The following is a 288,358-nucleotide window of genomic DNA, read 5'->3' as shown; positions in this document are numbered from 1 at the left end:
ACTTTGGGTGGTTCTATAAAGGGTCTTCTCAAAAACCCCTGCTCCATTCTGAGGTCAGTGTGTCTAAAATCCCACCATTCCTCCTGTAGCTTCAGGGTTCCTCTTTCCAGGGCCCCAGATGGGAACAGCAGGGGAGCTGGGGACAATGTGAGCACTGGTGGTGTCCCAGCTGTAGAGGAGCTGATCCTGATGCTCAGTGTGGCCCAGGGCCACATCTGCCCCCAAACATGGCCAGCAGGCTGCTGTTCAGTCCAGCTTCCAGGACACTGCACCCAGGTCATGCAGCCCAGCCTGGGCCAGCATGAGCCAAGGACCAGGTGTGGAGGGTGTGGGTACATCTTCCAGGGAGAGGACCAGCACTAGGACTGCCCCAAAGACTGAGGACAGGCCACAGGGCCCCAGCAAATGACCAGACCTGTCTGCAGGAGCAGCCTAGCCAGGGGCCCCAGTCTCCTGAGGAACAGGGCTCTGCCTGTTCTTTCCACAGTTTTGCCTTCGCTGTGCTCCCTCTAAGGACATCCCTCCTTTCTTCGCACTTGGTTAGTCGTCCTCACAGGCAATTCAGCACCCCTCCAGGCTCTGTTCAGCCTCTCCCCAGGAGTGTCCTCTGGTAGCCACCAGAATCAGCTGGGCCCCATCCCTGAGACAGATGGACTTGGGACCGGAAGATATCATGAGTTTCCTGTCCCCACTTCCAGGTTCCCCAGGCCCTTCCCCTCACTCTGCAGGGTCAGCATTTAGGGTCAAGGAAGACTGCAAAGTTGACAGTATGGGTTTTGTATGTGTATGTGGTAAAGTTTACTGTTTTAACTATTTTTTAAGTATGCGATTCAGTGGCATTAAGTACGTTCATACTACTGTGTAGCCATCATTACTGTCTATTTCCAGAACTTTTTCATCATCCAAAATAGAGACTTTGTACCTATTAAACATTAACTCCTCCATCCCTCCTCTCTCCAGGCCTTGGTAACTTCTATTCTACTTTCTACGAACTTGCCTATTCTACGTATCTCATAAAAGTGGACTCATATATTATTTGTCCTTTTGTGCTTAGCTTGTTTCATGTGTCAGAATTTCATTCCTTCCTATGGCTGAATACTATTCTGTTGTATGGATATGTCACATTCATCTGCTGATGGACACTTGGGTAGCTTCTACTTTTTGGCTATTATGAATAATGCTGCTGTGAATATGTGTGCAAATATCTATTTAAGGCCCTATTTTTGATTCTTTTGGGTATATACCTAGGGGTGAAGTTGCTGGGTCATATGGTAATCTGTGTCTGACTTTTTGAGGAAACACAAAACTTTCCAAAGGGGCTGCACCATTTCACATTTCTACTAATGGTATGTGAGTCTTCCAATTCCTCCACAGCCTCGTCAACATTTGTTATTTTCTGGTTTTGTTTGTTTGTTTACAGTGTGAAGTGGTAGCTCATTGTGGTTTTGATTTGCCTTTCCCTAATGACTACTGATCTTCGTTTTCTGAATGTTGAGCTTTAAGCAAACTTTTTCGCTCTCCTCTTTCACTTTCATCAAGAGGCTCTTTAGTTCCTCTTCACTTTCTGCCATAAGGGTGGTGTCATCTGCATATCTGAGGTTATTGATATTTCTCCCGACAATCTTGGTTCCACCTTGTGCTTCCTCCAGCCTAGCGTTTCTCATGATGTACTCTGCATAGAAGTTAAATAAGCAGGGTGACAATATACAGCCTTGTTGTACTCCTTTTCCTATTTGGAACCAGTCTGTTGTTCCATGTCCAGTTCTAACTGTTGCTTCCTGACCTGCATATAGGTTTCTCAAGAGGCAGGTCAGGTGGTCTGGTATTCCCATCTCTTTCAGAATTTTCCACAGTTTATTGTGATCCACACAGTCAAAGGCTTTGGCATAGTCAATAAAGCAGAAATAGATGTTTTTCTGGAAGTCTCTTGCTTTTTCCATGATCCAGCGGATGTTGGCAATTTGATCTCTGGTTCCTCTGCCTTTTCTAAAACCAGCTTGAACATCTGGAAGTTCATGGTTCACGTATTGCTGAAGCCTGGTTTGGAGAATTTTGAGCATTACTTTACTAGTGTGTGAGATGAGTGCAATTGTGTGGTAGTTTGAGCATTCTTTGGCATTGCCTTTCTTTGAGATTGGAATGAAAACTGACCTTTTCCAGTCCTGTGGCCACTGCTGAGTTTTCCAAATTTGCTGGCATATTGAATGCAGCACTTTCACAGCATCATCTTCCAGGATTTGAAATATCTTTTTTGTACAAAAATGTGAAGATCTTTTTTGTACAGTTCTGTGTATTCTTGCCACCTCTTCTTAATATCTTCTGCTTCTGTTAGGTCCATAACATTTCTGTCTTTTATCGAGCCCATCTATTTCATGGGAAATAGATGGGGAAACAGTGGAAACAGTGTCAGACTTTATTTTTGGGGGCTCCAAAATCACTGGAGATGGTGATTGCAGCCATGAAATTAAAAGACACTTACTCCTTGGAAGGAAAGTTATGACCAACATAGACAGCATATTTTAAAGCAGAGACATTACTTTGTCAACAAAGGTTCATCTAGTCAAGGCTATGGTTTTTCCAGTGGTCATGTATGGATGTGAGAGTTGGACTGTGAAGAAAGCTGAGTGCCAAAGAACTGATGCTTTTGAACTGTGGTGTTGGAGAAGACTCTTGAGAGTCCCTTGGATTGCAAGGAGATCCAACCAGTCCATCCTAAAGGAGATCAGTTCTGGGTGTTCTTTGGAAGGAATGATGCTAAAGAAACTCCAATACTTTGGCCACCTCATGCGAAGAGTTGACTCATTGGAAAAGACTCTAATGCTGGGAGGGATTGGGGGCAGGAGGAAAAGGGGATGACAGAGGATGAGATGGCTGGATGGCATCACCGACTTGATGGACGTGAGTCTGAGTGAACTCTGGGAGTTGGTGATGGACAGGGAGGCCTGGCGTGCTGCAATTCATGGGGTCGCAAAGAGTCAGACACGACTGAGTGACTGAACTGAACTGAATGACTACTGATGTTGAGTATCTCCTTATGGGCTTGTTGACCATTTGTATATCATCTTTGGAGAAATGTCTACACAAGCTTTCAGCACATTTTTTCAAATTTAAGTTGTTTGGGAGGGTGTTTGTTGTTAAATTATAGGAGTTCTTTATAAATTCCAGTTGTTAATCCATTATCAGCTGTATGATTTGCAGGTATTTTCCTCCGATTCTGGGGGTTTCACTCACAGTTTTCACTCTGTGGATAGTATCCTTTGATGCAAAAACCATTCTGCATTTTGATCGAGTTCAATTTATCTGTTTTTTCTTTTGTTGCTTTGCTTTTGGTGTCATGCTTAAGAAATCATTGCGTGCTACTAGGTCATGAAGATTTTCACCTGTTTTCTTCCAAGAATTTTATGGTTCCAGAGGTACTCTGTGGTGAAGGGCCTGCCTTCTTGTGCATGGCATACAGTAGGCATTTATCTCTTGTTTGTGAGCTATATTCGCGCAGGGCTCTTGTGTCCCCTGTCACACCAAACTTGCTCTGCCACGAACTCTAAACCCTCAAGGACCACACTCTTGTCTCGCCCACTGCTGCAGAGGCCGAGGGCCTCTGCACTGCTGCAGGACGCATGTCCTCAGCCCCGAGTCCTGAGAAATGGCTGCTCACAGCTACAAAGAATAAGGCAAATACCGAAATGGCGCTAGGGTGGCTAGAGACCCCAAAGGGAAAGTTTCAGCTAGAAGCCACTTTGAAGACTGAATGAGATTTCAACAGGCAAAGATCATTTGTGGTGAAGCCAGAGCTGGATAGCTGGAGAGCTTGTGGGCAGACAGTACTGGCCCCAGGGTGGGAACTGATCGCAGGGGGCGCATTAAATGGGGGCAGAGCTGGCAGTAGGAAAGGAAGGCCTTTCGGGGCTGTAGGGAAGCCACATCTCATGGGCAATGGGTAGCCATAGTAGGTTTTTGAGTAAGGGAGGACTCTTGAAGGCTGAAGTTTTCTAAGTGCTCAAATTCCATTATGGTCTACAGCTGGTAAGACTGGTGGTAGGGAGACAAATTTCAAGTAAAAAACCATCATTTTTGCTGGATGCCTTGGAGTAAGTCGTTGTGCCTCTCTGGGCTCCAGTTGCTGGTGACTTGGGCGGCAGGGAGGGGGCAAGGAAGTCGGGGAAATAGAGAAACAGCTGTTCATCTGAGGCTGGGAAAGCAGAACTTAGGGTGGGGCCAAGCGACAGGACAGAGGATTTTCTGGGGCCACCAAATGAAGGCATTCCTGGACACAGCCTGAGCTGGGAACATGGGCTCCTGGATGCCAGCTGGCAGCTGCCCTGCCCTCTCATTGGGTTCGCCAGCATAGTGTGTGGGGAAACAGGACTGGGATCCCAGTAGGCTCTGAGACTGAGGTTCCCTAGGATATCCCTGTGTGCCCAGCACAGTGCTCCCCGAGCTCGTAGGCAACAGAACCAGAGTGACAACCTGCTATGGACTTCCTGCTCCAGCTCCTCCTCCTGGCCTTCCCCATCCCAGCAGGTAAGCTTTGCTGGCCTTTTTCTTCTCACAGGGCCTGGCCGCGGCGAGTCCAGCCTCTGTTGGCCTGGGCAGACTGAACTGTGTCTGGTCACAGGTTTAGCTGCTGAGGTTGAAGGAGGGCATGAGGAGGTGGTGACAGGGTACAGGGATCCTCTCTGGGGTGCCCAGAGGGGTTGCATTGCTGGGGGCAGGGCAGGATTTGAGAGTGCATCTGGAACACCTTCTAGGGGGCAGAGCAAGACCCCAAGCCCGCATTACGCTCTTTCTTGTCCTGCCTCTCCCTCAGACCTGACCTCGTGGGGCGTCTCCAGTCCCGAGACCGTGAAGGGTATGAAGGGGTCCTGCCTCGTCATCCCCTGCACCTTCAGCTTCCCTACCAGTGTGAATGTGCCCGATGGCATCACAACCATCTGGTACTATGACTACTCAGGCAGACGGCAGGTAGTGAGTCACTCTACAAACCCCCAGCTGGTGGAGGCCCGCTTCCAAGGCCGTGCCCAGCTGGTGGGGAATCCTGAGCTCAAGGTGTGCAACCTGCTGCTGAAGGACCTGCAGCCTGAGGACTCAGGCTCCTACAACTTCCGCTTCGAGATCAGCGAGGTCAACCGCTGGGTAGATGTCAAAGGCACAGCAGTCACTGTGACGGGTGAGAGCAGGGTCACCGACTGGAAGGGACTCCAGGCTGCTCCTGGCCCCACTGGCTCACAGCTCCAACCCTGGTCCTAAACCCAAACCCAAACTCAGCCCTAATCTTGGTTTCAGTTCCAGCCCATCCCTGTGCCCCCAAGCTTTCGCCCCCAGTGAACCCCTGGCTTTCTCCTTCCCCTTGAAGTCCCCTGCCCTGGGCTGAGGTCTCCAGGGAAGATGGTCTCAGGTACGGTGAAGGGGAGCCCCCAACCTCTGTTTTTGTCCTCAGAGGAGCTCATCATGCCCACCGTTGCCTCTCCGGCTGAGCTGCATGAGGGCATGGAGGTGGACTTCAACTGTTCCACTCCCTATGCATGCCTGCAGGAGCCGGCCACCCTGCGGTGGCAAGGCCAGGACCCTGCCCGCTCCATCACCTCCACATTCCAGAAGCTTGAGCCCACGGGCATCCACCACCAGGAGACCCTCCACATGGCCCTGTCCTGGCAGGACCATGGCCGGACCCTGAGCTGCCAGCTCTCGGTGGCCAACCATAGGACTCAGCACGAGATTCGCCTCCAAGTGCAGTGTGAGTGAACGTGGCGGGCTGGGTGGGTAGCACATCCTTGTTACTGAGCTCACACACATCTGTGGTTCCCCAGTGGAAACCATCCGTTTCTGGCCTGCAGGAATAGCCAGGCTGTGCTTGGACCTCCAGGGTGGAGCAGGCGGAAAGACTGCTAAGCCCCGAGAGTAGTATTGAAAGGCTCCCTCCACCTCCAGTCCCTGAAGCTAGGCTGGGCAGGGCAAGGAAGACTCAGCCGGAGAACTGGGGGTTGGGCAGTAGGGGCCCTGGGATTTAGACCAGCTCTGGAGGATGAGGAGGCAGCGAGGGTTCACCCTTTTCCTGCCACTCACACTCAACGACCAGGGTAACACTTGGATGTGGCAAAGAGACAGTGGGAGGAATTCCAAGTTTTCACTTGCTTATGCATCTTCCCATCACAGTAAAGACGGGCAGCCTGTTCTAGAACAACTGTTGTACATAGGCATCAGGCTGCTGGCTTCACCATTGACTAGATGAGCAAAACTTTGGGCAAGTTACTTGCCTCTCAGAGCCTCTGTTTTCTCACTACCTCTCTGTAGGGGAGATAATAATAAATATGTTTTATCTCACAGGATTGTTATGAAAATTAAAAGTGTGCTTGGCATCTATTAAGCATGCAAAAATATTAGCTTCTATTATTTTCATAGTTACATAGATTAAGAACTTGAAAATACTAGCTTTTTTTTTTTGCCACACCACATGGCTTGTTTTGGCGGGAGGAGAAGGGGACGGCAGAGGATGGGATGGTTGGATGGCATCACCGACTCAGTGGACATGAGTTTGAGTAAACGCTAGGAGTTGCTGATGGACAGAGAGGCCTGGCGTGCTGCAGTCCACGGAGTTGCAAAGAGTCAGACACGACTGAGCAACTGAACTGCATGGCTTGTGAGATTTCAGTTCCCTGACTAGGGACTGAACCCGGGTCACAACAGTGAAAGCCCAGAGTCCTAACTACTAGGCAATCAGGGAACTCCTGAAAATATTCACTTTTATTAGCATAGTTACATAGAGAGAGGCTTGAGGACAAGATTTAAAGAAATGCAGTTTCTTTATATCATTGACATCTCCCAACAAATGAGTTAACCATTCTCAGAGAGAATTTGACTCTGCCTTTAGCCCTTGTGTTAGGTGGTTTGTCCCTTGCCAGCAGCTGCCACAAGCCACTAAAGCAAGCAGTGTGCCCATGGCCCTTAGATAGAAGAGATGGCGATGGACACGTCATGAGGCAGAAAGCCACTGAAGGCAGTGCAGGCTGAATGCTGTGCCAAGCATCACGGCATCAGGCTGTCAGTAGACAAGGACAGGAGCAGGCTTCCTCACAATGTGAGGCCAGGGCCTGCCCTGGACAGGGGACTGATGGGAGTTCCGATTTATCTGGGTGGGCTTCCTTAGGGCAGAGTGTTGAAAGGGGAGTGGGAAAATGCCCCTGCCCTCCCTGGGCACCATACTCGACACCCCCGTCCTGCCTTGCAGTTGCCCCCAAGGGTGTGGAAATCCTCCTCAGCCCCTCGGGGCGGAACATCCTTCCAGGGGATCTGGTCACACTCATCTGCCAGGTGAACAGCAGTCACCCTCAGGTCAGTTCTGTGCGGTGGGTCAAGGATGGGACGCACCTCAAAACCCGGAGTCGTGTACTACAGTTGCCCCGGGCAGCCTGGGCTGATGCTGGCGTCTACACCTGTGAAGCTGCAAACGGTGTGGGCTCTTCGGTCTCACCTCCTGTCAGCCTCCACATCTTCAGTGAGTCCTGGGTGAGCCTGGGTCTTGACCAGAGGGTAGGGAGGCATCCAGGCCATGGGAGCTGAGGGAAACGAGGCCAAGGTGCCTCCTGGGATGCCTGTGTGGAGTTCCAGCTTGGCTTCTGACAGGTGACAAACCTCCCTGGCAGTGAACAGGGCAAAGAGATGCATGGCCAGCCCAGGAGGCTCCTCCTCAGAGGGGCGTGATGTACAGCGTGCAGAGGTTTAGGCCGATGGGCTGCAACCCTGAGGGGTGGGGCCTGAAAGTCCCCTGAGTAGCCCTCAGTGTGCTCTATGCTGCCCCCCAGTGGCTGTGGTCCAGGTGAGCCCAGCAGGCTCGATTCTGGAGAACCAGACTGTGACGCTGGCCTGCAACACACCGAAAGAAGCGCCCAGGGAGCTGCGCTACACATGGTACAAAAACCACGGCGTGATGAAGGACACCCACAGTCGCATCCTCCAGCTGCACTCAGTCACCAGGGCCGATACAGGCTTCTACTTCTGTGAGGTGCAGAATGCCCAGGGCAGAGAGCGCTCTGACCCAGTCAGCGTGGTGGTCCACCGTAAGTGGTGGGGAGGAGGGCACTGGAGCTGGGAGCCAGGCCAAAGATTAGAGACCCTGCAGGCGGGTTGGGGTCCCCGGCCGGGGTGCCCTTGAGCTCACATCTGGGCAAGGCTTTGAACTCCCCAGGCCTCAGTGTCCTATTTTAAACAACTTTTTATTTTGAAATAAGTTCAAACTTAAAAGTTGCAAGAAAAATACAAAGAATTATCATATACCTTTAACCTCGATTCCCATTTTTTAACATTTGATTTTCTTTCTAACTATATATTATATTTGTGTGTATATATGTACTCACACACACATGCACATATGTGTGTGCACGCTTGCACACATTTTTGCTACATATACACTCTTTCACACGTGTATATACATATGCCCTCTATATGTATACATGCACACATAATCTATCTATCCATTTATATTCTTCAGGCATAATGGCCCTTTACTCCTTAATTTCTCAGCATGTATTTCCTAGGGTCATTCTCATGCATAACCACAGTACAACAATTATATGTAGTCAAGAAACTTAACATTCATATAAGATCATTATCTAATTTACAATCCATGTTTAAATTTTACCAGTTGGCCCAATAATGTCCTTTATGGCAATTTCTTTTTTTTCTGGTTTAGGATTCAGTTCAGGATCTTGCATTGCATTAAGTTGTCAAGTCTCTTTATTCTCCTTTCTTCAGTCTTTCCTTGTCTTCCTTGACATTGAACCCTGACGAGCATAGGTGAGTTGTTTTGTGATATTCTCACCTTGCATTGGTCTGAATGGAGCAGACCAAGCCCGTGCACGTGGGCAGAGACACCACGGACATGATTCTGTGTCTGTCTCCCTGTGTTACCTCAAGAGGCACAAGGGGGCAGTTTGTCTCATTGCTGGGAGTGTGGACTTTGATCCTTTGCTGCAGTGCTGTCCCCTGCCAGCTTTCTTTACCAGTTTTCCCACCATTAAATTGGGGTCTCTGGATCCCCACTCTCAGGGTGACTGCAAGGATTGACTAGGATGAACTAGGATGACAGAGTGATTTGCCCAGTCTGGGGACAAATAGGAGCTGCTGGGGTCACTAACTTTTCCCAGGGCATCATGGGACAAAGCAGGTACAGGGGTCAGAGGCTGTAAGAGGAAATCCAGGAATGCACCTGTTGAGGGTAACAGGCCTGTGCCTCATCTCCATGCAGACCCGCCCCTCACCCCACACCTGACTGCCTTCCTGGAGACGCAGGAGGGACTGGTGGGCATCCTCCAGTGCTCAGTGGTCAGCGAGCCCCTGGCTTCTCTGGTGTTGTCACATGAGGGCCTCATCCTCGCCTCAACTTCTGGAGAGGGTGACCAGAGCCCACGCTTCAGTGTCTACTCTGCCCCAAACTCCCTGCGCCTGGAGATTCGAGACCTGGGGCCCACTGACAGTGGGGGGTACACGTGCTCAGCCACCAGTTCCCTTGGGAATTCATCCTCCAGCCTGGACTTCCATGCCAACGGTAAGAGGTCCCACTGGGGCTGGTAGAAGGAGCCTGAGGAGGAGGCCTGCTCTGGCCTCTTCCTCCTGAGAACCAAGGGGGCTCCACTGAGGGCCTGACCTAGCTGGCTAGAAAAAAAAATCACATCAAAGATCTGAGCTATACAGTCATCCCAGTCCCAGAGTTTCCCCCTAAGTCAAAGCAAACCGAGAAACGTGGCAGATTGAGTTATTCCTTTTGTATTCACTCTGACTCTGAACTTAGAAGGTTTTTCAATGCGCATTCATTTGTTTTTTATTTGCTGAACATCTGGGGCAGACTCTGTGGTAGGAGTCAGATGCAGAAGCCCAAATAGAGAGGCTGAGTCTTGGTGCACATGTTGCCCTTCCCTCCTTCTGAGGCAGACATAGCTAACTGATCAAGCCAGGTTTTGACAGAGGCCTAGGATCTGGCCCAGAATCCTGCTCAACCATGCTGCAGCCAACTACCAATAGATCTGAATTGGCATTCAAGGTCAGACCCTTCTGATCATCAAGAGATTTACAGAGCTGATGCCATGATGTTCAGACCTTCTGATAACTGAGTTGGGAGAAGCCCAGGAGGGCTTCCTGCAGTGGGTGGCATGGAGCCACAGACATGCAGGGGAGCTGAGCTTTCTTCTCTCCTCCTGCTAGTGGCCCGCCTCCTCATCAGCCCAGCAGCAGAAGTGGCGGAAGGGCAGGCGGTAACACTTAGCTGTAGGAGCAGCCTGAACCCAATGCCTGACACCCGCTTCTCCTGGTACCGGAACGGGGCCCTGCTCCTCGAGGGGCCCAGCAGCAGCCTCCTGCTCCCTGTGGTCTCCAGCACTGACGCCGGCTCATACCACTGTCGGGCCCAGGATGGCCATGGCACCAGCGGGCTCTCCTCACCTGCTGTCCTCACCGTCCTCTGTGAGTAGCCTTCCCTCCAGCCCCTGCCTGCTGTGGGAAGATCAGCCACCAGAGCCCATCAGCCCCCTCCTCCAGGACCTCCTGACTCTGTCCTGCCCAGAGTCCCAATGGAAGGCAGCCACGAACCTGGGCACCATGGCCCTGCCCGCCCTAGCTGAAATATGGAGACCGAGTCTAGGGCATCCCATTTCCCCATCCCAGTCCCATTAGAGCTCTGCCTCTAGCCTCAGACCCATCATGGACACCATGTCCAAGCTTTATCCTCTGCAGCTGGGCCCTGGGACACTACTCCTATATATGTAGACACACCCCATAGGCGGCACCCTCACGGGTGCAGACACAAAGGCAGAGCCTCCCCACACAGGGCCTGCATCTTGTCAAGGGTGGATGCTCCTGAGCGGCTGACCAACATTCAGGACACACTCAGCTTCCAGCACAGCTTCCCTAACATGTGCAGGATATATGTCCAGAGACTGTCAGGAAGAGCGGTCACCTCTTGGGGGTTTTCTAGTGTTCAGGGTGAGATCACCTGGGGGTCTTGGTCCCACTCTTCAGAAACTTCTAGGAGAAAGGCAATTTAGGCATTATCTGTTCTCATGGGAGCTGGCTTGGAGATCAGAGATAAGAGACAGGCAGGGTCTTAGGGGAGGTGGTAAGAGAGGAAGCAGACAGTAAAACAACCAGGGATTGCTCTGTAGGTGCCCTGCCCAGGAGCACATGGCAGGGATGCAAGGTGGCTGCTAGCCCATACAGTTCTGGCGATGGCAGCCTACTCCAGTACTCTTGCCTGGAAAATCCCAGGATGGAGGAGCCTGGTGGGCTGCAGTCCATGGGGTTGTGAAGAGTCGGATACGACTGAGCAACTTCACTTTCACTTTTCACTTTCCTGCATTGGAGAAGGAAATGGCAACCCAATGTTCTTGCCTGGAGAATCCCAGGGATGGCAGAGCCTGGTGGGCTGCCATCTGTGGGGTCACACAGAGTCGGACATGACTGAAATGACTTAGCAGCAAACTAGAAAAAGGCCCTCCTTCCTCTGGGAAGACTCAGGCCAGTGCTAAGGCATAATTCAGCACATGGGCATGGGCTGAGGTCCTGCCATCCCGATCCGGTTGTCCTTGTATAATGCACAGTCTGCACAGCTGTTTGCGGCAGCTCCAGGTTCATGCCTTTGCTCTGTGTGTTCTGGGAGCCTAGCTAGCTTTGACTGCACCTGTGGGAGCTTGGCAGAGGCTGTGGGATAGTGCCCATACTCCTCTCTCCAGATGCCCCACGCCGGCCCACGTTCACGGCCCAGCTGGACCCTGACACCGCCGGAGCCGGTCAGCGAGGCCTCCTGTTGTGCCGTGTGGACAGCGACCCCCCGGCCCAGCTGCGGCTGCTCCACAGGGGTCGCGTGGTGGCCTCTGCCCTGCCATCAGGGGGCAGCTGTAGTGCCTGCAATAGCTGTTCCCCACGCACGAAGGTTACCAGAGCCCCCAACTTGCTGCGGGTAGAGATCCAAGACCCGGTGCTGGAGGACGAGGGCGAGTACCTCTGCGAGGCCAGCAATGTCCTGGGCAACGCCTCCGCCTCAGCGAACTTCAATGCCCAGGGTGAGGCAGGGCAGGGAGCAGGTTGCTTGGGGTCAGGGGCTGGTACTTGGGACCCTATTCATTTGCAACCCCCAGCTCCGAGGAGGGTCAGTTGGGCGAAACCACCTCCTGTCAGCAGAGGGAGTTCGGTTTCCTCCCCTTGCCCCGTGGGCACCCAGAGGGGCTCCTTCCTACCTGCTCCAGACAGGGAGGCAGGACCACTCACCCTGGGGACTAGGGGGAAGCCGTCAGGGTTGAGGCCCGTCTCAGTAAGCCTGTGCTGCCTGCTCTCCAGCCACCGTCCTGGTCATCACACCGTCGCACACGCTGCAGGAGGGCACTGGAGCCAACCTGACTTGCAGGGTGAGCCGGGAAGCTGGCGGCCCTGCCAACTTCACCTGGTTCCGAGATGGGGCCCTGTGGGCCCAGGGCCCCCTAGAGACCCTGACGCTGCTGCCTGTGGCCAGAACAGATGCCGCCCTGTATGCCTGCCGCATCCTCACCAAGGCCAGCACCCAGCTCTCCACCCCTGTGGTCCTGCGAGTGCTCTGTGGGTGATAGGCAAGGGGATTTGGGCCCTTGGAGGGTGGAGGAGGTGGTCTGGGGCAAACAGGGCTGAGGTTGAGTTTGAGGAGGCAAGAGCACGGCTTGGGTGTGGGCACATGCAGGCCTCGACTGCGTATCTGGAGGAGGACAGCCTGGCAGCTGAAAGGTGGCGAGCTGGGTAGGGGCTGGCCTGAGCTCCCCACTGTCTCTACAGACCCTCCAGACCCTCCAAAGCTGTCTGCTCTCCTGGATGTGGACCAGGGCCATACGGCTGTGTTTGTCTGCACTGTGGACAGTCGCCCTCCCGCCCAGCTGGCTCTGTTCCACGGCGAGCACCTCTTGGCCACCAGCCCGGGGCCCCAGCTTCCATCCCGTGGCCGCCTCCAGGCCAAAACCACAGCCAACTTCCTGCAGCTAGAGGTCCAAGACTTGAGCCTTAAGGACTCTGGCAGCTACCGCTGTGAGGCCAACAATGCCCTGGGATCAACTAACACTTCCCTTTTCTTCCAGGTCCGAGGTGAGTGTCCTCTGTAGCTGTGGTGCATCCAAGTGTCCTGGGGACCACTCTGCATATTTATGTAGAGATGTGTAGTATATGGGCTTCCCAGGTGGTGCTAGTGGTAAAAAAAAAAAAAAAAAGTGCCAATGCAAGAGATGCAAGAGATACAGGTTTGATCCCTGAGCCAGGAAGATCCTCTGGAGGAGGAAATGGCAACCCACTCCAGTATTCTTGCCTGGAGAATCCCATAGACAGAGGAGCCTGGCGGGCTACAGACCATGGGGTTGCAGAGTTGGAAACAACTGAAGTGACTTAGCATGCACGTGGAATATGTAATCTGTGTGTTAAGTCACTCAGTCATGTTGGACTCTTTGTTACCCCAAGGACATTGGCAGGAGGGTTCTTTACTACTAGTGCCACTTGGGAAGCCCCATGTAATGTACAAATGATCACATTTGTACATATAATGTTGGTTGCTGTTTAGTTGCTAAGCTGTGTCCGACTATACATATATATATATATATGAATATATCCATATTCTTCATTTATCTATCTGTATATATTCTTCTGTAATAATCCTGCCTAAGTGAATAAGCCAGAAAAAAGCAAAGTTAATACCAGTAATGCTGAAAAAAAGAAACCCTTTTTTTTTTCCTCCCACAGTGACAAACATCAATTTTTGAACATTTTCCCTGGGACTTGTTTCTGTATCTCCTGTTTATCATACCTTTTTCACAGGCAGAGAAATTGAAGGTCAGAGATCTAGGGGCTTGCTCATGGTCACATGACCAGGAGGGAGCCTGTTAGCTCTGGATGAATTCAATGCTGGTCTCTGGCACAGTCTGAGCTCTCAATCACCACTCTAACTGTCCCTCCTTCTTACTCCCTCACCTGCTCTCTTCCTGCCTTAAACCTGGGAGGAACCAGAGACAGCCCTTTGCCTGGTCTTCCGTTCCTGGGCTCTCATGACTTGGAAGTTGGGTGCAGAGATGGGCTAGAGAGAGCTGCTAATTTCCCCTTCCAAGCTGTTGGATACCATGCTGAGGTCAGCTCATGATCAGGATAGTGGTTCTTGGTTGGACCTAAATCCCTACCATTTCTGTGCTTTATGGGGTCAAAACAACATCTGTCAAGAGCTAACACGTGCAGGTGCTGTGCATGGCACTAGGGTTGGACCCAGGTGAGGTTCACCCTGTGGTAGGTGAGATATGATTGACCAAGCAAAACCATAACTCAAGGTGATGGGCAATGAATGCCAGGTCAGAACCAGGGCAAGGGAGTCAGGCACAGGAGAGGAAGAGGCGTGAAGCTGCAGTGGGGCCCTCAGCAGTGGTCTGGTGGGTGAGCAGTGGCTCTGGCACATGGGGTTGGGGTCTTGGTGTCCTCATGTGTACACAAACGTAGTCCCAGACGTGGAAGGCCCTGATCTGCTCTTGGTTTCTCCCTGCAGGAGCCTGGGTCCGCGTGTCACCATCGCCTGAGCTCCGGGAGGGCCAGGCTGTGGTCCTGAGCTGCCAAGTACCCACAGGGGTCCTGGAGGGGACCTCATACCATTGGTACCGAGATGGCCAGCCCCTCCAGGAGTTCACCTCAGCCACAATCCATTTTACAGCCATAACTTTGAGCCAAGCTGGGGCCTACCATTGCCAAGCCCAGGCTCCTGGCTCAGCCACCACGAACCTGGCAGCTCCAGTCAGCCTCCACGTGTCTTGTAAGCATTTTGATCCCGTTTGTGTTTCCTGGGGAAGGAGGGAGCCAAGGGCATGACTGGGGAAGGGAATATTGAGCCCCTGGTCCTGGACTCTACTTCTGAGAGAGTCCTAGATGAGGGAACACCTGGTCGGGCCCTGACCATTGTCTGCCTTGTGTAGACGCCCCTCGCCAGGCCACACTCACTACCCTCATGAACACCGGCCCTGGGCGACTGGGCCTCCTCCTGTGCCGTGTGAACAGCGACCCTCCAGCCCAGCTACGACTGCTGCACGGGGACCGCCTCGTGGCCTCTACCCTGCAAGGAGTGGGGGAGCTTGCGGGCAGCTCTCCCCGGCTACAGGTGGCTGTGGCCCCCAACACGCTGCGCCTGGAGATTCACAATGCAGTGCTGGAGGATGAAGGCGTCTATACCTGCGAGGCCACCAATGCCCTGGGCCAGGCCTTGGCCTCAGCCACCTTCGATGCCCAAGGTCAGAATGGGGCTGTGAGTGTGTGAGTGGGTGGCTTTTTTAAGAGAAGAGGAGGCTGGAGAGGGTTCTGGAAGCCTGAGACACAGGCAGGAGGGCTGAACATAGGACAGTGCATTCCCACTCCTCTTAAGGGCAGCAATCTCCAAACTTGGTTTTCACTGAAGAACCTTTTTTAAAAACAGAATTTTACATGGATGCCCAGGGGATAAAACTAATCAGACAGGGGTCACTCAAGGAGAAACCACAGCAGGGCTTTTGAGGCCTATGTTCTCCCAGGTGCCCTCCAACAGGGTCAGGGAGGGCTCAGGGCACTCCAGGGAGAACTCTGCTGGGGAACACCTGACAGGTGATGAGCTGTTTCCCAAGCTCCATCTCTGAGCCCTACTCACAGGCGGGTCACCTGTGCCTCCCAGAGGCTGAGAGGCTTTGCACCCTACAGGTGGCTTCCTTTACACAGCCTTCGGTATTCTCTGGTGTCCCTGTGCCCTCTTCTCTCTCCAGCTGTGAGTGTGCAGGTGTGGCCCAAAGCCACCGTGCAGGAGGGACAGCTGGTGAACCTGACCTGCCTTGTATGGACCACTCACGTGACCCAGCTCACCTACACATGGTACCAAGATGGGCAGCAGCGCCCAGATGCTGCCCACTCCATCGCCCTCCCCAATGTCACGGTCGTGGACGCCACCTCCTACAGCTGTGGCGTGTTGATCCCTGGCCAGACACGCCATCTCTCTAGGCCTGTCACCCTGGATGTCCTCTGTGAGTCTGGTTGGGTGCAGGGTGGAGCTTGCAGGGATGCCAACAGCTTGCGGGGATCAGGGCATGGCCGAGTCCCACAGTCATCTACCCCAGGAACTCAGTACCCAGCTGGCTAGCACTGGACAAGGAGCATTAGAGTTGGGGGACACTGGGGCAGAGGAGCAGTGCTGCAGGTTGGGCAAGTGGAGGCCGTTGGGGGCAGGGAGCCAAAGCCTTCCTGTTTCGAATGCCACCTGCAAACTGGCCTCCTTACCGCTGTGGGCACTGAACTCCTCTGCCTTCCTGCATCGTAGATGCACCCCGCAGCCTGCGCCTGACCTATCTCCTGGAGAGCCGTGGCGGGCAGCTTGCCCTGGTGCTGTGCACCGTGGACAGCCGTCCACCTGCTCAGCTGGCCCTCAGCCACGCTGGCCGCCTCCTGGCCTCCTCGACCGCAGCCTCTGTCCCCAACACCCTGCAGCTGGAGCTGTGGGCGCCTGGGCCCAGTGACGAGGGTCTCTACAGCTGCTCAGCCCGCAGCCCTCTGGGTCAGGTCAACACATCCTTAGAGCTGCGGCTAGAGGGTGAGGCGGGCCTAGCCAGGGGTGGGATTGGCTATGGTGTCTTGCTGGACCCAGCTGACCCTCTCTTCTTGGTACAGGTGTGCAGGTGACTCTGGCTCCGTCAGCTGCTGTGCCCGAGGGAGCCCCTATCACAGTGAGCTGTGAAGACCCTGCTGCCCGCCCACCCACCGTCTATGCCTGGTACCACAATAGCCGTTGGCTGCAGGAGGGGCCAGAGGCCTCTCTCTCCTTCCCAGTGGTTACACGGGCTCATGCAGGAGCCTATACCTGTCAGGTCCGGGATGCCCAGGGTACACGCAGCTCCCGGCCCACAGCGCTGCATGTCCTCTGTAAGCAAGGGTCCTTGCCTGGGGGTGCCCAGGGTGAGTGGAGGGCGCTTCTGGGCCCTAGTCCGGGTGGGTACAAGACTGCACAGGACTGAACCTGGGAATGGACACTTGGGGGAGGACATAGGGGATGAGGGAAGATTCCTTAGGGTCCTCTGAACCCTGCCTGATTCCTGAAGCTGTCACTCCCTAGGAGTGACCATTTCCCCAAAGGCTTCAGCCTCACCAATGCCAGGCAGGTGGGCAATGGATAGCACAGGGTTTCCAAGCAAGACCCTCAACTCCGCCCTGCTCCACCATCCAGATGCCCCCCGGGACGCCGCTGTGTCCTCCTTCTGGGACTCAAGGACCAGCCCCATGGCTGTGATACAGTGCACCGTGGACAGTGAGCCACCTGCTGAGCTGGCCCTGGCCCGCAATGGCAAAGTTCTGGCCACCAGCAACGGCATCCCTGGCTTGGCAGTGGAGACAGGCCATGTCCAGGTGGCCCGCAATGCCCTGCGGCTGCGAGTGCAAGCTGTGCCCTCAGGGGATGAGGACACCTACGTCTGCACAGCTCGCAACTTGCTGGGCTCAGTCAGCACCACCTTGGGGCAGCTGCAGGCAGAAGGTGAGCCAGCCAGGAGGCAGGAGGGGCACCGTTGCTGTGGGGTCTGAGTCTGTGTGAGGGGTGGGGCTCCCACAAGAAGAAGCTGGCTGGCCTGACTTGATAGGGAGAAACAGTGCCCACTGGAGGGGGGTTGCTCAGCCTGAGGGGGATAAACAGCCTGGCTTTTGGAGAGCTCCCTACAAGAGAGGTGTGTGGAGGTATGGCAACAACTCAGGGGGAGCATGGGTGGAGAGGAGACATAACCTTGCCCTCAGAGAGCCCAGACTGTGGGTGGGAACACAGACCTGCCCTGGGGAAATGGAATGGGAGGATGGATCCAATCTTACCTTCAGGGAGCTCAGTTTGCAGGACAAGGTGCAGCTCCATCCTTGGGGAGTTCAATCTGGGGGCAAGACACAGCCTCATCCATCAAAAACCCTGAACTGATGAGAGAGGGAGGCACCGTTTTGCCCCAGAAGTCCCCAGGGCAAGGTGAGGCAGCCTTGATGGCAGTCTGATGGAGGAGACACAGTCCCACCTTTGGGATCCAGATCCTATATTATGCACAGAGGACAAGCCAGAGGCTGCAGCTCCCACAGGCCTCCAGACCCCAACCGCGTCTGGTTCTGCAGGTGTGCATGTGGTGGCCGAGCCAGGGCTAGATGTGCCCGAGGGCGCAGCGCTGAACTTGACTTGTCACCTCCCTGGTGGCCCTGGGCTCATGGGCAACTCCACCTTCACTTGGTTCTGGAATGGCCGGCAACTACACACGGAGCCTGTACCCACCCTCGCCTTCACCCACGTGACCCGCGACCAAGCTGGGATGTACCACTGCCAGGCTGAGCTCCCCACTGAGGCCACCGCCTCTGCTCCAGTTACCCTCCGCGTGCTCTGTGAGTGTCACGTCCTTGACATCCTCCCCCTGCCTCAGTCTCCCCGCATCTCACATGCCCGTTTCACGTCTTCCTCCTCTTCTGTCTGCAAAAACCAAGGGCTTCACAGCAATGGAGTCCTGGGTCAGAGAATCCCCACTGACTGGTGTGTGATCTTGTATCTCTCTGCCTTGGTTTCCTTATCTATAAAATGCCAGTCCCCTCTCCTTGTGAGGAGTGCAGAAGGTAGAGCATGCAGAATGTCTGGCACACAGTAAGCCCTCATCAACCTTAGCCAGGACAGTGGTTGCCCTATTTTACTCTTTACAAGGGCCCACACTGTATTAGTCAGCTATTGCTGTGTAACAAGCCACCCCAAAACCTCGTGCTTAAAACGACAGCCACTTTTTATTTGCTCACAAGTCTACAGGTCAGAAATTTGGGCTGGACTAGCAGTTCTGTGGCCTTACATCACGTGGCTGCAGTTATTCACCTTCTTGGCTGGCAAATGGAGTGGGCTGTCGGTTGGGCCTCATGCGTCCAGCAGGCGGGCCTGGGCTTCTACTTGGTTGTTTTCCAAGGAGAGCAGAAGCTGCAAGGCCCATTGAGGTCTAGCCCTGAAGTCACACAAAGGCACTTCTGCCTTCAAAGGGAGTCACAGATTTAAAGAGTGAGGAAACAGTCTCTGCCTCTTAATGGAAGGAGCAGCAGTCGCCTTGCATGGCATACAAGGAGGGGAGGAATTGGGTAGTTATTTCTGCAGTCTCCACACTTCCTGTCTTCCTACAGATCCCCCCAAGACACCCACGATGACGGTTTTTGTGGAGCCTGAGGGTGGCATCCAAGGCATTCTGGACTGCCGAGTAGACAGCGAGCCCCTGGCCAGCCTGACCCTCCACCTTGGCAGTCGGCTGGTGGCCTCTAGCCAGTCCAAGGCTGCTCCTGCCAAGCCACACATCCATGTCTCAGTCACCCCCAATGCCTTGAGGGTGGTCATAGAGGAGCTGAGGCCCAGTGACCAGGGGGAGTACGTGTGCTCCGCCTCTAATGCCCTGGGCTCTGCCTCTGCTGCCACCTACTTTGGAACCAGAGGTGAGAACCCCCGCTCTACCCTATCTCCTAGGCTGCACTGCACAAAGGCCCAGCTCCCAGGTCCAGAGGGTTCCTTCTGAGGTCTTTCCTGAATCCCTTCTGCTTGTCTAGTCTAGACTGATTGCTTGAAACTCCTTTGCATGGGGAAATTTCCAAGAGAAAGTAGAACTTAAAATAGGTTTCATCTTGGGGGAGTCAGCTTGGGAGGGAGAATCAGAGGCCTGGAGCCACAGCCACCCTCTAAGCCTCACCTCATGTTACAGCCCTGCACCGCCTGCAGCTGTTCCAGCAGCTCCTCTGGGTCCTGGGACTGCTGGCTGGCCTTCTCTGCCTACTGCTGGGCCTGGGGGCCTACTACACCTGGAGGTGGGTCTGGAGCTAGAAGGTGAACAGAGTAACCTCTTCCTTCCCCCATGTCCCTCCCACCAAATTCACAAGCTCCATACTGTCTAGCCTGTCCCCTCTCTTTCCCCCTGCTTCAAATTTGGGAAGACAGTCTAAAATTGTCTCTAAATCTATCTTTCTATAGTTTTCTTCTTTCCTTATCTCTGCTCTCTCACTGCTGAAGAAAGGACTGGGGAGGACAAAAGATCAAGTAGCCTACTCTCCACAAATCTCCCCCACAGCTCTGTGTAGCGAGCAGGGTGTAAGCTCACGGGGTCGGGGGATGGAACGGGGGGCAGGCAGGGGAGGAGAGAGGCTCTCTGAGTCCACTCTTGTCCTTGCAGAAGGAGGCATTTCCAGAAGCTGAGAGAGGGTGAAAATTCAGTGGAGATGGCTTCTCAGAAGGAAACCATGCAGGTATCCATTCACCATGTGGGCACGTGCAGATGAAGTCCTTGGCTAACCTGCACGGTGGACTGGCACTGAGAGATTATTCTCATTTATAGGACAGTGCTTGGGGCTGGGGGAGATTGGAGAGAGAGCACAGAGACCCAGCACCCCCTGAGAAGACAGTGGGGGCCATATTCTGAGTAGGGCAGAGCAGTCATGGGCTTGCTGCATGGCTACCTGAATAGCTGGAGCAGACATTCTGAATTGAGCAGCATTGCCGCTACTTCTAGGACACATCTTGCAACACAGGACCCCACCTGGGTTTTAGGGTCTGTCTTCCTCACTCCTGATTCTGCCCATCACCTGAGCAGGAGTGAAAGTCTGTTTCCCCTCCCCCATGGTGTGTCCCTTTCTGTAGATAATCTACTTGGTGGGCCAGGGCTCCCAGCCACATTTTCAGCCATGCACACTCTCTCCAATCCCCTGGGGACCCATACCCAGGCCTGGGGACTTGGAGGACTGCCCTCCAGAGCTAGAGGTCAGGTGATGACTGCTCCCAGAGTCTTCTAGTGACCAGTTTTCTCGGTGGGAAGCTCATTGATCCTGATGCAGCCACATGTTGGACCTCATGCTGGGCTCTGCCCCTGAGCTGACCTGTGGCGTTTCCTGCCTTTAGGAGGAGGAAGTCACCAGAATCTGTGATGACTCGGGCCCTGTGAACAATGCAGCGTTGGGTCCTGACTCCCTCTGAAAACATCTCTGTGGCACTGACTTTCTATGACCTGGCTCCAACCCCAAGAAAAATGGGTGGTGAGAGGTGGTGGTGAACCTCAATCTACCCAAAAAGGTGTTGACCCTGGGCAACTCTGAAGAGAAATGAATTGATCACATTGTCTATTTCTCTTTCTCTCTTCTCTGGATCTCATCTCTCTATTTATCTTCCAATGCACTACCTTTTCACATCTTCTTCCTCCAAGCGCACTGTGGACTTCTGGGATGGATTAGAATAGAAGAAGAACTTTCTATATCATTACAAGCTGGTCAAGGCACCCTATAGTGACTAGAATATAAGCTAGGCTGCTCTAAAAAGACCAAATACAGTAACTTCAACATGAAAGAATTTGATTTTTGTCTCTCATACTAGTCTGGATATGTTATGGTAGTTTAAGATGTTGGAACTCTGGATCCTTCTCTTTTGTTTTTCTCCATCCCTAAAATGTTGCTTTTGATTGTGAAGTTCACAATGATCCCATTGGGCTCATACTCCTTCCAGCAAGAAGAGGGAAGAGTGGAAGTGAAATGAAAGGCACACTCATTCCCATTGTGGATACAACCCAGAAGTTCTGGCTGGAATTTGGTCATATAGCTACTGCAAGCTGCAAGGGATTTTGGGAAATGTAGTTTTTATTATATTTCCAAAGGACTCCCAACTATGGATCACCCCTGAGACTTTGAGAACACTGACGAGAATGCTGCCAGCAGGCCATATTCTGTCTCAGTGCCCAGCTACTGAAGGCCGGGGTATGCCCCTGTCCTTTCTGGTCATGAGTCCTGGAGGAGGTAGTGCCTCTCACATATTAAGACTGAGAAAGTCAAGAAGGATTCATGGTCCCTAGGGAGAGGGAATGCCAGGCAGTCGAGTTGCCTGAACAGGCATATTTTGCCAGGTCTAGCCCTTGAAAGAAGAGGTGCCCCCATTTACACTCCCCACCCCCAGAGAGTGTGGGGAGCAGACATCATATCAGCATCCTTGTTTCTGCTCCAAGTGCATTCCTGTCCACGATCAAGCGAGCTCACATCCTCTTCCTGGAAGTGTGCACCAGGGGCTACTAAGACAAACAACGGTCACTAAGAAAGAATAACGTTCCCCTAGGGAAGTCAGTGCCCGAGGGGAACCAGCTCTCAGGTGGGCTAGTGACTCCTTTGGCATCCTGGTGGCAGATGGTAGGAGGAGCACAAAGCTCACCACTCTGGGATTTGAGTTGAGAAATGTGGAGAGAAGTGGGAAGTTGGCAAAGGACCTAACAGGTTTGGAAGAGATTGGAGGCCAGGTGAGCTTCATGCAGCGTAGATGGACCCTTCCGGTTCCAGGCCCCATTCTTATCAGTGCCCGATTGCCAGGCTCTTCCTGGGGCCTATCAAACATGTCCTCCCAATAAACATCCATCCTGTGACATAACTGGAATGAATCTTTTTCTTGAAAGCCAACTGCTGGACCGGATCACAGAGGATTAGAATGTGAGTGGAGTTCCTTCTGGAAGACTGTCTGCTGAAGGCAGCAGTGGGTGCAAAGTACACAACATTTACCACAAACTACCTTACGCTCAAGCGATTCGGGCTCCTTTCTGCTCCCTGAGGCTCGGGGCACTGCTCACCTCTGCTCCCATGACCAGCACTGTGCTTGGCATGCTGTAGGCAAGCACTTGGTAAGGGGTGTTTTGTCTACATTGCTATTAAGTGGAAACTGTGGGTTACAATCAGACGGGATGGGGAGAGAGCAAGCCAAATGCAGCCGAATATTCCCTGGTGGCTCAGGTAAAGAATCTGCGCGCAATGCAGGAGACTTGGGTTTGATCCCTGGGTTGGGAGGATCCCCTGGAGACAGGAATGGCAACCCACTCCAGTATTCTTGCCTGGAGAATTCCATGGACAGAGGAGCCTGTTGTGCTACAGTCCACGGGGTCGCATAGAGTGTGAGCATGCACGCACCTAGCAAGGAAGACAGGGTGAGGGGAGGACCATGAGTAGACACAGAAAGGATGGCAACTGGGAGATCTGGGGACATTTGACCTGGAGTCTTCATCTGCGTCTGTGCACCTCCAAGCGGGTGTAGGTCCACCAGGGATTGGAAGGTTCTCAGAGAGGTTAGTTGTGTCCCTCCCCAGTGGTCTGAGCCTACTCAAGACTTTTGAAATAACATTTATTTCAAGCGTAGCACACATAGAAAAGTGCACACATTTTAAGTGTACAGCTCAATGACTTTTCACAAAGTGAATATACCCATGCAACCAGCCCCCAGAGTCTCCTTTGTGTCCCTCCCCCAGTTGCAAGCCCCCAAAGCTAACTAGAAAAAGACACCCCCCTCTTCTCCCCTTCAGGGAGGATTTGGGGAAGAGGTTTCACAAGAGAATGTGGCTCCTGAGAGAGGGCAAATCAGGAAGCTACAAGTCAGGAGGAGGAGTTGATGCCTCTCTAGCCTGTCTACACTGGAGCACCCAGGATAACCAAAGTGATCTATGTTTGTACTAGGTCTGGTTCCCCAAGACAAGTTTTCATGTGCAAGTGACCTATTAAGGATATGTTCCCAGGGGAGACCAGGAAAGGGGTGGAGGAAGCAGGACAGGCAAAGGGAGGAAGTTAAGGACACATACAGCATTTTTTTTATAACGTCTCAAAACTAAGAACCACCCAAAGGTCCAGCAACAGTAGTGTCAATAAAGAAAACACGTGGTTATAGTCCACAATTGAATGCTACTCAGCAGTGAGTATAATTGAGCTGAAGTCATACACTCCAGGCTGGATACATCTCACAAACTGGGGAAAATGTTTCCAACTCATACTCCAGACAAAGGGTTCATCTTCCTTATATAGAGAGTTCCTTCAAGTTGTTAAGAGAAAGACCTCAATAGAAAAATGAGCTGGAGATATGAATAGGCAATTCAGGGAAAAAGACAGACAAACTGTTCTTAAATGTGTGAATAAATATTCAACCTGACTCATAAGACAAAATGGAAACGAAGACTCCATTTTCACTTGCAGACTAGCAAATATCATATCAATAAAGTCTTGATAACTGTTTTGGGAAGGCTGGAGGAAAATGAGCACCCCAGATGCAACTGTAAACTGGTACAAATCGGAGGGCAGCTTAACTCTATCTGCCCAAATAACAAGAGCACATATCTTTTGACCCAGAAGTCCTGCTTGTAGGAAATCATCTCACAAATGAATTTGTGTATGAAACTATCCACTACAGCATTGTTTGTAAGAACAAAGGGATTGGAAACCATTTCGATGCCCAAGAGGAGACTATGAATAAATGACATCATTTAACTATTAAAACTAATGTAGATTTCAGCCGTTAGAATGGCTAAAATTTTAAAGGTTGGCCAACACTGAAATGTTGGTGAGGATATAAAAAACTCTGACACATTGCTGATGGGACTGTAAAATGGTACAGGTACTTTGGAAAATAGCTTCTTTAAAAAATTAAACATGCCTTTTACTGTATGACCTTTCAATTGTACTTATAGGTATTTAAAGATGAGAAATGAAAACATGTTCATATAAAGATTTACACAGTAATTTGTGGCAGCTGTATTTAGAAGAATCCAAACTGGAAAAGAACCCAAATACCTAGCTGGAGAATAGAGAAACCGCGCTTCCCTCATACCACTGAACATGCTCAGTACTACAAAAGAGCAAATTACTGCTACATGAAACAACGTAAATGAACCTCAAAAGCAGAGATGGGAGGAAACCAGACACAAAAGAGTACATGCTTTGTGATTCTACTTGTTTAAAGTTCTAGAATAAGCAAATCTATAGATAGAAAATTTATCAGTGGTTGCTTGGGGTTAGGAGTGGGGGAGAGACAGTCAGTCAGTTCAGTCGCTCAGTCGTGACTCTGCGACCCCATAGACTGCAGCATGCCAGGCCTCCCTGTCCATCACCAACTCCCAGAGTTTACCCAAACTCATGTCCATTGAGTCAGTGATGCCATCCAACCATCTCATCCTCTGTTGTCCCCTTCTCCCACCTTCAGTCTTTCTCAGCATCAGGGTCTTTTCAAATGAGTCAGTTCTTTGCATCAGGTGAACAAAGTATTGGAATTTCAGGTTCAGCATCAGTCCTTCCAATGGATATTGAGAACTGATTTTCTTCAGAATGGACTGGTTGGATCTCCTTGCTGTCCAAAGGACTCTCAAGAGTCTTCTCCAACACTATTAGTTCAAGAGCATCAATTTTTTGGCGCTCAGCTTTCTTTATAGTCCAGCTCTCACATCCATATATGGCTACTGGAAAAACCACAGCCTTGACTCGATGGACCTCTGTTGACAACGTAATGTCTCTGCTTTTCAATATGCTGTCTAGGTTGGTTACCCACTCCAGTGTTCTTGCCTGGAGAATCCCAGGGATGGCGGAGCCTGGTGAGCTGCTGTCTATGGGGTCACACAGAGTCGGACACAAGTGGAGCAGCTTAGCAGTAGCAGCAGCAGCAGGTTGGTCATAACTTTTCTTTCAAGGAGTAAACGTCTTTTAATTTCATGGTTGCAGTCACCATCTGCAGTGATTTTGGAGCCCCCCCCTCCAAAATAAAGTCTGTCACTGTTTCCCTTGTTTTCCCATCTATTTGCCATGAAGTGATGGGACTGGATGCCATGATCTTAGTTTTCTGAATTTTGAACTTTAAGCCAACTTTTTCACTCACCTCTTTCACTTTCATCAAGAGGCTCTGTAGTTCTTTGCTTTCTGCCATAAGGGTGGTGTCATCTGTATATCTGAGGTTATTGACTGGGAAGAGGCACAGGGAAATTATTTGGGGGTGATGGAAATGTTCTATCTAGACTACGGAAGTGATGACACAGGTGTATAAAGCTATCAAAACTCATCTAACTGTACACTTAAAATAAGTGCATTTTTATTGTGTGTAATAATGTTAATTTTAACATCCAAAGTAATAATAATAGAATAGTAGTAATAATCATAAGAATAGTGTTGATGTGGACTTCCCTGGCGGTCCAGTTCCTAAGACTCCCCAGTTCCACTGTAGGGGGCAGGGGGGTTCCATCCCCCGTCAGGAACTAAGATCCCACCTGCTGCCAGTATAGCCTCTCCCCGCTCCCCCTGCAAAAAAAAAAAAAAAAGAAAGAAAAGAAATAGTGTTAATGAGATCTCTGATAAAAAAGGATCTTCAAGGCATATTAACTGGGGGGGAAAAGGTGCAAAAAATGTTTAAAAAGAGGGGGAAATGTTTGTATTGTCTTGGACACGCAGTAAAATAATCAAAAAACCTATACAAGAAGGTAATAATAGCTTTCTGTTGGAGCGATGTGATCTGAGCCGATGTGCTGTTCCCTGTACTTGCCACCATGCTTCTTGATGTTTGAATCAGGCCAGGATAGGTTAACCGGCCCCACTGCAACTCTTACTAACTGAATTTTGAATTCTCAAAAACAATACATTTGCTTAGAATTAACATTCCTCGCTGTCAGAACACATGCTACTCCCTATCCAAATTTATTACTCAGTAAACAAACTTTTTAAAACAAGAAACAAATGTTAGCGAGGCCCAAAGGATCCCCCACGTGTGGGGGTCTATGGCTGTGTGCCATTCCTCGCGCCCTGCCCACCTCCCCACCCCCATCTGCCGCCACCAGGGACACAGGGCGGCCCCACTCTCCGCCCGTCCGCCCTGCTGGCTTGTCTGTGCGGCCAGGGAACCCCAGGCCCGGGGCCTCCACGAGTCCAGCCTCCACCCGCGCGCCTCGGCGGGCAGGGTGGGGCGCCCTGTAGCACAGAGGTTAGCTTGGGGCCGTGGCCGCACCTGCCCGTTGCGGTTACCCCAGCCTCCCTTCTCTTAGAGGCCGCCAGTCTATCACCTGGGCAACTCTGGGCAGGACTGGGCAGGACTGGTGGCAAGGTGAGGACTAAGGTCCGCCCCGAGAGACTACGGAGGAGGACGCTTCTCGAGCAGACACGAGCAGCCACAGGTGGCCCCTAGCACTGTTCCTGCTTCCCTGCTCGGGTCCCCAAAAGCCCTTCTTGGGGGTCCCTGCCCCATCTCACTTCCAATCCCCATGAGTAGGGTCCCCTCTGAGACTTAAGCTGCGGGTCGGCTCGGGAGGGTCTCCCAAGGCGGGGGCCCCTCACAGATTCCCGCTCCCGCCCCTCCAAGCTCTAGGGAGATGGATCTGGCTCCCCGAGGGCACACGCCGCCCGCCTGGGGTCAGGACAGATGGGCGGCGATGGTGGCAGGGGCAGGCGGGGCTCCGCGCAGGGTCCCGCGAGGAGGGGGTGCGAGCCGGAGGGCCGGCTGTATAGGGCGTGGGTCGGCGGCGATCCAGCGGGGGTGGAGCCGGGAGCCGGGAGCCGCAGCGACGACGCTGGGCGCTCAGAGCTATGCGTCCAGGGTCTCGGAGAGCTCGAGGGTCGCCCACGTGGGGGCTGCTGCTGCTACTGGGACTACCGTGGCCTGTGTGGGGGACGAAGGAGTTTCAAGGTGAGTGGGAGTTCCCCCACAGGGTCAGGCGAGGCACTGTCGGGATGGAGGTTCAGAAATCCCCGGGAATCCCGCGGGCCAGGAGGACAGGCCCTGGGGAGGGTTTGGGAAAGTCTCCGCACGAATTGCCCAGGGACTTTCAACTGTAGTTGGGCAGACCTCTCGCCCAATCTTCCACACTCTTCCCAGATGCCCTGTGTCAATAGTTAGGCAGACTGGCAGGGCCCCTGCTCAGCACCCCAAGCCCCTCTGGATTCTCTGCTCTTGCCCATCTGCCAGTGTGAAGGTCCCTGGACCTCCATTTCCTAGGGTTCAGCGGGTCTCGGTCCTCCAGGAAGCCCCAGACCACTGGTGCCCTGGAGTCCCTGCTGCGGCCTCACACTAAGGGACTAGCTGTGGCCTCCACACTCCTGCATCATCCCATGTTCGCTGCTTCATCCCGGGCTCTGGGGCAGTGTGTATTGTTTATACTGTTGCCTTGTTTGGTTAGAGAGCAACTGCTTCAGACAGAAGGTGCCTGATAGCAGGGCCCTGAGGGAAGTCTCTAGCTCTGTCTCTTCTCAGAATGGCCCCTCCAAACTCTCTGCGAGATGGGGTTGACAAAAATCTCTCCTGTGCATCAGGGGCCTGACCAGGGGGGCAGGAAGGGCAGGGCAGCCTGGCGGCGGTGGGTTCCAGGGCACTGGGCAGGGTGTCACAGTGAGGGGCACAGGGCTAGGATCCTGCTGTGTTCTGGGATGTGTGTGGCCAGGGACAACAGCCCTCAGGCCTTTGGGGACGGTCCACAGGCATTCCAGCGCTCCTTCTTCAGCCTGAGGTCTGGGGATGATGAAGGAACCCCTGGGAGGAATGAAGAGGGGCTCTGTGCTCCCCAACACCACACTGACTCCTCCGTTTCCACTCCCATCTACCTAGTCACCACAGTTCCATCTCTGCCTCCTTGCCCCCATCAAGGTACCAATGGCCAGTGTGTGTGCGCAGGGCCAGGAGAGAACCCCCAACCCACACTCACACGTGCACAGCTTCCCCTCTCCACCTTGGGAAGCCCAGGGCCGGTTGGATCTAGTTAAATCCTCTCTGGCCTGAGACCCCCACTATGGCTCCCGTACATGCACCCAGACCCCTCCCTGCACCAGCCTTTCAGCCTCCATTCCCAGGCCCTGAACCTCCCAACCCCCACCCCCATCTCCTTAATGGCAACTGCTGATCCACTCAAGGAGGACTTGGCAGAGGGAGACTTCCTGGAGCTGCTGCTGTCCCAGGTCTTTGATGATGGGGTCTAGAGGAGGAGATGGAGAAGGAGAAAGGAGTTGAGGTGGCCTGGCAGGAGCTGAGCCACTTCCACAGGCAGCCATCTCAGCCTGGTCAGCACTGGGGGCAGGGCTGGGGGGTGGGTGTTGGGGAGTGGTCAGTTTTGGGAGCTAGGCTTCCCCAGGGACTGAGTGCCAGAGGGGCGGGAAGGATGCCTGCAAGTTCTGGGCAGCCTAAGGTCTGATTCCTTCAGGGCGGGTGTGGGTGTGGTGAGAGTTTCTGGGGCCCACTAGGGGGGACTGGGAGCATTCCAGGGGAGCATTCCAGGCGCCCTCTGAGTTAATGCTTGGCTCCTGGAGCCCCTTTAAGCATTCCCAGCCTGGGAGCACTCAGGCTCTGACTCCAAAACAACCCCCATCCCACCCCACCCCTCCACAAAGGGGACTTCTGGGCCAAGGTCCCTGGAAGCCCTGCCCCTAGCACAAAACCCCAGGGGAAGCTCTGGGCAACATCTGGTTGTTGTTTTTCTCAGATGGTGCCAGAGAAACAGGCGTCCTTTCTTCACAGATCTCTCACCCTAAAAGCATTTGCTGCCCCATCTAAAAATACCCAAAGCTGCCTCCCATTTCCTTTACCCTCTGTTTTTGGGGCCTTGGTCTCTTCCTGGTGATCTTTGATGACCTTTCCCCTCCCAAGGTCATTAGAGCTCCCAAGTACCCAGCTGAGTTGTTCTTCCCAGACTCCTCTCTCTTCTGCCTCCCTGGCAGCTCCTGGGTTCCAAGGATGCCCCATGGGTAGTCCCCCTTCTCCAGGCTAAACCTTTGAGTATTGAAGATGAAGTGTCCTGTTCCTGCCTGCTGACATCCTCTGACTCTATCCCTGTATTGTCTCCAACTTCCCTCTGTCCCTCAGGTCCCTCTTACCCTGTGCTCTGTCCTCACCCCAGGAAACACCCTTGGAAAGCCAGTCATTCTGCATTGGAGCCTAGATGGACGACCCCAGCGCATGGTCACCCTGGAGGAGCCGGTCAGTGCCAGACCATCCCTTTCCATGTAGAGGCCCAGAGTCTCTCGGCCCCTTTGCCCCTCCCCAGATTTCAGCATGGCAGTTTTGCTAGGGTCCCTAGATTCCCGAGTCCTTTAGGCCCCTCCCCAAAGGTTTGGCAGGTGGGGGTGGGAGACATCTAGATGGAGAGAAGTTTCACACATGGAAGTCATTTTCCCATTTCCTCTCCCCCACCTCCTCCCTAAGCCTTTCTTTCCAGTATTATTCAGGCCACCCCCACTCCATCAGGCAGAGGTGGAGCCAGAGTTTGTGGGGCCTAAAGTTTTTCAGGGACCTTTTTAAGAAAACACCAAAATATCTTCCTTTTGCAAAGTGACACTGGGTGCATTGCTGTCCTCGCCAGGACCCTGTCATTTAGGGACCTGAAACTTCAACCTCACTGACTCATGCAGGATCTACTTCTGCCCTTAGATGCAAGTCCACCCTGTTTTGTTTCTTGTGGATGCTCTACCTCAGTCTCCCCCCAACAGTCATCCATCACACACTTCCAGAATAACCTTGTTCCATCTGTATATGCCGCACAGCTGTGCTGCACAGAGCCCAACATCCTTTGTATGCCCATTTCACAGAAGGGCAGACTGAAGCCCAGAAAACTTGGAGAAACTGCTCAAGGTCACGCAGCTCTTTAATCCATAAGCCTGAGACCTGCTAAGGTCTGAAAAACTTCAAACCATTGGCCAATGTCTCCCACGCCTTGAGAGGCCTGTTCATCCTGAATTATCAGGAAAGAGAGGACAACCTACTGTCCAAACCTGCAAGGAAGAAGGCAGAAGAGCACTGCCGTGAAGGCCAGGGCGCCCCCAGGCCCAGCACCTCTCAATCTAGGGCCCTCCCTGGGTCCCCCAGACGCTCAGGGCCTCAATTCAAGTGGTCAGCATGGTGCTGGCCTGAGATCTGAGACTGTTCCTCACATGCTGGGGCCAGCCTGACTGTAGACCTCTTTCTGAGCCTGGCCTGGGTTGTGACCGAACAGGAGGGGAATGCCAGAGGAGCTTTGCTTTCCTCACTGTCTCTGTCCCTGGAAAGCCAGCCAAGATGAGGACAGCAGACAGCGTGGCAGGGAGTCGTGTCCTTGAGGCAGGGAACACCTACATTTCAGGTTGGAGATGGAGTGCATGGTGAGGGGTAGGGTCACCAGAGGCGGGGAAATGAGGACAGCTGGGGTGCAGAGAACAGAAAGAGGGATGGGAGTGGGGCAAGGGGATGCTTTCCAGCTGGACTGCCTCCTGTCCCTGTGCAGACCTTTCTCCATAAAGCAAGTGGCATTCCGGCCACATGAGCTCATGCTGGCGGCACGGGGGTGGGGGTGGAGGGCTTTAGGCTGGGGGAAGGGACTATCTGCTCCCCACCTGCAGAGGAAGGGCCCCCCCCCCCCAACAAGACTCTGAGCCTCTTGGCCTGAGGCCCAGGACGGTGCATTGTGGGATAAAAGGGAAGGGCCAGCATTCCAAAGACGTAGCCGCTCTTCAGGAGGCTCCCAGCTTGCTCCAACTCTGGGCCCCCAGCCAGGCTGAGTGGACAAAGTGGGGCAGATGGGGTACTCCTGCAGGGTGGAATCAGCAAAGCAGGTAGGGGGAAGGAGAAGTGGGCAGGCTGGCCCCAGGCTCACCCTCCTGACATCTAGCCAAGATGAAAGCCAGTGTTTTTCTCTTGGCCTGGGTTGTGAGTCAGGGTTTACTTTCCAGGCTCAGGGAGGCAGGTGTGAGGTGAGCCTGCTAGGGGTGTAGGAAAATTTGGTGGCGTGAGGGAGTTTGTCAGCTTTGGAGGCAGAGGTGTTAAGTCTGAATCCTACAGGGAGTGAAAGGAGAGGTTGTGAGGAGGCCCAAGCCGTGGCTACCCCACTTTCCAGCATTAACGTCTTCAGGACCGTACTGTCCTCCCTGTGTAGAGGGAGCCTTCTGGGCATGGAAGAGGAGGGAAGGCCAGAACAGCCCAGGGCCCTCAGGCAAGGAATGGCATCTTTCCGAGACCCTTTGTCTCTCCAAGGAGGATGCGGAGTGAACCTAGAAGGCTCTGTCAAACGGCTGCTCTTAGAACAGACATTCTGAGTTTGGGGACATCTTTGCATGTTCGCAGCCCACACCCATCCGCACCCACCATGGCAAGTGGAGGTCTTCTGCCCTGTGCCTCTGTGCTCTCCCCGTGAACTCCCTTGTCAGCTACCTCTATATTCCTCCTGCTCCCTGGCAGGCAGAGGGCCTGGATGCCCACCCTCTCAGCCCTATACTCCTTCTTGCCCAGGTCCCAAAGCTAGAAGTGAGGCTGGTGGCCTTGGAGGCTGAAGGTCAGGAGCTCCTGCTAGAGCTGGAGAAGAATCAGTGAGTACCAGGCTGGGGAAAGAGCTGGGAGCCAAGAACAGTCCCTCTCTCTGGGGAAGGATCACTGCTGGGGGCAGGGATGGATGGGAACCCCAGAGGGAGGCTGGATGGGGTGAGAGCCCCAGAGGAGGAGGTGCAGGTTACAGGGAGAGTCAATGTTAGTCTCGACTGGCTCCCTCAAGACTGAAATGGGTTATTGAGGCTGGATTCACTGTAGGGCATATCTCTCATCCCAGCACATCTTGTCAGCTTCCTGCCACAAATGAGTGAGCATCACCTGCTGGGTGCTCACAGGGTGTGCTGAATCAAAAGAGAACCCAAGATGGACTCCAAGAATGGGCAGGTGGTCCAGAAAGCGGGAATACCAGGAATACCACAAAGGTCAAGGCACATTCAAGGGGTAGCAATTTGTCTGGCTTGCCTGGGGAGTCTCCTTCTATAGGGAAGGGAGCAAAGAGAAACAAATTTGGGGAGTCCTAGTAGGGTCAGATTACAGAAGGCCATTTTGGTGCTGAGTGTCCAGGATAGTGCAAAGCCAAAGATTTTGAGCTGTGAATGAACAAGCAGCGCTGGACTGGGTGAGGTGAGTGTCTAAGATGGAGAGTGGGTTCTTGAAACCATCTAGATTGTATTACTGACATCTCTCATTTTCAATTGCTTCAGTGCCACAGGCACTGTTCTGAGCATCCTACATACACATTTTTTTATTCTCCCCCATGCACTGAGAACAAACTTAGGTTCCACCATGCCTAACTACAGTTTCTCTGCGGTTCAATATCCCCATGTGTTAAAAGAGGTGATCACATCACCTCCTCCCTAGGTTTGAGTGTGTGGGTGGAGTCGGGGAGCAAAGCTGGAGGAGGGGGAAAGACTGGAGAGTGGAGACGCAGGCATCACAAGTCTTTGGGGGCAGTTTTGGGGTAAAGAGGTCAAGGTGAAGAGGGATGAAGGATTTTCTTCAAAGAGAAATTGACTTAAGGTTGATCTCTCTTGGTGGGAAGGATGCTGGTGAGGTGAAGCCTGAAGATGAAATCATTACTTAGGAGAGGAGGATCCCTGCTCACATGGGCGGGATCTGCAGGTGTGATATCTGTATCCTCTGGAAGTAGGGGGTGAGCCTCAGTGAAAGACAGCTGGGGAGATATGTAGGATCTGGGGGCCTGAGGAGATTTGAAGGAACTTTGAGTGGGAGGAGGTGCCCCAGAGCAAGGGTCCCCAACCTCTAGGATCTAATGCCTGATGATCTGAGGTGGAGCTGATGTAATAATAGAAATAAAGTGCACCATAAATATAACGTGCTTGAATCATCCCCATACCATCCCAGCCCTACCAACCCCACCTCACCCCTGTCCATGGAAGAACTGTCCTCCATGAAACTGGTCCCTGGTGCCAAAAATGGTGGGAACTTCTGGGCTAAAGGTCTGTCCAGATATCCAACAAGGGTAGGCAGCAGCCAGGGCCAAGGAGTTCACATTTCCTTGTCTCCAAGGTCCGCCTTCTCGACAGTGTTTCCTGACTCCTCTCCTCCTGCCCGGTCTAATACCCCTGACCTGTGGATCCAGCTGCCTGCCACAGGTCCCACGAGAACCACAAACTTTCCCCTGTTCCTGCTCCTCCCTGGTGATCCCCACACTCCCATTTCCACATCTAAGCCATTACCAAGACTCCTTCCTGACCTTCACCTTGCTCCCTCTTGCCCAAGATTTTTCAGAGCTAAGCAATGCACAATCACTCCTGTCCTTTCTTTAAGAGACACCTTGAAAGTGAAAGTTTCTCAGCCATGTCTGACTCTTCAGGACTCCATGGCCTATACAGGCCATGGAATTCTTGAGACCAGAATACTGGAGTGGGTAGCCTTTCCCTTCTCCAGGGGATTTTCCCAACCCAGGGATCAAACCCAGGTCTCCCGAATGACAGGCAGATCCTTTACCAACTGAGCTATGAGGGAAGCCCATATAAGACACACCTTGGCTGCTTCTTAAGTGCTAGCCCTGTGCCTCACTCATCAGTTCAGTTCAGTTCAGTTGCTCAATTGTGTCTGACTCTTTGCGACCCCATGGACTGCAGCACGCCAGGCCTCCCTGTCTATCACCAACTCCTGGAGTTCACTCAAACTCATGTCCATTGGAGTCAGTGATGCCATCCAACCATCTCATCCTCTTCTCCCGCCTTCAATCTTTCCCAGCATCAGGGGCTTTTCAAATGAGTCAGTTCTTCACATTAGGTGGCCAAACTATTGGCGTTTCAGCTTCAGCATCAGTCCTTCCAATGAATATTCAGGACTGATTTCCTTTAGGATGGACTGGTTGGATCCCCTTGGGACTCTCAAGAGTCTTTTCCAACACCACAGTTCAAAAGCATCAAAAGACATTACATAACTTTGCCTCACTCAAAGAGCTACTCAATTAGCATTTAGGGAGGAAGCTCAGAGGGTGAGGCAGGGCTGGATTAGGTAATTTCTGCAACACCCCCTCCCAGCAGGCTGCTGGCCCCAGGATACACAGAAACCCACTACAGCTCAGATGGGCAGCCGGTAGTGCTGTTCCCCAACCGCAAGGTGAGATGCTTCCAAGGGCCCTGAGGACAGGGTGAGGAGAGCTGGGGAACACACCCCTGAGGGCCTCTCCACCATTCCCCCCTTCTCCTCCTGTTCTAAGGAGAAGCTGAAGCTAGTCCCCTACCATGCTTTCTTTCTTGCCGTTCCACTTCAGCCCTGGCTGAGATTTGGGGCTGGGTTCTTTGCTCTCCAGGATCACTGCCACTACCATGGGCATGTGAGGGGCTTCCCGGACTCCTGGGTGGTCCTCAGCATCTGCTCTGGGATGAGGTGAGGAGTTTAGGGGAGGAGGCTGGACCTGGGGCTAGGGAAAGATGTCCCCTGACTGCCCTCCCCTGCTCCCCTTTGCACCCTAGGGGCCTGATCACACTCAGCAGCAATGCCAGCTATTATGTGCATCCCTGGCCAGCTGGGGACTCCAAGGACTTCTTGACCCATAGGATCTTCCGGGTGGAGCAGCTGTTCAGCGGGAAAGGAACCTGTGGCCACAGGGACCCAGGGGACAAAAGGGACATGACCAGCCTTTCGTGTGCCACCCAGATCAGGGTCAGGGGCATGGGCAGGGGTGGGAATGTAGTATTCAAAGCCCTTTAAAATCAGAAGAGACAGGAACAGTGCAGCCCCAATTTAGGGCCTCCTGTCCTGATATTTTTATTTGGAAGCTGAAGGAACAAATTCTAGCAAAATATTTGAGTTAACTTTGTGCTCTCTGAGATCTGGGGTTGGTGGTCAGGGTTCAAGCCCAGCAGCCTGCCACTCACAATCACCATTGCCACCCCTACCCAGGAGAGGCGGGGGTCCCTCCGAAGCCCGAGGTACCTGGAGCTGTACATAGTGGGGGACCACACCCTGGTGAGAGGAGCCCCAGGGGGGTTGGAGAGCCTGGTTGGGGTCAGTTCAGCCTGTCGTCACACCACCGCCGCGTCTCTGCCTCTCTAGTTTTTGACTCAGCACCGGAACTTGAACCACGCCAAACAGCGTCTTCTGGAGGTCGCCAATTATGTGGATCAGGTTGGGTCGGCAGGGAGAGAGCCCTTCTGGGGGGGACTGCAAGGGGGTGGACTTGGAGATAGGGAGAAGGAACGGAGGGGAGAAAAGAGGAGTGCTCCCGTGGAGGAGCCCAGGCACCAAGGGGGTCCTCCGCTTCAGTCTGCTCCCCTGCGTCCGCAGATTCTCAGGACTTTGGACATTAAGGTGGTGCTGACCGGCCTGGAAGTGTGGACCGAGCAGGACCAGAGCCGCGTCACGCCAGACGCGAACGCCACGCTGTGGGCCTTCCTGCAGTGGCGCCGGGGGCTGTGGGCGCGGCAGCCACACGACTCTGCTCAGCTGCTCACGTGGGTGCCACCTACCCCCACGCGGTCCCGGCTTGGCGGCTCCGTCTCCCCGCCCGCCCGGTCATGCCGCCCTCCGCTCTCAGGGGCCAAGCTTTCCGGGGCGCCACAGTGGGCCTGGCACCCGTCGAGGGCATGTGCCTCGCGGAGAGCTCTGGAGGCGTGACGACAGTGAGCACCACCTGGTACTGAAGCGGGAGGAGAGGTGCTGGGGAGTGGTCCTCGCGGCCCGCAGTGACCGTAGCCATGCCCTCCCAGGACCACTCGGAGTTCTCCATTGGTGCTGCAGCCACCATGGCCCACGAGATAGGCCACAGCCTCGGCCTCAGCCACGACCCCCACGGCTGCTGCGCGGAGGCGGCGGTGGAGCAGGGCGGCTGCGTGATGGCGGCGGCTACCGGGTATCCGCGCCAGGCCGGGGTGCGGGGGTGCGGGGGCGGGGCTGCCGGGCGGGACCTGGGCCTTCCTCTGCTGCCTTTCTGAGGGAGAAATGGTTATCCTTGTTTCTTCCGTGAAATCGGGATGATGGTAACAGTTCCCGCCCTAAAGCAGGCAAAGTGGATTCCCATGATGTGATAAATTATTTTTGGAACAACCTTTCGAGGTGACTCCAACCCCGGGAAGAGCGGCGTTGGGTCGCGATTTGACCTTGGGTCCTGGGCAGCTCGCTGTTGGCGTCACACCCTCCTGCCTCGCGCTCGCTGTGTGACTTTGCGCGAGTTACGTACCCTTTCTGGGTTCTGCCTCTGAGAGCTGTCCGTCGCGCAAGCGGTGTCTGCGCATCTACCGGCTGCGTAGCCAAGCGCCAGTGTGCTGGGGGGGAGGGACTGGAGACACGCAGGGGTTGGCGGGGATGGTCTCCGCACGCCCGACGCCCTCCCCGGTCCGTAGGCACCCGTTCCCTCGCGTGTTTAGCGCCTGCAGCCGCCGCCAGCTGCGCGCCTTCTTCCGAAAGGGAGGGGGCGCTTGTCTCTCCAACGCGCCGGACTCCGGGCTCCTGGTGCCGCAGGCGCGCTGCGGTAACGGCTTTGTGGAAAAGGGCGAGGAGTGCGATTGCGGCGCCGGCCAGGTGGGGTCCGCAAGACCAGCCCCGGGGGACCAAACTGGTTCCCGCTCGCCCCCTCCCTGGAGGTCTGAGCGCTGCACCCTCACCTGGTCCCTCCTCGCCTTTCCGGCTCCAGGAGTGCCCCGACTCCTGCTGCCTTGCCCACAACTGCTCGCTGCGTGCGGGGGCCCAGTGCACCCACGGGGACTGCTGCGCACACTGCCTGGTGAGGGTATGGGAGGCTCCGGGGTGAGGGTTGGGGGCACTTGGGAGCCGGCCTGTTAGTCTTGGCTAATTGGCGCCCTTGGGTGCTGGCTCTGCTCTGTGCATGGGTTCTCCTGAACTTCCCCACTGGGCTCTCCCGTATCTCTGTTCGTTGTCTCTATGCCTCGCCACCTTCCCTTCACCCGGGTCACCTACGCAGCTGAAGCCGGCGGGCACGCCATGCCGCCCGGCTGCGGGCGACTGTGACCTCCCTGAATTCTGCACCGGGGCCTCCCCTTATTGCCCGCCGGACATTTACCTACTGGACGGCTCGCCCTGCGCCAGAGGCCGCGGCTACTGTCGGGACGGCGCGTGTCCCACGCTGGAGCAGCAGTGCCAGCAGCTCTGGGGGCCTGGTGAGACTAGGAGCGCGCGCTCCGCCCCCATCCGCAGTTCTGCGCTGCTTGGTGCTCCAGGGGAGGTGGGCGGGGGTGGGGGGGGCGGGGGGGAAACTGAGGCAGAAGGGGCGTGGCTCCAGTCTGGGCTGTCCCCAGTCCCGCCCCTGCTTCCTCAGGCTCGCGCCCAGCCCCGGAGGCTTGCTTCCAGGTCGTGAACTCCGCGGGAGACGCCCAGGGAAACTGCGGCCAGCAGGGAGATGGCAACTTTGTACCTTGTGCGCAGAGGTGGGGAGCGGAGGGAAGGGAAGCTGGGGAAGAGAAGTTGGGGAAGAGGGTATGGAGAAACACCACGCGGTTTGACTATCTCCGCTTCTCCCTAGGGATGCGCAGTGTGGGAAGCTGCAATGCCAGGGCGGGGAACAGAGCGCACTGGTGCCACACGCGGTTCCGGTGGACTCCACCGTACACCTGGGCAGCCTCGAGGTGACTTGCAGGGGAGCTTCCGTGCTGCCTGGTGCCCAGCTGGACCTGCCTGACTTAGGCCTGGTAGAGGCAGGCACCCAGTGTGGACCTAGAATGGTGAGCCCTGCCCACCCAACCCCTCGCTGCCACTTGAGTCCCATGGGTCAGGGCCTCACTCCCCTTCACTCCCCAGTGCCCACACTGCCCATAGGTGTGCCAGGAAAGGCGCTGCCAGAACACTACCTTCAGAGAGCTGGAGCTCTGCCTAATGGCCTGCCATGGCCACGGGGTGAGTGGCCTGAAAGGTGTGTGGGGGTTGACCCTGGGAGTCCCCAGTCTCATGGGACCCTCTTTTTCTCTTTTCCTCTGCAGGTTTGCAATAGTAACCGTGACTGCCATTGTGCTCCAGGCTGGGCTCCGCCTTCCTGTGACAAGCCAGGGTTGGGTGGTAGTGTGGACAGCGGTCCTATGCGGCCTCAAAGTGTGCCCACGGGGGTGGGGGTGGAGGGCAGGCGGGGAGGAGCCATGTGGTGCTCTCAAGACTCAGACGTAGCCTGTCCTCCACAGACCGGGACGCCTTCACGCTGGCGGTGATCCTTAGCTCTGTGCTGCCTCTGCTCCCTGGGGCTGGCCTGGCCTGGTGCTGCTGCCGGCGTCCGGGACTCTGTCTCCAGCGATGCTTCTGGGGCTCCAGGAGGGACCTCATGTGCAGTGGGTAGGCACTGAGGTCTAAGGTTCTGCTCCTCAGAGCTCTGCTGGACCTGGCGTAGCTGGGGTGGGGTCTGTTCTCCTCAGGTGCAGAGAGGCAGGCAGAAGCAATGGAAAGAAGCCTTCAGCAGAATGCCCCAGTGGTCTTCCAGTGAAGCCAAAGGCATAGGTCCATGCAGGGCCCCACAGCCCCCATTACTGTGGTTTAGTGCCCCTTTTCCACGTCTCCTGTTTCTCCCATCAAGAGGCTGCTTTATCCTTGGCTTTACCCTGTTTTTCCACCAGCTTATGGAGCAACTCTTGCTCTACTGTGCTCTTCAAGGCCCCTCCAGTTTCTCTCATGAACTTTCAGCCCTCTGACATTTCCTCTGCCAAAATCTCTGCTGTTACCCGCTTCAAGTTCCCAAATGCTGGGGCCAACACACCTTTCCTTTCCTTGTCACTGGGCAGCTGTGGTGCTGGCTGCCTTGTGCCAAGGGCCTGCCCCTAACACAGAGCTCCATGACCTGAGATGAGGGCCACGTGATACCAAGTACTGTCAGTCTAGGCAGCCTCCTCACTGAGTGCTGGGCAAGGCAGGTCCCCTTGGACCACCTCTGACTCAGCCTGGCCTTGGGGACATTCTGGGCAAAATGAGGGAGAGGGCATGGTTTGGACTGGAGATGGGAATATAGGGCATCCCAAATAGGAGGAGGGCACAGCTGAAAGGGCCTTGACACAATGAGAGTTGATTGTGCGTCTGCAAGCAGAGGATCAAGGTGGTCAGAGCGTGGTGTGTCGTCACTGGGAGCTTACAGGAGGCAGCAACTACATGTCATCACCTGGTCAAGTATTGAGATGGTTGTTTCAAAGAGATATCAAAGGAAGTGGTAAGGCCCTGGAAGATGAGGTGTGAGCAGCTGAGCATAACTCAGAGTCATCGAAGGCAGCAGGGCTACCCGATAGCAAGGAGCACAGACATGGGTACCACTGGGAGAGGAAGTCCATCCCTCTTTGGGACCCGTGTGACATCAACATCTGGAAGATGTTTGGGTGTGCCAGAGTTTGGGGACAATGTCAGGGTTGGAGAGAGAAAGTGTCTAAGGCCCTGGGAAGCATAAGTCTCTAGGGTTCCCCTCAGAAGGGAGTAGGAAGCGAACTGGGGAGAGTGACCTGGGTGCCAGCCTCTACCGCAGGGAAGCAGCCCCAGGGTGCCATGCTAACAGTCGCTGTCTCAGTCTCCTGGTCTCTTACCCACTGCCCAGATCCAAAGATGGCCCACGCAGAGGCCACCCTCTGGGCAGCATTCACCCAATGGAGTTGCGCCTGACAGCCCCTCCGGAGCCCCAGCCCTTGGGTGAGTGAGGCACAGTAGAAGATGGGGAGGGAAGGGAAGGGATGGGCTCTTGTCTTCTCTTTCCAGCCGGGGCCCTCCTCTCCACCTAGCACCCAGTCACCTTGAGCCCAGTGCCCCACCCTGCACCAGGGACTCTTGCCACCTTTGTTCACAGCACTCTTCCCCCACCTGTTGCTTCCCAGACCTTGAGAACTCTGCTAGAACCCAACAGCCACCTTGAGAAGCCTGTTCCTCATAGTCCTGCTTGTATCCCTAAGGTAGGTGGGGCCCTCCCCCTCCCATAGTTCATTTATCCTCCTCTAGCCCCTCATCTCACAGTCCCTGACTCTGTTTTTGAACTTGTACATCATGGAAATGAGACAGACCTTGTGGAGAAGCTGTTGTCTGAGGCCAGTTGCTGGAGGCCCCTGGGGTGGGAGGAAGAAGTTCTATGGTTTTCCCTGAGGGAAGAGAGAGGGTCCCAGCCCTTCCCGGGAACCTCCACCTCATTCTCAGCAGGTAGAGTCCAAAAGCCAAGATCCTGTCTCTGGTGAAGTGACTGCTGACATGAGAAGACTTAAGGACAAGCGGCTATTGACTGCCACTCCAAAGAACTCGGACCCCCAGGGGGAAGAGCCAGCAACTCAGCCGACTTTTTGCACCTTCAGGCAGCTTCGAAATTTCTTCCCTGAGTTACTGACATACCACCTACTCCAAGACCCTGGAACCTCATCAGAATTTGCACAATGCTGTCCCCAGTCCTCAGGGCTGTGGGATCCTCTTAAGAGTACACCTTCCAGCGTAAACAAGAATCCATCGGACCCAGGAGTGAAGGCCATGTAGTCACTGACCTCTTGTCACTAGGGGCCGCTGGGTCAGGCTGGGCACCCAGAGAGGCCTCTCTGTCCCAGGAGTCTGCTGTTGTTGTTCAATCCCCTAGTTGCCTCTGACTCTTTGCGACCCCATGAACTGCAGCACCCCTGGCCTCCCTGTCCCTCACCACCTCCTGGAGTTTGCCCAAGTTCATGTCCATTGCATTGGTGATGCCATCCAGTCATCTTATCCTCTGATGCCCTCTTCTCCTGCCCTTGATCTTTCCTAGCATCAGGGACTTTTCCAATGAGTCATCTGTTTACATCAGACGATCAAAATACTGGAGCTTCAGCTTCAGCATCAGTCCTTCCAGTGAATATTCAGGATTGATCTCCCTTAAGATTGACTGATTTGATCTCTTTGCAGTCCAAGGGTCTCTCAGGAGTCTTCTCCAACACCACAGTTCGAAGGCATCAATTCTTTGGCATTCTGGCTTCTTTATGGTCCAGCTCTCACAACCATACGTGACCATTGGGAAGATCATAGCACTGACTATACAGACCTTTGTCAGCAGAGTAATGTCTCTGCTTTTCAACACACCGTCTAGGTTTGTCATAGCTTTCCTGCCAAGAAGCAATCATCTTTCTGATTTCATGGCTGCAGTCACCGTCCAGTTAAGTACAATGCAGTTTAGTTCAGTCACCTGAACAGAACTGTATAAAAGGAGTCTGTTACTCATACTTTATTCAGACCTAGCTCTTAGGAGGCCAGTGACTGCTGGACCAGAACCCTGGACTCCAGGGGCCCTACATTTCAGATTGAAGCCACTTCCCTGGAACCTTACCCCTGCAAAACAAACAAAACCCTTGGGACATCCTTTTCTGTGTCCTGTTCTCTCTTATCCCTCATATGCATCCTCTGCCCCACCCCATTCCTAGTCCTCTGATGAGATTTTAGAGGAGGATGGGGCTGCTGCAGTCCCCTCATTTTGGATGTTAATCAACCGCTCCTTCATTCCATGGGAGGGAATAAAGAGAGCCATTTTGGAGAGGACTTCAAAGAAGTCAGAAGAAAGCCATGTTGCCCTTGGGCCTCTGTGAGTCTTCTCTGTCTGTAAATTCAACACCATGGGACTCCCTGAGGGTGACAAAAGGTGGTGTCTGGAACCTCGGATGGCAGCCAGGACCGAGAGATACTGGGCATACGATGGTGTTGCCTTGCTTGAATGATCCCTTGTCTCCACCTCTCCTGCCTCCCTTGGACACTCTCAGAAGCCGTTTACTGTCTCCCCTTGCTTCATACAAGAGTTGCTTAGTGACCTTCTTTATCAGCTAGATATTGCTATATAACAAAACCACCCCAAAACTTAGTAGCTTAAAACAATAATCAATTCTGTGAGTTGGCAAATTAGGTTGAACTCAGCTGCTGGTTTGATTGGTCTCAACTCACCTCACTTATACATTTGCAGTCAACTGTTGGCCACTGCTGTTGGGGTTGGCTGGCTTTTGGGGAGAGTGGGCTCTGTCTCTCATTTTCCAGGAGGCTAGCCCAGGTTTGTTCACAAATAGCTGGGGAGGGTTGTAAGAGAGCAGGAACAGGATTAGAGTGAAACAAGGGAGGCACTTATCTTGGGCACAAAAAAGTAATCAAGATAAGTAATATTTTAATGTAATATTTTGTAAAGATCAAAATTAATACAAAAGTCCATGATGAGCAAAATAACAGGATCAGTTACCAAAAGCTTTTAGGAAACTGAAACAAACAAAAAAATCTGTAGTTGCGATCTTGAGGCAAGTACCTTACTCACTGCCTCCTGCAGAAGAGCATGCGGAAGCTTGCCAGGCTTCTTGAGAGTCTATGACCCGCACATTTTACTTCCATAACATTATGTTGGTCCAAGCAAGTCAAGGATTCCAGGGGTTGGGAGGTAAACTCCACCTACACTCCAGGGAGGAGCAGCAAAATCACATTTCAGAAAATGTGAAGAACTGCAAAATTTTTGCAATCACTCGCTGGCAGCAGAATAGCAAGCCTCAAGGCTCAGGCCTTGCTTTCACTCTAGCACCGAAAGGCGCTGAATGAGACTGTTTGCTAAAGCCCCTTCCTACGCTCTCTATGGGATTCTGATTCATAGAGATGACAGAACAATAACACACAGAGGTTAGTGCCATTGAAAGTTTTTATCGCTTACAGTTCCCTCGAGAAGGGGGTTGCCCACCGAGCAGAGTCAGATAGGGAAGCACCCAGTTTGTAAGGAAAGACTGAGGAACTGCCAGATTGGAAGAAACTAAGGCAACATTGACCACTAAGTGCATCGTGGGATTCTGGATGGGATCTTGAAACAGACAAAGGACATAAGCGGAAAGACTAGGGAAATGCAAAGGGATTTACAGTTAAGTGTCTTGTACCAATGTTAATTTCCTTGTTTTAATAATTGTACTATGGTCAGGTAAGATGGTGATGTTAGGGGAAACCAGTTTTCCCTTCACCATCTGAAGGGAAAACCACCAAACTGGTTTTATCTCCTTCACCCAGAAGAATATAAAGGGAGCACTAACATTTTTGCAGTGTTGCAACTTTTCTGTAAGTCTAAATATCAGCGATTAATAAAAAGTTAAAAATGAAATTATGAAAGGAGAAGAATTATGTTGTTTCATAAATTTAATAATTTAGTACGGCAGAGACAAGGTCAAGTGGCTCCCAGATCTATCTGAAGGTGCAGCCTGGGCGGGGACTCAGTGAGGGCGTCAGGAATCATTCCCAATGCAAAGGCTCCTCCCACCAGAGGAACAGTCAGCAGAGACACCTAGGTTTCCATCACTGTGGCCCAGGGGTGCTGGGAAGGAGGCACCTGTCCGACAGGGGCTCTGCCTCCAGCCGTCCACTCCTGTTTGCTGCCCAGCATGGCCAGCTGCTTGGCACCTGCACTGCTACTGCTACTGCTTCTAGGTGAGTGGCTGCCTCCCCCCAGACCTCTGAACCTTGGCTTCTCTGTCCCTGATCCTCCTGATCCTCAAGAAAAAGGTGGGAGCACAAGAAGGTGATTGTAGGAAATGCCAAAATGCAGGAAGAGGCACCAGTGAGACACCTGTGCCCAAGGTTTGAGGACACACACAGCACCCTGCCTCCAGCTTCTGGGCCCCGCAGAGCCATGGCCTCCCAAATCTCGCCTTGGTAACTTTGCCCCAGGGACTTTCTTTTTCCTATTGCCTGCCCTCCTACCTCTGTTACCCTTCTCCCAGGCCCAGCCCTCCACCTTCAGTCTTGCAACTTCACACTGATTCCTTGCCCTGCATCCTCAGTGTCTCCATGCCATGCATCTGCTGCTCCAACCACCTGGACTATCCCTCCCCAACTTGGGGCATCATGGAGGGAGGGGGTCACTTTACCAGGTGGTGTATGGTAGGGAAAATGGAGGTGATGGAGATCTTAGAGCTGAGATGTGCTGTTTTGAGGGGTGCTCCTGGTGGAGGGAAACAGGTAAGCAAAGAACAGAAATGGCACCAAGACCACAGGAGACCCTAGGAGCTGATGTGTGTGGCTGAGGCCTGGGGATGTGAAGGCTTGGTTGGGAGAGAAGGGCAATGTTTGTCTGCTGCTCTGAAGTCCTGGAAGGATGGGAGGGAGCTTGGAGCGGGGGAGAGGAGAGAGAAAGGAAAGGCCAGTGCCAGAGAGGGCCCTGCTCCCAGATTTGAGGTAGGAAATACCCCACTACACACACACACACTCGGAAATAAATGGGTGCTGAGCCAAAGTCTGAGGGAAACTTCCCTCAGACTTTGGGGCCAGAAGCCTTCTCATCTGAGGAAGGCTCCTGGAAGCAGAGAGAACCGAGGGGCAGGGGTAGTCTGGTTGGTGCTCTAGGGGGAAGGGGCTGCCAAATTCCTCCAGAGACTCTAGCTTGGCTGGATTGATTTTTATTTTAAAACATTTAGTTTTGGTTGTGCTGGGTCTCTGTTGCCACGTGCAGGCTTTCTCTAGTTGGGGTGAGTAGGGGCTACTCTTCTCTTGCGGTGCACGGGCTCAGTAGTTGCGGCGGGTGCAGTCTTTTCGGACCAGGTATTGAACCCGTGTACCCTGCACTGGCAGGTGGATTCTTATCCGCTGGACCGCCAGGGAAGTCCCTGGCTGGATATAGATGCCCATGCATTTAGTGCCCATGGCACTTCCAGACAAAGCTCACCCTCTGCCCAACAGACCCCTGGTATGAGTGGGCTGGGCCAGGCACACTCTGTCCACAGTGGAGTGCCCTATGGCTAAGGACTGAGCCCCATGGCCTGCCATCTGGGACTTCTCCTGAATCCACACCACGCAGCCAGGACTAAATGGCTCCAGTATCTGAGCCCTTGCCAGGAACCCCTCTTTTACTTGGCTGGTGGAGAGAAGAGAGGCCGGGGGGAAGCCGAAGTCCCTCCAGGTGGGGCAGCACCGGTTAGATCGGTAAGAAGGGAGCAGAAGAGATGGAGGGGGAAGATGCAGAGGCAGGAGGATGCTCTAGAGACGGTCAAGAAGGAAGGGAACCAGAAAACTATAGGTCACTCGAAGGGTCTCCAAGGGAGAAGGGAAAGGAGAGGCATCTGACCAGTCAGGCGTCTCCGCATGTCAAAGAAAGGAAGAGGAGCAGCCACTGTGCTCAGTGCCACGTCTTACATCAATTCTATTTTTACGATTTATTTTTGGCTGCGCTGGGTCTTCCTTGCTGTGCCGGGAGCTTTCTCTAGTCGCCTGGCCAGGCTTCTCTTATTGCGGAGCATAGGCTCTAGTGCGCTCAGGGGCTCAGCAACTGCGGCTCCGGCGCTCGAGACATAGCTGCTCTGGGACACGTGGGATCCTCCTAACCTCTGGACCTCGGCGCCATTTCTGATACGTCTCCATTAGCCAGGTCCCCAGAAGCCTTGCTGTTTTCCGTGTGAGGTGGGGCCCAGGACAGTGGGAAGAATCTTAAGGACCCCTCTTTGGATGGGTGAGGGGTGGCGCCTGGGGGGGATGGGTCTCAGCTTTTGGGGGAGGCCAGCCAGGCCCAGCCTCGACGCTCCGCATCCACCGCAGACGTGCGGCAGGAATACCCGGAGGCCGTCGCTGCCCATCCTCGCCACGGTAGGCCCGTCAGTGCCAGTCGCTAACGCCTTTGGGTCACATTCTGCCCATCTCGAGTTTTGAGCATCCCGCATCTTCTGAGGCCCTGACCCAGAGGAGAAGGTGAAGTGTGCGTGCCGGGCACGCCAACAACCGCAGCCTACCGGCCTCTCCAACAGGATCGCGGAGCTCTGTAGCACCGAATCCATGCGTGGACGCGGCCGACGCGTGCACTGCCGACGAGCGGTGCCATCGGCTGCGCACCGCGTACGTGGCGCAGTGCTTGGGTCGTGCCGCGCCAGGGGGCTGCCCCCGCGCCCGCTGCCGCCGCGCCCTGCGCCACTTCTTCGCCCGCGGGCCGCCCGCGCTTACCCACGCACTGCTCTTCTGCCCTTGCGGCGGCCCCGCGTGCGCAGAGCGCCGGCGCCAGACCTTCGTGCCCTCCTGCGCTTTCTCAGGGCCTGGCCGGGCGCCACCTTCCTGCCTCGGGCCCTTAGACGCCTGCGAGCACAGCCGGATCTGCAGGTGCCGGAGGAGGTGGAGTAGACGGGGTGGGGGATGGGGAAGGGCGGGCAGGGGTCAGAGCCACTCGTGGCCCACTCACCGCCTTCCGTCCGCGCGGCGCAGGCCCCGCCTCCTGGCCTTCCAGGTCTCCTGCGCGACCACAGCCAGCAACCCTGACGGCTGCCTGCGAGACCAGGCCCCAAGCTGCCTGCGCGCCTACGCCGGCCTCGTGGGTATGCACCGCCCGGAGGGGATCTCCCGGGGATGCCTCCGCCTGGATGGGCCAATTACCCTGTTTTCGGGGTTTCACCAGGCACAGCCATCACGCCCAACTACGTGGACAACGCAAGCGCGCGCGTGGAGCCCTGGTGCGACTGCAGAGCCAGCGGAAATCGGCGTGAGGAGTGCGAAGTCTTCCGGGGGCTCTTTACGAGGAACCGCTGCTTGGGTGAGGGGCCCGGGCGGGGCTCGGGCGGGGCGGGGCCCGGGCGCTAAGCTGCCGGGCTGGCTGTAAGGAGACTGAGGCCCGTAGCGGAAGCCACGCAGGCCCACTTCCTTGCTTCTGCCACTTCTGAGGCGGTTCCATCCTCCAGGGACAGCCAACTCCACCCATTAACAGTCTTGCCTTTCTAGTGTGAATAGCTAGGTGGTTCGCTGACCAGTCTAGGAGTTAGGGAGTCTAAAGTTTGAAGCCTAACCCTGCCGCTGTAAAGCTGAGAGTTAGTTAACTCCTCTAAGCCTTTTTGTGCTCATCTGTAAAATGGGGGTGATAATTGTCATGGTCCCTTAAGGAGAGAAGACTGCAGTTTGTAAGGCACTCTTAACACAGCTGTGTTTAGCATTGTCCATCTTGAAAGCCTTGCAGACGTCCTCTCTTCCCATATATGCCTGGGGAGGACCCATGCAGGATGCGAAGGGTCTCAGTTTGTCCTTGAGGAGCTGGGCCCTGTGCTAGGCTTTCTCAGCCAAGCTCACCCTGCATCCCTCCATAGACAGTGCCATACAGACCTTTGACGGTGGGTGGCCCCCAATCCTACGTAAGCAATTGGACTCCCACCAGGACCCTGAGCAGAGTCTCCTGCAGGTAGGTGCAGACAGCTGGCAGCCCCTGCATTGCCTCCTTCCATGGCAAGTGGGCCTAGAATGAATGCCCCGGGAGGGTGGAGGTGGCAGAGAGCAGAACTGGGCTTCTTTCTCAGGTCCACACTCTGCTCCCATCTGCCAAGGTGTCTTCTGCAGACGCGCCCCTGGAGGGGAGCTCCCTGCTCTCCATGCTTCTTGTTCTGGCTCTCCAGTCCCTGTTCTGACTTGGACAGCAGACCTTGGACAACTCTCCCACCCTGCCTGAGATATTGGGCCTCATTAGTGGCCTACTGCCCCACTGAAAAGGGACTGGCTTATCTCCTAAGCTGGCCCACTGCTCTTGCTCTACTGCTCTTTGCAGATCTGGACACTTTTTATCATGCTGTAAGGAGTACATCTGAACAGACTTGTAGGCAAAACTCCCTCTGGTACTCCAGCATTTTATGGCATCCTCCTATGATAGACACCTGCACTGCATCACTAACGTTGGCAGATTGCTTCCTGTCCTTGATATGCTGCTTGTTGGACACCACCTTGAGTGAGAATCCAGTTCCCTGCATTGCACTGGCCATGTAGCCATCTTCCCTGTGGTTCAGCCCAGCACTAGGACTGACATCCTAGTAAACCCTGACATCCTCAATAAACCCATGTGCACTGAGATTGGCCCTGTTGTCATGTGATCTGTGTTCTGGGAGCCGGGAGCCCAAGGTCAGCTGCAGGGTGTGCCTCTGCTGGCCTCTGTGACCTTGGATGGCCTCGGAACCTCTCCAGGCATCATCTTCTCAGGACCTGTGGATGCTGAACTGAATCAACTGTCAGGTCCGGTGCCGGGGATCTTGGCTACTTGTTTATTCTTTCATTCTCTGCTAGTCATCAGATAAAGAAACTACATTTCCCTTGCAGTTATGGGGTGGTTGATGACACAGTTCTAGCCAGTGAATGAAATTCACAGATAAGGCTTCCAGGAGAGCTCTTTAAAAAGGAACAGACTTCCTGACTGGGGCCCTTCAGCCTCTGGCCTCAGCTTTTCCCTCTTCTTGCCAAGAACTTGCAGGCGATGCCTAGGAACATGGGCACCATCTTGGAAGAGGAACCACGTGACAGTGTGGCACACCAGCCTGTCTGCCTTTCTCTGGACTGTATGCACTCTGTGAAAAAAATGATGTGTCTAATTTGTTTAAACCACTTATCCCCAGGTGTCTGTTATTTGCAGCTAAATATAGGCTCTGATTGACACACTTCCACCTATGGGGTGCCTAGGAGCCCCAGGATCGCCCGCTGTGCTCACTTAGGGGAGCCTTCCACCTCGGTGCACACAGAACCCTACCCTGACAGACACTGGAAAGGAGTAATGGTGTTTGTTTGTTTTTTCCCTGAGTAATTGGTTTCTGTCCACGTGGAGAGTCAAATTCTTCCCTGGAGCAGAGGGAAGTTTATCACAAGGGTTTAATAAACAGTGTGTGGCCAATGTGGACCCAGTGGATGCTAAGGGCATTGTGTTAAACTGTAGTTCTGTGGAGGAGTTTTGGGAGGAGAGGGCAGAACTATGGGAGCAAGGTACTAAGCTTTCCTCAAAAACTTGGGGACTCCTGATTATTTTCTGTGTCTCTGGGCTGCTCCGTCTCAAACCTGGTTGGAATTTGGCAGGGGCCAGAAGATAGTTTGGAATGGAAGCTTTCGGTGCCTTGCTCAGCCCTCTCTGGGCTAGTGCAACCCATCCCCGAGCTGCCTGGGATGTTGGCTGCTAACACAGCTCACAGCTGCCCACTTCTCTAGAAGAAACAGCCTGAAAGGTTACCCTCTGTTTCCAGAGGTGGACAGTGGCCAGTGACTGACTGAGGCCGGAGTTCAGAGGCCTGGCCTGCGTGCCCTGGGGGACAGGTGTATGTGCCAGCCATGCTTCAGAGTTCCCTGGGACTTTAGGCTAAGGCTGGATCCCAGCTGAGACCACATCCTAGGTTAGCTCTTTCCCCTGCCCACTCCTGCTCCCTCATGTAGAGGTCCCCCTGAGGGCACTCCCTCTAATAAATCATGGTCTGAGAATCCTTGCCTTGGGCTCCATTTCTGGAGAACCTGAGCAAAAACACAGGGGTTAGGTACAGACCACACTGAAGCCCAGGCCTGGGGCTGTCCTGACCAGAAAAAGAGCCACTGGCTCTGAGACTGTGTAGTTAGCAACTCATACCAAACCCACAGACACTACATGGGGCAGCTGTACAGCCTCCCACCTTCAGCCAGTACTCCCTGGCTAGAACCAAACACAGCTCAAACTGCCTTGGGCTTCAGGCACAGCTGTCTCCAGGGGTTCAGATGATGTTGCTCCTGCTGATCTCTGCTCCACTCTGAAGCCAGACAGGCTCTCACCCAGGATGTTATCAGCAGCCTCGGCTATATGGTCTCTCCTTCAGCACTCTCAGAGGAGAAAAGCACTTCTCTGTCCCAGTATTTGTGGCCTAGAGAGTGACATCAGTCCACCAAGATCACCCACCAAGAAGGGGTAGGACATTTTTCAGTGGGAAAAAGGAGGGATGTTGGACGGAGCAAAGCTCAGAGTCTACCCTGTCACCACTTCATAAAGAAGGAATGTTCTCAGCTACCTATATCTGTGTGGGAATGGACATTTGGAGCGGGGGTGGCTAGGCAAGTGAAAGTATTGCCTTGCCCTGTTTACCACCATTGTATGGTAGCCCAAGTGCAGATTAAATACCCACTAAGTGATTTGCTTTATGTGAGAGTGTGTTAAACTCTACTGAAAGTGTTAGTCGATCAGTCACATTTAACTCTTTGTGACCCCCCAGGAACTGTAGCCCACCAGGCTCTTCTGTCCATGGAATTCTTCAGGCAAGAATGCTGGAGAGGGTAGCCATTCCCTTCTCCAGGAGATCTTCCCAACCTAGGGATTGAAGCTGGGTCTCCTGCATTGCAGGCAGATTCTTTATTGTCTGAGCCACAAGGGAAGTCCTAAACTCTACTACTTCCATTTTTTACTCAGATAATTAGAGTGAAATACGGGCATATGGGATCCCTTGGAGAAGGGATAGGCTATCTACTCCAGTATCCTTCGGTTTCTGTGGTGGCTCAGATGGTAGAGAACCACCTGCAATGTGGGAGACCTGGGTTCAATCCCTGGGTTGGGAAGATCCCCTGGAGGAGGGCATGGCAACCCACTCCGGTATTCTTGCATAGAGAATCCCATAGACAGAGGAGCCTGCTAGGCTACAGTCCATAGGGTTGCAAAGAGTGGGACATGACTGAAGCGACTTAGCACCCACGTATAGGCATATACCTTTCAAAAGATTCATATATTTTTCAAAAGATTGGGAAGATAAAAGTGAATGGAACTTAGTAGAAAATAGCAAAATTGTTCATGGCACCTGGCTATCTTCCTTCAGTACTTCTTTCCAACCAAGGCATGGGGTTTAATTAAATGGAGCCTCTTTAACATCAGACAGTGTGCAAGGTAAAGAGGCTTCCTCACTGGGTGCAAGGGGAGAATGAAAGTACATAGGGCTCTCATGTCAGCCTGGCTCTCTATTTTTTTTTTTTTTCTCCCCAGAGTGAATGTTCCTGCTGGGAGGCTGAGGCTGTCTGGGGCATGGAACTAGTCACCCTGGAGACAGAAGCCAAAAGGAAGGACTACGCCCTGTGACTTGCAGAGGCTATCATCTTGCCACTTCTGGGGCTGTTGACTTTCCTAGGGTTTTGTTGTAATGGGCTGAATGGTGGTTCCAAAGATATGTCCTCCTCCTAATCTCTGGGACCTGTGAACGTTACCTTATATGTAGGCAAAAAGAGTGAATATTACCTTCTGTGGCAAAAGATGTGATTGAGTTAAGGACAGTGAGAGGAGGCACTTATCCTGGATTATCAGAGGGGGCCATAAATGCAGTTATGTGCACCTTTGTTAAGGAAAGGCAGAGGGAGATTAGATATACACACAGAAGAGAGGGTGCTGTGAAGACACAGGCAGAGACAAGGCTGAGGTGGTCACAAGCCAAGGAACGTGGACAGCCACCTAGAGGAGGCCAGGAGTGGATTCTCCCCTAGAGCTGGGAACAGTGCAGCTCTGCTCACAGCATGGTTTTGGACTTTTGGCCTTCAGAATTGTGAGAATAAATTTCTGTCATTTAAAGCCACCGAGATTAGGTAATTTGTTACAGCAGCTTCAGGAAACTAGTGGAATTCTTAGGTGGTCAGAGTTTGGTTTCTGTCACTTCCATATAAAAAGGTCCTGGATCATAACACGGTGTTGTCTGGCCAAACACCTCAAAGCTGAGTCCAGCTGCGGCCCTGACAACCAAAGAAGGGTCCTGCCTTGCTCCACATCTGAGTATCGGCCTTTGTGTCCTGCCAGATAGCCTGCTTGCTGTCACACTTTCACATGCGTTCTGGGAATTGCAGTCCTGGGCCTGGCCTCATCCCTGTGACTGGGTCTCTGTTAGCTGTTGTCAACACTGAGCCTCTAGCTGACAGGTGGCTGGGGACGGGAGCAGACAGAAAGGCAGGTGCTCGAAGCACCCATGGATTTATGGGTGGAAACTTCACGGTTCATGAATGCTCACTCTGGCTTGTTGTCTTAAGTTGCAAGGTTAATACGAAGCTGTTCACTGCTCCCCTCCTCCTGCCACCCACCCCAGTTTAGTCAGGTGTGGCTAAATTCAGAACTGGCTTATCTTTACAGGAAGGATGGACACTGGTGGGTGAAATTTCCAGAAGGCCAGGAGGGAAGGGGCAGTCAGGGCTACAGGAGAGGTGCCCCCAGCTGGACAGCAACTTGCCAGTGAGCCTGGCATGTATGTGAAAGGAGACAGAATGTGGCCCTGCCTTGCTGGGTTGCAGGCCTGGGAAGGCCTGTATTGAAAGATGTCTAAGGAAGCTGTTCTGCCAGGGACACATCACCTCACAACCAAAGGAGCCTCCAGTCCAAGGCAGAAAGTGAAAGTGAAGTCGCTCAGTTTTGTCCTACTCTACCAGGTTCCTCCATCCATGGGATTTTCCATGCAAGAATACTGGAGTGGGTTGCCATTTCTTCTCCAGGAGATCTTCCCGACCCAGGGATTAAACCCGGGTCTCCCGCATTGTAGGCAGATACTTTACCATCTGAGGCACCAGGGAAGTCCATTGGCAGGTTGGTATAAACCCCTGCCAGCTGCTGCTGCTAAGTCGCTTCAGTCGTGTCTGACTCTGTGAGGCCACATAGACGGCAGCCCACCAGGCTCCCCCGTCCCTGGGATTCTCCAGGCAAGAATACTGGAGTGGGTTGCCATTTCCTTCTCCAATGCATGAAAGTTGAATTCCTAGCGACCCCATGGACTACAGCCTACAAGGCTCCTCCATCCATGGGATTTTCCAGGCAAGAGTACTGGAGTGGGGTGCCATGGCCTTCTCTGACCCCCGACAGAGTTTCTGCCATAAGCCATATGAGGTCACTGTGGAACCGCAGAGTAGGGCCCCTCATTTGCTTTGTGCAAGGCGTGTCATTCATTCACATAAGCACACTGTAGAGTTAGTAAAGTACAGCAGAAAACATGTTTGCTAGAACAAAGAATTAGAGCTCCAAGCATCCTTACTTTGTCCTGAAGAATCCCGGACGAGCCCTCAAGATAAAAGGTTGCTGCTGAACCACAAAAGACTCCGGGATTCTTGGCCTCCGGAGGAGAATTCAATCCGGGGCCAGTGAGAGGCTTGATTGCTCAGAGCTTTTGTGTAATAAAGTTTTATTCAAGTATAAAAGAGATAGAGAAAGCTTCTGACGCAGACATCAGAAAGGGGCAGAAAGAGTGCTCCACAAGGCAGAAAAAAGATGAGAAGATGCCCACATGCCCACACAAGAAGATAAAATACACACAAAACCTCAGAACCTGAGCCCTCAAGGGACTGGGAATAAATAGCGGAGGAGAGGCCTACAGGAAATGCAAATGGTCCCAGCAGCCAGGGTGGAGCCCCAGCTCCTGGTGCAGAAGACAACTTCATACAGTAATCAGGACTGTCTCAGCTCGTCCCTTCTCTGTGTTGGGAACATAGAATGGAAGAGAATTCGTGCCAGGCATGTCCCACAGCTAGTGACACAGGGCTGCAGGGAGTGTGTCCGTCCAGATGCAACCCAATTGGAAACTCCAGAAATGACACTGCTCTTGGTGACAGAATTTTCCAAAATGGTGACCAGCTCTTGGTAAAGTTTTGAAGAGAAGTCTGGTCTTCCCTTATTTATACAGTAGTTTCATTTCTAGAAAACTTTGTGTTTATAATAGTGTTCTACACTAAAATAATTAGAAACAGATTTTTTCCCATCTACACAAACATCCAACAAGACATTTGAAACTTGGGTGGGACGTGGGTCAGTTCCTTGTTGGGTAGGACAGTCCTGCATGTCACAGGATGATGGTCCGCCTTCAGGGCCACCTGCTAAATCATAGTAGCACTGCCCCTTGAAAGTGATGATCAGATTGCCCCACCTCTTTCCAAGATGCCCCCCAAGGGGGGCATCCCACTGAGAACTACTGCCCTGCAGGACCAGGCTGCCCTGACTCCTACCGCTGCTCTTGGTAGCATTTTGCTCCTCCAAGCCCCGTATCTTGCCACTGTGCAGGCCCAGCAGTCTCGTTGCCTCCTCTGGGCCTCTCTGCATCTGCTGTTCCCTCTACTCGAAAGCTCTTCTCCTGACATCCACATGCCGGCTCCTTCCTTCATTCAGCTCTACGCAGTTGACACCTGCCCCAGCGACTCATTCCCACACGCCCACACTTTCTACCCCAACCCTTCCCCAGCCTTTCTTCACAGGACTTATTACCTGGCATTGTCTTTGTGTCCACTAGACTGTAGACTCCAGCAGGACAGATTTTGTCTGCCTTGTTCACTGTTAAGTCCCTGGCCCCTACACAGTGCGTGGCTGACGCACAATGGCAGGATGGGCAGAGGAGGAGGATGGCTGACACACTGCAGAGTCTTAATTAGACTTTCAACAGTCACAATGTTGGTTGTTTTCATTTTTTTAGGGTCAGGCTATTGGTTTCCTTGGGGCTTCCTTGGTGGCTCTGCGGTCAAGAATCTGCTTGCCAATGCAGGAGACCCAGGTTCAATCCCTGGTCTGGGAAGATCTCCTGGAGTAGGAAATGGCAGCCCACTCCAGTATTCTTGCCTGGAAAATTCTACAGACATAGACCTCCAATGTCTTTAACAGGTGACCATGGTTTTGTGCCAAGTTTGGAACTTCTTCCAAAATTTCTTGGCTAAAGCCCAGTTCATGGCCCTGACCTAACTGTAAGAAGGCAGAGATGCCGTTGATGCTGTGGCAAACTACATTATCGCTAGATCACAGGTCGAGCCAGTCAGAAACAGCTGGTGGCTCCCGCAACCTGCCCCAGGACAGTATCAGGGTCCTCCCTAACTTGTCAGTGGCCTGTAGCTGTTTCCCACCCCGGCTCAGGCCCACACTCTGGTAGGCAGGCCTCCTCGTCTCTGGGCCTGGACCGGTGCCTCACCCACCTCCCCGGTATGAAGCAGAGCATTTCCTCGTGCTGCTTCTGGACTCTCAGTTACTTCATGCCCATTTTATCCTTCTAGACCTTTTTCCATTTGCACTAAGTATGAAGAACATTTTCAGTTCCTTCAGTTAAAAAAACAAAACGACAGAACATAAGATGACGGCACAGATTTCACACAAAATCTCAAATTCTCAGACATTCTGCACAAATAATTGTATATATACATATTTAAGGGCAAACCGCAATCCTGTTGAAAAAATCCAACTCCTAGTTTGATTTTTTTCTTCATTGGCGGATAGCTACTTTATAATATTGTGCTGGTTTCTGCCATACATCAACATGAATCAGTCGCAGGTACTTCTAGACCTTCTGAACTCAGCATCAGGGCACTGAAATGGACTGCTCTGAACCTCTTCTGAGGGCAGGAGATGCGTAAAGTGGGGCTGGAGGTACAGAAGGTGTACAGACAAGTTGGTGAATGGATACCTTCATCAAAATTCAAGATCAATGACAATGCTGTGGCTGTGGAGGACTAAATCTGCTTGAGATTTAAGCAGATTTTAATCTGCTCAAGATCCTCTTGAGCCTGAGGGGACAGGCCTTCCCTGGTGGCTCAGTTGGTAAAGAATCTGCCTGCAATGTAGGAGACCTGGGTTCGGAAGATCCTCTGGAGGAGGGCATGGCAACCCACTCCTGACGACTGAGTGACTAAGCACACACACGAGAGGACAGGAAGCTGAACAGCCAAGGGCAGCTGGCGAGGCTCCGGCATCCGCGTGACGGTGCCCAGGCAGAGCTGTCCTGCATACCAGTCTCTGTCTCCAGCACTGGTGTGTTAAGGGCAAAGAGGGCCATGATGGGGACACAGGGAAATCTGCCCACAAGCTGCTCAGGATTCCTCCCACGCCTCACGGCCCAGGTGTCTGAGGCGCCCACCTGCTGATTTACACCTCTGTCAGACTGCCAAATGCTTCCTCGGAGGCAGTCTGAAAACTGGTAAACTTGTAAAAACACTTTTCTCCCTTTTCTTAAGGTTCTGTTGACCAAATTATAAAAATCAGTGAAACAAAACACAAACACTCAGAACGAAACCCACATTTTTATCAGATCTACTTTTATTTCAGAAGGAAGTTTGTATTATAGTATTTACTTCTGTTTATATACAAGTTCTTCACATTTATTTTTAAAATGCACAGACCTCCCTTAGTTCTCTTGTTCCTGCTTAAATTAGCTGTTATTTTACAATACAAAAAATACCAAAAAATTGCAGTCCTAAATGTATGTATAACACCCACAATCCCCAGCAATGAAATAGTTTACAATACTTACTCCATATTTACATGAGTGCAATATATGCTAAATTATACATATTAACAAACTAAGCTTGACTCCAAACCAAAAACTCCCCAAACAAAACAAAACTGTAACTAACTATAAAACATCTCCAGAGCCAGAATTAGCTCAACAGAACAGGCTTCACTAGTGTTTAGAATGTTTTGTGCACAAATTCAGTTACTGAAAGTCAATTCCATTATTGCCTTTAAAAGAGAAGGCGCCAGTTTTCCTCTCCTCTCCAATAAAATCATCTCCCTGCAGGTGAAGGGTGTTTATGAATTTGGACAACTAAGGGGAAACATCTCTTGGTGGGCTTGGCTATCTACAAACCATCATGGTGATTTTTATGGTTTGAGCCATTTGGTAAACTGAGTAGACATTTCAGGCTGAGAGCCGGGGCACGGTCCAAGGCTAGACCCTCCGCCTTCCTGGGTCTGTCCTCAGGTGGCCAATTCTCACAGAAACCACTGCAAGGAAAGGTCTCCCGGGATGACAGGTTTGAGGAGCTGGATTCTGCTGTAATTCTCAAGAGCTGCGTTTCCATCTGTCACTGCCCTAGTGTTAGCTTAGGTTGTCAGTGAAGTACTTAGTGAATATTTGTTGAATCATTCCCACCCCATCTCTAAATACACTCTACTAAGTTGAAGGAGCAAGATTTGCACTGAAAGGTAAAGTGTCTTTTTCTAAAATACCGCTCTGGTCTTTCCATGTGCCCCAGATTTCCTGGTGCATCTCCAATCTTGTTACCTCAGGCCTTACCCACTGATATTCCAGTATTTTCCCTATGCTGACAGTCTCTGTCCAGGGCTGCTTTTCTTCCAGGTTAGCTCAGGCAGCGTACGGTTGCTTTCTCTCCACACCTCCCACATTTAGAGGTGATCCTCACAGGAAACAAAGACTTCTCCCCAAACAGTATGGGAAGGGGGCAGGAGGTGGGCAGGAGGCAAGGGTGAGGTTCTCCATGGGGAAACAGGAGGAGCTAATTATCAACAAAGCAGCTGCCCACTCCCACCCCCCAGTTTGCAGTATAGTTAACTATGGTCCTAGGAAATGGTCATCAAAAATTTACACAAAATCACAACAAAATGCAGCCTGAAAAACCCCCTTTTGGAAAATGTGACTAGATCTATGGTATAGTCTTTGTATCTTAAGTCTAAGAGAAACATTTCTCAGGATGAGACTGGTCTTTTCCCGGCTACCCACAGCACCAAGAGGCTGACAGGAACATCTACAATGTACTTGCAGAGCTGATGGCAGTGACAGAGACATTCCAGCTGCCAGTGAGCCTCTTCACACACTGCCCACATTTTCATACGTGCACGGACAGATGAGTCCTGCTTTAAAAGCTATCCAATTGGTCCCAGATGCATTTGAACACATGGGCACAACGGGGATGCCTTTCTTGGCTTTATCATCACTGTACGAGAGGACTTCTCTGAGCCTGGACATCCATTATATGGCACAAAACACATTAGGTCAAACCTGGACACCATTATGTTTAATAAAAATACATTAAGATATTTTTGTTTTATGTACACTCTGAATGTCCAAACATTCGGACACTATTGTATAGTTATGTACAAGTGCAATATCTATGTTTTCATAACTATTTTAATTTACATACAGGCTCTGAAGTTCCAGATGACTTCCTCTCAGTAACTGGCTCTAAGCTGAGTGCCTCTTTCTCCTGCCACCCTCTTCTTCTGGCCCGAGCCTGCAGAAAGCTGTTTGCTACTGGCTGCAAAGGAGAAGCAGCTGGATTCAGTTGTTTCTCTACTGTTGGAGCAGAATTAAACTTCACTTGCTCCTTCCTTCCTTTTAAAAAATAAACATTATCTTCTAGAAAAAAAGAAAACCAGGTGGCTATGGGACACGGTGCTTATTATTTCAAGGCATGGAACTACCATGGGGAGGCGGCTTCTTTGCCAAGCAAACACTAGTTCTTTGAACAAACAAGGACTTCCTTTGTGGGAGGGTCCTCTCCAATGGCCTCGTGGTAATTACAGGGTGAAGGGCCAGTCCATGACAGGCTCTCTGGGGTACCGTGATCTGGAGCAGAGATGTAGGGAGCTTCTAAGAGGAGGGATCTTCTCTAGAACCATCTGCTCTTTAACAATGATGTGAAAAAGCAGCATTTTGAGAGGCAAGTCTCAAAGTAGAGGTGTTTTGTGCATCAGACAGTGTTTTATGGTTCGACATCCTTGAAAACATCTTTCCAGGCAATTCTTCATGGGAGGGGTTAGTGTTGGGGAAGAAATAATACTCCCTCTCTCTAGGTACTCCATATAAAGGTGAAATGCCACAGTTTTGCTCTTTTGAGTATTAATTTCTCCAAATTCACAAATTGAGCATTGTTGTCTAAAGGTCTACCTTTCCTGAGCCTCTGCACACTGCCCCCTGGCCCCCGCCCCCAGGGTAATGCTAGAGAACTCCTGGGTTTTGAAGCAGAAGAGAAGTCCTGGGAGGCTGCTGCATAATGCCAGAATACAGAGCACCACGGACAGGACAACATGACATCCAGGCAGTGGCCTGGGGAGACGAGCAGGGACTGCCCTACCCCACTTCAATTTGGTCACGACTTCAATTTGGTCACTTCATTTGGCATGGTTTTCTCTCCTTGTCCATTTTTCTCATGCTTTTCATCCTTATCAGCACTCACTGCCCTCCCCACAGCCAGCCCTTGAATCTAGGAGGGAGCATGGGAGGCCTGGGTCCCTCCTGGGGGAAAGAGGACAAACAGCTCCAGGCCGCTCTCCAGGCTTTGGGCAGGTTCTGCCTGACAACAGGAGACTGACCCTCTCTAGGCACTCCACCTGCAGCCTGAGAATGAAGAATGACCCACACCTTAAACAGGCTACAGAAACAAACTGCTGTTCTTTGATCAAGGGGTCCCAAGTGCGGTCATGCTCTTTTCAGCTCGAGAGAGACATGTAACATGAGCAAGGCCCTCCCTCTGTGGTGCCTGGGCAGGAGTGGCCAGAGGGGCTGAAGCAAACATCAGGCCCAGTCTGGGGCAGGGAGGCACAGAGGAACATGCCTTAGTGTCCTTTTTGAAAAACAGGAGCATTCACAGTTAGGTCCTTTCTGCTTTCCTCTCAATCCCTGCTACATTAAATGTTTCTTGGGGTGAGAAAACTTTCCTGGCTGCAAATTAGATTTTAGAAAAGAGTAGATTGCCAATGATAGCTATTTAAGTTTTATAAGAATGTAGGAATGCAATTATGTAAAAACTTATGCTTACTAACTTTCCAATTGCTAGATCTATTTAAAGTCTAGGCACTTAGTGTGTGTGTGTGTGAGAGAGAGAGAGCGCGAGTGGCAGAGACAGAGAGAGGTAAAGAGGAAAGAGAAGGATAGGGAAGGAGAGAGAGAGAGAGAGAACCTCAAATGGATTAAGACTAAATTAATCACGTTGCTACAGAAAACTACATATTACATCAGTTTACATTCCAAGTAACACTGCTGACCTTGACATTTAAAATAGCCCCCTTCTATCTTATGATTCAAAAGAGATGGACCATTATTAATTCTCAACTAGAAAAAAAGTTACTCCCTGGAAGAGAGATATTTGCCTAAATCGTGCAAGAATAAATAGCACATCTTTTAAAAAAGATAGCAGGCTTCAGATGAAAAGTTAATTCATCTGACTAGTTTTTAAAAGACCACATTCAAGAATGACTGATGATAAATGTCTACTTGTAAACACTACATCTTTGTTTTTTGCACAGTTGAGACAGTCCCAAGGACAGTTTTCCACAAGTGAACCTGAGTGTCATTCCTAGCTCTCTCACTCGCTCTACACCGGCCTCCTCCAGCAACAACTGGATCACCCCGGACCTGTAACGAAATCAATTATTTCCTATACGAAAGGAAAAGGTTAGATGCTGGAGTACAGATGGGAGAAACTGTCAAAGAAAGCTTGTGAACATGCAGAGGTGGTGGATGATTCGAGGGTTTCCAGTCTTCTGCCCCGCACAGCGTCTTCTCCCTGCCTGCTCCCTCCTGGCAGACGGCTCTGGCACGCCACTCCTTGCTCACAGGGAGTCCTGGCCCCAGCATCAAATGCAGGTCCCAGGCTGCGCGGGGGGCTGCTGTTTTCGGTTTCTCACTGCTCCTGACTTCTCTTTGTAGACGACTGGCATCTGCTGAGAAATGTCCACCAGGGCACTGGCCACTGCGAGCCCTTGGGAGAACCCAAAGAAGGAACACATGTTAAGGAACAGCTTGCTTTTATTTAGAAAATAATTTAAAAAATTTCTTTTTATATTCCCATGGCACAATAAATAAATAAATATATACATGGGAAAAACCTTACTTTTAACCTGTATCTCCCTCCATATTTCCCCTTCCATCAGAGTAACTGCTTCCGTTAGTTTGTATATATTCTTTCAGGGTTTATTTGTACAAATACATATTTGCCTCCTCTCCCCCTTTTTACATAAAAGGAGTACCTTACTTTCCAGCAGATCAACCAAGCAAAGTGCTCGGCCTAGTGGTGGAGCATTTAAGTAAGACTGCAGACATGCTTTAAGCACTAAGTTTCACCTGTCTTTTTCTCCAAAAAAAAACTGCACTATTTATGATGAAATTCAGATTCCTTCCACATTGCCCAGCTAGCACTATTATTATTTTGGTATCTATACCACGATAAGAGTTAGGATAGACTCTGGGGTCAGACTTTGGAATAAGCAAGGTTCTTTAACCTCCCAGTGCCTCAGTTTCCTCATATGTAAATGGGGAACAGCACAGGGCTTGTGTGAGGAGTCAATAAGTGAACTAATGGCAAGTTTTAGAATGGTACCTGGCTTTTCACCTCCATTACCACCTTTGCTTTAGGGACTGGGGAGTCCCTTCTCCCTTCTGTATTGGTAATTGATTAACTCATGTTCACCAGGGAAGGCACAATCCCGGGGAAGTTGTATTGCTATGCTTGTGAAAAGACCAGACAGGCTCCTGGCCCTGTTGAGGCCTCCAGGAGCCATGCTAGAGGAGTTTCTTACTCCACTTGCTGAGCAGCTCTTAAGTGCCAGGTTTAGTACCTGGCATGCAGTGGGGACTCCACACCAGTGACCACTGTTATAGCAGAGACAGAGCCAGGTGCTTTGGGAGTCCAGAGAAGGGCACTGTTTAAAATGGGGGTAAATGCTAGCTAGCCACAGCCATCAGTAAAGAAAAGAGATCCAGATTGGAAGGGAGTAAAACTGTCATTATCTGCACATGATAAGATACTATATACAGAAAAACCTAAAGTCTCCATCAAAAAACTATTAGAACTAATAAATGAAGTCAGTAAAGTTGTAGGATACAAGATTAATACACAGAAATCTATTGCTTTTCTATACACTAATAAAGAACTACCAGAAAGAGAAAGCAAGAAAATAATCTCGTTTAAAATCACATCAAACAGAATAAAATTCCTAAGAATAAACTTAATCAAAGACTTTTAATCTGATAACTATAAAACATTTACAAAGGAATCTGAAAATAATACAAAGAAATGGAAAGACATCCCATGTTCTTGAACTAGAAGAATACTATTAAAATGTCCATACTATCTAAAGCAATCTACAGAGTTAAGGCAGCCCCTGTCAAAATAACCATGACATTTCCCACAGAACTAAAACAAATAATCCTAAAATTGACATGGAACCACAGAAGACCCTGAATTGCCAATGCAATCTCATAAAAAAGAAAAAAGAATGAAGCTTGAGATATCATGCTCCCTGACTTCAGACTACACCAAAAAGCTAGAGTAATCAAAACAGAATGGTTTCCCAGAAAAACAGACACATAGATCAGTGGAACAGAACAGAGAGCCATGAGAGAATAAAGAATAGAGAATAAATTCATGCACTTATGGTCAATTAATCTATGACAAAGGAGGCAAGAATAGACAATGGAGAAAAATCTGTTCTATAAGTAGCTGTGGGAAAACTAGACAGCTACACGTAAAAGAATGAGATTAGAACATCTCCTCACACCACATATATAAAGACCGAAGTGTAAAACCTGAAACCATAAAGACCCCAGATGAGAACATAGGTAGAACACTCTTTATATAAACTGTAGCACTATTTCTTTAGATCTGTCAATAAGGCAAAAGAAATAAAAGCAAACATAAATAAATGTGATCTAATGAAAAAAAAAACCTACTGAATGGGAGAAAATATTTGGAAATGATATGACCAATAAGGGGTTAATATCTAAAATATAGAAACAGCTCATAAATTCAACCAATTAATTCAACCCAATTAAAAAAACAGAAGACCTGAATAGACATTTTCCAAAGAAGATAACAAGTAGCACAGAGATGGCCGACAGGCACATGAAAAGTTGCTCAACATCACTAATCATAAGGAAAAGACAAATCAAAACCACGATGAGACATCATCTCCCATCTGTCAGAATGGCTACCATCAGAAAGACCACAAATAACAAATGTCAGTGAAGATTTGGAGAAAAAGGAACCCTTGTATACTGTTGATGGGTATGTAAATCGGTGAAGCCACTGTGGAAAACAGTATGGAATTTCCTCAAAAACCTAAAAGTAGAACTATCAAGTGATCCAGTAATTCCATTCCTGAGTATACATCCAAAGAAAACAAAAATACTAATTCGAAAAGATACATGCACCTGAATGTTCACAGCAATGGTCACAGCATTATTCATAACAGACAAGATACGGAAGCAACCTAGGTATCCATAAATAGATGAATGGATATGAAAATGTGGTGTGCGTACACACACCCACCTACACACACACAAACACAATGGAATACTACTCAATTATAAAAAAGAACGACATTCTGACATTTGCAATAATATGAAAAAACCTAGAGATTATTACACCTAGTGAGCCAGATAGAGAAAGAGAAATACCCCATGTTTTTACTTGTATGTGGAATCTAAAATAAGAGAACAGATAAATACATATATAATGAAACAGAGTCACAGACATAGAGAACAAAGTGCTGGTTACCAGTGGTGAGAGGGAAGGTAGGAGGGGCAAGACAGGGGTATAGGGTTAAGAGATACAAACTGCTGCTGCTGCTAAGTCGCTTCAGTCGTGTCCAACTCTGTGCGACCCCACAGATGGCAGCCCACCAGGCTCCGCCGTCCCTGGGATTCTCCAGGCAAGAACACTGGAGTGGGTTGCCATTTCCTTCTCCAATGCATGAAAGTGAAAAGTGAAAGTGAAGTCACTCAGTCGTGTCCGACTCTTAGCGACCCCATGGACTGCAGCCCACCAGGCTCCTCCATCCATGGGATTTTCCAGGCGAGAGTACTGGAGTGGGGTGCCATCGCCTTCTCCAACAAACTACTATGTATCAAATATAAGCAACAAGGATATTCTGTATAGCACAGGAACATATAACCATTCTTTATTTATTTAAAGAATGGTTTTAGCTACAGAAGAATGGCTTGGACGTGGGGGCAGGGGTGGGGGGCGGGGGCTGAGGCTGTGATTTTAGAGGTCAAGGGTAGAAGAAGCTGACTACAGGGGAGAGATGGCAGCTGAGACTAGATTGGAGATGTGGCAGAGTAAATGAAACAAACTGGAAGAGTGAGACTCTAGATGCAGGACTAGCAGAACTTGCCCATGAATTATACATAGAGAGGTGAGGACTGCCTAGGACAACTCTTTAGTTTCTGACTTGAGCAACTGGCTAAATTCCTCAGTAAAGTGAATTCCTTTATTGAGATGGAGATCAAATGACCAAACTGGTTGGAAAGACGTAAGCTCCATTCTGGACATTTTAGGTATGATAAGACCTTGAAAAAGCAAGAGAGTTCCAGAAAAACATCTATTTCTGCTTTATTGACTATGCCAAAGCCTTTGACTTTGTGGATCACAATAAACTGTGGAAAATTCTGAAAGAGATGGGAATACCAGACCACCTGACCTGCCTCTTGAGAAACCTATATGCAGGTCAGAAAGCAACAGTTAGAACTGGATATGGAACAACAGACTGGTTCCAAATAGGAAACAGAGTACGACAAGGCTGTATATTGTTACCCTGCTTATTTAACTTATATGTAGAGTACATCATGAGAAACGCTGGGCTGGAAGAAGCACAAGCTGGAATCAAGATTGCCGGGAGAAATATCAATAACCTCAGATATGCAGATGACACCACCCTTATGGCAGAAAGTGAAGAGGAATTAAAAAGCCTCTTGATGAAAGTGAAAAAAGAGAGTGAAAAAGTTGGCTTAAAGCTCAACATTCAGAAAACGAAGATCATGGCATCTGGTCCCATCACTTCATGGGAAATAGATGGAGAAACAGTGGAAACAGTGTCAGATTTTATTTTGGGGGGCTCCAAAATCACTGCAGATGGTGACTGCAGCCATGAAATTAAAAGACGCTTACTCCTTGGAAGGAAAGTTATGACCAACCTAGATAGCATATTGAAAAGCAGAGACATTACTTTGCCAACAAAGGTCCATCTAGTCAAGACTATGGTTTTTCCAGTGGTCATGTATGGATGTGAGAGTTGGGCTGTGAAGAAAGCTGAGCACCGAAGAATTGATGCTTTTGAACTGTGGTGTTGGAGAAGACTCCTGAGAGTCCCTTGGACTGCAAGGAGATCCAACCAGTCCATCCCAAAGAAGATCAGTCCTGGGTGTTAAAAGAAACTGATGCTAAAGAAACTCCAATACTTTGGCCACCTCATGCGAAGAGTTGACTCATTGGAAAAGACTCTGATGCTGGGAGGGAATGGGGGCAGGAGAAGAAGGGGATGAAAGAGGATGAGATAGCTGGATGGCATCACCGACTCAATGGACATGAGTTTGGGTAAACTCTGGGAATTGGTGATGGACAGGGAGGCCTGGCGTGCTGCAGTCCATGGGGTCGCAAAGAGTCGGACATGACTGAGCGACAACTGAACTGAAGCACAAGTGGACACGTCATGTAGGCAATCTAATAACTGAGTATGAAGCTTGGTGAAGAGAACAGAATTAGAGATATGAACCTGGGAAAGACAGAAGGTAGAGGTTACTTAATAATGGGGAATATAAACTCACACTGAAAGAGAAAAAAAGCCTTGGGTTTGGCACAAGGAACCTTAAGGTGTAGAGACTGGAAAGGAGACTAGCCATTATTTTGGAATAACTTTAAATGTAGTACAGTCTATTAAAAATACTGGATCACACTGAAAGGCTAATATAATCTTGTAAATCAACTATAGTTTAATAAAAATGAATAAATAGATAAAATGGGGAAACAGAGAAGGGGGTGGCAGAGATGGCCCCGTCCCACTGGTAGGTCTCAAGCAGTGAGCAGCTCTTCATCAGACTGGGACACATCAGGCCAAGTTTGGAGCAGGAGAGGCTGCAGTGCCGCACGTCTGTCACCCCTGCACCCCCAGCACCTTGCCCTTGGGGAGCACCAGTCAGTGTCTGCTTAGCTGGGCACTGATGGAAGACACTGCTCCAGAGCATCATGTCAATGGGCCCTTCTGCCCGTGACATGGAGAAGGCCAAATTAGGGGCTCAACTCACAGAAATCCCTAGATGAGGGCAAATCAAGCCATTCACTTATGAAATGATGACAATAAGCCCTGACCTGGCCATGTCTAATATCCTCCCTCATGAGAACACCACAGACCCAGACCTGAGGCCTGCAGGATCACTGAGACTGAAAGCTGTCTAAAACATTTCTATTATTTGAGGCATCCCTTCAAAGTACTCCATGATTAGATTAATCAAGATACCTCCCAAACTGTATTCTACATTTCCTTTGTGTTCAACAGTAAAAGAATGTTTATCTAAATTATGATTCATGTATTTGATGGGGTAGTGTAAAAGATGGGTAAGGTATTATACAGCAAGTTATAAAAATGTTTAAGATAGTTACATGAAAAAAGAAGAATAAAAATAAGAGTTATACAATCACTGCAACTAAATTGATGATAAGGGCTGGGAAGGAAACAACAGTGAAAATAGGTGCTACAGTAATGCTGCTGCTGCTGCTAAGTTGCTTCAGTCATGTCCAACTCTGTGCAACCCCATAGACAGCAGCCCACCAGGCTCCACTGTCCCTGGGATTCTCAAGGCAAGAACACTGGAGTGGGTTGCCATTTCCTTCTCCAGTGCATGAAAGTGAAAAGTCAAAGTGAAGTCGCTCAGTCATGTCCGACTCTTAGCGACCCCATGGACTGCAGCCCACCAGGCTCCTCCATCCATGGGATTTTCCAGGCAAGAGTACTGGAGTGGGGTGCCATTGCCTTGAAATACCAATTTGAGAACCACTAGCTTGAAGGAGCTAGCTGGAAGCCATGAGAGTAAGATGACTGAGGAAGAGCACAGAGGGAGAAAGCCTACAGTTAAGGGACAGCAAAGAAAAAGAAAGTAAAGGAACAAGACAGCCAGTGGGGAGGAAGCATTGGTGGCAAAGGAAGGTTTGGCTGGAAGCATTAATACCACTGGCAGGCTAAGGAGGCTGACGAAGTGAGGAGATCCAGATATTTTCTGGAAGGAATGGCGACCTTAGAAAGAGGGGTTAAGGAATACAGGGGCAATGGGATCATCTTTCCAAATCCTCACAGTGACACGAGGCAGGCACTACAGGTATACCTCATTTTATTATGCTCACAGATACTGTGTTGTTGTTTTTTAAAAAACTGAAGGTTTATGGCAACGTTGCATTGTCAGATAATAGTTAGCATTTTTAATGAATGATGAACCGTGTCTTTTTAGACATAATGCTATTGCGTCTCAACAGACTACAGTATAATATAGACATAACATATGTACACTGGGAAAACAAAAAATTCGTGTGACTCACTGTCTTGTGATACTTGCCTTATTGCAGTTTTCTGGAACCGAACCTGCAATATCTCCTAGGTCTGCCTGAATGCAATATCACTTTTATAACCAATTCCCTATGAAAAAGAAGGAGTCTTCACACATCTAACACATAAACCTCATTTGTCAATAACCGTCATCTACTCACCAGACTGCCCAGGAGGAGGGATTCCACCGAGGCCTCGAGGGAGCCTCACAAACACAGAGAGGACAGCAGCTTTGTTGCCAAAACACGGCTCCAGGGCAATGGGCTTGGGAACAGTCTGGTCAAAGAAAATAAAGAATTACCTAAAATGGTGTTCCCTAAGAAACACCTTCATAGCTTTTACATGTGATTTTTAAAGACACCCCTTCATTAGTTTCTACTGTTATGAAACATCAAACAAATCACAAACTTTGGAGCTTAAAACAGCACCTATTTATTATCTCAATTTTTTAGGCCAGAAGTCCAGGTGAGAGCTCTGTAGGGTTCTGGATATAGGTCCCATTTATGTCTTCTGTCAGTTCGGGAAAGTAAAAGTCACTCAGTCGAGTCTGACTGTGACCCCATGAACTATATAGTCCATGGAATTCTCCAGGTCAGAATATTGGAGTGGGTAGCCATTCCCTTCTCCAGTGGATTGTCCCAACCCAGGGATTGAACCCAGGTCTCCCACACTGCAGGCGGATTCTTTACCAGCTGAGCCACTGGGGAAACCCAAGAATACTGGAGTGGGTAGCCTATCCCTTCTCCAGCAGATCTTCAAGACCCAGGAATTGAACCGGGGTCTCCTGCATTGCAGGCGGATTCTTTACCAATTGAACTATCAGGGAAGCCCCACCTCAGTTCAGGAAGAATTCTCAACTCTATTTCACAAAGGTTCTGAGGGTCTCAGATCTTATCTTCAGAAGGTGGAACTCAAGTTATCAGCTGGGTTCTACTCCTACCAGGAGGCCCTGGGGAAGAACCAGCTTCAAGACTCATTCAAGTTGTCGACAGAATCTAGCTCCTCCAGGCTCTAGGTCTGAAGTCCCCATTTCCTTGCTAGCAGTTAGCCAAGGGCCACTCTTCTTTTGGAGGCCACTCATATTCCTCTTCACAAGGTCTCTCCAGCATGAAACCAGTGATGGTGCTCAAGTACTTCTCATGGTTCCTCTTCTGCCACCAGTCAGAGAAAGTGTTCCCTATATTTTAATGTCAACTACCCTCAGACTTTTTAAAAAAACAATTTAGCTGTGGCTCTCAGGCCCTACAGCATGCAGGCTTCAGTAATTGTGGCTCATGGGCTTAGTTGCTCCACAGCACGTGGAATCTTCCCGCATCAGGGGATCAAACTCATGTTTCCTGAATTGGGAGGAGGATTCTCATCCACTGTGCAATCAGGGAAGTCCACCCTCAGACTTTAATTACTTCTGCAAAATCTCTTCACAGTAGAATCTGAAGTAGTGTTTGATTGAATAAACTTGAGAGGAATCTTGGGGGCCATCTTCAGAATTATGCCATCAGTTTCTCCAAACTGGTTGAAGAAACTGTAGCACAGAGAAATGACTAGATGAGTAAAATGGCCGAAGGGGTGAAACCACTTATGACCCAGGTGGGAGATGATAGTGGCCTAGATCAAGGTGATAGCTAACAGTGGTGGAAGTGGTGGCACCGGAGTCAGGACATAGTTTTGAAGATAAAGTCAAAAAGACTTGCTGATAGATGGGCTGTCCAGTGAGGATGAGAGCAAGGACAAGTCAAGGATGATTTTGGCCTGAGCAACTAGAACATATTGAGTTGGGGAAGTTATGCCAGAGGAGCAGGTGTGGGGAACAGTCTCTTGTTTTGAACATGTTAAGTTTGTTCAGATGCTTAGTAAGACATCCAAGTGGGAATACTGAGCCAGCGACCTGATATATGAATCGGACACTCACAGGACAGTTTGAGTGGTGAGCTCAGGGTGTTTACATCCACAATGGATAAAAAGATTGCTATTGTCTGAATATTCGTGTACTCCCAAAATTCATGTTAAATTTTAACACCTAATGTTAATATCTGGAAGTGAGTCCTTTGGGAGATGATCAGGATGAATGGGATTAGTGCCCTTAGAAAAGAGACCCTGAGAGCTCCCTTACCCCTTCTACCACGTAAAACGATAGCTAGAGGGAATTCCCTGATGGTTCAGTGGTTAGGACTCTGTGTTTTCACTGCTGAGGGCCCAGGTTCAATCCCTGGCCGGGCAACTAACATTCTGTGCAAGTTGGGTGGTATGGCAAAAAAAAAAAAATTTACAGCTAGAAGGTGCCATCTATGATCCAGAAAGCAAGCCTTCATCAGACACTCATCTGCCAGTACCTTGATCTTGGATCTCCCAGGCTCCAGATCTGTGAGAAATTAATTTCTATTGTTTGTAAGCTACCCAGTCTCTGATATTTTGTTAACAGCCTGAACAGACTAAGGCAATAACCAAAGGTGCAGATGTAAAAGATGTGAGGAGAGGCCCAAAGACTGAGTCTGAGACAGCTGCCCACTATTAAAAGATGTTGGAAGATGAGGAGGGCTGACAAAGAATACACAGCACAAACGGCCAGAAGGTGAGTGTGTGGGTCTTGACAAGAAATTCTAGACAGTGTTTTACTGGATGTGCTGCAGGCTGCTGAGTGTGATATGAGGTGTCACTAAGGCTTGTCTATTCTCAATCCCACAAATTATCACTATTTTATCAGGACAACATTTTCTTAGATTTACACAGGTTTATCAGCTGATTTACTCACTACTGCTTCTTATTCCAGCCTCCTGGGGTAACCTGCCTCCTTTCTAGCACATCCTTTATATATTTCTTTCAAACAGGTTTGTTGGTGGCAAGTACTCAGTTTTCCCCGCAGACTGAAGACATCTATATTTTATCCTTGTTCTTGAAAGATAGGTACTGGGTACACTTTTTGAGGTTGGCAGTTCTTCTCTTTCAATACTTGTAGCGTCTGAGAAGTCAGCTGTCACTCTGTTATCCCTTTGTAGTAAACTTTTTCCCTCTAGTTATTTTTTAATGTGGTAAAATATACATTACTTTGCTAGCATGTGAGATGAGTGCAATTGTGCGGTAGTTTGAACATTCTTTGGCATTGCCTTTCTTGGGGTTGGAATGAAAATCGACCTTTTTCCAGTCCTGTGGCCACTGCTGAGTTTTACAAATTTGCTGGCATATTGAGTGCAGCATTTTCACAGCATCATCTTTTAGAATTTTAAAATAGCTCAACTGGAATTCCATCATCTCCACTAGCTTTGTTCATAGTGATGCTTCCTAAGGCCCACTTGACTTCACATTCCAGGATGTCTGGCTCTAGGTGAGTGATCACAGCATCATGATTATCTGGGTCGTGAAGATCTTTTTTGTATAGTTCTTCTGTGTATTTTTGCCACTTCTTAATATCTTCTGCTTCTGTTAAGTCCATACCATTTCTGTCCTTTATCATGCCCATCTTTGCATGAAGTGTTCCCTTGGTAGCTCTAATTTTCTTGAAGAGATCTCTAGTCTTTCCCATTCTATTGCTTTCCTCTATTTTGCACTGATCACTGAGGAAGGCTTTCTTATCTCTCCTTGCTATTCTTTGGAACTCTGCATTCAAATGGGTATATCTTTCTTTTTCTCCTTTGCCTTTAGCTTCTCTTTTCTCAGCTATTTTTAAGGCCACCTCAGACAACCATTTTGCCTTTTTGCATTTCTTTTTCTTGGGGATGGTCTTGATCACTGCTTCCTGTACGTCACAAACCTCCTTCCATAGTTCTTCAGGCACTCTGTCTATCAGATCTAATTCCTTGAATCTGTCACTTCCACTGTATAGTCATAAGGGATTTGATTTAGGTCATGCCTGGATAGTCTAGTGGTTTTCCCTACTTTCTTCACTTTAAGTCTGAATTTTGCAATAAGGACTTCATGATCTGAGCCACAGTCGGCTCCTGGTCTTGTGTGCTGACTGAATAGAGCTTCTCCATCTTTGGCTGCAAAGAATATAATCAATCTGCTTTCAGTGTTGACTATCAGATGATGTCCAGGTGTACTCTTCTCGTGTTGTTGGAAGAGGGTGTCTCACTTTGGCTCCGTCTTTTCATTCTTTCTAGGGTTATTTCTCCACTCTTTCCCAGTAGCATATTGGGCACCTATCAACCTGGGAGTTCATCTCTCAGTGTCATACCTTTTTGCCTTTTCATACTGTTCATGGGGTTCTCAAGGCAAGAATACTGAAGTGGTTTGCCATTCCCTTCTCCAGTGGACCACATTTTGTCAGAACTCTCCACCATGACCTGTCTTGGGGGTCTGTACATGGCATGGCTCATAGTTTCATTAAGTTAGACAAGGCTGTGGTCCATGTGATCAGTTAGATTAGTTTTCTGTGATTGTGGTTTTCATTCTGTCTGGCCTCCAAGGCATAAGATGAGTGAGATTGCACTTATCTCACATGCTAGCAAAGTAATGCTCAAAACTCTTCAAGCTAGGCTTCAGTGGTACATGAACTGTGAACTTCCAGATGTTCAAGCTGGGTTTAGAAAGGGCAGAGGAATCAGAGGTCAAATTGCCAATATCCTTTGGATCATCAAAAAAGCAACAGAGCTCCAGAAAAACATCTACTTCTGCTTTATTGAATACGCCAAAGCGTTTGACTATGTGGATCACAACAAACTGTGGAAAATTCCTAAAGAGATGGGAATACCAGACCACCTTACCTGCCTCCTGAGAAATCTGTATGCAGGTCAAGAAGCAACAGTTAGAACTGGACATGGAACAACAGACTGGTTCCAAATCAGGAAAGGTGTATGTCAAGGCTCTATACTGTTACCCTGCTTATTTAACTTGTATGCAGAGTTCAGTTCAGTTGCTCAGTTGTGTCCAACTCTTTGCAACCCCATGGACTGCAAACACCAGGTTTTATCACCAACTGCCAAAGCTTACTCTAACTCATATCCATTGAGTCGGTGATGTCATCCAACCATCCCATCCTCTGTCATCCTCTTCTCCTCCTGCCTTCAACCCTTCCCAGCATCAGGGTCTTTTCAAATGAGTCAGTTCTTTGCATCACATGGTCAAAGTACTGGAGCTTCAGCTACACCATCAGTCCTTCCAATGAATATTCAGAACTCATTTCCTTTAGGATTGACTGGCTGGATCTCCTTGCAGTCCAAGGGACTTTCAAGAGTCTTCTCTAACACCACAGTTCAAAAGCATCAATTCTTCAGCGCTCAGCTTTCTTTATAGTCCAACTCTCACATCCATACATGACTACTGGAAAAACAATAGCTTTGACTAGATGGGCCTTTGTTGGCAATGTAATATCTCTGCTTTTTAACATGCTGTCTAGGCTGGTCATAGCTTTTCTTCCAAGGAGTAAGCGTCTTTTAATTTCATGGCTGCAGTCACCATCTGCAGTGATTTTGGAGCCCAAAAAATCAAGCCTCTCACTGTTTCCATCGTTTCCCCATCTATTTGCCATGAAGTGATGGGACCAGATGCCATGATCTTAGTTTTCTGAATGCTGAGTTTTAAGCCAACTTTTTCACTCTCCTCTTTCACCTTCATCAAGAGGCTCTTTAGTTCTTCACTTTCTGCCATTAGGAGTGGTGTCATCTGCATATCTGAGGTTATTGATATTTCTCCCAGCAATCTTGATTCCAGCTTGTGCTTCATCCAGCCCGGCATTTTGCATGATGTACTCTGCATATAAGTTAAATAAGCAGGGTGACAATATAGAGCCTTGATGTACTCCTTTCCTGATTTAGAACCAGTCTGTTGTTCCATGTCCGTTCTAACTGTTGCTTCTTGACCTGCATACATATTTCTTCGGAGGCAGGTCAGGTGGTCTGGTGTTCCCATCTCTTTAAGTACTTTCCACAGTTTGTTGTGATCCACACAGTCAAAGGCTTTGCTGCTGCTGCTCTTGCTGCTGCTAAGTCGCTTCAGTCATGTCCAACTCTGTGCGACCCCATAGACGGCAGCCCATCAGGCTCCCCTGTCCCTGGGATTCTTCAGGCAATAATACTGTAGTGGGCTGCCATTTCCTTCTCCAATGAATTAAAGTGAAAAGTGAAAGTAAAATCGCTCAGTCGTGCCTGACTCTTAGCGACACCATGGACTGCAGCCCACCAGGCTCCTCCATCCATTGGATTTTCCAGGCTAGAGTACTGGAGTGGGTTGCCATTGCCTTCTCCAAAGGCTTTGGTGTAGTCAATAAAACAGAAATAGATGTTTTTCTAGATGTTTGGACTGCAAGGAGATCAAACCAGTCAATCGTAAAGGAAATCAGTCCTGAATATTCATTGGAAGGACTGATGCTGAAGCTGAAGCTCCAATAATTTGGCCACTTGATGTGAAGAATTGGCTCATTGGAAAAGACCCTGATGCTGGGAAAAATTGAAGGTAGGAGGAGAAGGGGTCGACAGAGGATGAAATGGTTGGATGGCACCACTGACTCGATGGACATGAGTTTGAGCAAGTTCCAGGAGTTAGTGATGAACAGGGAAGCCTGGTGCGCGGCAGTCCATGGGGTCGCAAAGACTCGGACACGACTGTGCAACTGAACTGAACTGAACTGAAAATACACACGATAAAAAGCATTATCTTACTCATTTTTTTTTTTTAAAGCACTTTGTTTGGCTGCATCAGGTCTTAGTTGTAGCAAGCAAGATCTCTGGTCTTTGTTGCAACACGCGGGATCTTTTAGTTGTGCCAACTGAACTCTTAGTTGCACCAAGCACATTCTTAGTTGCAGCATGAGGGACTACTACAGTTCCCTGACAAGGGATGGAACCTAGGCCCACTGTATTGGGAACATGGAGTCTTAGCCACTGGACCACCAGCAAAGTCCCTATCTTAAACCATTATTTAGGTATACATTTTAGTAGTGTTATATGGTGCAACCAGCACCACTGTCTATTTCCCAAACTCCATCTTGGAAAACTAAAATTTTATACCCATCAAATTGCAACTCCCCCTTCCTTCCTCTCCCCAGGCCTTGGCAACCATCATTCTATTTTCTAGGAATTTGACTACTCAAGGTACCTCACATAAGTGAAATGTCTTTTTGTGACTGGCTTCTTTCACTTAGCATAATGTCTTCAAGGTTCACCTATGTTCATATATGTAGCATGGGTCAGAGTTTCTTTCCTTTTTAAGGCTGAGTGAACCTCCACTGTATGTATATACCATATTCTGTTTCTCCATTCATATGTCAATGAACACCTGGGTTGGTTCCAACTTTTAGCTACTATGAATAAAGCAGCTATGCACACGGTATACAAATACACTGTCAAGACCCTGCTTTCAATTCTTCAGGGTATACACTGAGAAATGGGATTGCTAGATCATACATAATTCTATTTTTGCTTTTTTGAGGAAGAGAAGCACTGTTTCCCACAGTAGCTGCATCATTTTCATTCCCACTAACAGTACACGAGGGTTCCAACTTCTCCACATTGTACTGATCTTTTTCTGTCCTGGCTAATTTTAAGATGTTCTCTTTGTCTTTGGAGTTCCACAGTTTCACTATGATAAATCCAACTGTAGTTTTCTTTCTCTCCTACCTCTCCTCTGCTTTCTTTCCTTACTCTTGCTTACAATACATTTTGTTAGAGCCTGAATAATTATGTCTCCCATCAGTTCTGGAAAATTCTCAGCTCTTTGAAAACTGCCTCTCCTCCATTCATTTGTTCTGGGACTGTAATAATATATATGTTAGGTCTTCTCATTCTATTCTCCATATTCTTATTATCTGTCATATTTTTCCATCTTCTCGTCTCCTTGTTCTACATTCTGTGAAATTTCTTCAGAGGCATCTTTCAGATCAAAAGCTCTTTCCTCACTTGTCTCTGATGTGCTGTTTAACATGTAATCTGAGTCTTTAAAAAATTTCAACTACTGTATTTTCCATTTCTCTAACAGTTCTATTTGGTTCTTTTTCAGGTCTGCTTGGCCATTCTTGACTCATGGCTTCCTCATCTTTATGATTCCACCTTTCAGTTCTTTAAACATTTCATACAGAGCTTTATCATATTCATTAGATGTCAGTTCTGTTGTTTCTGCTGATTCTTACTCATGGCTTTTCTCTTTCGTCCTTGGTGACCTCTGATTCTGTGGTCTTAATCTGTGGGACTCCTACACAGCTGAATTGGGTCTGTTTTTCCTCAGTCAGGATCCACATCTACTTCAGCTGAGAGACATGGTATTTTACTAGTCTAGGACCACTTTAGACCGTGCATGGCTGTGGTTTGGGTTCATGGTTTATTCTTTTCTGGAGGAGGAAAAGGAAAACAATCCCTGGAAATCTCACATACTTCCTGTAAGGTCAGTAATGCTTCAGTAAGTATGTTAGGACATACATACACACACACACACACATACACATACATATACGTGTCTGTGTATATATCTCCATAGACATATAATTGTTTCCTAAGGGTATCTGAACTATTTCATCATTTTGTTAAAAGTGAAAGTCTTATTATTTTCTTCATCATGGTGGAGGTGTTAGAATTCTTTATTTTCCACAGAATTCAGTCAATTATGACTTTTCCCCCTTTAAAAAAATCCCCTAAATACTTATAAAGGACAATGGTTCAATTCAGTTATTTTCAAATTTTCAAGTATTATGCCACATAAAACTTAAAAGAGAATACCAGACAAGTTATTTAAATTTTAAAATTCCCTGAATATAAGACTGCTTAACAACATGAAACAAATATTGGAAAATGAAAGCAAGAGAATACCTGACAGTTTCAGTGTGCTGACTTATTGCTAAGAAGAAACAGTGAGGACGAAGTAAGAGGCAACAGGATGAGGCTCTTTCCCTCTCTGGCTCCTCAGACTGAGAAGCATGAGGTTTGATAAGTTAAGTTACAGGGACTTTTGAAATACAATCTCACCTTTATACTCCCCCCAATAAGATCAGGAGGCTCTTCATCTGTTTCCAAGGCGACATTTACAGAGGCAAAGGGACGACTGGCCATCTGCTGCATCTCTCGAAGAAGTTGCTGATGAGTAACACAGCAACCATTAATGCAAAGAGTACCGAGGGGATTTTATAGAGAATACTACATATGAAAAATAGCTCACCTTCCCTGATTCAAACAAATCAATTACGAAATGATATTTCTGAGATAGTGGGGAAAACTGGACATGGACCAAGTATTACCTTTTTAATTTTGTTGACTATGATGACAATTATTGTTGTTATAGTAAAGAAAAATTCCTTATCTGTTAGAGATATATATTAATGTACTGATGGGTATAATGCTCTGATGCCTGCTTGTTAAGAACATAAATTATCCTAATTCCTCATATTTTTATTACTAAAGCCAGGCTTTCTTTTTTCCTGCTGAAACTTGGACCAAATACTTACACAGCAACAAAAACTATCCTTTGTTACAAAGTATCTAGGAACTGAAAGAGGGCTTTATTCAGAGAGGTGGTATAAGCTAAACACATAAAACACACGAAGTTTTGCAGAGCAGAGGGACAAGCAAGGGCTCTGGATTCAGGCAGGCTTGGATATGAACACCTGCTCCAACTCTTTCCAGCTGTGTGATGTTAAAAAGTTATTTAAAGTTTCTGGGCCTCAGTTCCTTCCTCTCTGAAATGGGGTTTTAATCCCATAAAAGTATCAGTAGGATTAAATGACATGCTTTAACTAGCACAGTGCCTAGCTTATGGTGTATAGTCATTTATATATCATTAGGGATATCAGAGATTTGGGCATGTCACTGAAGCTCTGAGGTCATGTTGTGGAAGCCAATGAGGCCTTACTTAACTGCTTCCTTGAAACTATTTTAGAGACAGAATCTTGGGCTGGATAGAGCTATGTTTTAGAATGGCATTTCTGTTTTAGAAACAGAATGTTCTGTTTTAGAAGAGCATTTTTAACATTAAACATTTTGTTAAATATCAATAATCATATGTCTACATCTCACAAAGCTATTAGTCCATTTACTCAACAAATACATATAACAATAATCCTCCTCTAGATTCTGTGCTAAGTGTGGAGTCATAGTGAGACAGAGTGCCTACCCTGCTTCCAGTTCCCAGTCTAGTTCCTTTATGACAAGTGCAGGAGATAATGTGAGTAAAGGCCTGTTAAAACAGAGCCTGGCCTGGTATGTAGCAATGACTTAAGCAGTATTAGATGCTATTATTTTTGTTATTATAAATAATATCAAATAATTCTTCTACAGTTCTGAGAGGGATAAATCATGAATGATATTTTAGAAAAGGTGAAATATATTCTGGATGGACAGGTTCACAGTAACAGAGAAATTTTAAATTACAAGGTAAAAGCTCAGTTTACTTGTTGATCATCTGTGTAATTAGCATATTTTTTTTTTTTGAAACCCGTTTTCTACTAAGTGTTCACCTCATTTTCTTTCATGTATGTTGTGATTATTTTCCAGTTGTTTGTCTTCTACATTATTCAATTATTTTTACAAACTTTATTTTTATACATGTTTCTATGATGTTTCAATAATCTTATCTGAAAACAATAATTTTGTCCTCTTTCCAAAAGGAACAAAACTTATTTTTCTTTCTCTTAGTGCAGAGTCTAGAACATCCAGAACAAAACTAAGTGACTACTGGGACTACATAATGTTTACAAGAAACATGGCCTTTGAAGACAGAAGTCTTAAGTTTAAAACATAGTTTGGTGTCTTTAAGCAACTATGTGATGATGGGTAAGTTATTTCGCCTCTCTAAGCCTCGGTTCCTTCATTTGTGAAATAGGAGTAGTATCAGTAACTATTTTATAGGTTGCTGTAAGGATTAAATTACTTAATATAAAACCTCTTAGAACAGTGCCTACAACTTAGAAATGCTCAAATGTCAGGGTTGTGTTTTTTTTTTTTTTTTCTTTTTTCTGTCAGTTCTTAATATGACTAACTTACCTGGATTTTTTCAGGTACAACCTTGAGTATTTCTTCATCATGAGTGATGCTGGTTATCTGGTTATTTCTCAAAGTGTTGAGGAGGTATTATTTTTGAGTTTACTAAGAGTTTTGTTTTTAAACTAGGATGAGTGCTGATATTAATAAATGATTAAATGATTACTTGGCCACTACTGAAAATTTAGGTGTTTTTTTTTTAACACCCACAGATATATCCTAGTAGGTTCTCTGGTATGAAATGATCCCTTTACTACACGGTAAACTAGACAGCTGCACATTATAGTCATTATGCACCTGGTCTTTACTTTTTGGTGCTACCTTTCTCAAATTTTGGTTTCAAGGTTTTCATGCATAAAATGAATCAGGATTCTTTTCAGTTTCCCATCTTTTCCTTTACCCTAGAAACATTTATTTTTTTGGAAATAGTTAAATCTCATAAATATCCAAGGAGGAATAGACTATTATTATCTCCATAAGCTCATCTCAAATTAAAACTGCCTGTGTCTAATAGCCTTTGTGGAGAGAATAATCTGACTCTCTCAAAATAATTTTTGGATTCCTTCCCTGGTACTAGTTTATGTGGTTTCTTACTTCTTTATTACACATTTGGATAACTTATTTTTTTCAGAATATTGCATAATTCATTGAGATTTTAAAATGTCTTAGTAATAGAGCTATTAAAAAAAGCTCTGAAAATGTTATCCACTGAATTTTTAAAATGGTCAAAAAGAGGATGCAACATTACCTCTATGAAAAAAAAATCATGTTTACATGGGTCAGAAAAGGTGTCATGGCTCCACCGTTCATGTCATGAACAGTGCTGAGTGCTTGGGTATTTTGAGTCTAGACATTTCTGTTCTCTAAATCTTTCTATAGATCAATTTTTATATAGAAAAAAGCATGAGTAGATATAGAAGATCAAAGAGCACAAAATGAAGATATCAGTGCACTTCTATTTAGCAACAATGCAATTGACATGATGACTAAAAGGCAGAGTAATAACACATGTGAAAGTTTCAATAAACAGCTTTTGTGTTGTAATTTTTAATCAAGTTTATTTGACTTGCCAATTATAAATATTTGTTTGACTTATTAATATTACTTCTGAAATGGAGCTGTGGAAATAAACCAACACTAAAAAATAAAACTCAAGCAAATATTTAATCAAACACACATTTATCTTTCCTTGAATAATGAGAAATTTTTGAGATGCTTAAATGGCTGATTTTATTCTCATTCTCATGAAAGGTTCCTGTAAAAGCTGTGCTTTACTAAGCCTTCAGATCTCCAGCCTGAGTTAAGGAATCAGGGTCTGGGAGAAAGGGTAAAACTGAGTCAATACAATCCTAAAACCTTCTTTTTAGAAAGTTAAAACCATGTGGCGCAGAATTAACATAGTTTACATAGTACTAATTGAAGTCTACTGACCATGTATTACTCTCTATCACTACACAGCTAAAACTGACATGCTTAAAGGAAATATGAAGGAAAAATCTCCTTTAGGGATTCATTAAGCTCTATTCACTGAGGCTTACCTCTCTACGTCTGGAAGCCCAACAACTTTGTTTGATCTTCCAAACCACAGCAGCCACCAGGAGCAAAGAGAGGAAACAACTGTAAAAAAGCAAAGTACTGAGTTATTATCCCAGCCCCCAGAATCAGCATGCTGTCATCCACACCTCAGGTCAGTCATGGACACAATCCCCCAAATACCCACTCCAAGCTCCTCTCTGCTGAGTCATCACAACCAGTCCTGGTTCAAAGGAAACAAAGTATGAGAATGAGCTTTCCGACCCAACCAGTAGACAATACTATCTCCACAAGGCACTCCCAGAGGAGAGGCCTTTATCAGAAGGACATATCATGGCTTATCTCAAATAATAAAAATAATTCTATCATAATTATAACCAGTAACAAGCATGCTATTTAATCAAATCAGCAAAAATTTACTGATAAAGCCTAAAATCATGAGAAAAGTTAATTATCAAAGTAACAATCAGCTTTTCATAAGGAAGATGTAAACAGAGAATAAACTTATATGTAATAATATGTATTCAAAGTAAACACATATTTTATAAATAAAACAACTAAATTCAAGCCAACAGCTTTTTTTACTTTACAATACTGTATTGGTTTTGCCATACATCAACATGAATCCGCCATGGGTGTACATTAAGTTCCCACTCCTGAACCCCCCTCCCACCTCCCTCCCCATACCATCCCACTGGGTTATCCCAGTGCACCAGCAACAAGCATCCTGTATCCTGCATCAAACCTAGACTGGCGATTCGTTTTTTATATGATATTATACATGTTTCAATGCCATTCTCCCAAATCATCCTGCCCTCTCCCTCTCCCACAGAGTCAAAAAGTCTGTTCTGTACATCTGTGTCTCTTTTGCTGTCTTGCATACAGGGTTATCATTACCATCTTTCTAAATTCCATATATATGTGTTAGTATACTGTATTGGTGTTTTTCTTTCTGGCTTACTTCACTCTGTATAATCGGCTCCAGTTTCATCCACCTCATTAGAACCGATTCAAATGTATTCTTTTTGATGGCTGAGTGATACTCCATTGTGTATATGTACCACAGCTTTCTTATCCATTCATCTGCTGATGGACATCTAGGTTGCTTCCATGTCCTGGCTATTATAAACAGGGCTGCAATGAACACTGGGGTACACATGTCTCTTTCAATTCTAGTTTCCTTGGTGTGTATGTCCAGCAGTGGGATTTCTGGGTCATAAGGCAGTTTTATTTCCAGTTTTTTAAGGAGTCTCCACACTGTTCTCCATAGTGGCTGCACTAGTTTGCATTCCCACCACAGTGTAAGAGGATTCCCTTTTCTCCACACCCTCTCTAGCATTTATTGCTTGTAGACTTTTGGATTGCAGCCATTCTGACTGGTGTGAAATGGTACCTCATTGTGGTCTTGATTTGCATTTCTCTGATAATGAGTGATGTTGAGCATCTTTTCATGTGTTTGTTAGCCATCTGTATGTCTTCTTTGGAGAAATGTCTATTTAGTTCTTTGGCCCATTTGTTGATTGGGTAGTTTATTTTTCTGGAATTGAGCTGCATGAGTTGCTTGTATATTTTTGAAATTAGTTGTTTGTCAGTTGCTTCATTTGCTATTATTTTCTACCATTCCGAAGGCTGTCTTTTCACCTTGCTTATACTTTTCTTTGCTGTGGAGAAGCTTTTAAGTTTAATTAGGTCCCATTTGTTTATTTTTGCTTTTATTTCCAATATTCTGGGAGGTGGGTCATAGAGGATCCTGCTGTGATTTATGTCAGAGAGTGTTTTGCCTATGTTCTCCCGCCAACAGCTTTCTTAAAGATTAGGATAGACTAAGTCCCAGTGGTCTTATAACCACAAATGATTTTAATGTTCTCTCATCAAAAGCTACTGTGCCAGGAAAGAGAAAGACTGACTTCTGATTAAAAGGACTAATGAGCCTAACAAATAAACCTCTTAGGTAGCTGTTTAAATAATTAAAAAATTGGCATCTTCATTCATTAATTTGTACAGTGTTCTGTTCCAGAGTGTTACAAAGAGATACAAGGCTCTCTGCCCCTGCAGTCGGGTACTCTTTGTTGAGATATGTGTTTGCAGGATGGGGTTGGCTTTGCAGAGGCAGCTTCAGAGCACATTGCTGAAGACAGGCCACCCCAGTTGGCTAGTGACAGGCCCCTTAAGGTGCTAGAGGACTGAACTTCTGCCCTTTCAGAAATAGAAATTAAGCCTTCCTCAGCCCACTGCTTTTCCGAGAGGCACATAGTGCAGACCCCTTCAATGAGTATCCTGGCAAAAGAGAAACACCTCCACCCCCCACCCAGATCACCACTCAATGGAGAGTCTTCAGCGCCTATCTTGTTGGGCCCCGCGGCTGTGCTGACACTGATGATCCTTCCATCTCTCTGATGGTTTCTGTTTTTCTTTTTATACAGTACTTTATTGAGGCAGATCCTGTTGTAGGCTCATGGAATACATCAGTGAACGGAACAAAGGACCACTTTCCCCACGGAGGCAAACAGTAAATAAAGTGAGCAAATTATAGAGCATGTTGGAAAGGAGTAAATACTACACAAATAAAAAGAAGGTAAGGGTAAGGAGGTTCAGGAGTGATGGTGGTACTCTAAAGCAGAATGGTCGGAATGGGTGGACCTTAACTCTTGAGAAGGTGACATGTGAGCTAAGACGTGGAGGATGTGTGGGAGATGGCTTGTGAAGGTCTGCAGAAATGCGCCTGGGCAACTGGAATCAGCTAGTGCAAAGGATGTGCCTGGGATTTCTTGAGGAACCTCAGGAGGCTGGAGTGGGAGGGGGCAGTTATGCCAGGGATACAGACATGGAGGTAAGAGAAAGGCAGATCATGAGGACCCTAAAGCCATCATAATGGTGGCTTTTACTGAGTGAGATGAGCCCCTGAAGATTTTTGAACAGAGAAGTATCATGATTTAATTTATACTGAGGAAACCATTAAGGTAGCAGCTCAGAAATAGAACAGGAGTCTAGGTAAGACATGAGGGTGGCTCAAATCAGGATGATGGTAGCAGGGGTATGAAAAGTACTTTGGAATCTGTACATGAAGGTCAAGACAGTAGGATTTCCTGCTGGGCTGGATGTAGGGTACAAAAAAGAGAAGTCAGGGTGTGGGGACTGAGGAACTTATCATCAGCTTATTCAGGGAAGATTCTGGGGGGAGCAGGTGTGAGATAGCAGCAAGTAAAGTTTTAGACATGCTGAGTTCTGAGACATCTACCTGAAAGCTATGGGGATATGTCATGAGTTGATATGTAAACCTGAGGGCTGGGTGTCAGGTTTGGGCTGGAGACAGCTTGAGAGTCATCAGCATACACGTGTTATTTGGGGTAATGAATCTGCATGAGGACATCAAGGGAATAAATACAAATAGAGAAGACTGTCTTGAGGGCACCCCAACACTGAGAAGTTAGGGAGGACAGGAAGAAGAAGTAAAGGAGTCTGAGAATATTAACCTTCTTAGTCTTTCATGGTGTATATGCATAATCCTGCCCCACCCCATAATCCTGCTTTTTGTTACTTTTACTCAAATAGATAAACACAAGAAGACAGCAAATCTATATGGAAGAACATGAAACAAGAGAGCTGCTCCAGATGCTGCTGAGGCAGCTGAACCCAGGGTGGCCTCAGAGGCCTCTCCTGGACTACCCTCAACACAGAATTGTGAAACAGAGCAGCTCAGAAGGTCTGTGCCCTTTATTCCCGAGAGCTTCTGTCATCAATGTGGGCCTGTTAAAAATACCAACAACCCAGTTCCTTCCACCTGATCCAGCTTTTCTGAGACACAAACGGCATTATCAACAGACAATGAACATCCTTCAAACGGGTAACACAACAATGAAGAATTTACTGCTGCTACTGCTAAGTCGCTTCAGTCGTGTCCGACTCTGTGCAACCCTGTAGATGGCAGCCTACCAGGCTCCTCCGTGCTTGGGATTCTCCAGGCAAGAATGCTGGAGTGGGTTGCCATTTCCTTTTCCAATGCATGAAAGTGAAAAGTGAAAGTGAAGTTGCTCAGTAGTGTCTGACTCTTCACGACCCCATGGACTGCAGCCTACCAAGCTCCTTTGTCCATGGGAGTTTCCAGGCAAGAGTACTGGAGTGGGTTGCCATTGCCTTCTCCGGACATGTCGTGGTGGAGAGTTCTGACAAAATGTGGTTCACTGGAGAGAGAATGGCAAACCACTTCAGCTTTCTTGCCATGAGAACCCCATGAACAGCATGAAAAGGCAAAAAGATATTACACTGAAATACTCCTTGCCCTGGTCAGTAGGTATCCAATATGCTACTGAGGAAGAGCGGAGAAATAGCTCCAAAAAGAATGATAAGGCTGAGCCAAAGTGGAAACAACACCCAGTTGTGGATGTGTCTGGAGGTGAAAGTAAAGTCAAATGCTGTAAAGAACAATACTGCATAGGAACCTGGAATGTGAGGTCCATGAATTAAGGTAAATTGGATATGGTCAAACAGGAGATGGCAAGAGTGAAAACATTGACATTTTAGGAATCAGTGAACTAAAATGATGGGAATGGGCACATTTAATTCAGATGACCATTATCTACTGCTGTGGGCAAGAATCCCTTAGAAGAAATGGAGTGGCCCTCACAGTCAACAAAAGAGTATGAAATACAGTACTTGCGTGCAACCTCAAAAACAACAGAATGATCTTGGTTTGTTTCCAAGGCAAACCATTCAACATTACAGTAATCCAAGCCTATGCCCCAACCACTAATGCCAAAGAAACTGAAGTTAAATGGTTCTACGAAGACCTACAAGACCTTTCTAGAGGTAAAACCAAAAAAAATGTCCTTTTCATCATAGGGGATAGGAATGCAAAAGTAGAAAGTCAAGAGATACCTGGAGTAACAGGAGTAGAAAATGAAGCAAAGCAAAGGCTAACAGAGTTCTGCCAAGAGAACGCACTGATCATAGCAAACATCCTCTTCCAACAACACAAGAGATAACTCTACATAAGGACATCACCAATGTTCAATACCAAAATCAGATTGATTATATTCTTTGCAGCTGAAGATGGAGAAGCGCTATACAGTCAGCAAAAACTGTACCCAGAGGGGACTTCCCTGTGGTCCAATGGCTAGGACTCTGGGCTCCCAATGCAGGAGTCCCAGGTTTGATCCCTGGTCGAGGAACTAGATTCCACATACCACAACTGGGAACCAGCACAGCCAGGAAAAACAACAAAAACCAGGACCTGGAGCTGACTGTGGCTCAGATCATGAGTTCTTTATTGCAAAATTCAGGCTTAAATTGAAGAAAGTAGGGAAAACCACTAGGTCATTCAGGTATGACCTAAATCAATTCCCTTACAATTACACAGTAGAAGTGACAAATAGATTCAAGGGATTAGATCTGATAGAGTGCCTGAAGAACTATGGATGGAGATTCGTAACATTGTACAGGAGGCAGTGATCAAAACCATCCCCAAGAAAAAGAGATGCAGTAAGGGAAGTGGTTGTGTGAGGAAGCCTTACAAATAGCTGATAAAAGAAGAGAAGAAAAAGGCAAAGGAGAAAAAGAAAGATATATCCATCTGAATGCAAAGAAAGTGCAAAGAAAGAGGAAAACAATAGAATGGGAAAAACTAGAGATCTCTTCAAGAAAATTAGAGATAGCAAGGGAACATATCATGCAAAGACAGGCACAATAAAGGACAGAAATGGTAAGGACCTAACAGAAGCATAAGATATTAAGAAGAGGTGGCAAGAATACACAAAAGAACTGTACAAAAAAGGTCCTAATGACTCAGATAACCACAATGGTGTGGTTAACCTAGAGCCAAACATGCTGCAGTGTGAAGTCCAGTGGGCCTTAGGAAGCACTATTATGAATAAAGCTGATAGAGGTGATGGAATTCCAGCTGAGTTACTTCAAATCCTAAAAGATGATGCTGTCAAAGTGTTGCACTCAATATGCCAACAAATCTGGAAACCTCAGCAGTGGCCACAGGACTGGAAAAGGTTACTTTTCATTCCAATCCCAAAGAAAGGCAATGCCAAAGAATGTCCAAACTACCATATATTTGCTCTCATTTCATATGCTATCAAGGTAATGCTCAAAATTCTTCAAGCTAGGCTTCAATAGTATGTGAACCGAGAACTTCCAGATGTACAAGCTGAATTTAGAAAAGACAGAGGAACCAGAGGTCAAGTTTCCAACATCTGTTGGATCATAGAAAAACCAAAAGAATTCCAGAAAAACATCTACTTTTGCTTCATCGATTATGCTAAAGCCTTTGACTGCGTGTATCACAACAAACTGGAAAATTCTTAAAGAGATGAATACCAGATCACCTTACCTGCCTCCTGAGAAACCTTTATGTGGGTCAAGTAGCAATAGTTAGAACTGGACAGGAACAACAGACTGGTTCAATATTGGGAAAAGAGTACATCAAGGCTATATATGTCACCCTGCTTATATAACATATATGCAGAGTACATCATGCAAAATGCCAGGCTGGATGAAGCACAAGATGGAATCGAGAATCCTGGGAAAAATACCAATAACCTCAGATATGCAGATGACATAATGGCAGAAAATGAAGAGGAACTAAAGAGCCTCTTGATGAAGATGAAAGAAGAGAGTGAAAATTCTGTCTTAAAACTCAACATTCTAAAAACTAAGATCATGGCATCTGGTCCCATCATTTCATGGCAAACAGATGGGAGAAAAAGGAAACAGTGACAGACTCTTGGACTCCAAAATCATGGTGTCTGCAGCCATGAAATTAGGAGATGCTTGCTCCTTGGAAGAAAAGCTATGACAAACCTAGACAGCATATTAAAAAGCAGAGACATCACTTTGCCGACAAAGGTCTGTCTAGTCAAAGCTATGATTTTTCTATCAGTCATGTACAGATGTGAGAGGTAGACCATAAAGAAGGCTGAGCACTGAAAAACTGATGCTTTCGAACTGTGGTGCTGGAGAAGACTCTTGAGAGTCTCTTGAACTGCAAGATCAAACCACTCAACTTAAAGGAAATCAACTCTGAATATTCATTGGAAGGACTGATGCTGAAGCTCCAATCCTTTGGTCACCTAATGCAAAGAGGTGACTGACTGGAAAAGACCCTGATGCTAGGAAAGAAAGGGCATGAGGATAAGGGGGCAACAGAGGATGAGATGGCTGGATGGCATCATTGACTCAACAGACATGAATCTGAGAGAATTCTGGGAGATAGTGAAGCACAGGGAAGCCTGGAGTGCTTCAGTCCATGGGTTTGCAGAGTTGGACATGTCTGAATGACTGAACAAGAAGTTTTAAAAAAATCACGGGAACTTTCAAATGCACAAAAGTAGAGAGACCAAACCAGTTAATCTCTATATGTTCATTACTCAGTCTTGGCAATTATTAACATTCTTCTGGCCTTCAAAGATCATTCTAAAGAAGTCTATTGTTCTTTCAATGCAAGGACACTGGCCCTTGACTAGGGGTCTGACACTTCTTTTCAGCTCTGTACTTAAAATAAACCCCTTTGACTTATTTTGTCCTAAACCTGTCCCTGTTTATCAGAGGCTTATACTTCCCTGAGACTATTCTCAGAAATTTGTCTTGATTCAAGGTTGTTTTTTTATACCTTTTGTACATGTCTTTGAAAACTCAGAATCTGTCTGAGAGCTCTGTGTTTGGAGATGTTTTTCACAAGCTTAATAGTGTATATAGAATGATACTTTTGAGAGTGCATTAAAATTTCCTTTTTCTGCCCTTACAAGTCTAGCCTTTCTAAAACAACATACTTATTTCTTGGCCTGGCTTTGACCTCCCAACCATGACCTCCCAACCAATCTAATTATGAGACATTGCTGCTTCTTTCCAAGTTCCTATGATTTGCACTTTACCATTCTGATCTCAATTAGATCAGACAGGATCTAATCTAGTGACAGGATCTAATCTAGTGGCAGGACTTTGCATCACTTCTATCTTCTGGAAAAGGCTTCCCTGGTGGCTCAGACGGTAAAGCGTCTGCCCGCAGTGCGGGAGACCTGGGTTTGATCCCTGGGTTGGGAAGATCCCCTGGAGAAGGAAATGGCAACCCACTCCAGTACTCTTGCCTGGAAAATTCCATGGACTGAGAGGCTCTTCAGAGCCTGGTAGGCTACAGTCCATGGGGTCGCAAAGAGTCAGACACGACTGAGCAACTTCACTTTACTTTTACTTTTATCTTCTGGAAAATAAAGTGATCAACAAGACATGGATCTGTCAAAATGCCTGCTGTCAATCTGGCAACAGCCTTAGTGGAAGTTCAGATAATTGCAAGTTTTACAAAAACATACCTTGCCTATATCAGGAATTCCCATTACAGTCCCTTCTAATGCTATCATCTAAGGCACCTTTAACCCCAGTCACACAGATTTCACAGAACGTTACTGTTTCTCCCTCTTTACTAATAAACAGTCATTATGCTGACCACACTCCTACATCACTCCCAGATACAAAGCTCTTCCACCTACATCACCTCATTTGACTTTCAGAGCAAGCAAGCAAATGAGTCTTATTAATTCCCTCTTTATAACACAAGGCTCCTACTGGAGTCTGGGGAAGCATCTAATTATGACAAAAAGAGAACTTAATGGATTTATCAGGATCTAGAATTTACCTTTCACTGTGCCAAAGTCTGGGAATTCTTTTCTAACTTACCTCACATTAATATTTTCTCACCGGAATCACTGAGCTATCCCCTTCTACTCCAACCCCCAAATCTAATCCTCTTTTCTGTATTCTATGAGTCATTCTTCAGAGTGCTTAGGATTACCTGGATAACTTCCCTTCTCCCCTTATGTTTCACGTATATGAACCTAGTTAACTTGCTCTGGGAAAATATCTGCTTCTTCATTCATGTTCATGAAAAGGACTCTATTCTCAGTTAACTGCTCATCATTCCTAGTTCCTAAACAAAACCCAGAGAAATCAAAGTTCTGCATTCTTTTCCAAAGGTTCCCACATTATAAAAAAAGGGGAGAAGTGATGAGAACACCATCTGTCCTTGTTTACTACACAAGATTCTGAGGCCCCTAAAGATGCTCCTCTGAACAATCCTAGTGATGTCATTCAGTCTTCCAGCAATCAGCTGTGGTGACTAATCCTCACTGGGTTGGTACCTGGCAGCAGAGTCACTAAATTTTGTACACATGGTCCAAGAACATAACCCACCTGGTAACTGGAGTTACTTAGCATATGGCCTCTACATTCCCATCAGCCAGAACCATGAGCTTTTTTCCCATGAGCTTTTTCAAGGTTGGTATCTATGGTTCCTCATGGCTCTGCACTTTTCCTGAAGGTCTACTTTACTTTCCATATATATCTGAGCATGACTCTGTATTAGATGCTGAAGGTGTGCATGTATACAAGGGTAAACAAAAGAAAGACACTGTACCTACTCTTTTAAAGCTTAGAATCTAACTGTGGACACAGACAGTACAAAGTAAAACAGTGATAGCACCCTGATGAAAAGCAATACAGTTCCATGGGAGAGTGGAACAAAGGGAGAGAATTTAGTTTGGTGGTTCACTGATGGAATCTTGGAGGAAGTGACACTCTGTCAAAATTGGAAGATGAGTGGTACAGTAAGAAATATACATAAGGTCTTTGTCCCAAGTTTCTGGCACAGAGCTCCTAAAACCCTTGAAATCTCCTATGTGACAGGACCATCCCCTCCCCTATTTTTTATACAAGTGTTCATAATGGCCTTATCTGTAATAGTCAAAAACAAGAAACAATATAAGTGTCTATCAGGAGGTGAATAAACAAAGTGTGGTTTATCTTTACAGAGACTATTACTCAGCTTTAAAAAGGAAGAACTTATCTTTAATTTTGATTTAAAACATTTTTAAAATGTATTTTTACCAGATTTATACACAAAATAATTTAAATAATACAGAAGAGTATAAAAAAATTAGAGGGTCTCTGAGTCTGAATTAACTATTTTTTATAACCCATTTATGAAGATGTTATTCAGGAGTATCTTTTTTTCTCTCATGGGAGGGAAGGACCTAAATAGCTTCAGGACTGGGGCTGCCACCAGAAAAACTAATCATGTGATTACAGGGTTATACCATTCAGCCCCTATCACACCTCCCCCTCCAGGAGGGGAGAGTGGCTGGAGGTTGAGTTCAATCACCAGTGACCAGAAATTTCACCAATCATGCCTACGCAATGAAACCTTGAAAAAATGTGGCATGTCGAGGTTTAGGGGGATGATGAACACACTTACGTGCTGGGAAGGTATGGTGTCCAGAAACAGCATGAAGTTCTGTGCTTTCATACCTTGCCCAATTAATCTCTTCCACTGGGTTGTTCCTGAGTTGTATTCTAATAAACCTGTTATTTTAAGTGTAGTCTTTTCCTGAGTTCTGTGAGGCAACAGCAAATTGTTGAATCTGAGGGGGATCATGGGAACCCCCAAGTTTGTACTTGGCCAGGCAGAAGTGTGGGTAGCCTGGGGACTCATTTGTGGTTGATATCGGAAGTGGGGGTAGTCTTGTTGGATTGAGCCATTAACATGGGGTATGTACTAATTCCAGTGGGTGTCAGAGTGAATTGTAGGACAATCAGTTGATGTCAGAGAATTGGTTTTTGTTTAGAAAAAACAAGCAATGTGTAAAAGTACATAGGTGAAGGGTAGGGAGAAGAAAATTCCAGAAAGAAGGAAAAATATGTACAAATGCCATGAACTGGGGAGGAGTTTGGTGCTTTCTAAGAAATAGAAGGAGGCTCATGGAATGGGAATACAGAGAAGAACAGCTAAGGTGAAGGTAGAGAGGTGAACAGAGGTTCATGCAGGACCTTGGTTTTTATTTTAGATACAACCCAGAGTCACTAGATATGAGATAAGTGGTTAGATACAAATTTATTTATGGTTTTAAGACCTCCTCTGGATTTTTTGTGGGTTGTAAGGGAGCCAAAATCAACCAAAATAGTCCTGGTGAGACTGTGATGGTTGGGATTGGGTGGGGGAACAGAGGTAGGGCAGCTCAATGTTTTTGATAGCTATAACTGCTGGGATCTGGTAAGGGAATGCCTGCTGGGTGTGAAAGGGAAAGAAGTGACTTGGAACTGGCAGCATTATTTGTCCATTAGTGATGTGGGGAAGACGGGTGAGGAAGGATCAGAAAATTATGCTGCAGATGGAGCTGGCAGACTTTCACCAGAAAACAGAGACAGAAGATGGCCAGGGTCAAGCTCTGGAAGAAAAGCAACAGTGAGAGGCTGAATAGAAAAGATAATTCAGGAAGGGAGGCAAGAAAGAGCAGTTTCAGGGCAGTATGTGGTCATAAAAGGCAAGAAGAAGGGTCTCACTGATAGGGTGGTCAGTTGATTGATGAAAAGCCAAAATGATAAGAAGTGAAGAGCAACATTTGGATTTAGCAATAGGGCTGTGCTAGTTGCCCTTAATAACAAGAAAATTAGATGAGCTGTGGAGATGGAAGCCAGATAAGAGAGGGCTTAAAAGTAAAAGAGGGGCTCCAGGAAGGATTTTTAGAGCAGTAAAAACACTATATGATATGATGATGGATATGTCAGTATACATTTGTCCAAACCCCACAGAATGTACAAGACTATTAACTTCAGATGATTATGATGTATCAGTGTAGGCTCATCTTTAGTAAAAAAAAAAAAAAAAAAAAAGTACAATTCCAGTGAGTGATGTTGAAAATGGGAGAGGCTATTCATGTGTGGAGGCAGGGGCTATACAGGAAATCTCTGTACCTTTTTCTCAATTTTGTTCTGAACCTAAAATTTATTTTAAAAAATAAAGTCTCTAAAAATTAAAAGAAAAAAGGAAGGAAGGAAGGAGGAAAGCGGGGAGAGCGAGAAAGAGAAAGAAAAAGACAGTGAGTGTGTGAGAGAGGGAAAGAAAAGGGGGAGAAGGAGAGAGAGAAAGAAGGAAGGAAGAAAGAGAGAAAGAGAAAAAAAAAGTCTAGAGTATATAGATACAAGGAGGGAGAGAGTTTTGGGGAACTTCCAGAGTGCTGAGGGGACTACATTCAGAGTGGCCACACCAGATGGCTTCTTCTCTCCTCCCTGTTTGTGCTGAGCAACTGAAGACAGCAAATAAGGCAGTGAGCTCTGGTCGTTGGGCTGGAGAGGCCAGGCAGGATGGATCCTCTCTCATTCAGAAGACAAACTAACAATACATCTAATCCACCAGCACACTCTCCATCTATACTCCACACTCATTGGAGGCTGTGACAGACAGAAATGGCATCCATACACAAGTAAACATGGAATCTTCAACACGATAAAAAATCAGACATTGAGGAAAACCAACACTGTGAAAGAGAGGTACCAAACAACAACAGATGATATCTGAGACAGTTATTAATAGCACAAAATAAGACTTCAAAATAATAAAATTTATTAATCTCAGAAAGGAATATGAAAGTAAATGGCATTCATAAAATTGAAACAGGCTACAAGGAGTAATATATTAGAAATAAAATGCAAATGTTAAAAAAAAAATCTCACCAGACGACTCAATGAAAGAAATGGACCCAATACTGAATTAAATTAATGAGCTGAGGAGCTCACCTAGAATGTAGTACAAAAGGAAAATGAAAAAGAAAATGAGAGTTTAGTTAAGAAATGCAGGACAGATCCAAGAAATGCAGGACAGATCCAGAGTCTCACTCACTCATCCAACTAAGGCTGAGAGTCATAGATAACTTTCAAGTTCTCAGAACTCAGGTTAAAACCTGTAGGAAAGATCTCTAATTGGCCCTGCTCATCTGTGCATGTCAAATCACATGTTCATTTATAGATGGGCTACCCTTGAGTGCTAGACTGTTAAAGGTGACTAAGCGGTATAATAAAAACATGAGTAGAGTGAAGTCCAAGAAGGAGTGGACTCGGGGTGAATATGCCAGAAGATTTCATAGAGGAGTAGACAGGTTGGGCTCTTAATATGCCCTTGTGTCTAGTAACTTTGCTGAACTCATCTATTAATTCTAATAGTTAATCTGCAGATCCTTTAATTTCTATGAATATAATAATCTAAGTAATGACTCTTTCTAATTCTTATATATTGATTTTTCTTGTCTTATTGTATTGGCTAAAATCTCTATCAGCAATGTTAAATAAACTAAGTGACAGTTTTTGTCTTTCTCTTGTTTCCAAACTCAAAGGGAAAGCTTCTAATATTTTACCATTAAGAATGTGGACTGCTGTTGGCTTTATATTATTCCTTTATTAGATTTAAAGAATTATTTATTTATTGTTGCACTGGGCCTTTGCTGCTGCACACAGGCCTTCTCTAGTTCCAGTGAGCGGTGGTTCCTCTCTGGGTGCAGTGTGTGGGCTTCTCACTGTGCTGGCCTCTCTTGTTGCAGAGCACTGGCTCTAGGCACGTGGGATTCAGTGTTTGCAGCACGCGGGCTTAGCGGTTGAAGTTCACAGGCTCTAGAGTGCAGGCTCAGTAGTTGTGGTGCACGGGCTTAGCTGCTCCACAGCATGTCTTTATCAGATTTTAAGCTTCTTTATATTCCTAGTCTCCTAAGAGGTTTTAAAATGGATGATATTAAATTTTATCAAATGCTTTTTCCCCGTGGATTAAGATGATTGTATTAGTCTTCTTTATGCAATCAATATGAATTACACTGACAGATTTTCTGATGCTAAACCAGCCTTTTTTTTTTGCATTTCTCTTCCATGGGGATGGTCTTGATCCCTGTCGCCTGTACAATGTCACGAACCTCATTCCATAGTTCATCAGGCACTCTATCTATCAGATCTAGGCCCTTAAATCTATTTCTCACTTCTACTGTATAATCATAAGGGATTTGATTTAGGTCATACCTGAATGGTCTAGTGGTTTTCCCTACTTTCTTCAATTTGAGTCTGAATTTGGTAATAAGGAGTTCATGATCTGAGCCACAGTCAGCTCCTGGTCTTGTTTTTGTTGACTGTATACAACTTCTCCATCTTTGGCTGCAAAGAATATAATCAATCTGATTTCGGTGTTGACCATCTGGTGATGTCCATGTGTAGAGTCTTCTCTTGTGTTGTTGGAAGAGGGTGTTTGCTATGACCAGTGCATTTTCTTGGCAAAACTCTTTTAGTTTTGCCCTGCTTCATTCTGCATTCCAAGGCCAAATTTGCCTGTTACTCCAGGTATTTCTTGACTTCCTACTTTGGCATTCCAGTCCCCTATAATGCAAAGGACAACTTTTTTGGGTGTTAGTTCTAAAAGGTCTTGTAGGTCTTCATAAAACCTTTCAACTTCAGCTTCTTCAGCATTACTGGTTGGGATATAGACTTGGATAACTGTGATATTGAATAGTTTGCCCTGGAGATGAACAGAGATTATTCTGTCGTTTTTGAGATTGTATCCAAGTACTGCATTTCAGACTCTTTTGTTGACCATGATGGCTACTCCATTTCTTCTGAGGGATTCCTGCCCACAGTAGTAGATATAATAATGGTCATCTGAGTTAAATTCACCCATTCCAGTCCCTTTTAGTTCGCTGATTCCTAGAATGTCGACATTCACCCTTGCCATCTCTTGTTTGACCACTTCCAATTTGCCTTGATTCATGGACCTGACATTCCAGGTTCCTATGCAATATTGCTCTTTACAGCACCGGATCTTGCTTCTATCACCAGTCACATGCACAACTGGGTATTGTTTTTGTTTTGGCTCCATCCCTTCATTCTTTCTGGAGTTGCTTCTCCACTGATCTCCAGTAGCATACTGGGCACCTAATGACCTGGGGAGTTCCTCTTTTGGTATCCTATCATTTTGCCTTTTCATACTGTTCAAAAAGCAAAGGAGAAAAGGAAAGATAAAAGCATCTGAATGCAGAGTTCCAAAGCATAGCAAGAAGAGATAAGAAAGCCTTCTTCAGCGATCAATGCAAAGAAATAGAGGAAAACAACAGAATGGGAAAGACTAGAGATCTCTTCAAGAAAATTAGAGATACCAAGGGAACATTTCATGCAAAGATGGGCTCGATAAAGGACAGAAATGGTATGGACCTAACAGAAGCAGAAGATATTAAGAAGAGGTGGCAAGAATACACGGAAGAACTATACAAAAAAGATCTTCACGACCCAGATAATCATGATGATGTGATCACTAATCTAGAGCCAGACATCTTGAAATGTGAAGTCAAGTGGGCCTTAGAAAGCATCACTATGAACAAAGCTAGTGGAGGTGATGGAATTCCAGTTGAGCTGTTTCAAATCCTGAAAGATGATGCTGTGAAAGTGCTGTACTCAATATGCCAGCAAATTTGGAAAACTCAGCAGTGCCCACAGGACTGGAAAAGGTCAGTTTTCATTCCAATTCCAAAGAAAGGAAACACCAAAGAATGCTCAAACTACCACACAATTGCACTCATTTCACATGCTAGTAAAGTAATGCTCAAAATTCTCCAAGCCAGGCTTCAGCAATACGTGAACTGTGAACTTCCTGATGTTCAAGCTGGTTTTAGAAAAGGCAGAGGAACCACAGATCAAATTGCCAACATCATCCGCTGGATCATGGAAAAAGCAAGAGAGTTCCAGAAAAACATCGATTTCTGCTTTATTGACTATGCCAAAGCCTTTGACTGGGTGGATCACAATAAACTGTGGAAAATTCTGAAAGAGATGGGAATACCAGACCACCTGATCTGCCTCTTGAGAAATCTGTATGCAGGTCAAGAAGCAACAGTTAGAACTGGACATGGAACAACAGACTGGTTCCAAATAGGAAAAGGAGTACATCAAGGCTGTATATTGTCACCCTGCTTATTTAACTTCTATGCAGAGTACATCATGAGAAATGCCGGAGTGGAAGAAACACAAGCTGGAATCAAGATTGCCAGGAGAAATATCAATCACCTCAGATATGCAGATGACACCACCCTTATGGCACAAAGTGAAGAGGAGCTAAAAAACCTCTTGATGAAAGTGAAAGAGGAGAGTGAAAAAGTTGGCTTAAAGATCAAAATTCAGAAAACGAAGATCATGGCATCTGGTCCCATCACTTCATGGGAAACAGACGGGGAACCAGTGGAAACAGAGTCAGACTTTATGTTTGGGGGCTCCCAAATCACTGCAGATGGTGACTGCAGCCATGAAATTAAAAGACGCTTACTCCTTGGAAGAAAAGTTATGACCAACCTAGATAGCATATTCAAAAGCAGAGACATTACTTTGCCGACTAAGGTCTGTCTAGTGAAGGCTATGGTTTTTCCTGTGGTCATGTATGGCTGTGAGAGTTGGACTGTGAAGAAGGCTGAGCGCCAAAGAACTGATGCTTTTGAACTGTGGTGTTGGAGAAGACTCTTCAGAGTCCCTTGGACTGCAAGGAGATCCAACCAGTCCATTCTGAAGGAGATCAACCCTGGGATTTCTTTGGAAGGAAAGATGCTGAAGCTGAAACTCCAGTACTTTGGCCACCGCATGCGAAGAGTTGACTCATTGGAAAAGACTCTGATGCTGGGAGGGATTGGGGGCAGGAGAAGGGGACGACCCAGGATGAGATGGCTGGATGGCATCATGGACTCGATGGATGTGAATCTGAGTGAACTCCGGGAGATGGTGATGAACAGGGAGGCCTGGCGTGCTGCGATTCATGGCGTCACAAAGAGTCGGACACGACTGAGTGACTGAACTGAACTGAAACTAGCCTTGCAATTTCTGGAATAAACCCAACTAGGTTATGATATAAAAGTCTTTTTACATTATTGGCGGATTTTTGCTTCCTTATTTATGAGTGAGACTGGCTTGTAAATTCCACTCTCATATTATTCTTGTCAGGTTGTGCTAAGTTCATAAAATGAATTGGGGAATATTTATTCTTTTCTATTTTCTAGAAGGTTTAGTTAATATTGATTATTATTTCTTCCTTAAAATGTTGTAAGTTACCAACAAAGCCACCTGGGCCTAGAGTTATCTCTGTGAGAAATTTTTAAATTATGTATCGTTTTAAAATAGATATAGGACTATTCAGTTTTCTATTCCTTCTGTGTCAGTGTTGGTAAACTGTATATAGTTTCATTTTGTTTTTTAGTTGTTTCATTCCATCTGTTCTATTTTCAAGTTTATTTGCATAAAGCTGTTCATAAAATATTTTTCTTTTTTTTCTGATTTCTTTATTTCTTTATTTATTTTTTATTTTACAATTCTGTATTGGTTTTGCCATACATTGACATGAATCCACCACGGGTGTACATGCGTTCCCAAACATGAACCCCCCTCCCACCCCCCTCCCCACAACATCTCTCTGGGTCACCCCCGTGTACCAGCCCCAAGCGTGCCGTATCCTGCATCGGACACAGACTGGCAATTCGATTCTTACATGATATTATACACGTTTCAATGCCATTCTCCCAAATCATCTCACCCTCTCCCTCTCCCTCTGAGTCCAAAAGTCCGCTATACACATCTGTGTCTTTTTTGCTGTCCTGCATACAGGGTCATCATTGCCATCTTTCTAAATTCCATATATATGTGTTAGTATACTGTATTGGTGTTTTTCTTTCTGGCTTACTTCACTCTGTATAATCAGCTCCAGTTTCATCCATCTCATCAGTTGTGCAGGATTTGCAGTAACGTCCCTCCCCCTTTTAATTTCTGATTATTTGTATCTTCTTTCTTTTTCTCTTGGTTACTCTTGCTAGTGATTTATCAATATTATTCTTTTCAAAGACCCAATCTGTGGTTCTTTCAATCCTCTCTACTGTACTTCTTCCCCTATATCATTAATTTTTGCTCTACTTATATTCCTTTCTTTTCTTTAGGTTTAATTAGTAGTTCTTTTTCTCATTTATTGAGAGGCTTGTTCTTTCTTTTCCAACACATGCTTTTATAACGTGGTGATCTCAACCTTAGCTGCAAGTTGAAATCACTTGAGCGTTTAAATGCCTGAGTTCCACCCCTACAGATTCTGGCTCTGGGATGTAGCCTGGGCATCAAAAGCTCCTCAAATGATTCTACTATACAGCTAAGGTTGAGAACCACAGATTTAAAGCTATATCCTCTAAATACACTTTTTGTTTTCTTTAAAAATTTTTATTTTTTATTTTAACTGAAGTATAGTTGAGTTATAATGTTATGTTTATTACTGCTGTTCAGCAAAATGATTATACATATACATTCCTTTTTAAAATATTCTTTCCCATTATTGTTTAGCATAGGATATTGAATGAATACAGTTCTCTGTGTTATACAGTAGGACTTTGTTGTTTATCCATTGTATATATAGAAGCTTATATGTGCAAACCCAAACTTATCACTGCAACCCTCCCCCAACTCCTTCTCCCTTGGTAGCCTGTTCTCCATGTACCATCTGTTTCTATTTCATAGATAAATACAACTTTAACTTTGTCCCACAACATAATTTTCTGCTTTGTTTTAATTTAAATAAAAAATTTTTAATGGGCAAATGCAATATATTGTTTTAGCTAGGTAAATGGTCAGCTTTGGGAAAGAGGAAAGGGGCTGTCACTAAGGTAAATATAAGGTAACTTCTAGGATACTTGTAATACCTCGGGGTAAAAAAAAACTCTTGTCACAGGTAGTAGTTACATGAGAGTGTTCAATTTGTGATAATCATTAAGCTTACAATTTCTAAGTGAATAATATAAAAATATTATACTTCAACATATATTTATTAAAGAGAGAAGACAGATCCCATACAAACAGTGGGAATGATAATGACACTAACTTTCTCAATATTAATACTAGAAGCTAGAAGAACCAGCATAATGCCTTCAAAATTCTTTTTTTTTTTTTGGCCACAGTGTGTGGCACATGGCACTTATCTGACTAGGTATGGAACACATGCCCACTGAATTAGAAGCACCGAGTCTTAACACTGGACCACCATAGAAGTCCATACTTTCTAAATTCTAATGGAAGGTGTTTCTAACCTAGAATTCTGTGTTCAAACTTTGAATAAAATGAGGATAGAACTAAGACATTTTTGGACAGGAAAGGTCATAGAAAAGTCACCTCTACATGCACCTTTCCTCAGAAACTTCCTGGAGAATGTGTATAAGGTGGGAATAAATAGGGAGACAAAGACATGGGATGAAGGAGACAAGAGACTTCAACATAAGAAGGCTAAAGAAATTCCCAAGATGACAGTTGCACAGCAGGCCTCAAAAACTAGTGTACTTGGGAGCAGCAGGTTTGGGTTCTAGGGCAGAGGCAAGAGAATTTGTGATAACTCTCTTTATGTTTATGATTACCTAGGCCAAGAGAAACTAAAACCAGGAAAGTATCTTCTTGTGTTTGACCACATCAAGAGAGTGTTCAGTTCTGTCAGAGTATAGGGATAAATCAAGGGTAGCTACATAGAAAACCAAACAATTAAAAATCCTAAATATGGCAAATATTACATTTAACACAAGCAAAAAGTGATTCCCCCATCCAAAAAATGGGGAAATATAATTAGAGTTCAACTCAGTAGAAAATGGGAGGTTTTTATGGTTATAACAACATAAACGGTGACTCCCGATTTAGCCAAACATTGTGATATAACTATATTACATAAGTGGGATGAAGGGGAATCTATATGTGTTTATAGTGTGTGGGGAGCTGCTGGGAGAGGTAACATAAGATAATAAATCCTTATCTTTGATGTTCTTATCAGTAGGACATCAAAAGATAACAGAATTGAAAAATCAAGAAAGAGTTTAAGCATGGAGAAGTAAAAAACAGCTAAAATAATTTAAAGTTGTGGGACATGATGCTATTGCTTCCTCTTACAAACACTGTAGCACTTTTTCAATTATGTGTAATAGTATTTTCTTAAAAATAATGTTAAACTGAAAAAGAAACTATAAAAACAAAAGGATCTCAAAGCCTAACAAATCACTTTTAGGTTTAAAACTCCAGAAAATCACCCGAAACATCTCTTGAACAAGCAGCAGCATATATGTAGCTCACATCAGGAATCATTATTTTCTGTTATTTCAACTCCAAATCTTCCCCATATGCAAAGTCAAATTATCTACATTTTAGTATAGGGTACATGAAAAGCTACCTCCAAAAGCCAGAACATACAAACCAAATGTCATTTTATCAAATTAGATTGAATGTACTGTATTGTAACTGACATGTAACTTTTCAGGAACATATATAAGGTTTGGTCTGTTCTGCAAACAGAAGATTATTCATTTACCTTTCATGGGTTGATAATTAAATTAAGTATCCGAATCAAAAGAACAGATAGTTTGTATAAGCGAAATTACCTGAAGAAGGTCACGAAGAACTGTACTAGGTCCATAAAATTGCTGTGCTGGGAGAATGCAATCTGTGACAGAAAACCAGGTAGAGTGATTAGGTTATAAGACAGAACCATCAACTCAGCCTTCTTGCTGAAGCAGGAAGACATTAACATTTCAAGAGATTAACGGAATTTTTTCACTTGAGGAAAAGCACCCATCCCTTTAGTTTTTCTTGCTTAATTGCCAAAGCAAAAGTGATATTCTGAGGCTGAAGACAAATCCCTATAGCCCCTCTGCTTGACACCAGATCTAAGACATCTCAGAGGCCTACATCTAATGAGGTGGATGAACCTAGAGCCTATTATACAGAGTGAAGTAAGTCAGAAAGAGAAAGATAAGCATCGTATACTAACACATATATATGGAATCTAGGAAGATGGTACTGAAGAACTTATTTGCAGGGCAACAATGGAGAAACAAACACAGAGAGAACAGACCTATGGACATGGGGAGAGGGTGAGATGTATGGAGAGAGTAACACGGAAACTTACATTACCATATGTAAAACAGATAGCCAACGGGGATTTGCTGTACATCTCAGAGAATTCAAACAAGGGTTCTGTATCAACCTAGAGGGGTGGGATGGGCAGGGAGATCGGAGGGAGGTTCAAAAGGGAGGGGACATATGTATACCTATATGGCTGATTCATGTTGATGTCTGATAGAAAACAACAAAATTCTGTAAAGCAATTATCCTTCAATTAAAAAAATAAACTTTATATATAAACACCTAATGACAAGCAAGTGAGTTTATTTGCTACCTCCTTGTGCCCTTATCAAGACAAAATGCTCTCCCCTTTTGCTTCAAATTCCAATTCTTGGATCTACCATGAGGTGGGCAGCCTCCTTTAGTGTGCTTCAACCCTTTTGACACTTAATGTACCCAGTGTGTATTCACTTCAAGATAATGTCCCTTTAAAATAATACTTATCCCAAGTTTTACTACATTGAATATCATCTGACAGTCAATATAACACCAACTGGAACCTAAATAATTTTATACCAAGAATATTATACGGACTTCCCTGGTGGTCTAGTGACTAAGATGCCATACTCCCAATGCAGCGGGCCTGGGTTCAATCCCTGGTCAGGGAACTGGATCCCACACACCAAAACTAAGACCCAGCACAGCCTAAATAAATTATTAAGAAAAAAAAGATAAAAGAACATTATAAAATCCCTAACATAGCTCATCAAATCTAAGACACCACTAAAATAGGTATTGTTTTGTGTACTTTTAAGAAAACCACTGATTTATACTATGACACAATGCTTTTAAAATCACTGTAAGGTGTATCAGACATATCAGAATATAAAAAAATGTGCAGCTTAGAATTTACTACTAAGTATGATAATTGTGTCCTTACTACCCTATGATACACATGGTACTAGCCAGCAGTGTTCTCCGCTTATTTTTAAGGGACCACAGGATATCTCCAAGGAGAGAGGATGGTGCTATAAATGAAACAATTATTGAAGATGATAATTATTCAAATAAAGACAAGAATGACAAGAATCATAGAAGTATATGATTGGCATCTTCTTTTCTTAATCCCGGCTACACACCCCGACCCCTTGTCAACTCCCACTCTACAGAATGCAAGAAAAGTGCTACAGCCTGGGCCCCAGCACAGTAACAATACTTTGCAGTCTTTTTATAGTCAGACTCATAGAGGCTCAAGAGAGAAGAAGCGTCCAGTGTTTTTCTTTCTGATGCTCTTATTTTCTTTTTGACATTCCATAAATAAATAAAGGTCCAATACTACCTATTCAGGCCACAGAATAATATGGGGCTTAGAATCGGAAGTTTTTGAGTTTGCCCTCTAGCCACCGCTTATGTTGAGAAATACAAACATACACAGACATCATAGATAAGGAGAAACCATATTCTTTGCTTTTCTTTCATTTATTATAGTAATCAATCCTTTAGGTTTCTTGAGAGAAGGAAAACTGCAAAATATGGCTATAGTCATCACATAAAAGGTTTTATATTTTTAAATTAAGTTGAATATTTTATTATTAAACTGTTTCTTATTTGCCTGCAAGGCTGTTGCTCCACTATATAAAAATAGCACCAGCAAACACAGTATATCGCAAAATTAGGAGAGTAATATTCTTCATTAGACGCTATACAACTAACAAACTTCCCCACTGCCAGTTATTTCTAGTAGGAAGATCATTTTGACCCAAATACAGGGATGGCTGTAAGCAAGTGACAATATTATACAAGGCTTAAGATAACCATGTTATCCTTCAATTACATAATTTTTATAACTAGTTTTATCACTGATAATATTATAACTGGAGCCTAGCCTAAAAATCATCAGGTGCTGTAAAAAAGATGCACAATGTTTATCTGAAGTCATTAGGACGTTAAGGGGTATTTTCTTCAGGAAACATTGTTATAAGTAGTTTCTTTTGCTAAAAGTTGCTTTTTAAATATCTATCCAAGTTGTTTCAAACTAGTTTATTTAGGGGTTCCATTTTCACTCAATAGATTTTAAGTACTTCTCATTTGCTTCTTCACTCATTAGGTCATCTAGTTCTTAAGGGTTACTGAATGTCATCTTGACCAGCCAGCCATCTTCATAACAAGATTTATTGATAAGTCCTGGATTTTCTGCTAGAGCTTTATTAATTTCAGTTACTTCTCCTGATAAAGGAGAACAGAGTTCACTAGCAGTTTTCACACTTTCCAAAGCATCTAACTCCTCTTGTTTGTTCAATTTTGCCCTAACTTCAAGCAGAATACAGTAAACAACATCTCCCAAAGCTTCCTGTGCAAAATTGCTGATTCCCACTGTTTCAACACCATTTTCTGTGGTTACCCTTTCATGTTTTTCTGTGAATTTCCGCACTGACAGCAGAGCGGGGCTGGTGCATAGTGCTGGTAAGGCATCCGCCAGCAGCCCCCAGGGCCTCGGCCAACAGCGTGTGTTGCATGCTGAGATAGCACACAGGCTGCCCACCACAGCCCGCAGGCTCCTCACCGCTCGCAGCGCCATGTTCGCAGACATAAAAAGTTTTTAATAAGAATGGAGAAAATCAATTATATGAACAAGGTTATTCAATCTTGAGGAATGAAGAATCCAGGTTACAAGACATAAAGACACAAATTCTAGGCCATCCAATTCTGTTAGATTTTAATCTTTTAAAACAGCCAGTGTGGTTGGTCTCCAAGACTCACATCACTCTAAAAATGGCCTTCTTTTGTTGAATGTTCATTACCTAAGTCTCCAAAGTTACAAAATTTCATAAGAAAGCAAAACTTACAACAACGTTTATGACCACTTAGAAACATCTAGCCCTGCTTTAACACTCAGTCTTGTTTAATCTCTTGATCAATGGGTGACGGACTTACTGTCCAAATTGAGAACTTCTGAGAGTGCAAGACAGTGTTACTAAAAATTACACTGTGACAACAGGCATGAATGGGGCTGTCCCCTATTCAAAGACTCAAACAAGGCAAACCATCTGCAAAATCAGTCATAAAAAATGAGATTTTAGTGAAAGTGCTATTGGAGAACTGATTACACAAAACCATTGACAAAATGAAGACTTGGCAGAATTACCAAGTGAAGAGGGATGAAAGATACAGACTTCAGAAACCTTCAAAGACTTCAAAAAGTCCTTCAAAAACCTCTGAATATGACTGAGAACATCTTGGGAAAACTGTTGAGACCTTTGGCTATTCTTTTTAAAATCAAGCTGTAAAGTCAAATCTGAACTGAAGGACTCCATTCCTGCTGTCTTATCTCTGAGAACCATATACACAACTTCTATATTTTATAAGCCACACTTCCATATTCTTATCTTGCTCAATTTTTCTTCACAGCCCTTAAATGTATACTTATTTATAGGCTTTTCTTCCACTAGAAAATAAGACCCATAAGGGACTTTGCCACTGTCTATTATATCTCTAGTGCCTAAGACAGTGATTGGCATGAAGAAGTTAAATAAATATTTGCTAAATAAATGAATATGATAATTGGAAAAATAATGACCCCATCTCTCTTCAAACTCCACAGCTGCAACCATAATTTAAAATTTTTTAACTGTAAAATTACATTTTGCATACTCTTGAGTTTCATTTTTCAAAATAATATCCCAATTAGACCTTTCTTTCATGATTTATTATAAAAAACATTCAAATGTGTTTGTGGGTTTTTCCGATACTAAGGATAATGAAGACCTCCTATAATAAAATCTATTTAATACAAAGAAGAAAATTCAATTACAATTGATAAATAAAAGTCACAATTACTTTCTTCTCCCTTTCCAAACAGTAAGTATCACTCTTCAGATGCCAGGAATTTATGTCCCCTTACATTTTCACACTGGCTATAGACTCAACTTTCAGCAATATGTTTGATTAAGGTGTGCTCGCCCAGGGTGCTTTCTGAGTGTGCTATATGAAATGAAACACAGAAGCCCTTCCAGCCCCAGATCTGGGGTAGGATATTGTAAACTTGCACTTCCCAAGCACTAAGTTTATGCTTCAGTCAAACAAATGTTTTCCGGTTGCAGTACCACTATCGTCCTCCAACGTCTGTAACCAGGGTGCCTTCCCCAACCACCTGCAATGGTGGTGGTCGTTGTTCAAACCTACAGTGATTGAGTCCTGTCCTTCCAAGTCCTTTGGGGCCTAGCACAAACACTTCCTTTCTCATTCAGCTATCCCATCTTCCACTGGAAATTGGCTCTCTTTTCTACATTCTCAGCACTTGATCCACTTCCCTTGGGGTATAGAATAATCATATTCTACTTACACTATGGTACCTAGAGATATCTTGAAAAAGAGGATTCCTGTATTCTTCTATGAATATATCAATTATTGGGTTTTAAATTGTTGTAGGAGAAAGAATGAAAAGGTAATTTCCTACCTCCCACACAAAAGCAGATACACTTTTATAGTCCAAGAACTAGACCATCCATGGTCCTCAAACTCTGCAGAGCTTCCAACAAAGTCAGAATCCTGGTCCCTTTTACCACTCCAATAGCTTTAAGCTCCCCAGGTTATTCTGATACTGGTGTCCAGGGGCCACACTTTAGGGAACTCTGAAATAAGGAATTATTGAAAAAAAAAAAAATCGGATTTCCCTGGTAGTCCACTGGTTAGGACTCTGTACTCCAACACAGGGGCATCCATTTGATCCCTGGTCAGAGAATTAGGATATTAGGATGCTGGGTGCCGCAACTAAGAGTTATTAGCACGGCATAACTAAAACCCAGCACAGCCAAATAAATAAATATTTTAAAGAAATACAGCAAAAACCAAAAGGAATTAATCTGGATCTTCTCCAGGGGTGGGTGTGGGGGTGAAGGAATAGGAGTGGAGGAAGAGAGGCCTGGCCCAAACTTTAAGACTAGAAAACGGAGGGAAATGAAGGGAGTGGAGAAGATGTTTTAGAGTTCTGAGAGTAGAGAGAAATAAAGGGTGACTGCATGGTAGACTTTGGGAGGCTCTGAAGTACCAGGGATTATTTTCCACCCAAGCCGGCCACACATGGGAGTGAGGACAGCTGCCTTCAAACAAACCTCATGGCTATGGGGCAGGGCACCAGGAGTAGCAGTCAGTGAATGAAGAACTCTGGACCCAGTGAAGCCCTGAGATTTCTGCATATCCCTGAAGGAAGGGGATGGGACTCTGTGAATACAGGCTGAGAATGAATTTTATCAACTATGGTGGGTACAGGCTAAGCCCAAGTTTACTGTAAAAATAAGAAAATATGACACATTATATTCAACTGCCACAAAACAATTTTTTTAACATTGGTATTTTGCATTTACTACATATAATACAAAATACCAATGCTAGAAAATTTTTGTTTTGTGGCTGTTGAATATAATACACAGAAGAGCTGTACAAAAGAGATCTTAATGATCCAGATAACCATGATGGTGTGGTCACTCACCCAGAGCCAGCCTCTCTGGAGTGTGAAGTCAAGTGTCAAGTGGGTCTTAGGAAGTACTGCTGCCAATAAAGCTACTGGAGGTGATGGAATTCCAGTAGCGCTATTTAAAATCTTAAAAGATGATGCTATTAAAGTGCCACACACAATATGTCAGCAAATTTGGAAAACCCAGCAGTGGCCACAGGACTGGAAAAGGTGAATCTTCATTCCAATTCCCAAGAAGGGTTGTACTAAAGAAGGTTCAGACTACTGGACAGTTGCACTCATTTCGAATGCTAGTAAGACTATGACCAAAATCGTTCAAGCTAGGCTTCAGCATTATACAAACCAAGAACTTCTAGATGTTCAGGCAGGGTTTAGAAAAGGCAGAGGAACCAGAGATCAAACTGCCAGCATTCACTGGATCACAGAGAAAGCAAGGGAATTCCAGAAAACACCTACCTCTGTTTCATTGACTACATTAAAGCCTTTGACTGTGGATCATAACTGTGGAAAACTCTTAAAGAGACAGGAATACCAGACCATCTTACCTGTCTCCTGAGAAACCTGTAAGTAGCTCAAGAAGCAACACTTAGAACCTTATATGGAATACCTGACTGGTTCAAAATTGAGAAAGGAGTGCAACAAGGCTGTTTATTGTCCATTCAATGCCAGGCTGGATGAGTTACAAGCTGGAATCAAGACTGCAAGGAGAAATATCAACAACCTCAGATATGCAGATGATACCACTTTAATGGCAGAAAGTGAAGAGGAACTAAAGAACCTCTTGATGAGGGTAAAAGAAGAGAGTGAAAAAGCTGGCTTAAAACTCAATATTAAAAAAAACTAAGATCATGGTATTCTGTCCCATCACTTCATGGCAAAACAGATTGGGGAAAGGTGAAAGCAGTAACAGATTTCATCTTCTTAGGCTCTAAAATCACTCCAGATGGTGACTGCAGCCATGAAATTAGAAGATGCTTGCTTCTTGGCAGGAAAACTATGACAAACCTAGACAGTGTATTAAAAAGCAAAGATATCACTGCTGGCAAAGATCCGTACAGTCATGGCTATGGTCTTTCCAGTAGTCATGTATGGATGTGAGAGCTGGACCATAAGGAAGGCAGAGTGCCAAAGAATTGATGTTTTTGAACTGTGGTGCTGGAAAAGACTCTTGTCTAAGATCCCTTGGACAGCAAGGAGATCAAACCAATCAATCTTAAAGGAAATCAACCTTGAATACTCATTGGAAGGACTGATGTTGAACCTGAAGCTCCAATACTTTGGCCACCTGATGGAAAGAGCTGACTCATTGGAAAAGACCCTGGTGCTGGGAAAGATTGAAGGCAAAAGGAGAAGAGGGTGACAGAGCATGAGATGGTTGGATGGCATCACCGACTCAATGGACATGAACTTGGACACACTCTGGGAGATGCTGAGGGATGGGAAGCCTGGGGTGCTGCGGTCCATGGGGCCGCAAAGCATCAGACACAACTTGGCGACTGAACAGCAACATGTAATCTACAAAGCAGGTATAAATGAACGAATAGGGAAAGATCACTGTTTAGTATAGAAGGTTTGAAAAGAGAGAGGGAAGAACCTCTAATTTGCCTTTATCTTCTCCACCAAGAACGATCTTCACTGTTACTATCATTTAAGTCAGGAGAGGATAGGAATGGATAGCTGGCTGCTCTGTGAGGTAAGTTTTCTAGCTCCAAGGCAGCACCCGTCAGGCTGAAAGAAAACCCAGGGTCTATATGCACATGGCAGAATCTCTGTGGGCTGCTTCCTTGATCCCCTGAGGCCAGCAGCTCTACCAGGGCCCAGCCCCACCTGGTCAGGGAGCCCTTCCAGACTGTGGCCCATCTGTTCCTCAGCTCTCCGTGAAAGGCCAGGCTCTGCAGATACTGAAGACCTGACGTTAGGACCAGAGAGGGTTTAAGTGGTCATGGTGGCCCTCTGGCTCCTGGTTGGACCACATCAGTCTTGCCATGTAACTCTGAACACTGCAAAGCCAGGAGAGGTCTGACTGCTCCCATAAGAACTTAGGCCTGTTTACAAACAGCTTTCCAGTCAGGCCTCACCTTTGCCAAGGATGGAAGATTCCATGACCACCAGCTGAGCTAGTGCTGCCACCACCGTGAGTTTCAGTGACACAAAACATCTTTTTTTTTTTTTTAAACCTAAGTTCTATATGGAACTCTACGTTGAGACCATAGGCCCTGGACTGGATCCAGTGACTATCACCTGGCTTCACATACCACCAACCTAATGCTGGTTTGTGCAGGCACAGAAACTGTATACCCAAGCTTTGGTCAGAGCCTCAAGACTGGGTAATGCCACCGACTTGCTCATTCCTGACATGCAAGCTAACACTCACCATCTGTCCTCTGCCAACCTCTGGGCTCCCTTCCTCAAATTTCCTTCCAGCCATTCATTTTTACCACTCTCCAGAATCTATTTATTGTGTTCATCAGTAATTTAAAAACCACTACGGGGTTAAAAACCACTCTGATGGTCCAGATGTTAAGATTCTGTGCTCCCAAGCAGGGGGCCTGGGTTCCATCCCTGGTTAGGAAACTAGATCACACATGCTTCAACTAAAAAACCAAAAGAACCTCAAGAACATTAATAACTATATATACATGATTGATTCCTGCCCATTCCCTCTTCTTCTTAAGACTCCTCTCCAGAGGCCCTCTCCTCTAATTAGATTTCTTTTCAGTTCTTCTGGTGGCAGGGAGGAGTGGTTTACCTTTTTATCACTAATAAGTTTTTGCTTTTTTAAAAATTGTTACTTCTTGATTTAGTTACTTTAGGCATCACTGACTAACTTCCTACTATATTAGCCATCACTCCCTACTCCCCAACCCCCTAGTAGAGTTATATCACTGGTTTTGCTGCTTCTGTTGTAATTTGTTATTATCCTGAGGGTGACAGTGATGGAAAGATGCCAAAACAGACAGGAAATGGATGCAATACCCTTGGATACAGGGAGAGGATGTGTCTTTTACTCACAAAAGGCTGTAGGAGCAGAAGGCAATAGTGTCATGGCCCACTGGAAAGTGGCCTCCCAAGCCTCACAGGCTCACTTGGAAGGCACCTCTGCTTGGGGATTGGGTAGGGAGGGGAGGTCAGTAGCTCTTGGGTGAAGCTTCCTTTGCCATTTTCACCAAGGTGAAGTATGCTGGGATGGGGAAGAGGAGGTTTTCCTCCTGCCCTCTGATTGTTCTAAAACTGCCCAATAGTGGCTAATAACTGGTAAAACTCTAGTACAGTGATGTGTGTTTCCTGAAAAGGAGAAGTTCTGAGATATGTTCCAGCTGAAGCATAATCCTGCAGCTACTTTTGGGAGGCTAAATAATGTACTTGGACCTTTAATTTTTATTCAATCACCTGTATTATCTCTAAAAATTATTTTATTGTAGAAAATTTTTAAGTTTTAATGAGTAGAGAGAATATAATGAACCTCAAGTGCTTATCACTCAGCATTAATATTTACAGCTCATGGACAATCTTATTTTATCCATACTCTACCTACTTCCCCAAGATTATTTTGAGGCACATCCCACATATCCTGTCATTTCATTCTTAAGCACTTCAATACAGACAGTATTTCTTAACTTACTCTTGTTGTAAAATTAGCAATGTTTGTGTCCTCATCTTCCTCTTTTCTTCTACTTCTCAACTCTTTTGAGAGTCTGACAAAATTCCAAACTAGAACAATTCTAACACCACACTGTGTAGACTGGGATGATAAATTCTTGGTCTCTAATCCCTGCTGGCTCTTTAGCACTGGTCAACAATTATGCAGACAATATCAGAAAATAGCCTCCATTACCTATATAAATGCTACAAAAGTTGCCAAAAACCCCAAAGTTCTGATCCTGAGCATAAAGCTTTCATCTCCAACGATGTGTTCATCTAGCACACATTTATGGAGTGTGAGGACACAGAAATATAAAAAAGCCCTTGCCCTCATAGAAATCTCTGTAGAGTGAAAAAACAGACACATCTATGACTGTGGAGGCACAGATGAGGAAAGGAAGCTGCTATGGGATATGCCCCAGCCTCGTGACAGCTTCTGCCTGCCCTTCTCTCCAGCTCCTCGCTCACAAAACTTGTCACTTCGGCTCTGCTCAAGTCCTAGTAGTTCTGGAAAGTGACTGGACATATCCCTCCCCCACCCTGAACATGGAACTCATGTTTCTTAGGACTTCATGCAGACTCGGGCACCACAGAGCACTCCCTCCTTCTCCCAGGGTGTCCAGGAGCATGGGGGCACACCCTGCCTCCCAGCATCTGGCTCCTGCTCTCCATGGCTGCCTCTCTGGGTCAGAAGGTGAGCTGAGTGAGTGGATGTTAAAGGCAGTCTAGTGGGTCCTGGCTATGGAGATCACAAAAGAGAGGTCTGCTAGAAAAAGATCTACCCATCTCAGCCATAGGTGGTGTTCACAGATGGTGTGAATGGGGGCTGTCCAGGGGAAAAGGGCCCAGAGGAAACCCAAGAAAACAATGGCACTGAAGACCTGAGAAGAAACAGTCAAAGCTGAAAAGCAGAAGAGAGGAGACTTTTCAGAAGAAGGAATAACAATGATCATGATGAAAACCATGAGGCAGGACAAGAAGTTTAAAAGCCAACTGAAATTAAAAAAGATTTACACTTTTTTATTTTTTGGCTGCGCTGTGCAGCATATGGGATCTTAGTTGTCTGACGAGGATTGAATGCATGCCCTTTGCACTAGGAATGTGGAGTCTCAATCCCTAGACCGCCAGGGAAGTCCAGATTTACACTTTAAGTAGTTTAGCTCTAAATGTATTTCACGGCTTTATAATTCTTAAAATCCTTAAGATACAGATATCTAACACCAGGGGCTATGTGTATATATTATTATTATACAATAAATATGACTTTTAGACATGTATCTGACTATTCGTAAGAGCTAAAGAGTGAAAACAGCCCAAGTATCCATCAACAGATGAACAGATAAACAAAAAATGTGGTTTATCCATACAACAGAATACTATTCAGTCTTAAAAAGGAATGAAGTACTAAAACAGTAAATATGGTTGCACTTTGAAAACACTATGCTAAGTCAAAGAGCCCAGCCACAAAGGACCACCTATTACATGATTCAATTTCTATGAAATGCCCAAAACAGGCAAATCTGCAGAGAAAGAAAGTTGACTGGTGGTTGCCAGGGACTAGAGGGAGGAAGAAATGGGAGGGACTGCATCTGGGTTTGGGGTTTCTTTTATGGGTGATGAAAAGATTCTAAAATATTATGTGAATATACTAAAACCCACTAAATTGTGCACTTTAAATGGGTGAATGGTATGGTATGTGACTTATATCTCAATAAAGCTGCTACTAAAAGAAAAAGTATATCTGAGTCAACAAAAGTTTCATACATCCTTTGCTTAGTGTAGCAATCCTATTAGCACCCGTAAACATAACTCTAACATCTATATGAATGCCCAGTTCTCAATATAAATTCTGTGCTGCCTTCCCTTGTGAACACTAGCCTCTTATAAAAATAAACTAGCAAATGAAACAGCCAGCATGGAGAGGACTTTAATATTAGTTCCACTTTCAATAACAACCTCTGTTGCAGAGCCAGTAACAAGCCAGAATCTCAGCGCCACCACCCACCTTCCCACCTCACACACAATGTCTGTCTGTGCATTCTCTATCCTGAATACCTACCCTTCCAAACTATAGCCGTGGCTGAAGAGGTGAATTCTGCTGACTCTGGGAACACCTAGAATCACTTTCAGAAAGCAAGGGCTAAGGAAGGGACACTAACTTTTAAGAGCAACCAACCAGAAACCAGGCACAACTGACCCAACATACCCCCACCCACTGACACACAGGCCTTTTCAGTCTGGGTGGTTTTTAAAAAATTTTAAACTGAATCTACAAGGATTTTTATAGTTAGTTTCAAACTCCTTCGGTTAGCAGTTGTAGGTTTTGATCTGTTCCTAATTATGGAAAAGAATTCTGGGATCAGTTCAGAGTGAAAGAATTCGAGTTTACCATGACCATTTTTAAAGCACTAATATTTACACAAGTTGCTGAGAAATAAATTGCCTCACTTTGCTTTAAATAATGAGAATCAAAGACAAAAAAAAGAAAAAAGGCTTTTGTCTGCATTGAAAGTCATACTGAAATTTAACTGAATGGCTTACACTGTACCATTTATACATTCCCCTGTTCTCTTCCTTAAATAAGTCTCTACATTAACTAAATCTGTACAGTCTCCAAGTGTGTATTTAAAAGCTAACTACACCTAAAAAGGCTAAAACTCTGAGGAAAATAAAGCAATAAAGAAAGGTACAGACCTCTCTGTTAAGAACATGCTCACATCTGCCCAGGAAGATACAAGCTCAGTCCTCCACTCAGCACACACCAGATACAGTCCCCAGTGTGGAGAGAACCAGCACTGATCAGGTTCTTGTATGAAGACACCAAAGGTCCAGCCACATTGTTTGTGAAAACTGCAGCTTTTTGTACCAAAGAGCAAAAAGATATATTTTCAAAAGAACTTACCTGTTTCTCAAGGAAAGCCTGGCAAACTAAATGGTGAACATGCCATCATCTATTTTCCGAAGTGCTCCTGAATGCTGCTTTCATAAGTGGATCTTATTCAAGTGAGTGACCCAGTTCAGGTGAAGAGGACCAAAAAATCAGGCAGAAAACCAATATTTCCTTGAGTCTTAAACTTGAAATGAGTACTTAAAAAAGTGAGTGTGGGGAAGAGATCCCTCTAGAAGGGAATGACCATTTCAGTGACTTTCAGAGGGTGGAGCAACTGGGCATTGGGAGGAAAAAAAACAACTAGAACTCGGCATTGGCAACAGCACAGCTATCTCCAGCACAAAAGCCTGTTTATACGCACAGAGCCCTCTTTCCAAATGGGAAAAAATATCAGCAACATAAGTCAAGATTGTCACTAAGAATCTTAAAAAATATTAATCATTTTTCAACTATAAGAAACAAAGCTTGAAGTTCAGTCAGATTTGGAATATAAAAAGATATGTCAGTATAAAAACAAATTCAACTTAAAACAAGTCAATAAATTATATTTAAAAATATTTTACAATAGTATGTGCTCTATAACTTGGCAGTGTTAGTGGATGTTATCAAAATGAAATTGTACTAAGTCGACAGCCTAGAGTTCATATTCCCTAGGATCAGAGAAACAACCTAACCCTGCTAGCCCCACGCCAAATATAGCCAATGGCAGAGAGAATTTTAATATGGCTCCTAAGATGCCTACTACGCTGATGTGCAGGAGAAGGCAATGGTGACCCACTCCAGTACTCTTGCCTGGAAAACCCCATGGACGGAGAAGAAGCTCGAAGTGTCAGACACGACTGAACGACTTCACTTTCATGCATTGGAGAAGGAAATGGCAACCCACTCCAGTGTTCTTGCCTGAATCCCAGGGACGGAGGAGCCTGGTGGGCTGCCGTCTATGGGGTTAGAGAGTCAGACATGACTGAAGTGACTTAGCAGCAGCAGCAGCACACTGATGTGCACACCCTGTACAATCCTCTCCTCTGGAGTGTGAGTGGGTCTGATCTCATCTGATAAGCCCTTTGAAAAGAAGGTCCAGGAGAAGTCAAAGAAAGTTGAAGCTTCAGTAGGTCTGTATCTATTTTTGGTCTTAAATTTTTATGTTCAAATGTTATATAACTGGAATCATGTAGCATGTAAAATTTTATGATATTTTTCCTACTCAGCACAATTTCCTCAGATTCATACAAGCTGTTGTATCAACAATTTGTTTCTTTTTATTCCTGAATATTATTCCATGATATGTATGTAGTACAGTTCATTTAATCATTCACCTGTTGAAGAATACCTGGGTTGCTTTCAGTTTGGGGCTATTATGAATAAAGCTGCTAAATATTGCTCTACAAGTGTCTGTATGAACATCAGTTTTTATTTCTCTGGGATAAATGCCCAAGAATATAATTGCTGGGTTAAGTACAGTAAATGCAAATTTAGCTTTATAAGAAAAACACCAAACTATCGATATTTTCCAGAGTGGCTGTACCATCTTACCAGCAATGTATGCATGATCTAATTTCTCTGAATTCTAACATTTGGTGTTATTACTGTTTTAAATTTTAGCCATTTGATAGGTATGTAGTAATATCTCATTCTAATTGTGGGGTGTGTGTGGTTTGTTTTTTTCTGTCACACCATGTGGTTTGTGGGATCTTTGTTCTTCAACTAGGGACTGAAGCTGGGGCCTCAGCAGTGGAAGTGTGGAGTCCTAACTACTGGACCACCAGAGAACTCCTCTTCTTGGCTTTAACTTGTATTTCTTGAACAGCTTTTAATGCTGAACATCTTTCATGTCATTATCTACCATATTTATATCTTCTTTGATAAAATGTCTCCATGTCTTTTGTCTATTTTCTGACTGGACTGCTTTTTAATGTTGCATTTTTAGAATTCATCTTATCTTCTAGATACAAGTCCTCTGTCAATAATATCTTTTGCAAATACTTTCTCACAGTATATAGCTTGTTTTTCATCCTTCTACCAAGGTCTTTCACAAAGCAAAGCTTCTGATTATGATGTGAGCAATTTTTTTGTCATAGGTCATGTTTTTGTTCTCAAATATGAAAATCTTTTGCCTAGCTTTAGGATATGAAGGTGTTCTCCTTTTTTTCCCCCTAAAAGTTTTATAGTTCTACATTTTACACTTAAATCTGTTATCCACACCGAATTAATTTTTGTATAAAATGTAAGGTTTAGGTCAAAGTTCATTTACTTGTCTATGATTGTCCAACTCTTCCAGTAGCTTTTTGTTTGAAAGGCTATCCTTCTTCCACTGAACTGACTGCACCTGTCAAAAATCAGTTGGATGTATTTATGCGGTTCTATTTCTGGGTTCTTTATTCTGTTCTACTGATCTACGTGTCTATCCCTCCAATAATAACCACAATGTCTTGATTACTGTAGCTAAATAGTAAGCCTTATTAATTTTCATATAGTAATTCTTCCCAGTTTATTCCTCTTTTCAAAACTGTTATAGCTATTTTAGAATCTTTGCTTTTCACATAAATATTAGAATAAGCTTGTCAATGTCTAAAGAAAAAAACTTGCTTTTTTTTTGAACTTTAAAAAATTGAGGTAAATATTAAGATAAAATTTATTAATATTACTTCAACCAGTTTTAAGCATATGTTTCAGTAAGCACAGATGCTGCAAAGATTGGAAGAGAGGACACTATGAACAACTTTGTGTCAGAAATTTGAAAATATATGAAATAAATTAATATCTAGAAAAAATTAGCTTAATGGATGCAGATAAGAGTATCCGAAATATCCTGTAACTACCGGAATCAGCAGTTAAAAAAGAAGACAAACTGCACAAATAAAACACCAGAATCAAATGGTTTCACAAGAGAGAGCACATACAGTTCTAAAGTTATATGATTTTTTCCACAAATAAGAGAGCTAACTTCTCAACTTATAATTAAAGGCTAGTTTAATACCTATAACAAAGACAGGAAAGGAAAATTATGGACTTTCTTACTGAGACAGATACAAAGTTCAAATCAAAATATTAGCAAACTGAGTCCAGCAATGCATAAAGTAAAAAAATAATACATCATTGCAAGTCAGGTTTATTCCAGGAATGCAAATAAACTTCCAGGGTCATGGTTTACACAACAGGACAAATGGTAGTGCCATTCACTAGAATGAAGCACAGGGTTTGGGACTAAGATTATAAGAATGACTCTCTGAGTACAGGGAACTTATGAGTGGCCAGGCAGAAATGTCTAGGCAGCAACCAAGAACACTTGTCTGGTTTTCAAGTATAAGCAGGGCTGAAGACAGAGTACTGAGAATTACCAGGACAGAAGTGGTACAGTAAGTCTTACGTGTGGGATAAAGACAGAGGAGAACCATGACCTGAATCCCAGACAGCCCTAACTTTTTAAAAGATTCCTTAAAAACACAGACCAGAGAATGAGGGAAAGAAAGGACCAGGAAGGCAGGAAGGATAGTGACTCAAATCATGAAATGAGAAGGAAAAGGGGACTAAAGAATTCAGTCACTGGAATCCACTGTGACAGGCAACTTCAGGATGTGGTGAAGGAAGAAGTTGGACTGATGGGTGAATGGAAACCAGAAACAGGGAGTGTGGTCAATGTTTACAAGAAGGCTAGCTGGAAAGGGAAGCAGACAGTGTGACAGAATGAAAGAAAAAGTAGATTTGAGGATAAATATATAGATCTCCTAGACAGGAAGAGAAAACAGAGTGGTAAGTAAAATTACAATGCTGAGCCTGTCCCCACCCTCCAGAAAGGAAAAGAGTGACTGACTGTTCTTTAGTTACAGTCTCAAGGTGTGAACACACACCCACCCGAACTAGATTTCAAGCCCATCCCGACTGATCAGTGCAGACGTGCTTCACTAGACAGTGCCACTGAAAGTTGGCAAGTATCCACAGCCCCAGTCCAGCGACCACACTTCCACAGCTAAAGGTAAACCAACTGTTCAAAGTTCACCCTTCCCAAATTCCACCTTTCCCCAAAAGGAAAGGGGTTAAAACAGAAAGCACTAAGGCAAGGCCCCAAAGACACAATGGCAGATGGTTATAAAGAGCACAAATGGGGCCAGGAGTGCACTAGGCCCCTGGGATCAGAGAAAAGGAGCAGGCTGGTAGCAGCAGTGGCTGCAGCAGCCAACAACAACCCTCAGACCTACTCTTTCAGGTCACAATATAAGAATCTGACATGGAGATGCTACAGGAACAAGCCAGGACTAAAGCCTGCCTCGTCTGACTATAGACCTAAACTCTTGAGGTGACCTGAGACACTGCCCCACACTGTCCCCACTACCCTCCATCCTACCCTCCTCTAAACTCCAAGAGCAACTGGGGTTCTTTTCATATGGCACTTTCTACACTTCAGCTTTCACTGGTTCTATTTGTTTGCTTCACTTATAGCCACCTTACTTACTCCAGAATTGAAGCTCTTTGTGTAGCTCTACAGGCTTTTAAGTGGCAAGACCTCAGTGAAGAAACGAATACAATTGTAATTACCAAATCTGTTATACACCAACTTGCTTTCAAAAGTGCTTATAAATTTCCTTCATAAGTGATTTAAGCTAGCCCCACTACAATCTTCTTTATGGTCTGTGCTCAGCACTCCTTTATCACAGATATCACAAAGGCAAAGCAGTGCACATCTCATTTACAGAAAGTTACACATTAGTGACAAACCATTCAATATCACAGCAATCCAAGTTTATTCCCCAACTAGTAATGCTGAAGAAGCTGAAGTTGAATGGTTCTATAAAGACCTACAAGACCTTTTAGAACTAACACCCAAAAAAGATGTCCTTTTCATTATAGGGGACTGGAATGCAAAAGTAGGAAGTCAAGAAACACCTGGAGTAACAGGCAAATTTGGCCTTGGAATGTGGAATGAAGCAGGGCAAAGACTAATAGAGTTCTTCCAAGAAAATGCACTGGTCATAGCAAACACCCTCTTCCAACAACACAAGAGAAGACTCTACACATGGACATCACCAAATGGTCAACACTGAAATCAGACTGATTATATTCTTCGCAGCCAAAGATGGAGAAGCTCTATACAGTCAGCAAAAACAAGACCAGGACCTGACTGTGGCTCAGATCATGAACTCCTTATTACCAAATTCAGACTTAAATTGAAGAAAGCAGGGAAAACCGCTAGACCATTCAGGTATGAGCTAAATCAAATCCCTTATGATTATACAGTGGAAGTGAGAAATAGATTCAAGGAATTAGATCTGATAGATAGAGTGCCTGATGAACTATGGAATGAGGTTCGTAACATTGTACAGGAGACAGGGATCAAGACCATCCCCATGGAAAAGAAACGCAAAAAAGCAAAATGGCTGTCTGAGGAGGCCTTACAAATAGCTGTGAAAAGAAGAGAGGCAAAAAACAAAGGAGAAGAGGAAAGATATAAGCATCTGAATACAGAGGTCCAAAGAATAGCAAGGAGAGATAAGAAAGCCATCTTCAGTGATCAATGCAAAGAAATCGAGGAAAACAACAGAATGGGAAAGACTAAAGATCTCTTCAAGAAAATTAGAGATACCAAGGGAACATTTCATGAAGATATTAAGAAGCAGAAGCAGAAGATATTAAGAAGAGGTGGCAAGAATACACAGAAGAACTGTACAAAAAAGATCTTCACTACCCAGATAATCACGATGGTGTGATCACTCATCTAGAGCCAGACATCCTGGAATGTGAAGTCAAGTGGGCCTTAGAAAGCATCACTATGAACAAAGCTAGTGGAGGTGATGGAATTCCAGTTGAGCTGTTTCAAATCCTGAAAAATGATGCTGTGAAAGTGCTATACTCAATATGCCAGCAAATGTGGAAAACTCAGCAGTGGCCACAGGACTGGAAAAGGTCAGTTTTCATTCCAATCCCAAAGAAAGGCAATGCCAAAGAATGCTCAAACTACCGCACAATTGCACTCATCTCACATGCTAGTAAAGTAATGCTCAAAATTCTCCAAGCCAGGCTTCAGCAATATGTGAACCATGAACTCCCTGATGTTCAAGCTGGTTTTAGAAAAGGCAGAGAAACCACAGATCAAATTGCCAACATCATCCGCTGGATCATGGAAAAAGCAAGAGAGTTCCAGAAAAACATCGATTTCTGCTTTACTGACTATGCCAAAGCCTTTGACTGGGTGGATCACAATCAACTGTGGAAAATTCTGAAAGAGATGGGAATACCAGACCACCTGATCTGCCTCTTAAGAAACCTATATGCAGGTCAGGAAGCAACAGTTAGAACTGGACCTGGAACAACAGACTGGTTCCAAATAGGAAAAGGAGTACGTCAAGGCTGTATATTGTCACCCTGCTTATTTAACTTCTATGCAGAGTACATCATGAGAAACGTTGGAGTGGAAGAAGCACAAGCTGGAATCAAGATTGCTGGGAGAAATATCAATAACCTCAGATATGCAGATGACACCACCCTTATGGCACAAAGTGAAGAGGAACTCAAAAGCCTCTTGATGAAAGTGAAAGAGGAGAGTGAAAAAGTTGGCTTAAAGCTCAACATTCAGAAAACTAAGGTCATGGCATCCGGTCCTATCACTTCATGGGAAATAGACGGGGAAACAGCGGAAACAGTCAGACTTTATTTTTGGGGGCTCCAAAATCACTGCAGATGGTGACTGCAGCCATGAAATTAAAAGACGCTTACTCCTTGGAAGAAAAGTTATGACCAACCTAGATAGCATATTGAAAAGCAGAGACATTACTTTGCCAACTAAGGTCTGTCTAGTCAAGGCTATGGTTTTTCCTGTGGTCATGTATGGATGTGAGAGTTGGACTGTGAAGAAGGCTGAGCGCCGAAGAACTGATGCTTTTGAACTGTGGTGTTGGAGAAGACTCTTCAGAGTCCCTTGGACTGCAAGGAGATCCAACCAGTCCATTCTGAAGGAGATCAGCCCTGGGATTTCTTTGGAAGCAATGATGCTGAAGCTGCAACTCCAGTACTTTGGCCACCTCATGCAAAGAGTTGACTCACTGGAAAAGACTTTGATGCTGGGAGGAATTGGGGGCAGGAGGAGAAGGGGGACGACAGAGGATGAGATGGCTGGATGGCATCACTGACTCGATGGATGTGAGTCTGAGTGAACTTCAGGAGTTGGTGATGGACAGGGAGGCCTGGCGTGCTGCGATTCATGGGGTCGCAAAGAGTTGGACACGACTGAGCGACTGAACTGAACACATTAGTGAATTTAAGTCTCCACTACAGAGATTTCACCATCTTTGTAAGATGTAAAAGCACTTCTTACCTGAATTTTGATGGGCCAGGTGAAATTACTGACATAAACAAAGAAAGTGATATTTGGGTGGTTGCGAAAATCAAACTTCTCATTAGAGAAACTATCTTTGTACTCCTTAATGTTGGTTTTTGAAACAACAGGCATCTCTTCTCCAGCTTGGGTTCCAGCTGTTAGGAAGAATAGAATGAAATAAAGAGATTTTTTTTTTTTGAGCAGAATTTGCCCTCACTAATAATAATGATGATAGTTAGAATTTATTAAACACTGTGTTCCAGAAATAGCACTTAACAACTCAATCTCATTTAATTCTAACAATTATTATCCTCCTCATTTACACATCAGAAAACTCAGGTTCAGGAGAATTAAGAAACTGATTCAGATCACACAGCTAGGGAGAGTTTGGATTTAAAGCTGGGTAGGCTGATACACAAGCCAGTGCCCTCAACCCAAATGGTTTTACCAGAAACCCCTACAACTTCTCCCACAGAAACAGGCAGCGGTAACTTTGAAGCAATGGCATTCACTCTGCCCACTTCACCTGCTTTGAATTTACCCCTTTAAATCTGTTTGGCAGTGCTCCAGATCCCCCATACAAGGGACACAGATTCCATACAAGCGATGGCTAGCAGTGACCTTAAGTCTCAACACTAGCAGGGAGGAAGGAGTTTTAGGGGTCACTCAGTCCCTTCTGCTACCAACTACAACTGACTCTAAATCCTCCTGACCTGATATAAACTCATCCTACTCCCAAGCAGTCCTTCAACATTCAATATTGTCCCTCAGCCAGGAATTCTAGCGTCTATAAAGACTCATAAAACAGGCTTTTCCCATGGCTGGAGTCCGACTGTCATAGGAAATCAATCACATGCTCAGGGATGCTACCTTTCTCCAAACAAAGACTGTGACATGATAAACACAAAGTGATGTGCAAAGTAATGTTTTTGTTTCAGTCTAACTGGTCATATTTTGACCAAAAGACAGTACTGTGACAGTAATAATGATGATGAAACATAATTACCATTTGATGAGAATTTACCAGGTTTCTAGTACTACACTGAGTAGTTCATTTATTATCTCATTGAATCCTCAGGATATTGTACATGGCTGGGTATTTGCATTATCCCATTTCATACCTGAGGAAACTGGCTCAAAAAGCAGAGTTGGAGTAATAGGCAGAATTCATATCCAGGTCCACTGAGCTACTTCTTAACTACTATATCAGGGCCACCTTTTCTTTCTTTAGTAGATTTTCTGCCCAGCAGATCTTCTTTAGTAAATCATAGTAAGGTAAACAAGACAGCAAAAGCTTTGCTCATAAAGCTTTATTTAATTCCCAAAGCACATTTTTCTTTGAACCCACGAAAATCTCATTCTACTAAAAATGCTGCATTTTTCACCTGTGAAGCACGGATGATAATGGTAGCACCAGAGCAGTGGCTATAGCAATGATATTAATGGTGTTAGCCAGGTGAGGTAGTGAGCATGTACTGGTCTTGATACCATGGCAGGCACCGACAGGTACAGCTGAATTTAATCTACACAACTGCATGAGATAAGTATTATTACTTTCTTTTTAAGATGAAAAATCTTATGGGTCTAGAGATAGGTTTTAGATACTTGCTCGAGGTCTTCCAGCTAATAAGTAGCAAAGGGTTAGGGTTTCAAATCCATCTGTCTGTCTCCATAGCCCCTTTTCTCAACTCTTTCTCAATCAATTATCTCCACTTGGGAGGGCTTCTCTAGGTGTGTCTTTACCTGAGAAGCTGGCAGCCCAGGTGATGTTGAGGTTGAAGTTTTTGGAGGCATTGATGAACATGTCCAAATCCCTGTTTTGCTGGTGAGATGTACAAATAATTAGAAAATAAATTACTGTAATAAGTTTCTTGGTTTTAAAGGGGTAGTTAAATTTTACTACTCTCAACTTTGTTAGTTACAAATAAAATTTTTAATGTCTTAAGAGAAACTCAACATTTAAAAGACAGCAAAATTTTTAACCTTAAGATAAGCAATAAACAAGTTTCATTTCCCTCCCATAAAAGTAGGAGATTTAATGCTTTATCAAATGCCAAACTCTATGAAAAAGTATCTTTTAAAAAAAGACCCTCACCAGAGCACAATGACCTACATCCTGTGACGTATATAAGGGGAATCAGTCTCTTAAGGATCCTTTGGGCAGCCTTTCCCAAATGTCTGGAGAGTAAGACACTTGATCAACTGTCATTTATAAATCAAATCTATGCACTTCTGAACCCATAGATTAAATACAATGTAAAGTTCTCCAAAATGGAAATGGTTTTTAAGAAACAGCATATAAAGCTGAAATAAACTAAATTTTAACCTTTCTTTTTTAAAATTTTAAAACTTTTGATTGTCTTCTCCCATGATTAAGAATATTTTTCTCTCACTAAAAATATTATTTCAAGAGAAATGACAGAATATGCTTTATTATCTTTGAAAACTTTGTATACCACTTAGAGATACAGCAATTTGAAGAGCTAGTTTACTTTGACTCTTGGTTTTAATGAGTGAAAAGGTATCTCTGAGGAATGTTCTGGGCCACCTGGAAACAGCACTGTCAGCTGTGCTAGGTAAATCATTATACTAACTTTTAGTTTTCCCTAGAACTTGGCTAATAAATCTCTTTCTTGGGGTCAAAAAATTGTTGTTCCAAATGAGTCAAATGCTGTATTTTGTATTTTTGAATGCAATCTTGCTGAAATTCTTCACACTGAAAAATTTTAAAACAGGTTAGAAAATAAAGGTTTTAAAGAACATTCTTTTGATAGTTTTTCAGCATAAAAATTATAACAATGGAAGCATTTCCAAACAGCTATTTTCAAAACATGATTTCCAAACCAGAAGTTCCTCTCATAAAGCAGTTACCTTCTCATTTATTGATAAAGCCTCACCATCCTCTTGAAGGGACAGCTCAAGTGTATATCTATTTATTTGGCCACGTTGCGGCAGGTAGGATCTTAGTTCCCTGACCAGGTAATTACTAGCAATTACTTCTTTCCACGGAAAGGATTAGTAAACTTGAAATCCTGGTGCTTTTGTAAAAAACAAGACATATACACTGTATAACTCTGGAATATAAAAACAAATCTTACTTTCATTTAATTGTAAACATCCCATACTGGACTTCATTCTTCTACTGATTTATTTATTTCTTAAATTTAACCACGCTTACTGATAACATTTGTTATCAAAGGAATATACTTTGGCTCATTATCATATTGTTTTCCATGTATTGTTATATTTATCATATTTTTGTAATGGTAAATGGCTTTGTGTATATTGATAAGAAGAAGCCTCCAAGGAAGCACCTAAATAATTTATCAAGTTTAGTAAAATTTCATTATGTACCAGAGTAGGTATTAAATGACTTTACATCTCACTGAAGAAATCGTATAGGTGTGTGTTCATGTTCTAGACACTTCACTTTTAAATGTCACACTGTGTTGGCTCCCTTTTACTTGTAGGTAACACCTTATGGCATGCTGGGGTTCACCATTAACAACAATAGACATAAAAATATTTTTTAAACAGTTATTTAGTAGTAATTTCAATTATTTCTGGCTGACTTCTTATGGGGCAACTAAGCCTTCACTGTTTTAACCTCCTAATGAGGATAAGAACTCATTCTAGGAGCTTAAGTGTTACCTCTGCCTGCATCACTGGTATTAATTTCTATTTTAAAGCAGTAAAATTGGGTTCTGCCACTGCCCCACGAACAAGGAAGTTCCCCTTGCCGTCTCCTCTCCTTTCCTGTATGGGGCTGTGATGGGCTGATGGATAAACCAAGTATGTGTGGAGTCAATTTCAGTCTGTTTATCAGACCATCGTAAATCTTAACAACACCATTCTTACCTTTTAACTAGAAAGGAAATAAGATGCCGAGTCTAACACTTCTTTCCTGTACCTCTAAACATTATCCTGTGGACTCCACTCTGGAGACCACTGCTAAGGCAGTGCTTCTATCCATAATGACCAAGGAAAAGATCCACACAAATTCAAAACAAACTAAGAAGACTTTTATATCTTACTTCATCAGGTGTCGCCACAAAATTGATGGCTGTGTAATAGCGGTCATCTTCCTGGGATAGGCTAAAGGTGAACTGATAGTCAATAAGAAGAGTATCTATGGAACGAAAGAAACGTGTATTTAAAAAGTGAAACAACACACAGTATGTCTCTGAAGATACAGATCGATTTTCTCATAAATATTTAATAGCCAGGAAAGTACTTTTAGCAAAGTTGTGAGCAACAATGTTTTGTTTGAGTTAGCCCACCAAAACCTCCTTGTATCATGACCCTGGTTGAGATTTTAGGCTCCCACCAAACTTACCTATAAATATTAATTGATCATCTATTCATGCTTAAAGACACAAAGCTATAAATTAATGGTGTAAAAGAAATCAAAACTCCACGTAAAAATGGTTGACTCCAGGTCCAGGGCAAGGAATACCTGTCTCAGTTAACTTATTCTAGAAAGCAAGGAAGCATTCAAAGACTAATGTAGCAAAAGAACAGAGCTTGAAAATAAGCCTACTGGCTAAACATGGTATAATTTAATTCTAAAAAGTACTGCACAACTCAACAACTTGATTTGAAAATGGGCAAAAGCCTTGAATAGATATTTCTCCAAAGATATACAAATTGCTAATAAACACATGAAAGGGTGCTTAACATCACTGATCATTAGAGAAATACAAATCAAAACCACAATGAGACATTATATCATCTATAGTAGAACAGCTAGTACCAAAAAAAGTGTTGGTGAGGATGTGGAGAAATTGGAACTGCCGTGTACTACTAGTGGGAATGATGCATCTATTGGGAAAAACAGTATGATAGTTCCTCAAAAAATTAAAAATAGAATTACTGAATGATCCAGCAATTCCACTTCTGAGTATGTATCAAAAAAACAGAAAGGAGGATGCTAAAGGGCTATTCGTACAACCATGTTCATAGCAGTCAAAGAAATTATAGCCCAATAGTGGAAGCAATCCAAATGTCCATCAACAGATACATGGATAAACAAAATGTGGTATATACAATGGAATATCACTCTCAGTCTCAAAGAGAAAGGAAATTCTGACACATGCAACAACATGAATGAACCTTGAAGACATTATGGTAAATGAGATAAAATAAATAAACAAGAAGACAAATACTGTGTAATTCCACTTATATGAGGTACCCAGGTACCAAATTCACAGAAAGTAAAATGGTGACTGCTAGTGAGTAGGGGAAGAGGGGAATGGGGAGTTGTTTACAAGTTTATTTTTCACTACTCAAAAGACGGCCAAATGATTTTCCAAAGTGGAAAACCATTTTATATTCTCACAGAAACTTTATAAGGGTTTCGATTTCTCCACATCACTGCTATTGGCTTTTATTTTTCAAGACAAATATATTAAATGTACTAGATTACAAAAAATTAATTGATGTGGTTTCAGGTTCCACACTATAACCTCTAAGTACTGATCAGCTGCCTGGTTTTGGTACAGTATCAAAGGATAACATCCATGAGTTCAGTTCAGTTCAGTTCAGTCACTCAGTCATGTCTGACTCTGTGACCCCAAGAACTATAGCACACCAGGCCTCCCTGTCCATCACCAACTCCTGGAATTTACTCAAACTTATGTCCATTGAGTCAGTGATGCCATCCAACAATCTCATCCTCTGTTGTCCCCTTCTTCTCCTGCCTTCAATCTTTCCCAGGATCAAGATCTTTTCCAATGAGTTGGCTGTTTACATCAGGTGGCCAAAGTACTGGAGCTTCAACTTTAGCATCAGTCCTTCCAATGAGTATTCAGGGTTGATTTCCTTTAAGGTTGACTGGTTTGATCTCCTTGCTGTCCCAGGGGCTCTCAAGAGTCTTCTCCAGCACCACAGTTCGAAAACATTAATTCTTTGGCACTCTGCCTTCTTTATCATGCAGTTCTCACATCTGTACATGACTACTTGGAAGACCATAGCCTTGACTATACAGACCTTTGCCAGCAAAGAGATGTCTTTGTTTTTTAATACACTGTCTAGTTTTGTTGCAGCTTTCCTGCCAAGAAGAAAGCATCTTCTAATTTCATGGCTGCAGTCACCACCTACAGTGATTTTTTACCCCAGGAAGAGGAAATTTGTCATTGTTTCCATTTTTTCCCCATCTTTTTGCCATGAAGTGATGGGACCTCATGCCATGATATTAGTTTTTTTTAACATGAGTTTTAAGCTGGGCTTTTCACTCTCCTCTTGCACCCTCATCAAGAGGTTCTTTAGTTCCTCTTCACTTTCTGCCATTAAAGTGGTATCATCTGCATATCAAAGGTTGTTGACATTTCTCCTGGCAATCTTGATTCCACCTTGTGATTTATCCAACCCTGCATCTCCTATGATGTGCTCTGCCTATAAGTCACATAAGCAGATGACAATAAACAGCCTTGTCATACTCCTTTCTCAATTTCGAACCAGTCAGTTGTTCCATATGTGGTTCTAATGGTTGTTTCTTGAGCCACATACAGATTTCTCAGGAGACAGGTAAGATGGTCTGGTATTCCCATCTTTTAAGAGTTTTCCAGTTTGTAATGATTCACACTGTCAAAGGCTTTAGTGTCGTCAATGAAACAGAGACAGGTGTTTTTCAGGAATTCCCTTGCTTTCTCTATGATCCAGTGAATGCTGGCAATTTGATCACTGGTTCCTTTGTTTTCAAAACCCAGCTTGAATATCAGGAAGTTCTCAGTTCATGTAATGCTGAATCCTAGCTTGAAGGATTCTGAGCATAATCTTACTAGCATTCGAAATGAGTGCAATTGTCTAGTAGTTTGAACAATCTTTAGTACTGCCCTTCTTGAGAAATGGAATGAAGATTCACCTCTTCCAGTTGTGTGGCCACTGCTGGGTTTTCCAAATTTGCTGACAAATTTGGGACACCTTTATAGCATCATCTTTTTAAGATTTTAAATAGCTCTACTGGAATTCCACCACCTCCAGTAGCTTTATTGGCATCAGTGCTTCCTAAGGCCCAGCTGACTTCACACTCCAGAAAGTCTAGCTCTGGGTGAGTGACCACACCATCCGGGTCATTAAGATCTTTTTTGTACAGTTCTTCTGTGTATTCTTGCCATCTCTTCTTAATCTCTTCTGCTTCTATTAGATTTTTACCGTTTCTGTCCTTTACTGTGCCCGTCTTTGGATGAAATGTCCCTTTGATATTTCCATTTTTCTTGGAGAGATCTCTAGTCTTCCCTTTCTGCTGTTTCCCTCTATTCCTTTCCTTTCCATTGTTCACTGAAGAAGGCCTTCTTGTTTCTCCTTGCTATTCTCTGGAACTCTGCATTAAGTTTGGTGTACCTTTCCCTTTCTCCCTTTCCTTCCTCAGCTATTTGTAAAGCATCCTCAGACAACCACTTTGCCTTCCTGCATTTGTTTTTTTGGAGGGATGTTTTATTTGCTGCCTCCTGTACAATATTCTGAACCTCTGTCCATACCTCTTCAGGCACTCTGTTTACTAGATTTAATCCCTTGACTCTATTCCTCACCTTCACTGTATATTCATAGGGGATCTGATTTAACTTGTACCAGACTAGCCTTGTGGTTTTCCCCACTTTCTGTAGTTTAAGCCTGAATTTTGCTGTAAGGAGCTGATCTGAGCCAGAATCAGCTCCAAGTCTTGTTTTTGCTGACTGTATACAGCCTCTCCATCTTTGGCTACAAATAATTTAATCAACCTGTACTGACCATTTGGTGATGTCCATGTGTAAAGTCATCTTGTGTGTTGTTGAAAACAGGTGTTTGATATGATCAGTGTGTTCTCTTGGCAGAATTCTGTTAGCTTTTGCCCTGCTTCACTTTGTACTCCAAAGGCAAACTTGCGTGTTACTCCAGGTATCTCCCGACTTCCTATTTTTGCACTCCAATCTCCTATGATGAATAGGACATCTGGTCAAGACTCCGCAATCCAATGCAGGTGGCATGGTTCGAGCCCTGTTCCTGCATGCCGAATGGTGCATCAGAAACAACAACAACAAAAAACCACTCTGTCCTTTTCTTTTCATTTTATTATTTTTTACTTTACAATATTGTATTGGTTTTGCCATACATCAACATGAATCCGCCACGGGTGTACACGTGTTCCCAATCCTGAACTCCCCTCCCACCTCCCTCCCCATACCATCCCTCTGGGTCATCCCAGTGCACTAGCCCCAAGCATCCTGTATCCTTTTCAACTATATCTGGTGGGGCCAGGTTGTGTTTATGTGTGTGTGTGTGTCTGTCTGTGTCTGTACTTTAACGAAAAAGATCCTTTTCAGCTATATCTGGTGCGGCCAAAACGGCCAAGGTGTGCGTGTGTGTGCGTGTGTGTGTGTGTGTGCGTGTGTGCGCGTGTGTGCGTGTGTGCGTGCGTGTGTGCGTGCGTGCGTGCGTGCGTGCGCGCGCGTGCGCGCACTTTAACCGAAAAGACAAGGCACAACAGACTGAATGCAGAAGCAGATATAAGAATCCAGTTTACTTCTATTAAGCTGCGGTATTGGCTTTTGATTTCAATAATACTAGGAGTATATCTCACTGTGGTTTTAACACACATATCCCAAATGTCAAATAATGTTACCCATTTTCTCATGTGCTTATTGGCAATTCATTTATCTTCTTTGGTGAAATGTCTTTCAAATCTTTGCCTGTTTTTAACTGACACTGTCCTCTTATTCAGTTGTAGGAGTTCTTTATATATTCTGAATATAAATTCTTAATCAAAGATATGCTTTGTAAACATTTTTCTTAGTCTGTAGGTTGTTTTTAGTTGTTTAGTTTTTAAATGGTATTTCTTAAAAAACAGGTTTTAAATTTTTATAAGTCCCCAATAAAACTTTTTTTTCTTTTATGAATTGTGATTATGGAATCATACTGAAAAACTCTTTCCCATATGCAAGGTCATGAAGTTTTTCTCTTGTTTTTTCTAGAGAAAACACATTTATTAAGTTCTAGGTGGATGTGAATTTTGAAGGGATGCTATTTAAACCCAGATGGTATGGGTATACAATCACAGTAGAATATGAAAACATTAGCTCATTTTTCTCTGGTTCATAATCTGTCCTAGTATGTAGATTCTCATATAGGAAGAAAATGCATTTATCCACAAGGATCTGGTTTACTGTGCATTGTTAGTCATTAGACATTTTATTTTACATATTAATTCCTAAAGAGGTGGTTAACACAAATCAGTTTCAGAGAGAATGATAACTTCAACTGTATTTTTAGAATTCTGTTTTTGATCAATCCTAAAATATGAAATATGGTGACCCCCAAGCAGATAACGGCAAATGAAACAAGGTTTCAAGAGAATACAAATAAGGAAAACCAGAGATGTTTATCTCTGTACTCTTCCCTGATAACTGCTACAGACATATTAATACAAACCAAAACCAGACTTAAAGCAGCTGAAAATAGTGTTCACATATAAATTAAATTTAGTAGAATATGACACATCAAATTAAGAGCCACTTCCATGGGTGATTACTATATTCCTATAGCACTTACCATTCTCAAACCATATTAAAGAAAATAACGAAGTTTTATTGAATTACTTTCCTTCTAGACAAATAAGAACTGCAAAAACACTTACAATAACACGTTCCTTTGAGAGGGTTTCCTTGGTATCGATTTTCTACCTCACATCTAGGGGAAAAAATGAAGATTATTTTCTATTGTTATCTACATTCAATAGTGAATCTACATTCACTTTAAAATCAAGCAGGTCCTTTTATATAAACTATACTTTTTGAGTCAGTACAAATACATTCTTCACTGTTGCTCAAATCAGATAGACTAACAAGAGTCTGCATTCATTTTCAATGTTGACTGCCCAGAAGTTCACACCACCAACAACCAATAAACATTTGCTAAAGCATATAAGATAAATTCAAATAAAATAAAGTTTAGATCCTATTTTTTATCATGAAAACACATTTTCACTTTTGTATGGACAAATTTTCTTCTAAAAGTGCAGTTAAAGCATTTTTCAAATCTATTTACCTGTGGTTAGTTGCTAATAAAGTTGTAAGCTTTTATCCATCTTGGAATGTGTATGTGTGGATAAGACTGTGACAAAGGCAAACTGTTTAGATGAGACTATGCCAAAAGATGTAAATACTGGCTGAGTGAAAGAAAGGCTATCTTACATATGTTTTCCTCCTAGGGCCATCTAGCTGTCAGATTTTATAAGTGCAATAAAATCAGACCTGTTATCAAAAAATACAGAAAAATAATTTTTTTCATATATTCATTTCTCACATTTCCTGTTCTCCACAGATAAATTAAACCTGTTCTTTAAACACAAGTGAAAGAAGGCTAAACACCAAGGATCACTTAAAAAAAAACAAACAAAACTAAAAACTCTTGGATATGGTTCCCCAGTCTGGAGAAAAAGAGTTCTAGTCAAAAAGAATTATTAATTTCCCCATAAATATCATCCATGAACATCAGTAAAACCCAAGCTCCCACTTAACAAAATGATTCAGGAAGGCACAATAGCTAGGAACCATGAAGAAAGGAGGGGAAAGCTTGAGTTAAGCACTTTTCCCAAATAAATAATTCAGGGATGTTTTATGTCTTTTTATCTAGTATTACCAGCACTTGTTTATATCTAAAATTTCCTAAAGAGAAAGTCTTTCACTGAGCCTACACCTCATTTCTTCATTGTATACCATTAACAGAAGGCAGGGGTGATTAAATTTGCTCTATTACATTTTTGTGTTTAAAGGAACCTAGATTTAAAAACTAAATTTAATTTCTGATTAGACTTTTCTTTATGTATTGGCTTCAGGGCAGCACAAAAACAGGAAACATACGTATCACTATAAAATATATACAGAGCAATTTCCTCCTGAATGCCACTATCAAAGTCTCAATCACTGGTGACATTACTAGCATTTTTTAAGAAAAACAAAATTTACCAGTGACTATCTGCTTATATCAGGTCAATGTTTTGATACTATTAAACATTTCTCTCACGTCTCTGCTTGAGAGAATGAGTGAAACTAGAACTTGTTTCATGAGGTTTTCTGGTGAGGCAGAGAGAAACTGAGGAACAATCTCTCGTTTCAACTCACCAGGACACTAAAAATAATTATCACTAAAAACGACTCACTATTGATAGATGGGGGAAATGGGGCTTAACACAGTTAAGTGATTTGCTTCTACAGCACCCTAGTCAGTAGGAGGCACAGCCAGGGCTGAATCTCCAAATCTGCCTGATGCTATTTGCATCTTCGTGGATGGGGAGCCCAAACTCTTCCCTGGATAATGTTTGATATACATCACTAAGGAAAATGCTAGAACAGGGACGGATGTGTTAAAAGCAAGAGGAACTCTCTACAATTAAACAACCAAAATGCTAAATAAAATCTTGTCCTGGAATACCAGTTCTTTCAACTCTGTCTTTTAAGAAAATCTCCTGACATGACAAAAATAGAGCCTTTAATCCAAGTCAGCAACCCAGGAATTGTCAGAGTCACTCAAACATAAAAATGTGATTTAAAGAGCCATTAAGGAATTACTGCTAAACTGACAACCTCCTCAGTATGGAGGGTGACTAAATTAGACCTATCTGAAGCAGAAAGGGGAAAATTTCAAATCAGTCAACTTGAGGATTCCTCAGAGGCCATCGAAACAAGGCCCAGGGAAGAGGGTGGCTCTTGGGGTTCAGGCAGTTTCACAGCCCCTTCACACTCCCTGGTGAGGTGTGGATGGTGCCAGGAGTCCCAGAAGTGTGGTACTTACAGCTGACATTCATCCCCCTTGACGCCCTTGGTGGTGCAGAAGCACTTGCCCGTGTTGGTATTGCATAGCGACGCATGCCCATTGCACCTGCATGCTGGGGAGAAGGAAAAGGAAGGGGTGGTCACAACTGGCTTAAAAGATAACCACTATCAGACTTTCCTCAAAACAAGTAATTCTGTCTGAATTGGATTCAACTGGAAAGATAGGTAAAATAAAGGCATTCATTTAATAGGTAAAATTCTTTTTTTTCAAGCCAGTGATTTATCTCAAATAATGTCAGAGCCAACATTAAAGGAGTCAAAGTCACCAGTCAGGATGAAAGAGAACATCAGTGTCCACTGCCATTTGAGGCCGTGCCTCTCTGGGATGTAACAGACTCTGCTACGATTCTATCACGATTCTTTCATCTACTCAATAAACATTTCTGAAGCATCTTCAGTGTGGGCACACAGACACAATCTCTGTCCCCATAGAGATCTCTGAGCAATGACTGCTCCCCACAGGGAAGGTTGGTCTGGCTAGGCTCTGCCAATGGCCACATTTCAAATCATACCAGGACTCAGAGCTGAGAGAGGATTCCAATGGCAGGTCATGTTTCAGAGACCTTCCAGGATTCAGCACCCTTGCCTGCCTTCTTCTTAGCCTTCAGAGCAAACGACTCTTGTCATCTCCCTCATCTGGCTACCTCTCATCTCCACCTTTCATCCAACATCTGCATGTGACCTATGACCAACTTTTTACTCCAGCTGAAATAAATGATCTTTTCCCTCAATAGCTTTTCACTCAACAACCTGTTTTTCTGTGAATAAATTAAAAGTATTAGGCTAGAGATACATATACTTTTAAAATAAACCCCATGGAGAAAAATATCACCCAAAGAAACCTATGGGTGAAGAAAATTTATGTTGCAGTGGTGAAGTGCAGTGGTGAAGAAAATTTATGTTGCAGTGAGAAACACAAGGGTTCAACTCTGGGTTCTGCTGAGGATGGAGAGAGGGGCAATGTATTAACAAAAGCAAAGGCCTATCTATGGTCAATGTGCCCAGGTTTGAATTCAGGCCACTCCATTTAGCTCCTTTTCTAAGTCAGCTTCCTCATTCATGTGATGGGGATAATAATAATGCCTATCCTGTAGGATTTTGGGGAGGATTAAATGATATAATACATGAATGAAATACAGTGAGCATTCAAAAAATCATCACTGTTATCTAAAGATTAAGGACTATACAGTTCTAAGAAGAAAACATTAAAGACTTGGTGCCACTTACAGTATTTTTAAATTATACTTTCTGTTATAGATTGTGACTCTGAAAAATAAAGCTAGCTCTATGTCCTGGAAACGGCTTCCGAGATGGCTCAGTGGTAAAGAATCCACCTGCTAATGCAGGAGACACAGGTTCAATCCCTGGGTCAGAAAGATCCCCTGGAGAAGGAAATGGCAACCCACTCCAGTATTCTTGCCTGGGAAATTCCATGGACAAAAGAGCCTAGCTTAGCAGGCTACATGATCCATAGGGTTGCAAATAGCTGGACATGACTTAGCAACTAAACAACAACAACAGTAAGTTCTGGACAACTGTAATCTAGCCCTACAAATGCCACAGAGGAGAATGTAACTTTTTAAGATAACAGTTGAACATAACAGGGATGACAGTACCCTCATCATAGTGGTACAACCAGACCCAGTAGCTAAAGTCACATTTCCTGAATGTGGTTCTCAGAATGGCCAAATCTCACAGTGAGAGCTTGGTCAGGCTACTCTAGCCTGGGGAGAATAAAAGCACTGTTGTCTCAGGGGGCTGCCAGCACAATGCCTTGCATCAATATATATATATCAATCATCTAAAATGTCAGGTACTCTTGATTACTAACTAATGGATGAAATCTATTCACAAAGAATAAAAAAGTATTTTTACTGAATACCTTTTAATCTGAGCTTTACATAAGAACGGTAAGAAAGGACATCTGAAGAGTAATAATGATTGTTCACATCTACCTGTCATGTCCTGCTGACTGCTTTCATTTCAACCACCACCCTACTATCCCCATTTTACAGATAAGGAAAATGAATCCCAGAGAGGTTCCACTAGGACACTAGCTCTCTTCTAACTGCTCTGGAATCAGATTTTCAAGGGCCATGCTAAGGAGTTTGGAGGTGGGACTTGGGGAGCAGTTAGCGATTTTCCTTTCTTACTTATTTTTTTCCCTCAGATCTGATGGATCTTTCCACTGAAAACTAGAACAAACCGAAAAGTAGTTTATTGGTATCACTTGTTATTTTAAAAAACACAATTTGTGTGCTAACAATAAGTGTCCTTTTGCTTACAGGAATCTATCTGACATGTATGGGGAGACACGGGGCTACTTAAATCTTTAAAAACACTGAAGTATTGAGGAGTCTAGCTCCTGGTTAAAAATCTACATGTGACTTTTGAGGCTCAACCATAGGCAACGATAAAGGTTTTCTCTGGTGGGCCTTACAGGGAAAGCTGCCTTCCCCACACCAGCCTGGCTGGAGCTCTCTAGTGGAGTTGAGTCAAGGGCTCAGGCCCCCTGGCCAGCCCTTCTCTATCACATATTTGCATTCCTAGCTCAGGTGCCTTCACTCCTAGGTCTTTGTATCTGAGGCCTCAGGCAAAGGTCTTCTTCAGGCACCTCTGCTGAGCCTCCACATGGAGGAGGAGGGGCACCTCAAAGAGGCTTTACCCACTCTCCATCCCAGGTACTTCTTCACTCCTACTAGCCTTTCCCCCCACCATCTCTCCACTCCAGGGTCCTCAAAAGGCTTTTGCTGGACCTTTAGTTCAGGGCCCCCTCAATGGCATGTTGACCCCCAAGGCTATGCTAATTTACCTGATGCTCAAACAGCACACCATTCCAAGAAAGAAAGTAGGACAAGGGAAGTCAGTGCTCTCTCAGTGTAAGCCTTTTGCTTCCATCATCACAGTAACTGATTAAAGGTTTTAACTCCTTCATTTTTGACTAGATGCTTTAATATCTACTCTGACACTAGGCAGCTCTGCTCTCTCTCTTCAGCTCAGCTGACCTCCTGACAAGTGTAACTTAAGAAAGGCATTATCTGAAACCAAGTGGCTTTCTTCCTTCAAGATAATCAAGACAAACAGACACATCATGTGCCACCTGGTTTGCAATCAGTGACCCTGAAAAATTTGACTTACGCTGACATTTTCCCCCGTTGGTTGGATCACCATAGAAGCCGGATATGCAGGTCTCACAGTGCTTGCCCGTGGTCAGGTTCTCACACTTCTCACAGATACTCTGATTAATGCATTTGCTGTGGCCATTGCACTGGCAAGCTAAAAGAAAGAATTTTAAGGGGCTTGTCCTATGGTAGAGCTGGGTGGAACACATTCTGCAAGATTTGTTTGTAACCATCTATGTTCCTTATTGCCTCTAGAAACAATAATCAAAACTACCAAAAATTAGTTTGAGAAACAAGATCAAAATATCAGAAAAGAGCTAGTTCAGGAAAATCAAAAATATACTACAGCAAGGTAAAAGTTCATAGCCATTAAAAAAAGTTTTTGTTGTTATTCACTTAAAAATAATACATGCTCATGATAGTAAATTAGAAAAATACAGGAATTAGAAAAAAATCATATACAATTCCACCACCCAGAGATCACTGTCCATTTTTGGAATCTTTCCTTCCAGTATTTTTTTCTATACAGTTTTACACAGCTGTGTTTATATTAATATTCAATTTTGACTTTTTAAAATGTAGATCACAATTATTTTACATTATTTCATCTAACATAAAGAAAACTTTAAATGGTAGAATAATTTTTATGAAGTCAAATAGCTACTTAACCATTTCCTTACATTCTGATAGTTTGCTTTCAACTTTTCATTTTAGAAAAATAACCATCTTTATAAGTAAACATTTTTATAAGTGGAATTATTGATTCTTGATGCATACAGGACTTCACAACTAGAAAGAAATATGATGCATGGACCTCTCAGGGCTGCTCAGGACAACTGTGCACAGCAGAGTTAGGTGGGGCCACTTATGTAGTGCACAATCTATAAGCAGACCTGTCTTTTCTTCTCTTCAGCTCTACTGAGATATAACTGACATGGAACATTGTATAAATCTCAAGTGCACACTTAAAGTATACAATGTGTTGATTTGATAAAAACACTGAACAAATGCTTCTCTCTCTCTTCCCCTTCAAATTTCACTGAAAGTATAGAAGAAATGTAAAAGCAAGGGTTTGGGATAAGAGGAAAAAGTGCTGTAAGAAGTAGAGAGGGATACTTCTGAAGCATTGAATTTCTAGAAGTATTCAGAATACCCCAAGTGGGGAGGCCATTGGCACAACCATGAACATGCCAAACACATCCAGACACCTGGTCTGATGCTCCTTCCTCCCTTCACTGAGGCAGGAACAGAGACCATTCATCCACAGCCAGACAAGAGTTGGAGAGTCCTGGTACTAGCTAGCCAGCCTTTCCCTTGGGACATCACACCACACCTTCACAACAGCTCAGTATACCCAGTACTCACAAGCCTAGACATTCAGTTAAAAATACAAATCAACCTTGAGGAGTCACTAGTCTGAGAAAATTACCAAGCTAAAGGCATCACCAAGATCAACACGTGGAACAACTAATTCTGAAGGAAGGATTAGTGCAAGAAATTTAAGAGAATGAAAAATATTAACTTTAGTAAATTCAGGGAGGCCTGAGGGATTATAAAATAAGAAAGTAAGCTCTGAAAAAACTTCACAATATTTAGAAACCTTGCAAAAAGAAAAGGATAAAATAAAACCAGACACAAAACAAAAACCATTCAAAAGGCTAAATAGGAAAACACATATAGCTAAAAGCAGCCTATAAGAAAATAATATGAACAGGTGTATGCCAAAAATCTGACCATTTAGATGAAACAGAAAAATTCCTATAAAATACAGGCTACCCAAACTGCCTGAAGCAGAAACAGAAATCTGCCTGTATTATACTTTACTTACCTACTAAGTAAAGAGATTGGATGAATAATCAAAAACCTTCACTGGTAAATTCTATCAACACTTCAAGAAGAATTAATACCGACCTTTTTTGCAAATTCTTTCCGTAAATGCAAGAGGAGGGAATACTTCCTAACTCCCTCTAAGAAGTCAGTACTACCCTGGTACCAAAATCAGATAGGCATCACAAGAAAGAAAACTATAGAACAGATCTATATCCTATATGAAAACAGACACAAAATACCCAACTAGAAAACTGAATCCATGTCAACGTACTGCAAAAACCACTACAATATTGTAAAGCAACTAGCCTCCAATTAAAATAAATTAATTTAAAAAACCCTGAATCCAGCAACACAGTAAAAAGAATTATACATCATGAGCAAATGGGCTTTATTCCAGAGATGAAAGGCTGGTTTAATATCCTTAAATCGATTAGTATAATGAATAGTATTAATAAACTTAACAAAACCACATATTATCAAGACACAGAAAAAGTATGTGACAAAATTCAGCACCCAATCAAAGCCCTCAAAAAGCCAGGAAGAGAAGGGAAATTTCTCAACTTGAGAAAGGACATGTATGAAAAAACTAAGGCCAATATCATATATAATGGAAAAAGACTGAATTCATTCTCCCTAAGATCAGGAACAAGACAATGATGTTCATTCTCACCACTTTTATTCAATATTGTACTGGAGTTTCTTGTCAGGCCAAATAGTCCTCCAAAAAAAATTTTTTTTAAGAAGGTGTCCAGATAGGAAAGGAAAAAGTAAAACTGTCTTTTTTAGCAGACAATGAAATCCCTGCATAAAGAAAACCCTAATCAACTAAAGAAATAGTAGAAATAACAGCTTAGCATGGTTGCAAGACACAAGATCAACAAACAGAAATCAACTCTATTTCTAAATATATACTAACAATGAACAATCAAAAAACAAAATTAAGATAATTCAGTTCACAATACCTTGAAGCAGTGTAAAATACTTTGCATAGTAAATTTAACAAAATAAGCATAACATATAAACACTGAAAACTATGAAAAATAAAAAACTAAATAGGAAGATTCCAGGTTTATAAACTAGAAGGCTTAATACTGTTATAGGTATGTGTGTGCTAAGTCAAAAAACGAAGATCATGGGATCTCGACCCATCATTTCATGGCAAATAGATGGAGAAACAATGGAAACAGTGACAGACTTTATTTTCTTGGGCTCCAAAATCACTGTGGATAGTGACTGCAGCCATGAAATTAAAAGACGCTGCCTCCTTGGAAGAAAAGCAATGATAAACCTAGACAGTATATTAAAAAGCAGAGACATTACTTTTCCAACAAAGGTCCATGTAGTCAAAGCTACGGTTTTTCCAGTAGTCATGTACAGATGCGAGAGTTGAACCATAAATAAGGCTGAGCGCCGAAGAACTGATGCTTCTGAATTGTGGGTTGGAGAAAACTTTATAGAGTCCCTTGCCTTGGACAGAAGGAGATCAAACCAGTCAATCCTAAAGGAAATCAACTCTGAATATTCATTAGAAAGACTCATGCTGAAGCTGAAGCTCCAATACTTTGGCCACCTGATGTGAAGAGCTGACTCATTAGAAAAGACCTGGAGGCTGGGAGAGATTGAAGGCACAAGGAGAAGGGGATGGCAGAGGATGAGATGGTAAGACAGCGCCACTGACTCAATGGACATAAGTTTGAGCAAACTCTGGGAGATGGTGAAGGACAGGGAAACCTGGTGTGCTGCAGTTCCTGGGGTCACAAAGAGTCGGATACGACGGAGCAACAGAACAACAAAGCGTGTTAAGTCGCTTCAGTAGCGCCCAACTCTGTGCAACCCTATGGACTGTAGCCCACCAGGCTGTTCTGTTCATGGGATTCTCCAGGCAAGAATACTGGGGTGGGTTGTCGTGCCGTCCTCCAGGGGATCTTCCCGACCCAGGGGTCAAATCTCTCTCTTAGGTCTCTTGCATTGGCAGGTGGGTTCTTTACCACTGGCACCAGCTGGGAAGCCCCATTAGGATGGCAATATACCCCCAAATGGTCTATAGATTAAATGCAATCTCTTATGAAATATCAGCTGGTTTTTTGTTGATGTTACTGAAACTCACAAATTCATCCTAAAATTCATATGGAAATTCAAGGAACCCAAAATAGCCATGACCATTTAGAAAAATAAGAACAAAGTTGGAGGACTTAGGCTTCCCAATTTCAAAACTTACTACACTTACTACAAAGCTATAGAAATCAAGAGTGTGATACTAGAATAAGGACAGACATATGGTCAATGGAACAGAAATGAGAGTTCAGAAATAATTTCTTACATTCAACTGATTTTCAAAAAATGTGCTCCCAAAATTCAATAGTACACAAATGTACTCCCAAAATTCAATAGTAAAAATTGTCTTTTCAGCAAATGTTCCAAGAACAACTAGCTAACCACATGCAAAAATATAAGTTAAAAAAAAAAAAAAGATAAGTTTGGATGCCAACTTCACATCAGATACAAAAATTAACTCAAAATGAATCATGGACCTAAATACAAAGAGATAAATCTATGTAACTTTAAAAAGAAAATATAGGAGTAAACTTTTGTGATTTGGGGTTAGTTAGGCACTGATTCTTTTATACAATACCAAACGCACACATAGGGTAAAAGAATACTTTTGTATTTCAAAAGATACCATCAAGAAAGTAAAAGGAAACCCCATGGAATGAGAGAAAATATCTGCAAACTATATATCCAATAAGGGGCTTGTATCTGGATTCACAAGGAACTCTTGTAGGTCAACAATAAAATGATAATGCAGTTTTTAAAACTGGGCAAAGAATTTGAATAGTTCTCCAAAGAAGACATACAAACGGTGAACAGGATGCTCAACTTCATTAGTCATTAAAGAGAAACAGAACTCACTCAGCCGCGTCTGACTCTTTGCGACCCCATGGACTGTAGCCTACCAGGCTCCTCCATCCATGGGATTCTCCAGGCAAGAGTAGTGGAATGGGTTGCCATTTCTTTCTCCAGGGTATCTTCTGGGCCCAGGGATTGAACCCAGGTCACCTGCATTGCAGGCAGACGCCTTACCATCTGAGCCATCAGGGAATCATTAGTCATTAGGGAAATGCATATCAAAATCACAGTGCTTGCCAAGTGGTCCAGTGGTTAAGAATCCCCCTGCCAATGCAGTGGACACAGGTTCAAACCCTAGCGTGGGAAGATCCTACATGCAGCAGGGCAGCTAAGACTATGCATGGCTACTGAAGCCCGCATGCCTAGAGCCTCTGCTCTGCAACAAGTGAAGCCCCCACAATGAGAACCTCGTGCACCCCAAAGAAGATAGCCCCTGCTGACAACTGGAAGCCCATATGCAGCAACAAAGACATAGTATAGCCAAAACAAAACAAAACAACACTGTGACATGCCATTTCTCATATTCTCATACACTAGAACAGCTACAATCCAACAAATGTGATGAGGATGTGGGGAAATCTGAACCTTTCTAACATTGCTAGTGAGAATGAAAAACGGTGCAGCTACTTTGTAAAACTCTGAACCCATTATTCCCCAATTTTGTCCCTGGTCCTAGGCAATCACTAATCTATTTATTGTCTCTAAATATCTGCCCTTTTTTGGGCATTCCATATAAGTAATATGTGCTTCCCTGGTGGCTCAGATGGTAAAGAATCTGCCTGCAATACAGGAGGTGAAAAAGACTCAGGTTCGATTCCTGGGTCAGGAAGATTCCCCCAGAGGATGAAATTGCAACCCACTCCAATATTCTTGTCTGGAAAATTCCATGGACAGAGGAGCCTGGTGGGTTACAGCCCATGGGGTCCCAAAGAAGTGGACATGACTGAGCAACTAACACTTTCACCTAGTAACTTTCCTTACAGAAGTCTTCACAAACAGTCCAGCAGTCAGGGGCACTGTCTGGCAGGATTTCAGAGAAATTCTTATCCACTAATCTCTTGGGAGTCTTTGCACCTGCCAGAAAGTGAAAGGGAAAGTGAAGTCGCTCAGTCGTGTCTGACTCTTTGCGACCCCATAGACTGTAGCCCACCAGGCTCCTCCGTCCATGGGATTTTCCAGCTAAGAGTACTGGAGTGGGTTGCCATTTCCTTTTCCAGGAGATCTTCCTGACCCAGGGAATGAACCCAGGTCTCCCGCATTGTAGGCAGACACTTTACCATCTGAGCTACCAGGGAAGCCCACAGCTTCTCCCAATTGTTCTGGCAGACCATCAGTTATTTTGTGCATTTACTGAAGTTTGAATCAAAGGCCACTTTCTCTGGGTTGGTTTCCAGGGCAGCTACTCCAGCAGATCAAGGCTCAAGTTGTACATCAACTCAAGGTTGATTCCTTCTTGCATCAACCAGTGGGAGTGATAGAAATGAGGAAGGAAGGGAAGAGAGGGAAGGACTGGGGAGAAGGGAGAGAAGGGAAAAAGGAGGGAAGGAAGGAGAGAGGGAGGTAGATACGCAGGCTGAATTTTTCCTTTTTTCTTCTTGTCAAAGGAAAGAGGTTTTCCTTCTCCCTATTCTTAGAGCATTTCAGTATGAAAATTTGCATTTAAAAAACCTCTGATTCCTTTGAAACATATGCGTTAGTCGCTCAGTTGTGCCCAACTCTGTGACCCCATGGACTGTAGCCCACCAGGCTCCTGTGTCCAAGAGATTTTCCAGGCAAAGATACTGCAGTGGGTTGCTTTAAAACTTAAATAAGCCATAAGTCAGCATTACAAAGCAGACATGGTTTTTGTTAAGGGCTTAAGAGCCACCTCTTTGAAATGTAAACATCAGGCAAGCCAGCCACCCTACCCTCTCTCTGTGGGAATGGGTCCAAACTATAACCATCTGCTTGGATTAAAGATACAAGTTTGTTTTCCTTTTTGTTTTTTCCTTTGGGTAAAGGCAATTAACTAACATAGGTGGCCACCCCAATTACCAGGTAATTTCACAATAAACTGGGAAAGAATGTAGAGCAAACAGTGGTGTCAAATCCTCTCACACAAAGACAAGTTACTTTCATTTTGAGGACAAGTATAGAATGGACTGTATACGCTGGGATATTTAAAAGGATGGGATTTCTCTCTGTTGTTATCTCATTAGTGGACTGCTGAAATGTGCACTACGATCTGGTTTAATGCTTACTCAGTAATAAAACTTTCTTTCCTACATCTGTGGAGAGGAATTTCTGGGTTGGCAGGAGATTTTATTTTTAATTTTTCCCCTAACAATCATCACATTGTATTTTTAAGTAAAAAAGAAAACTGCAGAACAATATATCATATGCATAGTATATTTCACAGTATTTTTTATTTAAAAAACTATAGATCTAAAGGTACCTGTATTACTGTTAAAAGTTTTTCCTTCTATGAAGAACTAGAGATGAGGAAATGCTGGGCTGGATGAAGGACAAGATGGAAATCAAGACTGCCAGAAGAAATATCAATAACCTGATACACAGATGACACGACGCTTATGACAGAAAGCAAAGAGGTACTAAAGAGCCTCTTGATGAAAGTGAAAGAGGAGAGTGAAAAAATTGGCTTAAAACTCAACATTCAAAAAACTAAGATCATGGCATCTGGTCCCACCAATTCATGGCAAATAGATGAGGAAACAATGGACAGTGACAGATATTATTTTCTTGGGCTCCAAAATTACTGTGGATAGTGACTGCAGCCATGAAATGAAAAAGACGCTTGCTCCTTGGAAGAAAAGCTATGACCAACCTAGACAGCATATTAAAAAGCAGAGACATTACTTTACTGACAAAGGTCCGTATAGTCAAAGCTATGGTCTTTCCAGCAGTTATGCATGGATGTGAGAGTTGGACCATAAAGAAGGTTGAGCACCAAAGAATTGATGCTCTTGAACTGTGGTGTTGGAAAAGACTCTTGAGTTCCTTGGACAGCAAGGAGATCAAACCAGTCAATTCTAAAAGAAATCAGTCCTGAATATTCATTGGAAGGACTGATGCTGAAGCTGAAGCTCCAATACTTTGGCGACCTGATGCAAAGAGCCGACTCACTAGAAAAGACCTTGATGCTGGAAAAGATTGAATGCAGGAGGAGAAGGGGATGACAGAGGATGAGATGGTTGGATGGAATCACCAACTCGATGGACATGAGTTTGAGCAAGCTCTGGGAGTTGGTGATGGACAGAGAAGCCTGGAGTGCTGCAGTCCCTGGGGTTGCAAAGAGTCGGACACAACTAAGCAACTGAACTGAACTGAGAGATGAGGAATTATAGTTTTTATTTTATCTACATCTGTAATAGCTAATTTTTATAATGAACACATTTCATTACTTTTATAATGAAAGTTAGCAAAACAACTGAAAATTCTTGGTATTTTCATTAATTGACATTAAAAATATTTTTCACAGGAAACAAATAGTTTCTTAAATGATCTTTCTTTTTTTTTCCCCTTAAAGAAATCCATATAAATAATGTAGCTTTCAAGGCTTTATTCTTTGTAAGTAGGTAGTGAGATTTGGGACACAGAACACATCTTACCTGGACAATGAATGAAAGACCAGTTATATCTGCTGTCCTCCAGACACATGCTGGAATTGAGAAGAGGCTGTGGGAAGGAATTTCCTGTAGGGCCCTGAGAAGGCATCTTCACTGGTCCTTTATAGGAGCCCTCTATGCATTTCCCTTTGCCCGTATTGCTAGGATCAGTGCACCAGCCACAGCCTGGTTGCTCCAAGCAGTGACTACAGGTACAGTAGCCTGAACAATTTTCAGCTGTAAAAAACATAAGTTACAATTTACTATCACATGTAGACTTAAATTCATAATGTGTATATTTAAATTATCTTTTTCTTTAACAGATGATTCAACTGTTAGTCAAAACTCCTATTCTATTGTGACTGTTCAAATGGTATAATAAAAATTTAAAGAGCCCAATATTTTGTCCAACCTATAATAGAGACGCCTCTCTTCTCTTGCAATCTTAGGATATCGGAGGCAGACTTTAGAGACCATCTCCTGGAAAGCACTTACTTTATGAATTAGGAGATAAAGATGTGGAGACATTCCATAGATTGGGCAATATGATACTGAGATTCAGCAAGTTATGTCTGTACTCTGTGATCTAGTCTACAATTGTTTAGCTGTGTCACTGTATTTGATTCTATATGCAGGTTCATATCAGGCAGTCTCTGGATAGACCTGAGCAGACGGTCATCCCTAGGAAGTTCAGAGGCTGACAGCACTGCCCTACACGCAGTGTTGTCATCCACACTGCTGAGAGCTCACTTTTCACTCACGGGGGCAGCTGCTCATGGTGTACCACTCCATACACTGGCCGAAAGGGAAGGAGGCCACGTAGGCATTGGAGTCCACGCACTGCTTCATGTTGCTGCACCACATGCACTCCGAGCTGCCGCTGGTACACTCCCCACAGGCTGTCCGCAGGGCACAAGGGGCCCGACACTGCTTGGCACTGTGGTTAGCTGGGAAGTGAACCGAGAGAGACATTTAAAGCTCCCGCCATGTCAGCTAAGGCCCAAGGCTTTGCAGTGTGGGTTGTGCCCACTAATGTGTCATGAAGTCAATTCAGTGGGTTACATTAAATGTAGAAGAAAACACAAAGTCCTAGGTCATCATGTACTGGTTAGTCATGTATATTTATATGCTTGGGGGGAAAAACTGTTTTTATTTTCAAAGACAAGGACAGATATGAGGGAACAAGCTAATTTTTCCATAAGAGAAGGGGTTCTAATATAGGAGACCCAAGATGAACTTCACAAGTTTTACAATCCACCTGAATATCAACATTATATCTCTGTATATTCTAGGGAAAGAACCACAACATTCATTAACTTTACCAAAGCACCCAGGATCCAAAATGGCTGAAAAATTTCCCTACAGGAAGGTTAAATAATAAATATTAATGTGACTCCACAGTGATCTGAATTCTCTTCCACATCCCTGCATTCCTCACACAAATTATAATACCTTCCTAAAATGAGACATGATGTCAATGGAGGCCAGCCTCCCAAAAGCATCCACAAAATTCCAACTACTGCCTATCAGACCCCCTGCAGGAGGACAATGGTCAAGGGCTTATCTGTGTGCTGCACATGCCACCCCGTGCCTGTCTTTGTGAAACTGAGATGTGCCTAGAGCAAAGCTTCAAGCCTGTGAAGCAACTCCAAGTGGAGGCTCCTTCAGCACTCTCCTGCAGCGTCATTGCACTGAAGGTTTGCTTTTCCTTTCCTGTTGTTCAGCTGCTAAGTCCTATCCGACTCTTTGTTACCCTATGGACTGCAGCACACCAGGCTTTCCTGTCCTTCACTATTTCCTGTAGTTTGCTCAAATTCATGTCCACTGAGTCGATGATGCTATCTAACCGTCTCATTCTCTGCCACCCTCTTCTCCTACCCTCAATCTTTCCCAGCATGAGGGTCTTTGCATCAAGTGGCCAAAGTACTGGAGCTTCAGCATCAGTCCTTCCAATGAAAATTCAGGATTTATTTCCTTTAGGATTGACTGCTTTGATCTCTTTGCTGTTCAAGGGACTCTCAAGAGTCTTCTCTAGCACTGCAATTAGAGAGCATTAGTTCTTTGGCACTCAGCCTTCTTTATGGTCCAACTCTCACATCTGTACATGACTACTGGAAAAACCACAGCTTTGACTATATGGATCATTGTCGGCAAAGTGATGTCTCTGCTCTTTTTAATACACTGTCTAGGTTTGTCATTGCCTTCTTTCTGAGGAGCAAGTGTCCTAATTTCATGGCTGCAGTCACTGTTTGAAGTGATTCTGGAACCCAAGAAAATAAAATCTGTCTCTGCTTCCACTTTTTCCCCTTCTATTTGCCATGAAGTGATGGGACTAGATGCCATGATCTTAGTTTTTTTAATGTTGAATTTTAGGCCAGCTTTTTCATTCTCATCAAGAGGCTCTTTAGCTCCTCTTCACTTTCTGCCATTAGAGTGGTATCATCTGCATATCTGAGTTTGTCAATATTTCTCCTGGCAATCTTGATTCCAGCTTGTGATTCATCCAGCCTGGCATTTCACATGATATACTCTGCATATAAGTTATATAAGTAGGATACAATACACAGTCTTGTTGTACTCCTTTCCCAATTTTGAACCAATTAGTTGTTTCATGTCTGGTTCTGTTGCCTCTTCACCCACAGGACTACACCAATTATTTTTCTCCCCATTGACACTATCTTTCAGTATCCCTGCAGTGATCTGCTTGCTTTTCTGATTTTTTCTTTAGATTTTTTTGTTCTATCTTCCACAGCATTTCTCTGCCAACACCTAGAAATTTGCCTTTTAGATCAATTCTCACTACTTTTTGTGGTTAACAAACCAATCAATCTCACTGTTAAATAACAATATTCTAATTAGAATGTTGTTGTTTAGTTACTAAATTGTGTATGACTCTTTTGTGATCCCATGTACAGAGTTCTTCTGTCCATGGGATTTCCCAGGCAAGAATACTGGAGTGGGTTGCCATTTCTTCTCCAGGGTATCTTCCTGACCCAGGAATCGAACCTGCATCTCCTGCACTGCAGGCAGATTCTTTATTACTGAGTCACCAGGAAAATGCTAGTTATTTTTGGTTTTGTTCATAGCTCATACTACTTCCTTCTGCTTTAAAAATTCTGCATTATCCTCTGCTTCATATGCTTGAAATCAACACTCCACCTGTATGTTCATGAAAATTTCACAACACTTTATTATGCCTCCTACAGTTTCTCTTTCAATGAATACCCAGTGAGGCATAATGCAACATATACTTACCAGGCCTTTCACAGACACTACCATTGAGTGGATTGATGCAGGTTGCAGCCTTTAAGCCTCGAGTACTGGGTTCTGACAAGATCCCACAGAAGCCAGCGTCACTGGGCTCAGATGGCATCCACTGTAGTGAACTATTTGTGAACGGGGACATATCTTCCCAGCACCAATAGGACACATTGATCTTCCGAAGGCCAACCCATGGGGTTAAGGTGAGCTTGGACTGTAGGCAAAACAGACTATGAATATAATCAACGTCTTGACCAAAACTAGCTTCTAGATAAAAACTACTAAGTTACATGTATCCAAAGGACACAGGAAAACCTCCTTATCCCAAATCAGTCATGGTGGATTAGTACAGACGTTTATTTTTATGTTACTTATCATTCCTGGCACTTTAAAATGGCCATTTTACAAAGGATAGAAAAGATATCAAAGAAAGATGTCAGAGAAGACATCAAAATTTTCACAGAGATTAACAGCAAAGTAATAATCATGTTCCTAAATTTCTATACTCTATGACAAATGCTATGAACAGATAGCCACCCTCAAGCTGGTTGAAATGTCTATTTATACATGAAATACCATATCAGTATGTATTGGTTATATGCCTATTGTTATCTAAGCTTGTTTTGGGAGCTCTGGCCAGGTTAGATGATTGAAGATTCCCACGTTCAGCTGGGGAGGCAGAGCATATTGGCCGTCAATAAATTTTATAGGGAATAATAACTCAATGAATTCCTGGGAATTCATTCCTAGGAAAGTCTGTCTCTTGCTCTACTGAAATGTCCTTCTTGTTGCAGTTTTTAAAAAAAATTTGTACAAAGTTTAGCCCAGAAATAAAAGATATTTTAACTTTTGCTAGTTACAAAACAAAATGTACAGTATTTCCATTCTGGGGAGGAAAAATAAACATGAATATTGTGTGCTCAGTCACTCAGTCGTGTCCAACCCTTTGCGACCCCATGAACTGTAGCCCCTTAGGCTCCTTTGTTCATGGGATTTTCCAGGCAAGAATAATGGAGTGGGTTGCCATTTCCTTCTCCAGGGAAAATGCTTATTAAGAGACTTTAAAAATAGCAATAACAACAACGCCCAAAAGTTGTTACTTTTAGTTGTAGTGAGTGATATTTATTTACTTATAGGGATAAAACTGATCTCTCCTAAGGCCCAGCTACACCAATTCCTTCCCATTCAGTCTGCACCAGTTATGCAAACTTACCTGCAGCTCACCCCTCAATCGCCATATCTTTGATCAATGAACAGAGAGTCCAGCTCATTCCTTCTGTCTTCAGGAGTTACCTCTTTCTGTTTGTCAGCCTGCCTCTGTCCTAAACGTTACAGCGCCTTTCTTATTTTTCCAAACAAACCAGGGCTCTAAGTCTAGATTTATAGCTGTGGAAGCACCTTACTTTAGTTGTCTCTCAACTGTCAATCTGATCACAAGACTATGAATTCGTGAAAGAGCACTGTCTTGTGAGTATCAGTTAATTGAGGGTGGGACCACTGTTCTAGGACTCTGGACTAAAAAACACAAAATGTCATTGTTGTATATCAACTACAAGCTGCCCAAGAGCAGTGGATGGACAGGAAGAGAACTTGAGGCCTTTCTGTGCTCAGAAACTCTTAATAAGATGCCCTCTTCTTTTGAGCTAATTAGATCTAAGAAAGACCCATAGATGTCCATTTTTTAGGATAATTAACATTAAATCATATTATACACTGTAATAATCCCTGAAACCTGGCTTAATTCAACTCAGCTAATTAATAATGGCACCCGCCTCCCCCATCCCAGCAGAACCTAGGGATAAAACAGATATGAAATAAACTACAGATACCACAGGATATGTGCATATGTCAACATGTTACTATTCAATATATACATAACTATTAATATGTAATTTAATCAAATATGACTAATAAAAATGTGTTGGAAATTTCAAGATAAGAAAGAATATATAATATTAAAGGAAGAGAATTTGACAGTGCCATTCTATAGTCTATTACACTGCACTTACTAGCATTCCTCCTCCTGCCAAGCACGTCACAGGTAAGCTGCAGTTATGCTCTTTGTAGAAAGGTGGATACTAGAAACTTAAGTTCCAAGGATTTTAACTCACCATGCTCTGTGATGACTGCATGATTCGCAGCTGCTTAAGGACAAATTCTACCTTCTTCTGAGTTGTAAGAGAAGCCAAAAAGGCATTGTGGTTCCTGCAGGACAATTTTGCATTGTCATAAGTCTCCTTGGCGGTAGTAATTTTCAAACATGAGTTTCCAACCAAATGCCAGCCAATGCCACAGATATTTTCTTTATTAAAGAAGGGAGAGAAAACAAAGAGGTTTAGAAATCACACGAACTACTTATATTACCACTCTGAACCACTGGAAATCTAAATAGTATTTTTGAGTTCAATTCTAGAGACTTCATTTGGATGTGGTGAGTGTATCAGACATATTACCAAGGATTAAATACAGAATAAAAAGAATTTTAAAAATGTTTATCAGTCTTATTTCCTGGACCTCAAATGCATATGCTGAGGTCAATCTTCCCATGTCTTAGAGAAAAACATTTGTTTGACAAGTGTTAAATTTATAAACCATCTTTTGAAGAAAAATTAGAAAGAAGACTAAAATCCTAAATAAAAAGTAGAAAAATGAATATGCATTACTGAAAAGATGGGGTAGAAAACTGCAAGAAAAGAAGTGAGTTGGTGAGTGAACAAGTCTACAAAAGACACACTGTTTTCACATCAAGTGGGAGGTAAACTCAAGTTACACAAAACATCCCAAAAGTGAGAGGGAAAGAGTCTTTTGGGGAAGTAAGCCAAACCAGGTAAGTTTGTATCTGTTCTTGTGACCTCCCTGATTCCACAAAAAGAGCTGTTCAGAAGTTATACATGTTTCCTGGAAGACAGTGCATGAGCAAAGCAATTTCATTAGAACAACAGTACCCTGGAGTACCCTGTTCATCAGCAGCCAATGAGATGAAGGGAAAGTCACGGGAAAGGGATCATTTAAGAACAGATAAAGACTAGCTCCTCAAAGTGAGGCATCAGTGTCATTGCTTGTTGAAATGCAGATTCTAGGGCCCCACCACAAATCTGTGCTAGGTTCTGGCTTTTAGCAAGACCCCCAGGTACTCTGCTGTGCACTCAAGTTTGTGATGTAATAAGGTAAAGAACAAGAAGTCCACTCCAGCAAGCAGAATCAGGTACTTCCAAAGGACATTCAAGAGGGGCCCAGTAGAGCCCAGCTACCCTGTACTTCTATTGTACAGAGTCACAGCAGACCACCTCCTGGACTTCCTGGCTAAGCAAATATATCATAGAGTTTCAGCCATGGCTGGTTGGCTTCAGGCTCACAACATCCTGAACCTCAGAAGTGCTATAAATTGGGCTATCTGGGGCTGGGGTCATTTCAGAAAGTGCTGCTGAAAAGGGCATCTCTCCTTCCCTTCTTGTCAGAAGGTGCTGACAACCTGATCCCAATGGTCAATATGAAACACACTTCATAAAGTACCCAGCAGACTAGCCACTGAGACTGCTGCCTTCTACTCCCAGGTTACCACCGCAGTGGGGTGGGGACAACAGAGCAGGCTCAACGACACGGAGTCAAGCTGTGACTCAATTCTCCACAGCAGCAGATGATGCTTCACTTGCTTTCAAAGGATGGTAGAAGCAAATACTTAAGAACTATATTTCTGCTTTAAAAAATAACAACCACAATAATGGAGTGAGGGATGAATGGATAAAATGAGTTCTACCCTTTTGCTGGGTTCAATCTAGGCTGCACAGTATTGACAGTGTGTGCGTGTGAAGTCTTTGGACCCATCCACATCAAGATGCCTCTGCAATGCCTACCGGGCAGGGCGATGCACTCCTGATTCCGGGGCTCCCACTGGCAGTTCTGGTCCAGGGCACAGCTCCTGCAGCTGGTCTTCTTGTTACAATAATACATCGGGTTATCCTTGGGGCACTGATCATACTTGAAAATGGAGATCTAAAATACAATGGACAAAAGCTTTTATATCCACAGAGAGAACTCATGGTGAGGGCAACGAGGATGCTAAAAACAACAAAGTCTAACTGAGGAAGCAAACTACAAACAAACAGATAAACAAATAAGATGTAGGTGAAGCAGCACTGCAGTGGAAACATTCCAGTGAAATGTTCAAGGACATGCAAGGATCTGGCAAGGAAATAGTGGGTTCTCTTAAACACCATGTTTCAACTTATGCATCAGTAAAATGTGAAAGTTGAACTTGCTGCTTTTTAAATCATCTCCTAAACAGTATAAAAATTTTATATTTTATGATATGCTTTACCGACTGACAAAGAATGTCTTATAAACCGTCAAAAATTATAAAAGTTGAGCCATTCTTTTTTTTGCCTTATAATCTAATAAAAATCATAAATATAAGCATAAATTATGCTGAGTCAAAATATAACGTAAGACAAGGAGATTTTGCAAAGTCTATTATTTCCACAATTTATTTTGGCAGCTACACACCTGACTCACTTTTACTCTCAAGTCCTAAACTGCTCCCCAACCTAGCATCAGTAGAGGGAGCACAGCATTACAAACTTCACACCAAGAATCTAGCCCTTAGCCACAGCCATGCCTAGGGACTGGGGCATACTCAGAATAACAGTCTTGCCTTCTTCTAAAACACAAACATCAATCCTGGCTAGGAGAACCCTTGAAATTTGGACATATAGAGCATCTCTTACTAAAAGAAACTTGACTCAATAGTAAAATCCAAATCAACACCAAAGATTTTAAAAATAATTCTGGGCTAGTATTTATACCATACACACTAAAATCTATATCTAAACCCACTTGGGATTTTTCTATCCTCTGAAATCCCTGAGAAACTGACCTGGCCTTCTGTGCAGCTGTGGTTCATAGGGACACAATGGTCATTGCACCACTGGCAGCCATTGGTGTTGGCTGTGCAGCTGTAACAATCCGTGAGCTGGTCACATCTGTCATGGTCAAAAACTGTGAAGAGAAGGAAAACTCATCAACTGTGACAGCTTCTTTTCAGAAAAGTCACAGTCCCTTACAGCTGATGTTGAGCACAGTATGACACTGACGCAAAACGACAACAAAAAAGTAACAAGGGTTGAAAGCAAAATGAGGAGTGAAACTGGCAGGAAAATATATTGGTGTGTTCAGGTTTAAATAGTATTTAGAAATAAGTAAACAATATGAGCAAAAGCCATTTTGTACTCCACCCTCCCAACAAAAGTACACAGAAGGTGAAAAACAAAGACAGAATAATTCAACAATAAGGGAAATAGGTCTGGTTCTTTGAAGACTTTTCTTCCCAAGAAAGAAATCAACTAGCAATTCAATGAACACCAAGAGCTGCCCAGGAGCCAAACAAAGAAGTATAGGAGACCAAGCCATTTCTCCTAGCTATAAAGGCAAGGCTGCTCTGGGTGCAGGAAGCAGGCAGCACACAGAACCCCAAAAAAGGCAATACACTTATATGTAAGAAATTCTGGGTTACTACAGACCTGTTGATTTCCCAGTGACCCTAGATGGGTCAAGGTCGGCAATGAAAGAGAAGCTACACAACTTCTGGCTCATCTATTCAACCATTCAAGGGCATGGCACATGGTAGAATCCATGAACAAGAAAAGGCAGGGTGCACCCTCACAAAGATCCTAGCCACTTGCTCCTGAGGCTGCTCTTCCTGCCCTTGCTATCACTCCACAGCCTGGGCCCACAAAGAAAGCAGAGTAAACCAGGAAGGTGACACTGGAGATGAGTTCATAATGGATCATCTAAGGGAATTAAATACTATTTCCTATAAACCTGCACATTTAATTTGAACTTTTTAACATATGGTTAAAAAATAACTACTTCACTGCTTTTATCCCTTTTAGGAGATGGTGACTAGCCCTAAAATGTTTTGGTCATCTTGGTTCTCTAGCACTTACGAGACCACCAATGAACCTGAAAAGTTGACTGGATGTTCTTACTGAGGATTTATGTTCAGTTTAATTTGGAACATTCCAGGAGAGTTGAAAGCTGCCTCTGTCCATCATAACTCACATAGTAACTACTATACCATGGTAACCCTAATAGTTAAGGAATTCAATCAACATACTTTAAATAAACTGAAGTGAAAAAATAATTTGCAGAGACATTTTTCTTACTTTTAAAAGACTTTCTCACATATGACTTCACTGTATTGCACTGTGCTGTATGTCAGGAAAAAAAGGGTAATAAGAAGCTGAGTAGGTAAGGTGAAGAAAACTTGGACAATACAAGGGGTGGTTCTAGAAGCAAGGATCACTGTTCATCTTCAGCAACTGCCTGCCTTGCCATCACTGCTGTGCTCAACTAGAGAGGTTAGAAAAGAATAATACTTTGCAAAGACAGTAACTCTACCTCTATCTATTAGAACAATCTACTTCAACATAGCATTTCTGGATTAGCCCTCTTAATCTTATCCTTAATGTCAGAACTGCATAATTCAATGTGGTAGCCACTAACCACATGTAGTTTTTATTTTTTATTTCTTTTTGGCTGCCAGCATGCAGAATCTTCGTTCCCTGTTCAGAGATGTAACCTGTGTCCCCTGCTGCAGAACAGCAGAGTCTTAAACACTGGATCGCCAGGCAAGTCCCCACATGTAGTTTTTAATTTAGTTAAAATTTAAAAATTCATTTCTTCAGCCATACCAGTCTCATTCCAAGTGTTTGATAATCACAGATAGCTAGTAGCTAACATATGGGGACAGTGCAGAAATAAACATCTAGGTTCTGAAGTTCATAGAAAAGGGGATTCCCTGGTGGCTCAGATGGTAAAGAGTTTGTCTGCAACGTAGAAGACTCAGGTTCAATCCCTGGGTTGGGAAGATCCCCTGGAGAAGGAAATGACAACCCACTCCAGTATTCTTGCCCGGAAAATCCCATGGACGGAGGAGCCTGGCAGGCTACAGTCCATGGAGTTGCAAAGAGTTAGACATGACTGAGTGACTTCACTTTCCTTTTCCACTAGAGTAGGTATACAAAGTCTATGCAATGTTAAAAATGTTTTTTCTTCATCATTAGCAAACAGCAGACACGGCATGTTTCCATCCACTACACAAATGTTTACAAACCAATTTTCAAACATCCATAAAGCATTTGCCTATGTTATTACTGGAATAATTTTGGATAATAAAATGAACACTGAAAGTTCACATAGGATAAGTGCCTTCACAATTGAGATAAAAAGATTTCAAATTAACTACATTTTAAGAAGAGGAAAAAAAACATACTTCTTTTAGAAAAACATTCTGACTTTATCTTTTCTTGTGCTTCAGGTGCCAGCTCCCAGGAGACACACTGAGATGACCCCGTGTCCCACACACACCGGACACCAGGTCCTGCTGCGAGACAAGCAGCTTCACTCTGGTGTGCTTCACACTGTTCCGATGTGAATACTAGGATGTCACTGAGGAGGAGACTATTAAAACCACCAAATACATACATGGTTCTAAAAGAAAAAAAAAGAGAGAAAAAGAGTTTACTGGAAACCTACATAAACAAATGCATGATATACTTTTTATAATCTTTAGACAAACCTCACAAAAGTCCTGTAAAAAGTAATCTTTCAAGATCTCAAAAATCACTCTCATACCTTACCTCCCAAATTCCAACCTTTCACAATGGCCTGTGACTAGTCAGAACAGTTACAATAACCTATCTATTCTTCTGGCTGCTAGCATAGATAAAGTCTCTCTAATCAAAACTGTGTAATGAAAACAGACCAATAAGAAAGAGATGAGTGCATATAGAAATTTAATGCACAGTACAAGCTGTATATCAGTAGAACAGATGATTTCTCTTCCAACTCTGACATGCCATAATCTGCCAGGAGTTTAGTACTAACCCACAATGAGGTATCAAGCAATTCATTCTCACTGTGTCTCAATTTTCCCCAAATCAACAGAGGACTAATTAAAGCATAAAGATTCTGTGGCTGCATTTTTACTGTATCTGAAAATTGACATATTTCAGTAACCAAAAATGAACACCAGGTTTAATTTTTAACTTCATATCGGCTTACTTAGTATCACATTATGTAGTCTGGATTCAACTAGTCAATTTATTGCTTGAACCAAATAAGCACCATCTGCCTCCCAGTACAGCAGGTATTCTTAGCAATCCTGAATACTTCTGGTCACATCGGCCATGTGAGGGTAGACAGAGTCCTTCAAAGAAGCTTGGAGCAATGAACTGGAAAGAACAGCTGCATCTGCAGCAGTCTCAATACCCCCAGCCCACGCTTCTTCCTGCTTTCCCCAAAACCACAAGGACAACAACTAAGTGAAGCACAGCTGGCCCAATGCTGGTGCTCAATTAAGGGAACCATCATTCAAAACATGTGAATATCTTGTGAATCAAAGTTTCTCCTTAGGTAAATACTTCACAAAATTAAACTAACCATTACAGCAGAAATTAACACAACACTGTAAATAAACTATACTACAGTAAGAAAAATGTTGAAAAAATATCAAAATAGCCATGGTTTTTTTTCCTACGTGACTCCCTTGTCATGCCGTGCCCCCTCCAACCCTATGCATACACACAGAAACATATAGGCTCAAAAACTCCACTGGGATTATACAAAAATAAACACATTATAACTCAGGTAAGCCATTTCCAATTTTGATTCATGGTTAAACTACATCGTACAGTAAACTGTCAACTCTCTGAGTTCATATAAAACCTCCAAATATTTTGATAGAAAATCCACTTATTTGCTAATTATCATTATGGTACTAATAGCTGCCATTTAGCAAATGCCTATTATCTGCCAAGTCCTATGCTAGGAAAACATAATAAAGATGAAAAGAGCTGAGGCCAGGCAACCACAGGTAAGATGATAACAAAATGTACCCACTGCTTTTCCGATGAAAAGCATCAACAGGCATTTACTAGAAAACTTTAAGGCTTTTCCTTACCGAGGCAATACATATTACAATTTAAGATAACATCTCAAATAATAATTTAAAAAATCCTTCCACTTTAATCTATACTTATCAAATGTTTCTACTATAAGTTTCATTGCTAAGTTTCAACTAAATGTTTACTTTGTCCCTTTTTCCAATGTCTAAGTTTTCTTCTTCCTTCACATCTCCAAGATAGGTTGCTTTCTTTCTTCTTATTTTATTTTTAAAATTTTTTATTATTTTAACAGCAAAACATTTTGTATTGGGGTATAGCAAATTAACAATGTGGTGATAGTGTCAGGTGATAGGTTGCTTTCTTATCTTCCCTCATCCAAGGTCAATTACCTCATCTAACTTGAATTATGACAAAAGAAAATTTGAAAACAAAGGGAATCCTAACATAATATACATAGGCATTATAGCATTTAAATAGTTCCAGGACTGATAAGGCCAAGAATTTTAAAAGAAGAAGTAAACAACAGTAATCACAACAGAAACAAAAATTAGAAAATTAACAACATGATTAGACTATTTTAACAAATAAAAATACGGTACAAGTCACATAGCCACTTTGGAGCTCCTTTCTAAGACAGATGCTTTTCCAGGGGCAGATTTATGAAGAGCTCTGTGAGTTTGGGCCAGACACTTCCAAATGATGCAATGGAATACAGTGCAGACTTCAGATAATACAAAGACCTGAATTGTATGAACAGTCACAGACTTGAGCTATATGAAGCACCAGAATCTCCCACCTCTGTTCCCATAACTAAGTTTTTTTTGAAGTGCCCTCTTTTTAAAAATCTTTCTTCACCACTCAGACAAAAGACAAGAAATGCAACAACCTAAGCACCACAAATGATAGCAAATGGCAGAGGGTATAAGACAGTAACTGCACACAACTTTTGTTGTCCTATGCACTCAGACAACACCAAAGACAGCTTACTTCTAATACCACATCAACAAACTTGGCATTAGAAGTAATTCAAATCCACATCAAATATTTTAAATATAAATCAGGAAATCCATACCTAACATAATTCTGTGAAACACAAATGAGACAAAGTAATCCTGCAAATAATATGTAAGTTCAATATCACTTCACATTTTACTTCATTTTCATTTTAAACATAAGAGAAAAGGAGCAAGCACTTCTTCAATTACCTGTTGTATAAGACTGCTGAGTGGCCAAATCTGTTGACATCATGGTGGAGATCAGGTCTGGGAAGCACTGACCATCGGTCACAATCTAGGAGCAAGAAAAACACACTTCAGAAGGGACCACTATTCATAATCAATGGAGACTGGCATTTTCTTTGGGAAAGAAGACTGTAATAAACACAAACACAGCTCACAGTTTTTCTTAGTCACACCATTATTTCTGAGTTAAAACTCAGCAACAACAGATCAGCAAGGCATGGAAAAAAGGTAGGACTCTATAGCAATTCTAATTAATGAATGCAATGAAAACTCAGCACAACCAAAATTTAATAAATAAATCTAATTAGTGAATGCACCCAACTTCCATGACATCCTTATCACTCACTCTGTTGCCCATCAGTATTACCCACTACAATGTATTCTAACTTAATCAAATTTTACATGTTTCAAAGCTTACGTAAGTAAAGCATGTACATTCCATAATGATTTTCCACTCTATGCTGCTTTGCCCAAACTCAGTAACTAGAATAGGAAAATACAAGTAGAAAACTAAAACTACAATAATAATAACCAACTTTATCTAATTTTTAAAAGGTCCTTTCCTAGATCCCCCAGATCTACTTATTTTCCTTTGTTCTGATCCAAGCTAACAAACTCTCTTCTGGACCTTAATACCAACTAGTGTTGCTGAACCATACCAACCTCTGACTCACTGTCTCCTATTCCCAAACACGCAGACTTTCACACTCACACTCTATCTAGACATTTATTCAGCCTTGACAACAAAAGCTTTCACTTCCCCCACCCAGCCTAAACTCTGTGGTGTTCCTCACATGCAGAACAGAGGCCATCAACTCCCACAGCCTCCTGCTTCCTTCCCTAAAACCAGGGTGGCAGGAGCCCTTCCTCTTATCCCGCTTGACTTTTACCACAGCATTTAAATATGCCCAAGGAGGCATTCAACTTACCCCTTTTCTTGCCTTCACAGACAAGGGTTTTTTTGTTTTTAAGTGAAAACACTGCTGTGTTTATCTCAACATGCATTACTTCTCAGCTTTCTATAATCTGGATCTTTCCTCCGTGTCTAGAAGGTAATGAATGACCTCTTGGTTGCGAAATCTGAAAGACTCTTCAGTCCTTATTTTACCTCATCCCTCTGTCTGTCTCTTTGCGACCCCACAGATTGTAGCCCACCAGGCTCCTCTGTCCATGGGATTCTCCAGGCAAGAATACAGGAGTGGGTTGCCATTTCCATCTCCAAAGGATCTTCCCGACCCAGGGATTGAACCCAGGTCTTCTGCATTGCAGGTGGATGCTTTACCCTCTGAGCTACTAGGGAAGTCATCCCTCCGTAGCCACTGGTAACTGCTTCCTCACAGGTCCCCAGTCTTGCCTCACTTTTGTCCTACTTTTCCAACATGCTTTCGCGGTCTCCATTCTCTTTCAGGCTTCTTTATGGATCTTTCCCTTGGTTCTTTGCTTGTTCCTGATGACACATGCTCCCTATAGAAAGTTCATCCCCTCTTACATTTTCCCCACTGATTTCTATACCTCTCTGTCCCACAGTCATCTCCACTTGAACATGCTCTCAAATTCAATTTACTCACTTCCTCCCAGATTCTGTCCTTCTAGTTCCAGTTTTAAGGGGAAAAACAAAACAAAACAACCATCTACTATGGCCCAAACCAGATATCAGATAAGGATGCTGTCACTGCTTTCAAAACACAGATTCCTAGTAATTCTCAAACCCATTTGTCTCTTTATCCTCTCTGTTACTTCCACAGCCTTGGCTCAAACCCTAAGAACTTTTATCAATAGCCTTGTTACACATCCTACCCCTCCCCAACTACTCATCACAATGCCACACAGAGATCTCCCTTAGACACAAATACAGTTCTATTACCTCTTCTTTAAGATTCTTCAAAAAGCATAAACCCTTCAGCACAACATAGCAAGCCCCTCAAGTTCTGACCACACAGCTGCTTGCTTCTAGTTCTGCTGGAAGCCACTCTTCCCTGATTTGCTGTTAGGATACAGCCAGAACTAACCATTCAGAGGCCCCAAGTTATGTAGCACAGTCTTTTAACACCTCTGTGTCTCTACACATGGCGTTCCTTTGACTGAAAAATGCTACCTAACCTGGTCCAGCTGACTTCCCAGTGTTCTTAGGACCCAGCTTGCAAGGCCCTTCTCAAGAAGGCTTTCCCTACCATATGTAAAATAGACAGCTAGGGGAAAGCTGCTGTATAGCACAGAGAGCTCAGCTCAGTGCTCTGGGATGATCTAGAGGGATGGGAGGAGGGAGCCAGGGAGGCTCAAGAAGCAGGGGATATATGTATACATATAGCTGATTCACACTGTTGTACAGCAGAAACTAACACAACATTGTAGAACAATTATACCCCAATTAAAAAAAAAAAAGACTTTCCCTGACTGCAACTCTTATACCTAAGAGTTATGGGATGTTCACAGGCGTTCTCGTACGTTCTTCTCAGGCAAATAACACCCTAAATAGCAGTGATATTGTCTGCTCAATTCTCTGCTTTCCCCACCATGAGGCCAAGGACTGTAACCTATTCCCTTTATAATCCCCAATGTACAATCTCAGTGGCTTGCGCTTAAATATCTGTTAAAAAAAAAACATCTGATGATATTTACACAAAAGAATTTCTAATATTTGTTTTGCATGAACCAATATTGCCCTCTTCTGGTCAATACAATTACCACACCAAATATTTAAAATATGCCTGTCCAAGTATTACATTAAGCATGTATGAAAACAGTTTCAAGGGAATGAATAAAGCTAGACTTAAACCAACTCAACACAATGCTGGTGGTCACAATGACATAATACACTATATAAGGCTTTTATTTATAACACAGGAGAGCCCAATCACCCCAACCCATCAAAGGAGGAACTTTAAAACAATCAGATATAGAAATAATGCTTTTTAATATATTACGATCAGTCAATTTAACATTAAAAATTCCATTTGGACCTCTTTCAAACAGCTTGACCACTATTAACTACAGATATTTTCTGTTTCTTTTAAAATGTAGGTTATGGATAAAAAAGATTCTTGAAGCTAAAATGGCTTTGGGAAACTTACCAATGTCATAAGCCATGAAATCTGAAGAGAAGCATTTGGCCCCATGGCTCATGGATGTGTCATTGTGTGTGTTTCCTCCAAACACCAGCATGGTTCCACTCACTATCACAGCTGTGTGCAAGTAACGGAAAAATCGGCTGTCCTTAAGAATGGTCCTTTTGAGTTTATTTAAAAATAATAAATACAAGGTTAGTTCTTTAGAATGTTTATCATCTATTTGTTAATACAAACATAACCATTTTCTTAACTTCAGATCCAAATGTGCAAATACTTTTACATTCTTCTCTGTATATAAGTAACTTTTTCAACAATAAACATGTAAAATCAAAAGATGTAGAATTTTGATAAACTATGTTGAGTCCTAAAAATATTCATACCCTAACACTCTATAATTCTAGTTTCTGAGTAAAAATCAAGTGAAATATAGATGGAAGCTTACATACAATCTTTACGAATAAGACCAAACTTTCAACTGTGTAGGCTCAGTATACCCACATGATGGAGCATTACATAGTCACTAAAAATAACCATTTTAATGATAGATGATATACAATGTAACCATAGTGGGGTCTCAAATATGTAAGGAAATACAAAAAGCAGAGAAACTATTGCTTTATAATTATTTCATAACTCGAATTTGCCATATATTTATTAAGATTAGCATACTTTGTATAGACCAAAAGAGAGTAGAATGAGGCGAGCTCTAATCTTTTAGGTACTGAGGCCATCTCTGTTTGATGATTTCATGGAATGATACCAATAACTGACCCCAATGATAATATCTTGGTCATCAAAAAAAGGTTAAAAAGCAAACAAGTACAACAGTGCACAGAAACTCAGATATGTAGAACAGTTTATTCCTTAGGACTCTGAAGAACTAAAATTTTACAGTGGCACTGAGTGTATGGAAACGGAAAAACAGTAAAAACAAAAAACAAAACACAAGGTTCTAATCAACTTACTACAAAATTACAGATGCTACTACTTTATCACCTTCTGCTTAGTTCACAGCTTATAGATACTACTACTTATCACCTTCTGCTTGATTCACAATTTCTCTGATTACAATGATGAAGAGAGGTATCAGAAAGGCTTGAAAACAAAACTGGAACACAATTTTCCCAACAATTGACAGAATTCACATTCTAAAGTGAAAGCTCAAGAAAAAGTACCCACCACATCTGGGTGTCCACATCGTATCTGTAGAGATCATCTGCAAGCCGGTACTTATTGGCACTGAAAGCCTTGTAGCCTCCGTGAATATACAGGGCCTTGGTCCTATCATCATAGACACTGCTATGGCCGTAGCCACCTTGGACAAGGGCACCCTGGGTGTGTAATATACTCCACGTGTTCTTATCTGGAAAGAGCAAACAGTTCAAGGCAAATGTTGCAGGATCCTCCTCTCAAATACTTAAAATTATTAATTAGCTTAAGACAGAAGAGATTTCGGGAAACTTGATACACATAACTTTCTTTAATCATTTTTAAAGGAAGGCCACCTAAAACTTAATACAAACCCAGCTGGCCAAACATCTTTGGTTCCCTGCCAAATTGACAGTAACAAATACATACTACTTTAAATTTGACATTCAAAAAATATTCACTGAAAAAAATATACCTACCCAAGTCATATTCCTGCACACTGCTTATATATCCATACAGAGGGCAGTGACCAAAGATAACCAGCATGACCACTCGGCCAGTTTTCAACGTGACAATGTGTGCCGAGTGCCCAACCACTGCATACTGCTCCTTTGCTTTGGGGGACAACAACACCCATGATTCATTATGAATATGAAACACTCTCAACTCATTGGTCACATTCCCTGTTGAATCAATTTTTCCTCCATACATGTAAATTTTATCCTGGGGAAAAAATGTAAACAAAATTCTAAAAAATATCAAAAGGATCAATTCTAAACACAGAAAAGTGAACAGTTCAAAACCTCAATATTATTCTTAGCTTAAAAGTGTTAGTCAAAAGCACCTTTCAGTGAAAGAACAAAATAAATCATAATTTTTATCCCTAATACTTGGCCACTTTTCTTGGATTTCCTCATACAAGATTTTTTACAATATAAAATGATTTGGAAAAATAAAGTTGAAATAAACTACAAAACAGGGAAATGAAAATGACTATTCAATTACATTGTAATTCTTGGCTAAACTTGCTAATGAATGTAAAAGCTAATCTACACTAAGTTAATTATTAATCATTTAGTACCATACTCATAATATCCCAGTTTGATTTATGAATCCATTTAAATCTCTCAGGTTAGATTCAACTTTAACTTAACCAATTATATACCCCTCAAATATTAAAGCTTTCCCCTAATTAAAACCAACAATGAAGTCAAAATCAGAGAAAGCAGAATGGGGGTTACCAGGGGTAGGAGGGAGGAGGGAATGGGGAATTATTGTTAAATGAGCGTAGAATTGCAATTTCATAAGATCAAAAGAATTACAAAGATGGATGGTGATGATGACTCCAACATTATGAGTGAAGTTACTGAATTGTACACTTAAAAATGGCTAAGATGGTAAATTTTGTTATGCATAATTTACCACAATAAAAAAGATTAGGAAAAAAATCCAACATTAAAAAGCTATCAATCATATAATATGATAAGAGTAACGATGGAAGAGTTGAGTTTCTAGCTTAGTACCGAGTGGAGACATTTTACCTGGTATAATGCTAAAGAATGGCCATATCTAACAACCACACTGTTCACAGAACGGTTCAGTGCAAGCCACTCCCTAGAAGCAAGGTCATACCTACAAAACAAACAGATCATATTTTCACCCAAACAAGGAAACAGAACATCTTGGTCTTTATTTGTAATCTAATCCATTTTGGAGATGCTCTTTAAATCTATGATGGATGTGGGGAGCTACCTGAGCAAACAAACCTAGTATCTGGACCTATTAGGCATTTGAGAACTCAGGAAGGGGCAGCGGGGCTACATTGTCTGGGAACGAAAAGAAAACCAACTGAATTTTCTAGTGTTTCCTGAAAACTTCTATACACTAGATCATTTGCAGGTTGCATTATAGTTGAGGGACTTTCATTACTATAACTTTTCTTTCATTTAACCATATAAAAATAAGTGAAAGTCACTCAGTGGTGTCCAGCTCTTTGAGACTCCATGGACTTTACAGTCCATGGAATTCTCCAGGCCAGAATACTGGAGTGGGTAGCCTTCCCTTCTCCCAAGGATATTCCCAACCCAGGGATCAAACCCAGGTCTCCTGCATTGCAAGTGGCTTCTTTACCAGCTGAGCCACAAGGGAAGCCCAAGAATACTGGAGTGGGTAGCCTATCCCTTCTTCAGCGGATCTTTTGACCCAGGAATCAAACCGGGGTCTCCTGCATTGCAGGCAGATTCTTTACCAACTGAGCTATCAGGGAAGCCCCATATAAAAGTAAAGACACACACTGAAAAAGGGATGACAACTAGGTTTAAAAAAATTTCTAGCCTTTCCTTTTCTTTGCCTAATTTACATTAAAAAATATTTTTTATTGGTGGATAATCGCTTTACAATGTTGTGTTGGTTTCTGCATATAACAACACAAATCAGCCATAAGTATATGTATGTCCCCTCCCTCTTGAACCTCCCTGCCACTCACCAACCCATCCTGCCCTTCTAGGTTGTCACATAGCACTGGGTTGAGCTCCCTGTGCTACACAGCAACTTCCCACTAGCTATCTTTCTAAAATATGGTAATGTATATGTTTCAATGCTACTCTTTGAATTCATTCCCCCCCATTTACTTTAAAAAGTAATATTTTCAAGAAAACTAGAATATCATTATACCATCTCAATTACAGTATGAATACATTTAAAGACCTTTAAAATACAAAATGACCACATATTCTGTCACCTAGAAATGAATATTGTTAAGTAAACTTTCTTCCAGATATTTTTTATGGATACATACAAATAGAAGAATAGATTGATAATATACATTTATACAAAGGGGATCATAATATAGGTGATAATTTTAATAAAGTGTTAACTTTAAATCTATATAATTTAATAGAAAAAAGAAACCAAAGGGAAACCAATGCTATTTTTATATTTTAAATGTTTATGTTCTATAAGTTTTCCCAAATACAATTTTTTAAACTATGAAAAACATTATTATATGTAAATAAGGTATGTTTTATCACAACATAATAGCAAAGAGGGAAATAAGTATCCATCAATAGTAAATGGATTAATCAATTATAGTACATCTATATAATAGAGTAAAAAATAAATATGCTCAAGCAACATATTATTAATATAAATCTTGAAACAATTTAAGCTAAAAAAGCAAACCGACTCTTTGCGACCACATGGACTGTAGCCCACCAGGCTCTTCTATCCATAGAATTTTCCAAGCAAGAATACCAGAGTGGCTTGCCATTTCCTATTCCAGGGGATCTTCCTGACCCTGGGATCAAATCTAAGTCTCTTGTGTCTCCTGCATTGGCAGGCAGATTCTTTACCACTGCACTACCTGGGAAGCCCATATTCAAAATCTAAAGACATGTATGTGAACAAATGACACCACACTCTCAGGATACTGACTGTCTCTGGGATTTTTGTGGGGCATGCAGGGGTCTTAACTATATTAGCAATGTTTTATTTTCTAACCTGAATGGTAGATGTATTAGCATTCATTATTTTTCCCTAAACCCTTCCCTTTATCTTAAAATATTTTATACATGATCTGAAGCAAACATAAAATGGTGACATTCATTAAATATGAATAACACTTAAATCAGTACCAGCTATTGTTTTATGTATTTTAATATTCCACATTTTAAAAAATACATGAAAAATTATTTAGAGAGTAAATTCAATTTAATTTAAAAATTATACATAATTTATTTTTGGACAGATTCCACTAACTTCCTGCTTTGAAAGTTGAAAACATTAGCACCTATGTTTCCTCCCATTTCTTCTCCTAATTTTTGTTATATTTACACTGTCCAGGTTCAAATCATGCACATTCCATTCTATAATTTCAGAGTTATATAGGACTGGATCTACATTTTAGCTGAATCAATCTTCTCACATTTCTCTTACCACAATTTCTCCTTCTTGAGTCTTTATTAATTGGCTAGATTTCACTGTCAAATGGCTTTTCCAAGGGGAGCCCCTATGTGCACCTTCCCTTAAATTCTTTCATGTTGAAGAATATCTGCTTGCTAGCTTGAGAGGTGAATGTGTATAATACTCACGGGCCATCCTTTCTTTCCCACACACCTTGCTGATGCGGCTCCCCTGGATGCTGCTGGCACTGAATGTTGCCAATGGAGGTCTGAGGCCAGTCTGATTTTTTTCCACTCTTGTGTGGTTTGTTTTTCTGCTTAGAAGTCTAAGAAGTCTCAATCATTCTCATTCTCTCTCCCTCTCCTTTCTTTCCTCCTTCCCTCCCTTTCTCAATCAATCAATGCATTTCTATTCCCCCCCACCTCAGTTTCTTTTTTAAAGACAGTACCATACTTTACTTATGGTCTAAATAATTTAAACACATCTGGGTAAATGTTTTTTTTTTTACCAAAATGGACTGCATACTACTGCAATTTTTATGGCAATCTACAAAGCGTTTCCTGAGAAGAACTAGCATGACTTCTGAAAAACACATATATATCTTATGTTCAAGTTTGAAAGAGAGGAGCACAAAAACAGAAGCAAACGGTGAGAGCCCAGAAACAAGTCTCCACATGACCCAATCCATGTTTCTTTCAAGTGACATGGAAGGTAGCTCAATCTGTATCTCAATGCATGTTACTTTTCCTCAGTCAACATGTCAGCCTGATAGCTGGTCAGAGACACTAAGGTGCTGGCAGGTCCCTATAATCTGGTTAAGATGAACTGCCAAAAGACACGTAACAAGTTGTCACTCTTTCACAATACAGAAAAGCAAACATAAGACAAGAACAATGCTGATGCAACAAAATGTGAGAAACGCCATGCACTGAATAAATGCTCCTCTTTATGGGAGCTGAGCCCAAGATAAAGGAATATTCAATAACTGGTTCTAAGACCTGGACATGCAGTTAAGCAAAGACAAACCTCAGGAATTCAGAAATAGTTGTCTTCCATAAAGGTACAGCCATTTCTCTCACAAAACTCCTCCCTGATGGCTGGTAACACAATGCTCATCCTGCCACAGGGCACATACTCTGCCCCTCCCAGTGGCCTGGTATTCCAATCTCAGTTTCTAGCCATCCAAAGACCACAGGATACACTCTGCAGAGATTGAACATGATCTCAGCCAGAAGGAGGCAAAGAACTACCTAAGGTTTCCCACCCAATAACTTGATCAAATTAGGTCTTATCACTGAACAATTATAAAATTTTTCCTGAAACGTCTTGTGCTGTTTCAATCCACCTGTTCTGTTAGGTTCTTTTCTTCAGTCACAGCAACTATCTATATTATATTGGATCTTCTGTCTCCCATGGATCTTTGCTTTCCTCTAATTAACTTTATCTGTATTCACAGGAATCATGTCTATTCCAGCAGTTTAATTTTCATTCTAGGTTTTGCTGTAATTTACTTGTATCTCTTTACATGTGTAACCTCTCATTTCATCTCATTTTGTTATTATTATCTTCTGTCTTCCAGCTTGTTTTCTGAATTCAGATTCTCATTATTTTGATTCATAGCACAAAGCAGCTGGAAGGAATCTTCTGCTTTCAAGTCTACTTTTCCTCTATGATCAGTTCTTGTCAGTTTTATATGCTGTGTTCTTTCCTTTTTACTTTTATCACCATAGATATTTGCATTTGCAACAATGTCATTTCTTTCATCTTGCTGCTGTTAGATTGCTCTCCAGATATTACATTCCCAAAGTATGTGAGGTTTTTCCTTTTTCCACTGTATCTAAGACAAGTTAATCTTTCCATCCTAGTTTTAGTGTGAGAGTCGGCATTTTATGTTCTATTCCCTTCTCTGAAAGTCTAAAGAAATGTTGGGGCTCAGATGTGGGTGGTGTGTTCAGTCTATTAGAATAATATTTCCAAAGTCTACTTGCCTCTGAGATTTTGTTTGTGTTCTTCCTCAGAGATCAAATTTTGGGATATCCAAATTACACAGAAGCTCTGACTTCTGGGTAGGGTCAGCCAGTTAATCAGTTTCCCCACTCTTTACCTGATCCTTCTCATCAACTACTTCTTCTACTATTCAGTTAAAAGGGTTTAAAAAAAAAAAGAAAGAAAACCCACAGTGATACCTAATCAGTTTGCTTCTTTCTAGATTTGGGGCTATTAGTGTTAACTCTCAGAATTTCACTGTTATGGTTTCTGCGGGGTAAAGAGGAGTAGGTCTTACTGTTCCTATGTGCCTGTTTTAAGTTTATTGGATCAGGTGATACTCCTTACCTAATTGCTCAATTTCTAATTTTTTTTTTTAACTTAAAAAACAGCAACAACAACAACAAACACTTTTTGCTCAAGGAAAGGAAATTCAATGATGAAGTTTCAATTGGAAATCTTAAACCAGAAGACCAAGGTCATTTGTTTTGCAAGAGGACCCTTGGGTGACATAAAATAGGAACTGTTTTTTAACGTAACAAAGTTTTGGGTTAACAGGGTCGTAGAGAAAACAGAGTGAGGGTAATTCCTGAAATATACTTATCTAAGAGTATCGATGATCAAATTTATGATCTAAAGTTCCAGAAATATTTCTTCTAAAAGGTGTCACTATATTTACTTTTCATGAGTCAGTAAAAATTTATCTGAAACTATATTAGTATTTACACAAAATACATAAAGCTGTAAAATCACTGTAGTTTTGATCAACTACAAGTAGAAAACATGTTAAAAATCTACAGAATAAGTGTGGAGATACATTCGTTAGATTACTCCTTTCTGCCCATGGACAATGCTTTAAAGTCTCCCTCCTCCACTGCTGTCATGTCTAAATCAAGAGTCTCCCAAAGAGCTGGAAAATCATGGAAGATCTTCATCACAGGTTTGAGTTTTGAAAAAATAAACAGATGTGAGTCTGAGGAGTCATTCTGGGCGACAGGGAATGCTCACAGACTGCGTGGTAACGGGCGATCCAAATACCAAGTGCTCCAGGGGCTGCATGTTCATCACGTATGTCACTGTGGAGCAGGTGGACGCAGCTATGAATGCAAAGCCAGGAAGCGGATGGAAGAGATGTGTAACCAAAGGGGGAACTCAAGAGAGGATGTTCAAAGTCCTGGCGCCCATTTAACTATGAAAAAGATTTTTGCCGGTGGCATTAATGAAGACATTGAAGAACACTAAGAGGTTATCTTGAACAGTAGGGGAAAACGTAGGTCATGCCTGGCAGAGGCAGTGGCAAAAGAGAGGCTTTTGTCTTTGTAACCTATGATGACCATGACTCCATAGACAAGACTGCTGTTCAGAAACACCACACAGTGAATGGCCATAACTGTGAAGTAAGGAAAACCCTACTTAAGCAAGAGATGGCTAGTGCTTCATCAAACAAAAGAGGTTGAAGTGGCTCTGGAAACTTTGGTAACGTGAATGACAACTTTGGTTGTGGAGGAAACTTCAGTGGTCAAGATGGCTTTGTGGCACCTGATGGTGGTGGTAGATATGATGGATGTGGGGATAGTTATAATGGATTTGGTAATGACGGAAGCAATTTTGGAGGTGGTGGAGGCTGTAATGATTTTGGCAATTACAATAATCAATCTTCAAGTTTTGGACCCATGAAAGGAGGAAACTGGAGGTAGAAGTTCTGGCCCCTATGGTGGTGGAGGCCAGTACTTAGCCAAACCATGAAACTAAGATGATAAGGTGATTCCAACAGCAGCAGCAGCTAAGGCAGTGGCACAAGGTTGCGGAAGGTTTTAATTACTGCCAGGAAACAGAGCTTAGCAGAAGGGAGCCAGAGACGCGACAGGGAAGCTACAGGTTATAACAGATTTGTGAACTCGGTCAAGTGCAGTGGTGGCAGGGCCCAGCTGCTACAAAGAAGACGTTTTAGACAACACCCATGTGTATGGATGAAAAACTCGAGGTCTGTATTTGCAACTAACTGTATAACAGGTTATTTCAATTTCTGTTCCATGGAAAGCATAAAGCACTCCAACAAAGGGTTTTAATGTAGTGGGTTTATTTTTCTTTTGCACCCATGTTGTTGATTGCTAAATGTAATAGTGTGACCATAATGCTGAATAAATGTGTCTTTTTTATTAAAAATGTGCTGTGCAAAGTCAGTCTTCTCTTAGGCAATTTTGGTAAACAACCCCAATGGTATGAAGCTAGAATTATTTCAGGGTGATGCTAGGTTCCATTTGAAATTTATGCACAACCTGCTTGGGTAGAGAAGCCATTGTGTTCAGAAATCTTGGTGTAGCTGAACTGACAGTTACTGTGTTGTGACCTGGAATTCACTGTTAAAAAGTTACCCAAGCAAAGTCATGGAGGTTTTTGGTTATTAACATAACTGTTGGTATATCCTATGCAATACATCTAAGTTGAATTATGGTAACAGATAAAGCTATAGATGGGGATGAAACTTGTATTGCTTACAGATTATAATCACCCATTATAATCTGTAAGCAATAAACTATTTAATATCCTCAAAATAATAAATTAAAATTAAAAAATAAATGTAGCTCATGAGGTTTACCAGTCAAATAAAAGTAACAGGTGACAAAAATATATCTAAGAACAAATATTTGTGAAAGAAACAGATAATTCATTTAATCTCTCATTCACTTGATAATTATTTGAGCACATTCTATGCACTAAGCCAAACTGAGTGAATAAACAAGGTCTCTAATCTTGGAAAACACAAGGTAGAAAAGGTAGAAAAGGCAGATAATGAGCGAGTACAACAATGGGTATATTAGTAGAATTAAAGTATAGTTAAAAATTATGAACAGTGCTCTAAAGGAAATGAGAAATATGAAAGGAAACAAGGAGCACCTGTCTGAACTGGCTTATTAGGGAGGATCTCATTATGGCACAGTTAACTGACAGGGTATGTAAAGGGTAAAAGAAACTAGCCCTGAGGTACAATGGCAGGAACAGTCTAGATAGAGGGAACAGCAACCGTAAGTAAGGAGTTTTAGGTAAGGAAGGAGAGTTGGCGGTGGCAGGAGGGGAACAAATTGGGTATCAGAAGGTAAGCAGTGGTCACATCAGGTAGGATCATTAAATCCCATGGGAAGCCACTGAAAGGTTTTAAGAAGGCCATAAATGATAAAATGTATACCCTTAAAAAAGCATTCTAGTTGATATTTAGAAAATGGATTAAGAGGAATGAATGAAAGCAGACAGACTTGATAAGAACATACTGCTGAAGCCTAGATGAGACACTGACAAGCTGGTCTTGGAGAGAAAAGAATGAATATGCATGCATTTGGTGACAGAATTGATGGGCTGGATAAGAGATTAATGTTAAAAGGAGGTGAAGGAGAGGAAATATCAAAACAACTCCCAGATTTCTTGCTTCAAGTGAAGATGATGTCAGGCAGAGGTACTAAAAATCACACAAATGGTAGAATATATGACTTTCATAATATCTAGTATAAAATGGAAGGGATGATCATTTTCCTATCTTTAACTTTACCTTTACTTCTCAGGGTGGCAGTACTAGAAGTAGTAAGAAGTGGTTAGATTAGGGATAGCTTTCAAGGGTAGGACTAACAAGACCCGCTGACATACTGTGGCAGACGGACAGTAGGGTGGGCCTCATGATCCCTGCCTCCTCATGTTCATGTGAGCAGCATCCATGATTTGCTTCTAACCAACAGAATATGGCAAAGATGATGAGATGTCATTTTCATGACCTCTATCCTGGTAGCAGGCTCAGTCAAAAGACTCTCCTTGTGGCCTGGTAAGCAGCCTTACTTCATTTTACTACTGGGAAAACCCTAGTGATAAGGAAATCTGGGCAGCCTCCAGGAACTATGAGGTGACCTCCAATTGACAAACAGGAAGAAGTCAGGGCCCTTAGTCTTACAACCACCAGGAAATGGATTCTGCCAACAACTTGAATGAGCTTAGAAGTGGATTCCTCCCCAGTTGAACTCCTAAATTAGAACACAGGCCAGGGAACACCTTGACTGCAGTTAAGCCACGCCTACACCCCTAACCAGCAGACACTATGAGGTAACGATGTGTGTTGTTTTAATCTTCTACGTTTGTGGCAATTTATACAGCAAGAGATAACTAAACATATACTGATGTGGAGTGTGAAAAAACATGAAGTCAAGGATAACTACAAAATTTGGGGGCTTAAGCAAATAGAAGAATAGAGTCGTCATTTACCGAGATAGGGACTTCTGGGGCAAAAAAAGGCTTGGAGGAAAGATCACTTTGGCACACATGCTGTTTAAGATGCCTAATGGGTAGCCAAAGACTGAGAGGTCAAATAAAGGGGTAGAGATATGGGAACAGGAGACAAATCTAGGGAGCAGATATAAACTTGAAAGTCACCAGCATAAAGGCCAAGATATAACATGAGATCACCGAGAGAATAAACAAACACACTCACCAAGAGCACCAAGAGGGCTGAGCCCTGATGCACACCATCATTCAGAAGTTAGTCAGCTGAAGAGGAACCAGCTAAGGAGGTCGAGAAGCAATGAGCAGTTAGGGGGAAAAAAAAAAAGTCAAGGAAATGTACAGTTCTGAAAGCAAAGTGAAGAAACTGTTTAAAAGAGGGAGAGACTAGTCATATTAAATATTGGTGAAAGATCAAGTAAGCTGAGGACTAAGACCTGAAAATTTAAAACCCATTCCTTAGTCACACTAGCCACATTTCAAGTGCTCAAAAACATGTGGATAGTGACATAACAGTGAGACACAACAGTGCAAACACTGAACATTTTCGTCATGGCCAAAACAGAAACTGTCCATTGGAAAGAAACAGAAGACAGAAAAACGAGCAAAGATGCTGCTGTTGTGGTTCAGCTGCTAAGTTGTGTCTGAATCTTTGTGACCCCCACAGACTGCAAACTTTTGTCCTTCACTGACACCCGGAATTTGCTCAAACTCATGTCCATTGAGTTGATGAAACTATCTAAACATCTCATCTTCTGCTGTCCTTTTCTCCTTTTGCCTTCAATCTTTCCCAGCATCAGCGTCTTTTCCAATGAGTCAGCTCTTTGCATCAGGTGGCCTAAGAATTGGAGCTTCGGCAACAGTCCTTCCAATGAATATTCAGGGTTGACCTCCTTTCAGATTGACTGGTTTGATCTCCTTGCAGTCCAAGGAACTCTTGAGTCTTCTCAAGCACCACAATTCGAAACCATCAGTTTTTTGGCATTCAGTCTTCTTTATGGTCCAACTTTCACATCCATACATGACTACTGGCCACAGCTTTGACTCTACGGACCTTTGTCGGCAAATGACGTCTCTGCTTTTTAACACAGAGGTTTGTCATATCCTTCCTTCCAAGGAACAAGTGTCTTTTAATGTCATGGCTAGGTCTGTCATAGCCTTCTTTCCAAGGAGCAAATGTCTTTTAATGTCATGGCTGCAATCACCATCTGCAGTGATTCTGGAACCCCAAATATAGTGTCTATCACTGCTTCCACTTTTCCCCCCCTTCTATTTGCCATGGAGTGATGGGAACAAATGTCATGATCTTAGTTTTTTTTAATGTTGAGTTTCAAGCCAACTTTTTCACTCTCCTCTTTCACCCTCATTAAGAGGCTCTTCAGTTTCTCTTCATTTTCTGCCACTAGAGTGGTATCATCTGCGTATCTGAGGTTGTTGGTATTTCTTCCGGCGATCTTGATTCCAGTTTGTGATTCTCCAGCCCAGGATTTCACATGATGTACTCTGCACAGAAGTTAAATAAGCAGGGTGACAATATACAGCCTTGTCATACTCCTTTCCCAATTCTGAACCAGTCAGTTGTTCCACGTATGGTTCTAACTGTTGCTTCTTGACCCACATACAGCTTTCTTGGGTGACAGGTAAAGTGGTCTGAACTCTCATCTCTTTAAGAATTTTTCACAATTTGTTATGAGTCACACAGTCAAAGGAGTTAGCATAGTCAATGAAGCAGTAGACTTTTTTCTGAAATTCCCTTGCTTTCTCTATGATCCAACGAATGTGAGCAATTTGATCTTTGGTTCCCCTGACTTTCTGAAACTCAGTTTCTTCATCTGGAAGTTCTTGGTTTACATACTGCTAATGCATAGCTTGAAGGATTTTGAGCCTAACCTTGCAAGCATGTGAAATGAGCATAATTGTATGATAGTTCAAACATTCTTTGGCACTGCCCTTCTTTGGGATTAGAATGAAAACTGACCTTTTCCAGTCCTGTGGTCACTACTGAATTTTCCAAATTTGCTGACAAACTGAGTGCAGCACTTTAACAGCATCATCTTTTAGGATTTTAAATAGCTGAGCTGGAATTCCATCACCTCCACTAGCTTTTTTTTTTTTTTTAATGTGGATGAGCATAAACTTTATTATTATTTGTGTGTGTGTGTTTATTTTTATTTATTTATTTTTTAATTTTATTTTTATTTTACTTTACAATTCTGTATTGGTTTTGCCATACATTGACATGAATCCACCACAGGTGTACATGCGTTTTGTTTTTTTTTTAATAATGCTTCCTAAGGTCCCCTTGACTTCACACTCTAAGTTGTCCAGCTCTAGGTGAGTGACCACACCATTGTGATTATCCAGCTCATTAAAACCTTTCGTATATAGTTCTGTATATTCTTGCCACCTCTTCTTAATCACTTCTGCTTCTGTTAGGTCCATACCATTTCTGTCCTTTATTGTGCCCATCCTTGCGTGAAATGTTCCTTTGATATCTCCAATTTTCTTGAAGAGAACTCTGGTCTTTTCCATTCTATTGTTTTCCTCTATTCTTTGCATTGTTCATTTAAGAAAGCCTTCTTATCTCTCCTTGGTATTCTCTGGAACTCTACATTCAGTTGGATGTATATTTCCCATTCTCCCTTGTCCTTTGCTTCTCTTCTTTCCTCAGCTATTTGTAAAGCCTCCTCAGACAACCACTTTGCCTTCTTGCATTTCTTTTTCTTTGGGTTGATTTTGGTCACTGCCTCCTGTACAATGTTACAAACTTCCTTCCGTAAGGAAATCAACTATGAATATTCATTGGAAGGACTGATGCTGAAGTTGAAGCTCCAATACTTTGGCCATTTGATACAAAGATCTGACTCATTGGAAAAGATCCCGAGGCTGGGAAAGACTGAAGGCAAAAGTAGAAGGGGGCAGCAGAGGATGAGATGGTTAGATAGCATCACTGATTCAATGGACATGAATTTGAGCAAACTCCGGGAGACAGTGGAGGACAGAGGAACCTTGCATGCTAGAGTCCATGAGGATGCCAAGAGTCAAACATGACTTAGTGACTAAACAACAACAAACAATAATCATAAAAAAAAAATAGCATGGAATGTATTCATAGATATCACAAGAAGAGATAAAGCCGAGTATGACCGAAAGGGGAGGGGGACAAGTGAACAATATAAACCAGTAAGGTAAACTTTATCTTTCAAAGCTGAAATGGGAAACAAGGTCACTAGCTCAGAAGGAAAATAGGAGAAAATGTGGTAGAGATCTAAAAAATGAAAAGATAATATGACAGCTGAGCAGGAGAATGAGAGAGGGAACGAGAAAGAATTAACAAAGTGTAAACTCCTGTAGGAGTCAGGAATTATTGGCATTTACCCAATCTCTTGAATCTGTACATTCATGTGCTTAGTCACTCAGTCATGGCCAACTCTTTGCAACCCCATGGACTGTAGCCCACCAGGCTCCTCTGTCCAAAGAGTGTTGCAGGCAAGAATACTGGAGTAGGTTGCCATTTCCTTCTCCATCTGTACATTCATATCTTTTGCCAAACCTGGGCAACAGTTACTTCTTCAAATACTTTTTCAGACACACCCAGTTCCTCCTCTGCTTCCAGGGCTCCTCTGGTGACAGAAATGTTAAGATATTTTGTTACAATCCACAGGTCTCTGCAGTTCTGTTCATTTTTAAAAATGTTCTTTTTTCTCTGTGTTGTTCATTTTAAGGAATTTCTACTGTTCTACCTTCAAGTTCACTGATTCTTTCCTCTGTCCTCTCCTTTCTATTGCTGAGAGAACTGTTGAAGCATTTTATATAATGGCTGCTTTAAAATCTTTGTCAGATAAGTCTAATATATGTGTCACCTTGGTATTAATATCTCTTGATTGTCTTTTCTCATTCGAGTTAAGATTTTCCTGGCTCTTTGCTTATCAAATGACTTTCAACTGAAATCTGAACATGTGGGGTATGATGACGTAAGACTCTGGATCTTATTTAAATCTCCTGTTACAGCAGGCCTCCTCTGACACCACCCCAGGAGAGAGACAGAAGGTCCACTCATTCTTGCTATTACTGCCAGGCCAGGGTAGAAATCCCCACAATGACTCCACTGATGTCACAGGAGTCAGGGAAAACTCATTAATGCCTGGTGCAGAAAGTCCCAGCTCTCTAACTGGCCTTCTTTAACCCTACTTTGGCAGGATGGAGGGGGGTGATTGGAGCACCTCACTATCTCCTAGCATTAAGAGGAAATTTAGACTCTACACTTACACTTTCCAGGCAGGGATATGAGTGAGGCCATAGTTCTTTCTATGGTGTTTGGATAGGGCAGAATGGTTATTATCTAAAAGTTTTTTGTCTTGCTAACCTGCCTCTTTCCTGGTCCTCATGCTAGAGAAAACAGGGTTTTCTTGGGTTTTTTCAGCTTGTACCTATTAACATTTCCAGACTGCTGATTTTTTCAACATCAAGTCTGAGAAAATATGAAACAAAAGGAAAATCCCTGGGACTTACCATTATGTCATTCTTTGGTTCTTGGGTAAGACTGCCTTCAGAGTTTTCTTATGTTTGTTTTGTATCTTCTTTTATATATAATGTCAGGGCTTTTAACTTACCATACAAAGGGTTTTGTACTTACCATACAAAGAACAGGGCAAAACAATCTTCATTTATTTGTGATTTAAAAAATTTCCTTCTTCATATTCTATTTCTAAAAGAGTTATCTGCTGTGTTTACTGTGTGTTCCTTCTAAGTTTGTCTTTAATTCGGAAATTATTTTAAAATTCTTTCCTAACTTCTATCATCTCCTTTCTGAAATGTTCTAGTTCTGATTATATGTTCTTTAATGCCTTTTATAATTTTCTTGTATTTTAGCTTATTTTGGAATATTAAGTTATAATATTTATCAATTTTGTGAATATATTTTTTTTTATGCTTATATGTTTGAAGGGGTGTTATTCTACTTATTCTCTTCTTTTCTGAAATCTTTTCCATGATATTTGACCTTGATATTTTTCTGTTGCTGAACTTTAAGTAAAATTACTTTTTCCTGAACTCTTATAAGAGAAGATTTATTTAGCTAGTTTTTCTTAATTTCTCAGCTCTCTAGCTCCTCTTCTGTTGTACTGTACTGTCCAACTATCCTGCACCGTACTTGCTGAGGTCTCCTGGCTCTGTTTCCTTCCCAGACTGTTATCTGGACTCTTTTGAACTTTTCCTAGGCTGTCTCTGTCCTGTTTGATGTGAATTCTATTTCCAGCAGCGTTTCCTCAGTTTGGGGCTTTCTCCGACAAAGTCTTTGACTAGTTCACTTTGAGAGTTAATAAGTCAGAATCTGCTTCAGCCTCTTCAGAGCCTACTACATATCCCTTGAGCTCATTCCCCTACTAGAATATGCAACATCTTCCCAATTACAGTTGCTGTTCTCAAAGCAGCTTGCTGAGTTTCCCAGTGGGTTTTCAGGTCTACTGTTGGCGGGCCCACTGCTCCTCTCTGCTTACTGTGACAAAGATACTGACAGCACATTGGTCTTATAGCTGTCAATGGTTTAACTCCACCCATTTGAGCAGATGCCTTTTGACCAAGTTTGTTACAGATGCTGCCCCTGTGTCTTAGTTGTTTTGTGTTTTAATTTTTAAATTTTATTTATTTACTTACTTTTGGCTGTGCTGGGTCTCTGTTACTGCACAGGCTTTTCTCTAGTTGCGGAGAATGGGGGCTACTTTTTACTTGCAGTGCAGTGGCTTCTCACTGCAGTGGCTTCTCTTTTTGCAGAGCACAGTCTCTAGGCTGTGCAAGCTTCAGCAGTTGTGGCTCCTGGGCTCCACAACTGTAGAGCACAGGCTCAGTAGTTGTGGCACACAGGCTTAGCTGTTCTGTGGCATGTGGGATCTTCCTGGATCAGGGATTGAACCCGTGTCTCCTGCATTGGCAGGTGGTTTCTTCACCACTGAGCCATCAGGGAAGCCCTCTGTGTTTTAATTTTTAATGACTATGTTTGGGGGATTCAGAAACTATACTACCACTGTCATATTTCCAGAATTCCTTAAAAAATAGATGCTGATTTTTTACAACATTCATTAGCAGAAAATGTTTAGGAAAAGTTTCTAGGGTGTAAAATCAGCACAAGTAACTATTTATACATTTCTGCTCAATCTCCATAACTAATTCCATTGTGAAAATATATTCTCCCTTCAGGATGAGCAGCATGGAACCAGTAAACAGACCTTGAACCCTGGGAAATATTAGAGAATGACATAATTTCCCCCTAGTAAACTATAAATTCAAGTCACTTCACCTACAGAAATGCTAATTAAATTAAAAGGTAAAGCAATCCCTTATTTATCAAGAATTTACTACATGTACCTAAAGCAAATTATGAGACGGTATATGGAAAAGATGAATTATTCCTTATTACAACAATGAATTCTTTTGGACTCCCCTTTTCAAAATCTACAAGTATGTCCCCAAAAGTCTAGAATACAACTGCCAAAATACTAACAGAGATTTTCTTCAGGAATGCAATTACTGATGATTTCTTTTCTTTTTACTTATCTCTATTTTAACTATCTTCAAAATGGAAAACTAAGCTTCTTATAAAAATGTTTAAAACAACTTACGCTAGAACCATGTTGTAATCTGAGTGGTTGAACATATATCCGCCAACAACCCACATTGTATTTCCATCGACCACAGCTTTGTGAGAGGCTCTGGGGAGCTTCAGGTCAGAATATTCCTCTCGTGTCCAAAATGACTGGTTAGCTGGTATAGGAACCGAACATTCAGGACCTAACAAAATATAACAAATTAGCTTTACAAAATGCAGCTTTCATATTACTGGATTTCGTGAATTCCCTGGTGGTCCTGATGTTAGGGCTCCACCCTTCCACTGCAGCAGGCACAGGTTAGGGAACTAAGATCCCACATGCCGTGCAGCATGGCCAAAAATAGAAAATTACTGCATTTTAAGTTTTAATCATCTAAATAAAACAAATATCTAAAGAATACTTATAGTCTTTCCTTTAGCATCTAAATATCAGACAAATCCCTTTAATTTGCACTTTCAATTTACTCAAGGCTAGTGACCAAGGATAATCTCTAATAAAATTTAAAATCACACACACTCTACTGAAGACCTGACCATATCCAGGTTAGGATTTTTTAGTAATGAAATACTTGCTAAGCTGCTCTCAGAGGAAAGAGTAGACAAAGGAATTATTAATTCAAATGAAAAACTTTATAGAGCTAAAATGTAAAGATAGTCCTGAATGTGTTATAAACTATCCATTTCCTGGAAAATCAAGAAACTCCATTTCTGAGAGGTTTGGCTTCTGCTCCAGCAAATTGGAAGTTAGTCAAATACTTCAATTGTTTAACTCCTCAACATAAGCCAAACTGAATAAACTAAAGCATTTAAACAAGCATATTTCTGGAAATTCAAAATAAAAGTGTTCTGAGAAAAGAGTACATGTATAAAAAATAAATAACTAAATCAGTAACAGCTGTTAATCACCTACCCCTTGAAGAATTTGCTAAAGGGGTTGTTTAATAATCTTTATCTGCACTAACTGACTACTTTAGGATTCTACTGCATAATAAACTCCAATTTTCTGTGAATTTATTGAAAGTTTCTGTGGAGAGACCATTATTGTCAGCTCTTGTCCCACATCTCGGCTTGGGTCTCTGCTATGTCTTGTGGCTGAGACCAAGTTCTCTAAATTCATGAATGAACTGTGAAGAATATTAAAGTGTTTCAAAACTCTATAAAGAGACCACAACCATACATTTACAAAATTCAAAGATTTGTAAGAAGTTGAATAAAGAGATATGAAAACACCTCCTGATATTTGATTAATATAAATGTTACAGATACTAGGAACAAAGTGAATCTACGATTTATTAAGCTAAAAACATTCTGTAAATTAAAAGAAAGAAGAAAAAAAAAAGAAAGACATTCTTACCCTGCCACTCTGAGAAGCAGGAGCATCCTCTGACATCACTTGAATTGCAGATGCCTCGATGAGGAAAACCGCAGTTATTTACACAGTGAGGAATGTCACATGCTTCACCTTTCCAGTTTTCAGAACATTCACATTGAACAGTGTGGCTGCTATTACTGATCTTACATTCTCCTCGGCCTGAGCAATTATTCGGACACATGTCAAAACTATAAAAATAGTGGAGGGAAATTAAATCAACACAAAGCAACACTCTGATTAATTTAGCAGAACTTCCTCCTACATAAGGTTTAAGAAATCTCACTAGCCAGTTCACTCACAAGTATAACTGCAGTACTTACCATTCAGCCTAAATGGGGTCACTCAAGCCTGCAGAGCTAGGCAAGTAATAAAATAAAATTAAACCTGTTGGATTCTCATAAAAAGAGACAAGCTAGCCCACAAATGATGAACATTATAAAACTGCCAAATGCATGCTTACAAGTCTGGACAAGAAAAGGAAAAAACCAACTAACAATACACTACCATCCTCATTCCTCTGGATTGTCTCTGAAAGTTTACAGAATTTGTTTAAAATTATTGCACAGATTGGTGTATTGTAAATTTCTTAGTAAGCTTACCTACCTATCTCACATAGGAGAAAAGAGAAGGGCAGTTTAACTTTATACATGAGTTTAATCATAAAGTGTTGCATAGCAACATAACAATTATATTGACAACACTTTGAAAAGACATAATTCAGATTTTTAAAAGGGGAGATAACAGGATTAGAAGATACCATAAGAGTGTAAGGAACTTAAAAATTTTTCTTTAGCAAAGCATGTCAGAAAATCAGGAATCAATTACAAAAACAAGCTAATTAACATTCATGTGCTGTGCTGTGCTTAGTCGCTCAGTCGTGTCTGACTCTTTGCGACTCCATGGACTGTAGCACATCAGGCTCCTCTGTCCATGGGGATTCTCCAGGCAAGAGTACTGAAGTGGGTTGCCATGCCCTCCTCCAGGAGATCTTCCCAACCCAGGGGTTGAACCCAGGTCTCCTGCACTGCAGGCTGATTCTTTACTGTCTGAGCCACCAGGGAAGCCCAAGAATACTGGAATGGGTAGCCTATTCCTTCTCTAGGGGATCTTCCCAACCCAGGAATCGAACCGGGGTCTCTTGCATTCCAAGTGGATTCTTAACTAGCTGAGCTACCAGAGAAGCCCAATTAACATTCATGAAGAAAGTGATTCTCCAGGCAAGAATATTGGAGTGGGTTGCCATTCCCTTCTCCAGGGAATCTTCCCGACCCAGGGATTTCCAGGTCTCCCGCAATGTAGGCAGATTCTTTACTGTCTGGGTGTAACATTCATGCCTACACCCACATGTCAGTTCATGATACATCTATAATAAAATTTTGAAAGTGTTTGTATTCAGTATTTTTATAATCTATGTTATAATTTAACACAATAAACGCACATGCCTACTTTTCAAGCCCAGGCTTGTGATGAGCTGCCCAGGTTGCCAAGTCACAAACCTTGGGTACCTGAAAAACTGAATCACCATACTAATCAAGATAAGGACAGCTTTAAACAGTCTTGAAAGTTTACTGAGATCCTGAGAAAATGTGCAAGGAAAAGAACCTAGCATAAAGGTTACACAGGGGGTCATTAGCTATACCAGGAGTTGTCACATATATTATGTAAAAGGCCAAATAATATGTATTTTAGGTTTTGTGGGTCACAGAAGTTCTTATCACAGATCCAAATGCTTAAGGAATTTTATGAGTTTAACTACTTATGAAAATAAACATTAGAAGGAAAAAAAGGAAAAGACAGAGTGAGCCTCTCTCCTATCACAACAAATTCCAAAAGCTGCTCAGAGTCTGTAGTCTACATTTCCTTTGTCATCAATGGGCAAATCTCTTAGTACATGAAAACTACTAATGTTTGTTAAATTGCACTTGGCCAACTCCTCCAGTGTTTTTATCCATTAGTGGGAATGGATAAGCCCCTCTTTTTCAGGAGAAACTCAACATCAGCAAGACCTGGGTTGCAACCGCAGTCCCACAACTTTGACAGTTTACTTTACCTTTTCCTGCCAGTTTCTTCATGTATAAAAGAAGCAGAAAAACAGTGCCTGTATCTGAGTTTCTAAAAGAACTTTAAATGAGAATATTCATGCAAACTGCTAGCACAATGCCTGGCACACTATAAACCTTCAATATATGTTAGTCATTATTACTGTTAAAACAAAGTATACAGTCTTCTGAAAAAATCACAAATATTAAACTTAAATATCTTACTTGTAAGTGATATTAAATCCAGTCAAGTTATAAGCAGCATCACTAAAAAAATGCAGCAGGGCATAACCTGATGTGGCAACAACCTCTGGGACAGTCTCATTGCCATCTCTCTCAGGAACAATGAGGCCGCTGAAATGAAAGCACATGTCTTATACAGGAAAGCACAAGAAGAGACACATCATATGGTGATGGACACAAATTCAACCGGATTTCACTCTTATAATTTGAAAAGTCATTTCTAGGAAGAAAGGTAAAATCCTATGATAAATGCACAGGAATAGATCTGAATCTTTTGCTAGGCTCTCCTCTATTCTAGGGTGTATTTCTAATGAGATTTGAAATCAGTGACCCTATTCATTTTTTAGTAAAAATTTTTATAATATTACTCTGAAAAACTGAGTAAACCTCTACAATCACAGAATGTAACAAACTTTATTAGCTGATGGATACTACACATATACCACAAAAGACGTGAAAAGTAAAAATAGAAATAAAAGTCTGATATACAAACAACCATAATCCCAATACTATTAGCATTCTGATGTATTTGCCTAACTGATGCCATATTACACCTTACATTCTATTTTTCTAAGTAATAGTCCATAGTCTTTCTATGTCTCTAATTCCCTCAGAGTTTTTAAAACCTTACTCAGAGCTCAGCACACAATAGTATCTGTTGGGTCTTTGTAAAGAGAAAGAACTACTGAGTCCAAAGGTCTAAATGATGGTTTTAAGGCTCTCGATCCATATACCAACTTGCTTTCCAGAAGAGAGATGCTGACTCGAAATCTCACCAAGACACCTCATCCTGACAACAAGGAGGATTCAGTTCAGTTCAGTCGCTCAGTCGTGTCCGACTCTTTGTGACCCCATGAACCACAGCACACCAGGCCTCCCTGTCCATCACCAACTCCCGGAGACCACCCAAACCCATGTCCATCGAGTCGGTGATGCCATCCAACCATCTCATCCTGTTGTCCCCTTCTCCTCCTGCCCTCAGTCTTTCCCAGCATCAGGGTCTTTTCAATGAGTCAACTCTTTGCATCAGGTGGCCAAAGTATTGGAGTTTCAGCTTCAACATCAGTCCTTCCAATGAACACCCAGGACTGATCTCCTTTAGGATGGATTGGTTGGATCTCCTTGCAGTCCAAGGGACTCTCAAGAATGTTCTCCAACACCACAGTTCAAAAGCATCAATCCTTCGGTGCTCAGCTTTCTTTATAGTCCAACTCTCACATCCATACATGACCACTGGACCTTCGTTGGCAAAGTAATGTCTCTGCTTTTTAATATGCTGTCTAGGTTGGTCATAACTTTCCTTCCAAGGAGTAAGCATCTTTTAATTTAATGGCTGCAGTCACCATCTGCAGTGATTTCGGAGCCCAGAAAAATAAAGTCAGCCACTGTTTCCCCATCTATTTGCCATGAAGTGATGGAACCGAATGCCATGATCTTCGTTTTCTGAATGTTAAGCTTTAAGCCAACTTTTTCACTCTTCTCTTTCACTTTCATCAAGAGGCTCTTTAGTTCTTCTTCACTTTCTGCCATAAGGGTGGTGTCATCTACATGTTTAGCTTTAAGAGTTGGACACAACTGAGCAACTTCACTTTCACTTTTCACTTTCATGCACTGGAGAAGGAAATGGCAACCCACTCCAGTGTTCTCGCCTGGAGAATCCCAGGGACGGTGGAGCCTGGTGGGCTGCCGTCTCTGGGGTCGCACAGAGTTGGACACGACTGAAGTGACTTAGGAGCAGCAGCAGCAGTTTAATATATGAAAGTGATCTTTTTAACTATGGTTTTGAGCTTCTCTTACGCTGCTTCTGAGTTTGATTTTTCCTATGTTTACTTTCCATCTTTTGCTTTTTTTCATATGCTCATATCTTTTGCCCAGTTATCGTTCAGTACTGCCATAATCTCATTCAGAAAAAGCCTAACTCCCTATCAGGCCCTGTGTAATCTGTTCCACACACACAACCCCATCCCATGAACAAACATCTCATCTATTACAGATGGTCCCCAACTTATGGATGGTTTGATTTAAAATCTTTTGACTATAATTTTTTGACTTACAATGGTACTAAAGGAACTCATTTTCAGTAGAAACTGTACTCAGAATTTTGAATTTTTACTTTCACCCAGGCTAGTGATATGCTGTATGATACTCTCTCATGATGCCAGGCACCAGCACAGAGCTGCAGCCCTCAGTCAGCCACATGATCACAAGGGTAAACAATTACTCTGTACCCAGACAACCATTCTGCTTATCACTTTCAGCACAGTATCAATAAATTAAATGAGACAGTCAACATTAATTATAAAATAGGCTTTGTGTTAGATGACTTTCCCAACTACAGGCTAATGTAAGTGTTCTTAGCACATTTAAAGTGGGCGAGACTAAGCTATGTTGTTCAGTAGGTGAGATGTATTAAATGAATTAAAATATTTTTAGCCTACAATGAGTTTATCAGGATGTAATCCCATCATAAGCTAAAGACGATCTGTACTTCTTCCTTTCACTCGCTCGACCCCAGACATGCTGGCTTCTTTTCTTTCCTAGAGCACATATTTTGGGGCCTATGACTGTCTTAAATGCTCCTTCATTATGACCTAACAATTCTATTTCTTAGTAGAAGAAACACTTGCTCATGTACACAAAGACAAATATATAAGAATCCTCACTATAGCACTATTCAGAATGAGAACAGGTTGAAACCACATAAATGGTCATTCAGGAGCTGCATGAATGAGTCATTACATATGTGGAGGTCTCTAGGACTAACAAGGCACTCATCAAGCCATTCTGATGAGTAGGGGAAAAAAAAAAACAAGCATTAAAACAACAGGCCTAGTGTATATGTACATTTAATGTGTATTTACATAAGTGCATATAAAAATGAGTGGAAGAGCATATAAGCAGAGTGTGAGGAAGAAGAAGGGATAGGATGTTTGTTCAACAAGTTTTTAGTATGAAGACAGAACTCTAGGAACCCAATGACCCTGAAGGTGCTCTAGGGGTTGCAAAATAGTGAAGCATTTTCTACTATGTATTCAACTGACAAATACTAAGTACTTACTACAAGTAAGCCACTGTTCGGGTACAGTGAAGACGTCTCTGCCCTTACTGGAGTTCACCTCTCAGAGAAAGAATAAATAAGGCTAGATAATCAGTCCCCTACGCCTGGCCCACAGGTGTGTATACGTAATGTCAGGCAGAGGTAAAGGCTATAAACGGAAATAAAACAGTGTGCTACTTTAGAAAGGGCATTTAGGGAAGGACTCTTGGAAGAACTGACATTTGATCACAGACCTAAATGAAGGTTTCAACCATCACCATGCTTTCATCAGTTTTATACACCAGAACTCTAAAACACTGAGGGATAAGTACCTGAAGAGTAGTATCACCCAGAAAAACGCAAGTCAAAAGCAACCTTGGCATAACAAACACTGGCACAGGAAAAGACTGGGGGCTTCAGTCACAAGTTGGACACTCTCTGTTATTCTAGTATGAATTTTAAGATCACAGAGATGTGAACTCCAATTCTTGTTCCAAAAGCCTAGGCATGTTATTAACATCTCTGAGCCTTAGCTTCCTCAAAAGCACAATGAAAGAAATTCTATCTACCTCACAACCAAGTAATGAGAATCAAACTGTTAAAGCAAGTGAAGTGTTTAAATAGCATCTCACACTAGTAGGTGCCCAGTAAGAGATGGCTTCTAGTACGTATTATTTATATGGTGGGTACATGTATAGAACGAATGACTGAATGGGTGGCGGGAGAAAGGATGGAGAGCCACAGAAGGAGAGGGACTAGATGACCACATTGCTGAAGGGGACTAGCTTCCCTACTGTCAGAGACTCAGGCATTTGCTTCTTTTTCCTTCAACAACTTGAAACTCTGACAGTTTCAGAATGTGCTTTCTCCCAGTGTGAAAATAAAATTGGTTTATGACAAAAAAAAAAAAATAGAGGCTTCCCTGATAGCTCAGTTGGTAAAGAATCTGACTGCAATGCAGCAGACCCCAGTTTGATTCCTGGGTCAGGAAGATCTCCTGGAGAAGGGATAGGCCACCCACTCCAGTATTCCTGGGCTTCCCTTGTGGCTCAGCTGATAAAGAATCCACTTGCAATATGGGACACCTGGGTTCGATCCCTGGGTTGGGAAAATCCCCTGGAGAAGGGAAAGGCTACCCACTCCAATATTCTGGCCTGGAGAATTCCATGGACTATACAGCAAAGAACTGGACGTGACTGACAAAAATAAACTTTTACAGAAAAAAGGAATACGAACATCAATCCAGTGTGCAAGGCAACAGAAAGTGTGTGGGTGAGAAAGTGATGATGCAGGTGGGCCATTCAACTGTGACCCAGAGCTGCCTTCACCTCCCTGTCCCCTGCCCCTAGACAGGTGAATAAACACAGACTCAGCTTAGGCTGCAGCCAGCAGTTCAACTTGAGAATCAAGAACTGCTTGCCCTGGGGTTCTTCATAATCTTATATTTTAAACACAGAGTATCACTGTTCAGAACCATTTTTGAAAATCGCTGAACTAAAGATACTGTCTTAATTCAACATTAACTGTCCCAGACCGACATGGACTCTCTAAACATACCTGGGGCACAACCTGACTTTGCCAACTACACTGTGTAAGTTTACTAGTAACCCTCAGTTGTTGTTTTCCTTTTTCTTTTTTAATATTTATTAGTTTATTTATTTTTGGCTGTGTCAGGTCTTAGTTGTTGCTCTCTGGCTCTTTGTTGTGGCACACAGGCTTCTTTCTAGTTGTGGTGTGCAGGCTTAGTTGCCCCGAGGCATGTGAGATCTTAGTTTCCTGACCAGGGATCAAACCCACGTCCCCTGCATTGGAAGGCAGATTCTTAAAGTCAGGGATAGGAGCCAGAGGATGGGGCCAGACAACATCTATATTTCTGACTGGTGAAGGAGGATCTACAATCACAAAAGAGGTTTGACTTGCCACAGTCTGACCATGATTTCAACATGGTGTTGGACACAAAGAGTGACTCCTGCTTTCACAAGACTTCCTCTAACTTCATCACAGTCTAAACAACTGCCTCATCAATATTTGACTTTCTTAAAAACAACAACAAAAACTTCTAAAAAGAATAAAAATGTTCTCAGAGAGGAAAACTATTCTCCCTGCTGCACCACCACTACCACCTCTGCGTCTCCCTCCCAAAAGATATGAGCAGAGTGGCAGGTGTTCCACATCGGTGCCACACTTTCACATTTGTTGACGTGAATTCACCACAAAAGCATAATGTTGTACAACTTGATGAGAGTTGCTCCAGTGGTTCTCAAACTTGCCGAGCAGTGGAACTCTGTTAAACAAACTTTATTCAGAACTTCATCCAACTCAACTTGATGGTTTGCAATACACCCAGTGAAAACACAGTACAACACCTTCAGTTTAGGCTTCAGAAGCTAAGGAGCAAAGCACTTAAATGACCTGTTCAGACTCATGAAGAGACCTGGGCAGAACTCAGATTAGAAGTCCACATCTTCTGAATCCTGTGTGGCTCTCCTTTTCTTTATTTGGCTGAACAATCTGCCGCCACGCTCACTCTATTCTGGACCCCACAGCACATTACACTGGTTTGATTCCTCTAACCAAAGTCCTCCTGACCCAATGGCACTCCTCAGCATCCCATCTTTGTGAAAGTGCCTTATGACTAAACAGTTATTTTCACATTCTTTGGTATGTATGTCAGTCCTTCAAGGGTTCTGTGCTTCAGGGAAATTTCAATTATTAAACACACACTGTCTCACTATGATTTTAGAAGATGCACACTCAAATATGTCGTAAGTTAAATTTTAACACAATCAATAATTAATTTATACCTGTCAGTAAATAAACTATTTTTTTAAATAGAAACTTGAAAATCCTCCTGTTGTCTGTACATTTACTTTGGCTTCTCTCAAAAGTCAATGACTAAAACAGTTATACCCTTCTGCTTATTTGTTGCTGCTACTGGTTCACATGTCTGCTCATTAAACACACAGTCAGGTGAACTATATGGTTATGCAAGCCCACTTGGCAGATGTTTCCACAGAGCTACTTACTGGCAAGCTCATTCAAAGTACCTGGCACACAGAAGGGACTCCATGAATTTTAATTAACAAATGCAGTTACCAAGTGAACCTTCAGCATGTTCAACATATACTATTATCATGACAGCATCATACTACACACGTAATGGTTTTTGTGCCTGTGTTAAAGTTTGGCATGGTTCTTGCTGTAAGACAAGGTATGAGTCAAATTCTGAGATAAAGATAGACATGTCCAACATGTGGCCAATGAAATTTTAATGCTTACTTGCATAGGCTATCCACCCTGTTCTTTAGTCCTCTAAGTGAATCTCTGAAACCCAGAAAATGACCTTGGTTCTCAGTTCAAAGATATATTGGAGAGATTTCTAAGCCAAAGGAAGTGGAGAAATACAGGGTACATTAGTCCTCTGACCTCATCTGTCCTTTGCCTTCTCGTGTTTGGCTTCTTGCCTTCTGTTATCTCCTCACTTACATGAGACATCAACCAGCCCCACGTGAAGAATACAAAAAACATTGTTAAATTGATTTCTTTTAAAGGCAGAGAACTACAATATTTGAGGGGAAGAAATCCAGAAAGTCAGCTGTAGATGAAAAACTGACAACTACGACTCTCTAAGGATATGCATTTCAGAAAACATATTTTAAAAATCCTCTGTAGAGTAAAAGGAAGAAAACTAGACCAGTTTTGAACTCATATGTGGTCAAAAATACAATAAATAACACAGCTATTGACTGTTGGTAAAGAGTAAAATGCCAAAACAATTCAGAATACCCCATATATCTGGTGTTAAACTGTTTAACTATAAACACAGAATATACTTTTTGAAAAAAAATCACAATACATAACCGGAATGTTTCTCATTCTCCACAGATTTATATATAACCACTGCTCATTTATATATATTCTTCCAAAACTTTTTCCTCACCCATATTAAGGTATTTACATAATTACATATCACACATACACACAACTACATATGAATACAACAAATAATTCCTGAATGCCTATGCAATGAGGACCACAACAAGTATCAAAATGAACATGATTCTGCCCCCCCAAATTTACCCAGTAGTTACAGGCAACAAAGTCATGACTAGCTCACAACTGATAGGACTCTGTAACTAGTACTCTTTCCATGAAAATGTTTTAAGTGATAAAAAGGTGAATCTAGTAAGAATACAGTCTAGGAGATACATGAATTCAGAAATCAAATACTGGTTAACTAGTATTTATATGACTGAGCTTACCTAAAGGCAGCAACTAGGGGTGCATAAATTGAGTCCCCGTCATAAACATATAAATGGTCCCAACTACACTCTGTAGCAAAATGATTGAAACGAAGTCTCATTATTCTATTTGGCCTGAAAAGAACAGAAAAAAGTAATTTATACTAATCATCATCACTCCCAAACATTTGAGAAAAAACAGTTTTTTAAAGAATCTATATGCAGGATATGACACGCTTGGGGCTGACGCGCGGGGATGACCCAGAGAGATGTTGTGGGGAGGGGGGTGGGAGGGGGGCTCATGTTTGGGAACGCATGTACACCTGTGGTGGATTCATGTCAATCTATGCCAAAACCAATACAGAATTGTAAAGTAAAAATTAAAAATAAATAAATAAATTAAAAAAAAAATAAAGAGTCTATAGAGGAAAAAAAATTAATAATATAAAATCAGCACTCCTTCACTTGTCAAAGATTTCCTTAGTACTTTCTATGTACAAAAGATCACCAAACATGCAATGGTAAACAAAATATACACGGTCTATGCATCTTGGACCTTACAGTCACCATTCTTTACCAATTCATTAGCCCTTCTTAGTCAACTTAAGACTCCATACTACCTCATTTCACAAACATACCTGTCAATCCTCTAAACTCACCTGCCCCTCTGCCTTTTCATGGAACTCCCTGGAAAATCCCCAATCTAGAGAAAAAAGTTTATCTGCTTTGATCTAGACTGAATCCAGAGAAAAAGACCCATGCTGGAAAAAGTCACACCACTGGGTAGGCTGGTTCCAGTACTGGTGCTCTGATTAAGTACTATTTCAAACCACTCAGTCCCATCCACCTGCTTATGCTCAGCACGCAGACAAAATTTTCTCAAATTCCTGTTTTCCAAAATAGATACACACCTATCTACTTTTCCTTCTATCTCTGAAATATTTAAGATCTCCCTCTCTTCTGAAACTTCCACACCCACACTTAAATCTCTTTAAGTATCACATATTTTACAAAAAAACAACAAAACCAAAAAACTTCAAATCCCAACCCTCCTTCCAGGTACTAATGCACCTGACCCTTTCTCCTCTGAAACGCTACAGAAGACTTTGCTTTTCTCAAATTCTTCATATCCCACTCTTCACTCTCCAACCTGGCTTTAGCACAAACACTCTACTCAAAAAGTTCTTGGTACTATCAACACCATCTATATCTTGGTGATTTCTAACTATAAGTCTCCAGCCTGAATCGTTTGTCTACCTCATATTTTGTGTCTAACTAACATCCCTAACCAAACATCTAAATACATCCATAAACAAGTTAACTCACATGGTGATGAATATTGCAAAGAAATTAAAGGAATGCGATGTATTAATAGTTTTAATCTTTGGAAAAGATTAAAATAGTGAGAGGTAAGTCATGTGAAAAGCTGGAAAAGACAATGTTTCAGACAGAGAGAACAACAATCTTAAAGTCTTAGACTTAAGAAGTTGATGTGTCCAAGCAACATGGAGAAAATCAGCATGTGTGAAACACAGCAAACAGAAGAAGCCACATGAGATAAGAAGTGAGTGAGAAGTGTGCAAGGGACAAAGGTAAAGGCTGGAGCTGGAGGCCAATTTCAAGGCTTTTACAGTGGCCCAGGAGAAAAGAGGATGGTTGGTGGTTCTTAAAATAACTGTAGAGTTGAAAAGGAAAGGGAAAGCATGGGTCCTACTACTAATGGAAAGAAAGGTACCTGCTGACTGGTAACTCCTGCGATGGAACTGTTAGGTTAGCAAGAAATAAACTTCTATAGATTAAATCACTAAAAATAATAATGAATAAATAAGCTAATCAACAAACAAATAAAAAGGGCTATCAAAATCTCCTGCCTTCCTTGCTACCTATTCAAGTGAAATTTTCTTTACATACTTCAACCATAATAATATATTGTTATTCTGTTTTCTAACTATTACAATAAAAAATATACAAATTTCTGGTATGTACAATTCATCTGCAAATCAACACAAATTTTAAAATTAACACTGAAGATTAAGAAAAAAAACTTTTTGTTGTTGTTGTTCAGTCGCTAAGTCGTGTCTGACTCTTTGTGACCCAATGGACTGCAGCACACCAGGCTCCTCTGTCCTCCACTATCTCCCAGAGTTTGCTCAAATTCATGTCCATTAAGTCGGTGATAGAGGAGGAAACGGCAACGCACTCCAATATTCTTGCCTGGAGAATCCCATGGACAGAGGAGCCTGGCGGGCCATGGTCCATGGGGTCGCAGAGTCGGACACAACTGAAGTGACTGAGCACGCAAGTCAGTGATGCTTTCTAACCATCTCATCCTTTGCCGTCCCCTTCTTATTTTGCCTTCAATCTTTCCCAGCATCAGGGTCTTTTCCAATGAGTTGGCTCTTCACATCACGTGGCCAAAGTATTGGAGCTTCAGCTAATCAAATTCATTTGTGAAAAAAAAATTTATCAAATAAAAAATATTTTAAGTTGATACAGACTGTTAATTTTACTTGTTGGAAAAGTAATCTCACAATGAGCTCTATCTTAAAAAAGAAAAAAAAAGTCATTATTACTTACTGTCCTTCAATGAGCCATGTACATTTTGTTTTATATTTATAATTTCCAGGTCCATCTGTTATAAATCCAGAAGATCCAGTTAGTCTGTAATTAAATAAAGTTCAAACTCATCAAAATTTAATGTATTAATAATATCCTTATTAATTCTCAATACAATCCAAGTGGGTACACTGATACACATTATGGCCAAAAGAAAATGACTGGATAGTTATTTCATTCAGATTATACAAATCTGGATGAAACAAAATCTAGTCATACACTTAAGAAAAGGGGATACAAACATATGAAAACCAAAAGGAATGAACAAAAACACCAAAATTTTTCCAGCTAAGACGGGAAAATCACATTTTGCACTATGAAAATGGTCACAAGAAGTTACTTATAAATTGGTTTTTAAAAAAGCAAGGCCACACAGTTACCATTACAAGAAAAATGTGTTAATACAATAAACATGCTGTAGCCCGCATAATTGTGATGGGCAAGCACATCAATCCACAATACCCAACAGCTGCTGGCAATCCACTACATTCCATTAGCAGTATACATCAGCACCTACTCCCCACACACATGCCAAGCTTGGAAGTTTATCAATATTTTTAGGTCTTGCCAATGATAAGCACATCCTAGTATCTCATTAATATTTTTACTGGTACTAATGCTAACATATGAGTTTTTTCTTATATGTTTTGATCATCTGCATTTTTTCCTTTGCAAATTAAGATTCCATATTCTTTACCTATTTTGCTACCAAGTTGTTGTCGTTGTTGTTCAGTCACTAAGTTGTGACTGACTCTTTGCAACACCAGGAACTGCAGCATGCCAGGCTTCTCTGTCCTTCACTATCTCCCTGAGTTTGCTCAAACTCATGTCCATTGAGCCAATGATACCACCCAATCATCTCATTCTGTCACCCCTTTCTCCTCTTACCCTCAATCTTTTCCAGCATCAAGGTCTTTTACAATGAGCTCACTCCTTGCATCACATTTACGAGCTCTTTTTATATCAAGGAGCTCCCATTTGTATGATAAATGTACTATAAATGTACTTCCTCAGTTTATTTCTTCTTTATACTTTGTGTCTACTATCTTTTGCTATATAGAAAATTTTAATATGTAAGAAGGATGCTATCTTTCCTAATAGCTGTTTCCAGATCACTTTCCCTCCCTATTCTATCAACAATGTCAGCTTTTCTGAAACAGATGCTCTCTTCTGGATCTGCCTTCCTTACTTTCTGAGTCACCTACTGACTCACCAATTACTCCTCTTCACCTACTCAAAATATCAGCATCTACTTCACTACCCGCCACTCAACCGTAATAAAGATGTTCCACCCAAAGCCCAGCAACTCCGTATTTTAACTTCACCATTGACAATCTCTTCCTCTACCCTCCTTTAGTTAGCAACTCTTTTCAGACCTGCTGTTAGGAGTAAAAGCTCTACCACCAAAATCTCCATTTACGGTGACCTACACTCTGATGACCATTTCTGCTTTCTCTAGTTCATTTAGCCTAGTTCCCCCTCTCCAGTGAATCTCCAGCCCCAGAGACCTCCAATCCACAAACGATCACTCTTCATGTTCATCACTCACACATTCCACTTTCCAACTTACCTAGTTATGATTCCTGGGTCCATCACAAGTATCACCCCCCCAAATCCCTCGACTTCTTCGCCTTCTCTCTCTTGCTGTACTTGCCTGATATAAATGACTCTGTGTCTTATTCCCCAACATCCATCCCATTCCCAAAATGTTAGTCTAAGTCAATCATGATTTCCTGTGCCCTCCTGCCAATTAGAAATGTGTATCAGTTAAATTCTAATGTAATTCATAGAAAAACCTAAATAGTAATGACTCTAACCAAGATATAAAGCCCAAACATAAGCAACCTGGAGCACATAAGTATTTCTATGATCATTAGGGACCTTCTATTTTGTTGCTCTTGTCCTCCTCAACATGTGCTTCCACCTCATAATCCAAGATGGCTGCACAAACTCCAGTTCAGTTCAGTTGCTCAGTCGTGTCCGACTCTTTGCGACCCCATGAATCGCAGCATGCCAGGCCTCCCTGTCCATTACCAACTCCCGGAGTTCACTCAGACTCATGTCCATCAAGTCAGTGATGCCATCCAGCATAACTCCAGTTATTATCTCCTTATTCTACCCAGCAGGAAGGAGTTGCAAGGAAACAAGGTACAAACCCCCTTTCCTCTAAGTCAAAAATAACCATTCAACTTACCCCCCTAGACAAAACTTAGACATACCTAAATGTACAGGGAGGCTGAGAAATACAGCCACTAGCCCAGATGACCATGTATATACTCAGTGAAAAATCAGGATTCTTTACTGAAGAGGAGAAAGGCTATTATTTGGGTCACAGCATGTAATCTAATCTCAGATGTGAGGAGAAGTCTGGTGGAAGGCTTCTAGTAAATATTTCCTCATTCCTACGAAAGGTAAGTGTGGTAGATAGGAAGCTATGCCACCTAGACCTCCTCTTCAAGAAAAGACTTGTTGCCAGCTGCAGAAGTGATTGTGGTCCACAGACAGCATCCAGAAGTCAGTTCCATCAGGAGTTGCCTTACCTCAGGTCATACCCTTCCAAGTACAGTCCATCCTAGAATGGATATAAAGGCTGGGCATTTTTCAATTTAACACAGGACAACTCTGACAAGCAATCATTACTCCAGTGCTCTCTTTTCTCAGGCCTGCATTGAGACTCAACTTCTTCCTTTGCCCAGTTCTGCTTCCTGCCCCTTCCTCACCTAGACGTTATACCTAACTTGTACTTCAAACTTTATCTCAGCAAATGCTTTTAAGAAACCCAACCTGTGACAGAAATCCTAAGAGACCAGCCTTCTTCCACTGGACTTTGCTGTGTTTGGATTTTAATTTAGTCATCATGCCATGAGCCAGAACACAAAGCCAGCACCCCAAGGGTGACAAATCAAAGGTGAGTGCAAAGGTCCCTGAAGAATTGTAGAAAACAACCAGAGACCACCCCAATTTTACAGGTAAATAAATTTCCCCCTAGCTCAGTTTAGAGTATTCTACTATACTTCTTTTGCTCCTAAGAGTTTCCACAGACTTCACATGGACATGATCAGGTATTTGCAAATATGTATCACTTTTGGAAAAAGATTATTTTATTTTAAATATTTACTTTGTATCTTTAAACATACATTTACATAATTTTACAGATAATGAATAGATGTGATCAGACAGGCTTTTTAGGGTCAACTAAAGGACAATTCTTTTTTTTTTTTCTTTACTGCTCTCTCCAGGTACTTCCCCCTTCTCCCCACCAAGATAAACATTTAACCCACCTCACAACATTCTTATTTTTCTTCATACATACAAGTCCATGACAAGAATGTCCCTGATGAGTAGCCTCTGATGGTTCTCTTAAATCAGTTTTGGTTATACAAATTATTATTACACTAATCTTCTTATATAGTCCTCTTCTTCATTCAACAAAACTTTGTGGGAAATGCTCCAAAATATTGGGAACTGGTTTAATTCATGTAGCATAATATTCTACCCTACAATATATCATTTTTTTTCTGCCTTTCTCTGACTTTCTCATTTTGTTTTCAGTTGGTTGGCAGTATGTACATTGCTTCAGTAAATATCCCTATAATGTGACCTTACTTGTGCTTTTATTTCTAAGGAAGTAATCTTAGGAGGAGGATTACCAGACCAAAAGAAATATGAATTTTAATTGTTGACCAGGCTGCAAATTATTTTCCAAAAGACTATAACAATTCACATTTGCACCAGTGATAAATGAAAATATTCTATTCTCTACATCCCTTCTGTATTAGATGTTCTTGTTTCCTTTAAATTTTACTAGTTTTTAATTCAAAATTCCCTGTATTCTAGTAAATGGCCTACAACTGGTTACTGAAAACATAAAGAGATTTGAAAGGGGAAGGCCAGGAATATTAACCTAAAATTTCAGTCTAATTTTTCAGTATAATTAGTGGTCTAGGTATGGACTCTGATAATTCCCGTGTGTTCACCAGCAGCAACACAAAAGCATCAAACTGAAACACATTTTAACAACACAAGACCAGAAACTTAAAGAATTAACTCCTTGCTATTACTAATTTCCCCATTTAAGAATACACAGAGGGCAATTCTGCGATGGAAATGAATACAGGGAAAATAGGGGAATCCCCTATAGGAGGCAGGTTTCAAAGGAATAATCTTGTAACTTGTAAACCATGTCCAACAGTTTGCGACCCCATGGACTACAGCCTGCCAGGCTTTTCTGTCCATGGGATTTCCCAGGCAAGAATACTGGAGTGGATTGTCATTTCCTTCTCCAGGGGATCTTCCTGACCCAGGGATCAAAACTGTCTCCTGCATTGCAGGCAGATTCTTTACTGCTGAACCACATGGGAAACCCCATCTTGTAATGACTTCTTTCTAACTTACTTGTATTATTATTACCAGACAATATGGCATATAAAACCTCAACTTTTTTCATCTGTTAAAAATTTTCTTGGGACTTTCCTGGTAGTCCAATGGTTAAGAATCTGCCTTCCAACACAGAGGATGTGGGTTTGATCCTTGAACTAAGATCCCACATGCCATGAGACAACTAAGCCCACAGGCTGCAATCACTGAGCCCAAGCACTCTTGAGCCCATGCAACACAACAAGAGAAGGCCACATGTGCTGCAACTAGAGAAAGCCAGAGCACCAAAACAAAGACCCTGTGCAGCCAAAAATAAATAATACCATGTTCATCTTTCCAAGGGAAATCTTACACTCCAGAAAGACATTACTTAACAAAGTTGGAACTACTTAGGAAATGTTCCTGGGCCTACATGTTTATTAAAACTAGTTGAATTAATCTCTTTAAAAAGAGAAAACTGTTTTCTTTATGGTCAAGTACCTTGAACATTAATAAACTTTGATCAAATTTCCTTGGATATTTGAAAAAGAAATTTATTGTAGCAATGTATACTTATGTATGTGTTGTTGTTGCTGTTTAGTCACTAAGTCATGTCTGACTCTTTTGAGACCCCATGGACTATAGGCCGCCAGGCTGCTCTGTCCAGGGGATCTCCCAGGCAAGGATACTGCAATGGGTTGCCATTTCCTTCTCCAGGGAATCTTTCCGACCTAAGGACTGAACCCCTGTCTTCTGCATTGGCGAGTGGATTCTTTACCACTGAGCCACCAGGGAAGCCCATATTTATATATGCACAAACATAATTAAGTTTACTGAATGCACTATTCAATTCCCTTTCTATTCTTATGTATAAAAATATCTACCAAATCTAGTTCAGATGAATGTATACTGAAATGAGGCACCATGACTGCTCCATCACTGACATCTCACTTTTTTTGCTTTCTCTATTTAGCCATACAAGCTTACAACTATTAGACCTTCATAAATTATGCCTAATAACTCATTCAACTTATTTGATGCTCAAATTCCACTTTGTCTGTAACTACTGATTTTTCTTCATTTTCCTGGGCCTTAAATATTTACTCAACTCCTTATTTCTTATATTTCTTTATATTGCATTGACCAAAAAGTTTGTTTTTTCCATAAGAGTGCTCAGTTGTCTTTAACTTCATTCAAAACAATTATGTAGCACTGTATTGTGACAACTGTAATATCAGTGTGCATTTTTTTAAAAAAGCAGAAAAATCAGTGAATTTTTGTGTAGCAATTTTAATACTGAAGATGGAAGAAAAAAAGCAACACTCAGCATATTATGCTTTATTATTCAAGAAAGGTAAAAATGCAAGTGAAATGCTTAAAAAAAGATTTGTGTAATGCCTGGGAAAGGTGCTATGACTGATACAATGTACTAAAAGTGGTTCACAAAGTTTCCTGTTGAAGATTTCTGGCTGGATGATACTTCACAGACAGGTAGACCGTTGAAGCTGATAGCAATCAAACTGAAAACATCAGCATTATACCACATGGGAGAGAGTCGAGATACTCAAAATATCCAAATCAAGTACTGAAAAGCATTTGCACCAGCTTTGTTATGTTAATTGTTTTGATGTCTGGGTTCCACATAAGTGAAAAAAACCTTCCTAACTATTTTTGTATTCAGTTCTCTACTGAAATTTAACAAAAACATTCCATTTTTAAAACAGATTTTAATGGGCAATGAAAAGTGGATACTGTACAATAATGTAGAACAGAAGAGATCATGGGACAAGTGAAATGAACCACCACAAACCACACCAAAGGCCAGTCTCCAACCAAAAAGGATGATGCTGTGTATATGGTGGGATTAAAAGGGAGTCCTCTATTATGAGTTCCTTCCGGAAAACCAAACGATTAATTCTAACAAGTACCATTCCCAATTAGACCAACTGAAAGCAGCACTTGACTTAAAGTGTCTGGAATTAGTCAACAGAAAATGCATAATATCCCATCAGGACAACACATGGCCGCATGTTTCTCTGATGACCAGGCAAAAACTGTTACAGCTTGGCTGGGAAGTTCTGAATCATTCACATATTCACTGGACATTGCACCTTCAGATATCCATTTATTTCGGTCTTTACAAAATTATCTTAATGGAAAAAATCTCAATTCCCTGGAAGATTGTAAAAGGTACATGGAACAATTCTTTGCTCAAAATAAATAAGTTTTAGAAATATGAATGGACCTGAAAAATGGCAGAAGGAAGTGGAGTGAAATGGTGAATAGATTGTTCAGTAAAGTTCTTAGTGAAAATGAAAAATGTGTTCTACTTTTACTTAAAAACTGAAGGACTCTTTTGGCCAACTCAATAAAATTTTCAAAAATTTATTTCCTTTCAATTTTTAAATAAAAAGAAAGTTTTATTTTATATTGGAGTATAATTGATTATAGTTATAGTATAGTCATTATGTTATTTTCAGTTGTATAGCAAAGTGATGCAGTTATATGTAAATGAGCCTATTCTTTTCAAACTCTTTTCCCATTTAGGTTATTATAGTATTGAATAGAGACTTCCCTAGTGGCTCAGACAACAAAGAATCTGCCTGCAATGTGGGAGACCTGGGTTCAATCCCTGGGTTGGGAAGATCCTCTGGAAGTGGGCATGACAACCTACTACAGTATTCTTGCCTGGAGAATCTCTGTGAACAGAGGAGCCTGGTGGGCTACAGTCCATGGGGTTGCAAAGAATCAGACATGACTCAGTGACTAAGCACTAGTACTGAACAGAGTTCCCTGTGCTATGCAGTAGGTCCTTGTTGGTTATCTATTTTAAATATGGAAGTGTACATACATGTCCGTCACAAACTTCCAATCCATTCCTCCCCGCTATCTCCTGGTAACTATAAAATCATTCTCTGTGATCCTGTTTCTATTTTGTAAATAAGTTCATGTATCATTTTTTTAGGTTCCAAAACTAAAGGATATGGTATACTTGTCTTTCTCTGACTTACTTCACTTCCTATGATAATATCTAGGTCCATCCATGTTGTTGCAAAAGGCATTATTTCCTCCTTTTCGTGGCTGAGTAATATTCCATTGTATGCATGCACCATATCTTCTTTATCCATTTCTCTGTCAGTGGACATTTAGGCTGCTTCCATGCCTTGGGTGTTGTACATAGTGCTGCCGTGAACACTGGGGTGCATGTATCTTTTTGAATTATAGTTTTATCCAGATATATGCTCAGGAGTAGGACTGCTGGACCACATGGTAGTTACATTTTTAGTTTTTTAAGGAACCTCCATACTGTTCTCTGTAACAGTTGTACCAATTTACATTGCCAAACAGTGTAGGCGGGTTCCCTTTTCTCCACCCCTCCTCTAGCATTTACTGTCTGTAGACTACTTGATGATGGTCCTCCTGAGAGGGGTGAAGTGATACCTCATTGTGGTTTTGATTTGCATTTCTCTAATAATTAGTGATGTTGAGCATCTTTTCATGTGCTTCTTGGTCACCTGTATGTCTTCTCTGGAGAAATCTCTATTTAGGTCTTCTACCTTTTTTTTTTTTTTTATTGCGCCACCTGGCTGTATGTAAATTGTGAAGACTAATGTACTGTCAGTTGCATGGTTTGCAAATATTTTTTCCCATTATGGGTTGTCTTTTTGTTTTATGGTTTCTTTTGCTCTACAAAAGCTTTTGAGTTTAATTAGATCCTATTGGTTTATTTTTGTTTTTATTGCCATTATTCTAGGAGATAAATCAAAAAACATACTGCTATAAAAAAAGATAATCCTGCAATTTATGTAAAAGAGTTCTGCCTATATTTTACTCTTAAGAGTTTTATAGTATCTGGTCTTACACTTAGGTCTTTAATCTATTTTTAGTTTATTTTTGTGTATGGTGTTAAAGAATGTTCTAATTTCATTATTTTTACATGTAGTTAACCACTTTTCCCAGGAGTATTTTTAAAGAAATTGTCTTTTCTCCACTGTATAATCTTGCCTCCTTTGATGTAGACTAACTGACCATAGGTGTGTGGGTTTATTTCTGGGCGTTCAATCCTGTTCTATTGATTTGTATGTCTGCTTTTGTGCTAGTACCATACACTGTGATGACTGTAGCTCTCTAGTATAGCCTGAAGTCAGGGAGTCTGATTCATCCGGCTCCATTATCCTTTCTCAAGACTGCTTTGGCTATTTAGGGTCTTTTATGTCTCCACACAAATTTTAAGACATTTCTGTTCTAGTTCTGTGAAAAATGCCATTAGTAATTTGATAGGGACTACACTGAATCTGTAGACTACCTTGGGTAGTATAGTCATTTTGACAATATCAATTCTTCCAATTCAAGAGCATCTTTCCATCTTTGTGCCATCTTAGATTTCTTTCTTCACTGTCTTAAAGTTCTTGAAGTACAGACCTTTTGCCTCTTTCAGTTCAGTTCAGTTCAGTCGCTCAGTCATGTCTGATTCTTTGCAACCCCATGAATTGCAGCATGCCAGGTCTCCCTGTCCATCACCAATTCCCAGAGTTCACTCAAACTCATGTCCATCGAGTCAGTGATGCCATCCAGCCATCTCATCCTCTGTCGTCCCCTTCTCCTCTTGCCCCCAATCCCTCCCAGCATCGGAGTCTTTTCCAATGAGTCAACTCTTCGCATGAGGTGCCCAAAGTACTGGAGTTTCAGCTTTAGCATCATTCCTTCCAAAGAATGCCCAGGGCTGATCTCCTTTACAATGGACTGGTTGGATCTCCTTGCAGTCCATGGGACTCTCCAACACCACACTTCAAAAGCATCAATTCTTCCGTGCTCAGCTTTCTTCACAGTCCAACTCTCACATCCATACATGACTACTGGAAAAACCATAGCCTTGACTAGATGGACCTTTGTTGGCAAAGTAATGTCTCTGCTTTTTAATATGCTACCTAGGTTTCCTAGGTATTTTATTCATTTTGATGCAACAGTAAATGGAATGTTTCTTTACATTCTCTAATTTTTCATTGTTAGTATATTGAAATACAAGAGATTTCTGCATATTACTCTTGTATTCAATTTTACTGAATTGAATGCAATTTTACTGAATTCATTGATGAGCTCTAGTAGTTTTCTGGTAGCAGTTTTAGGATTTTCTATGTATAGTATCATGTCATCTGCAAACAGTGACATAATTATATTACTTCTTTTTCAATCTGGATTCCTTTTATTTTTCTTCTCTGTTTCCCATTAACTAGACTTCCAAAACTACGTTGAATAATGGACTCCCTTGTCTTCTTCCTGATCTTAGATGAAATGCTTCTCATTTTTCACCACTGAGAATGATGTTTGCTGTGGGTTTGGCATACACCCTTTATTATGTTGAGATAGGTTCCCTCTATGCCCACATCCTGGGTGTTGAATTTTGTCAAAAGCTTTCCTACATCTATTAAGATGATCATGTGGTTTTTATTCTTCAATTTGTTGATGTGGTGTATCACAGGATTAAGTTCCAGTCCTTGCATCCCTGGAATAAATCCCACTTGATAATAGTGTATGATCCTTTTAATATACTGTTGGATATGGTTTGCTAGTAATATTTTCTTGAGTTTTGCATCTATGTTCACCAATGACATTGGCCTGCAATTTTCTTTTTTTTGTGATATCTTTGTCTGCTTTTAATATCAGGGTGATGATGGTCTCATAGAATGAATTTGGGAGTGTCCCTTCCTGTGTGCTTTTTGGCAATAGTTTGAGAAGGATAGATGTTAACTCTTCTCTAAATGTTTGATATAATTTGCCTGTGAGGCCATCTGGTCCTAGACTTTTGTTTGCTGGAAGATTTTTTAATCGCAGTTTCAATTTCAGTGTTTGTGATTGGTCTATTCATATTTTCCCTTTCTTCCAGGTTCAGTCTTGGCAAATTAGAGCTTCCTAAAAATTTGTCCATTTCTTCTAGACTGTTGATTTTATTGGCATAGAGTTGCTTATAGTAGTCTCTTATGATCTTGTGTAATTTTTTGGTGTCTATTGTAACTTCTTTTCCATTTCTAATTTTATGGATTTGAGTCCTCTCCCTCTTTTTCTTGATAAGTCTGGCTAAGGGTTTATTTTTGTTTACCTTCTCAAAGAACCAACTTTTAGTTTCATTACATTTATTTCTGCTCTGATCTTCATGATTTCCTTCCTTCTACTAACTTTGGGTTCTGTTTGTTCTTCATTCCCTAGTTGCTTCAGGTGTAAGGTTAGGTTGTTTATTTGAGGTTTTTCTTGTTTCCTAAGATTGTATAAGTATAAACTTCCCTCTCAGAACTGCTTTTTCTGCATCCCATAGGTTTGGGGTCATCCTGCTTTCATTTTCACTTGTCTCTCAGTAATTTTTGATTTCCTCAGTGACCCATTGCTGTTTTAGTAGCATACTACTTGGTCTCCATGTTGTTTGTGTTTTTTTATTTTTTTCTTGTAGTTGATTTCTAATCTCATAATGTTGCAGTCAGAAATGATGCTTGATATGATTTCAATTTTCTTAAATTTATCAAGGCTCACTTTGAGGCCTAGTATGTGATCAATCCTGGTGAATGTTCCATGTGCGCTTGAGACGAATTCGTATTATGCTGCTTTTGAATGGAATGCTCTACAAATATTAAGTTTAACGTGTCATTTAAGGCCTTTGTTTCCTTACTGATTTTCTCTGTGAATGAGCTGTCTGTTGATGAAAGTGGGATGTTAAAGCCCCCCACTATTACTGTGTTACTGTCAATTTCTCCTTTTATGATTGTTAGTATTTGTCTTATATGTTGAGGTGCTCCAATGTTGAGTGCATAAATATTTACGACTGTTACATCTTCCTTTTGGACTGACCCTCTGATCATTATGTAGTGTCCATGTCTGTTGCCACATTCTTTAAAGTCTATTTTGTCTGATACAACTATTGCTTATCCAATTTTGATTTCCATTTGCATGGAATATATTTTTCCATCCCCTTTCGGTCTGGATGTGTCCTTAGATCTGAAGTGGGACTCTTGTAGACAAAACTCTATATATAGGTCTTGTTTTTGTATCCATTCAGTCAATTTATGTTTTTTGGTTGGAACACTTACTCTGTTTACATTTAAGGTAATTATTAATATATATGTTCTTACTAGCATTTAGTTAACTGTTTTGGATTTGTTTTTCTAGGTGCTTTTCTTTTATCTTTTGTTCACTTCTCCTGTTATTTGATCACTAACTTTAATGTTGTGTTTAGATTCCATTTTTTTGTTCTGTATCTATTGAGATTTTTGGTTTCTGGTTACCATGAGGTTTTCAAACAGCAGTCTATATATAACCAAGACTGCTATAAGTTGCTAGTTATAAGTTGTTATAAGTTGGAGATATTTGTGCTCTCCTCTTCTTAGAACTGCTGATTTTGACATATTTGTGTATGGATGATTTCTTACCATCACTAATCACTTTATGTTCATCTTTTTTTTTTTTTTTTTTGGTATGTTCATCTTTAATAGTGAGTTTTTCCTTTGTAATTTTCCAGTTTCTAGTTATGGCCTTCTCTTTACTGCCTAGAGAAATTCCTTTAGCATTTGCTGCAAAACTTGTTATGGTGGTGCTGAATTCTCTTAGCTTTTGTTTATCTGTAAAGCTTTTGATTTCTCTGTCAAATCTAAATGAGAGCATTGCTGGGAGGAATATTCTTAGTTGCAAATTCTTCCCTTTCAACACTTGAAATATACTGTGCCACTCCCTTCTGGCCTGCAGAGTTTCTGCTGAAAAATCAGCTGATAGTCTTATAGAAATTCCCTTGTATGTTGTTTGTTGTTGCTTCCCCTTGTTCCTTTTAATATTTTTTGTCTTTAATTTTGTCAATTTGATTACTATGTGTCTCAGTGTATTCCTCCTTGGATTTATTTGACCTGAGCCTCTCTCTGAGCTTCCTGGACTTAAATGACAGTTTCCCTTCCCATGTTAGGAAATTTTTCAGCTATTATCTCTTCAAATATTTTCTTGGGTACTTTCTCTCTCTCTCTGTCTCTTCTCTTTCTGCTGCTGCTGCTAAGTTGCTTCAGTCGTGTCCGACTCTGTGCGACCCCATAGACGGCAGCCCACCAGGCTCCCCCGTCCCTGGGATTCTCCAGGCAAGAACACTGGAGTGGGTTGCCATTTCCTTCTCCAATGCATGAAAGTGAAAAGTGAAAGTGAAGTCACTCAGTCATGCCCGACTCTTAGCAACCCCATGGACTGCAGCCTACCAGGCTCCTCCATCCATGGGATTTTCCAGGCAAGAGTACTGGAGTGAGTTGCCATCGCTTCTCTTTCTAGGACCCTTATAATGAGAATGTTGGTACTTTTAATGTTGTCCCAGAGATCTCTTAAAGACTGCCCTCATTTCTTCTTGTTCTTTTTTTTAATTCTGATCCGTGGCAGTGACTTCCACCATTCTGTCTTCCAGCTCAGTCATCCATTCTTCTGCCTCATATTTATTCCATCTAGTGCATTTTTTCATTTCAGTTACTGTATTATTCATCTGTTTGTTCTTTAGTTCTTCTAGGCCCTCATTAAACATTTCTGTATCTTCTCCACCTGTGCCTCCATTCTTTTCCTCAAGATCTTGGATCATTTTTACTATCATTACTCTAAATTCTTTTTTAAGGAGACTGCCTATCTCCACTTCATTTAATTGTTCTTCTGGGGTTTTATTATGTTCCTTCATCTGGGACACATTCCTCTGTTGTCTCATTTTGTCTAACTTCCTGTGACTGTGGTTTCCATTCAACAGACTGCAGGGTTCTAGTTGCAGCTTCTGCTTTCTGCCCTCTGAAGATGAGGGTGTCTAAGAGTCTTGTGCAAGCTTCCTGGTGAAAGTACCAGCTGAAAGTGTACCTGTTCAGTGGTGGGTAGAGCTGGGTCTTGTCCATCTGGTGGGCCTAGGACATGTCAGAGCATGTGTTTCCTGGGGAGCTACTTACTCAGGAAGACTTTAAGCAAACAACCTGCTGACGGGTGGGACTATGTTCCCTCCCTGTTGGTTATCTGGCCTGAGGCATCCCAGCACCAGAGGCAACAAGCTGTTGGGTGGGGCCAAGTCTGGTGAGAAAATGGCAGCCTCCAAGATGGCTCACACCAATGAGGGCTACCCAGGACTGCTGCCACCAGTGTCCCTGTCCCCATAGTGAGCCACAACCACCCCCTCCACCTCCACAAGAGATCCTCCAATACTAGCAGGTAAATCTGACCCAGTCTCTTATGAGACCACTGCTTTTTCTCCTGGGTCTTGGTGCACACAAGACCCTATCTACACCCTCTAAGACTAGAGTTTTAGTTTTCCCCACTCCTGTGAAATTTGAGTGATCAAACACTGCTGGCCTTCAAAGCTACATTCTCTGGGGACTCCTCCTCCTGTTGCCAGACATCCAGGCTGGGGAGCCTAATGTGGGGCTCAGAACTTTTATTCCTCTGGGAGAACTTTTGTGGGTATAATTATTTTCTACTTTGTGGGTTGCCCACCCCATGTGTATGGGACTTGATTTTGTCATGATTGCATCCATCCTACCATCACGTTCTGGTTCCTTCTTTGTCTCTGGATGTAGGATACCTTTTTTGGTAGGTTCCAGTATTCTTTTGTTGGTGGGTGTTCAGCACTTAGTTATGATTTCAGTGTTTCCATCAGAAGGTGTGAGCTCATATACTTCTACTCTGCCACAGGCACACCTGAGGCCAAACTGAGGTCAAGGGTAGAGAGTAAAAGTTTGTTTCTATTAAACAGAATGTGCTTAGGTTTTATTTCTCAACCTAGTCTAACAGTTTGACAATATAGCCTATTCACATTTAGCATGAGGACAATTATATTGATTTTATTCCTTCCAACCAAATTTTTTAATCAACCTTAATAAGGATTAGTTTATAGAGAATAAAATGTAATCATCAAATATGTACAATATGGTAAGTCTTGACAAATTTATACACATATAAAACCCCCAAACAAGATATAAAATAGTTCTATCATCCCCTCAATGTTCCTTCAGACCTCCTTGCAGGTAATCGCTCTCAACACTGATCTTGTTTCTATCACTGCAGACTAGTTTGACAAAACTTGATTTAATGAAATCATACCAAGACACTTTTGTGCCTTGTTTTTTTTGATCAGCATGTTTCCAAGTACTGTGTGTATCAATAGCTTGTTCTTTCCTATTGCTGGGTAGTATTCTGTTGTATGAATATAGAGACTACAACATGTCTATCTGTTTTCCTGTTGATAGACACCTGGATTATGTAGTTATAGATGCTTACGAACAAAGCTGCTAAGAACACTTGTGTACAAGCCTTTGTATGGACATTTCTCTAGGACAAATATATACTAAAAAAAGGAATCACCATATCGAAGTATAGATACACACCTAAATTTAAAGAAACTGCCAAAGTGTCTCCTAAGTGGTTACATCATATTAGACTTCCATCATCTAGGTATAAATATTTTCTGCTCTCAGGTCTCCCAGCACTCCCACAGCCTTAACAATACATCCCTTCAGCAATACACTGGACTCTGTAAGTGAGAAAGACCTACTGCACTCCATGGATGCAACATTGTGTTTCCAGATCTGCAACTTTGTGACCCCTGCACCTTGCTTCACTGGCCCAGCTACACTGCCTTCTGTGTCTAAAAGAATCACAACAGAATTTCGATCCCAGAGTTTCCTATAGGTCCCCACAGCAAGCTGCTTCAACAGAAGCATGGAGCTTGCAGTTAGGAGAGTCAGGGAAACAAATCTCATTCAGGCTTCTTTCTATGTTTTTCCTCTCTACTGTTAAAGCCCATCTGAGTCTGGGTTTTCTTTTGCTTCTAACTGAAAGCATCCCAACTACCTATTTCACCAACTCCAAGATAAACATGTTTCTCTTAACAGCTCAGAAATCAGGATGCATTATAAAACATGCAGTTTAAATGATTATTTTTTTTTCTCAGAAGTACACAAGATACAGGTATATTTTACATTCAGTGGCATCTTAAGATACATTATATACACATGGCAAAAGCTGGTTGAATCCAACTCTCTGTTCACTCTGTATATGAAACCAAGCAGCTAAATAAGGCTAGAGACAAAACAGTGTGCTCACTGGTCTCACTCCATACTTAGAAACACATTTCTCAAGGAGGTTCCCAGCACTGTGGGAAAACCAATTCTTTCACATCCCTGGCCAATTCACTGCTATCCCTTATTATCGTTCACTTTCCAAACCCTCTTCCTTTTCTTCAATTTTAGCTGATGATCCTCTGATTACTCCACTGTTTCATGTCTATTCACCTCCAGTGGAATATACATTTCATGACAACAAGGACTTTTGTCTGTTCTATTCATTATTCCTAGTGTCTAGAAGTATGTCTGGCATCCTAATAATACAAAGTGAATAGCTGGGCAAAGAAGAAATAAATCAGGAGAGACCTACATTTGCTTCCATTACTTTAATGCAAGTACTTTGCTTTCCCCTAGTTACAATGGATAGGGTCACACCCCTTACCTGGGTCCAGAATTCTTAAAACACTACTCAATCAAGGGCCTCACCAGAACAAACCTAATTCTAAACCTATGCTATACTCTGCCTATCTACTGGATCAGCATAAGACAAGCTGTTGGATTTCCTTCTTAAAAAAAAAAAATAAATTCACCTATCATCTTCTGCCTACTTTCTTTTCTTACATTTACATCAAAAGTCTTCTTAAGAAGAATTATCTACTCTTGGGAAATCCCTGGTGGTCCAGTGGTTAGAACTACCTGTTTTCACTGTCAAGGGTGTGAGTTCAATCCCTGAACAGGGAACTAAGATCCTGCAAGCTGTGCAGTGCAGCCTCCCACCCACCCCAAAAAAAGACTAGGGACTTCCCTGGTGGTCCAGTGGTTCTGCCTTCCTGTTCAGGGGACACAGGTTCAATTCTTGGTCAGGGAACTAAGATCCCACATACTGTAGGACCAATAAGCCCGCACCCCAGCTAGAGAGCCAGCATGCTCAGCCAGCACGCTGAGTCCATGTGTGACAACCAGAGAGCCCACATGCCCCACCTACTGCATCTGCACACTCTAGAGCCCGAGCTCTACAACCAGAAGCCAGCATGCTGCAAGCAGAGAAAGCCCATCTGCTGCAATGAACAGCTGGCACAATGCAATGAAGACTCAGCACAACCAAAAAAAGAATCATCTACTCTCACTGACAACACTCTTACCTCCTAATATCTTAACCCCATTCCAATGGGGTCTAACCCTCACCCCTCCTCTGAAATCCTTTTGTTAAGGTACAGAGGGGTAAATTTTCAGATCCCTTCTTAATTCAACACTTGAAATAGCTGATTACTTCCTCTTTTTTTGCATTTAATATTATGCTTTCTTCCAATTTTCTTGAGATATAATTGAAATATAGCACTCTATAGGTTAAAGGTATACACCATGATTATTTGACTTACATACTTCACAAAATTATCACAATAAATTTACCAAACATCTATCACCTCATATAGACACAACATTAAAGAAACAGAAAATTAAGTTTTTCCCTATGATGAGAACACTTAGGATTTAGTCTAATAACTTTTATATATAACAATCAGCAGTGTTAATATATCATGTTGTATATCCCTAGTACTTCCTTATCTATAACTAAAAATTTGTACCTTTTGACTATTTTCATTTAATTCCACCACCCTCCACGCCCTGCCTCTAGTAACCACAAATCTGATCTCTTTTCCTGTTTGTTTTTGAAGTATAATAGAACTATAACGCATGTTAGTTCCTGTTACACAAAACAGTGTTTTGATATTTCTATCCATTTCAAAATGATAATGATAAGCCTAGTTACAATCTCATCATACCAAGATATTATATAGTTATTGACTATATTCTTCACACAGTACATTTCATACCCATGAGTCATTTGCAATGATAAGTTTGTGCCTTTTAATCGCCTTCACTTATTTTTCTCCTCTTCCACTCTCATCTCCTTTATCAACCACCTGTTTGTCCTCGGCATCTACAACTGTTTTCTTATATTTGTTCATTTGTTTTTCTTTTTAGATTCTACATACAAGTGAACTCATACAGTATTTGTCTTTCTCTTATTTCACTTCGTGTAATACACTCCATGTTGTCACAAGTGGCAAGATTTCTTTTTTTTATGGCTGAATAATACTCCATCCCAGGTGGTGCAGTGGTAAAGAATCTGCATGCCAATGCAGGAGACGCAAGAGACGTGAGTTTGATCCCTAGGTCAGGTAGATGCCAAAGAGTATTAAATAGCAAACCACTCCAGTCCTCCTGCCTGGAAAATTCCATGGACAGAGGAACCCAGCGGGCTACAGTCCATGGGTCACAAAAACTCGGAATGAATACACACACACACAATATACATACATGCCACATCTTTATCCATTCATCTACTGATGGGCACTTAGGTTGCTTCCATATCTTGGCTATTGTAAATAATGCTGCAATGAACATAGGGATACATATGTATAATCTCTAACTGGTGTTTTCTTTCATTTGGATAAATACCCAGAAGTAGAACTGCTGGATCATATAATAGTCTATTTTTAACTTCTGAGGAATCTTCAATCTGTTTTCAGTTTTCATTCCAATCCCAAAGAAGGGCAATGCCAAAGAATGTTCAAACTGACACACAATTGCACTCATTTCACATGCTAGCAAAGTAATGCTGAAAATTCTCCAAGCTAGGCTTCAATAGTATGTGAACGGAGAACTTCCACATGTTCAAGCTGAATTTAGAAAAGACAGAGGAATCAGAGATCAAATTGCCAACATCCACTGAATAATAGAAAAAGCATTCTAGAAAAGAATTCTAGAAAAACATCTACTTCTGCTTTGCTGACTACACCAAAGCCTCTGACTGTCACAACAAAATGTGGAAAATTCTTCAACAGATGGGAATACCAGACCACCTTTCCTGTCTCCTGAGAGGCCTGTATGCAGGTCAAGAAGCAAGTTAGAACAGCAAATGTAACAACAGACTGGTTGACAACTGAGAAAGGAGTACATCAAGGCTGTATACTGTCACCCTACTTATTTAACTTCTTTGCAGAATACATCATGTAAAATGTCGGGCTGGATGAAGAACAAGCTGGAATCAGGATTGCCAGGAGAAATATCAACAACCTCAGATATGCAGACGACACCACCCTTATGGCAGAAAGCAAAGATGAACTAAAGAGCCCCTTGGTGAAGGTGAGAGGGAGAGTTGAAAAAGTTGGCTTAAAATTCAACATTCAAAAAACTAAGATCATGGCATTTGGTCCCAACACTTCATGGCAAATAGATGTGGAAACAATGGAAACAGTGACAGACTTTATTTTCTTGGGCTCCAAAATCACTGTGGACAGTGACTGTAGCCATGAAATTAAAAGATGCTTGATCCTTGAAAGAAAAGCTATGACGAATCTAGACTGTATTAAAAAGCAGAGACATTACTTTGCCAACAAAGGTCCAAACAGTCAAAGCTATGGTTTTTCCAGCAGTCATGTACGGATGTGAGAGTTGGACTACAAAGAAAGCTAAGTGCCGGAGAACTGATGCTTTTGAACTGTGGTGCTGGAGAAGACTCTTGAGAGTCCCTTGGACAGCAAGGAGATCCGATCAGTCCATCCTAAAGGAAATCAGTCCTGAATATTCATTGGAAGGACTGATGCTGAAGCTGAAACTCCAATACTTTGGCCACCTGATGCAAAGAGCTGACTCACTGGAAAAGACCCTGATGCTGGGAAAGATTGAAGGCGGGAGAAGGGGGCGACAGAGGAGAAGATGGTTGGATGGCATCACCGACTTGATGGACATAAGTTTGAGTATATTCTGGGAATTGGTGATGGACAGGGAGGCCTGGTGTGCTACAGTCCATGGCTTCCCAAAGAGGTGGACAGGACTGAGCGACTGAACTGAACTGACCCATTTTTTAGTCAGGTTGTTTTTTCATGTTGAACTGTATGAGTTCTTTGTATATTTTGGATATTAATACTATATTGAAAATAACATTTGTGAATATGTTCTTATTCAGTAAGTGGCCTTTTCATTTTCTTAATAGTTTCCTTCACTGTGCAAAAGATCTTTAGATTGATGTAATCGAATCTGTTTATTTTTGCTTTTGTTTCCCTTGCCTGAGGAGACATATCAAAAAAAAAAAAACAAACAAACAAAATTGATGTCAAAGAGCATACTGCCTATGTTTTCTCGTAATTTTATGGTTTTGTGTCTTAATATTTAAGTCTTTACTCCATTTTGAATTTATTTTTGTGCATGGTGTGACAGTAGTCCAGTTTGATTCTTTTGCATGTAACTGTCCAGTTTTCATCACATAATACCATTTATTAAAGAGGCTGTTTTTTCCCTATTGTACATTATTGCTTCCTTTATCACAGATAATTGCCTATGTAAGTATGGGCTCATTTCTGGGCTCTACTCTGTTTCATTGATCTGTTCTGTTTCACTGCGTCTATTTTTGTGCCAGTACCACACTGCTCTATTACCACAGCTCACAGTACAGTCTGAAATTGGGGCACCTCCCTCTTTCTTAAAACACTTTCTCCACTTGGTTTACCAAATCAAACCCTATACTCTGGACTCACAGGCAGCTTCTTCTCAGTCCTCTTTAATAAGTCCAACTGCTTTTCCCAGTATCTAATTGTAGGAATGACCCAAGGCTCCAATCTCAGTCTACTACTCAACCTAAACTAACTAGGTAAGCTGATCTCAAATTGCCTCCAAAGATTTAAATGCCACCTATATATATTTTTAACAAAAAAAATTTTCACCTCTATGATGGGAACATGATTCTTCTGGTTATCCTAGGCAAAAGCTATGATCAATACAGACATATTCCCTACCAAAAATGACCATTTCATTTTTTCCTTTCTAATGTTTTTATTATATTTTATTATTTTCTTATCTTATTGCAACTGGATAAGATCTCCATTACTACAATGAAAAAGAACTGGTGATGGTAAATATCCCTGTCTTGTTCCCTATCTCAGGAGAAAGTTTTCACTATTTTACCATACACTGTGATATTTACCCTAATTTCTCTGTATGAAATCTTTATTAGATTAAGAAAGTATTTTTCCATCCTTTAAACAATTTTTTTTAACCACTAATGAGTCCTGAACTCTAATTCTTAAAAGAACTGTCCATCTAACGAAATGATCGTTTGGTTTTTCTCGTTTATTCTGTTAAATCTACTTTAATTTCTCAAATAAATCCAATTTGGTCAATATTCTTTTTATATTTTGCTGGACGTAGTTGGCAAATATTTTGTTTTTTTTTAATATGTTTGGTAAGTTAGACTGACCTGCTGTTTCCATCCCTTATCAGGTTTTGATGACAAACGTATGCTGGACGCATAAAAACAAGGAATTTCACCTCTTTTCCTTAGGCTTAGAAGAGTCTGTGTAACACTGGTGCTATTTCTCCTAAAAAAGTTTGTAAGAATTCACTATTGAAGACATCTGAGCCTAAAGTCTTCTTTTTAGTAAGTTAGTTTTACTAAAGTTTGCCATTTCATCTACATTTTTCTAAATTTATTGGAATAAACGTAATAATATCCTCGTGTGATTTTTCAATGTCTGTAAGGATCTATAGTGATGGTCCCTTTATTATCACTGTTATCAGTAATTTCTATTTATTTTCTCTTTATCAACCTCTCTAGCAGTTTATCAACTTTAGTAGTCTTTTAATGCTTACCTTTATTAAACTGCTCTATTTATATCTTTCATATTAAATAAACTTCTCATCTATTTCATTCTAACTTTCTAGCATATTTTGAAGTGTTTTTACTATTTTTCTGAGTTGATAATTCAGACCACTAATTCAATCTTTCCTTTTTAATATATGCATTCAAAGTTGTAACTTTCATTCTCACCAAGGCACTAGTGCTATCCTCAAACTTTAAGATAAAATATATTCATTATAATTCAGTTTGAAATATTTTCAAATTACCAGAGTGATTTTTTTCTTCAATTAATGAACATTAGAAGAATACAGTCACTGTATAGTGCACTATACTCTATATGTCAGTTAGGCCAAGTGTTTTCAAATCTTTCTTTTGTTAACTACTGAGTGAATATTAGTTATTAGTTATTTTTAACATCATAGATGTAAAAAGCTGGAAGATAATCTGATGTGGAGCAGGCTATGTGCACAGTCTTACAAAGTGTCTCCCCAATACTACTTAATAGTTATAGGAAGAATTAGTGGGAAAATAAGATAATAACTCATAAAGGAAAATAAAATTTATATTAAAAGTAAGGGACAGACAGGCACTGTATGCCTCTAGAAGTGACACCTGAGGATACACCTCCACACCCAAGCAGCATCCTGGCCAAGGAAGTGTAGTCTGAATCCAACCATGACAAAACATGAACCAAAAGCATGTTTAGTTGTCATTTCTTCCTAGTCTCCCTGAGCCTTTAAAAAAATAACTTAATTTAAATTTTAGTTGAAATAATGTATTCATATACAGTTAATGCAGTGATTCTTTGTATACTTTGCCCAATTTCCTTAAATGGAGATATTCTTCAGAACTACATTATAATAAATATCACAACCACAATACTGACATTGATAAATCAATCTTATTCAGATTTCTACAATTTTACTTATACTCATGTATGTACATGTGGGTGTGTAAGTTCTATACAATTCTGTCACCTGTGTATTCATGTATCCACCACTAGTCAAGACAGTTCTAACAATACAAGGCTTCCTCACATTCCTCTCCTGTCTTCTTTATACACTACCTTTCTTAATCCTTGCCAATGGTTAACTGTTATTTTTTATCTTTCTGTAATATCTCTCTGTTTCTGGTAATTTCCTATACTCTAATATCTAACCTATCAAGTATTGGTAAAGCCATTCCTGCTCTTTTTAAAAGTAATGTTTATATGTTATAGTTTTTCCATCCTTTTGCTCCCCACCTACCTACACTGTTGAACTTGAAGTGACTTTCCCACAAGCTGCATAACTTGGTCATATTTTTTCATCCAAGCTGCTTTTATACTTAAGGTAATTAGTATATCTATGGTAACTACTAATACCCTTTCATAGATCACAGCCTTGAGGTAGCAAAAGGACTGGCATAAATCAATGAAGCTATGAGGCATGCTGTGCAGGGCCATCTAAGATGCACAAGTCATGGTGAAGAGTTCTAACAAAACGTCGTCGACTGGAGAAGGAAATGGCAATCCACTCCAGTATTCTTGCCTGGAGGACCTCATGAACAGTATGTAAAGGCAAAAAGATGTGATACCAAAAGATGACCCCCCCGGGTCGGAAGGTGTCCAATATGCGACTGGGGAAGAGCAGAGGGCAATTACTAGCAGCTCCAGAAAGAATGAAGAGGCTAGGCCAAGGTGGAAATGATGCTCAGTTGTGGATGTGTCTGGTGGTGAAAGTAAAGTCCAATGCTGTAAACAATATTGCACAGGAACCTAGAATGTTAGGTCCACTGAATCAAGGTAAATTGGAGGTGGTCAAGCAGGAGATGAAGGAGTGAACATCAACATATTAGGAATCACTGAACTAAAATGGACAGGAATGGGTGAACTTAATTAAGATGACCATTATAACTATTAATACTACTGTGGGCAAGAATCCCTTGGAAGAAATGGAGTAGCCCTCATAGTCAACAAAATAGTCTGAAATGCAGTACTTGAATGCAATCCTAAAAATGACAGAATGGCCTCGGCTCACTTCCAAGGCAAACCATTCAACATCACCATAATCCATGTCTATGCCATAACCACTAATGCCAAAGAAGCTGAAGCTTACCAGTTCTCTGAAGACCTACAAAACTTTCTAGAACTAGCACCAAAAAGATGTCCTTTCCATCATGGGATTGGAACGCAAAAGTACAAAGTCAAGAGATACTCGGAGTAATAGGCAAGTTTGACCTTGGAGTACAAAATGTAGGCAAAGGCTAACACAGTTTTGTCAAGAGAACACACTGGTCATAGCAAACACCCTTTTCCAACAACACAGATGATTCTACACATTGACATCACCAGATGCTCAATACCAAAATCAGATTATGTTTTTTGCAGCCAAAGATGGAGAAGCTCTATAAAGTCAGTAAAAACAAGACCTGGAGCTGACTGGCTCAGATCATCAGCTCATTGTTGCAAAATTCAGGCTTAAATTGAAGAAACTAGGAGAAAATCAGACCCTGGTGGCTGAGAGGTTAAAGCGTCTGCCTCCAATAAGGGAGACCCGGGTTCAATCCTGGTTCGTGAAGATCCCCTGGAGAAGGAAATCATAACCCACTACAGTATTCTTGCCTGGAGAATCTCATGGACGGAGAAGCCTGGTAGGCTACAGTCCACAGGGTTGCAACGAGTTAGACACGACTGAGCGACTTCACTTTCACTTTCAGGGGAAAACCACTTGACCATTCAGATATGACCTAAATCAAAGGTGACGAGTAGATTCAGGGGATTAGTCTGGTAGACAGATTCTGCCAACATCCCCTGGATCATGGAAAAAGCAAGAGAGTTCCAGAAAAACATCTATTTCTGCTTTATTGACTATGCCAAAGCCCTTGACTGTGTGGATCACAATAAACTGTGGAAAATTCTGAACGAGATGGGAATACCAGACCACCTGATCTGCCTCTTGAGAAATCTGTATGCAGGTCAGGAAGCAACAGTTAGAACTGGACATGGAACAACAGACTGGTTCCAAATAGGAAAAGGAGTACATCAAGGCTGTATATTGTCACCCTGCTTACTTAACTTCTATGCAGAGTACATCATGAGAAACGCTGGACTGGAAGAAACACAAGCTGGAATCAAGATTGCCAGGAGAAATATCAATAACCTCAGATATGCAGAGGACACCACCCTTATGGCAGAAAGTGAAGAGGAGCTAAAAAGCCTCTTGATGAAAGTGAAAGAGGAGAGCGAAAACAGTTGGCTTAAAGCTCAACATTCAGAAAACGAAGATCATGGCATCCAGTCCCATCACTTCATGGGAAATAGGTGGGGAAACAGTAGAAACAGTGTCAGACTTTATTTTGGGGAGCTCCAAAATCACTGCAGATGGTGACTGCAGCCATGAAATTAAAAGACACTTACTCCTTGGAAGAAAAGTTATGACCAACCTAGATAGTATATTCAAAAGCAGAGACATTACTTTGCCGACTAAAGTCTGTCTAGTCAAGGCTATGGTTTTTCCTGTGGTCATGTATGTATGTGAGAGTTGGACTGTGAAGAAGGCTGAGCGCCGAAGAATTGATGCTTTTGAACTGTGGTGTTGGAGAAGACTCTTGAGAGTCCCTTGGACTGCAAGGAGATCCAACCAGTCCATTCTGAAGGAGATCAGTTCTGGGATTTCTTTGGAAGGAATGATGCTAAAGCTGAAGCTCCAATACTTTGGCCACCTCATGCGAAGAGTTGACTCATTGGAAAAGACTCTGATGCTGGAAGGGATTGGGGGCAGGAGGAGAAGGGGACGACGGAGGATGAGATGGCTGGATGGCATCGCTGACTCGATGGACGTGAGTCTGAGTGAACTCCGGGAGATGGTGATGGACAGGGAGACCTGGCGTGCTGCGATTCCATGGGGTCACAAAGAGTCAGACACGACTGAGCGACTGAACTGAAACAGAACCTGAAGAACTATGGACTGAGGTTTGTAACAGTGTACAGGAGGCAGTGACCAAAACCATCCCAAAGGAAAAAAATCCAAGACAAAGTGGTTGTCTGAGGAGGCTTTTACAAATAGCTGAGTAAAAAAGAGAATCAAAGGCAAGGGAGAAAGAGAAAAATATACCCAACTTAATGTAGAATAGCAAGGAGAGATAAGAAGGCCTTCTTAAATGAACAATGCAAATAGAGGAAAACAATAGAATGGGGAAGACTAGTGTTCTCTTCTTTTTGCCTTTTCATACTGTTCATGAGGTTCTCAAGGCAAGAATACTGAAGTGGTTTGCCACTCCCTTCTCCACTGGACCACGTTTTGACAGAACTCTCCACCAAGACCTGTCCGTCCTGGGAGGACCTACACAGCATGGCTCACAGTTTCAGTGAGTTAGACAAGCAAGGCTGTGATCCATGTGATTAGTTTGGTTAGTTTTCTGTAACTGTGGTTTTCATTCTGTCTGCCCTCTGACGAATAAGGATAAGAGGCTTATGGAAGCTTCCAGATGTTGGAGAGACTGACTGTGGAGGAAACTGGGTCTTGTTCTGATGGGCGGGGCCGTGCTCAGTAAATCTTTAATCCAATTTTCTGTTGATGGGTGGGGCTGTGTTCCCTCCTTGTTGCTTGGCCTGAGGCCAAACTTTCAACCCAAGCCTCCACAGGGGACAACAGAGGATAAGATGGCTGGATGGCGTCACTGACTCAATGGCCATGTGTTTGAGCAAGCTCTGGGAGTTGGTGATGGACAGGGAGGCCTGGCATGCTGCAGTCCATGGGGTGGCAAACAGTCAGACATGATTTAGCAACTGAACAACAAAACTGGTAATAACATTTTACTATTCTGATTGAAATATGGAAACCTCACTTTCATTTAAGTCCTTTATCATTACTATCTTAAGTATCATCATATTTAGTCTCAGATAGTTCTATGTTTTAGATTCAATCATCAAATATGACTGCTAAAACTCAGGAGGAAAAGGATTATAAGCATCTATTTGTTCCTTCTATTGCTCTCTTCATTGTTTCTTCTTTCCTGATGCTCCAAGATTTGATCTTTTATTATTTCTTTAGGTCTGCTAGCAACAACTTCGTTTAGGTTTTCATCAACTGAGAATGTTTTTATTTCCATTTAATTCCTGAGTGACAACTGTGCCAGATACAGAATTCACAATGGACAATTCTTTTATTTCAGCGTTTTAAATATTGTGCCACTTCTACTGGCGCCCATGGTTTCAGATGAGAAATCTATTGTTATGTGAATTGGTTTGTTACTTCCATAGATAACTGCATCATTTCTATCTGTCCACTTTCAAGATTTCTTTTCTTTACCTTCAGGTTTCTGGCCCTCTATTCTGTTCCACTTATCTATTTGCCTGTTCTTTCGCCAATACCACAATTTCTGATGGTACCACTGTAGCTTTCCAGTAAGCTTTGCTATCGGGTAGCATCAGCCTTCCCACTTTGCTCTCCTCCTTTAATCCTGTGTTGGCTATTTTGGGTTTCTCATTTTGCCATATAAACTTTAGAATCAGTTTTTTTATATTCACAAAATAATTTGCTAAAATTCTGAATGGGATTACACTGAATTTATAGGTAAAGTTGGGAAGAAATGATATCCTGATAAGATTGAATCTCTCTATCCACAGGTAACATCTCTCCATTTATTTAGTTCTTTGATTGGTTCATCAGAGTTTTGTAGAGTTCTTCACACAGATCTTATATATATATATATTGTTAAGATGCATACCTAAATATTTCACTTTTGATAGTACTGATATAAATGGCATTTTTTTCTGAATTCAAATTCTATCTCTTGCTGATATACAGGAAAGCAATTGACTTCTGTATTTTAATCTTGTATCCTGTGCCTTTAGATATTTTTTAAATTTTGTTTTTTAATTGAAGGATAATTGCTTTACAGAATTTTGTTGTTTTCTGTCAAACCTCAACATGAATGAACCATAGGTATATATAAATATTCCCTCCTTCTTGACTGTCCCTCCCATCTTCCTCTCCACCCCACCCCTCTAGGTTGATACAGAGCCCCTGTTTGAGATTCCTGAGACATACAGCTGTGCCTTTAGATTTTAAGAGTTTAATTTTGATACATTTGGTATAGATTTCCTTGGGTTTATGCTGTATGTGATTTGCAGTTTCTTGGGTCTGTAGATTGTTTCTTTTGTCAAATTTGGTAACTTTTCAGCCATATTTCTTTCAAATACTCTTTCAGCCTCATTCTCTTTCCCTTTTCCCTCTGGGACTTTCAGTCACATAAATGCTCTATCTTTTGTCCCATAGATCATTTTTTCTAGTCTGCTTTCTGTTTAGACTGGGTGAATTCTATGATTTTGTTCTCAAATCCAGTGATTCTACCATCTATTAATGACTGTCATTCTACTATTGAGCCCATACAGCCACTTTTTCTGCTGTTGCTGTTACTGTCTTTTTCAGTTCTAAAATTTCCATTTGGTTCTCTCAAATGTCATTTAAAATTTTATTCTAATGAATTTTATTTGGTATGTTGCTAAGATTTTTGTTTTTTATTTGTTTCAAGACATTTTTAACTGATTTTGAAGCATTTTTATAACAGCTAGTTTAAAATTCTTCTCAGAAAATTCCAACATCTGATTCATCATTTTGGTGTTTATTATCTTTTCTGATTCTAGTTGCAGTTTCTTTTGTTATTGATAGAACGAGTGATTTTCTATTGTCTATTGTATCTTGAACGTTCTGTCTAGCACGTTACACAGCACTAGCATAGGGGTTATAAACATTAAATCTTTTATTTCAGTAGACCGTCACCCTGTATAGTTTTAGCATGTGGATCTTGGCCTACTTTTCTGGGCTGCTGTTCAAATGACAGGTTAATTTTCAGAGCCTTTGTGGTATTATTTGGCGTGCTTTGTCTATCTGTTGCCACTAGGCGCCTGCTGGTCCCTGAGGGTGCTGCCTGTCAGGGCAAAAGGAGTTTCCCCAAGCCAAGTAGCCAAGATTCTCTAGGTGAGGAAAGGCTGTGATAGGCCAAAGTTGCCCCTCAGCTTCCCAGTGTCTCTGAGTAGAAAAGGCAAGTTTGAGCCCACAGAGACAAAGACGGTTCCCTGAATGTGCCCCTTGTAATAACTGGATCCCTCTTGCCAGTTCCAACCATCTGCCCCTGTGTCTCCTGGATTGGGAGCAATAGCTCAGGCCTATATAGGCAAAGAAACTATGGAATAGGCCACTTGTAGCTGTGTTCTTTTTGCCAGTAGTGCCCACTTTGGGGTCTCTGGGTTGGAGAGGAGAATACCAAGCCTTCAAGGACAAAGATGCGTCCCAGACTAGAATGCTTGCTAGCAGAGTCTCTCTTGTCAGTTCTGCCTACCTGCCTTGATACCTCTCAGTGAAAGAAGTCTCAGGACAGGTGGGGAAGGAGTGTGCTTCTTCTCAGCACTCATATTCAGTGAGGGCTCATAACTGATCCCCCTCGGCAACGGTATCATATTTGCACGATGTTTACAGAGGGACTCCCGTTTGATTTGAGGGAGGCAAAAACTACCTGGAAAGTGTTCTGTTTCTGGGTTACAGGGACTCAGGAAACACTAGATCTAGGTAGCCTTCTTTTGCGGGGCAAATGCAAAATGTCCTATGGCTAGGCTATTCTTTCAGTCCTATGGTCCCAAACCAGCTCACCTTTCTAGGACCATTCACAGTTCTTTGGTTGTCTTCTGCACCAATTCCAGGACTTATAGTTGGATTTATATGGGAAAAATGGGTATATACCATCTTATCTGTCCTGGATGTATCCCTATGAGTCTTCACAATTATCTATTTTCTCTTTTGATTTTCATTCAGTTCTTTCATTTTACATTTCTGGTTATTTTTTAATTGAATGACAGACTAAGCTTTATAAATATTTAACATGCTATATCTTGCGAGGAGAATCCCAGAGATGGGGGAGCCTGGTGGGCTGCTGTCTGTGGGGTCGCACAGAGTCAGACATGACTGAAGTGGCTTAGCAGCATATTACATATAGTTACATATAAATATATTTTATATTATCACTAAGAATATAAAAACTATACAGATAACCTGAATCAGTGACTGATGATACCGTCTTCCTCCAGAGAAGATTTACATCTGCTTCCAGCAAGCAACAAAGCTAGGAACAGATCTTAATCCAATCAAGGACTGAGGTGATTTGAAAGCTTGCCTTCAGCTTGTGAGAGCTGATCTATTTTGGGTTCACCCTTAAGCATGAAGTACAGCCTATCCTTCAGGGTTCCCAACTAAAAGCCTGCGGTGTTTTCTAGTGCCCTATTTCTTGGCAAGCACTCAACTCCAATTTCATCCCCCAATTCTGCATGACTACCTTTGACTGTGTGGATCACAACGAACTGTGGAAAATTCTTAGAGATGGGAATACCAGACCACCTTACCTGCCTCCTGAGAAGTCTGTGTGCAGGTCAAGAAGCAACAGTTACAACTGCACATGGAACGGACTGGTTCAAAATTGGGAAAGGAGTACATCAAGGATGTATACTGTCACCCTGCTTATTTAATTTATATGCAGAGTACATCATGTGAAATGCCAGGCTGGATGAAACACAAGCTGGAATCAAGGTTGCAGGGAGAAATATCAATAACCTCAGATACGCAGATGACACCACCCTTATGGGAGAAAGCAAAAAGGAACTAAAGAGCCTCTTGATGAAGGTGAAAGAGGAGAGTGAAAAAGCTGGCTTAAAACTCAACATTCAAAAACTAAGATCATGGCATCCAGTCCCATCACTTCATGGCAAATAGATGGGGAAACAATGGAAACAGTGAAAGACTTTATTTTCTTGGGCTCCAAAATCACTGCAGATGGTGACTGCAACCATGAAATTAAAAGACGCTTGCTCCTTGGAAGAAAAGTTATGACCAACCTAGACAGCATATTAAAAAGCAGAGACATTACTTTGCCAACAAAGGTCCATCTAGTCAAAGCTATGGTTTTTTCAGTAGTCATGTATGGATGTGAGAGTTGGACTATAAAGCTGAGTGCCGAAGAAGTGATGCTTTTGAACTGTGGTGTTGGAGAAGACTCTTGAGAGTCCCTTGGACTGTGAAGAGATCAAACCAGTCCATCCTAAAGGAAATCAGTCCTGAATATTCACTGAAAGGACTGATGCTAAAGCTGAAGCTCCAATACTTTGGCCACCTGATACAAAGAATTGACTCACTGGAAAAGATTCTGATGCTGGGAAAGACTGAAGATAGGAGGAGAAGGGAATGACAGAGGATGAGATGATTGGATGGCATCACCAACTCAATGGACATGAGTTTAAGCAAGCTCCGGGAGTTAGTGACGGACAGGGAAGCCTGGCGTGCTATAGCCCACGGGATCACAGAGTCAGACACGACTGAGTAACTGAACTGAACTGACCCAAAACTCTGCTTAGAATCTCAGTCTCTCCACCACCACTTTCCACTCAACCTCTTAGCTACATGCCTCATATCAACTAATCCCTCTATGAGGAAAGCTATACCAAAAGTTAGCCTCATCCCTCTATCCCTGTTTGCCTTGCTCACTCTACACAGCCGTTAAAAAAATTTTTTTCCAGCTTTTCTAGTTTTCAGCTAGAGTTCTGGCTTAGAAAAAGCTATTCTGTCACTGACAGAATCAGAAATCTCCCCAGTAGCTTGTTATGTGATACAATATGTTCCAGGCTTATATATTTTCTGACTTCAACCTGAAATAAGCCATTTTTCCAGGTACCCCTACGTTCTGTCTAGTAACAAAAGTATTATTTAGAGAACAGTCTGGCACCAGAAGTGCTTAATGCTACCAAGCTTAATTTCTGAGATTTTTTCAGGAGAGAAAATTAGGAAATAATACATTTTTTAAAAGGAAAAAATATATCATGAGATCATACTGACATTTTCAACTCAAATTTAGGATCCTAACATTCTTACCCAACTTCTCTGATTATATCTCTTTCCCATTCAAAAATCTAGGGACTCAATCCAATATAAGTATTTACTTGTTTACTTTATAATAAACACCTGCAAAATAATAATACCAATATCACTACCAATTATATGATTACAAAAAACTGTTTATAATATCTTTGCAGTTTTTTGTCCTTGGAAGTATATCCCATTAGAAACAGCCAAACTGTTGTTGTTTTTGTTTAGTTGCTAAGCCGTGTCCAACTCTTTTGTGATCCCATGGATAGCCAGGCTCCTCTGTCCGTGGGATTTTCCAGGCAAGAATATTAAAGTGGGTTACCATTTCCTTCTTCAGGTGATCCTCCCAACCCAGGAATAAAACCTCCATCTCCTACATTGTAGGTGGATTCTTTACCACTGAGCCACCAGGGAAGCCCAATGTCCAATTTACTACGCTTCAAAATCATTTGAAATAGTCTCTATGTGAAAGTGTTAGTCCCTCAGTTCGTGTCCAACTCTTTGGAACCCCATGGACTACAGCCCTCCTGGCTCCCTTGTCCATGGGATTCTCCAGACGAGAATACTGGAGTGAGTTGTCATTCCCTTCTCCAGGAGATCTTCCCAACCCAGGGACTGAATCCAGGTCTCCTGCACTGCAGGTGGTTTCTTTATCAGTTGAGCCACCAGGGAAGATAATCTCTATGTGCTTAGCCTCAAACTTGATATACATTTAGATTCACGTTCCTGTTTCCATTTGATTTTTAGGAATTGCTTTTTTCTCTCAATTTATTTCATCTTTGTTTATAATAAATATTTGCATGATTCTTAAACCCAACCCACAAAGTAAATTCAGATGTCTAGGTTCTACACATGTTTCTGCTACCCCATTCCCTTCTCTTTCCTTAGAGTAACCATTTTCCTTAGTTTTTGGTTTATCATTCCTTTGATTCATCTATGTATATACACAAAAATATAGGTATATATATTTATAGAGCCCTTTTATTTGAAAAATAGTGGCATACAATGCCATTATTTTGCCCTTTGCTTTTTCCACTTAACAATATAGTCTTGAGATGACCACATAGCTGATATGGCGATTATCCTCAGTCCTTTTCATAGCTCTCCATTTATAGTACTCCATTGTGTGAACATATCATATTTTATTTGATCAGTCCTCTTAATGACCTGAGCCTAGACTAATTTGCTATTGAATTTTGTTTCATAATTTAAGTTGACATAAAAATGCAAATGGTCCCACTGAAGTGGACAGATCAACAAACTTACTGGTATTCTGGCCTCTGCTGTCACAAAGAAACAAAATGCACTAACATATTTAGCGCCTGCCCAAATCTATGATATAGGGTTCTCAACTGAGGCATGCATCAAAATACTCACAGAGCCTGAGAAGACAGATGATGAATGATAGGGCTGCAACATTAACCACTCTCAGACGGGATCTAGCGTTGTATTCGCATCTTTAACAGCTCCACAAATGAGTCTAATACATACTCCAAATTAAGAACAAATCTTCCACATATAATCTTGGGATTTCTAGGTGTTAAAGTAAGTGGCTAAATTTTTGACACCAATAGCAAAAATATTTCTACATTCTAAAGTTTCATCTTTAGTTAAACATTTTTGATCTAATAATTCTTTAAGGTCAACATACAATGAGAAAAGTTCACCATGAAAATTTATACTAATAGTCCCAAAATGTAACAGATTAAGCATGTGTCATAATTATTAAAAAAAAAAATAATGCTCTGTAGTCACTATAAATGAGTGCTATATGCTTTAATGCTTAGGATATCCTACTATACTCATCCATAATGATAATCAAAACTACCACAAAGTAATATGGATTTCTCTCATATGTAAAAAAATAATATATCATTTACCTCAAAAGACTCTGGAAAAGGGACAATGCCTTTGCTCAAATCCTGGGCTCTGTCAGTGGACTTGTCCTGCATCCAATTCTCTATGATTCCCCTAAATGTAAACCCACATGCATTCACAGCTTCATCTATCATCTATATGCTGACAACTGCCCAAACTGTATTTCTAACACAAAGCTTGGCCCATTTTAAGACCAGTAATTCCTATATTAAAAATTTAAGTAATTAAATCCACTTCTTTTTACCTTTTGGGTTTTCTTCCCTGATATTTTATCATCATCCACCCAATCTTTCAAAACTTATCAACTCTTCCTTTACCTTACCCCAGTCACTCAGCCAACAAAAAAAAACCACTCTTATTTCTGTCCCTCTTCTATCCCTAGGCCAAGGCCCTAGATCAAATTCTCCTCTTCCAAGTTTATTCTTGTGCAATAGCTTAGCCCAACCCCCTGATCTGACCAGTTCTCTATGGTGAGTCTTAAATTCTGTCTGCAAACACATTAGCATTTAAGAGTAAAGACAAAATAAAGACAGGAGACAAAATTTGATACCTTGCCAAAAGAAAGGCTCCTGAACATAGATGCAAAAATCCAAAATAAAATATTACCATAACAAACCCAGAAAACCTATATTAAAAAGTGTATCTTGGCTAAACTGAGTTCATCTCAGGAATGCGAGCATGGTCAAACCATTAGAAAGCCCGTAAGTGTAATTTAACACATTAACAGATTAAAGGACAAAAGCTCTGTGATTACTGAGGACTATTCTAGAAGATTTCTTTAAAGTCAGAAACAAGACTATTCAACAATGTCCTATAGATCTTAAACAATTCAGTAATTAGACAAAAGAAGCACAGAGTAAACAGATCAGAAATAAAGTATTACAATTTACTGGCAGCATAAATAACAACACAGAAAACAAGAGAATCCACAAACTATCAATACTATAAGAATTTAGTAAGGCTTCCTAGATATAAGTTAAATATATGAGAAGATCAATCCTGCTTTTGCACTTTCCTACTACAATGATTATAAGAATCAGACAGTTTCTGGTTCAAGGAGGATTAGAGAGTTGTAACACCTCATCTCCACCAGAAAGCCCAGCTAAGCTCATGCCTAGACCCAAACAGGTAAGTTCACTAGAGATCAGCCAAGTCTTCCAGACAACCACAGAGACTCATGAGCTAAATACTCCTTACTGTTATAATGATAACACTGATAAAAGTAATAAAAATTAAAAATTTCATTCCTATCTACTATACTAATCAATTAGGTTTAGCATTAGCAACAAAATTGTATATCCAAGAGTAAATCCAATAGAAACAAGTATGTGAGACCATTCTGAAAAAAGTTACAAGAATTTACTTAAAGATATAAAATGTACCTAAATAAATGGAAATATAAAGCATGTTCTAGATGAGAAGACTCTATTCATAAAGATGACATATCAGTATCTGGTGAAATTTGAATTAAAAATCTCAACAAGGATTTTTGTTAAAATAAAAGGAACAAAGGGCTGAAAACAACAAAAGGAAGTTTGACGTTTTATGTAACTAAGGTACATTTCAAATCTGTATGTGGCAGCAAGGGTAGAGGGAAGTATACTATTTATGTAAATGGGACGGGGACAACTGGTTACCAAAAAAATTAATTTACTGATGTTCAGTCACTCAGTCATGTCTGCCTTTTTGCAATCCCACAGACTGTAGCAATCAGGCTTTCCTGTCCTTCGTGGTCTCCTGGAACAGCGTGGTCAAACTCATGTCCACTGATTCAGTGATGCCATCCAACCATCTCGTCCTCTGTCGTCCTCTTCTCCTCCTGCCTTCCATCTTTCCCAGTATCAGGGTCTTTTCTAATGAGTCAGGTCTTCACATCAGGTGGCCAAAGTACTGGAGCTTCAGCTTCAGCATCAATCCTTCCAATGAATATTCAGGGTTGAGTTCCTTTAGGAATGACTGGTTTGATCTCCTTGCAGTTCAATGGATTCTCAAGAGTCTTCTCCAACACCACAGTTCAAAACATCAATTCTTTGGCACTCAGCTTTCGTTATGGTCCAACTCTCACATCACATATATGACTACTGGAAAAACCATAGCTTTGACTATATAGACCTTTGTCGGCAAAGTAATGTAATTTTGAGCATTACTTTGCTAGCATGTGAACTGAGTGCAACTGTGCAGTAGTTTGAACATTCTTTGGCATGGTCTTTCTTTGGGATTGGAATGAAAACTAACCTTTTCCAGTCCTGTGGCATTAAGTTACTACAACAAACATAAAATATAAAAATAAACTGCAGGAAGATGAAAGATCAGAAAGTGAAAAATCAAACAGGGTCAGTAAAGGAAAGGAATTTTTTTAATATAACAAAGAAAAGAACAAGCCATAAAGGAAAAAAAAATGATAAAGTGACTACATGAAAATTTAAATTTGTTTCAACAGAAATAAGAAAGTTATTAAGACAAGCCATAATTGCCACTGGTAATATAAATTGGCTAAATCTCTATGGAAAGCATTTTGGCAATACCCATCAAAATCTAAAATGCACATACCCTTTTGAAGAAGTAATTTTACTTCTGAGAATTAAACCTAACGATAGACCCAGGGAATTCCCTGGTGGTCCAGTGGTTAAGAATCTGCCTTACAGTGACACGGGTCAGGGAATTAAGCTACCACATGCCATGGAGCAACTAAGCCATGTGCTGCAAGTAATAAGCCTGTGCACTCTGAAGCCCATGTGCCACAACTGCTGAAGCCTCACACTCTGGAGCCTGTTTGTCTCAACTACTGAGCCCATGCATCACAACTTGAGAGTCTATGCACGGCAACAAAAGATCCCGCATGATGCAGTGAAGATCCTGCATGCCACAACTAAGACCCAATGTAGTCAAATAAGTAAAGACAGACAGACCCCTCCCTCAAAAAGAAAAGACCCAGAAATATGTGAAATGACATGTATACAAGGTCAAACAACACCTTTACATAAATTAAGACACAACCATACAATGGAACACCAGAGAAACTTTTTTTCAAATGTACTGGTATGAAACTAGCTCTAAGATACGCTGTTCAGCGAGGGCAGAGAGGAAAAAGCAAAGTACAGAACTGTGACACTACAGCCTGCAGAAAGGAGACCAAACATAGACAAAATGAGGCAACAGGGAAACGTTTAATGAGGGCCTAGAAGGAATGAACAATCAATCAGTGATGAACAATACAATAACTCAAATGAAAAATATATGAGAATGAATCAATAGAAAAATAACTGAGGCAGAAGAACGGGTGAGTGAGCTGGAAGAAAGAATGATGGAAATGACTGCCATGGAGTAGAATAAAGAAAAAGAATAAAAATATAAGGACAGTCTCAGAGACCTCTGGGGCAACATTAAATGCACCAACATTAGAATTATAGAGGTCTCTAATTAGAAGAGAAAGAAAAAGGGCCTGAAAAATATTTGAAGACATTGGAGTCGAAACTTCCTTAACATGGGAAAGGAAACAGTCACCCAAGTCCAGCAGAGAGAGTCCCAAACAGGAAAAACCCAAGGAGAAACATGCCAAGACACAAATTAATCAAACTAACAAAACTTAAATGCAAGTAAAAATATTAAAGCAACAAAGGAAAAGCAACTAATAACATACAAGGGAATCCCCATAAGGTTGACAGCTGATATTTCAGCAGAAACTCTGCAGGCCAGAAGGAACCAGCACTATATATTTAAAGTGATGAAACGGAAAAACTTACAACCAAGATTACTCTACTCAGCAAGGAACTCATTCAGATTTAGAGAAATCAAAAGCTTTACAGACAAGAAAAGGCAAGAAAACTCATCACCACCAAACTAGCTTTACAACAAATGCTAAAGGAACTTCTCTAGGCAGGAAAAACTAGAGAAGAAAAAGACCTACAAAAACCAACCACAAACAATTAAGAAAATATAATAGCAACATGTGCGTGCATGCTAAGTCATTTCAGTTGTGTCTGACTCTTTGCGACCCTATGGACTGTATGTAGCCTGCCAGGCTTCTCCGTCCATGGGATTCTCCAAACAAGAATACTGGAGTGGGCTGTCGTGCCCTCTTCCAGGGGATCTTCTCCACCCAGGGATTGAACCCTCATCTTTAAGTCTCCTAAATTGCAAGGCAGGTTCTTTACCACTAGTGCCACCTGGAAACTCCAATACATACTGATAATTACCTTAAAGGTAAATGCTATAATGTTCCAACCGAAAGATACAGATTGGCTGAATGGATACAAAAACAAGACCCACACATATGCTGTCTACAATAGACACACTTCAGACCCAGGGACATATACATTTTCAAAGTGAGAGGATGTAAAATATATTCCATGCAAATGGAAATCAAAAGAAAGCTAGAGCAGCAATACTCATATCCGACAAAATAGACTTTAAACTAAAGACAAGAGACAAGGAAGGACATTACATAATGATCAAGGGACCAATCCAAGAAGATATACCAATTATAAAAATTTATTCACCAGACACAGGAGCACCTCAATACATAAGTGCTAACAGCCATAAAGTGAGAAATCATAAGTGAGTAACACAATAATAATGGAGGACTTTATAATAGTCCACTTATACCAATGGATAGGCCATCTAGACATATAACTAATATAGAAACACAAGCCTTAAATGACACATTAGACCAGACAGACTTAATTATTATATACAGGAAATTCCATCCAAAAGCAGCAGAATATACTTTCTTCTCAAGTGCACCCAGAATATTCTCCAGGATAGATCACATCTTGGGTCAGAAATCAAGCCTGGTAAACAAGAAAATTAAAATCATATCAAGTATCTTTTCCAACCACAACACTATGAAGTTAGAATCACCGGACAAAAAAAAACTGTAAAAAAACACAAACACATGGACCTAAATAATATGCTGCTAAATAACCAAGAGATCACTGAAGTAATCAAAAGGAAATAAGTATCTAGAAACAAATGACAATGAAAACACAAAAACCCATAGCCTATGGGATGCAGCAAGAGCAGTTTTAATAGGAAAATTTATAGCAATACAATCCTACCTCAAGAAACAAGAAAAATCTCAAATAAACCACCTTACCTTACACCTAAAGCTACTAGAGAAAGAACAACAACAAAGTTAGTAGAAGGCAAGAAATCATAAAGATCAGAGCAGAAATAAAACAAACGAAGAAAACAAAAACAAAGATCAGTGAAACTAAAAGCTGGTCCTTTGAGAAGATAAACAAAATTGATAAACATTAGCCAGACTCATCAGAAGAGAGAGAATTAAAGTTAATAAAATTAGAAATGAAAAAGGACAAGTTACAAGTGACACTATATAAATACAAAGGATCAAAAAAAAAAAAACGAAATACAAAGGATCCTAAGAGACTATTAATACAAGCAACTGTATGTCAATAAAATGGACAACCTGGAAGAAATGTACAAATTCTTAGAAAAGTACAACCTTCTGGACTCCCCTCATAGTTCAGTGGTTAAGAATCCGCCTGACGATGCAGGGGACATAGGTTCAATAACTCGTCCCAGAATATTCCACATGCCAAGGGGCAACAAAGCCCATGTGCCACAACTGCTAGAACAGCACTCCAGAGCCCGCAAGCCACAATGACTGAGTTTGTGTGCCTCAACTACTGAAGCCAGCACACCTAGAGGCCTGTGCTCCAAGAAAAAGAAGCCACCATAATGAGAAGTCCACGCACCGCAACTGAAGAATAGTAGCCCCTGCTTGCCACAACTAGAGAAAGTCCACATGCAGCAAAAAGGACCCAGTGCAGTCAAAAAGAGAGTACAACTTTCCAAGACTGAACCAGAAAGAAACAGAAAATATGAACAGACCAATCACAAGTAATGAAATTGAAACTGATTAAAAAGTCTTTCAACAAACAAAATTCCAGGACCAAATGGCTTCACAGGCAAATTCTATTAGGTTGGTACAAAACTAATTGCGGTTTTGTACTGTGAATTTTAAATCATTATAACTAGGCTCAAACATATCTTTATTAATCAAAATATGAAACCTTACAATCAACACATTTTTGTCAATGAGAAATAGAATTTTGTTTATTCATGTAGCATAAAAACCTGTGTTTCAGGATTCAACTCTTGGAAAGCATTTTCTGCCTCCTGCTGGTTGTGGAAGCATTTTCCCTGCAAAAAAGTTGTCAAGATGCTTGGAGTGATAGTCAGTTGGCAAGAGGTCAGGTGAATACAGCAGATGAGGCAAAACTTGAAAGACCAATTCATTCAACTTTTGAAGTGAAGGTTGGGCAGTGTGTGGTCAGGCACTGTCATGGAGAAAAACTGGACCCACTCTGTTAACCAATGCTGGCTGCATGCATTGCAGTTTTCGGTGCATCTGACTGATTTGCTGAGCATACTCTCAGATGTAATAGATTCAGATAGCTTATCAGATCAGATGGGCAGCAGACCACCAAACAGTGACCATGACCTTTTCTGGGTGCAAGTTTGGCTTTGTGAAGTGCTTTGGCGCTTCTTCTCAGTCCACCACGAGCTGGTCATCGCAGACTGTCATATAAAATCCACTTGTCATCGCATATTACAATCTGATCAAGAAATGGTTCATTGTTGTTTCATAGAATAAGAGAAGATAATAATTCAAAATAGTATTTTTGATTTCCAGTCAGGTCATGAGGCACCCACTTATTGAGCTTTTTCACCTTTCGATTTGCTTCAAATGCCAAATGACCGTAGAATGGCAGCTGTTGAGTTCTTTGGCCACTTCTCGTATAGTTGTAAAAGGATCAGCTTTGATGACGGGTCTCAATTGGTTGTTGTCAACTTCCGATGGCTGGCCACTGTGCTCCTCATCTTCAAGGCTCCATCTCCTGTACAAAACTTCTAGAGCCATCACTGCAATCATTAGCAGTTCCTGGGCTAAATGTGTTGCTGATGTTGTGAGTTGTCTTGACTGCTTTAGACCCATTTTGAACTCAAATTTAAAAATTGCTCGAATTTGCTTTTTGTCTAATACCATTTCTGTAGTCTAAAATAAATTGTAAAGTAAAAATTAAAAATAAATAAATAAATTTAAAAAAATAAATAAATAAACAGCAAGTAATAACCAAAACATAAAGGGGGAAATGTGCATTTAAAAGATTTATAACACAACCACATTTATTTAAGAATGTATTCCAATATCAAATGGCAAAGTTCAAAAATGCAAATCCACAATTACATTATCACCAACCTAATGGCAAACATTTAGAGAAGAGTTAACACCTATCCTTCTCAAACTCTTCCAAAAAACTGCAGAAGGAACAAGCTCACTGTAGAAGGCTATGATCACCCTAATATCAAAACCAGACAAACATATCACACACAAAAAGAAAACTGCAGGCCAATGTCACTGATGAACATACACATAAAAATCCTCAACAAAATATTACTAATAAACTAAATCCAATAATACATTAAAAGGATGATACACAATTATCATGTGGGATTTATTCCAGGGATGCAAAGATTCTTCAATATATGCAAATCAATCAATGTGATACACTACAATAACAAATTTAAGAAAACAAAAACAAATGATTATCTCAACAGATGCCGAGAAAGCTTTTTGTCAAAATTCAACACCCATTTATGACAAAAACTCTTCAGAAAGTGGGCATAAAAGGACCCTACCTTAACAAAATAAAGCCCATGTGTGACAAATCCACAGCAAACAACATTCTTGATGAAAACTTGAAAACATCTCCTCTAAGATCAGGAACAAGACAGTGGGGTCCACTTCGCCACTATTATTCAACATAATTTTGGAAATCTTACCCATGGCAATCATTGAGAAAAAGAAATAAAATGAATCCAGATTAGAAAAGAAGTAAAACTATCACTGTTTGTAGATGACATGACACCATACATAGAAAATCCTAAAGCTGCTACCAGAAGATTACTAGAGGTCATCAATGAATTTGGTAAAGTTTCAGGATAAAAAATTAATACACAGAAAGAAGACTTGAAACAATCCCACTTCCCACTACCACAAAAAGAGCAAAATACCTAGGAATATACCTACCTCAGGGGGCAAAAGACTTGAAGGCAGAAAACTGTAAGATATTGATGAAAGAAATCTAAAACAACACAAACAGATTGAGAAATATACCAAGTTCTTGGATTGGAAGAATAAATATTGTGAAAATGACCATATTACTCAAAGCAATCTACAATGTAAATTACCAAAGTCATTTTTCACAGAATTAGAACAAAAAATTTTACAACTAGTATGGAAACACAAGAGACCCCAAATAGTCAAAGCAATCTTGAGAAAGAAAAGCAAAGCTGGAGGAATCAGGCTCCCTGACTTCAGACTATATTACAAAGCTAGAGTAATCAAGAGACCATGGTACTGAGCACAAAAAAAGAAAATAGATCAATAGAACAGGACAGAAAGCCCAATGATAAACCCATACACATATGGTCACCTAATCTATGACAAAGGAGGTAAGGATATACAATGGAGAAAAGACAGTCTCTTCAATAAGTGGTGCTGGGGAAACTAGACAGCTACATGTAAAAGAATGAAATTAAAACACTCTTCTAATATCATACACAAAAACAAACTCAAAATGGATTAAAGACTGAAATGTAAAGCCAGATCGTATAAAACTTTGAGAGAAAAACATAGGCAGAACACTCTTTGACATAAATCAGCAAGATCTTTTTTGACCTACCTCCTAGAGTAATGAAATAAAACAAAAACAAGTGCACCCTGATTAAACTTAAAATCTTTTGCACAGCAAAGAAAACCATAAACAAGATGAAAAGACAACCTACAGAATGGGAGAAAATATCTGCAAAGCATCGACAAGGGATTTATCTCCAAAATATACAAACAACTCATGCAGCTCAATATCAAAAAAATAACTCAATCCAAAAATGGGTGGAAGACCTAAATAGACATTTCTCCAAAGAAGACATACAGTTGACCAACAAACACATGAAATGATGTTCAACATCACTAATACTACAGAAATACAAATCAAAACTACAATAAGGTATCACCTCACACAAGTCAGAACAGCCATCATCAAAAAATCTACAAACAATAAATGCCAGAGACGATGTGAAGAAAGGGGAACCGTTTTACAGTGTTGGTGGGAATGTAAATTGATACAGTTACTAAGGAGAACAGTACAGAGGTTCTTTAAAAAACTAAAAATGTAACTACCACATGACCCAGCAATCCCACTCCTGGGGATATAACTATAGAAAAGCAAAAGTGAAAGTCGCTCAGTCCTGTCCAACACTTTGTGACCCCATGGTCTGTATAGTCCATGGAATTCTCCAGGCCAAAATGCTGGAGTGGGTAGTTCAAAAAAGATATATGCACTCCAATGTTCACTGCACTATTTACAATAGCCAGGATATGGAAGCAACCTAAATGTCCATCAACAGAGGAACAGATAAAGAAGATGTGGTACTCTTCAATGGAATATTACTCAGCCATAATAAAGAATTAAATTGGGTCCTTTGCAGAGATGTGGATTGACCTAAGGGCTTTCCTGATAGCTCAGTTGGTAAAGAATCCACCTGCAATGCAGGAGACCCCGGTTCAATTCCTGGTTTGGGAACATCTGCTGGAGAAGGGATAGGCTATCCACTCCAGTGTTCTTGGGCTTCTCTTGTGGCTCAGCTGGTAAAGAATCCGCCCACAATGTGGGAGAGCTAGGTTCGATCCCTGGGTTGGGAAGATCCCCTGGAGAAGGGAAAGGTTACCCACTCCAGTATTTTGGCCTGGAGAATTCCATGAACTATATATATAGTCCATGGGGTCCCATGCTGTATAGCCCATGGGACTGACCTAGAGACTGTCACAAAGAGCAAAGTAAGTCAGAAAGAGAAAAATAAATACCACGTATTAATGCACATATGTGGAATCTAGAAAAAAGATGGTCTCACTTGCAAAGCAGAAACAGAGACACAGATATAGAGAACAAATGCATGGATACCAAAGAGGAGGTGGGGTGGGATGAATCAGGAGACTAGGATCGACAATATATACACTACTATGTATAAAACTGAGAGCTAATGAGAATCTACTGTATACCACAGGAGAAAAATAAACAAAGATGATTAACAGAAAAAAATAAACTAGACTTCCTTAAAATTTCAAACTTTTGTATATCAAAAAGCATTATCAAGGTTGTTCTTAAGAAAAACAAGAAACAAAATGAGATGAAATTATTTGCAAATCATCTATCTGACAAGGGTCTAATATCCAGAACATATAAAGAACCCTTACAACTCATCAATAAAAAGACAAATAGTTTAAAAAGCAATGTACTTGAGTGGACACTTTTCCAAAGAAGATATACCAATGGTCACAGAGGCACATGAAAGGATATTAAGAACCAATACTCATTAGGGAAATATAAATCCAAACCATAATGAGATATCAGTTATACTCACTAAGATGACCATTCACTCATTTATACAAATAATTTTATAACAAAAAATGAATAAATGAGTGAATGAATGTATGAATAAAACCTCAGAAAATAAGTATTGATGAGAATGTGGAGAAAATGCAACTCTCACACAGTGCTATTAGAAATGTAAACTGTTACAGTTGCTATGAAAAAGTCTGGCTTGTCCTCAAAAAGTAAACATCAATTTACCATATGACCCAGCAATTGACTGCTAGGAAAACACCTAAGAGACATACCCATATATCACCCAAAAACTTATACATGAATGTTCACAGCAACATTATTCATAATAGGTAAAAGGCAGAAACAACCCAAATGTCCATCAACTGATGACTGGATAAATAATATGCGGTATGCATACAATTCAGCCAAAAAAGGAATGATATACTAATATGTGATACAACATGGATGAGTCTTGAAAACATTACATTAAGTAAAAGTCAGTCTTTTACCACATACGATAACATTTACATGAAATGTCTAGAACAGAAAATCCACAAAAAGCAAGAAGGTTGTGGTTGTCTCAGCACTGAGAGGAAGGAGGATCAGGAGTGACTGCTAACAGGCATGGGGTTTCTATTTGGCACAATGAAAATATTCTGGAATAAGATAATGATGATGGCTGCACAACTTTATGAGTATACTAAAAATAATATAATTGTATACTTTAAAATGGTGAGTTTTATCCATTTATCAGATCAGTGGACAGAATTTGTAACCCAGATGGAAAAAACTGTATGGAATTAGGTAAAAAAGGGCAGGGAGGGTACAGTGCAAAATAGACTGTCAAAGCGTATTTTTATTTATTTTACATACGTATTTTTAAAAAAAATGAGAAAGGTCAACAAAGTGGTATAAAATTTGCATGTGCCAAATAAATTTTGCAAAGTAATATAATGTGTTTTTTTTTTCAGTAACTCTGTAATACACCAGAAATTATATTCTTGGCAACTACATAAAGCCATTTTTAAAAAAATGATGTATGTCAACTGTACATCAACCTAAAAGTATTCAAGGAAATAAACTGAAGATTTCAGTTATTTTGGTGGTGCTTCAAAAGTATGAAAACTCTAGAGAAAAACCATACATACACAGGTACGCAAAAAGATATGTAAAAAATGTTCACTGTAGCACTACTGGTAACAGCACAAGATGGTAAACTCTAAATACCCAGCAGCTGAAAAACATGTAAATAAATGGGAATTCTGTAATGCTAATAGCTATGAAATCAACTAGAACTACTTTTATCAACATAAACATCTCAAAAGCACAGAAAAACTAGGTTGGGCGGCGAGAAGTTATAGAATGACTACTTTATATTTATAAAGTTTGAAAACATGATTTTATTTTTGGAAACAAGACATTGTGTGTGCGCGTGTATATATATGTGTGTATTTGTGCATCTGTAGTGAAAAAGAAACATGCAAGAGAAATAATAAACATCAAGTTCACCACACTAGTTACCTCTGGGAAGAGTTAAAGTAAACAGAATTAGGGAGGAGCAATATAGTGACTCTGGTGACATCTATAATATTTTATATCATATAACTTTTATTATTATATAGTAATAACAATATGAAGAAAATTCAGAAGAGCTAGGCTGCAGGCACACAGATGCTCATTTCATTTTTCTTTGTATCTCTTCCATAGGCTGGACCATAAGGAAGGCAGAGAGCCAAAGAACTGATGCCTTCAAACTAGTGCTGGAGAAGACTCCCACGAGTCCCTTGGACAGCAAGGAGATCAAACCAGTTAACCTCAAGGGAAATCAACCCTGAATACTCACTGGAAAGACTCATGCTGAAGCTGAAGCTCCGGTATTTTGGTCACCTGATGTGAACAGTCAATCCACTGGAAAAGTCCCTGATGTTAGGAAAGATTGAGGGCAGAAGGAGAAGAGGGCATCAGAGGATAAGGTGGCTATGGCGTCACTTATGCAATGGACATGTACTTGGACAAACTTTGGGAGATGGTAAGGGACAGGGAGGCCTGGCATGCTGCAGTCCATGGGGTCGCAAAGTCAGACACAACCGGGCGACTGAACAAGAGACACATAAAACACGATGCTGCGGCCAGTGCGGCAGGGAGGGACTGAAAGTGGTCAACACAGTTTGGGAAAAAGAAACTAGAGACAGAATTAAAGTTTTAAAGATGGGACTGGGGGACTCAAGACCTCTTGGATGAAGAGCCCTGTTCCTCGGAGCCACATCACCTTTATTGAGTGTCTTGGCAAGCAAAAAGTATCTGTTGTGCTACGATGAAGCCAGCCTCCTGGGCCCCGGTCACGTCTCCCATTTTATTGATTAAACTATCTTTGTTATTCTCTTGTACAAGGGCCATCACCTAGCTGGAGGTCACAGACTCCCATATGCCTTGGGAAAACATCTTAGTGTGTGCACAAGCAGCATTCTGAACTTGCGCTGACCCGGCATTCCAAGGTCCACACTATGTTCTTCCTTAGCTTAGCAGGGTATGACGACCCCAACTAATCAACCCAATGGACTTTTATTTGGGTTATGCAGTATTGCTAGATTTTGCTTTTATTCTTTCCCCTTTGTGATTTTCTCACAGCTTAGCCAGAGCAACAGGCAGCTAACTACTAACCTCTGCCATGTGATGTTTAAACATATGTTAGGGAAGGGTATGAAATGATCTAATTCTGCAAATTTGCCTCAAGATAATGTTGCTAAACCTTCTGATCAAAATCCTTGTGAAACTTTGCAAGATGTCTCCAATATTTGAAAAACCAATGTGAAAGGGGAAAATTAAGCGACAATTACCACCAGTTTGGCCTTTTCATTAAATTTGGAAAAACCATCCACACAGGAAGTACGCTATTTGTAAAGGAATGCTTACAAACAGCTAAAAACCACTATCGTTTTATCTTTTAGAAATAATACCAAAAAAATTTCTAAAAATAATTTTAGAGCACAAGTGCATGAATAACAAACATAAGGACAGGAAAGTTGCGTATTCCTGAAGCATAAAGCAGAGCCAAATACAGTATCTATTTTAATATGCATCTGATCCCCAAATTAAATGTCACTTTTTATTCATCTATAAATAATGTTTTTCCTTACTCAATTAACTAAAAATACATTAAACAACATGTACCCACATGTTAAAGAGGGGAAAGTCAAATTTTTCTTTTTATATTGTGAATATCATTACAAGCTGTGTTCAAAATGCATGTTATAACCTTTAATAGGAAATTACTTTTAACTCCATTTAAAATCATCTTGTCAAAAACAGGATACATTTTTTAATGTGTAACTAAGATAGTCTACAAGATTATACATTTTTGTGAAAGGATCTGTGAATCAGAAACTATAGGAAACATTGGTCCAGAGATTACTTTTGCATCCTTTAACAGTACCTGACACAATTTCAGCCTCTAATACTTAGAGACTTATTAGTAAACGTATTAGAAAATTCTTAATTAGAATGCAAAAAGGACCAAGAGGAATTAATTGGAAAATTTATTCAACTTAATAACTGTACACTATTAATGTCAAATTCTAAAAAATAAAGATGCAATTCAGCCATAACTAAAATTAACTTCTATAAGACAAAAAGAATAAACATGTAAGTATATAACCTGTAAAACATGTAAAAATGTAAATGTAAATACAGTCCATGGGGTCACAAGAGTCGGACACGACTTAGTGACTAAACCACCAAACCACCACCACCACCAAAATGTACTTAAAAAAAATAATAAGGAATAAAAACCAAAAGGATAAAATCAAACCAGAGACTCACATGTTTTAAAAAAGGCAGTTAAAAGTATATGACACTAATAAAATGAGGGAAAAGAAAAAAGCAAGACAAATAAAAGAAAGTCACTCTGAGGGGGATAAATTAGAAAACGTCAGGCTAATAACAAAGGACCAGTCTAAAAGTACAGGGAGAAAAGGAAAAAAATAGAAGGAAAAAAAAGGATTAGATTAGTATATAGTATGTGACTAAGAGTCACTTATGCCAAAATATATCTGGGAAATCACAGAAATTGGTAAAGACTATAAATGAGAAACTAATTTAATGAATTTCTAGATATAATTATTTTGGAAAGTACAACCACAATTTCATTTTAGTTTTAGAAACAAGATGGTGTTTAAAGAGAAAACTCAATGATTTCTGTTCAACCATGGTACAAATTTATTAAATAAGTTAGTCATAATTAGTAAAAACTATTTGATCATAAACATAGTCTGCTTTTTTCCTGTATATTTATCTGTCTTCCATACTGTAGTAAATGCATTTGCTTATCTTAGGAACTTTTCACAGAGGTAAAGTTTAAATGTCAAATACTTGCTTTCAAACATGTCATAATTTGTGTGTGTGCTCAGTCACTAAGTTGTTTCCAGCTCTTTTCGACCCCCTGGACTGCAGCCCACCAGGCTCCTCTGTCCATGGGATCTTCCAGGCAAGAACACTAGAGTAGGTTGCCACTTCCTCCTCCAGGGGATCTTCCGAACCTAGGGATCAAGCCTGCATCTCCTGTATCTTCTGCATTGGCAGGTGGATTCTTTACCACTGAGCCACCTGGATAGCCCCTGTCGTAACTCGGGCAATTATATTAAGACATTCTTGCTAAATTTTTCGTTTTACTCAATGAACATATTTTTACCTATTCATCTAAAAAAAACTCTTCCAGGAATTAGCCAAAAATTTTAAAGGTCTATTATTTAAGTATTTTACATAAAGTTTTCACCCAAAATAAAAACTTCATATAACATAAGCACATATTTTGTTGCCTCCTCCCGTAATCCTCCCTATTTTCCCTGTCACAAAATCAAGACATCAATAACTGCCATTCAATGACTTGGCTCTACTACACTTAACCACAGGGCAGTTCTAACTGCAGTAACCTCAACATTCCACATAGCGGGCCACTCACCGAATACATTTCTGACTAAAACTGGGAACCAGCATCTCATTACACAATACAATATTTCCCAGACCATTCTCACCTTTCATCATCAACACTTACTGAGTATTCACCAAATAGCAGGTTCTACAAATATGCAGGGGCGTCACTGTCCTCACCTGCCCGCTACTGGACCCATCTTCTAGTAACATTATGTGTGTTTTCTTTTCTCCTTTCCCTTCTCAGTTCATACCATCTAATGGAGTTGGACCTCAACCCCCATCTCCAAGAGGTACTCAACTCAGGTCTGATTGGTCAGAACATTCCCAGGACCTGAGCCACAGTGACTGCTTCAGTAAAGGACAAGTGAGACTCTCACCCCTCCTTATCTGTTACTCACTCCTAAGGAAGAGCTACTCTTTTCTAGTTTTTTTGGAGACATCACATGAAGAAAACCTGCCTGCAAGTGAGGCCAGTAAAGAGGCAAGGAGAGAGACTAACTGGTTGCCTGGATTTAGCCACACATGAAGCCAACAATAATCCCTGGACTTTTCTGTCATATAAACCAATAAATCTCTATCTTTTTGTCTCAAGTTTGCCTGAGTTGGACATCTGTCAAAAATAGAATTCTGACAGAAAGTGTATCCAATACAATTCACAAATAGAGTGACAATTAATGAGCCTTTGAATGTGAAACTAGATTTTTTTTAAAAAAGCTGAAGTATAGGGCAGTGAGAACAGCCTGATCCTGAGCTGGAAGTTGGCAATCCCAGTTATGCAGAATCAAAGAAACAAGTTAAAAACACTGCCTGTGGTAACTCAGGGTTTGCATCATGTGCCCAACATGACTGGAACATTGGGAGACTCAGCATTACAAAGTCAGTAATTGAGACCATGTTATCAAGTTCAAGATGATAAGGCCCAGGTTGGCAACCCACTCCAGTACTCTTGCCTGGAAAATCCCATGGATGGAGGAGCCTGGTAGGCTGCAGTCCATGGGGTCGCTAAGAGTTGGACACAACTGAGCAACTTCACTTTCACTTTCCACTTTCATGCATTGGAGAAGGAAATGGCAACCCACTCCAGTGTTCTTGCCTGGAGAATCCCAGGGACGGGGGAGGCTGGTGGGCTGCCGTCTGTGGGGTCGCACAGAGTCAGACACGACTGAAGCAACTTAGGAGCAGCAGCAGCAAGGGTGAAACAGATGAAGGGAATTTAAAGTTACAAACACCTAATTATAAAATAAATAAGCCACAGGTATGCAATTTATGGGGCTTCCCAGGTGTTTCAGTGGTAAAGAATCCAACTACCAATGCAGGAAGATGCGGGAGATATGGGTTTGATTCCTGGGTTGGGAAGATTCCCTAGAGGAGGAAAAGGCAACCCACTCCGGTATTCCTTCTTGGAAAACTCCATGGACAGACAAGACTGGTGGGCTGCAATCCATGGGGTCTCAAAGAGTCAGACATGCTAAGCAACGGAGCAAGCATGCATATAATAAACAGCATAAGGCATATGGTCAATAATACTGTAGTAATTTTGTATGGGAACAGTTACTAGACCTATCATAGGAATCATGATACTAACATAATATTGTACATAAACTATACTTCAATTAAAAAACAAAAACAGGGAATATCATGGTGGTCCAGTGGTTAGGACTCCTCACTTTCACTGCCAATAGTAAGGATTTGATCCCTGATCAGGGAATTCAGATACTGCAAGGTGCACAACACAGCTTGGAATAGAATGGAATATACAAAACAAGAGGATAAAGCCCAAACTCCTTCGTGTGGAATATAAAGACTTCAACGAGGACTTCCCTGGTGGTTCAGTAGTTAAGAATCTGCCTGCCCATATGAAAGACACACAGGGTCAGCCTCTGGTCCAGGAACTAAGATCCCACATGCCATAGGGCAACAAAGCCCGTGAGCCACAACTATTGAACCTGCATTCCAGAGCTCAAATGCCAGAACTCCTGAGCCCACGTGCCGCAACTACTGAAGCCCGTGAACTCTAGAGCCGCAACAAGAGAAACCATCAGAAAGTAGCCCCTGCTCACCACAACTGGAGAAAACCCACAGGCAGCAACAAAGAACCCATGCACTGCAATGAAGACCCAGCACAGTCAAAAATAAACAATTAATTTTAAAAAATACTTTAATGATCTGGCTTATGTCCCTCTGTATATTAGGGATTGTTCTATATTGTAAGGGATAGGAAATCTAAATCTGACTTAAGAAAAATGTGGCCTGTAGTACCTCATAAAACCACAAAGTGTAGCTTCAGTCAAGGACTTATCCAGAGATTCAGAATATCATTAGGTCTCCAGCTCCATTGTTCTACTATCTCCTCTCTTCTAGGAATTGCACTGACCTCAAGTGGGCTCCAATCACAACAACAATGCTAGCTATAATAGTTCTAGGCCCTACATCCTCACCACACAAACAGAAGACAGCAACACATCTCCTTCATAAATGCCCACAGAAGAGAGGTCTCCAGCAAAAGTCCTGAGATTCACTCTGATTGAGTCACCTTAGGTCACATGCCTACTTCAAAACAATCACCAAAGTCAGAGAGTGGCATGCTCTGATGGCTTAGCCTAGGTCAAGGATGCACCTTGAAGCTGGAGGTGGCTAAGAAGGGAAAACCAATTACACTTTTCAGTCTCACACCCTTCCATTGTATCTCTTACAAGTTATGCTCCAGTGACACCCATTTACGTTGAGTTCTCTAAGTGTTTTGAGTTGAACTATGCCACTGCAAAGGATATGTTGAAGTCCTAACCACACCATACCTGTGAAGGTGACCTTATCTGGTAACAGGGCCTTTGCAGATTTACTTAAGAGAATGTCATATTCACATATCTAATATGACTGGTATCCTTACAAGAAGAGAAGAGACCTACAGGGAGAGTGCCATGTGAGAAGGAAGAGATGGAAGCAGAAACTGAAGAGACTCATCTACAAGCCAAGGAATGCCAAGCATTGCTGGCAATTTCAGAACCTAAGAGAAAAGCACGGAACAAATTCTCCCTTGGAACCATAAGAGACAGCATCAACCTGTCAACACCTGATTTCAGGCTTCTGAACTCCAGAACTGGGAGAGATTAAATTTCTGATGTTTTAAGTCACCCAGTTTATAGTACTTTGTACCACAACCTTAGAAAACTAACACAAGTAAGAACAGTCCATGATTCTGGGACTTTGCACAAACTCTTTGCTCCTTCTGGAGTGTCCTCCCCCAGATTGTCTATTTACACTAAACTTCTCAGATCTGCCCAAACGTTCTCTTCTCTGTGGCACTTTCCACCAGAACCCACAGCACAGTTAGTCTCTCCACCACACAATAGTCCAGTACCACATATTGCCCACATTTATATTATTAAATTGTAATAGCCTGTGCACATAGCTAACAATATCAACCCTTCAGAATTACGAGCTCTTCAAGGGGAAAGCAAGACTTGATTCTAAGCCACCTTCACAGCCTCAAGTCAGGGCACAGTATCTAACATATAGTAATCAATCAGAAGCTACTTATGAATTGAATAGGCCGATGGCTCATCTCAAAAGATAACAAGCATGATTTCAGAGAGTTGGCTATTCTAGATTATAGAAAACTGAAAGCAGGCCTTGAGGTAGAATCTAGATAATAAAGAAGAAAAGAAAGAATGTGGGGATAGGATGAAAAGGGTAATGAATTTAGCAAATATGCAGAAAAACTATTACAAAGTAGAAAGGTTGGGTTAGGGAAAAGGGGTTATATGTAAAGCATTTTAGGGCCTTCTGCTGAGGGTCATTTTACAGATAATGGAGTTAAAAAAAAAAAAAAAAAAGAACATTTCTGACCAAGACAGCGACAGAAGTTCTCAGGGGATTATATGACACAGGGTAGAATGGATTCCAGAGGTGCAAGAAACGAACCAGAGTGCAACAGAGGCAGATCAGCAATGAGGCGAAGGGCCAGGTACACTAGGGTGGAGTGGAAACAACAGAAAGGAACACATTTCTAAGACTTTAAAGAAGAGAGAAAAACAGAAAGAGCAAAAGACTACTCCTAAGTTTTGATCTTTGGTTATCTAAACTAGGATTTGCTACTGAAATAAAAAGTACAAAAGAAAACACTTTTTTTAAAAAAACACTTTTTTTTTTTTTAAAACGATAACAAGTTTGGTCTTCAACATGGCTCAATATGAGGTAACAACACAACATCCCAATAAAGATGCCCAGCAAACACTGGAAGACAAGACAATGAAATTCAGGGGAAAAAAAATAAAAGGACAGAAAGACAAACATGGCAGTCATTCAGGTACATTTCTGAAAGTCATAATACATATGACTTGAAATACATATACACAGCAGAATTTCATTCCTTCACTCAATAGTTACTGAGCACTATGTCTCAGGCACTGCTCTAGGCTCTGGGAATATAACCGTGAGCAAAAGAGATAAAAATCCCTGCCCTCATGGGCTTATATTCTACTGCGAAAATTCATAAACATACACTTAGGGCTTCAGATTACTTCCTCTTAGTAATTACCATAAACAAGGTAAGTATTTATTTTACCTTTTTTACCATATTTTATTTTCTAGAATTTTCACTTCACTAGTTACAAAAGTATATGCATATCCTCAGACCAGTAGCCAGACAGATTCAATGAATTTAATTTTTCTTTTATGCTAGCTTTCCTGTTGCAACAAACCTATTTTCCCTCTTTTGTTTCTCTAAGTGCTAGAGAAGGAAACAGCAAACTACTCCAGTATTCTTGCCTGGAGAATCCCACAGATAGAGGAGCCTGGAAGGCTATATAGTCCATGGGGTCGCAAGAGTTGGATGCAACTTAGCGACTAAACCACCACATAAGGTTCTCAGTAGGTTATTGTATTCCACCTGCCCAAAAGTTGCATAGCAGGAACTTAAAAGAATTAAATGCATATTAACTTCATAAATGAGCTTAACATCTTTTTTTTTTTTAGCTTAACATCTTTACTTTCTAACTTAATGGGATATATTTATCCTCTAAAGAAAAACTCTGATAGTGATATTACAAGTAGAAAAACATGATTACTGAATCACACAAAAATGAATGGAAGTGGCACTCATCCACAAAAGATTTCATAGTTATTTTTATTAAACTGACATCATTAACCTTATCCTCTGTAATTAATCATTTCTACAGTATCTTACATTTGGAAAAAAAATGAACTGACTTTCTAATTACAACCACACAATAATCCAAATTTTAAACAACATCCTCAGTTATCCTGAAGATTAAACGGTACAATATACATGAAAATGTTTGGCCAGGTCTCTGGCATGCAGTATGGACTCAGTGATAACTTTAGTGAATCTAATCCTATTATTACCTATGTTCCTTTCAATTAATGAAAAATATCTTACTACAGCAATTGTAACACAGGATTTACGGAACTTAAAGGCTTAAAAAACACACCAACTTGATGCTGACCCAAACCAGAAAGGTAGTCATTCTAATGTCGCTTAGGTTAATAAGAAGTCTGTAAGTTAAATCAAGATACAAACTAACATATACTCAAAACCAACATTTCACTCTTCCCCTAAAAAATCGTACAACTAAAAATTTAATGGAAGGTTTTTTTAAAGACTATAGACATAAGTTTCTCTTACTTTCATTTTTTAAAATGCAAATTTCAGAAGCCCACAAAATACAATGAAATTATCAGAATGAAGGCCTTAACTGTTTGCCCAGAAAAGAGCACTGACACTAGCTGGAACTGGCTCAAATGGAGCATCCACAACAACCTGGGAAGCCCCTTCACTCTCACATGACACCATCTGAGACAACGTGTATCAAGACTGCCTGATGCCCCTAGAAAGTGGTTCTGTTCCAATCCTCTGGACAGTCCTCATGCACACTTGGACCTGCTCTCTCTATATGTAGATGACACTAATACTTACACCTGTCTCACAGGTGGAAATCCTGAAAGTACTCCCTCCTCAGTGTGTGCAAAATCAAACATCTCAAATCTGCTCCTCCTGTGTCCCTGCGTCTGTTAATGGTATCACCATCCCCTCAATCACCTAAGATAGGATCTAGTTTTCATTCCCTCACCATCCCCCTCTCTTCCCAAGAGCAAGCCAGTTTCAAAGAAAGATCAGTCATTCACCTCTATAATACTACCTAGCACCTATCCCTCCATTCCTACAGTTTATCTTATGTTTTCATTACTCCTGACCTGACCCACACCAAGGTTCCAATCTAGTTGCCCATCATCTCTCATGCTTAAAATGAGTCCACCTTCTCTGAACATTATAGCCAGACTGATCTAGCAACATATGTCCCTCCCCACCCTGTGGGCCCCCACTGCCTCCTAAGGCATCCCAAATTTTCAGAACTTGAAAAATTCCCTTCTGACCCAACTATCCATTCACTTGATCATGGATGTGCTCAAATTCAAAATGCTTTGGTCCCATCTTCAAAGGCCATTCCTGCTCTGGCTCCAATCTGTAATGACTGTAATGTCATGAAAACAAGATGAACAATGCTATTTTACTGCTCACAGGCTAAAGGTCAAAACTTTCAATCCAACCGACAGGGCTCCACGTGGCCTGGTTCCTGCTTATCCCTTCAGTCTTGCCATGCTTCCCTTTGCTCTCTCTGCTCCAGCCACTTGGCTTTCTATCCATCCTGAAATGATCCCTCTCATCTCCAAGCCTCTGTACACACCGGCTCTTTAGCAGACCACCTCCCATGTAGGTAGTGGGATTTCACCCTTCAGATAGCAACTCAAAAGCCACTTATTCAAACACTAACCTTACTTTTCCAAACTAAATCAAGTCCTCCATTTGGTCCCTTCTCTTCACTTTCATAGCTTTAAGAAAAATGATAAGAAATTGATTACTACTTGCAAACTAGAATGTAAGCTATAGAGCTGGACTCTGTCTGTCTTGTTAACCACTGTAATTTCATAACATAATCCAGAGTTGCCCCCAACAAGTTGTTGTAGATTAATGTAGTTCATGAGCCAGAATTATATTACCCAGAACCCTAAGTAAGGGTACAAGGCTGGCCATACTGTACAAATCTATTTTGAAATCACTTGCTTTCTCCATAAACAACAAAAAACTCATCTGCACAATGTTCTCCAAGTTCCCCTGAAGATATGACATTACATGAGCCTATAATTCTACTGTTCCAAACTTCTCTCTCACATTTCTCCTCTATATACCCTGCCACTAGAATATTTCACTTCTGGTCTCCACAATTTTGTTTGCATCCTTCGTTCCATCTGGAATTTTTTTTTCCAGCTCCACATTTCCAAATCCTACTTATCCTCAAAAGTTCAAAATCTGTGTCATCTCCGCCTCAAAATATCCCTGCATTCCCTCAGCTAATCACACCTTCTCCACTCCTTTGCTTCATTCAGGTTTCAGACCAAATGTCACTTCAAATGAGTGCCTTCTCCTAAAGTTACCAACTGGTTATAATTCTCTACCCTGTCTTATTTTCTTGACAGCATTTACCATAAAATTATTTGTTATTTTCTTTCGTCTGTTTACTTAACTGTCTCTCTCCCTTCTAGAATGTGAGATCTATGAGAGTAGGGACCCTGTCTGTCTTGTTCTCCCTATTTCCCCACTCCTCCACATCTGACATCAAAAATGTTCAGCAAGTATCAGCCAAAGGCATGTAGTCCTTATGATTAGGGTTATCTATGCAACAGATTTTTCTCTAGCTATATTCCAAACTCCTTGTGGACGAGACCAAAGTCTGGCTAATCTATTTGTATTATCCAGCAATCCTTGCACAACGAAAGCAAATAATAGTTACTACTAATTAATGAATGATCTCTCCAAGAGGTACTGCCCTGAACCGGGCCAACTCAGAACTCCACATTCTCTAGAAACCAGGGCAAATAGGAACCTCCTTCGACGCCCTCTCCACGACAGACCTTGTTCCAATCGGCCTCCAGTGAGCGTCCAAAAGCTAGTTTCTTTACTTCCTTTGGCCAGTAACCACTGGTTCTTCTATCTCTAATATCTCACAGTCCAACCCGTTTCCCTTCTATCTCCAGACGACAAATCTCTCCAAGGGCCCTGTGTCTTCCGAGTACCCCACCATCTCCAGTAAGTCTGGGAACTCATCAGACCCTGGAGAACGAGGGGATGTTCAAAAGAAGTGTTAAGGTAGGCTGGCTCTCTCACCTTTTCTTTTACCTCGTTTTTTCCGAAAGAGGCCCAGTTTCATATTGGCTTTGATACTCTTCGGAATCGTAAGCTTTCGTCCCACGTAGCTTTCGTCCCTTTGGGATGCCCCCACCCTCGCCTAGCACCTTTTCAACTTCTAGTACCGAAGACCCCAGGCCAGAGACGAAGGTCTTCCCGGAAGCAAGTGGTCCTGAAACACGATGGGGCAGCCTTCCTCTCACCACTTTCTGTGGGGCATCCGCCTCCAGCCTGGGGCCGTCTTGAGCGACCCTTAGCCTCGACCTCCGATACTACCTCCCACTCACCTGAAGCGGCCCCCGCAGTGCTGGCACTGCTCGCCCACCCAGCCGGCGGGGCAGACACACTGGCCGGTGCCAGGGTTGCAGCGGCCGCCGTTGACACAGGGCCGGTCACATTCCTTGGCCTCGGCTGCGGCTGAGCCCGACACCGCCGCCGCTGCCGCCGCGGCCTCAGCCGCCCAGGGAAGTAGCAGCAGCGGCGGGAGCAGCAGCAGCAGCAGGCGCCGCCGCCGCCGTGGGAGGCGCAGCCCGGTCCGCAGCCCCGGCCTTCCAGCTCTAGTCGCGTCCCAGTCCCGACACCGCCTGCCGTTCCTGCTCGTGGGCGCTGGTGTCACCACGGTCCTCCTCAGCCTCGCCTCAGTCGCCGCCGCCACCATCTTCCCGGGGCTGAGACGGTGTCCCGTGAACACATATACCTACACACACACACTCACACACCGCACGGCCGGCTCAGCTTCGCCTGGCCGTGCGGGGCGGGACTGTGCCGACGGTGGCTCGGGCGGTCAATCCTGAGGGCGGGGCCAGAGCTGCGCGGGAGGCGGGGCCGGCGCGTGCGTGCGTGTGTGGGCGGGGCGAGCGGACTAGCGTCATCTGGAACGCGCTTCCCTGAAGGCGGCTCTGCGACGCAGTGTGTGGGGTTTAAGGAGTTCTCCCCGCCTCACTCGACCTTGGTGTCCGGGAGCTCTCGCGCTTTAGTTCTATTCATTCGCTTAGCACGGCCGCGCCTGGGTAGCAGTCATGAAGCACCCTCTTCCCGTTGGTTGCTCGGAGCCAGTCGCTTCTTAAGCCAAGCCGGCCGAGTTGAGCGCTGCTGTCCAGGGACCCTGGCTCCAGTCATCACTCTACCCCAAGTTTCGCTGCGGGGCAGAAGGGGCCTAGGAGTCTGAGTCGCGATATGGTGCTAGCTATGGTACTGTAGGAGTGCTGCGAGCCTCTGCTTTGACCTTTGTAATACAGTGTTAACGAAGCAACATGTCTTAAGAACCTATGGTCAATGAATGCCTAGAACTGAAGACACACAGCAAGGCTTTCCTTGATACAGCCTGATTCAATAGCAAACCAGACCCCGCACCTTTAATTCGGTAGAGGAAGTTTGGGGTTACCTTGTTCCCCACTGTTTGCCCTCCAGTCTAAAGGGCAGCGTGAAATTAGGAACTGGAGCCTCCCCCTTTCTGCCTCCCGGCCCGCTTTAAACACACAGGTCTGCTCCTAGAGCACTTCTTGTCAGGTAGTATGTTACTTTGGTAATACGCAATGAAACATGCCTGCTGGCAGTATAACCTTGTGTGGTCCCCAACCCTGGAATCTGGACGGACCTGTGACTGGATTTAACCAAGAAGAAAGTGGAGGAAGTGATGATGGGCACGTTCCAGGTCTGAGCCTTAAGAACAACGCAGCAATCCTAATGTTGAGCTCTTGAAGTCCTGAGCTGCAGCTTCTTTTCCACTGTGCCACAAAGAGAGCATTTGGAGGAAAACTAGGAGCCCGATTAACACCAAGAACTGAGATCCCAGACACAAAAATCTGGTAAATCCATCCCAGCTGCGGGACCAAGTCAGTGAAGAAAGAAGCCCTTGTTCCAGCCACCTGGGCACTTCCCCGTTACCTAGAACAGAGACAAGTCTTTCCTACTTTGCCTTATCCAAAATCCTGAGAAATTATACACTGGCTTCTGTTTTAAGCCTCCAAATTTAGAGAAATTTGTTACTCACCAACAGATAACCAGAACATTGTCTGACATAAGGCTTGTGCTGTGGCAGAAACTCCCATGGCAGCTGTCTCAGAGTTTGGGCACCTTGCAGTCCCTAGGAAACAAAGAAAGGCCCTCGCACACTTTGAAGCGTCTCTTCATAGAGCGCAGAATTCTAAAATTCTAGGATGTACCTTATATATCCAGGTCCTGACCTTCCTCATTCTGCATCCCCCTGAAGCCTGGTAAAGCTGAACTGTACAACAGCCGGCTCTCCACCCACACATCCCTCCTATTTTTACATGAAACTGGTGCTCAGCCTAGGCCCTAGCACTGGTATTCTGGTTTGTAGGTTGTGTTTTTGCTACAGTGTCCTACATGGGGATAAGTACGGATGAGACAGGAAAATGGAATATGTGGCCCTATCATGGGTCAGGCTGACATGCAGCCATGCCTTGGCTTCAGGAAGCAATGTTCCTCCAGGCCAGAAATGGAACCAGCCTATTCCACCACTCCCCACAGCAAGACTGAGCCCAGGGTGGGAAGTTTCACATGACTTTCCCAACACATGAGGTTAACAGGAAATGGCTTGCATCTATACAACAGCAGTATGGCTATTTTTGCTTCAAAGCTCTCAAACCTTGCTGCAATAAACATTCTTTTTCTTACTTCCTTAATTTATTCCCTTCTCTACTTCTTTTTCCTTAGCCTTCAAACATGCTCAAATTATCTTGTCCTTAAGAAACAAACAAAATATTTTCTTGTGAAGGAAAGTATTGATATTTTCTTTCTAAGGAGAAAGAAGCCATACTGTTGTCAGAGTCCCCTATACTTTATGTATGATGCATTAAAGATGGCTACAAATTCTTTTACAGTCTTTCAGTGGAAAGATGGGGACTAATCCCCCAGTCCTTGAATCTGGGGTGGCCTTAGTGATTTGTTTAATCAATAGACTATGATAGAAGTGATGGGCAGAGAATTTGAGTCTAGGTCATAGGAAGTTTTTGTTTCCTCCTAAGTAGCTCAGAGCACATACTCTGGGGAAATCCAGGTTCCTTAAAAGAAGTCTAGCTACTCTGAGACTTCAGTTCAGTCACTCAGCCTTGTCTAATTCTTTGCAACCCCATGGACTGCAGCATGCCAGGCTTTCCTGTCCTTCACCATCTCCCTGAGTTTGCTTAAACTCATGTCCATCAAGTCGGTGATGCCATCCAACCATCCCATCCTCTGTCATCCCCTTCTCCTCTTGCCTTCAATCTTTCCCAGCATCAGGGTATTTTTCAATGAATCAATGCTTTCTAGGTGGCCAAAGTATTGGAACTTCAGCATCAGTCCTTCCAATGAATATTCAGCATTGATTTCCTTTAAGATTGACTGGCTTGATGTCCTTGCTGTTTAAGGACCTCTCAGGAATCTTCTCCAAAACCACAGTTCAAAGGCATCAATTCTTCAGTGTGCAACCTTTTTTATTGTCCAGCTCTCACATCCGTACATGACTCCTGGAAAAACCATAGTCATCTATATATAATGCTGAGTGGGTTCTGGTACTATAACATCCAGTCACTCATAATGAAAGGGATCACCGCCTCTCTGAAAGTACATATGCAGGACTCCTTATGCCTTATCACCTAGATCTGTGGCTGTTCTACCTGAAATCCCATGCTACCTTTTTCTCCACTAGTCCTTATCAAGGCAGCTACCTCCAGGTCCCCAAAAAGTTAAAGTCAATAGTCAAGAATTCTTAGCCTGTGATATGGAACTGTTCTAAGTTCAGACTCTAAATAACATAGTTCTTAACAGCTGCATGGCCAAGGTTATTTGCCACTAAGATGGTGTGAAGTAGTCTCTGCTAGTTTTTTGGGCTTTTGTTTTTTTCCCTCAAGAAAAGCATTCTCTCTGTGTGGTCCTTTTGTTCTCTTTGATTTCAAGTCATCATTTTCTATATCTTTGCTTGCATTATAGCGTTGTCTCCAGGTCATGGACATGAATGATTTTTTATAATTTTTAATTTATGCAATGTCTTAGGTCTATTTCCCCAGGAGCAGAGCCTGAAATAGAATTTGAGTGTACAATTTAATGGGAGAGTACTCTTAGGAGAAAGACAATGAAGAAAGCAGGGAAGGTAGCTGATCAAGGATGCAGTCTTATCTGGAACTTCAGCCTCATCCTATGGAGAGTTATGGAGCATGAATTGTACCATAGAGTTGATCCCACCCTGAGGCAAAAGGGCCAGCATTTTGTATACATGTTTCATTTAGCAGCCTTCACTCAGCAGTAAGTGGATCCAGTAAAGGAAATTAGAAGGGGTAGCAGCAGTTTACTACGTACCGTGAATATTTACTGAGCATTATATACCAAGGAGGAATGCTACCCTGGTAAGATCAATCTGATTAGCTGTTTGACATTCCCTAAGCATGAAAAGACCTTGCTCTGAACTGTTTGAAATATCAACATATTTTAGTATGCCAAAGGTCTTTTAGTCTACTAAACTATATTTTTAGTCTACATGAAATGAAGCAATTCCCTGATTACAGATGTCAGGATCTTACCTAACTGGTTAAGTTCTATATTGCCTAAAGAAAAGACTGATCCTGAAACTTTCCAATAATCACAGCTGGGAGGGTTCTAGGAATGAAGCTCAGTTGGGTAGCAGCTCCCATATGAGGGATAGATCAACCTACAAACATATCCCAATAATCCTTAGCAGGGTCTGCTGCTGCTGCTGCTGCTAAGTTGCTTCAGTCGTATCCAACTGTGCACTCCATAGACGGCAGCCCACCAGGCTCCCCTGTCCCTGGGATTCTCCAGGCAAGAACACTGGAGTGGGTTGCCATTTCCTTCTCCAATGCATGAAAGTGAAAAGTGGAAGTGAAGTCGCTCAGTCATGTCCGACTCTTCGCAACCCCATGGACTGCAGCCTACCAGCCTCCTCCGTCCATGGGATTTTCCAGGCGAGAGTACTGGAGTGGGGTGCCATTGCCTTCTCCTAGCAGGGTCTAAGGGAAAGTAATTAGGGACACTTGACCTGGGAGCACAGAGCTATGGCAGAGCTCCTAGTGGCCTCCATAAACAAGCCCCACAAATATAAAGTGGCCTTTGTATCAGCTCAAGGGACAAAATCCAGTCTTGGGAAGAAATAACCAATTTAAATGCAGAGGTCTTGAAATTTCTATTAGACGAACACGCCCACTTCCTCAAATTTCTACAGTAGAGAACTAAAATGGAGAAGGCAATGGCACCCCACTCTAGTACTCTTGCCTGGAACGACTGAAGTGACTTAGCAGCAGCAGCAGCAGCAGAGAACTAAAAAGCTTCTCCTGTGTGTAGATTAAATGTTATGAAAACAGTAATAGCATTAAAAGACAATTGTCCTTGCTAAATAGTATACCCATGACGAATGACTTCAAATTAGAGCTTCCCAAAACTAAAGCCATTTCCCCTCAGATTTATTGCGATATGATTACATAACAGCAGTGTATACATTTTAGGTGTACAGCATGATGATTTCATTTTCATTCATCATGAAATAATTATCACAATAAATTTAGTAGAACATCTATCATCTTATCATCTCATATAGATATAAAATTAAAGAAACAGAAAAAATACTTTTCCTTATAGTCAGAATTCTGAGGATTTACCTCCTTAGCAATTTTCATATACAACATAGAAGAGAGTTTACTATATTAATCATGTTGCATATTGCATTTGTAGTACTTATTTATCTAATATGTGGAATCTGTACCTTTTGAATGCCTTCAATCCAATTCCACCCCCCTCCAACAACCTCCTGCTCTGATAAGCACAAATTTGATCTCTTTTATGATAAGCTTATTTGTTTTTGAAGTATAATTGACCTGAAACACTGTATTAGTTCCTAGCGTACAACATAGTGATTGGTATTTCTATAGCTTCCAAAAAGATCATGATGATAAGTCTCAGTACCATCTATCGCCTTAAAGGTATTATATGATTATTGACTGCTTTCCCCGCACTGTACATTCCATTGTTGTTGTTGTTCAGGCACTTCGCTACCCCATGGAGTACAGCAGGCCAGGCTTCCCTGTCCTTCACTATTTCCCAGAGTTTGCTCAAACTCATGTTCATTGAGTTGATGATGCCATCCAACCATGTCATCCTCTGTCACCTCTTCTCCTCTTGCCCTCAATCTTTCCTAGCATCAGGGTCTTTCCCAGTGAGTCAGCTTTTCACATCAGGTAGCCAAAGTACTGGAGCTTCAGCTTAAGGATCAGTCCCTCCAGTGAATATTCAGGACTGATTTCCTTTAGAATTGATTGGTTTGATATCCTTACAGTCCAAGGGACTCTCAAGAGTCTTCTCCAACACCACAGTTCAAAAGTATCAATTCTTTGGCGCTCAGCCTTCTTTATGGTCCAACTCTTATATCTGTACATGACTGCTGGAAAAATCATAGCTTTGACTATTCAGACCTTTGTTGGCAAAGTGATGTCTCTGCTTTTTAATATGCTGTCTAGGTTGGTCATAGCTTTTCTTCCAAGGAGCAAGCGTCTTTTAATTTCATGGCTACCATCACCATCTACAGTGATTTTAGAGCCCAAGAAAATAAAGTCTCTCACTGTTTCCATTGTTTTTCCATCTGTTTGCCATGAAGTGATATAACAGATGCCATGGTCTTAGTTTTTTTGAATGCTGAGTTTTAAGCTAGCTTTTTCACTCTTCTTTTTTACCTTCATCAAGAGGCTCTTTAGTTCCTCTTCGCTTTCTTCCATAATGGTGGTGTCATCTGCTTATCTTAGGTTATTGTTATTTCTCCTGGCAATCTTGATTCCAGCTTGTGCTTCATCCAGCCCAGCGTTTTGCATGATGTACTCTTCATAGAAGTTAAATAAGCAAGGTGACAGTATACAGCCTTGACATACTCCTTTCCCAATTTTTAACCAGTCCATTGTTCCATGTCTGGTTCTAACTGTTGCTTCTTGACCTGCATACAGATTTCTCAGGAGGCAAGTAAGGTGGTCTGGTATTCCCATCTCTTGAAGAATATTCCATAGTTTGCCATGATCCACACCATCAAAGGCTTTAGTGTAGTCAACGAAGCCTCTCCAAGCTGACTCTCATCAAAATTCACTGTCCTGGTGCCGCTAGAAACACCATCTCTGTTTCTAGAGCTTGCCCAAGGCCCTAATACAGATTACTGCCAGAGTTGTGATCAAGGCCTTGGATGCCTACACAGAGATCCCCATTTCATGCTGCTGCTGAACCACTGGCACTAGCTCCCATCATCTGAGAAGCCACTGGCAACGATGCAGACTTCCTAACAGTGAAGCGGTTCTTACATTCACTTATACTGTGACTGTGTCAAGAACCCCAAGGTCGGAGAGAAGTGGCAGGTAACCCTTTATGCAAAGCCAGCTGACCAAAAGCCTGGCCTGTGACAAAAGGTGTGGCCCAGATCGTGGTGTTTCCCAAGTTAAACAGGCTGAAGCCAGATCAGCGTATCAAAAATGGCTCAAGTAACAGGGAGAGTTCAGCTGTGAACACCAGCAAGTCAGAGCCAAGGGCATGGGTTAGGGACAAGGTTCAAAGAGGACAGAGAACTGCAAGAGATCCATGGGTCACCTTTGAAGTTTGGGCCTAAGCCATGGTCTGGGCTTCCTCACCTTCAGGCCTCTTTTGAAACCATCAGGGCCCTTTCTTCCAAGTACATTTCAAGGGAGTCTGAAAGTTTTTTTCATGCCAGGAAAATTCCTCACAGAGTTACCAGGAGTCAGACTTTGCTCCATGCTGGCAAGGAGCTTGAACAACTTTATGTTACTTTCGGTTCCCTCGAAAGAAAGCACTGAGACAAGTATTCAAGGTTTCTGTGGGGTGTAATCCTAGGAAGCAGTTAGAGATATGGGGAAGTCACACATGGAAGGAAAGGAAAGTCAACAGAGAGTGCTAGTTTCAAGGGAAACTCTAAGAAATGGTGTAGGACACAAACTCCAAGGAGGCAAGAGGGCTTGAATATTTGAGGGTATTTATACACCAACTGCAGTCAACCATTGAGGGCTGTTAGGGGAAGGGGTGTTAATTATTGTGGTGACCAAAACAGAGTTGTAGATACTGGTTGATTAATCTTTTATTTGTTAATTGGTCACTTAGGTCTCTCCTTTTGTGAATTGTATCTTCATATCCTTTGCCCATTTTTCTATTAGTTTTTCTATTTATTATTGATTTATATATTTAGACTCTAATTTTTTCTTCATTTTACGTCTGACAAATATCATTTTCCAGATTTTTGGTTAACTTTTCACTTTCTTGATGATATCACTCAATAAATAGTCCTTGTTTTTAGTGTAGATTAATTTATCTGTCTTTATAGTCTTTGCTTTTTAAGCCTTGTTTAAGAAATCCTTTCCTATCTTGAAGTGACAAAGATGATAATTTACCAGGCATTTTTGCTTTTTACAAATATTCTTTAACACACTTGGAAAGTAATTATTTGATGATGCAATATAGAGATTCAATATTTAACTTTTGTCATGTTAATATGAAGTGTCACAGAAATAACAAACGTACACAAAAATAGAATAGTACAACAAACTCAACATCCATTCTCAACAATTATTAACGTGTGCTAGTTGATCATTGCTGTGCAGCAAATTGCTCTGCAATCTAGAAAATTAAAACAATAATAAACATTCCTTTTCTCACAATTTCTGACACAATTTCTGTGGGTCAGGGTTTCAGAAATGACTTAACTGGGTGGTTCTGACTCAGGCTCTGTCAGGAGGCTACAATTATTGGTCAAGGCCGCAGTCATCTGAAACTTCAACTGTGGCTAAAGGATCTATTTTGACTCATACTTATGGCTGGTAAGGTGTTAGTAGGAAGCACCAAGTCTCTTTTGGCCTGGGCCTCTCCATAGAGCTGCTAGTGTGTCCTAGTGGCATGGTGGCTGGCTTTCCCCAGAATTAACAGTCTGAGAAACAGCAAGGTAGAAGTTGCAATACTTTTATGATGTAGTCTTGGAAGACACAAAAGATCACTTCTATGACATTATATTCATTAGAAATGGGTCAGTAAATCCCATAGACACCCAAGGAGGGGGTGGAGAGAGGGGATTAGGTTCTACCTTTTATTTTAGTTGGAAAAGAAAAAGAAAAGTGAAGTTGCTCAGTCGTGTCCAACTCTTTGCAACCCCATAGACTGTAGACTGCCAGTCTCCTCTGTCCATGGGATTCTCCAGACAAGAATACTAGAACGGGCTGCCGTTTCCTTCTCTGGAGATCTTCCTGACCCAGGGATTGAACCCAGGTCTCCTGCACTGCAGACAAACTCTTTACCATCTGAGCCACCAGGGAAGCCCAATTTTAGTTGGATGATAAGTTCTTTACAGTGTGGTGTTGGTTTCTGCTGTACATTGGTAATCAGCTTATATATATATATATATATATATATATATATATGTATGTATCCCCTCATTCTTGAGCCTCTTTCCTACCCACCCCCATCCCACCCCTTAGGTCATCACAGAGCAGCAGACTGAGCTCCCTGTCTTACATCACAGCTTCCCATTAGCTATCTATTTTGCACATGGTGGTGGTATATATCAATGCTACTCTTGGTTCATCCTACCCTCTCCACAAGACCATCCTCTAGGTCTGCATCTCTGTTTCTCCCCTGCAAATAGGTTGATCAAAAGTTCTACCTTTTGAAGAGAGGAATATGAAAAAATTAGTGGACATTTTTAAAACCAGCATATAACTCAAGGTCAATCTTCTTTCAATTTTTTACTATCACCCAATAGACGCTTACTCTTTAGAAGGAAAGTTATGACCAACCTAGACAGCATATTAAAAAGCAGAGACATTACTTTGCCAAAAAAGGTCCATCTAGTCAAGGCCATGGTTTATCCAGGGTCATGTATGGAAGTAAGAGTTGGACTATAAAGAAAGTTGAACACTGAAGAATTGATGCTTTTGAACTGTGGTGTTGGAGAAGACTCTTGAGAGTCCCTTGGACTGCAAGGAGATCCAACCAGTCCATCCTAAAGGAGATCAGTCCTGGGTGTTCATTGGAAGGACTGATGTTGAAGCTAAAACTCCAATATTTTGGCCACTTGATGCAAAGAGCTGATTCATTGGAAAAGACCCTGATGCTGGGAAAGATTGAGGGCAGGAGTAGAAGGGGACAACAGAGGATGAGATGGCTGGATGGCATCACCAACTCAATGGACATGGGTTTGGGTGGACTCTGGGAGTTGATGATGGACAGGGAGGCCTGGCGTGCTGCGGTTTATGGGGTTGCAAAGAGTCAGACACGACTGAGCAGCTTAACTGAACTGAACTGAATATCCAGTTAGCATTCAAACTTTCCTGATTTATTTCCACCTTCTCTCCTGCCCCTCTCCCTTTTCACAGTTTGTATCAGATACTCTGCATGTAACTCCAGATCCTCTAGGGAAAACTTGTCTCTTAATTTAGAAGTTGTTGCCTGGATCAGTTCTTCACAGACAACAACCAGCTTCAAACAGGTACAGCCTGGAACCTGCTCCTGGCTTCTCTTTGATGCTGCAGTATGGTATACTGTGGAAATCTGCTTGGCACCTAGCCATGCACAAACCAGAAGTGCCATGGACTTAATACTCTTTGAGGTAAACTTTGACCAATGGAGAATGAAAACCAATGAACTTTTATTTCCACCTTTTATCCCCAGAGCTACAGTCCTAAGACACAGTACATGTGCCTCTCAGAAAGATGGGTAGGATTAAGAAATCACCCTTTAGCGGTTACCAACTTGATCATGCTTTCTTGTGTTGGATTTTCCTGTTTCACTTAGCACGCCTCACTCCAGATCCCTGAGATCACACTGCTCAACAAAGTGTGTTTGTACAGACAGAAGAATAGATAAAGAAAATGAGGTACATATACACAATGGAATATTGCTCAACCATAAAAAAGAATGAAATAATGCCATTTTCAGCAACATGGATGAGTCTAGAGATTGTCATACTGAGTGAAGTAAGTCAGACAGAGAAAGACAAATATATATATTGCTTTTATGTGGAATCTAAATAACTGTTACAAATGAACTTATTTATAAAACAGAGCTAGAGTCACAGATGTATAAAACAAACTATGGTTCAGTTCAGTTGCTCAGTCGTGACTGACTCTTTGAGACCCCATGGATTGCAGCATGCCAGGCTTCCCTGTTCTTCACCATCTCCCAGAACTTGCTCAAACTCATGTCCATTGAATCGGTAATACCATCCAACCATCTCATCCTCAATCATCCCCTTCTCCTCCCACCTTCAATCTTTCCCAGCATCAGGGTCTTTTCCAGTGAGTCAGTTCTTCACATCAGGTGGCCAAAGTATTGGAGTTTCATCTTCAGCATCAGTCTTTCCAATAAATAGTCAGGATTGATTTCCTTTAGGATGGACTGGTTGGATCTCCTTGCAGTCCAAGGGACTCTCAAGAGTCTTCTCCAACACCACAGTTCAAAAGCATCAATTCTTCAGCGCTCAGCCTTCTTTATGGTCCAACTCTCACATCCATACATGACCACTGGAAAAATCATAGCTTTGACTAGACAGACAGTGTCAACAAAGTAATGTCTCTGCTTTTTAATATGCTGTCTAGGTTGGTCATAGCTTTCCTTCAAGGAATAAGTGTCTTTTAATTTTATGGCTGAAATCACCATCTGCAGTGGTTTTGGAGCCCAGAAAAATAAAGTCTGTCACTGTTTCCATTGTTTCCCCATTTATTTGCCATGATGTGATGGGACAGATGCTATGATCTTAGTGTTTTGAATGTTGAATTTTAAGCCAACTTTTTCACTCTCCTCTTTCACCTTCATCAAGAGGCTCTTTAGTTCTTCTTTGCTTTCTGCCATAAGGGTGGTGTCATCTGCATATCTGAGGTTATTGATATTTCTTCTGGCAATCTTGATTCCAGCTTGTGCTTCACCCAGCCTGGCATTTCGCATGACGTACTCTGCATACAAGTTTAATAAGCTGGGTGACAGTATACAGCCTTGATGTATTCTTTTTCCAATTTGACACCAGTCCATTGTTCCGTGTCAGTTCGAACTATTGCTTCTTGACCTGCATACAGATTTCTCAGGAGGCAGGTAACGTGGTCTGATATTCCCATCTCTTTCAGAATTTCCACACTTTGCTATGATCTACACAGTCAAAGGCTTTGATATAGTCAATAAAGCAGAAGTAGATGTTTTTCTGGAACTCTCTTGCTGTTTTGATGATCCACTGGATGTTGGCAATTTGATCTCTGGTTCCTCTGCCTTTTCTAAATTCAGCTTGAAAATCTGGAAGTTCATGGTTCATGTACTGTTGAAGCCTGGCTTGGAAAATTTTGAGCATTACTTTGCTAGCATGTGAGATGAGTGCAATTATTCAGTAGTTTGAACATTCTTTGTCATTGCCTTTCTTTGAGATTGGAATGAAAACTAACCTTTTCCAGTCCTATGCCCACTGCTGAGTTTTCCAATTTTTTGGCATATAGAGTGCAGCACTTTCACAGCATCATCTTTCTGTATTTGAAATAGCTCAACTGGAATTCCATCACCTCCACTAGCTTTGTTCGTAGTGATGCTTCCTAAGGCCCACTTGACTTCACATTCCAGGATGTCTGGCTCTCGGTGAGTGATCACACCATCGTGATTATCTTGGTCGTGAAGATCTTTTTTGTATAGTTCTTCTGTGTATTCTTGCCACCTCTTCTTAATATCTTTTGCTTCTGTTAGGTCCATACCATTTCTGTCCTCTATTGAGCCCATCTTTGCATGAAATGTTCCCTTGGTATCTCTAATTTCTTAAAGAGATCTCTAGTCTTTCCCATTCTACTGTTTCCTCTATTTCTTTGCATTGATCACTGAGGACAGCTTTCTTACCTCTCCTCACTATTCTTTGGAACTCTGCATTCAGATGGGTATATCTTTCCTTTTGTCCTTTACCTTTAGCTTCTAAACTATGGTTACCAGAGGAGAATAGGGAATGGAAGGGATAAACTGGGAGATTAGAATTGACACATACATAATACTATATATAAAATAGATAACTAATAAGGACCTACCTTATAGCACATGAAACTCTACTCAATACTCTGTAATGATCTATATGGGAAAAGAATCTTAAAAAGACTAGATATATGTTTATATATAACTGACTCACTATGCTATACAATAGAAACTAACAAACCATTATAAATCCACTGTATTCTGATAAAAATTTAAAAAAAAACTGAAGCAAAAGAGGGATCCAGCCAAAGAGATGCATGACTTAGACAAAAGAGCTGCTTCTTCCAGTGTGGGCAAAGAAAGTCACCTGCCATATCAGTAGACAAAGACTGTTGCATCCATCAAGCCACTAAAGCAACTCCAAATGTTCACCTATTATATCTACTACTGTGGGCAGGAATCCCTTAGAAGAAATGGAGTAGCCATCATGGTCAACAAAAGAGTCCGAAATGCAGTACTTGGATGCAATCTCAAAAACGACAGAATGATCTCTGTTCGTTTCCAAGGCAAACCATTCAATATCACGGTAATCCAAGTCTATGTCCCAACCAGTAACGCTGAAGAAGCTGAAGTTGAACGGTTCTATGAAGACCTACAAGACCTTTTAGAACTAACACCCAAAAAGGATGTCCTTTTCATCATAGGGGACTGGAATGCAAAAGTAGGAAGTCAAGAAACACTGGGAGTAACAGGCAAATTTGGCCTTGGAATGCGGAATGAAGCAGGGCAAAGACTAATAGAGTTTTGCCAAGAAAATGCACTGGTCATAGCAAACACCCTCTTCCAACAACACAAGAGAAGACTCTACACATGGACATCACCAGATGGTCAACACCAAAATCAGATTGATTATATTCTTTGCAGCCAAAGATGGAGAAGCTCTATACAGTCAGCAAAAACAAGACCAGGAGCTGACTTTGGCTCAGATCATGAACTCCTTATTGCCAAATTCAGACTTAAATTGAAGAAAGTAGGGAAAACCACTAGACCATTCAGGTATAACCTAAATCAAATCCCTTATGATTATACAGTGAAAGTGAGAAATAGATTTAAGGGACTAGATCTGATAGAATGCCTGATGAACTATGGAATGAGGTTCGTAACATTGTACAGGAGACAGGGATCAAGACCATCCCCATGGAAAAGAAATGCAAATAAGCAAATTGGCTGTCTGGGGAGGCCTTACAAATAGCTGTAAAAAGACAAGAAGCAAAAAGCAAAGGAGAAAAGGAAAGATATACGCATCTGAATGTAGAGTTCCAAAGAATAACAAGTAATAGTAATGTCTCTGCTTTTCAACATGCTATCTAGGTTGGTCATAACTTTTCTTCCAAGGAGTAAGCGTCTTTTAATTTCATGGCTGCAGTCACCATCTGCAGTGATTTTACTTTGCCAAAAAATGTCCGTCTAATCAAGGCTATGGTTTTTCCAGTGGTCATGTATGGATGTGAGAGTTGGACTGTGAAGAAGGCTGAGCACTGAAGAATTGATGCTTTTGAACTGTGGTGTTGGAGAAGACTCTTGAGAGTCCCTTGGACTGCAAGGAGATCCAACCAGTCCATTCTGAAGGAGATCAACCCTGGGATTTCTTTGGAGGGAATGATGCTGAAGCTGAAACTCCAGTACTTTGGCCACCTCACGCGAAGAGTTGACTCATTGGAAAAGACTCTGATGCTGGGAGGGATTGAGGGCAGGAGGAGAAAGGGACGACAGAGGATGAGATGGCTGGATGGCATCACGGACTCGATGGATGCAAACCTGAGTGAACTCCGGGAGTTGGTGATGGACCGAGAGGCCTGGCGTGCTTCGATTCATGGGGTCACAAAGAGTCGGACACGACTGACAGACTGAACTGAACTGATGGAAAAAAAACAGATTCTGACTCAGATGGTTATGGTGCATATCAAAGGAATGACTTCAATGAGCCCAGACACTTGCATCATCCCATACAGAAAGAAGTGCTGAATTCATTAACTTGAAATACCTAATTTTCTTTAATTCAGAGTAATCTTTTGATACTGACTACCTGGTTTATTATTTATTTATTTATTTTTAATTAGAGGATAATTGCTTTACAGTATTGTATTGGTTTCTGTCACATATCAACATGAATCACCTGTAAGTATATATATGTACCTCCCTCTTAAACCTCCCTCCCACCTTTGTCACAAAACACCAGATTTGAGCTCCCTCTGTCATACAGCAAATTTCCACTGGCTATCTAATTTTATATACGGTGATGTATATGTTTCAGTGCTACTCTCTCAATTCATACCACCTTCTCCGTCTCCTCCATGGCCATAAGTCTGTTTGCTATGTCTGCATCTCCATTCAGTTCAGTTCAGTTCAGTTCAGTTCAGTTCAGTCGCTCAGTAGTGTCCGACTCTTTGCGACCCCATGAATCGCAGCACGCCAGGCCTCCCTGTTCATCACCATCTCCCAGAGTTCACTCAGACTCACATCCATCGAGTCTGTGATGCCATCCAGTCATCTCATCCTCTGTCGTCCCCTTCTCCTCCTGCCCCCAATCCCTCCCAGCATCAGAGTCTTTTCCAACGAGTCAACTCTTCGCGTGAGGTGGCCAAAGTACTGGAGTTTCAGCTTTGGCATCATTCCTTCCAAAGAAATCCCAGGGCTGATCTCCTTCAGAATGGACTGGTTGGATCTCCTTGCAGTCCAAGGGACCCTCAAGAGTCTTCTCCAACACCACAGTTCAAAAGCATCAATTCTTCAGCGCTCAGCCTTCTTCACAGTCCAACTCTCACATCCATACATGACTACTGGAAAAACCATAGCCTTGACTAGACGGACCTTTGTTGGCAAAGTAATGTCTCTGCTTTTGAATATGCTATCTAGGTTGGTCATAACTTTCCTTCCAAGGAGTAAGCGTCTTTTAATTTCATGGCTGCAGTCACCATCTGCAGTGATTTTGGAGCCCCCCAAAATAAAGTCTGACACTGTTTCCACTGTTTCCCCATCTATTTCCCATGAAGTGATGGGACCGGATGCCATGATCTTCGTTGTCTGAATGTTGAGCATTAAGCCAACTGTTTTCGCTCTCCTCTTTCACTTTCATCAAGAGGCTTTTTAGCTCCTCTTCACTTTCTGCCACAAGGGTGGTGTCATCTGCATATCTGAGGTGATTGATATTTCTCCCGGCAATCTTGATTCCAGCTTGTGTTTCTTCCAGTCCAGCATTTCTCATGATGTACTCTGCATAGAAGTTAAATAAGCAGGGTGACAGTATACAGCCTTGATGTACTCCTTTTCCTGTTTGGAATCAGTCTGTTGTTCCATGTCCAGTTCTAACTGTTGCTTCCTGACCTGCATATAGGTTTCTCAAGAGGCAGGTCAGGTGCTCTGGTATTCCCATCTCTTTCAGGATTTTCCACAGTTTATTGTGATCCACCTAGTCAAAGGCTTTGGCATAGTCAATAGAGCAGAAATAGATGTTTTTCTGGAACTCTCTTGCTTTTTCCATGATCCAGTGGATGTTGGCAATTTGATCTCTGGTTCCTCTGCCTTGTCTAAAACCAGCTTGAACATTAGGGAATTCACAGTTCATGTATTGCTGAAGCCTGGCTTGGAGAATTTTGAGCATTACTTTACTAGCATGAGATGAGTGCAATTGTGCAGTAGTTTGAGCATTCTTTGGCATTGCCTTTCTTTGGAATTGGAATTAAAACTGACCTTTTCCAGTCCTGTGGCCACTGCTGAGTTTTCCAAATTTGCTGGCATACTGAGTGCAGCACTTTCACAGCATCATCTTTCAGGATTTGAAACAGCTCAACTGGAATTCCATCACCTCCACCAGCTTTGTTCATAGTGATGCTTTCTAAGGCCCACTTGACTTCACTTTCCAAGATGTCTGGCTCTAGATAAGTGATCACATCATCATGATTATCTTGGTCGTGAAGATCTTTTTTGTACAATTCTTCCATGTATTCTTGCCACCTCTTCTTAATATCTTCTGCTTCTGTTAAGTCCATACCATTTCTCTCCTTTATCGAGCCCATCTTTGCATGAAATGTTCCGTTGGTATCTCTAATTTTCTTGAAGAGATCTCTAGTCTTTCCCATTCTGTTCTTTTCCTCTATTTCTTTGCATTGATTGCTGAAGAAGGCTTTCTTATCTCTTCTTGCTATTCTTTGGAACTCTGCATTCAGATGCTTGTATCTTTCCTTTTCTCCTTTGCTTTTCGCCTCTCTTCTTTTCACAGCTATTTGTAAGGCCTCCTTGGACAGCCATTTTGCTTTTTTGCATTTCTTTTCCATGGAGATGGTCTTGATCCCTGTCTCCTGTACAATGTCATGAACCTCATTCCATAGTTCATCAGGCACTCCATCTATCAGATCTAGGCCCTTAAATCTATTTCTCACTTCCACTGTATAATCATAAGGCGTCTCCATTGCTGCCCTGCAAATAGGTTCATCAGTACCATCTTTCTAGATTCCATATATATGCTTTAATATACAGTATTTGCTTTTCTCTTTCTGACTTACTATATTCTGTATAATAGGCTCTAGGTTCATCCACCTTATTAGAAATGAGTCAAACACATTCCTCTTTATGGATGAATAGTATACCACTGTGTATATATACCACAGCTTTTTTAACCATTTATCTGTTGATGGACATCTAAGTTGTTTCCATGTTCTAGTATTGTAAATAATGCTGCAGTGAACATTGAGGTACATGTATCTTTTTCAATTATGGTTACCTCAAGGTATATGGCTAGTAGCTGGGTCATATTGTAGTTTTATTCCTAGTTTTTTAAGGAATCTTGATACTGTTCTCCATAGTGGGGAAAAAAAGTGAAAGTGAAGTCACTCAGTCATGTCCAGCTCTTTGCAACCCCATGGACTCTAACCCACCAAGCTCTGTATATGGGATTTTCCAGGCAAGTGTACTAGAGTAGGTTGCCATTTCCTTCTCCAGGAGATCTTCCCAACCCTAGGATTGAACCCAGGTCTCCCACATTGCAGGCAGACCCCTTATGCAGACACCTTACCATCTGAGCCCCAGGGAAGCCTATGGTTCTCCATAATGGCTGTATTAATTTGCATTCCAACCAGCAGTGGGAATGCAATTTTTTTCCACATCCTCTCTAGCATTTATTGTTTATAGATTTTTTGATGATGGCTATCCTGACCAGTGTGAAGTGATACCTCTTTTAGTTTTGATTTGCATTTCTCTAATAATGAGGAATGCTGAGCATCTTTTCATGTGTTTATTAGCCATCTGTATGTTTACTTTGGAGAAATGTCTCTTTAGGCCTTCTGTCCACTTTTTGATTGGGTTGTTTCTTTATCTGGTATTGAGCTGAACAGGCTGCTTGTATATTTTGGAGATCAAGCCTTGGTCAGTTGTTTTGTTTGGTATTATTTTCTCCCATTCTGAGAGTTGTCTTTTCAACTTGTTTATAATTTCCTTCACTGTGCAAAAGTTTTTAAGCTTAATTAGGTCCCATTTTTAATTTTTTGTTTTTATTTCCATTACTCTATTTAGATCTTTAATCCATTTGGAGTTTTTTTTGTGTATGGTGTTAGAAAGTATTCTAATTTCATTTGTTCACATATTGCTGTCTAGTTTTCCCTGCACCACTTACTGAGTAGTCTACCTTCTCTCTATTGTATATTCTTACCTTGTTTGTTAAAGATAAAGTTCCCACAGGTGTGTGGGTTTATCTCTGGGCTTTCTGTCTTGTTCCATTTGCCTATATTTCTGCTTTTGTGCCACTACCATACCATACTTGATAAATGTAGCTTTGTAAGATAGTGTAAAGTCAGGCAGAGTGATTCCCCCAGCTCCATTCTCCTTTCTCAAGATTGTTTTGGCTGTTCAGGGTCTTTTGTGCTTCCATACAAACTGTGAAATTTTTTCTTCTAGTTCTGTGAAATATACCATGGGTAGTTTGATAGGGATTGCATTGCACCTGTAGACTGCTTTGGGTAGGATAGTCATTTTGACAATATTGATTCTTCCAATCCAAGAACATGTATATCTCTACATGTGTTTGTGTTGTCTTTGATTTCTTTCATCAGTGTCTGATAGTTCTCTGTATATAGGTCTTTTGTCATTTTAGGTAGGTTTATTCCTAGGTATTTTATTCTTTTGTTGCAGTGGTGAATGGGATTGTTTCCTTAATTTCTCTTTCTGATTTTTCATTGTTAGTGTATAAGGATGCAAGAGATTTCTGTGTATTAATTTTTATATTCTGTAATTTTGCTATGTTTCTTGATTAGCTCTAACTATTTCCTGGTGACCTCTTTAGGGTTTTCTACGTATAGTATCATGCCATCTGCAAGCAATGAGAGTGTTGCTTCTTCTTTTCCAATCTGGATTCATTTTATTTCTTTTTCTTTTCTGATTTCTGTGGCTAGAACTCCCAAAACTATATGGAATAATAGTGGCGAGAGTGGCACCTTGTCTTGTTCCTGATCTTAGAGGAAATGCTTTCATTTTTTCACCATTGAGATTAATGTTTGTTGTGGGCTTGTTGTATATGTTCTTTATTATGTTGAGGTATTTTCCTTGTATGCCTACTTTCTGGAGAGTTTTTATCATAAATGGGTGTTGAAATTTGTCAAGAACTTTCTCTGCATCTATTAGGATGATCATATGATTTTTATCTTTCAGCTTGTTAATATGGTGTATCACATTGATTGCTTTGAGTATACTGAAGAATCCTTGCATCCCTGGGATAAAGCCAGTTGATCATGATGAATAATCCTTTTAATATGCTGTTGGGTTCTGTTTGCTAGAATTTTGTTGAGAATTTTTGAATCTATGTTCATCAGTGATATTGGCCTATAATTTTCTTTTTTTGTCTGGTTTTGGTATCAGGGTGATGGTGGCCTTGTAGAATGCGTTTAGGAGTTTTCTTCCTCTGCAATTTTCTGGAAGAGTTGACCAGGATAGATGTTAGCTCTTCTTTAGACTTTTGATAGAATTCACCTGTGAAGCCATCTGGACCTGAGCTTTTGTATGTTGGAAGATTTTTTATTACACTTTTTATTTCTGTGCTTGTGATTTATCTGTTCATATTTTCTATTTCTGTCTGATTCATTTTTGAAAGGTTATACTTTTCTAAGAATTTGTCCATATCTTCCAGGTTGTCCATATTATTGGCATATAATTGTTCATAGTAGTCTCTTATGAACCTTTGTATTTCTGTGTTTCCTGTTGTCAACACAGAATTAAAGTTTCCCCTTTACTAGTTATTAGCATTTGCCTTATATAGTGAGGTGCTCCTATATTGAGTGCATATATATTTATAATTGTTATATCTTCTTCTTGGATAGATCCCTTGATCATTATGTAGTGTCCTTCCTTGTCTCTTGTAATAGTCTTTATTTTAAAGTCTATTTTATCTGATGTAAGAATTGCTACTCCCACTTTCTTTTGATTTCCATTTGCATGGAATATCTTTTTCCAGCCTCTCTTTCCATTTGTGTGTGTCTCTAGGTCTGAAGTGACTCGTGGACAGCTTATATAGGGGTTTATTTTTGGATTCATTCAGCCAATATGTGTCTTTTGGTTGGAGCATTTAGTCCACTTACATTCAAGGTAATTATCAATATGTATGATCCTATTACCAATTATTTTATTGTTTTGTGTTTGCTTTTGCAGTTCATTTCTTTCTCTTGCATTTCCTGTCTAGAGAAGCTCCTTTAGTATTTATTGTAGAGCTGGTTTGGTGGTGCTGAATTCTCTTAATTTTTGCGTGTCTGAAAGTTTTTGATTTCTTCTTCAAATCTGAATGAGATCCTCACTGGATAGAGTAATCTTGGTTGTAGGTTTTTTTCCTTTTATCGCTTTAAGTATATCCTGCCACTCCCTTCTGGCCTGCAGAGTTTCTGTTGAAAGATCAGCTATTAGCCTTATTGGGATCCCTTTGTATATTATTTGTTGCTTTACCTTTGCTGCTTTTAATATTTGTTCTTTGTATTTAATTTTTCTTAGTTTGATTAATAAATGTCTTGGCATCTTTCTCCTTGGGTTTATCCTATATGGGACTCTGGGCTCCCTGGACTTGGGTGGGAGCTTTCCCTAACTTTCCAATGCTAAGGAAGTTTTTAACTATAATCTCTTCAAGTATTTTTTTATACCTTTTCTTTTTTCTTCTTCTTCTTCTGGAAGTCCTATAATTCTAATGTTGGTACACTTAATTTGTCCCAGAGGTCTCTGAGACTGCCCTCATTCATTTCTTTTTAATTTTTCCTTATTCTCCTCTGCTTCAGTTATTTCCACCATTCTATCTTCCAGTTCACTTATTTGTTCTTCTGCCTCAGATAGTCTACTATTGGTTCCCTCTAGTGTGTTTTTAATCTCAGTTATTGTGTTGTTCATTGCTGATTGTCTATATCTTTAATTCTTCTAGGTCCTCGTAAAACATTCCTTGCATCTCCTTGATCCATGCCTCCAGTGTATTTATCTGTGCCTCCACTTTATTTCCAAGATTTTGGATCATGTTTGCTATCATTACTCTGAATTGTTTTTCAGGTAGACTACTTATTTCCCCTTCATTTATTTGGTCTTATGGGTTTTTACCATGTTTATTCATCTGATGCATGTTTTTCTTTTCATTTGTTTAATTTACTGTGTTTGGAATCTCCTTTCTTCAGGCTGGAGGGCCGTAGGTCCTCCTAATTGTGGAGTCTGCCCCCAGTGGGTGGGGTTAGACTAGTGCCTTGGGAAGCTTTCCTGGTTGGGGGGACCTGTGTCTGTGCTCTGGTGGGTGCAGCTGGATCTTGTCTCTCTGAAGGGCAGTGCTGTCTACTAGTGTGTCTTGGGGTGACTATGGGCTTGATATGACTTTGGGCAGCCTTTCTGATAATGGGCAGGACTGTGTTTCTGTTTTGCTAATGATTTGGCATGAGGCATCCAGCATTGGAGCTTTCTAGCCTTGAGGTGAGGCTTGATCTTTGTGTTGAGATGGAGGCATTTAGGAGAGCTTTCGTCAGTTAATGTTCCATGAGGTTGGGCGTTCTCTGGTGGTTCAAAGTCCTTGATTCAGATTTCCCACCTCAGAGATTCAAGCCTGACTCCATACTGAGGCACCAAAACCTCACAGGCCTCAAAGCACCGAAGACAAAACCCCAAAACTAATGGTGAAAGCAACACCTCAAAAGCCAGAGCACCCAAAGAAACTTGCACATGAGTTTTAAGTGATCTATATACTCCTTTCCAATGGTCAGGGACTCCTGCCAGCTCTCAAATGGTGTTTTGTGAGCTCTTCTGCATCAGAAGATATATTCGTGATGTAAGCATGGAGAAAGAAGTACTCCACATTCACCTACTCCTCTGCCGTCTTGTTGTCCATCCTGACTACTTGGTTTATGTTGCAAAAGCTCCTATTTATCCTGGCTCCTCACTAACTTCTTTGGAAAATGTCCCTCAGAGTTACTGGAGAGGCTGTCTCCCAGGCTTCAGTCCTCAGTGTGTCTGCTGAATAAACAAAATTCTCAGTTTTTTTTTTTTAAGTATTTTCACATAACTTTTTAAAAATTTGAGTTATGCTTTCTAGGGGACCCAGACTAAAAACATAATTGGTTCCAAATAAGGTCCACCCTTAGCATTTGACTGATCTGTCTTTTAGCTCTTTAATTTACAACTTCCATGCCATTCTATTTCTTTTCTCTTGCACTTCTTTGGTTATTATAATAAATCATATTGCTTGTTCTGATGAGTTTTCCACATTCTAGATTTTGCTGACTTCTCTTACTATGGTGTTGTATATCATTTTCCTCTACTCCCTATATTTCCTAAACTGGTAGTTAGATCTATAATCTTGATCATATTCAGAGGCTATTATATTGAACAATGCAAATATAGAGTATTTCCATCATCCAGAAGGCTAGGCCTAGAGCCATTAATACACTTTAATTCTAATATTTACAATGTCTAGCATTTCATTCTATCACTCTTTATTTGTTAACTGTGATTGTTCTATAAAGAATAACATTTCCCCATGAACTATTCACTTAGCGTGAGGTATAGGTTGTACAGTAAAGGTATGATAAGCACAAAGTGCTTATGTGCCTTTGTTTACCAATAATCAGAACAATGAAATAATTCCCTGGCATCCTCTGAAGTTGATCAAAATATTTTGTTGTTCTTATTGTTTTGAAAATTGTGGTATATGACTTATCTCATGTCTTTCAGTTAATTGTAATCATTCTTCTTTCTGATTCTCAAATTGTTACATATAGTAGGTTGGTTTCTACAGTAGTATTTAAAGTCCTCATCCCACCCCCGGTGCCAAGCATGGCTTGTGAGTTTTTAGTTTCCTGACAAGGGATTGAATCAAGGCCACAGCAGTGAAAATCCCCACCACTGTACCACCAGGGAATGCCCCAAAGTTTTCTCATTTCTAATACAAGATATTTCAGGCTCTTGTACATTAGACATTTTTTTCAAATAGTCCTGGTTCATTTTAGAGAAAAACAGTATTTATAGATCACAGTCCAGATACTAGCAGTACTCATTCCTAGAGACATGGCAGCTTTTGTTTTTTTAGCATACAGAGCTAGAAAATTTTGTTTGTTTAAAGAAAACACATCTTAAATTCATGGTAATTTCCAAATTCAAACTTAAGACTACAAGATTTTACTTTACTTTGATTCTATGTTTGTAGCTCTTTTTTCCTGAGCTGAGAATCTTGGTTCCTAATGTTCTCAACACAAGTACCTGTTTCCTTTGTCCTATAAACTATATTAATCTGATTAAGTTGTGTCCATAATGTACTGATTGTTAAATATCTTGACTATCATCCTTACCTTATGACTTTCAGATTCTGTGAGTTAATTGTTCTTTCCCTGAATTTTCTCATTTACAGTGAATTGCTATCCTCCTGCTGCTGCTGCTAAGTTGCTTCAGTCGTGTCCGACTCTGTGCACTCCATAGACGGCAGCCCACCAGGCTCCCCCGTCCCTGGGATTCTCCAGGCAAGAACACTGGAATGGGTTGCCATTTCCTTCTCCAATACATGAAAGTAAAACGTGAAAGTGAAGTCGCTCAGTTGTGTCTGACTCTTAGCGACCCCATGGACTGCAGCCTACCAGGCTCCTCCATGCATGGGATTTTCCAGGCAAGAGTACTGGAGTGGGGTGCCATTGTCTTTTCCAGCTATCCTCCTACCACCCATGATTTAGTAAACCTATCAGGCAAGGAACTTAGCCTCCCCTTCTATAGCAGTAGAAAAGAATCCCAGGCCATGAGAGAGTTAACACCCCATGCATGAACTTTGGCCAGTGTAAGATAAGAGGAGAGAACCAGCAAATAATCTTTCTTTTTTATCCCTCAGTGGAATATTCCAATACATGGCGGGTTTGCATAACTTTTAAAGAAGACTTATGTGTAACTAAGCAACCAGGTATATTTTCTTGAAGCTTTGGTGGGTCCAGTAATAAAGCAGCTTGCATTTACTTTCTTTCCTTCCCCATATTTCTATGTTCTGTTGCTCTGGGATTGTACCTCATTGCACCTTACCATAGTACCTAAGGCTCTATTATGAAATCTTTGCTTCTTGCTCTGTTCCCTAGGGAATTCAGGCAAAGACAATTTCCCAGGATCTTTTCCTTTAGAATAGAGAAGGGTAATTCTGGTGCTTTAATATGTACCACAGCTGAGTCTTATGATCAGGCAAGTATAGATGACAATACCTTAAAGCATCCTCAGGTTTCAGATCTTGTGTCAACAGGAAATGACCGGCTAAAGCTGTACAGAATTCAGAAGGGGATCCATGCCAGAAACTTTTATTGTTGAATTTATTTATTTATTTATACATTCATTCAGCATATATGTATTGTACATATATTTCATGCAGACAAAATTCTAGATAAGGAATATGCATTGGTGAATTAAAGAAAAAGCTTCTTCTCCTCAGAAAGCTGGATTCTAAGACTGGATATCATCGAGATGAACACAGAAATCTCAGCCACAATACTGGGCCATGTGGGCACACAGGAAATGTTGAAACCACTAGTAATAGCAGATACCATAATGAAGTTGGAAATGAAAGACATTTATGGCAGCTCACAAGTATCATGCCAGAAACTTTTAGATATGGCCATGAAGGACAATGAACAAGACGATTAGCACAGAGAGAAGCCAGGAGGCATTAAGATGAAACTGACCAAAAAACATTGTCAGCTGCCAAAGCAAAGAGCACTTGCATCAACTGTAAATAGTATTAATAGTAAAGAATCTGCCTGCCAACGCAGGAGACACAGGAGACCATGATTCAGTCCCTGGATCAGGAAGATCCCCTGGAGGAGGAAATGGCAACTCACTCCAGTATTCATGCCTGGGAAATCCCATGGATGGAGGAGCCTGGTGAGCTACAGTCTATAGGGTGGCAAAAAGTCAAACGTGACTAAGTGACTGAGTGTGCGTGCACACACACACACACACACACACACAGTTTATTTGGGAGGTAAAGGAGAATACTGGTAGAAGAGTAACAAAGTGACACAGGAAAAGGAAGACAACAAATACAGGGTGTATAATCAAACCAGTTACCACTGTGTATAATTAGATCATAATCCCACGGGAAACTCTGGCAGCCACCGCAGAACACACACCACCGTCTTATTCAACTGCAAAGAGTAAGGGGGCTGAAGTGGTCGTGTATCAGCTCCTGTCATTCATTGGTTGAGAGCAGCTCTCAGAGAGGGAAAAACATTAATTCCTCTGTTCTTCTGGCCTGCTGTGTAGGTGATGAAATAGCGAATAATGAGAGAAAGCCCTCATTCAGAGAAACACACATACTGGCTGCTGGAAAACCGGCGAATATGCACTGAAGTGGTAAGGACAAGGGGCTTTGGTTAAAGCAATAACAGCATTTGCTGCAAGAAGTGAGAGTTTCTCTTCAGTTGTGATCTAACTGCATCATCTTAAATAGGGGCATTTTAAAAGTTGCAGGCATGTGTGTGTGAGTGCTGAAGGAAACTACAGACAATATCTGACTCTGCTTTTTAGAATCCGCCTTCTCCCATTTCTTATGATTCTGATGGGGCTGTCATTCAAAAGGCTTATCTCCCTTGCGACAAGGTGTACAAGTGACCCAAGCCGACCAATAGTGTTAAATTATTGTAGTAGACACTGTTGGCGCCCCAGTTAGATTCCCTTTACTGGTTCTCCAGTTCAGGTGAGTGTTCCTGATAGCCGCATTTTTCCTCAGAGAATTGCCCTCAGCAGGAAAGGGCAATTTGCATACACCTATCCCTATTCCACTTCTAAAGATAAGGAGACACAAAAAACAGATCACTTGCCTCACATGGGAAGTGCGGAGAGACAATTCTGCAGAACAATTTAGGCTTCAGCACTCCCCAAGAGGTCAGGTTAGACAGCAACTGGACCCTCACCTTTGCCTGGTCTCTTCCCTGGTCCCGTTCTCTTTCCCTCACCTGCTTATAGAACCTTTCCTGAGAGTACTTTCCAATCAATAGGGTGCAACTGAATCCCTAGCTCATGCTCTGCTCCTAGGATCAGTTCAGTTCAGTCGCTCAGTCGTGTCCGACTCTTTGTGATCCCATGAATCGCAGCACGCCAGGCCTCCCTGTCCATCACCATCTCCCAGAGTTCACTCAGACTCACGTCCATCGAGTCCGTGATGCCATCCAGCCATCTCATCCTCTGTCGTCCCCTTCTCCTCCTGCCCCCAATCCCTCCCAGCATCAGAGTCTTTTCTAATGAGTCAACTGTTCGCATGAGGTGGCCAAAGTACTGGAGTTTCAGCTTTAGCATCATTCCTTCCAAAGAAATCCCAGGGCTGATCTCCTTCAGAATGGACTGGTTGGATCTCCTTGCAGTCCAAGGGACCCTCAAGAGTCTTCTCCAACACCACAGTTCAAAAGCATCAATTCTTCGGCACTCAGCCTTCTTCACAGTCCAACTCTCACATCCATACATGACCACTGGAAAAACCATAGCCTTGACCAGACGGACCTTAGTCGGCAAAGTAATGTCTCTGCTTTTGAATATGCTATCTAGGTTGGTCATAACTTTCCTTCCAAGGAGTAAGCGTCTTTTAATTTCATGGCTGCAGTCACCATCTGCAGTGATTTTGGAGCCCCCCAAAATAAAGTCTGACACTGTTTCCACTGTTTCCCCATCTATTTCCCATGAAGTGATGGGACCAGATGCCATGATCTTTGTTTTCTGAATGTTGAACTTTAAGCCAACTTTTTCACTCTCCTCTTTCAGTTTCATCAAGAGGCTTTTTAGCTCCTCTTCACTTTCTGCCATAAGGGTGGTGTCATCTGCATATCTGAGGTGATTGATATTTCTCCCAGCAATCTTGATTCCAGCTTGTGCTTCTTCCATCCCAGCGTTTCTCATGATGTACTCTGCATAGAAGTTAAATAAGCAGGGTGACAATATTTGGAACCAGTCTGTTGTTCCATGTCCAGTTCTAACTGTTGCTTCCTGACCTGCATACAGATTTCTCAAGAGGCAGGTTAGGTGGTCTGGTATTCCCATCCCTTTCAGAATTTTCCACAGTTTATTGTGATCCACACAGTCAAAGGCTTTGGCATAGTCAATAAAGCAGAAATAGATGTTTTTCTGGAACTCTCTTGCATTTTCCCTGATCCAGCAGATGTTGGCCATTTGATCTCTGGTTCCTCTGCCTTTTCTAAAACCAGCTTGAACATCAGGGAGTTCACGGTTCATGTATTGCTGAAGCCTGGCTTGGAGAATTTTGAGCATTACCTTACTAGCATCTGAGATGAGTAAACCAAAACCATTCAGTGAGATACAATGATGGATTGGCCCAGGGGAAGACACAAGACCCTGGCATAACTAGAGCCTTTGGACACATTGATATGGACTCTGGGAAATCTGTCTTTAAAGTTATGAGCTACATTTAAGAACATTGTGCTAGGTGTATGTTTACTCCCTAAAATATATTTCACTCTTCCTCTGATAACAGCATGTTGATTTTAGAAGAAGAGGAAAGGAACTATTAATACTTCTTTCTCTTATTCTTGGCTCCTCTACTTTGAGAGGAGGTAACTTCTTCTTGAGTCTGTAGGTGGGCATATGACCCAGACTGACCTTCCCGTGTCCACAGAGGTTGTTTGGCATGGTCATGTGACCCAGTCAGAGCCATTGAAATATGGTGACTGGTAAGAGAGAGAAAAAAAAAACAAACTTCTTTTTCCTCCTGGGACTAAGAGCATCAAGGATGAGCGGAACCTAGGGCTTCTGGGGGCCATCATGAGGAACCTGAGTATAAAGCCAGCACAGCAGAAGGCAGGATACCGTGGAGGGGGTGAAATGAAAACAATTGAAATAATTGAAATAGCTGTCGTTGTCGGAGCTCATGGTTCAAGTTCCACTCAGTCTTATTTTAGATTACACTTCTTTGATTACACAGTCTGAGTTCCCTTCTTTGTTTAAACCAATTTGGGTTGGATTTTATAATACTTACAAGCAAAACGATTCTGACAAATACAATGATAGCAGGCCTGCAGCTGCAAGAAAATATATTGCTGCCATGTAAAGAGACCCTTGGTGACAATAAAACCTACTCATAAGAAAGAATTAGAACTAAGAGATGGAGAGAGATATTGCTATGGGCAATATCTAAGCAACAGAATCCTGTCATTCCTGAAGTATATTGCTCCTTTGGGTTCTCAATTATATCAACACAAAAATTTCCCCTTTTTTTTTTCTTAAAGGAGTAGGAATTAAGATTTATCACTTTCAAAGGAAAGGATTCTCACACAATACCTTTTTCTCACTTTTCCTTTGTGCTACTTTGTTTTATTTTATAGAGTTGAAGGCTTTCTGTTTATATTCTGGCCTTGATCTTTTGTCATGGTTTGCTATACATAATTTATTCCACCACTTATCTTTTACTTTGTTTATGCTATTTCTCATTGCTGAGAAGCTCATAGTTTTATTGGATTTAAATCAACAAGCTTCACCGTTATCATCTTCAGATTATTGGACATGGTTTCTTGGTTGAAAGTGATGCAAACCCAACTCAATCTAGTTCTGATAAAAAGACAATTTATTGTCTAATAAAACTGAGAATTCTAGAGATATTTGGTCCTAAGTCACAACTAGAATCATAACTCCAACCGTGTCATTAGGATTATTTCTCTCTCAATCTATTCAATTCTCTGGGCTTCTTTCCTCTTGAAGCTTCCTGCATCTTTTTGGAAATGTGGCCCATATTATTACATTTCATGGTTCCAAAGGAATAGAGAAAGACTGTCCTGATGGATTGGACATAGGCATCCCAGGAGAACCTGCTAGCTATTATGGGCACTCTGGCCAATATGTATTGTATCCCTATTTCTCTGTCTGGTGACTGGTTCAGCCATTTCAAGCTACTCAGAACATGAGTCAACCATGCGAGTTGAGACAGTTTGGTTTTGGAACAACTGAAGTAAGGGAAAACCTAGTAAGCTTATGATAGCTACTGTGCTTAGCTCCATCTTTTGTGTCTTGTTTATGAAAATCTTCCTTTTCCCAAATTATATTTTTTTATATTTTATATACAGATACATGTGTATGTTTATGTGTTTTAAATCTGCTCATACTTTTTTACTTTTAAAAATTGTTTTTATTTCAAATCTGTATTCCATCTAGAAAGTATTTTTATTTATGGCATGACATAGATTTATAACTTAATTTTTCCCCATATGTTAAACCTATTGTCTTAAAACCATATGTTGAACAGTATACCCTTTCCCCATAATTTGTAATAAATGCTATATTCATTACAAACTAGATTCTACATTTATGTAGGTCTGTTACTTGACCATGCATTGCTCCATTGATCTGGTTTTCTATCCCTCTAGTCTTTCACTTGCCCCTAAAGTTCTGGCAGGCATATCTGGGGCTCTGATTCTCTTTGATTTCATCTCCATTTATCTAATTCTATACAACAATGAAATTAAAAGACGCTGCTCCTTAGAAGAAAAGTTATGACCTACCTAGAGAGCATATTAAAAAGCAGAGATGTTACTTTGCCAACAAAGGTCCATCTAGTCAAAGATACGGTTTTTCCAGTAATCATGTATGGATGTGACAGTTGGACTATAAAGAAAGCTGAATACCAAAGAATTGATGCTTTTGAACTGTGGTGCTGGAGAAGTCTCTTGAGAGTCCCTTGGACAGCAAGGAGATCCAACCAATCCATCCTAAAGGAAATCAGTCCTGAATATTTATTGGAAGGACTGACGCTGACACTGAAACTCTAATACTTTGGGCACCTGATGCGAAGAACTGACTCATTTGAAAAGACCCTGATGCTGGGAAAGATTGAAGGCAGGAGAAGAAGGGGACAACAGAGGATAAGATGGTTGGATGGCATCACCGACTCAATGGACATGAGTCTGAGTAATCTCTGGGAGTTGGTGATGGACAGGGAAGCCTGGCGTGCTGCAGTCCATGGGGTCACAAAGAGTCGGACATGACTGAGTGACTGAACTGAACTGAACTGAATGGAATCTGATTCTTTGAATTTTTCTTTATTCGATAGTTTAAATTTTCATTTAGAGAATCCCCTGTCAGTCTACTGGTTAAGACTCTGATGCTTTCATTGCAGAGGGCATTGGTTCAGCCCCTGGATGGGGAACTGGAAAAGAAAAAGGAAAAAGAAAGAGAAAGAAAGAAAAAACAGACAAACAGCTGGCCCACTGACTTATTTTGTCTGTTTTGTCAGTTTCTGAAAGAAGTACGTTAAAATGGCTTACCTTGATTATGGCCATATCTACTTCTAGTTCTGTCAATCTAGCTTTTAAGATTAAGGACCATGTTATTAGGTGCCTATAAATTTATTATATCTTCCTGGCAAATTGAACATTTTGCCATTATGAAAAAAAATCTCCATTTCTAGAAATCCTATTTGCCTTCAAGTCTATTTTGTCTGATATGAATATAGCTACATTAGCTTTCTTTTGGTTAACATTTGTATGGTATGTGTTTTCCATCCTTTTTTTATTCAACTTTTCTCAGTTCTTTCCTTGTTTTCTTGACCTTTCTCTGTGAAGAATAGTGACTAAATATTTTGTCCCTTAATTTGTCTGATGTTTTCCTCATGACTTGACTGTGGTTATAGGATTTGAGGATGAAAAACACAAAGATAAAGTGACCTTCTTATCACATCATATTGTTGTTGTTCAGTCACTAAGTCGAATCCAGCTCTTTGCGACCTCATGGACTACAGCACACCAAGCTCCTCTGTCCTTCACTATCTCCCAGAGTTTGCTCAAATCCATGTCCATTGAGTCCCTGATGCTATGTGACCATCTCATCCTCTGCCACCCTCTTTTTCTTTTGCCTTCAACCTTTCATAACATCAGGGTCTTTTCCAATCAGTTGGCTGTTCGTATCAGGTGGTCCAAGTATTGGAGTTTCGGCTTCAGCAACAGTCCTTCCAATGACTATCCAGAGTTGATTTCCTCCAGGATTGACTGGTTTGATCTCCATGCCATCCAAGGGACTCTCAAGAGCCTTCTCAAGCACCACAATTTGAAAGCATCATTTTTTTGTCGCTCAGCCTTAGTCCAACTCTCATATTCATACATGACTACTGGAAAAACCATAGCTTTGACTATATGGTCAGCAAAGTGATGTCTCTGCTTTTTAATACACTCACTAGGCTTTCCTTCCAAGGAGCAAACGTCTTTTACTTTCATGGCTGCAGTCATCATCCACAGTGATTTTGGAGCCCAGGAAAATAAAACCTATCACTGTTTCCACTTTTTCCCCTTCTAGTTGTCATGAAGTGATGGGACCAGATGCCATGATCTTAGTTTTTTTAATGCTGAGTTTCAAGCCAGTTTTTTTACTCTCCTCTTTCACCCTCATCAAAAAGCTCTTCAGTTCCTCTTCAATTTCTGCCATTAGAGTGATATCATCTGCATATCTGAAATTGTTGATATTTCCACTGGCAATCAACTTATTACTGTTGATAATAACTTTGATCACTTAGTTAAGGTGGTGTTCTCCATTGTAAAATTATTATTTTTTCCCCTTTCATATTCTATTATTTGGAAGTAAGTCACCAAGTTCAACCCACACTCACAAAGGACAGTAAAAGGAGTTAAACCCTCTTTCTGCAAAGGAGGAAGGATGTCTGCGTATACTATTTGACATTATTCCATAAAGGACATTTGTCCCATCTCCCCCAGTTGTTTGGTTATTCAATCATTTTGTTGTTTTAAGTATAAACTCAAGTATATTTATTTTATATCTTGTGCTGTAATTCAGTATCACAATATTTATTTTGTTTCCCAATTTGTTTCAGCTTTGGCCATTAGGAACTCCTCCAAGTTGGCTCTAGTATCCCTTTGACTTGCACCATCTATTTTCATTGTTGTAGTTTCTGAGCAATTCCTTCATTTCTGTTTCTATAAAATGCTCTCTAGGCTTATTTTGTATTTTCCTTGCCCCAGAACTAAATTCAGTCATTTCTCCAAGGAGTTTCTTTTGATTGGAGAACGGTATTAGAAACCAAGATCTCGGCATTGGGTGTATTTGTTTCTACTGTAGTGTCACTGCTCCCAGGATTTCTTAGTAGGAAGAGGAAATATATATGTGTATACCTACCAGTGTAGATACACATGTATTTCTAAAGGCATTCCTATATCTATTCATCTGTATATATGTTAAACTAAACATGAATTCATGTCAAGGCTGTATATTGTCACCTTGCTTATTTAACTTCTATGCAGAGTACATCATGAGAACTGCTGGACTGGAAGAAGCACAAGCTGGAATCCAAATTGCCAAGAGAAATATCAATAACCTCAGATATGCAGATGACACCACCCTTATGGCAGAAAGTGAAGAGGAACTAAAAAGCCTCTTGATGAAAGTGAAAGAGAAGAGTGGAAAAAGTTGGCTTAAAGCTCAACATTCAGAAAACAAAGATCATGGCATCTGGTCCCATCACTTCATGGCAAATAGATGGGGAAACAGTGGAAACAGTGTCAGACTTTATGTTTTTGGGCTCCAAAATCACGGCAGATGGTGACTGCAGCCATGAAATTAAATGACGCTTACTCCTTAGAGGGAAAGTTATAACCAACCTAGATAGCATATTTAAAAGCAGAGACATCACACATCACTTTGCCAACAAAGGTCCGTCTAGTCAAGACTATGGTTTTTCCTGTGGTCATGTATGGATGTGAGAGTTGGACTGTGAAGAAAGTTGAGCACCAACAAATTGATGCTTTTGAACTGTGGTGTTGGAGAAGACTCTTGAGAGTCCCTTGGACTGCAAGGAGATCCAAAAAGTCCATCTAAAGGAGATCAGTCCTGGGTGTTCTTTGGAAGGAATGATGCTAAAGCTGAAACTCCAGTACTTTGGCCACCTCATGTGAAGAATTGACTCATTGGAAAAGACTCTGATGCTGGGAGGGATTGGGGGCAAGAGGAGAAGGGGACGACAGAGGATAGATGCCTGGATGGCATCACCGACTCGATGGACGTGAGTTTGTGTGAACTCTGGGAGATGGTGATGGACAGGGAGGCCTAGCGTGCTGCAATTCATGGGGTTGCAGAGAGTCGGACACGACTGAGCGACAACTAAACTGAAACATGAGTCCATATTAGTTGCCAGTGTGTATATTTTTAAATTCATTTATTGTGTGAGAATCCTGATAAGACCTTTCCAACCAGAAGCTTCAGTTTTGAGAATCAAATTATCTCCTTGAAAAGTTCCTCTCACCATTTTCTCATCTCTCTCTCTCACTCTCTCTGCTTCTCAGTTTCTGTCCTTTTGTCCCCTTCTCTCTCTGTGTGTATATACCTCACTATCTTTGCCTCTGTCTCCCTCTGTCTAAATTTAGCTGGTATTTCAAGGATGTGCTGGTAAGATGCCTATTTGTTTATATATCTCCTCCCTGCCTGCCCCTCTTATACTTTCAGGAGACTGACCCTCATAGCTTCTCAGGCTCCCTTGGTCTGTGGGAGGCACTGGCAGGAGACTGCAAGGTGGGAAGAATTTCCTCAAGTTCCTTTTTTCAGTTTGTTTAAGTCTCTGATTTCCATGTTGGTGGCTTTCCATGTTAGGGGACCTATGACCATCTGTTCATAAACACGTGAACTAAAGCTTTGTGTTTGTGGGTGAAATTTATCAATTGTGGCTTCATAGTAACAGATGGGCAGGACCCGGGAAGTCTCATATGGGGACTCCCCCGAATTTTTGTAAGTATTTTTCTCTGGGTTGGCCAATTTCTCTAGAGAAGGCTCCTCCTGTGAAGCTGCCTGGTAGGGAGTAGTGTGTGTCAGCAGAAGGGAGAGAGTGGGTGGTGGTAGAATCTATGTGGCTCAGAGCAGGGGATGATGCCAAGGTCTCCATTCAGAGTTCAGACTTCGTTCAGGTCCCCCCATAGTCCTCCAGCAGCCTCACCCTCAGCTGTGCCTGATCTCCCTAAACTAGGAGCTTTGGGATCCAACCTTTCCAGATGACAAACTCCAGTTTTCTGTACTGATACACAAGGATCAATATTTTCAGCTATGTTCCCCATTCCACCATGAGATGTGGTATTTCCACTGTCTGAGCATTTCTGGAGTACTGAAGCACAAATTGGCTACCTCTTATTGGCTCATCCCATTTACTTTGTAAAAGTGAGAAAACTGAAAGCAATATTAAACCAAAATTCTGAAACTAGATTGTGAACATTTATCAAAATTTTATTTAATTTCTTAAAGAAAAAAACCAGCAGGTAGGAAAAAAAAAAAGGCTAGTTTGCCAGTACTTGAAAACTGGTGTGTGTGTGTATACAAATAAACATAGAGTTAGAGTTAATGAAAAGAATTCTAGGAACAATTTGCTAGATAAGATTGAAAACTGGTTAACTTTCTGCTGCTACTAAGTCACTTCGTGTCCAACTCTGTGTGACCCCATAGACGGCAGCCCACCAGGCTCCCCTGTCCCTGGGATTCTCCAGGCAAGAACACTGGAGTGGGTTGCCATTTCCTTCTCCAATGCATGAAAGTGAAAAGTGAAAGTGAAGTCACTCAGTCGTGTCCAACTCTTTGTGATCCCATGGACTGTAGCCTACCAGGCTCCTCCGTCCACGGGATTTTCCAGGCAAGAGTACTGGAGTGGGTTGCCATTGCTTTCACCAGTTAACTTTCTACATGGCCTTAAAATCCTTGTGTCTAACTCCACACCCGGGCTATAAAATCATAGAGCTTGTTGGTTTCTAAAGTTGAACTATAGGGACTTCCCTGGTGGCCTGCCCTCCCAATGCAGAGGGCCCAGTTTGTTTCCTGCTTGGGGAAGTGGATCCCACATGCCCCAGCTGAAAGTTCACATGCCACAACTGAAGATCCCAAGTGCCACAACTAAGACACGGCATTGCCAAATAATAAATAAATACAAATAGGTATTTTAAAATAAATAAACTGTAACTGTCGTGGACCATAAAACTGTTTGTCCTTTCAGTAGCTGTGAGTCAATTAGATATCTTGTGCCAATGGATTAACATTCCTCAGGACTCTAGTTTCAAGTTTCATTCAAACTGGGTTTGAAAAGGTGTTTCCTTGAGGTATCAGAAATTAGTCAATCATAATTTTTCCTTTTTTCCAAGTATGGAGTCATTTGCTCTTTCTCTCCTATGCCTGGTAAAAAACATGTAAAATATATGACAACATTAACCTATTCTTGCTCTCAATGACTACTCTTTTTTCCTTTTGGGTTTTTCTTCTAATTTGCTCTTATTTTAGTGGGATTGGGGGAGAAAGTAGGCATTAACAGGTGAGCTCAATTTCTCCTTTTTTAAACTACACATTTCTTCCTGCTCTCTATCTTCCAGGCGTTTCCTAAAATTCTGGCCTGTTGGTTTTTCAGTTTCTTGATGCCTCTATAAAATTATTAGTTTCTCTTTTTCATGTTTTTTTCCCTAGCTTTCTTTGGGACTTTTCAGCAAGGATGACAGTATATTTTCAAACATTCTATATGCCATCCTGATCTAGGCTTTTTCCTGATTATATCAATGTTTGGTTCCAAATATCATTCCCACTTTTGGGGGATAGAAGCAAATGGTTCCCATGATTCAGAAAAGCATTACTGTAAGGAAACAGTAATGTCTTATCTCTCAGCCTCTCCACTTCTTACTTATCCCTCTTCACCTATAGAAGACAGAGTTGACTTTGCTGGTGTTCTGGCCTTCTGTGCCTCAGAGGAGCAGTCTTTTCACATTTTATGAGTATTGCCTTGTGTGGGGAGAGGGGAATCACTGCTAACAAAATCCCCTTCAATGATCATCTGGAAGGGCTTCTTCTCAGCTTTTAAAATTTTGGTGGCCATAAGTAGCACTAGGAGGAGCCAGTTATAAATGTGGAACCCCAGATTCCTCTCCTAGATAATGGAGAACTACCTTGGAATCTATATTTTGTAGACAGCCTCATGTCAAATGCCAGCCTCAAATGAATAATGCAGAATGGGTTATAATATATTGAATAAAAAAAGAATCCATCCATCTATACTGATATGAACACAACATATTTTAAGGGAGATAAGAAGGACAGTTCTTCATAAAAGAATAACAACTAGTCAATGTAATAGGAATGATAGAAATGGGAAAATCATTTTATAAGCATTATAGTAATAAATGAGTCAGACAAGAATCATCAATGAAAGATAAAACCATTCCAATGAAAAAGTTTGGAAAAAGATATTCAAAATGTCTGAAAGTGTTTCCCTAAGGATACTGAGTAATTTCAGAGAGGAAAAGGTCCCATTACCAAAGAGAGATCTGGTAGTCACCATCTTGACCAAGGGATTACATCATTAATGTGACAAGCTGACAAATGTGATACACTGAGATGGATACAATATCACTTAATATTTCTATAAAAAATCTGAATCCAAATATATTTTTAATAAACTCATAGAAATCAAGGCCCTGTATATTATGATATCACAGTGCTTTTAAACACAATGTCTAATTTAATGACTATGACCATTAACTAAGTAATTACATTAAATTCATGATCATTAAATAAGTAATTTGAAATTTTTGGTTCCCTTCTACCATAGCTTCCTTTATGTTCTGGAAATGACCAGGCAAGACTCGTGTGTAATCCTCTCAAAATCTTCCATTCTTCCACCGTAAGTGTTACCAGCCAGGCCTCTGTTGTATGAAAGGAATGAGCATAGTCTTTGCTCCATTTCTTATATCTTTGTGAAATGTATCCAGTGCCAAGTTCACTCTGTGCTGAAACTGCTGAAATGCACCTTGAAGTCACTTTCTTACATGATGATCATAAAATGAATACTTTAGACTTGCAGCATCTTACCAAGATTTTATGTGATGACCACTCAGTTTTCATTCATTCTCTGTCCCTGTCTCCCTAGGACTGAGGAAAGACTCCATGGGCACTTGCCAGAGGAAAGTGGATTGTGTTTCAGATTTGCTCTGAGGCACAGGTTTCTCCTTCCACCTACCCCTCTCTAGTCATCCAGCTCACCCTGGAGCTCTCTCACTAGCTCACCTTACATGTTAAAGTATCATAATACAAGGAATTGTTCCACAGGACATAGACCTGTGGATGGGAAGGCTGCCAAAGCAGAAGAACAGAAGGGGAGAGACTCAGTGGGCAGCAGCCTCCTTTTACCCTCATTTCTCTCTGTTTCCCTGCAACCATGATAAACAGACCTTTCTGAAAATTCCCCATTACCTAAGGTAAGAGAAAGGTGAGCTAGTAAGAGAGCTCCAGGGTGGGCTGGATGACTAGGGCGGGGTAGGTGGAAGGAGAAACCTGTGCCTACAAGACCTTTTAGAACTAACAACCAAAAAAGATGTCCTTTTCATTATAGGGGACTGGAATGCAAAAGTAGGAAGTCAAGAAACACCTGGAGTAACAGGCAAATTTGGCCTTGGAATATGGAATGAAGCAAGGCAAAGACTAATAGAGTTTTGCCAAGAAAATGCACTGGTCATAGCAAACACCTTCTTCCAACAACACAAGAGAAGGCTCTACGCATGGACATCACCAAATGGTCAACACCGAAATCAGATTGATTATATTCTTTGCAACCAAAGATGGAGAAGCTCTATACAGTCAGCAAAAACAAGACCAGGAGTTGACTGTGGCTCAGAACATGAACTCCTTATTGCCAAATTCAGACTTAAATTGAAGAAAATAGGGAAAACCACTAGACTATTCAGGTATGACCTATATCAAATCCCTTATGATTATACAGTGGAAGTGAGAAATAGATTTAAGGGACTAGATCTGATAGATAGAGTGCCTGATGAACTATGGAATGAGGTTCCTGACATTGTACAGGAGACAGGGATCAAGCCCATCCCCATGGAAAAGAAATGCAAAAAGAGCAGAATGGCTGTCTGAGGAGGCCTTACAAATACCTGTGAAAAGAAGAGAAGTGAAAAGCAAAGGAGAAAAGGAAAGATATAAGCATCTGAATGTAGAAGTCCAAAGAATAGCAAGAAGAGATAAGAAAGTCTTCCTCAGCGATCAATGCAAAGAAATAGAGGAAAACAACAGAATGGGAAAGACTAGAGATCTCTTCAAGAAAATTAGAGACACCAAGGGAACATTTCATGCAAAGATGGGCTCAATAAAGGACAGAAATGGCATGGACCTAACAGAAGCAAAAGATATTAAGAAGAGGTGGCAAGAATACACAGAAGAACTATACAAAAAAGATCTTCACGACCAAGATAATCATGATGATATGATCACTCACCTAGAGCCAGGCATCCTGGAATGTGAAGTCAAGTGGGCCTTAGAAAGCATCACTATGAACAAAGCTAGTGGAGGTGATGGAATTCCGGTTGAGCTATTTCAAATCCTGAAAGATGATGCTGTGAAAGTGCTGCACTCAGTATGCCAGCAAATTTGGACAACTCAGCAGTGGCCACAGGACTGGAAAAGTTTGCAATTTTCATTCCAATCCCAAAGAAAGGCAATGCCAAAGAATGCTCAAACTACCGCACATTTGCACTCATCTCACACGCTAGTAAAGTAATGCTCAAAATTCTCCAAGCCAGGCCTCAGCAATATGTGAACCGTGAACTTCCTGATGTTCAAGCTGGTTTTCGAAAAGGCAGAGGAACCACAGATCAAATTGCCAACATCCACTGGATCATCGAAAAAGCAAGAGAGTTCCAGAAAAGCATCTATTTCTGCTCTATTGACTATGCCAAAGCCTTTGACCGTGTGGATCACAATAAACTGTGGAAAATTCTGAAAGAGATGGGAATACCAGAGCACCTGACCTGCCTCTTGAGAAACCTATATGCAGGTCAGGAAGCAACAGTTAGAACTGGACATGGAACAACAGACTGGTTCCAAATAGGAAAAGGAGTACATCAAGGCTGTATATTGTCACCCTGCTTATTTAACTTCTATGCAGAGTACATCATGAGAAACGCTGGGCTGGGAGAAGCACAAGCTGCAATCAAGATTGCCGTGAGAAATATCAATCACCTCAGATATGCAGATGACACCACCCTTGTGGCAGAAAGTGAAGAGGAACTAAAAAGCCTCTTGATGAAAGTGAAAGAGGAGAGTGAAAAAGTTGGCTTAAAAGCTTAACATTCAGAAAACGAAGATCATGGCATCCAGTCCCATCACTTCATGGGAAATAGATGGGGAAACAGTGGAAATGAAGAATCTAAGCTAGTCCATTTTGTTAACAGAAAAACTCCATTTTGTAAGGTTCTGGGAAAAGAGCCTTTGGAAATCCCCTGACCTCACCCCACCACCCATGAGCCAATCAGACCCCAGACCAGAATCTCCTGACTTAACATTCAGGAACTTGTGGTCTACCTAGGTAATAAGGACCAATCAAAAACCAACACACAACCCTTCAAAAGAAAGTGACCAATCAGACGTCCCCCTACCTAGACATTCTTTTTTTTCATGAACACTCCCTATATAAGCAATGTAATCCAAAACCCGGGGCTCCTCCCTATAGCCACTGTGATGGTAATGGTGGGAGCCCCAGCTCGAGCTTGGTAATAAAGACTCTCTTGCTTTTGCATCAGATATCAGCTCCCTGGTGGTCATTGGGAGATTTCGTGACTTGGGCATAACAGAAACAATGTCAGACTTTATTATTTTGGGCTCCAAAATCACTGCAGATGGTAATTGCAGCCATGAAATTAAAAGATGCTTACTCCTTGGAAGGAAAGTTATGACCAACCTAGATAGCATATTGAAAAGCAGAGACATTACTTTGCCAACAAAGGTCCATCTAGTCAAGGCTATGGTTTTTCCAGTGGTCATGTATGGATGTGAAAGTTGGACTGTGAAGAAAGCTGAGCACCGAAGAATTGATGCTTTTGAACTGTGGTGTTGGAGAAGACTCTTGAGAGTAAGGAGATCCAACCAGTGCATTCTGAAGGAGATCAGCCCGGGATTTCTTTGGAAGGAATGATGCTAAAGCTGAAACTCCAGTACTCTGGCCGCCTCATGTGAAGAGTTGACTCATTGGAGAAGACTCTGATGCTGGGAGGGATTGGGGGCAGGAGGAGAAGGGGACGACAGAGGATGAGATGCCTGGATGGTATCACTGACTCGATGGACGTGAGTCTGCGTGAACTCCAGGAGTTGGTGATGGACAGGGAGGCTTGGTGTGCTGCAATTCATTGGGTCACAATGAGTCGGACATGACTGAGCAACTGAACTGAACTGAACTGAACTGACCTTAAGTTATCAAAACTACAACCTTCCTCTTTTGTTTACATTAATGATAGCACAATAGGCATTTGGTTCTCTATCTCAATTTTTTTCATTTAATGATGTACTTTGAAGGTCATTGCATATCATCTGTCATCTTCACTATCATTATTCTGATTTTTTTTTTTTTTTTTTCAGGAAAGTTGCCTATTTCCATTTCATTTAGTTGTTTTTCTGAGGTTTTGTCTTGTTTCTTTATCTGGGGCATGGCTTTCTGCTTTTTCATCCTGATTAACTTTCTGTAATGTGGGTTTTGTTTTAGCTGCTGTGAGACTATGATTCTTCATACTGCTTCTGTCTGCCCTCTGATGAAGGAGGCTGAGGCTTGAGTAAGCTTCCTGATGGGAGGGACTGAATGGGAAAAACTAACTTGCTCTGGTGGGCAGGGCCTCAGTAAAGTTTTAATCCAATTATCTACTGATGAGTGGGGCTGTGCTCCCTCCCAGGTTGTTTGGCCTGAGGCGACCCAACCATGGAGTCTGCAGGCTCTATGGCCAGGTTAAGGGCAACCACCAAGAGGGACCTTCCCGGACTACTGCT

General features: G+C 42.2%; 5 protein-coding genes across 6 annotated transcripts; 3 read left to right on the top strand and 2 right to left on the bottom strand.

Annotated features, from left to right (window-relative positions):
• Positions 1-3,086: 3,086 nt before the first annotated feature.
• SIGLEC1 (sialic acid binding Ig like lectin 1) lies at positions 3,087-22,400 on the top strand. The gene is made up of 21 exons (XM_040247861.1): positions 3,087-4,521; positions 4,808-5,167; positions 5,438-5,734; positions 7,226-7,492; positions 7,800-8,054; positions 9,242-9,541; positions 10,195-10,452; positions 11,718-12,047; positions 12,322-12,576; positions 12,787-13,089; positions 14,522-14,782; positions 14,943-15,254; positions 15,756-16,010; positions 16,304-16,573; positions 16,651-16,902; positions 17,204-17,509; positions 18,121-18,381; positions 19,150-19,452; positions 19,716-19,818; positions 20,181-20,253; positions 20,903-22,400. The coding sequence occupies exons 1-21, from the start codon at positions 4,473-4,475 to the stop codon at positions 20,975-20,977; spliced, it is 5,145 nt and encodes a 1,714-aa protein (XP_040103795.1). The 5' UTR covers positions 3,087-4,472; the 3' UTR covers positions 20,978-22,400.
• Positions 22,401-27,306: 4,906 nt separating this feature from the next.
• Positions 27,307-41,989, top strand: ADAM33 (ADAM metallopeptidase domain 33). Its single transcript, XM_040247860.1, has 22 exons — positions 27,307-27,445; positions 29,643-29,722; positions 32,003-32,079; positions 34,558-34,636; positions 34,830-34,906; positions 34,993-35,182; positions 35,423-35,488; positions 35,576-35,647; positions 35,807-35,973; positions 36,057-36,141; positions 36,229-36,371; positions 36,862-37,039; positions 37,152-37,241; positions 37,440-37,635; positions 37,794-37,902; positions 37,998-38,196; positions 38,291-38,368; positions 38,452-38,560; positions 38,647-38,794; positions 40,032-40,123; positions 40,306-40,380; positions 40,619-41,989. The coding sequence occupies exons 1-21, from the start codon at positions 27,346-27,348 to the stop codon at positions 40,341-40,343; spliced, it is 2,373 nt and encodes a 790-aa protein (XP_040103794.1). The 5' UTR covers positions 27,307-27,345; the 3' UTR covers positions 40,344-40,380; positions 40,619-41,989.
• Positions 41,990-43,627: 1,638 nt separating this feature from the next.
• On the top strand, positions 43,628-48,238 carry GFRA4 (GDNF family receptor alpha 4). Its single transcript, XM_040247859.1, has 6 exons — positions 43,628-43,864; positions 46,171-46,516; positions 46,619-46,728; positions 46,809-46,943; positions 47,488-47,579; positions 47,722-48,238. The coding sequence occupies exons 1-6, from the start codon at positions 43,819-43,821 to the stop codon at positions 47,800-47,802; spliced, it is 810 nt and encodes a 269-aa protein (XP_040103793.1). The 5' UTR covers positions 43,628-43,818; the 3' UTR covers positions 47,803-48,238.
• Positions 48,239-56,155: 7,917 nt separating this feature from the next.
• On the bottom strand, positions 56,156-249,976 carry ATRN (attractin). 2 transcript variants are annotated; one of them, XM_040247855.1, is made up of 29 exons: positions 247,441-249,976; positions 190,764-190,847; positions 188,208-188,321; positions 180,891-181,019; positions 178,609-178,814; positions 177,268-177,436; positions 162,046-162,136; positions 160,984-161,227; positions 160,535-160,718; positions 159,359-159,513; positions 156,252-156,336; positions 153,414-153,631; positions 151,017-151,138; positions 149,998-150,136; positions 148,255-148,445; positions 146,138-146,357; positions 143,644-143,829; positions 142,886-143,119; positions 134,557-134,694; positions 131,378-131,471; positions 129,222-129,274; positions 123,646-123,740; positions 121,355-121,433; positions 119,609-119,766; positions 99,835-99,896; positions 79,624-79,702; positions 76,079-76,186; positions 67,355-67,469; positions 56,156-60,580 (listed from the first exon to the last, which is right to left on the bottom strand). In XM_040247855.1, exons 1-29 carry the CDS (start codon positions 247,809-247,811, stop codon positions 60,456-60,458), a joined length of 4,248 nt encoding a protein of 1,415 aa, XP_040103789.1. In that variant the 5' UTR covers positions 247,812-249,976; the 3' UTR covers positions 56,156-60,455. The 2 variants fall into 2 exon arrangements, with proteins under 2 accessions (XP_040103789.1, XP_040103790.1); XM_040247856.1 differs by lacking the exons at positions 56,156-60,580; positions 67,355-67,469; positions 76,079-76,186; positions 79,624-79,702 and adding an exon at positions 91,510-93,142.
• LOC120868895 (glycine cleavage system H protein, mitochondrial-like) lies at positions 100,531-105,078 on the bottom strand. The gene has a single exon (XM_040247858.1). It carries the CDS (start codon positions 102,885-102,887, stop codon positions 102,417-102,419), a length of 471 nt encoding a protein of 156 aa, XP_040103792.1. The 5' UTR covers positions 102,888-105,078; the 3' UTR covers positions 100,531-102,416.
• Positions 249,977-288,358: the final 38,382 nt, after the last annotated feature.

Source organism: Oryx dammah, unplaced genomic scaffold, assembly GCF_014754425.2.
Source record: "Oryx dammah isolate SB20612 unplaced genomic scaffold, SCBI_Odam_1.1 HiC_scaffold_10, whole genome shotgun sequence".
Classification (NCBI taxonomy): domain Eukaryota; kingdom Metazoa; phylum Chordata; class Mammalia; order Artiodactyla; family Bovidae; genus Oryx; species Oryx dammah.
This window is presented reverse-complemented; position numbering and strand designations above follow the sequence as displayed.

Excerpts from the sequence above, each read along its gene's own strand:
- SIGLEC1 (XM_040247861.1), top strand. The coding sequence starts at position 4,473 with ATGGACTTCCTGCTCCAGCTCCTCCTCCTGGCCTTCCCCATCCCAGCA. Across the intron at positions 9,542-10,194 it reads CCTGGACTTCCATGCCAACG|TGGCCCGCCTCCTCATCAGC; the intron begins GTAAGAGGTCCC and ends TCCTCCTGCTAG. Across the intron at positions 20,254-20,902 it reads CTCAGAAGGAAACCATGCAG|GAGGAGGAAGTCACCAGAAT; the intron begins GTATCCATTCAC and ends TCCTGCCTTTAG.
- ADAM33 (XM_040247860.1), top strand. The coding sequence starts at position 27,346 with ATGCGTCCAGGGTCTCGGAGAGCTCGAGGGTCGCCCACGTGGGGGCTG. Across the intron at positions 37,636-37,793 it reads CCAGCAGCTCTGGGGGCCTG|GCTCGCGCCCAGCCCCGGAG; the intron begins GTGAGACTAGGA and ends CTGCTTCCTCAG. Across the intron at positions 40,124-40,305 it reads TCCGGAGCCCCAGCCCTTGG|ACCTTGAGAACTCTGCTAGA; the intron begins GTGAGTGAGGCA and ends GTTGCTTCCCAG.
- GFRA4 (XM_040247859.1), top strand. The coding sequence starts at position 43,819 with ATGGCCAGCTGCTTGGCACCTGCACTGCTACTGCTACTGCTTCTAG. Across the intron at positions 43,865-46,170 it reads GCTACTGCTACTGCTTCTAG|GATCGCGGAGCTCTGTAGCA; the intron begins GTGAGTGGCTGC and ends CCTCTCCAACAG. Across the intron at positions 47,580-47,721 it reads CTGAGCAGAGTCTCCTGCAG|GTGTCTTCTGCAGACGCGCC; the intron begins GTAGGTGCAGAC and ends CCATCTGCCAAG.
- LOC120868895 (XM_040247858.1), bottom strand. The coding sequence starts at position 102,887 with ATGTCTGCGAACATGGCGCTGCGAGCGGTGAGGAGCCTGCGGGCTGTG.
- ATRN (XM_040247855.1), bottom strand. The coding sequence starts at position 247,811 with ATGGTGGCGGCGGCGACTGAGGCGAGGCTGAGGAGGACCGTGGTGACA. Across the intron at positions 150,137-151,016 it reads ACAGCTGCACAGAAGGCCAG|ATCTCCATTTTCAAGTATGA; the intron begins GTCAGTTTCTCA and ends ATTGTATTTTAG. Across the intron at positions 119,767-121,354 it reads CTGGGCTGCCAGCTTCTCAG|CTGGAACCCAAGCTGGAGAA; the intron begins GTAAAGACACAC and ends TCTTCCTAACAG.